At 35.7% G+C, this 288,358-nt stretch overlaps 8 protein-coding genes, 1 long non-coding RNA gene and 2 other non-coding genes across 13 annotated transcripts; 7 read left to right on the top strand and 4 right to left on the bottom strand.

Moving 5' to 3' along the window:
* Positions 1 to 40,505: 40,505 nt before the first annotated feature.
* Positions 40,506 to 41,014, bottom strand: LOC141391195 (sarcotoxin-1A-like). The gene is made up of 2 exons (XM_073964105.1): positions 40,849 to 41,014; positions 40,506 to 40,764 (listed from the first exon to the last, which is right to left on the bottom strand). The coding sequence occupies exons 1-2, from the start codon at positions 40,945 to 40,947 to the stop codon at positions 40,669 to 40,671; spliced, it is 195 nt and encodes a 64-aa protein (XP_073820206.1). The 5' UTR covers positions 40,948 to 41,014; the 3' UTR covers positions 40,506 to 40,668.
* Positions 41,015 to 48,743: 7,729 nt separating this feature from the next.
* LOC141389354 (cecropin-A2) lies at positions 48,744 to 49,245 on the top strand. Its single transcript, XM_073960773.1, has 2 exons — positions 48,744 to 48,927; positions 49,009 to 49,245. Exons 1-2 carry the CDS (start codon positions 48,829 to 48,831, stop codon positions 49,102 to 49,104), a joined length of 195 nt encoding a protein of 64 aa, XP_073816874.1. The 5' UTR covers positions 48,744 to 48,828; the 3' UTR covers positions 49,105 to 49,245.
* A 6,799-nt stretch (positions 49,246 to 56,044) lies between these two features.
* On the bottom strand, positions 56,045 to 56,549 carry LOC141391194 (sarcotoxin-1B-like). Its single transcript, XM_073964104.1, has 2 exons — positions 56,339 to 56,549; positions 56,045 to 56,231 (listed from the first exon to the last, which is right to left on the bottom strand). Exons 1-2 carry the CDS (start codon positions 56,435 to 56,437, stop codon positions 56,136 to 56,138), a joined length of 195 nt encoding a protein of 64 aa, XP_073820205.1. The 5' UTR covers positions 56,438 to 56,549; the 3' UTR covers positions 56,045 to 56,135.
* Positions 56,550 to 77,390: 20,841 nt separating this feature from the next.
* Positions 77,391 to 77,839, bottom strand: LOC141389356 (sarcotoxin-1B). The gene is made up of 2 exons (XM_073960774.1): positions 77,647 to 77,839; positions 77,391 to 77,575 (listed from the first exon to the last, which is right to left on the bottom strand). The coding sequence occupies exons 1-2, from the start codon at positions 77,743 to 77,745 to the stop codon at positions 77,480 to 77,482; spliced, it is 195 nt and encodes a 64-aa protein (XP_073816875.1). The 5' UTR covers positions 77,746 to 77,839; the 3' UTR covers positions 77,391 to 77,479.
* A 7,120-nt stretch (positions 77,840 to 84,959) lies between these two features.
* Positions 84,960 to 85,449, bottom strand: LOC141389357 (cecropin-C). The gene is made up of 2 exons (XM_073960775.1): positions 85,258 to 85,449; positions 84,960 to 85,191 (listed from the first exon to the last, which is right to left on the bottom strand). The coding sequence occupies exons 1-2, from the start codon at positions 85,354 to 85,356 to the stop codon at positions 85,096 to 85,098; spliced, it is 195 nt and encodes a 64-aa protein (XP_073816876.1). The 5' UTR covers positions 85,357 to 85,449; the 3' UTR covers positions 84,960 to 85,095.
* An 18,625-nt stretch (positions 85,450 to 104,074) lies between these two features.
* RpS7 (ribosomal protein S7) lies at positions 104,075 to 107,826 on the top strand. Its single transcript, XM_073960710.1, has 4 exons — positions 104,075 to 104,191; positions 104,559 to 104,723; positions 104,788 to 105,120; positions 107,708 to 107,826. Exons 2-4 carry the CDS (start codon positions 104,559 to 104,561, stop codon positions 107,789 to 107,791), a joined length of 582 nt encoding a protein of 193 aa, XP_073816811.1. The 5' UTR covers positions 104,075 to 104,191; the 3' UTR covers positions 107,792 to 107,826.
* On the top strand, positions 106,734 to 106,875 carry LOC141391622 (small nucleolar RNA psi18S-1377). Its single transcript, XR_012409702.1, has one exon. It is a non-coding gene; the product is annotated as a small nucleolar RNA psi18S-1377 (small nucleolar RNA).
* LOC141391624 (small nucleolar RNA psi18S-1377) lies at positions 107,130 to 107,212 on the top strand. Its single transcript, XR_012409704.1, has one exon. It is a non-coding gene; the product is annotated as a small nucleolar RNA psi18S-1377 (small nucleolar RNA).
* A 59,239-nt stretch (positions 107,827 to 167,065) lies between the features above and the next one.
* On the top strand, positions 167,066 to 255,994 carry LOC141389342 (acyl-CoA Delta-9 desaturase). Of its 2 annotated transcripts, none has more exons than XM_073960707.1 (6): positions 167,066 to 167,370; positions 243,257 to 243,848; positions 252,546 to 252,676; positions 252,750 to 253,141; positions 255,534 to 255,709; positions 255,781 to 255,994. In XM_073960707.1, the coding sequence occupies exons 2-6, from the start codon at positions 243,347 to 243,349 to the stop codon at positions 255,942 to 255,944; spliced, it is 1,365 nt and encodes a 454-aa protein (XP_073816808.1). In that variant the 5' UTR covers positions 167,066 to 167,370; positions 243,257 to 243,346; the 3' UTR covers positions 255,945 to 255,994. The 2 variants fall into 2 exon arrangements, with proteins under 2 accessions (XP_073816808.1, XP_073816807.1); XM_073960706.1 differs by lacking the exon at positions 167,066 to 167,370 and adding an exon at positions 182,514 to 183,012.
* Positions 255,995 to 256,221: 227 nt separating this feature from the next.
* Positions 256,222 to 279,168, top strand: LOC141389343 (acyl-CoA Delta-9 desaturase). 2 transcript variants are annotated; one of them, XM_073960708.1, is made up of 5 exons: positions 256,222 to 256,451; positions 269,804 to 269,980; positions 270,123 to 270,253; positions 270,309 to 270,514; positions 278,457 to 279,168. In XM_073960708.1, exons 2-5 carry the CDS (start codon positions 269,812 to 269,814, stop codon positions 278,956 to 278,958), a joined length of 1,008 nt encoding a protein of 335 aa, XP_073816809.1. In that variant the 5' UTR covers positions 256,222 to 256,451; positions 269,804 to 269,811; the 3' UTR covers positions 278,959 to 279,168. The 2 variants fall into 2 exon arrangements, with proteins under 2 accessions (XP_073816809.1, XP_073816810.1); XM_073960709.1 differs by having other exon boundaries at positions 256,306 to 256,451; positions 269,779 to 269,980.
* Positions 279,169 to 286,697: 7,529 nt separating this feature from the next.
* LOC141391193 (uncharacterized) lies at positions 286,698 to 287,293 on the top strand. Its single transcript, XR_012409585.1, has 3 exons — positions 286,698 to 286,761; positions 286,831 to 287,168; positions 287,224 to 287,293. It is a non-coding gene; the product is annotated as an uncharacterized lncRNA (long non-coding RNA).
* Positions 287,294 to 288,358: the final 1,065 nt, after the last annotated feature.

Below are 288,358 nucleotides of genomic sequence, written 5' to 3'. Positions count from 1 at the left end.
CAAACAACCGTCGACAGGACGGAAAATCAGATGCTAAAATTCCATTATCGTTTTCAGAATCGCCTCGATTCGGAATGTTACCTAATGATAATGAAGAATGTGTGGAAAAATTTTACGATGAAAACACTAACCGTCGACCGGACGAAAAGCCTGATGTAAAATTTTCGTTTTTGTTTTTAGAATCGTCCAGATTCAGAACAAGACTCCACAGTATGAACGTGAAAAGGACAAACCAAATAAAAGAATACGAATCCCTTGCTAGTACCGGCAATGAATTGTCAGAAAAGTACATAGTCATAAAAAATATCCAACAAAGTAGATCAAATATAAGGCATATTGATTCAAAGAGATATCTGTACTACCTTTTACATTACGCGGTCTTTCGCCCGGAAAGTACCAGTAAAATATGTATGTTTATTAATGACTTATACCAATCAAAACGTTCTTACTCACTCAATGCTAAAGTAAATATGAGCAACGAATTGATTTCAGCAAATTTAAAACAGTACATTTACATGTGCGTATATAACGGTGACATCGAGAAGATGTACCAAAAATTAACACACGAATCTGATATGTGTCAGAGTATTTTGTATCGAAAGGACATACACGGTCCCTCGGTAGATTATGGAAATTTTAAATTTGGTGTTAACTGTGAGTCATTTCTGGCAATAAAAACGTTATTGCAGGTGGCCACAGAATGGCAAGTTGACCGGCTGCTAGCAGCAAATATACTTCGAAAAGAATATGTGGTTGACATGTTAGCAGGCGGTCACACAAGATATTCAGCTTTAACGGCACTAGAATATATGACATTTACGGGGAAATCGATCGGATTTCCGTTAAAGAAAATAAAAATCGTTCATTTTCTTAATATATATTCTCAATATTTATTTTATGATAAATTGAGCAAACATCTTTTGTCTGATCTTGCAAAAGAAATACTATTCGATTCCGCAAATCGGCTGGAATTTATATTTTTGACATTTACGAGGAAGTCGAACGAATTTCCGTTGAAGAAAAATTTGACAAATGTTCTATCTGATATTTATCCTCACTATTCCTTCTATGCTGAATTGGATGATCAGTTGGCTTCTAAATTTATAGCAACGAAATATACCAAATATGTTTCAAACGATCGAATATTACAAGATATTAGGTCGAAAATCAATACCTACAAGGAACAAGTCTGTGGTATAACATCCACGAAATTCGTTAATTTGGTTCGAATTATTGCATATGTATTGTACAAAGACGAACAAAACATAACTAACGGGCCATATATCGTATGGTCGATTTCTGTTTCTTTGTTCCTTAAGTATCTTTTCAGAAATATTAATGGATTTCAAGTGCGCTATGCTGTTTATTGCAAGCACAACATTATGATGACTGAGTACATATCGAAGAACACGACAAATTTCAGAAAAGAATACGTATCAAAACCCAACGACCACTGCATAAATGTCATTGTGAAGGTCAATTTTGGTGCATCGTCAACTATACGGATATCCATTGAATTATATCTCCCATTGATACAAACGAAATCAATCAGGGAAATTCTCTCACGCAGAGAGAAAAGAAGTCAAAAAGAGAGATCGAAGCAACAGAAGGCTCAACGACGGAAAAGCCTGGATGAAGGTTCCAAATATCCTGCCGGAACAAATCACTAATTTTGCACCCGTGCAAGGGGGGGAGCATGTCGAGGTTTGAGCCATCCCAATACCAAACTATGATATCGATATTAATGTTATCAAACTCAACAATGACGTGATTGTCTTATCGATAATTTGCCATCACTTGTCAACCAAATTTGGAAGAAGAAAGATCGTCTTGATCGCCAACTTAAAACCAAAAATAAAAGTTTTAATTAGTGACCGCCTGCGTCCATCTTTTGAAACGTTTGTTTTTACTTTTTTATTCTTGTGTGGCAATTTTAAATTGCATTTGAATTACACCACGTAAGTATATTTGAAATACTTGTGGTGTCCTTTCTGTGTATTTGCTGTTTTGTTTAGTTGTTGCATTTCCCGCCAACAACGATTTACTTGACCTTAATTTACGCCCGTAATTTAAGTCAAAATTGCAGATTCCTCGTCCTTTTAGGGGAAATCTGTACAGAAATGAAAAAAAATGTTCGTACCGGCGATTTTCAGGCAATTCCTTTTATTTTTTCGAAGTTGACATTGTTTTGAAAAGAAGACGCAAGAGACAAGTTTAAAAAGGAAGGAGAAAAATTGCAGCAAGTAGTGCATTTTGCGGTATGCCATTCCGGTGCGTCAAGTGTGCCGAATCCCATGGTCCGGGCAATTGCACCCTTTCAAATAAGAAACAAGAAGATGAATTTGCGGCTACTAACTCAGTAGAAACTGCAACAAAGAATTTGACACCTGTAAAATGTGTCAATTGCGATGTTGTGGGACATGTTGCGAGCTCCCCGCATTGTCCAAAAAGGAAGGCTTATATTGATAAAATCACAAAAGCTAAAAGAAATGCTCGCGCCAAATCCATGGCCCCGCTGGCACACGCTGCTAATGTACAACCTGGTATTCAATATGCTGCTGTTGCAGCAGGAAATAAAACCATACGCGATTCAGCATCAGATAGATTGTCTAATCCACAAAGACTGCAATCTGAGGGCATTATGGATATTTTCTCCACAGTATCCAAGGACTGCCAATCAGCTTTTGGTGCTAACCTAAGTGAGGTCATTAGCCGTGTTACGAGATTTTTACCTGAATATAGGAAAATTCGGGCTACCGAGGGACAGTCTCAGGCCTCAATGGGGATGATCTTTGCAATGTGTACTGTTAACAATGATTAACAATCTCACGTGTATATTGGTTAATATTAACTCTTGCATTTCCAAGAGACATTACTTAAATAATTGTATTTGTTCTAATAAACCAGATGTACTTTTAATAGCAGAACATAAATTGACATCGCAACACAATTTATCAATACGTGGATACAAAGTTTTCCGTACAAACAGAGTGGGAGGCCGTGGAGGAGGAACTGCTGTTCTCATAAAAAATAGCCTTAGAAGTGAGAGAATCTATATTGATTGTGTTGGTATAGAATCTTGTTCCGCAAAAGTATGAAAGGAGGATGGTACATCCATCACATTTATTTCCCTTTATCTTCGACCAGGTGATGATTTTCATATCAGCGATATGAATTCAATAGTTAATCACTACTATAATAATAACGATATTATTATAGGTGCAGATCTCAATGCCAAGCGCCCTCTATGGGGAGGCACTGAGACAAATGCAAGAGGTAGGATTTTAGAAAGCTTCTTAGCGGCATGTCCGAATTTAGGCCGCCATCAGACCATCTGCTTTTTCACATGTATGTTGTCACTTTGAGTATACTAATATACAGAACAGCTGATGTCATACATGTGAAAAAGCAGATGGTCTGATGGCGGCCTTAGCACCATGCGCTGCGTATAGGCCTACCAGACCCAATGGCTCGGTGGGTCTTATATAGATCTGTTTCTTCATACACCAGGTATATCAATGGTAGGTGGAGGGAACAAAGTACCAACAGTAGATTAAGAATCTGATCACAGAGCAATTCGAATGGTAGTTGAGACCGGTAATGTACAGAGCGGAGAGGTGCAGACCTGGTTCAACTACAACAGAATGAATATTAACCGGTACAGGAGAAAACTGCAAGCAGGTCTTGCTAATAAAAGTTTACCAGTTGATAGAAATTTTAATATTGGCGACATCGATGAATGCATAGTTAAGCTAGAGTCTGCCTTCCGTAGTGCTATACAGGAGTCCGTACCAAAGGTATCAATGGAGAATTGCCTTCGCGTATCCAAAGATTAATTAAAGAACGAAAAAGAATCACCAGAATATTGCGTAGATCACATGATCCCAGCAGAATGGCATTATTAAAAGCAGATATACGCAACTTTAGTCGTCTTATTGAGGATGCGATATATCAATACGAATATGATCGTAGAAAAACTTACCTGCAGGGGATTACAGTTAACAGTAATACCTATCGGAAGGTAAAGGCAGCTGTTGGGTTGGCAGCTGGTCCTGTTAGTGACCTCCTCAATACTAATGGTAATATTATCTGTGATGAAGTAGCTAAAGCTGAAATGCTAACTGATCACATAGAAAACACGTGCCGAGTAGGGGAATTTCCTAGTGACGATTCCTTTAGTGTTCTCGTAAATGAGACCACTGAAGGGATCGGCGCGGGGAATGCCTTGGTATCGTTTGGCAGTGATTGTCTAGCTAACGGTTCGGTGGTCACTGATAGGTCACAATGGGAACTAGGTGGTTTTGTGAAACCAGCAGATATTGAATGGGCGATTTCTCGAAGACCTACGAAGAAATCATGTGTGTGCGAGCAGGTTGTATTATATTCGAATTTCTCGCGATTCTTTTGAATCACTGCCTCAATCTTTGTTATTTCCCAAAAGCGTGGAAAACTGCTCTTATGGTTCCTATCCCGAAAACAGGAGCAGATCATAAACAATGTAATAGCTACAGACCTATTTCTCTGTTGTCACCTTTTGGCAAAATATTGGAAACGTTTATACAAAAACAATTAAGACGTCTCATTGAAGATAGGCAGATTCATAAGGACTGTCAATTTGGTTTCAATCCAGGACTTTCTACAACCCATGCCCTCGCTTGCTTCACGGACTTTGTATCCGAGGGGGTCAACAAAAGATATGGCACGCTAGCCGTAAGCTTAGATTTTGCTAAAGCCTTTGATAGTGTCTGGCATCAAGGCATTTTGTACAAGCTCAAGTCATTTGGTTTCAGTGAGAATCTATGTAGACTGGTGGCCAGCTTCCTCGAGGGGCGATACTTCTCAGTTAAAGTCGAAGACAAATATTAGCAGCTGTGCCTCAAGGTTCAATATTGGGGCCCCTGCTATATAATATTTATATTAGTGACTTACCTGGACCCCCTCTTGATTGTTTGTTACTGGTATATACGGACGATGTTCTGATAGCTTATAAGGGACCACTGGCCGCAGCTCTAAGACGTAGGATGAACACTTACCTAGAAGAGCTGCGTGTTTACTTTGAGAAATGGAAACTGCGACTTAACGTAGCAAAATGTCAGTCCATGGTGATCACTGGAGCCAGAGGACTTGTGTACAAGAACTTTTGTCATTTCATTCCAAACCTTCATATTGGAGATAGTATAATACAGAATGTCGATAAAATGAAATATCTTGGTATATTGTTCCATGACCGCTTTGATTTTTGTAGGCATGTAGATTTTGTACTAGACAAAGCTAAGAAACTGTATTTTGCTTATTACAGAGTTTTAAATATTAATGGTGGGCTCTCAGAAAGAGTTAGACTTCTGATATATAAACACAGTATCAGGCCTATTGTGACGTATGCAGTATTGCCGGATTTGACGATTTATCGTCATTTTGACGATTTTTTGGCCTAAAATTGAAAAATGACGATTTGACGATTTTATGGTCCAAAATGACGATTTTCACGAAATCTCGAATTGCATGAAATAAAACATGACAACTATATTTTGACCAGAATTTCACGAAAGTCTTTAAGGAAAGCAATATTCCAAACTCGGTTTCATGAGCTATTTTAATGTTTTTAAACAATTTCGAGACGGATTGGCTTTATTTAGGCACATATCTGGAATAGAGGTATTTTCATAGTTTTTGCCTCATCTTGGATTTACATCAGCTGTTGGATTCTTAATGAATGAAAATCTTCCTTGAAAATTTTTCGAAATATAATACTTCCGACCCATGTCCTCTTTAATGAGAGTTTTTGTCGATTTTCGACTGCCCATCAACCAAATGTACGTGTACCGACAAACATGGACGGTCACACTGTCAAGTAAGTGATGTTTGAGCTAATCGGTCATTCAAAACTGGCAATGTGTACCCAGCTTTACCTTGCTGCATTACTGCAAATTAGAAAACCACGGGGAAAACTATCATCTTCTGAAAGCTGTTTTATAGTGGTAACTAAGGGGTTAACTCTACTTGTCATTTTCAAACAAACAAAAAATATTGGCTTATTTTGAAGTACAGGTAGTGTAGAGTATGCCGCAAAAATTCCAAGAAGGGAACTATTTCTTGAGATTTGTATGTAGAATAGATACTTTAAACGCGTTTTTTTTTTGAAATGACATTTTTTAAGTCGGTGCCAACGATAGCTCGAAACCGAATTGACCGATCTTCACATGGTTTGGTGAGCTTATTAAATAAATAAAAGGCTTGCCCTTAAGCGAGACAGTTTAAAAAAAAAAAATTTTGCCAGATTTTTTGACAAAAAAAAAAACAGTCAATTTTTTTCGTTAAAATCGAAATTTTGACTTTGACAGTTAATTTTTTTTATAAAAAAGTTTGTTTAAAATTCTGTTTCGCCTTAAGGCAAGATTAATAGGTTCTTAAAATGCTTACAAACTTGTACGATAATCGACCCATTCGTTTTGGAGTCATCGTTGGCATCGCAAAACGCTTTTATAAAAAAGGGTTTCGCAGAAAGCCATTTACCACAAGACATTGGTACTTTCTTTGAAAACAATTCAAGAAAATGAGTTTTTTTGGTCTGCCCAACTAGGGACAACCCTTTAAGTGAGATTGGGGTATATTTATTGCTATGGGTTGTATATTTTATGTTGTCAGAGTCAGTGACAAACCTATCGGCTAAAAATCGCATTAAACGGTAACCAAACCTAGTTTTGGATCATGATGACGATTTTTTGATGATTTTCCAAATTTTGTTGACGATTTTTTTGACGATTTCCGACCAAGAACTGTCGGCAACGCTGGACGTATGCCTTTCCATCATGGTTTGGTATATCGTCACACCAAATGGAAAGGATACGCATTTGGGAAAGGGGGGTCCTACGTGCGTGTTCGGGTATTCGCCCAATTCAAAGGTATGAAAAGTCTGGAATCTGCCGAATTGATAAGTATCTCATTAACTGTAGCTTGAAATTTGTTGAAAAGAGCCGGAACCTGGACAATCCGATGATACGCGAAGCATTAACCTGTAATGATAGCCATCAGGTATTATTAACAAAAATACACCTCTCTCCTGCGGACTTACCTAACCTGGAAGAGTATGGATTATTATTCATTGACGATGACCTTTTATTTTATCATACTGTAAATATAACATCACAGTAATGTATGTATATTATTTGTATGTAGTTGTATATAGTTGTACGTAGTTAGGAGTAAGTTAGTTTTAAGTTATAGCATAAATTCCGAAAATATCTTGAGAGATTAGCCCATTTTTAATAATTCTTTTTTTGGGGCGACAACAAATTTGAAATTCTTGCCCAAACAACATTGTATGAAGATGTGTATGTAGGATATGCTGCTACACCAAAATAATATTATTTTATCAAATATTATTATTTAAAAAGAAACTATAGACTTAAGAGATCAATATGTATCCCAAGTATCATAAAAATGAATTTAAAAGTAAGCCAATACTTTAATTTTTGTAACGATTGAAATGAATTAAAATAAATGGCAATTTTAAAAGAAAAGTAAAGTAAATTGCAGCAAGTAAACTCGCCGAATGTAAATCGGGACATAGGGGACAGTGAATAGGAGTTGCTACAACAAAAATCAAAGCGATTCTAGAGCAGGTCCCAAACTGAACAATTCCGTAATTTTGTGTGGGAGGTACCCGAAGGAGTGGATGGATTGGGTCCATATTGGAACTTCATCTAAGCCCAGGAGAAATTTCACGATGTGCAAAGTGTGGACCCAATCGGTTACTCCCTTCATGAGTTATCGTGCGCACAATTTTTCCGAACAACTCCGAAGTTTTGTGGGGAGGTACCCGAAGGAGTGGACCGATATAACCCATCTTCGAACTTAAACTAAGTTTGGACAAAATATTACGAATGCCAAATTTTGGACCAGATTTTTGGACCAGAATTTCTTTCATCCTAAATGCGCACGACAATTTACAAAGTAGTTCTAAAACATGCATTTCCAGTATTGAGAAGCATTTTCTCATATCCCGAGTGACAATTTCATCACTATTTTATAAACTTTTGTACACTTCTAGTAATCAAAACCTAAATTTTTGAAAAGAAATGCGGATTTCCTGGAGTTGCCGTCATATTCTACAGTGGTAAATATTCTCTAAAATATATGAGAATTACTTATGCGTAAAATATACGACTAAAGGAGACAGTACGCTTCCAAAAATAAACTTGTTGAAAGAAAAAAGCAAGTTTTGGTAGGCATTACACCTCATTATTTAAGGAATCCTTGCCAAAGCAGGATATACGGGTGTATCCTTAATCAGGAGGGATATGCTTTTACTGAATATTACTGAAAGTACTTAGTTTTCCATACAGAGTGAATATCCATCCATCCATATTCTAATACAATCTTTCTGAATTCCCAAGTTTTAAAGGGGGGTTCTATTCAATGAGCAACATTTTTTACTTCATTATATATACATGTATATTAAACCTCTCCGCTATCTTCCTGTGACATATCACCGAACTTGCCGACAAAAATATGGATTTTGTGGAGGAGGGAATGTACCGACATAGTACATTACGGAAGTGGATATTATTTTGAGAGTCATATCTTTTCGATAGATATTGCGCCCACTAGTCATTTCAGTGGGTTATCGTACACCTGTTTGACCAGTAAGCCAGGAAGCATGGACTTGTCCACGGAAAACATAATATGGCTGTAAACAGGACCACAAAAACATCATCGATATAAATTTCCAAAGGATCTCCGAACAGACTCTAAAATGCACTTGGGCACAAATGTTGAGGTGGAGGTATCCTAAGGAGAGGACCGATGTGGGCCATTTTAAAAGTTAAACTAAGTTTGGACAAAATATGACGAAGGCCAAATTTTGGACCAAATCGGTTTATCAGTTCGAGAGTTATTGTGCTCTCCAGCTACTACATATGGTGCCATAGGTTTTTAGGTTTTTTAGGTTTTTTACAAGAGCAGGTCTTAAAGTGAACTTATCCGAAATTTTGTGTGGAAGGTACCCGATGGAATGGGTAAATATAGTCTATATTCAAACCTGATCTATATCTGGTAGATATATTAGGATGCGTAATATATGGACCAAATCGGTCCTTCCCTTCAAGAGTTATCGTGCGAACAATTTTTCTCCGAACATTTTTGAACTTTTGTGGGGGAGGTACCTGAAGGAGTGAACCTAGATGGCTTATCTTCGAACTTAAACAAAGTTTGGACAAAATATTGTGAAGGCTCTGCTCAAGCTAAGCCCGATCCTGAACCTCAACCCGAACCCATTCTTCCCTGGTGGTATGTATAAGTTATTATAAATTACATACAATATAAAATATACAATTTCATTTATGTTTATCAGGTAAATAAGCAGCACAGGAGACGTTATTGGTACTCAATTTTAATGGACATGGACACATGAAATTGTAAAATAATATTTCTTTTATATTTGAAATAAAACGAAGTTTTTTAAATGTAACTTAAATTTATTAAATGGTGGTTAGTGGGCAATTGTAATATAAACTTTGTTCTATTAATTGTTCGAAGGCGAATTCGTATCCTAAACCTCTTCTGTACATTTGTCAGATACCATGAGGCGGAAGTAAATCCGATTGAGATTTTTTGTCAATATTAATATTACTTTAAATTGAGACCTAAGGACGACCCCCACGATTTAACGCTTCAACCGTTTACCAAAAACCATTTTTTTAAAAACCCGCGTTTAGTGGTCGGATGGCCCTAGAAACATATTTTTTGAAAAGTCCACTTTTAGTGGTCTGATGGTCCTAGAAACATATTTTTTGAAAAGTCCACTTTTAGTGGTCGGATGGCCCTAGAAACATATTTTTTGAAAAGTCCACTTTCAGAGGCCTGAAAAAGTATTATTTGAAAAGTTCACGTTAGTCTTCGGATGGCCCTAGAAAAAATATTCTTTAAAAATCCACGTTTATTGGTCGGATGGCCCTAGAAAAAATATTCTTTAAAAATCCACGTTTATTGGTCGGATGGCCCTAGAAAAAATATTCTTTAAAAATCCACGTTTATTGGTCGGATGGCCCTAGAAAAAATATTCTTTAAAAATCCACGTTTATTGGTCGGATGACCCTAGAAAAAACATTCTTTAAAAATCCACGTTTATTGGTCGGATGGCCCTAGAAAAAATATTCTTTAAAAATCCACGTTTATTGGTCGGATGGCCCTAGAAAAATATTCTTTAAAAATCCACGTTTATTGGTCGGATGGCCCTAGAAAAAATATTCTTTAAAAATCCACGTTTATTGGTCGGATGGCCCTAGAAAAAATATTCTTTAAAAATCCACGTTTATTGGTCGGATGGCCCTAGAAAAAATATTCTTTAAAAATCCACGTTTATTGATCGGATGGCCCTAGAAAAAATATTCTTTAAAAATCCACGTTTATTGGTCGGATGGCCCTAGAAAAAATATTCTTTAAAAATCCACGTTTATTGGTCGGATGGCCCTAGAAAAAATATTCTTTAAAAATCCACGTTTATTGGTCGGATGGCCCTAGAAAAAATATTCTTTAAAAATCCACGTTTATTGGTCGGATGGCCCTAGAAAAAATATTCTTTAAAAATCCACGTTTATTGGTCGGATGGCCCTAGAAAAAATATTCTTTAAAAATCCAAGTTTATTGGTCGGATGGCCCTAGAAAAAATATTCTTTAAAAATCCACGTTTATTGGTCGGATGGCCCTAGAAAAAATATTCTTTAAAAATCCACGTTTATTGGTCGGATGGCCCTAGAAAAAATATTCTTTAAAAATCCACGTTTATTGGTCGGATGGCCCTAGAAAAAATATTCTTTAAAAATCCACGTTTATTGGTCGGATGGCCCTAGAAAAAATATTCTTTAAAAATCCACGTTTATTGGTCGGATGGCCCTAGAAAAAATATTCTTTAAAAATCCACGTTTATTGGTCGGATGGCCCTAGAAAAAATATTCTTTAAAAATCCAAGTTTATTGGTCGGATGGCCCTAGAAAAAATATTCTTTAAAAATCCACGTTTATTGGTCGGATGGCCCTAGAAAAAATATTCTTTAAAAATCCAAGTTTATTGGTCGTATGGCCCTAGAAAAAATATTCTTTAAAAATCCACGTTTATTGGTCGGATGGCCCTAGAAAAAATATTCTTTAAAAATCCAAGTTTATTGGTCGGATGGCCCTAGAAAAAATATTCTTTAAAAATCCACGTTTATTGGTCGGATGGCCCTAGAAAAAATATTCTTTAAAAATCCACGTTTATTGGTCGGATGGCCCTAGAAAAAATATTCTTTAAAAATCCACGTTTATTGGTCGGATGGCCCTAGAAAAAATATTCTTTAAAAATCCACGTTTATTGGTCGGATGGCCCTAGAAAAAATATTCTTAAAAAATCCACGTTTATTGGTCGGATGGCCCTAGAAAAAATATTCTTTAAAAATCCACGTTTATTGGTCGGATGGCCCTAGAAAAAATATTCTTTAAAAATCCACGTTTATTGGTCGGATGGCCCTAGAAAAAATATTCTTTAAAAATCCACGTTTATTGGTCGGATGGCCATAGAAAAAATATTCTTTAAAAATCCACGTTTATTGGTCGGATGGCCCTAGAAAAAATATTCTTTAAAAATCCACGTTTATTGGTCGGATGGCCATAGAAAAAATATTCTTTAAAAATCCACGTTTATTGGTCGGATGGCCCTAGAAAAAATATTCTTTAAAAATCCACGTTTATTGGTCGGATGGCCCTAGAAAAAATATTCTTTAAAAATCCACGTTTATTGGTCGGATGGCCCTAGAAAAAATATTCTTGAAAGATCCACGTTTATTGGTCGGATGGCCCTAGAAAAAATATTCTTTAAAAATCCACGTTTATTGGTCGGATGGCCCTAGAAAAAATATTCTTTAAAAATCCACGTTTATTTGGTCGGATGGCCCTAGAAAAAATATTCTTTAAAAATCCACGTTTATTGGTCGGGTGGCTCTAGAAAAAATATACTTTAAAAATCCACGTTTATTGGTCAGATGGCCCTAGAAAAAATATTCTTTAAAAATACAAGTTTAGTGGTCGGATGACCCTAGGAAAAATATTATTTAAACATCCACATTTAGCGTTCGGATGGCCCTAGAAAAAATGTTCTTTAAAAAATTCGATTCTATTGGTGTGATTGCCATAAAAAAATATTCTTTAAAAACCAAGTTTAGTGGTCGGATGGCCCTAGAAAAAATATTCTTTAAAAATCCACGTTTAGTGGTCGGATGGTCCTACAAAAATTTTCTTTAAAAATCTACGTTTAGTGGTGGTCAGCAACTACTAGGAAAAACATTAAGTTACAATTACCTAAAAATAGCATTAAATAATTTGCAGTTACACATATGTATATTTATGTTAAAAAAACATTGATTTATTTCGAATTTAAAAATTTATATTTTTAAATAATACGGGTATTTCCAACATAATTGCGTCCAAATAATGTTTCCTTTGCTGTTCATTTACCACCTGAAATATGGATTTAAACATAAAATTGTATGCTATAAATTGTATATAATTTATGAATACATACCCCAGTGAAGCCCTGGAAGTTGGGGTTCAGGATCGGGTTTGGCTTGAGCAGAGCCAATAGCCAAAATTAAAGTGGCGGCCAGTATTACAATGTTGTAGAATTTCATTTTGTTTATGAATGGACTCAGTAGTATTAGTAAGTTAATCTAGTATTAGTAAGTAAATCTTGACAAAATTTGTTTGGAATTTATAGCAAATTAAATTTTGGAAAATGGTTTGAAACTCTAAATAATCTGCAAATAATACGTTTAGATGTGCAGTTAGTTGCATTGTTTCAATTGTCAACATATAATGAGACATTAAATAGTTTTTGTTTAAACGTAAATAAATTTGTTTGATCAACTGTTCATCATTTGGCACGTGTAGGGAATATAAACAACATACATATTGTGCGTATGTTTCCGTACCCAATTACTTGTACAACTTTTAAAATTCATAAAGGAAAAAATTGTACATTCTTCCAGGTTTTGGAACGAATTCTTTTTTGACATACATACATTATTACATTTATTATTTATGCTACAAGATATAAAAAATATGTAGATAAATACAATAAGATGGGAAATTTCATTGTTATTATAATTCGGCAAGCGGCGTGGGAATTTAATGCTATGTTATGCCATGATAAATAAACGTTAGGTCCTAATATTTGATTTGGGCGAGCTGTTAAAACAAATACTTTTGATATTTTTTCTGATAAATTTCCGAAGAGTTCATTTTCAATTGTTGGCAAGTTAGAACAGTTATTAATATTTTTACACATCAAACTCCCTGAAGATGAAATTCAAAGAATGCCGAAATATTGGAAGAGAATTTGAAAAACAAACATTGACTAAACACTTCAAGCTCTGTACTTTGAAGGTATTGGCCACAATTACCCACCGACGTGATTGCCATTTGGAAACAAGTTTTTTAGTCGTCATTAAATTAGGGGAGAGTTCTTTGTTTCAATACAAAGAAATAAGAGAACTGATGAGTCCAAGTGGCGTTGGACGAAATTAGTCTTCTCTGCCTTTCTCCAAATTAAATCAATGTTAACTGCAACCCACTTAAAAAAACTTGTTGTTTTTTTTAAATTTGACAAGTAAAAAAGTGTCAGTCGGCTTTGCCGATAGATATATACCCTCAGCCAATGCGAAGTGAAACTCTCACCTACGGACAGATCAAATGTATTTAAGGACTCTTCAGAATTTTGTAGCCGTTTTTGGACATTTGAACTTGCCGACAAAAATGTGAATTAGGAATTAACTGCACTAAGACACAAATGTTGAACCTTTGTGGGGGAGGTAACCTTAGGGAGGACCGATATGGGCCATTTTAGAAATTAAATAAATTTTTAAAAAATATTAGGTGATCCAAAGTTTGGACCAAAATGGTTGCCCCATTCAAGTGATACCGTCCCAGCATTTTAGTGACATTTTTTAAATATTGGGGAGAAGTACCGGAAGACCAAATGTTGGAACAAATCGGTTGAACAGTTCGAGAGTTATCGTGCTCTCCGAGAGCAACATTGGTGCCATTGGGATTTTTTACACCTTTCGGGCTGTTTTCCTAAGAAATATGCACTTGCCCCTGAAAAAACTTCTACCATCGTAATGGAGGTAACGAATGCAAATCGCTTCAACAAAACTCAAAGTGATTCAAGAGCAGGTCTTAAAGTGAACTTATCTGAAATTGTGTGTGAGAGGTACCAGAAGGAGTAGACAAATATAGTCCTTATTCGAACCTGATGTATATCTGGTAGATATATTAGGATGTGTAAAGTATGAATTACATCTGTCAATCCCTTCATGATTTATCGTACGCACAATTTTTTCCGAAACTTTTTGAACTTTTGTGGGGGAGTGGACCGATATGGCTTATCTTCGAATTTAAACAACGTTTGGACAAAATATTACGAAGGCCAAATTTTGGATCGAATCGGCAGATCCGTTCGAGAGTTATCTTGCGCTCTATCCACTACTCACGGTGTTAAAGGGGTTTTTTGCATCTTTCAGGCTAGTTTTCAGGAAGTATGGACTTGCCCCTGATGAAACTTGTACCGTCGTATGGGTGGCAATGATACAAGTTGTTGCAACAAAAATCAAAGCGATCCGGGAGCGGGTCCTAATCTGAACTTATCCGAAATTTTGTGTGGGAGGTACCCGAAGAAGTGGACCGATTGAGTCATTATTGGAACCTCATCTAAGTCTAGTAGAAATTTTCCGAACATTTTCGAGCTTTTATGGGGGAGGTACCGGAAAGACCGATATAGTCCATCTTCGAACTTAAACTAAGTTTGGACAAAATATTACGAAAGCCAAATTTTGGATCGAATCGGTTGACCCGTTCTAGAGTTCTCGTGCGCTCCAGCCAGACAGACAGACGGACGCACATCGCTCAATCGACTCCAAATTGTCTGAAACACATTTCGTCCAAACATACTTGGGGTCTAAAACCACTATTTCGATTAGGCAAATTTTTCCCGTATGAAAGTGTATATGGTAAATTTCAAATTTCCTTTTCAACACCATTGAAAAAAAAATAATTTTTTTGCGAGCACATCCGCGATTTTTGGTACTTAGGTTTAGAAAAAAATGGTGGTTTCAAATATGTTCGCGTTCACAAAATTGGATGCTGCACCCAAAAGTTATAGGGGATTTTGTTCCTTTATAAAGAAAAAATATTTAAAAATTCCCTTTAGGTTTTAATGAGAAAATATATGTATAAATCGTTAACAGAATTTTATATCTATCCGCTGATGTTAAAATATTTCTAAATTAAAGGTTTAAAGACCGGGTTTATAACTTGCATATTACAGAAACAAAAAAGAGGAGAACTTAATGTTAAATAGTATTTAAAATATGTTTTTTGTTTTAACCTCCGTGCGTATGTTTGCTTTTAATTAGAAAAATTATAATAACAATCATAGGCACTGTGATTTTTATGCGCATACGTTTTCAGCACTCCCCTATCAAAAATACGTCACTATACACTTTATTTAAATATATATCTTATCTTAATTAATTTAATTAATCGAGCTTTATGGCCTAAGGATATTACATTGAAGAATTGATATCTAGCGAAGTCCTACACACACATCAACCGATATGCTATATTTTCATGAAAATTACAAATAAAACAAGTAAGAAAAGCGTTAAGTTCGGTCGGGCCGAACTTTTTATACCCTCCACCACAAATTTCAGCCATTTCGGTGGATTAATGTGGCCACAACCTTCAAAATACCGAAATTCGGAAGCTACCGTTCTATGGGGGCTATATGATGGCGTGGACCTATACCTACAAATTTCTGGGGGAAAGTTGTATACGCCTAAAGAAGACTAAATACAAAATTTCAGCCATATCGGTGTGATAATGAGGCTAAAACGTTCAAAATATCGAAAATCGGGAGATATTGTATTATGGGGGCTATATCAACACGTGGACCTATATAAACATTTTATGGTAGAAATGTTTCTTAGCCTCTGGAAACACAAAATACAAAGTTACAACCGATTCTTTGGTCAAATGTGTCTAACACATTCAAAATATATTAAAATGACGCGTACTTTATATGGGACCTTATATGGGGGCTATAGCAAAACGTGGACCTATATAAACCAACTTTGGTAGGAATATTTTTTGGCCTCTGGAGACACAAAGTACCAAATTACAACTAATTCGGTAGTAAAATGGGCCAAATATCTTAAAAATTCCTTAAAACGACGACGCGTCACGCGTCATTTTGTATGGGTGCTATACGAAAGCGTGGACCTACATAGCCCGCTTTCAATACCAAAAGTCCTACGTAAACATAACATATTTTCCCAAAATTTCATCAACCTACGTCAATCCGTTCGGACGCTAGAGTGATTTCCACAGACGGACAGACAGACAGACGGACAGACGGACGGACATGTCTATATCGATGTAGAATTGCAGGCTGATCAAGAATATATATACTTTGTGGGGTCTACAATGATTATTTCGAGTAGTTACAAACGCAGTGACAAACTTAATATACCCCCATCCTATGGTGGAGGGTATAAAAACTGCGTTTAAATAAAAAGAGTTCAAGGTAAACGCGATCACTTGTAAATTTTACACGCAATTGTTATAAAAATTAAAAACAACAAAACAAAAATTCAGACTTCAGAATGTCAGCATCCATTTTAGGGGTATTATTTTAGGTCCAGCGTTGCCAGTATTCTTCAGCCTCTTTTCCCCAACTTCTCCAAAATTTTTCCCCAAAATTCCCCAGATTTTATTGAATTTCCCCAAAAAAAAAATCCCCAAACATTTTTTAACAAATAAATACAAAAAATCAAAAGTATTTTTATTTTACCATTGAAATTCAGTTCATGCATTTTATTTTACATACTTGACTTAAAAATGGGAAAACGTCAACAAGAAGTTTGTTCTAAATAATACTTCATTTAAATTTGTACACTTTAATTCAATTAAATTTATTTCACATTCATAAAGTACTTATTCTAATACTTTTAATAGTGTTCATAATTGTTAGTTCATTATGTCCTTTAGTTGGAGTAGTTAAATTCACCGTGTTATGTATAGTGTATTTCACTCATTGGCCTATAGGCTTTGTTATACATGTGAAAATCAAAAATAAATAAATAAAATAAATAATAAAAAACTCTTTCTACACATCCATGATTTGTAATATCTTGAAATGGAGTTGACGATGCTGCATCTCTATATAAAAAAAAATATTACACCAAAATATGTTTAAATTATCTCCAAATATGTCTTTTCAGTTTACAAAGGTAATTTTATCCATTGTGCATTCAAGCATTCAATTTCTTCAAAAGTATAGCCTGGATCCCTTTCAGTGGTAAAATATTTTGTGGTTACGTGATGACGGTCAAAAATGAACGGCCACACGTCCAAGCAACCGATTATTTGAGCAAAACTGTGTGTAGTCCGCTTTATCGTGACAGTTTCAAAATTCGAGTGCAATTTATTATAAGCTGTTCCCGGGCCCATTTTATCGCTTTGAAAACTTAGATTAAGCATATTTATCTCTTTTTTAACTAGGGCCATGGATGTTAAAAAAAGTTAAATTTCATCATTTCTTCTCATTCTCATTTGGCAGTTAAGTCCCATTCAGCAGTCGAAATTATGAATTGTATGAAATTGTATTTCAATTCAACCCATTGTTCTAGTTCACTATAAAATGCCGAACCGCATGATAACACTTCAAAGCTGTTGTAAATTATACCAAAGGTGACCACTTAGTATATAACGTATGTTATTTGTGCGTTACGCGTGCACTACTATTAAAAAAGTTGATATAATCTGAAATAGTTGCTCAAAAAAGAATTTCCCCAAAAATCCACAAATATTTTTCAGATTTCCCCAAAAGTTCCTCAATTCCACAAGTCGAATTATTTTCCCCATATCAGAAAAAAAATTCCCTAATTTGGGGAAAATCCCCAATACTGACAACAACGCTTAGGTCTATGAATAGAAAGGGAAGCCAGAAATCGGTAAACAACATAAAAGACCGAGTTGGTATCAACACATGTTTACCCTTTTTCTACATTGATGCCAACACAGCTTCCACGTTGATGAGATGTTATAAGAGATCTCATAATATCGACCATAAACTATTCATTTTGAATAAAATATTATAGTCTATATAATATTTTATTTAATATGAATAGTTTATGGTCGATATTATGAGATCTCTTATAACAACTCATCAAAGGATATTTTCCCATATACTATCATTAGACTGAAGGCAGAGGGTTAAAATATGATAAACATGCGGACCGGCCGGGTATAAAAGTTTATGCGATCTGAAAGAAGACACTCTTCCCGATCTACCTGTGAAATGTCTCCTGAGAGTAGTAACTGAGGAAAAAATGGATATAAGTTATGCAATTGCATATAGACAAAGTTCCTACGTACCCATTGCACATAGGTTTCAATCAGGAAATTTTTGGCCAAAACCCTATTTTTGAAGATTCGAAATTTTAATTTTTTTTTTCACAGAATAATAAAAAACACATCAAGTCATCTGAAAATAATTAGTTTTTGTAATTACCGATAGATACCGTTAGTTGGAGCGGTGTCAAAGTCGGTACTTAATTGTAAAAAAAAAACAAAAAATTGGTGTAAAATAGACTCTTTTTTTTGTGTTGTGTCGCTGCATAAATATAGAGAAGTGAGACCAAAGTTATAATGAACCGGGAAGCTGGTGGTGAGTACTTTCATAATATTAAAAAAGAACTAAAAATTTTGTAAAATTAGAGTAGTAAAATCCCTGTTTGTATGTATATTGAAAATTATTTTTTACAAATATTTTTAAAATATATTTAAACTTTTAAAAAAATGTCCAAGTTTGTCCACCTCCAAATTGATTTTGGAAGATAGCTGGGGGTCTGAACTAATAAATTGAGAAATAAATTCTTGCTCAAATTTGCCACAGTTAAAATAAAGTGGATTTTTCTATTTTATGATGGGAGAATTTTTTGTAAATACCTGTTGTGACTGTACGTAGTATCCAATTGAAATAGAACGATAATACCCACATCTATCAACCGATTTTTCTTAAAATTCATATTTAAGGGTTTCAGAGTGTAGAAAACAAGTATGTGTAAGTTTTTTGAAAATAGGTAAATTTTTTGTCATAGCCCCCACATAAAAGTACCGTCCGATTTTAGATATTTTGTGAATTTTAGCGACAATTTATGACCGATTCGGCTGAAATTTGGTATTTCGACCTCTTGGAAGATATGAATCCTTCGTACCAAAAATTATAAACATAGGTCAATGTTTTGGTTTAGACCCCACACAACGGGACCACCCTGTTCAACAAATTTTGGCTGTTTTTGGTCATTTTGGTCGATAAAACGTAAGAATTGCTGTTTGTACACATTTAATATAAATAATAATTAATTTCAATACAAAATGGACGTTGAAATAGTTTTGTCCAGAAAATTTGGATTTGAGACCATTGTGCATTGGTTGAAAAAATGTAGTCTTCAGAAATTTACCTAAACATGATATTTTCGACAATAACAAAAGTGTTTGTTTTCAAGAATACGCCCACAGCCTGAAAAATTAGCACCTAACGATTGTTTATCGCGTGATAAGATAATGTCAAATTATATAACAACATTGAAATCTCGCCTCTAATTATATTTATATATGTATGCTTTGGTTTTATATTATGTCGATTTTATGAAATATTAACAGTATAATATCGATAATCCGGACACCACATGTCTTGGACGTATAATAATATTTTTTATTTATCCGGGCCACGGAATTTTATGGGTGTTACGTGGAAGCCGAGCTGAAGGCTACCGGACGGGTCACAGGTTGCGGATAGTGAAAAACCTTCAGATATGAAGGTTAGCTGCGAATAAGTGAAACACAAATAAGCAGTCCCGGACAATCAGCGGGTGGTAACACTGACAAGACGAGTAGATGCCGTCTTACATTAGCATCTCCAATAACCCACGTAGCGTCTGTTCTCCATCTTAGGAACGGTTACGAGCGAACGTCGGTCTTGAAGCAATCGGTCCGCTATATAAATGTGATTGATAAGGTGAGACTGGATGCCTGAAGATTACGAAATCACCAGTACGTATCCCACTGACGTAAATGGGGTTGCTCAGGGTTGGTAGCCCGGTCGTAAAACCAACTTACCCAAGAAACGGAAAAAAGAATAACAAACCAACGGAATACAACGATGACGACTTTTAGCTTTCGAAAAAGGAATATGATTGGAACATGGAACGTTCGCTCACTTTCGGATGCATCGAGACTTGAACAAGTTTGCAAAGAAATGGACAGGTACAAAATTGATATTCTAGGACTCTCAGAAATACGGTGGCTTAGAACAGGAGACATATGGACGCATTCTGGATACAACTTCATATACAGTGGCACCCAAGACACCAGACGGAACGGAGTAGGATTTCTTATATCTCGTAGTGCAAAGAATGCACTCCTAGGTTACAACCCTATCTCAGATCGCATTATCACCTCAAGATTTAAAACCAAGTTTAGAAATTTCACCATTATGCAGTGCTACGCCCCAACGGAGCCAGATGACGAAGAAATAAATAATGACTTTTATCGAGAACTTGAAGGTGCAATTGCAAACACTCCCAAAGGTGATATACTAATGATTTTAGGTGACTTCAATGCCAAAGTCGGAAATGATAATACAAACCTACAGCATATTATGGGAAAACACGCGCTACCTTCGAATAGAAACGATAACGGTAAGCGACTGGTTGAACTATGCGGCAACAATGACCTCTTCATAGGCGGTACAAGGTTTCCGCACAAAAGAATACATAAGTACACGTGGCAATCACCAAATGGCAGTACAAGAAACCAAATTGACCATATACTAATCAGTAGAAGGTACCATAATTCACTCTTGGATGTGAGAACACGCAGAGGTGCCGACATCTTCAGTGACCACAACTTATTAGTAGCACAAATACGATTACGACCATCTGCTATTGAATCCCAGAGGAAACGCAACACTAAACTAAATATAGAGGGTCTGGAGAATGGCGAGATGCGTCATAATTATGTTTCATGTCTAAACAATGAACTTTTAAAACACAACCACCCCCATACGTTAGAAGATGTCGCCCACGCCTGTAGGATAGCAGCAGAGAAAACGATTGGACTAAAGAATAGGGAAAAAAAGCCATGGATTAGCCCTAGAACATGGGAAGCCATCGAACGAAGGAGAGCACTTAAAAAGGATGTAATAAACACAAAAAATGCTGCAGAAAAACTTACCAAAAAGCAACAATATACGGAAGCTGAAAAACAAGTTAAGCAATTTGCAAAGAAAGACAAAAATAATTTCATAAACGGAGTGGCAGCAGATGCTGAAATCTTTGCTCGACGTAACAATCTGAGAGGAGTTTATACTGCAATAAAACAAATCACAAACAAAAAGCCAAACATACCGCCCCTTAAAGACAAGAACGGACTCCCTCTTACAACAATTGAGCATCAACTTACACGTTGGACCGAATTTTATAAAGAAGCCGATGATAACAGTACTGTCCAATACCAGCCAACGGAACAATCCCGAAACAGCCCGCCGCACAACATAAATGTAGCACCACCAACGAATGAGAAAATATCCAGCGCAATTTCAAAACTCAAAAGTCATAAAGCCGCAGGACCTGATAATCTACCCCCGGAACTTTTCAAATACGCCGCAGATGTCTTAACCCCCATATTACAACCCATCGTTAGCGAAGCATGGAGCACTAACAATATACCATCGAAATGGAAAGAAGGTGTCATTATCACAATTCCAAAAAAAGGAGATCTAAGCTCATGTGGAAACTGGAGGGAAATCACTCTCCTAAATACCATCCAAAAGGTTCTAGCCTTTATAATACTTGACCGAATCACACCAGTATTAAACCCACAATTGAGGCGCGAACAAAACGGTTTCCGACCACAGAGATCATGCACTGACCATATAAACACACTCCGAATCGTTGTGGAACAGTCCGTAGAATTCAGGTCACCTTTATATCTACTATTTATGGACTTCGAACGGGCATTCGATAATCTCAATAGAGACGCAATATGGGATACCCTAACTGAATATGGGCTCCCTAATAAAATCATTGGTATCATCCGCGAGCTCTACACAAATGCAGAATGTAGCGTGCGATTTAAACAAAAAACTAGCCCAAACTTTACCATTCGCAACGGCGTCCGCCAGGGCTGCGTCTTATCCCCACTTCTATTTATACTTGTGCTTGATAATGTCCTGCGCAAAACAAATTCAGAAATTGAAGATGGCATACAATGCTGATGACATTTGTTTCATGAGTCATTTCATCGCAGGAACCAGAGCTAAATTGGAACAGCTATTACAAAATGCAAAAACGATAGGTCTCAAAATTAACATGAAAAAGACCAAACTCATGCGCCTACCCAGCAAAAAAAGTCCTCCCAAAATCATGGGTTTTGTAAGGGATTTTTGGCAGCCGTAACTACTCGCAAACCACCTTTCTTCCCCATTATTTTTACAAGGGCATGTCGCACTCAGTTTGTAGTTATTTTATGACCACTAGAATAACTAGTTATTCTGTGGCCACTAGAAGTTGAAAAGTAAGTTGAAAAAAATTCTATTTTTAGAACAGTTGATGTGGAGATTTTTTTATTTCAACACACTTCTTACTTTCATTTTACTTTATTTTAATTCGCTGTCTGCCCGAATTGAACCCACGAACCCTCTGATTTCTGGCCGAAGACACTACACACTGTGCCACGCACACGAACATTAAGGGTTGCTTAAGAACTTAAATGTGCATTGCACATGTGCACCACGAACTTTTATTTTTTAATTAAAAAAAACTTGCGTCTAAAGGCCAATATTTGATGCGTAAATTTTTTTAAAAATCCTATTTTTTGCGTTTAAAATTTACAAGTGCCATTCAATTTCCTTTGTACCCCGCGTGAATTTAGTTTTTTACGCGACGGATCTAAAGAGCCCATCCGCGATCGAATCCATCCACCAAAACCACGGATATAGATACCCTGAAAATAGGAAAATCAGGAAAAATGTATTTTGACAAATCCGCGTACTAATCCGCAATTTTCTTTAAAATTTTTACGTAAATGGAATCCTTTATACGCGATTATAATATTTGCGAAAACGCGTGTCATAAATTACAGAGATTTGCTAGTAATATGGGTTTTTTACCAAAAATATAATGTGGAGGCACATCCGCGGTTCTTGAAGAATCTATTTGAAATAGGTGTATATAGACGTATTTTTGATGGGTGCTACTGAAACCGGATGCGCATCAAAATCGTATGCAAATTGCGCGATTTTTACCCACTTTAAGGTTTTTTTTCATTGTGTGATGCAACTGGCGGCACACTTTGACCGCTGAGTGAAACATCGAAATATGCATAAATATTGAAAGAGATTGATTCGCTGTATCCAAAAACGGATGCGCATCAACTGATTTTAACTAATTCGCGAATAATAGACTTTTTAATTTCCACTTTTTTGAATGTTTGTAATTTCAATATTACTCTTAATTTCCTATCCTTATAAGCTATCACAGTAAGCAAATAAGCTTTCACGATTGTAAACCATATTTCTTGATGAAGTTGTAGCAGTACACATTAATTACTGTATGAGATTTTAGCGAAATAGTTGGAGAACTCCCAAATACTTTTTTCTAATTTTTCGAATCAAACCAAAAAATATATTTGCAACAATATTTTCCAACAATAAGTTTTTTTCTTTTGTTGTTGCTATAATATGCAATTTATGTACCCAATCTCTATAAATTTGGTTTCATATTTTTCTACGCATTGTCTAGATTCCGCATATATTTTTAATTTATTTTTTGAGGGTTTGTACGGAGGAATCTGGGACAGGATAATTTGGATTTACTTCAAAATTTTTTATTATTTGTTGATTTTCCGCGAAAATAATAATAAATTTAATAACTATTTAAACATCTACGAATAGATATGGAATGCTGTTAACGATTTATGCATACAGTTTCTCATAACAACAAATAAGATATTTGTAAATATCTTTTCTTTATATGAGAATAAAAACCGCTATAACTTTTGTGCGCATCGTCCAATTTTGTGAACGCGAACAGATTTGAAACCAGATTTTATTTTCTTAACCTCTATGCCATAAATTGTAGATGTGCTCGCAAAAAAATTTTTTAATTTTTTTCAAATGGAATTGCAAAGGATTTTTGGTTTTTGCCATATACACTTTCATACGGGCAAAATGTGCCTCATCGAAATAATGGTTTTAGAAAATAGCCTGAAAAGTACAAAAAGCCACTATGACACCCTGTGTAGTGCTGAAACGCAAGATAACTCTCGAAAGGATCTGCCGATTCGGTCGGAAATGTGACCTTCGTAATATTTTGTTCAAACTTCAGGTACCTCCCCCACAAAACATCAAGAATGTTCGGAAAAATTATGCGCACGATGAGAGTGACCGATTTGGTCCATACTTTACACATCCTAATATATCTACCAGATATAGATCAGGTTGTCCACTCCTTCGGGTACCTCCCACACAAAATTTTGGATAAATTCACTTTAAGACCTGCTATCGAATCAATTTAATTTTTGTTGAAGCAACTTGCATTCGCTGCCTCAATTACGACAGTGAAAGTTTTTTCAGGGGCAAGTCCATACTTCTTGAGAAAACAGCCCGAAAGTTGTAAAAACCCCCTATGGCACCATATGTAGTGTCTGTAGAGCTCGAACCTAATACTGCGTTCGTCCACACTTTGGGTATTGTAAAATTTCTTCGAATATTAGATGAAATTCGAAGGTGGTACTTATAGGTCCTCTCCTTCCGTATCTCCTCCACAAACCTTCAAAAATATTCGCTAAAATGGTACGCGCGATTTCTCATAGACGTAGAAACCGATTTGGTCCAAACTTTGTATCTCTAAATATTGTCGAAACTTAGTTTATGTTCAAATTTGGGCCCTATCTGTCCAATCCTTGTGGTACCACCACAGACATGTTCAACATTTTTGTGTGGTTAAGGGTATGTTCGAGGATGCTTTGGACATTTTTACCGAAGGTTTTCCTAGTGGCCCTGTTTACAGCGATATTATGTTTTTCGTAGGCTAGTGTGATAAAAAAGCTCTATCTATCGATATCCCCACAAATTTTTAAACCTTAATCCTATCCATACTTTTGTCGGTTCATGCGCCCAAAATTTTGAAAACCCCCCTAAATACATAAGTTTTTTTTTTGGGAAAAAAGTATTTCAAACCACACAGGTTGAGCCGACTGATACTTTTTTACTTGTTAATATATAAAAGTATCATTTTTAGTATTGATGTATCAAGTAGAGGTATTTCTTATTATTTTGGAAAAAATTTGTTCTTGCAAAAGAAATATGCCTAAAAAATCTTAGAAATATGTTCATATTTTTCACAATTTTGAAATGTATTAGAGTATAGTATAAAAAAAGTGTCGAGAGGTCGTGAGAATTTTTTTTGTATTATTCTTTTGAGTGTTCTCTTTTAATTTCCACTAAAAACCCATTCCGTTTTTTGCGCATTTTGAGTTATGCCAAAAATGGTGAAAATAGTCATGGGTAATATTTTTGGACTTTTTGGGTTTTTGTCCTCATTTTCTCTGGTCCCCAGCAAAATAAATTGGAAGTAGTGCAATGTAGACTAATTCTTTTACGGCATGTTTTGATGCTGTTCAAACGGAGTCATGAAAGAGGCACTCCATTCCTTACATTTTAACCGCATTCGGATACGATCCAACGATTGATATCCATTTTTCACATTTAAATTGCATCCGGATGCAGTTCAAGGGAGTCGTGAAAAAGGCACTCCGTTCGATACATTTTACAAGCAGTTGCTTAGTGATCCCTAGCAAGCAAGCCAATTTGTAGATACCTACCTATATAAAATAAAAAATACAACCAAAAGTTGGGAACATATTTACGGTAACTCACGATAAGAACATTTCCCAAGGAAGTGCTGTTGGAGTACTTGTCGAAATCTCAACTGGTGATGTGAAGACAACATAAGAATCCCTTTAGCAGATGATGCAAAAACATTTCAGCTTGGATAAAAGGAGAGCGGAAGAAATTTCATAATATGTGTTAATGCAATAAAGTTCTTATTATTCTTGTTTTACACAAACAATAAATTCTTTTTATTTGTTTTGAGATTGTTTGCAATGGCTTGCATTTTTATTGCATCTTTGAACTGCATAAAAACACATTCTGAAGGGTGCCTTTAAATTCAATCCAAAGCACTGCATCAAAACACGTGCTTTGGATGCAAATTGGGCTGCATCCTATTCTACCCTAAAGTGTTAGTTAGTTAAAGTTAGTTAAAATGCGATTCCAAAGGGTTAGTTAAAATGCAGTGCTAATGAAATGCATCTTTCAGTAGTCACGCTCTTGTAAAAATCATGTGTGAAAATGCATAATTTGATGCACTTACAGATCACTTGTACATATGATTTAACTGCATTTTTGGAGGTAAACATTTTGCTGGGTCTTGTTGTACATTATGTCGTGTTTTGCATTGATGTCTGTGTTCACCCTAAATAAGACTATGGGTGCAGGTTTACCATTACTATATACATAATAATCGGAAATTTATATGGCGAATAACAAAATTCCTTTACAATTCCATTTGAAAAAAATTAAAAATTTTTTTTGCGGGCACATCTACGATTTTTGGTATAGAGGTAAAGGAAAAAAATTCGGTTTCAAATCTACTCGCGTTCACGAAATTGGCCAATGCGCGCAAAAGTTATAGCGGTTTTTATTCTCATATAAAGAAAAAATATTTAAAAATATCTTTTTTGTTGTTATGAGAAAATGTATGCATAAATCGTTAACAGCATTCCATATCTATTCGTGGATGTTTAAAAAGTTATTAAATTTATTATTATTTTCACGGAAAATCAACAAATAATAAAAAAATTTTGAAATAAATCCAAATTATCCTTTCCCAGAATCCGCACAAACCCTCAAAAAATAAATTAAAAAATATATGCGGAATTTAGACAATGCGTAGAAAAATATGATACCAAATTTATGGAGATTGGGTACATAAATTGCATATTATAGCAACAACAAAAGAGAAAAACTTATTGTTGGAAAATATTGTTGCAAATATTCTTTTGGTTTGATTCTAAAAATTCGAAAAAAATATTTGGGAGTTCTCCAACTATTTTGCTAAAATCCCATAGAATAATGAATGTATACTGTTAAAACTTCATCAAAAAATATGGTTTACAATCGCGAGAGTTTAACTGATTACTGTGATAACTTATATGTGTAGGAAATTAAGAGTAATATTGAAATTACAATCATTCAATTAATATTAAAATTATAAAGCCCGTTATTCGCGAATTAGTTAAAGTCGGTTGATGCGCATTCGTTTTTGGATACAGCGAATCAATCTCTTTCAAAATTTATGCATATTTCGATGTTTCTCTCAGGGGCCATTGTGTGCCGCCAGTTGCATCATACACTGCAAAAAACCTTAAAGTTGGTAAAAGTTGCGCAATGTGCATACGATTTTGATGCGCATCCGGTTTCATCAGCGCCTATCAAAAATACGTCAAAATATAACAATTTTAATTAGATTCTTCAAGAACCGCGGATGTGCCTCCATATTAAATTTTTTGTGAAAGACCCATATTACTCGCGTATCTCTTTTCTTTTATGACACGCGTTTTCGCAAATATTATAATCGCAAGTAAAGGATTCCATTTATGTAAAAAATTTTAAAGAAAATCGCGGTTTAGTACGCGGATTTGTCAAAATATATTTTTGCTGATTTTCCGATTTTCAAGGTATCTATATCCGCGGTTTTAGTAGATGGACTCTATCGCGGAAGGCTTCATTAGAACCGTCGCGTAAAAAAACTAAATTCACGCGGGTTTCAAAGGAAATGGAATGACAGTTGTAAATTTTACACGCAAAAAATAGGTTTTGTAAGAAAATTCACGCATCAAATTTTGGCCTTTCGACTCCAATTACTAGGATGCTGTAAGGAGCACACTCATGAGATATGCATCAAACGACCTAAAATCACAAGTTCTATAATCGTGTTAAGAGTTTGGAATATTATCTTCTTGCGCGTCCGGATTATTAAAAAAATTCAAAAAACCCCGAAATTCCGGCTTCAAAATGTCAGCATCAATTTTAGGTGGATGCAGTGGATATATCGAAAAATCATACACTACAATCTTGTAGCCCATGGAGTATTCTGTGATTCTTTCTTTGGGGATAGGTCTATAAAATGTAAGGTTAAGCCAAAAATCGTATGGGAACATAAAAAAACTTGTTGGCTTCAACCCATTTTTACTCATTTTTCTACATTGATGACAACACAGCTTCCACGAAAATTAATTTTAATGGTCGACATTATGGGATCCCTCCCAAAACACTTCATTTTAAAGAATTGTAGTCATACTTTATAGAATATATTAACAGTTCGCGAATTCTGATAGGGTGAAACTCGGATTCATCGATTGCAAAACATTTTTGTTATTCGCCATATATGATTTATATAAAATGATGGCGATGGAATTTAATGACGACAATTTGGAGTTCATTTCGTTCTTATGAATGTTTGTTTTAATTTTCATATAAATTTCAACTCAAGGTGCAATTACCAGGTGATACGTTAAGCCCAGCTAATGTCTACTTAAGACGCAAAAAATTGCATACCTCTACTATTTTTCAACCGATTTCATTATTTTTCCCCATTTTGGAAAGCTAACTAATTTTCCTTCTCGCTTAAAGTAAGTAATTACTCAGTTTGGTATCTTCTATGCAGACTAAAGCACAAGAAAAAACATTTTCCTGTTTTTTACTTCGTTTTTTTACACTTAAACCACTATAAATAACATAGCCATTTGTTAACCGATTTGTAACAGTTATTGCTTGTTCAAAAGACATTCCCTTTCAAAGAAAGAAAAAATATAGAAATGCGTTGCGAAAAAAAAGTTATGCCCGTTTAAATTTTAAAATCGAAGAAACACCATTTTCCACTACATTTGCCGTAATAGTATCAAAAAACGAAGTAACCCAAATACACCAAACGTTTTTTCGTCTTCCATAGAATCACACAAAACAGAATTTATGCATCAGAACCCCTGTCACCGCAAACCGCTTTAATAAAAATAGTGTTTCGTAGACGGTCATTTGCCACAAAAATTACGTAATATTTTTAAACAAAATAAATTAGAAAAAAAAAAAAACAAATAAAAAAGTTTCAGTCGGCTTTGCTGACAGAGATATACCCACAGCCCGTTCAAGAGATATCGTGCATAGCATTTTAGTGACATGTTTTTTAAATATTGGTGGGAAGTATAGGAAGTTGTGGACCGGTATTGCCTATCTCCGAACTGATAGAACTACGTTTTCTATATTTTTTTGATATATATTCACCATTATCATTTCAAAAACTGTTTGTATCGAACGTACAACATCTCCTTAATATATTAGTGTCGAAAAACCCACAAAAAATATTTGTTTGTATCCGGAAATAACGAAATTCTGGGTAAAAGTCGTAAAAACCGATTTTGAGCTTTATCTTAAGAACAAGAGGTGATGGAGAAACCCCGCGACCGGATTTGAAAATAACTCGCCGATTTCATTTAGAAACAACAACAACTTCGGTTGAAACAAAAGTCGTGTTGACCAGTGTAATTAATGAAAAATGGCAGCAACTCTTTAAAACTAAAATATTAATAGAAAACATATTTATTAAATTTAAGTTGTGCTTTGAACTTGTTTTTTTGAGATTAATGTGACACCGATATCCCAAATGATTCCCTGAATAAATCTCCATTTTTATGGATTTTACCCCAATGTGCGACGCTATACGCTTTTTCAGGGGCAAGTCCATACTTCCTGAGAAAATGGCACGAACGCTGTAAAAAGATATGACACCATGTGTAGTGGATGGAGCGCACGAACGGATAAACCGGTCCAAAATTTGGCAAATCGATCCAAAATTTGACAGTCGTAATATTTTGCTCAAAATTAAAATAAGTTCTATGATGGACCATATCGGGTACCTCGCACTTAAAATTTCGAAAAAGTGCAGTTGCACTCAAAGCCCCTATTACGATGGTACAAGTTTATTGAGAGGCAAGTCCATACTTATTGAAAAAAATTGGCCGAAGCTGTAAAAACCGCTACGGCCAGTATGTGTAGTGGCTGGAACCGAATACTGCGTTGGTCCACACTTTGCATGTCATAATATTTATTCGAATATTAGTTGAAATTCGAAGATGGTGCTTATAGGTCCACTCCTTTTGGAACCTCCGCCACAAAAGTTCGAAAATATTCGCTAAAATGGTACGAGCGATACAAATTTTGGATCTCGAAATATTTTTTCCAACTTAGTTTATATTCAAAAGTGGGCTCTATTGGTAAACAGGCATCGATGGGGACTTTGAGGACATTGCTTCTAATGGCAAACCCTAGCTTTTCACCAAAATTAAGCTTTGTGGAAATTGTTGCTATTTTAATGGCTATTTTGACTGGGCTATTTCAACCACACTTTAAAGTATTTAATTTATATTTGTTCGACTTTTAACCAGGTTATTTTAGGTAAATCGGCTACCGTGGGTCGATCCATTTACCATAGTCAGCCGAGGCTCTAGCACCCGAACACGTTGTATCAGATGATGTTCGGCCACGACTTGAGTATGGCGTTGGGTTAGTTATGTTCATTTAATTATTCCAAAATATTCTATGAGAATCCCAAACATTTAATATAGTTTAGAGACTTGGTATTATGTAGATGTGGTATTTTTTATATTTGTTCAAAACGTTTATTATATAAGTTGTTATTTTTCCATATGTTTTGAATAATAAAAATACGTGTCGAATTATCGATTTGCCACAGCTTGTACAATGGAAAAGGAGAATTAATCAGACAATGATATTTGCATTTCAAAATATAATGTTTTTAGTTCTATTTTATTGTATAGAACTACATATGTGTTTACCTAAAAAGTGTTTTTTATTTATTTAGTAATTCTTATTTATTAAATTGTATTTATTTTATTTTTATTTATTTATTTTTATTATTATTATTTTTTTTTTCATAATCGAAAATTATTTCAATACAATACAAATGTTTATACTAGAATTTGCTATAAATTCCAAGCAATGTCTATCATGACAACATTCATTTGTGAACAGCACTGAACACTTTGAAAGAAAATGAAATTCTACAACGTTGTTATTCTCGCAGCCACTTTAATCTTGGCCATTAGCTCTGCTCAAGCTAAACCAGATCCTGAACCTCAACCCGAACCCATTATGTTGCCCCCCAACAGTAAGTAAAAGAGATATAAAATATATAATATACAAATTTATCCATGTTTAAATCTCTATTTCAGTGGGTAAATAAATAACAACAAAACACGTTATTGGTAGGAAATAGAAAATTGATGGAAGTGCCCACATGACATTGTAAAAAAGGATATTTTTCAATGAAATAAATCCTTTTAATTGAAATAAATTAAAAAAATGTGTCGGTCTGCAACTTATTTAAAGGTATTTATAGACAATTGTAATCTGACTGCGTCATATTAATTTACTGAAGTTGTTCTCGAACCCAAATGAGATGATTACGGATGAAATGCGTTTTTAAAGGAATTTTGTGGCAAAACACGAATTAATTTATGAAGGTCTCTCACTAAATAGTGAATAATATTGTGCCGTGACATAAAAGTTTGGGATATGTCCACATTTGATATAGGAAATAACGCCCAAAATGTTTTCAAAGCGGACTTAACTTAAAATGAGAGTTATGTCAATTTAAAAAATGTGTATACGCAACAACACTATGTGGGGAGGGTATTCTAACTAAAAAAAGTTCGTATCGCGCACAAGGTTTCATGTTATCTATATAAATAAAAATCAAATGACATTCGTTGGTAATTGCATCAGTTGAGAACGGTGTGACAGATTTGGATATTTATACCCTAAACCACTATGTCTGGAGGGTATTATAAGTTGGTTTTGGCAAAAAACGCATCGAAATAATGGTCGTAGACCCATACTTATATATACCACAATGAATGTCTCGACGAGCTGAGTTCGAGCGATCTGTCTATGTGTGTCCGTCCGTTTAGATGTACAGACGGACGTCCATCTAAACCTTGTAATCACGCTACAAGTCGCAATTTTGATCGGATCGTCACGAAATTTTGGATGTTGATGTGGGTCCCGGATAATATTTATGGGTCGGAATGGGCAAAAAGCTTATGTGGACAAAAAGAAAACGTTTTTTTTTCAAAGCTTCTGGTTGCGATTTTAATTATAATGACGAATACCACAGCTTTGGTTGGGGACTTTCTAAAAGCAAAGCCTGCCCATGAAAGTAGAAGATTCCATCTTTACAATGATGCAAACTAGGTCGGCGTAGGTGACCAAATAACGGAGATATCGCAATAGTCGGTAATTTATCCCATTTATCCATTTTTTTGGAAATCACGCTACAGGTCGCAATTTGATCGGATCGTCACGAAATTTTGGATGTTGATGGGGGTGTCACAGAGGAAGAAGTCTGTTGATTTTGGTGATGGTCGGATAATATTTAGGGGTCGGAATGGGCAAAAAACTTATGTGAATAAAAAGACAACGTTTTTTCCAAAGCGAATATCTTAGCTTCTGTATGGGGTATACCAATAGTAAACCTGACAATGAAAGTAGAAAATATCACCTTTCTAATGATGTAAAGTAGGTTCTCGTAGGTGATCAAACGACGAAGATATCACAATAGTCGCAAATAAACCCCTACTTTTCACTTTTGTGATTTTAATAATAATGACGAATATGACAGCTTTGGTTGGGGACCTTCCTAAAACAAAGTCTGACGATGAAAGTAGAAAATCCCATCTTTGCAATGATGCAAAGTAAGTTGGCGTAGGTGGCCAAATAACGGAGATATCGCAATAGTCGTTAATACATCCTATTTTTCCATTTCTTTGTAATCACGCTACAGGTCGCAATTTTGATCGGATCGTTAATGGGAGTCCTACAGAGGAAGAAGCCTATTGATTTTGGTGATGGTTGGATAATATTCAGGGGTCGGAATGGACAAAAAACTTATTGGAGAAAAAGTCAACGTTTTATTTCAAAGCGAATATCTCCGCTTCTATAATAGAAAATATCACCTTTGCGTCGATGTAACGTAGGATGTTAATGGGGCTCCCACAGAGGAATAAACCTATTGATTTTGGTAATGGTCGGATATTATTCAGGGGTCCGAATATGATGGCTGATGGTTGGCGTACATCCCACTTTCCTATTTTTTATTTGAGTTATTCTGACGATGCACTTAAATGCTTTTCAATAAAATTGACCTGTATTAATGAAGACATTCAGAGCAAAGGCGCTAAGCTATCCCAATTTCAATATTTTGAATTTTACCAGTCAAAAGCTTATGCACAGGGGAAGTGGTGTAGGGTAACACATAGTCGGCCCCGACCCGACTATAGCCTTGGCTCACATGTTTTCTTTCTCTAAAAGGGAAGAACATTCTCTTTCGAACAAGCAATAACTGTTAAAAATCGGTTAACAAGTCGCTATATAAAATCGCAAGTAAAAAACAGGAAAACACTTTTCCTTGTGCTCTAGTCTGCATAGAAGATACTAAACTGAGTAATTACCCAGCAAAATGTTCGATGCCAAAGATACCATTCAATCATGGGTGCAAGTGATCTGGCATGTCATTTTTAGCATCTTCATCGATGAATTTTATATAAGCGTGGACCCCAAAAGATGCTATTCATTTTTGGATCCAAAGCATGTCATTTACACCAATGGTTTGACATGTCACTTTCACCAATACTTTGGCATGTCATTTCCACCAATGCTTTGGCATGTCATTTTCACCAACCCTTTGCAATGACAAATGATAACGATGAGAGTTTTAACAACGTTGGTTGTGCTTTCGAGTCTCTGACAACATCAAGCCTATTGTAAATAATTACTCTTATATATTTAGAAAAATTTGTATAAATAAAACACAAAATTCATCTCCATTGCATCGATGGAATGGGTTCAAATGCTGATGAAAAGATCGGATCTTTCACGACTTAATTTGCATTTGTTTAAATGCACCTTTGCAAAGCCTGACTAAGAAAGTAGAAAATCCCATCTTTAAAATTATGCAAAGTAGATTGGCGTATGTGGTCAAATAATAAAGATATCGCAATAGTCGGTAATACATCCCTTTTTTCCACTTTTTCTCCAATCACACTACAGGTCGGAATTTTGATCGGATCATCACGAAATTTTTTCACCGATAGAAGCATATTGATGTTGGTGATGTCGATAGTAGTCAAATATAAAATTAAATATTAATTATTTTGGTTCAGTTCGCCTTATTTCATTTGGTATAAAAGCCAGATAGGTGAAAACTTTCGTATCTCCCTAAAAGAAATGTTTTCGAATGAAGAGATAATGCACAGAGGTAGTGGTGTAGGGTATCACATAATCGGCCCCGTACCGACTATAGCCTTTTCTCACTTGTTTTTTCTTAATGTTCCCCTATGAACTATTTTTTTAAAAACTATATTTGCAAAAATTACGAATGTATCGGTTTGAAAATTAATTTTCGGGACAATGCCCAGTGGATGTGCCGCGCCGAACGACAAAAATAAAAAAATCATTCCATCATTTTTAGAATTTAAAGATGCAAATCACTTCAAAACTTTCCACTTTTTTCAAAACTATTTTTTTTTTTTTTTGTAATTTTTCGTGGTTCTTAAGGAGTAAAAGTCTTACAAATACGACTAATTTTGAAGAAAAAATGTATTTTAAGATGAGAACAAATGGTTTTATTATAATCGAGTTTCTGAAACAAAGGACTGATATTAACGCCTTAACTTAAGTGGAATTATTTAGTAAATTTTCTAAGCTTCGTCCACCTACTTACAACAATTCCTCTAATTTGCAAAGGCTACCAAATATTTTATTTATAATATTGGTAAACATGAATATCTTCTATATATATCAGAAAAAATGTCTAAAATCGTCACTTCAAAAAAATAAAAAAAAAATTTTGATACTATATCTATGATTTTTGTACATAGATTAAGAAAAAAATCGTCATCCCAAATCTGTTTTCGTTACCAACTTTGATCGTTGCGTGCAAAAGATATCACCGTTTTACTTATGTTAAATATTTTCATATTTTCTTGAAATATGTTTTTCTGTGTATGATGTGAAATGTTTCTCCTAAATCGGATATTCAATTCGTAAGTTATTGTGGTCAGCAATAATTTAAGTTAGTCAAGCAGTGTTTTTATGGTTTTAATATATAGAAAGGGTTTTCGAAAAAATTTTGAAATTTTGTGTGAAATTTTGTTGGTCTAAACTTTGGGCGTCGTCATATTTCTTCCAAACGTACATCCGATTCTAATATGCACTATATCGGTTGATATTTGAACTATATCAGTGATACATATTTGCATTTTAAAATATAATGTTTTTAGTTATATTTTATTTTATAGAACTTCATATGTGTTTACCTAACATGTTTTTATTTATTTACTAATTTGTATTTGCATATTTATTTATTTTTTGAAAATCGAAAATAATGTCAATATAATACAAATTTTTATACTAGAATTTGCTATAAATTCCAAGCAATGTTTATCACGTCAACATTCATTTGTGAACAGCACTGAAGACTTTGAAAGAAAATGAAATTCTACAACGTTGTTATTCTCGCAGCCACTTTAATCTTGGCCATTAGCTCTGCTCAAGCTAAACCAGATCCTGAACCTCAACCCGAACCCATTATGTTACCCCCAAACAGTAAGTAAAAGAGATATACAATATATAATATACAAATTTATCCATGTTTAAATCTCTATTTCAGTGGGTAAATAAATAACAACAAAACACGTTATTGGTAGGAAATAGAAAATTGATGGAAGTGCCCACATGACATTGTAAAAAAAGATATTTTTCAATGAAATAAATCCTTTTAATTGAAATAAATTAAAAAAATGTGTCGGTCTGCAACTTATTTAATGGTATTTATAGACAATTGTAATTTAACTGCGTCCTATTATATTACTGAAGTTGTACTCGAACCCAAATGAGATGATTGCGGATGAAATGCGTTTTTAAAGGAATTTTATGGTAGAACACGAATTACTTTATGAATGTCTCTCAGTAAATAGTGAATAATATTGTGTCGTGACATAAGAGTTTGAGTTGTGTCCACATTTGATGAAGGAAATAACGCCCAAAATGTTTTGAAAGCGGACTTAACTTCAAATGGGAGTTACGTCAATTTAAAAAAAATGTGTATACCCAACAACTCCATGTGGGGACTGTATTATAACTAGATTTTTGGCAAAAATTCGTATCACGCACAAGGTTTGATGTTATCTATATAAATAAAAATCAAATGTCATTCGTTGGAAATTGCATCAGTTGAGAACAGCTTGACATATTTTAATAATTTTTTTCTTAATGTTCGTCATTGTCCGACATAGGTTTTTGCGGAGAGAAAAATTGAACAAGCCAGTTTAAAGTTTTTCCACCACGGACATTCCTGCACATTTTGAAAATTTCATGAAATTAGGTTCTGGGATTTAGGCTTTGGGAGTATAACACAGTTGAAAAAGTGGGCGCGGTCGGGTATTTCGACTCTAAATAAGTACCTAGGGTAGGAACCCAATCCCATTGTCTTTTAAAATGAATACTCCAATGGATATTGTCATTAGTTTTTATAAAACGTTTATAAAAAGGACGTGGGGAAAGTACCACACCTCCTCCGAAATTCCAAAAAAATTTACATTATCACGGCAAACCTGAACATTTTCTGCAAATTAAATGAGAAACGGTGCAGTCATTTTCGAGATATAACACGTAAAAAAACTATGCGTAGTCGGTTCTTTAGGTTTCAAATAATTGCTAAGGTCGGTGACGCAGCTACCATTGCACAGTGGTGGTGGTGGGAAGGTGTGATAAAAATACTTCTAGATAATATATCGAACTGAAATATTTATCAATGGATCCTAGTGACCTAAAAACAAAATAATGCTGTCCTAGGTCCAAGTTTTCGCGTGGATCCCATGCATCCAATCATCCTGAATTGAATGATATAGCATTCATTTTCATGGTGACGTAGGATGACGTGAATGCTATAGCATTCATATGCAAAGTCAGTTTTTAGTCATTTACTTGTATACAATCGTATGTTTTTGTGATTAATGTACATAATACGACTAATTTCATCAATATCCATAATATAATAAATAAAAAATTATAATAATATTAATAATTAATTAATAAATGCAAAAAAAAAACTAATTTCGAAAAAATTGCGTCCGCGAACGTATTAATGTTACCAACCGAATTTGCTGTAATCCGGTACCAGGAGCTCTTATTGCATAGAAAACCTCCCCGCGAAAAACTGCCAGTATTGGTCCATGATATTCCCATATGATTTACGAGTATATCTTGATTTATTTCAGAAGATGTTAACCAAATATTCAAACCCAATAGGTTTTTTATAATGGAGTCAGAGTTCAGAACACCACCTTATAAAGAATGTGACATCGGTCCACTCTCGACCACATTCTCCATACAGGGTTACCATCAATTTTTCGATACTTTCTAAGATGATAATAATGTATTATTGGTTCTCAGTTCGGAGAAAATCTCTAATCTCTTAGAAAATCTCCCAAAAAAGAAAAACTATTTATTACAGTGAATACCCCCAATTTTTATACCCTACACCACTATGTGGGGAGGGCATATAAGTTGGTTTTGGCCAAAAAGTTTGTACGCATCGAAATAATGGTCGTAGACCCATACATATATACATATACCAAAATGAATGTCTCGACGAGCTGAAATGAATATCTCGACGAGCTGTGTCGATCTGGCAATGTGCGTCTGTCCGTCCGTCTGTCCATCTAAACTTTTTAATCACGCTACAGCTCGCAATTTTAATCCGATCGTCACCAAATTTGGGTGTTGATGAAGGTCCCGGAAGGGAAGAAGCCCATTGATTTTGGTGATGGTCGGATAATATTCAGTGGTCGGAATGGGCAAAAAACTTATTTGGAGAAAAAGTAAACATTTTATTTCAAAGCGAATATCTCCGCTTCTATATAAGGGTATATCAAAAGCAAAACCTGCTAATGAAAGTAGAAAATGTCACCTTTGCAACGATGTAACGTAGGTTGTCGTAGGTGGCGAAGATATCGCAATAGCCGCTGATAGAACACAACTTTTCATGTTTGCGATTTTAATAATTATGACGAATGTCACAGCTTTGGTTGGGCACCTTCCAAAAGCAAAGTCTGACTGTGAAAGCAGAAAATCCCATCTTTACCATGATGTAAAGCAGGTTGGCGTATCGCAATAGTCGGTAATACATCCCATTTTTAATTTTTTTGTAATCACGCTACACGTCGCACTTTTGATTGGATCGTCACGAAATTTTGGGTGTTATGTTTGGTAATGGTCGGATATTATTCATGGGTCGGAATGTGAAAAAAAAAATATTTGGAGAAAAGGCCAATGTTTGGAGAAAAGGCCAATATCTCTCTTCTATAAGAGGTATATCGAAAGTAAAACGTAGCAAGGAAAGTGGAAAATGTCACCTTTACAACGATGTGAAGAAGGTTGTCATAGGTGGTCAAACAACAGAGATATCGCAATAGTCGGTAATGCTTCCCTTTTTTTCCATTTTTTGTGCAATTGCACTACAGGTCGGAATTTTTATCGAATCCTCACGAAATTTTGGGGGTTGATGGGGGTCTCACAGAGAAAGAAGCCTATTGATGGTTGGCGTACATCCCACTTTTCCATTTTTTATTTGAGTTGTACTGACGATGCACTTACATGCGTTTCAACAAAATTGGCCTGTATTAATGAAGACATTCAGAGCAAAGGCGCTAAGCTACCCCAATTTTAATATTTTGAGTTTTACCAGTCAAAAGCTTATGCACTGGGGTAGTGGTGTAGGGTATCATATAGTCGGCCCCGACCCGACTATAGCCTTGGCTCACTTGTTTTTCTTTCACGAGTTTTCCGTGCGGTTAGCACAAAAAAACCTTATATTGAACATACATATAAGAAAGGATAATAGAATGACTTACAAAATTCCATGGTCATAACTGCCCAAACGGCAAATGTCCGCAAAAAGTCTAAACTTTTTTGAAATCTACAGACCATTGGCTTCAATTTGGTCCTAGTTGCGATTCTTTCATATGGTTGGAAAGTAAATAAAAGTTTACTGAAATCCGCTCAACTATATTATATATTTTCATGTTTACCAATATTATAACTAAAATATTTGGTAGCCCTTGCAAATTAGTGGAATTGTTGTAAGTAGGAAAACTAAGCTTAGGAAATTTACTAAATAATCCCACTTAAGTTAAGGCGTTACACGATGCTCTTGAACCAAATTTAAATGGAAGGGAAGTTTTTGCAGATTCTGAAACTACAATGTTCATAGATGAGAAAAATAAAAAAAAAAACAAAAATCGCCGGAGAAATAGAACTAAAGAAAATGTTGTAGCATTGAAAATTCTCTATAAGATTGACTTTTATGATATCATCGTAGTTTTTACCGTTATTGATATATAGAAGTTCAAATTAGGACAATGTATCGCCTCCTTATAAAACAATGTCATGACTGCAATTTCCCAACTTAAACTTATATATCTCAAAAATGGTACAACCGAGGAAAAAAATACGAAGGCCAGTGTTGTAGAGAATTTTCATAGTTACAACATATTCTTGAGTCCCATTTCGAAAGGTTTTGACGTTTCCAAGCTAAATCCTGAAGACCTAAGAAAAAAACCTGAACGTTTGATCTGAACCTCTATATCTCAAAAATGGTAAAACCTAGGATTTTGGATTTTTTCTCATCTATAAGCATTGCTGTTTAAGAATCCACAAAAACTTCCCTGGTGTAAGCGGTTTTCATTTAAAGTTAGTTAAGGTGCACTGTGCACAACATTGTAATATAAGGAGGCGATACAGTCAATCCATTGTCCTAATTTGAACTTCTATATTTCAATAACGGTAAAAACTACGAAGATATCATAAAAGCCAATCCTGTAGAGAATTGTCATAGCTACAACATTTTCTTTAGTCCCATTTTGATAGGACTTGCGATAGAACTAGAGGTGAAATTGAGAAATTTGGTATTATAGCCACTGCGATATTTTTGACATTGCGAAGTATAGCGCTAAATATTGGGGACACATTGCCTTTGGTTAAGGTTATATGTGAAGGGCTCCAAAAAAGTTTGTCATGAGAACCCAAAACCCTGGGGGGGGGTTTTGATTTACATACTAACCGGATTCATGCACTTAGAATTTCCCACACCCCAGATTGGCTGTTGTATAGTGTAATTAAACCACAGGTTTTAACCGAATATTTTTTCCGACTTCTTTTTATTTAAACAAATATTTTAAATTAGGAATCATCCAATATACACATTTACAGTTATTTTCGAACAAGTTAATTTCTTATGACTATTTATTTATTTTATATGAAACTGAGTATTGAATAGGTTATTATACATTGTGTAATTATTATATGCTACATGCATATTTATCTTCCCTTCACTGTTGCTACAACATTTGCCGCCTGTTGAGCTACACCGAGAGCTTGAATCGAGGCATCACGAGTATTTTGACCAACTCGTTCCTAAAGAGTTTATAAAAACAAAACAATATTTCCATAAAACATTTCAAAAAATCTGAATTTTAATAAATAGCTGCCAACACTTACAATTTTCTTTCCAACTTTCTTCAACCAACCAGCTTCTCCTTGGCCTGCGAATACAGCCAAAACCAAGGCAATGAAAATGAAAAGATTAAAAAATTGCATTTTGTTGAATTATCAAAACCAGGAAAAAATGTGTTTTACTGTTGCTTCTATTGCAAACTGATGTCACTTATGATGGAATCTTTAGTTTATATACTTTTGCAAAATGTTTGTGAATCATCATTCATTGCTAGAATTGTGGTTGATGTTGGTATTTTTTCCCTGATTTGTATAGAATTAAATAATAACAAATACGATTGATTGGTATGCATGTTGTGGCTAAGGGTACTTTTTGAAAAGGGGAAATTTCTTTTGTAAGAGATGTAAACCGTAAATGTATTAGGAAAAATATTGGAAAACAAAAATTACAAAAAAATTATTGTGGTTTTTTCATGTTACATTGATTTTTCTTATTTTTACTGGATGATCCTGTATTTAATTATGAAAACAATATTATTTATCTAAGCAAATAACTTGTAAAAGTTGCAGAAATGAGATGAAGATAGCAATAATCCGATGGAAGAATAATAAGGGAGCAAAATCTTATGTTATTAGCAGAATTCTTAATACCTAAGGCAATACAGTAATAAGCTGCAGACATCCCGATAATTTAACCAACACGTTGCTAGTGCAACAATAACAAAACATAATTAAAAATATTTTTTTATATATTGTACATTTCTTATTTCAACTTACAATTTTTTGCCACTTTTGTCGTCCAATCAGCTTCAGTTTGTCCATTGAAAGCAGCCAATAACATGGCAACCATGATAAAAATTTTAATGAATTTCATTTCGAATGTTAAAATTTGTTATTACTTATTATTATGGTACTTCTATATATCACCGGATTTAAGAAACCCACTGGACTTTCAATGTCAATTCCATTGCATATATGTACGTCAAACAAATCCTCTTAAGGAAGGTTAACCTGACAAAACCCTACATGGGGCTCTTGAACCAAATTTAAATGGATGGTGCTTACATCTGGGAAGTTTTTGCGGCTTCTGAAACTACAATGTTCATAGATGAGAAAAACCGAAAAAAATCGCCGGAGCGCCTTTTAAATGAATTGCTATTCAAGTTGACATTATTAAGAGGCAAAAGAAAATGTTGTAGCTATGAAAATTTTCTACAAGATTGACCTTTATGACAATTTCGAACTTTTTACCGTTTTTAAAGTTCAAATTAGGACAATGGATTGACTGTATCGCCTCCTTATAAAACAATATCATGACTGCAATATCCCAACTTAAACGTATATATCTCAAAAATGGTATAACTGAGGACAAATTACGAAAGTTAATCTTGTAGAGAATTTTCACAGCTACAGCATATTCTTTAGTCGCATTTCGAAAGGATTTGCAGTTTTCAAGCTAAATCCTGAAGACCTAAAAAAAATCTGAAAGTTTGATCTGAACCTCTATATCTCAAAAATGGTAAGACCTAGGAAAATATAAATCAGCCAATCTTGCACAGAATTTTTACTGCTACAACATTTTCTTTAGTCCTATTTCGATAGAACTTGCGATTTCCAAGCAAAATCGTGAAAACCTAAACATGTGAACTTTGATCGCGAGTTATAAAAAAATCCATCAAGGAAATGTATTTATACAATTTACACTGTGAACACAAATTTTGGGGCAGAGATAATTCCGTTTGGAGATGAAAGACCTTGGTGAGTATATTAAGAACCACGAAGGATAGATCCGCCGTGAGTCGAACATCCGCGTTATGTCGTGATGAAGTTTTTGCTAGAGACCCTGTAAGCCATCAGGAATTAGCGTTATATCTTTGTTCACTATTGCTTTAGCTTATTTTTGAGGTGACATGTCTTCAGTCAAATCAAATGAGGATTATATTCGTAGAGCACTTCGACCTTCTAACTCGCTTCCTTCAATGTCCTTCTCGTCCTTTATTTTAAGAGCCGCTATAAAACTACCACAAGATGACGTTTTTCAGCTTCGAAATGTTCTGCAAAAATGTCGATCAGAAAATTTTATGTACGGCTCTCATTGACAACTAATCGATTTTGTCGCGTTTTCGTGGTCTCATCTCAAGAGTAAGCTAAAGCAACAGCGAACAAAGATATAATGCTAATTCCTGATAACTAACAGGGTCTCTAGCAAAAATTTCTTCACGCCACAACGCGGAAGTTCGACTCACCGCGAATTTGTCCTTCGGGGTTCTTAATATACTCACTAAGCCCTCTCTTCCCCTGTAGGAAATTTCCGTGCCCCAGACCTTTACCTCAATTTTATTGCACAGTGTTATTAGAAATATTAAGACTTTTGAATAGGGAATCGAAGAGTGGCCATATACTTACTTCTTATGAACAAAAAAGTTTACACAAAATGTTTATTCATAAAGTACCACTATGTTGATAAAAGCAATTGCATGTTATACATAATAATAATTGTTCCACAAACAAAAACAAACATCCGAACGGCGTGTCTTAAGACACCACTTTGTAGATAAGTTTTACATGTCTGAAATACTCATGAGGGGTATTTTGCCACCGTTGAAAATTTTGATGTTGACTGGCCGGGGAATCGAACCCACGACCTTCAGCGTGCAAGGCGGGTGTGCATAACATTGCACCACGGTTGCACCCACAACATTTTTTTTTATGTTATACATAGACAGCGGAATTTTATGCAAACCCCATTTTTGGTCCGATTCATGTCAAACTTTGGGGCTTGGCATATTTTTGGCTTCTGGTTAATTTGCAATCGAAACATATGACATATGCATTTTACATATTTTCTTATGCAACAAGTATTTCAATAATAGGTACAAAAATGTTTGTGTGTACAATTTTTCTGCTTAAAATTCTCTTCAGACAAGTCAATGTCGGTTTAGGCCTGAACCTAAACCGACAAATTTAAGGTGTAACGTTTTTTACCCCCAAGGAAGACTTAATACCAAATTTCAGCCAATTCGGCGGGATTTTGAGGCCACAACTTCCAAAATACCAGAAATCCGGAGGTGACGTTCAATGAAGACGTGGACATATACCGACAAATTTCAGATGGAAAGTTTTATACCACAAAGGAAGACTTATAGTACGTTTATATATAATCAGATTTAACAACAAGACCAGTGGGTTTCAAATGTCAATTCCCTGCAAAAGGCTATAATATAAACATGGCCTTAGTACCAAATTTCAGCCATTTCGGAGAGAAATTGGGGTCTCCTTTTCCAAAATCATATGAAGAGGTAATTTTATCACATCAAAATAATCCACAAATTTGTTTGCAAAACTCCAGGCAATGTAATAATTAAGAACATCTTTTAGGGTCGAAGTATAGGGTATTAATTTATTCAGAAAACTATATTTTTTAAATGTTGTAATTCAGTTTTTGAAATTTATTCCATTTTATTTGTGATCATTTAAAAAAATATATAAATTAATAATAATTATAAATAAATTATAAATAAGTTGTAAATGACTTTTAGTTCAAAGCAAATGACATTCGAAATGAAAACATTACCTAGCAAAAAAAGTCATTACTATGTAATGCCTTTATTCAGTATATTTTGGCAGTAGTAACTAATTACAAATTGTCCGTAAAAGTCATTAATTTTGCATGGGGGTGTCATAGGAATGAAGTACTTCCTTAAATGTATTTATGTTTAAAAAAAAACTCGAATGAAAAGAAGAGAAATTTTAAGGGAATTTTCGATTTTCTGCACAATTTCGGAAAAAATTCTAAAAGAACATTCGATAATGGACAGAAAATAGGAAGAATTTCAGATACTTTTTCAGAATATCGAAACAAATTCTGATGTTTGAACCGAAATTCGGAAAATTATCGGACGTTTGATCCGATATTCGGGAAAAAAATCGGAATACTCGTATTTTCGACAGTTTTATACGAAAATCGGAACAAATTCTGCTGATTTATACGAAATTCGGAAAATTTTCGGATGTTTGATGCGAACTTCTCAATAATTAGTTTCTTTATTTGTTGAACTTTATAAATTGTATTTTATAGTACACCAAGACCTCGCTTTGCGTCGTTTCACTTTGCGTTGTTTTCGAAGATGCGTCGTTGCTTAGTTAATACCTATTTTCAATATGCGTCGTTCGATATTCGATGTTGCGTTGTTTTAAGTTTGAGTGACTAATTTTTTATATCCTCCACCATAGTATGAAGGGTGTATTAAGCTTTTTTTTCCGTTTAAAACGCATTTGCGACCCCATAAGCTGATTTAGCCATGTCCGTCTTTCCGACCGTCCCTTTGTTGTAATCACGCTATCTTCCGAATGATTTGAGATAGAGGGCTGACATTTTGTAACATGTGTATTTGGTCTGTGCTTAGATCAAGTTCGAAGATGGTCTGCATCGGTACACGTTTCAGTATATTCCTCATGTAACGGTACCGCCCGACTCCAGGTATTTTGACCTTTTTAACTACATTTTCAGACCGAATTGGTATTTAGTGTTCCCAGTGATATAGAAACTTCTCCATCAAAAATTAAGAACATAGGTAAACGTTTTGTTATAGCCCTCATATAACGGTACCGCCAGATTTCACCTACATTTTCTGGCCGAATAAGACCAAAATAGCTGCAATTTAGCATTTAGAGTTCTTATTTGTTCAAGTAATTTATCCACCTAAAATTGTGTGCATACGAACAAATAGTGTTTTTACTCTGGAACCTATCTCCAAAGTTTACATGGCTTTCCATAGAAAATCTTAATTCGCTTTGCGTCGTTTCACTTTGAGTCGTGTTTTTCTGGAACGTATCTACGACGCAAAGCGAGGTCTTAGTGTAGTCATTATAAAACACAGCCTTTCCTAATAAGGTTTCCATATGCCATCACGCTGTTGTTCTTTATTTGGCGTATCTAAAATAGAATTAACAATATTTGTTATTATAAACAGCTTTTTACAAAATGTGTATGCAAACTTCCAATTTTTTTTTTTTTTTTTGTAACACACAATAATTTGTTCCCCTACGTCTTACTCACTTAAATGCTGCGAAATAACCAAAAAACAAACAACAGCATGCAAACAAAACAAAGAAATTCCCCTTGCCGTTTATTGTACACAATCTACTCTCAACCGGAGCTCGGGAACTAAGCGGAAAAAAATCGAATTAAAATTTCCTTTCAGAGTATGTGCAGAGTACTCGTAAAATAATCGGAAAGAAAACGAATCAAAATTTGCATTCAGAGATTGTGCAGAGCACTCGGAAAATAATCGGAAAAAAGGTTAATACAAAATGACATGAACAAAGGCCCCGATTATTTTATGATGCAAAAATAGGATTGGGGAAACAAAACAATCTCCAAAACAACATAAAATCCAACCAATTTAGCGTATTATATATAATCAACATTTTTGTCTGAAAATTGGTAATATATTATTATAGATCTTATAGCGTTCTTCCTGCAAGGTACGTACCGCCAACGTAAGACTAATTTGGAAGAAGATTTATTCGTCTAGCCACTGATGCCAATTGTGTTAATGTACGTGGTCCAGCGTACGTAAAAATACTTTAAATAACATTTCCAATCGTTTCGTTTCGTATTTTCCATAGGAACAATACAAAACGAAACATAACCCACGTTGGCCGAGCTCGATGTTTAGTTTTGTTTTGTTTACATTCGTGAGTGCGAACAAAAAGAAAAGCGAAAAGTACTCAATTCCACAATAGCAGATAGAAAACGGAATAGTACTAAACACGAGTGAATAAATCAAAAACGTTTGGTGTGTCATTGACAATACGCACGGCAAACGTTTCCCAAAAATTCTTTTTGTTTCGGTGGTGAATGAAACAACTCGACAAAGCATAGCCGAAGTTACATTTCAGCAATCGTACGGTTTCCATCTTTTTACATTGAAAAAGTTTGTGTTTTTGTTTTCGTTGTGAGAATGAAACGATTCAGAGAAGCTGAAAAGTTTGTGGCGTTGTGTGATTGGTACGGGAATCGTTTTGTTTCTTTCCGTTCATTGACGTGGTCAGATAACACTAGATGGCAGCTGATTTTAATACTGAGTAATCTTAAACCCATGACCTACTTTGAAAAATTATTTCCGAGGTGGGCACTGATGGGCCTCATGACTAAAACCTTAGGTCAAATTTAAGTATATGATCGAATTGGCATTACAAAATACACAAAGAAAATATGCAGCTAACTAAAATTGCAAAACACACTAAAACACTATTTTTTAATGAAAATTAAGCTATTACCTCCTCCTTCAAAATCTACTATAATATTTTGCTATACGTATTAGTTTACTTGCACTTAAAATATAGGTTGTACTCACAACAAAAAATATTAGTCAAATGTTCAGACTTTTGAAGCTATTCTTAAGAAGATCGCGTTCGAATGAAGCAAAAACTAATATATTTTTAAAAAGGCCCATGTCATAGCTGTTATTGTTGCCAGATTTTGTATCAACATGTTGACATTATTTTTTTATTTTTGGCCAATGGGTGGATCCACTGTGCGACGGTGAGCTTTGAACACACATCCCTAGGATTTGTAGCGGAACACACAAGCTCTGTGCCACCGTACTCATAACTTGGTAAGTACTTAGTAATGAGTAAAGTAATGAGTTCTCACTACTCGGTAATGCAGGAAGTAATGACATGTGCCTACCAAATTGTTGCTGGGTGAAAACAAATATTCATCAGGTAGTGGATTTTTAAAATTAATTTAAGGATAGTAATAATAAGTCATAAGAATGATCGATGATGCACCCTCTAAAAAATGCGTATAAATACGAACCATCGCGGTGCACGCAGAATTGGCAGGCTAAGGCTTTGATGGAGCCAACATGTGGATGACTAGATGAAAGGCGCGGTATTTCAGAAAGCGAAGCAACTAACAGAGAGAATTGGAGATCTTTACTTAGTTCGGCCTATGGAACAAATGATCTGTAATGGGCCAGCTAAGTAAGTAGTAAGTAATAATAAGTCAATACTGTTCGCTGCAGGACTTGGAGTTTTCTGATGATTCCTAATCAATATTGGGATTATCTGATACTAACTCATCATTCCCAATAAGGTTTGTAGATAATAATTTCATAATAATTGTTCCACAAACATCCCTACTGGACAAGGGAGACTTCTCTAGATAATAATTTAATATTGAAAGTAGAGGATCCGAGGATACAAGTAACCCAGAGTAGGTACGAGCTTTAAAATGACTCCCGTATTACCTACATTAGAATAGTAAAATTTCAAAGCGCTTTACCAGGAGATATGAACTTCTGCAGGAAAACTATAAATCGTACAAGGACATAATAAACATTTGAACCGATCCGAGGGGTGTCTCTAAACAATGTAATGGTAATAAAGTAAAACATAACCATAAATTGTCAATGCCCATATCTCGGGAAGTGTGGACTTAGTCCCGGAAGACAATGAGTGAGTTCTCTCACTTGCTCAGTTAAGTTGAAACGGCAGCGAGACAAGACTCACGGGGAGTTTTCATTCAGAATTACCCCCTATATATTGTTGTGATCAAGATTACAATGACTACCTATGACAAAAATTACAACTTTGGACCATGTGATCCTTTGTGCCTAAGAAAATGTACATGCAATTTGTGGCTGATTTTAAATATGATCAATCATAACTTATGCATGCATTTCCCCCCCTTTATACAAACAAATCTAGGAACGAAATCTGTCAATCAATTAAATTACACTATGCAGATGAGTAAAAAAAAAATAAATCCCCTTCGAAAATATAAAATAAAACCACACACTACAAAAATGTACATGACCATACCTAATTTTATTCTCCGCGTTTTTTGTTTTTTAAGCGACAAGAAATTATTATGAATCACAAAATAACAACAAAACGTCTAAGCTGCCTATATAAACTACGAACATTTACACTTCCGTTATCAGTTCTGTTTTGCACGCAGATTGTGAATAATTAAAAACATTTTGAATTTAAATACTGAGAACAGCAAAAACAATGAAATTCAATACGGTTCTTATTTTTGCTGCCGTCATATTGGCTGCCGTCATTGGACAAGGCGAAGCTGGGTGGTTGAAGAAAGTTGGCAAGAAAATTGTAAGTTTTTGGTTTATTTATTTATTAACAAATTTAACCAAAAAAATGATATTAACATGCATTTTATTGCTATTGCTTTAGGAACGTGTTGGTCAGCATACTCGTGATGCCACAATTCAAGGTCTTGGTATTGCTCAACAGGCTGCAAATGTAGCGGCAACCGTCAAAGGAAAATAATTTATGTGATAGTAAATATTTTGTTAATTTATATAAGCGTAATTTCTTAAAACAAAAAACAAGTCAACAATCTTTTTAAAAGTCTGTTATATCGCAATTAAGTAGAAATTAAAATAAAATTTTGAAAAGAATAAAATTAAAGCTAAACTTTATTATTCGCACATAGGAGATGCCTGAAGAATCTTCAGTGAAGATTATGTAAGTACCTTAAAGACTAATGTAAATATAACTTACCTGGTGTTATGAGAAATACTGCCTGAAAAATAAAACAAAAACCAACTTAAGTACGATATATTTATATAAACATAATAAATAATTTATAAAAAATCAATAAGTAAAGTCGCCATTATATTCTACAACAGTACATCTGAATTTAGCAGTCCACCAGCTACACAACCGAAAACCTTTTCCGCAAAATGGTGTATTTAGGGGTTTTAGATTCGCTGCCCCAGTCATTCACCGTATAACCTAGAGACATTATGGCAGGAAGCATGGACTTTCCCACAAAAAACATAATATCGCTGTAAACAGGACTACAAGGAGTGGTATCGGTATAAATTTCCAAAGGATCTTCGAAAAGAGTCTAAACTACACTTAAACAAAAATGTTGAACTTTTGTGAGGGAGGTACCCTAAGGAGAAAAGGCGAAATGGGTCATTTTAGAAGTTAAACTAAATTTGGACAAACTATTTGGAGATATAAAGTTTGGACCAAATTGGTTGCTCCGTTCAAGAGATATCGCCCGTTCCATTTTAGTGAAATGTTTTTAACTTTTGGGCGAGGAACTTAACTAAGTTTGTAAAAACAAGTAAAACAAGTATCAGTCGACATTGCCGACAGAGATATATCCTCAGCCTGTGTGGATTGAAATACTTTTTTTCAAAGTTTTCAAAACAATATGGATAGGATTTCTGAGTTTCGACAATATTTAGAGTACCATTTTAGCGAATATTTTCCAACTTTTGTGGGGGAAGTATCGGAAGGTCCACTCCTTCCACCTTCGAATTTCATCTTATATTCGAAGGAATATTACGTATCCAAAGTGTGGACGAACGCAGTATTCGGTTCAAGCTCTCCAGTCACTACATATGGTGCCATAGGGGGATTTTACAACTTTCGGGTTTTTTTTCTCAAGAAGTATGGACTTGCCCTTGAAAAAACTTTTACTGTCGTAATTGAGGCAGCGAATACAAGTTGCTTCAACAAAAATTAAAAAGTGATCCGAGAGCAGGTCTTAAAGTGAATTTATCCAAAAATGTGTGTGGGAGGTACCCGACGGAGTGGACAAATATAGTCCATATTCGAATCTGACCTATACCTGGTAGATATATTAGGATGTGTAAAGTATGGACCTAATCTGTCACTCCCATCATGAGTTATCGTACGTACCTGAAGGAGTGGACCGATATGGCTTATCTTCCAACTTAAACTAAGTTTGCACAAAGTATTACGAAGGCCACATTTTCGACCGAAACTGCAGATCCGTTCGAGAGTTATCTTACGCTCCAACCATTATACACGGTGTCATAAGGGTTTTTTGCACCTTTCAGGCTATTTTCTCAGGAAGTATGGATTTGCCCCTGATGAAACTTGTACCGTCGTATGGGGGGCAGTGAATATAAGTTGCTACAACAAAAATCAAAGCGATTCGAGAGCAGGCCCTAAACTGAACTTTTCTTAAATTTTGTGTGGGAGGTACCCGAAGGAGTGGACTAATTGAGTCCATATTGAAACCTTATCTAAGTCTGGTACACATTTCACGATGTGCAAAGTATGGACCAAATCGGTTACTCCCTTCAAGAGTAATCGTGCGCACAAATTTTCCGAATATTTTCGAACTTTTGTGGGGGAGGTACCTGAAGGAGTGAACCGATATGGACTTAAACTAAATTTGGACAAAATATTACGATAGCGATTCAAGTTGACATTTTTAGGGGTTTTTTAGGTTTTCACGATTTTGCTTGGAAACCGCCAGTCCTATCGAAATGGGACTGAAGAAAATATTGTCGCTATGAAAATTCTCTACATGATTAACATTTATGATAATTTCGCCTCCTTATAAAGGAATGTCATGACCGAAATTTTCCAACTTAAACTTATATATCTCGAAAATGATACAACCTTGTAGAGAATTTTCACATCTAAAAGATTTTCTCTAGTCACATTTCGATAAGACTTACCGTTTCAAGCAAAATCGTGAAAACCTAAAAAACCCCTAAGACCGTCAACTTGAATCGCGATTTAGTTAAAAAGCGCTCCGGCGATTTTTTTTGTTTTTTTTTATTTTTTTTAATTTTTCTCATCTATGAGGTGTAAGCACCTTCCATTTAAAGTTGCTTCAAGATCACCGTGTGAGGGGTATTTTACAACCGTTGAAAATTTGATGTTGCTTGGCCTGAGAATCGAACCGCAGACCTTCTGAGTGCAAGGCGGGCGTGCATACCATTGCACCACGGTGACACAAAATACATTTGGTCCAAATTTTGGACCAAATCGTTCAAGGCTTGTCGTGCGCTCCAGCCACTACACATGGTGCCACAGGATTATTTTTTCACCTTTCGGCTATTTTCTCAGGAATTATTAATTTGCCCCGGAAAAAAACGTGTACCGTCGCACGGTGATCGAAAGCACTGATCTAGCGGCGCGACATTCATAACTTGCAAACGAATTGAGATACGTCACCGACATTTTGCACAAACTCAGCTTGTACCTGTGGGTAATAATGGGCCAAATATGAACAATATCGGCTAATGTTTTGGTATAGCCCCCATATAACGGTACCTTCCGATTTTCGAAATTTTGGGGATTTAAGCCACAATTTCGTAGCAAATTAGCTGTAATTTGATACTTAGGGTTCCTAAGTGGTCACAAAATATTTTCACCAAAAATTATGAACATAGGTCCACGTTTTGATATAGCCCCCATGTAACCGTACCTCCCAATTTAATGTATTTTGAATATCATAACACATCAATTCAACTTGGCTGTAATTTTGCTTTCCGTGTTCTCACTGCGTAAAAACCTTCTTACAAAACATTTTCAACACGGATTTATGTTTCGATGCAGCCTCTTTTATGGTACCCCCGATTCGTTGAATTTTTACTTGTTATCCCATATTTAGCTATAATATGGTATTATAGTGTCTCCGGGGGTAGAACTCCTCCTTGCAAACATTGCTCAAGATAGGTCCATATTTTGATTTAGCTCCCATACAAATGCACAGCTAAATTTGTATGAATTTCATGCAAAATCCCTTATTTTAAAAGTGTAGTCATCAAAAGATATGCAAATATTTGCAGCCCGAATGTGGTTATTCAGTATCCAGAGAGTCCAATTTCATTCCCAAAAACATAATCGGACCTAAGTTCGGCCAAGTTTACAAGATGCACTCTATGGAACTAGCGCGTACAACCCGTAAAAACACCAAAAAATGGAATTTTTTGAAAATTTATTGCTATATAAATAAGTACCTCCAGACCTATTAATTAAAAATATATCTTGTCCATTTTCATTACGAATTTATTTAACATTTAAACAAAAATGAAGCTAATTTGTTTTTGCAAAAATTTTTTAAAATCTGATGCAACAAAAACTCTTGTATTTGATAGTGAATAACTGAGTGAATATTTACAACAACAAAAATGAAAAAACAAAATCTTTGTCTGCAAAGTGCCTGTAATCGATACAATGGAAAATATTTCGCAATTTTATAGTTCGATTTTTTGACTTTCGCGCTGCTAGATCAGTGGTTTCGACCAGTGTGCGTCGTAATGGCGGCAGTGAATACAAATTGTTACAAAAATTTAAAGCGATTCGAGAGCCAATGTTAAACTAGTCCAAAACGTAGACCAGCACTCCGGGGAAGTCTCAATACCACTCTTCAATCTTTTTTTCACTAAAAAATGATAAAATAAATCATTTTTTTTTTTACTTCTATACATATAGTGTTCGCGCCAGAGTTCGAAATTTCGAACACCATTTTCCGGAAAAACGAAAAATCGGAAATTCTTTTTGAGTTGATTTTTGACATCAGCGGGCCCTAAAAAAAGTATTTTTTCTTAAAAATAAATAAAAAATTTTTTCTCGCGACGAAATGGGTTAACACTTTTTTAAATTTAATGAAATTACTTGGTCAATAAAGTGTGTTTTTTTTTAAATATATACATTTTTATATAACTTATACGAAAACTCAAAGAGTATTTTTTTTAATTTTTGAACAAATTTTTAAAAAAAAAAAATGCAAAAAAATGTTTTTCTTTTAATTTTTTGTATTTTTATGGTTTGTTTATCGGTGTGTTTGACCCTTTTAATAGATTGGAACATACGAAAAACTCCAAAACACTCATATTTTGATGCAAAATAATAACAAAATAATTTTGACCTTGAATTCCTCTGCAACTACTAGAAATGAAACGATTACAGAGTTTTGGCCAGGAAAAAAACCATTCTGAACCACTGTGCGGAGGACTTACGGTCCCACCTATGAGAAGGTGCGACAAAAATAATTCTAAACCTCGGATCGATCTCATTTTTTCAGTAACTACTTAAAATATGTAAAAACTACTTTAGTCGCAAAATCATAAATGTGGGTCTAGTTTTTTAATAAAGCCCCCATATAGCGGTACCATCCGCTTTCATATATTTTGAAGCTTGTTGATAAACTTTTCGGACTGAATTGGCAGTAATTTGGTATTTTGGATTCCCAGCAGTCAGAAACCTTATGTTCTAAAAATTGTGGACATAGGTCCATACGTCCAAAATTTCCCACCAAAAAATGTGGACATAGGTCCAAGTTTGGTAGGGTCCCCATATAACGGTACCTTCAGATTTCAGGTTCATTGAAGTTTTTATCTACATTTTTTGTCTAAATTGGCTGTAATTTGGTTATGGGGTTCTCAGTGGTGAAAAAACGTCTCTGCCTGATAATATGGACAGGAAAGTAAACTAATTATTCAATTTGAGGTCAGAATATTTCATGGCGGGGATATCATTTTACATTTTGTTGGAACATCATATATAAAAAACTAGTAAGAACGGCGTTAAGTTCGGCCGGGCCGAACTTGTTATACCCTCCACCACAAGTTGTATTGAAGTAAAATGGAATAATTAGTTTCCTTTCGTGTATGAAGAAGACTTAATACTAAATTTCAGCAATTTCGGTAAACAATGTGAGCCTCACATTGTGAGGGACCGTTCTATGGGTGCTATTTCAAAACGTCGATATATACCGACAAATTTCTGACGGAAAGTTTTTAGACTTAAAGAAGACTAAATACAAAATTTCCTATATTTCGGTAAGAGAATGTGGCTACAACTTAAAAAATACCGAAAATCAAGAAGTACGCTTCTGTGGGGATATCGGTAGACGTGGGCCTATACTGATAATACTCTTCTGGAATATTTTATAACTCTTGGAAGACTAAATAATGAATTTCAGCCATTTCGGTGGGATATTGACGTCACAATCTTCAGTATTACGAAAATCGGGAGGTACCGTCCTAAGAGGGCTATATCGAAACGTGGACCTATACCGACGAATTCTAGTCGAAAATGGGGCAATATGAAAGCGTGGACCAGTATAGACAAATTTCTGGCGAACAGTTTTATATCACATTGAAGACTAAATACCAAATTTCAGCCATTTTGGTGGAATATTGAAGCCACAACCTTCAAAATACGGAAAATGGGGAGGTACCTTTCCATGGGGGCTATATAAAGGGGAAGTTTGAGTACCCCCAACGAAGTCTAAATACCAAATTTCAGCCATTTCGGTGGAATATTGAGGCCACAACGTTGAAAATACCGAAAATCGGGAGGTACCATTCTATGGGGGCTATATGAAGGTATGGACCGATACCGACAAAGTTCTGGGGGAAAGTTTTATACCACCAACGTAGACTAAGTACCAAATTTCAGCTATTTCGGTGTGATAATGAAGCTAAAATCTTTAAAATACCGAAAATCGGGAGGTACCGTTCTATGGGGGCTATATGAAGGCGTGGGCCGATACCGACAAAATTCTGGGGAAAAGTTTTATACCCCTAGATAAGACTACGTACCAAATTTCAGCCATTTTGGTAGGATAATGAAGCTAAAACCTTAAAAATACCGAAAATCGGGAGGTACCGGTCTATGGGGGCTATATCAAAACGTGGACCGATATATCCCATTTTCAATGCCAACCATCCTGCAAGTAATAAAAACTTCTGTACCAAATATTGTCTCTCTATCTTCAACAGACAGACAGACGGACATGGTTAAATGGACATAGAATTTTATGCTGATCAACTTTATAGGGTCTCCGACGATTATTTCGATGTGTTACAAACGGAATGACAAATTTAGTTATACCCTCCATATGGTGGAGGGTATAACAAACAAGTGTAAGTAGATCCCTAAACAAAAATATCTAAATCTTGAATGAAAAAAGCAATACAATTAAAACACAACGATACACCATATTCACTAAAACAACCGGAGGCATCGTTAGTATTTTTGATGTCACACACAGAAATGCAAATATGTATATGCAGCTGGAACTACTTTTTTTATAAACATGACACTACTTTGAAGATTCTCCAGGAAAAATTAAGAGTGGCCTTGTTAGTAAAACTCAACTTCAATTTTGAGGACTTGAAAAAATCCAAAAAAAAAGGATTGAAAAAAATGTAATCTCCAGCACATTTGATGTATATAATGTGTATAAATTTTTATGTAAAAGTAATTAAAATACCTTTAAATAAAACTTCCATTTCGAAAAAAATATTTTATCGCTTAAATGTTCAGTTATTTGGCTTTTAAAAAGTCAGTACCTTACTGACGTTTTTTTTAATCTTTAAGACATCATACTAAAATGTCAACTGTAATAACCCTACGACCACTAACCGTATCTCCAATTACAAAACAAAATTGGAAAATTCCTATAGATATAACGCCTTGCTACAGTTTTGAGTTTTTATTTAAATAAATAACTTATTTTAAATATTAGCTATTATAATTAGTTTACATCTACACTTAGAAAAATTACTAATTTATTTCCCCTTCAATGTTGCAGCTACATTTGCTGCTTGCTGGGCAACGCCAATAACTTGAATTGTAGCATCACGGGTATGCTGTCCAACACGTTCCTATTAATTAAAATAAAACAATAAAAATTTTGTTATAAAATACGATCTTATCCAAATTACTATGTTCGAAATTATTATTCCAAATGTTTTTTCTTTTTTTCACTTACAATTTTCTTGCCAATCTTTTTCAGCCATCCCGCTTCACTGCAACCAACAAAGACTGTCAAAACTATGGCCACAAAGACAAACAATTTATTGAAGTTCATTATTGTTAAGTTGTTTTTAAACAAAATATGGGTGAGTGTATAAGCTTTATTGTGTTGCTCTAAGTTCTACAATGAACTGACGAAGAATTCAACGTAAACCCAAGCTTTTATACTGAACATTCACAGCTAGAGTAAGAACAATGCCAGTTTTGAGACGGTTTCTTTTGTATTGAATAAGGAAACAACACAAAATGCGGGGAATCACTTTGGGAGGAATAATCACTAAGCGGGATATGGGTATGCGTATTTCCCCCACAATGATGCTCGCAATCAAGGGCTTCAATGATGTGTGTGAGAAGAAAGGTTATACTACATCTGATTAAGTTAACCTTGGCAGTGATGTTTGGGTTAATGATTCTAGCAAATGACAGTGGGAACTCCCTCTTAGAAAAGAATTTTTGTTTTTTTTAAGTTTAAAAAATCAAAGCAAAGATTTACAGTAACGTGAAATAGAGAAATCGTGAAATCTCTCTGTAGTTTGTAAAGAAAACTGCACAAGGTTTGTGAAGGAAATGTTTTCGAAACAAGAAAATCAAAAAGGGTTTACCATACTCCACATTGTGGTAAGGGCTTTTACACCTTTTTATACCTTAAAGCAGTATATGGGAAGGGTATTATAAGTTGGTTTTGGCTCAAAATCTTGTAACATATCGAAATAATGGTGGTAGACGCATAATTATATATACCAAAACAAGTGAGCAAAGACTATAGTCAGGGCGGGGCCGACTATGTGATGCCCTACACCACTACCCCTGTGCATAAGCATCTCACTGGTAAACATTAATTAATATTTGACCACTTCCGATAAACTACTTGGTACTTATTAAAAGCTTTGCTGATCTTCTGGATTAGGATTTTAGATGAAGCATTTACAGAAGCAAAGCTATCCGCCATGGAAATAAGATTCCACAAATTGGAATTTGGGGTACCTGAGCATCTTTTTCTATAACTCCAGTGTTTGATCAGTTTTGGTAACCCAATTAGCATCAATTTTAAGCTCAGAATATCTTCAGTGGTTGAAATATCCCTACTACAAGCGGAGATAATCGCATTAGAATAAAACGTTGAATTTTCTCTACATAACATCACCGAAGATCACCAAAATCAATAGGCTTCTTCCTACTTGGTACCCCCACCAACACCCAACATTTCCTGACTATCCGATCTAAATAGCGACATGTAGAATGATTACAAAGAAAAAAATAAAAATGCTATGCTGTTGCTATATCTACTTGGTTTGACCCCCTGCGCCAAGCTACTTTACATTATTGTAAAGGTCAGATTTTCTACTTTCAGGCTTTGGGTGTGCAAGGTTGTCTGTTCATACTTCTTCGGCACGGATCCCCGTGCACCCACCCCCTATCGTACGTCCCTGGTTAGAACTAAATCCTTTATTTTGGACGGGGCACAGGGTGCTCACGTTCTAATCGATGAGTACGCGTTCTTCTTGCCATATGGCAGTTTTCACCTCATATAGGGCGAGCGGTATACACTCAATACCATCTTCTGGGATCGAATCTTTGGTATCTTCGTCGTCTTCGTTAGTATTGGATACCAACAGTTTGAAAAACAGTTGTTTCCATATCCCGATCACACTATATGTATATGTACCCATCTTACTTTTCTCGTCTCCTCAGGAGGATGTACCTGTACCAAAGCCATCAGTTTGATGGTTCAATCTTTGGTAGAATTTTCGGACTTCATTCTGTAGATTAATTACCACGCGTTCTAAATAAATAAAGCAACAAAATTTTGGATTTTCGGAAATGTTGAAGTGTGTGTCACCTCTAAATAGCGTACCGTCGCTATCGATAATGATATCGTTTTCGAATGTTTGTCGATAGTTTTGAAGATATTTTCTTCGAGAATGAATTGAAAACGATTCATTCGTCGGCAGGAAAATCATCGATTTCGAATATCCTTAATAATTGGTCTGTTTCAGAACTGCAAGAATCTACGAATTTTTACTATTTTTTCGATAACATAAAGGAAAATTTGTTATCGTAGTAAACATGTGTAGATTGTGCAGGTTTTGAAACGGGTATATTATTATTAGCGAATATCGTTAATAATATTTTTATACTCTCATCATTCCAAAGTGATATATTTTTGATAGCAATGATATGGTGGGTACGCATATGTTGTGTTTATCAATAGTTATTGTTTATATTATACGTAGCATTTATATCGAAATCAAGGGCGTAGCCAGGATCAAATTTAGGGGGGGCAACACTTTTTTTTTGGTGATGAGTATAGTTTTTACATACAAAATTTTAAAACCTTTATTTAGGTACTTACCTAATGAAACACAAGTAAAAACGTACACCATGAAATATTCTGAATTCCATACTAGAGTAATTAGGTTTCTTTGGTTTAGGGAAGTAACATTGACCACAATTTTAGGTGAATTTTCTGGACCCCTGCGTAAACCAATTACCTATCACCTAAGCAAATCCGGTCAGCTAAAATTTTGTACAATACTTGAAATTGGGCGGTATCGTTGTTTAAGGGCTATACCAAAACGTGGACCTATGTCCACAATTATACTAGGTATACTAAATCATTGACATATAGTCTAAAAATTTTTAGTAAGCAATGTTCTGATTCTTGTATGCTAGCTAATTTAGAATGTGTCTGTAGGGTTTTTTGGTGCTTTTGGTCCGTGACGAATCCTCAAACTACTCTTTTCCCAAATTTTGAATGGGAGGTACGCGAAGGACGGGATTGATTTGTCCATTTTCCAACTTGATACATGACTGGATGAAATAATACGGCAAATTTTGGACCAAATCGATTGCTCCTTTCGAGAGTTATCGTTCTCACCATTTTAGAGAATATATATCACGGTGGGTCTTAACTAACTTTAAATGAAAGGTACTTACACCTGGGAAGTTTTTACGGATTTTGAAACTACAATGTTCATAGATGAGAAAAGTAAAAAAAAATCGCCAGAGGTTCAAAGTTCACAATTTTAGGTTTATCTTAGGTATTCAGGATTTTGTTTGGATGCGGCAAATCCTATCGAAATGGGACTAAAGCAAATTTTATAGAGGACTGCTACAAAATTTTCTTTAGTGCCATTTCTATAGGACTGCTTCCAAGCAAAATCCTGAAGACCTAAGATAAACCTAAAATTGTGAACTTTGACCGCGATTTATTTAAAGGGATTTTTTTTTTGGTTGTTGTTTAAGGGCTATACCAAAACGTGGACCTATGTCCACAATTATACTAGGTATACTAAATCATTGACATATAGTCTAAAAATTTTTAGTAAGCAATGTTCTGATTCTTGTATGCTAGCTAATTTAGAATGTGTCTGTAGGGTTTTTTGGTGCTTTTGGTCCGTGACGAATCCTCAAACTACTCTTTTCCCAAATTTTGAATGGGAGGTACGCGAAGGACGGGATTGATTTGTCCATTTTCCAACTTGATACATGACTGGATGAAATAATACGGCAAATTTTGGACCACATCGATTGCTCCTTTCGAGAGTTATCGTTCTCACCATTTTAGAGAATATATATCACGGTGGGTCTTAACTAACTTTAAATGAAAGGTACTTACACCTGGGAAGTTTTTACGGATTTTGAAACTACAATGTTCATAGATGAGAAAAATAAAAAACAAAAAAAAAATCGCCAGAGGGTCAAAGTTCACAATTTTAGGTTTATCTTAGGTATTCAGGATTTTTTTTGGATGCGGCAAATCCTATCGAAATGGGACTAAAGCAAATTTTATAGAGGACTGCTACAACATTTTCTTTAGTGCCATTTCTATAGGACTGCTTCCAAGCAAAATCCTGAAAACCTAAGATAAACCTAAAATTGTGAACTTTGACCGCGATTTATTTAAAGGGATTTTTTTTTTTTGGTTTTTGGATTTTTCTCATCTATGAACATTGCAGTTTTAGAATCCGCAAAAACTTCCAAGGTGTAAGCGGTTTTCATTCAAAGTTAGTTAAAGGGGCACCGTACTTGACATTGTTTTATATGGAGGTAATACAAGCAGTGCATTACCCAAATTTGAATTTCTATATCTCAAAAATCATAAAAACGTTAAGGTCAATCTTGTAGAGAAATTTTACTGCTACGCATTTTCTTTAGTCCGTTTACGATAGGACTTACGGTTTCCAAGCATAAAACCTAAAAAAACCTAAAAATGTAAACTTTGACCTCGATTTATTTGAAAATTCCTCTGGCGTTTTTTTTTTTTTGTTTTATTTTTCTCGTCATGAACATTGTAGTTTCAAAATCCGCAAAAACTTCCCAGGTGTAAGTAACTTTCATTTAAAATCAGTTTAATCGCTCCGTGAGATGATTTCAGTTATTTTCAAGATATTATCAACATCTATATTTGCTTTAATTTTGAATTTACGATTAAGTTATTTGGAAATTTAGGGCGTTAATTTGTTGAAATTTGGCATTCTAAGTTCAAGGTGGTCAAAAAATATATCCACCGAATTATAGACAATAGCCCCTTCAAAATTGCGAACATAAGTCCACGTTTTGGTATGGCAATTTATACCCTCAGACTTTAGGCTAACGAGATTGTATACAAAATGTGCCTTATCGACATGACTATTTTAGACCCCAATTAAGTTTGGACGAAATCTATTTCAGAAAATTTGGAGTCGTTTTAGCCACGTACATCCGTCTGGCTGGCTGGAAGCACAATAACTCTCGAACGGATGAACCGATTTAGTCCAAAATTTGACCTTCGTAATATTTTGTCCAAACTTAGTTTAACTTCGAAGATAAACCATATCGGTCCACTCCTTCAGCTAACTCCCCCATACACGTTAAAAACTTTTCGCTAAAATGACTCGCACCACATAGATTGTCCAAACATACTTTTACAATTTCACCTATGCGTTCATGAATAAAACCGTTTTCAGTTATTAAACCAAAATATCTATTTAAAAGTGGCACAACACATTTTGACATCACAAATAATTAAGAGGTGAACCGATATGGTCCTCTTCGAACATAAACTAAGTTTCGACCGATATAATAAAACTTTTATACCAAATTATAAAGCTCTATCTTAAAAATTTAAAGCTGTATCTTGGTTTCGACAGACAGAATTTTATCCTGATCCTGAAAATATGTATACATTATAGGGTTGCAAATAAAGATTTCAAGGCGTTACAAATGGAAAAACAAACTTAATATGCCCTCCATACTATGGTGGCGGGTATAAAAATTGCATATCCCATCTATTTTTCAACCGAATTCATTAGTTTTTCCAATTTTCGAAAGCTTACTTACAAATAATAAATTATATATTATAAAAGAAGAAATAAATGATACTGTTTGGTATCTTCTAAGCAGCCTTGAGCACGAGGAATAGCATTTTCCTGTTTTTAATGCGTTTTTTACACTTCAACCACTATAACCTATCCATTTGTTAACCGCTTTTAAAAAAATATAGCTTATTCGAAAGATATTAGTCGCCCATTTGCTGATAAAAAAAAAATAGTACATCAGGACACCTGCAATTTTTTTTCCAACTTTTGTATCACATTATAATTTTCCAAAACTTTTTGAAGGCTATAAGGGGGGGGGGGGGGGAGGCAGCTGCGGGTTAAATGGACCAGAAAAGTTTTGTGTGCAAATTGGTAAGGTTTTTAGTGAAATGACTATATCTGTATTCCTGGAAACTATGTTAAGCCCATGTAAGTTATATTTAGAAGAGGAACGCTTGACCTTTCCATTGATGCTAATTATGTTGATATTCGTGGTCAAATAACTAAGTTACAGTCTAGTATATACAGGGATCCCTCAGTTTTAATTGTGTGTAGTGTAATCTGTATCACGCTAGAAGTCGCAGTTATAGTTCAATACTGACAAATGTGTGCACGAGGTAATAGTTTTGGTCAAGGATAGTATTTAGCGTGAAAAATTTACGATAACTGCTATGGAAAAAATCCAAATTTAATTTTTAATCAGTACTTTAAAATCTGGGGACATATTCGGACAACTTACGAAAACAAAACTTGAAAACCCACTCTTGACCTCTCACTTGATGCTAATTATATCAATGTAGCAGTTAGGTAAAGAAATATCCCAAAACAATAAACAATTGCTGGAGGGATTTCTAAGAATAATTTTAAACGTTTAGAAAATTTTTAGTGCTACAACATTTTCTTTAGTCCCATAGAACTTGCGGTTTGAAAACCCCCCTTAATACATGTCTTTTTTTTTTGAAAAAAAAAAAAGTTTATTAATCCGCACAGGCTGAGGGTATATCTCTGTCGATTATTAAAATCATGATAGAAGAATTCTAAGTTTTTTTAATTGATGCAAATTACGATACTGAAGTTTTTATGCTGCCTTTTATATCTTTCATTGATCGAATCGAATAAAGTCAAAAGCTATTTCTAAATGCATTTGTTATGTTTTCTTTCTTAATAGATTTTTTAATTTTTTTGAAGAAATATGTATGTATATGTAGCCAAAATGGTCCATCTGTCCATTAAGATATAATGAAAATAATATATAACGTGTCGCAATCATACATAATAATAATATAATTGTTCCACAAACATCCCAGGCGGGACAGGGGAGACTTCTCTCATATCAATGAGTGCACCCCGATTCATATTAGCTCAATGATATGGGACCTACTGTTTATCGCCGAGTCCGAACGGCGTGTCTAAGACACCACTTGTAGAGAAGTTGTACAAGGCTGAAATACTCAGAAAATGTCGCCAACATTACTGAGGGGTATTTTGCCACCGTTGAAAAGTGTTTGATGTTGACTGGCCGGGGAATCGAACCCACGACCTTTAGCGTACAAGGCGGATGTGCATACCATTGCACCACGGTGGCAATCATACATACATATGTATATTCCCACAACATCCCCGAAGGAACAAGGGAGACTTCGCAATCATATAAATAAATTCCGCGGAAAACTAGTGTCCAGGGGAAGTGATGTAGGGTATCACATGGCCTCGTCCGCCTATAGCCCTTTTTTAATTGTTTTTTTTTTTAATAACAAAAGATTTCCAAGGTTAAAATGTTTCTCGAAAAAAATTTTCGTTTGAAATGATATCGTTTTCGAATTTTTGGCGAACAAAAGAAACACATTTGCCAAAGCTTCGAGAAGTGATAGCCGTTTTCGAAGGTTGTGACTAACATTCGAAAAATATCACCAACTGTTATGGTGGGTAGTAACCCAGCAAACCAATCGTACCGACATCTTAACGAAATCGGAACAAAATTCGGACGATACGTCCGATGTCGGATCCGAAATCGTAACGATATCTTAACGAAAGTTGTATGAAGTGGTTGACATAATTTCGGAACGAAATGTCGTAGCTACATCGCACAGAGGGGAAACTTGTGTTAAAAGTTGATCAAAAGCCCTAGAAAGCTCATTTATAGTCGGATTGAAATAAAATTTTGCACAAAGCATATCTTCTGTACAAGGATTAATCCTATAGAAAATAATGAAAATCGGTCCAGATTTGGATGCAGCTTCCATATATATTCCCATCTGATATGAGATAAAAATGCACCAAAATCACTGAAATTTGACACATGCAACCTGAACTAGCCTAAAAAAAACATTGAGCCAATTTTCAAACAAATCGGTACAGATGTATATGTAGTCCCATATACATATATTTCATTCCAAATTTTATTTTTTGAAACTTACTTAAATTAAATTTTTCTCAATTCACATGAGAAAAGCCGTCAATGTTTCTGAATAATGCAAACATATTTGATAGGTGTTGGTTTTGTCTGATAAATAAGAGTCCCGGTTATAAGGCGGAACAAAATTTAATGTGAGTAAACCTTGCAATTCCACATAAAAATATTTAATATTTTAGTTGAGAAAAATTAGATTTTTTCGGAATGGCGCAAATATGCGCAATTTTTTATGATTGAATCTGATATTTAAGACTCAGACGCATAAAACATTAGAAGAAACTATAGTCGGGAAACGACGGGGAAATAGACTTTTTCGCTATTGAAATTGTTGTAATCTTAAAAATTATCATAAAAAATTTTCATAAAGAGGATATGTATCACCATTATCAAAGAGCAAAAATGTAAAATCAACCTGAAAATTTTAAATGCTAATCTTGTTCGGAGACTGTACAAAAACAATAAATCTTGAAAAATATAAATTTTAGCGAAAATAACGTCATTTTAATGTTCACCTAATTTCTTAGTTTTCGAAAATTTACTTTTTGTTTTCAGTATGTCTGAGTTCGATCGACTGCTGCATTGGATTAATTTATCTTGCAAAGTCGAGGATGGTTATAGCAAATGTAGAAAGGAGTCTGGTTGCCGTTTATCAACATTTTTTCATAAAAAAACGATTTTCATATTTTGAGTTTTGAGCAACTTTAGGCCTACGTTTCCCCTCTGTGCATCGTATCGATTTCGATCCGATTTCGTAACGAAATCTGAAGAAAATCCTTGGCAAATTCGGAAAGGAAATTTCTTTCCGACATTCGTTCCGAAATCGGAACAAAATCTAAACTAATTCCGCTCCGAAAAATCGTTTAGAAATCGGAACGAAATCTGAACGACGTTGCTTCCGAAATTGTTCAGACATGTCCGATATCCGACATTTGGTTTGCTGGGAAGTCACACACCCACACATAATAATCCATATTTGTATCTTCATAAGTGTGTTTTTGCTGTTCATAGTTTTTGGTCTACAACATCCAACAACCACATGATATCGTCTACTATAGTCGCAGTTAGTAAAACAAATTTGGCAAACACTGGGTCATTAAGACGGCTGGCTGAACCACGCGTGTTGTACTTTGTCTTTTCTAAAGTACTTCCCCGACTTAAACAAAAGAACACGCACCCGACACATCTGTTTCTTTGTTTACGTCATGAGAAATTGTGCTTTCTTCAATAAACATGGAACAACAAGCCATATCGAAAACACACCGATTTTTCATTCATAAGTTTGGTTCGGGAGTCGACTGTTCTGAATGAAAAAAAATATATTCGATAGAGCAAATTATTGAATGACTCATATCGGAATATTGAAGAACAGTGTATTAAATTAATAAATACAGAGTCGTCGTTTCGTTTTTGGATCAATTAATTAAAATGTTCGTGTTTTAATGCTTTTTGTTGTGTAATTTCTGTGGCATAATAGAATTTCAAGTGCAGTTTTATGAAGGCTATGTCCAAGCGTTTATAATTTCAAAATTTGATATATGTATAATATGGCTAGAATATTCAGGATACCAACAACCACACACATTTTTCACTATGAGCAGGTACATCGAAAGGATAATGTGACTCTAATCCAGTTTTTTTCTGCAAGGTTTTCTTATGCTAGGGAAGAGCAACTGCCAAATTTTTCTTTTCACATTGAATGAAATTTATCAATTTACACTAAATATGGTCAAATATTGTTTATAGTATCCCACTGCGTGTAGTTATGAAAAATATACACGTTTCTTGTTTAATAAGTGGGTATAAAAGCAGGTCAAATTGGAAATTTTATTTTTCTCAATTTTTAAGATGTTCATTAAAAGATTATAATATCCAAAATAAGCAACGGTTTTTGAATATTTTTTTGTTATTGTAATGAAAGGTATGTGAACCGAATTTAAAATGTTTAGCGTCGTGAATGAAGTGCGCGTTTTTTAATACACTAATACCTCGATTTGCGTTAATGATAGGTTCCGAAGGACTTCAACGCAATGCGAAATAACGCAAATCGAAACACAAGTTTCCACATGTTACGAATAACTTTTTCACGAAATTCAAAGCCAAAAAATATTAGTTTTAAATATCGCAAATGGAATTAATAGCGGAAATCAAAATAAAATCTATTATTTTTTTGTTAACGCAAATCGAGGTATTGTTGTAATTGATATCCGCACTTGTTGATTTTTTTCCAAGGTTAATTTTCACAATAAATGATGAAAATAGTTGTGAGTAAGATCGAGTTGGACTGTGTACCTTATCATTTCATAAAAAGGGAAGAGTATTTTACCAATTTCCACCGAAACATCCTGCACGTTGATTCTGAATGTCAGAATATAGCCTATAGTAAAATTTTATGGCGAACACATTTCTTGAATATTTTGATCCGATACGATCGCATTTTATAGATTTGTCGAAAAAGGGACCAAAAAGATACCTTTATCACTCACACAGTTAATTTTTTTAAGAACAAGTAAAAAAGTATCAGTCGGCTTTGCCGACAGAGATATACCCTCAGCCAGTGTGGATTGAAATACTTTTTTCCCAAAAAAATTATGTATTTAGGGGGTTTTTAAAAATGTTGGGCGTATGAACCGACAAAAGTAAAAAAAATCAAAAATTTTATAGAGTTTTTTTAACACACTAGCCTACGAAAAACATAATATCGCTGTAAACAGGGCCACTCGGAAACCCTTCGGTAAAAATGTCCAAAGGATCCTCGAACAGACCCTTAACCACACAAAAATTTTGAACATTTGTGTGGGTGGTACCACAAGGATTGGACAGATAAACCCAAATTTGAACATAAACTAAGTTTCGATAATATTTAGAGATCCAAAGTTTGGACCACATCGGTTGCTACGTCTATGAGAAATCGAGCGTACCATTTTAGAGAATATTTTTGATGGAATTTATTTTGAGTGAATTTATCCAAAATTTTGGGTGTGAGGTACCCGACGGAGCACAGTGCCAAATATGAGCACTTTAGTGGAACTTTACTCAAATTTTGAAGTACGTACAAATCATGATATTCATATGAAAATCCATAGGTATGTATCCCACCATAAATACATCATACTTAATTTTGCAATTTTCCCCGCGAAACAACCAGAAATGATCGTAAAAGTTGAGCTTTTTATTCATTATTATACCCTGAAGGGTATTGAGGGTATGAAGGGTATATACACTTTCATACGGGCAAAATGTGCCTCATCGAAATAATGGTTTTAGACCCCAAGTATGTTTGGACGAAATGTGTTTCAGACAATTTGGAGTCGATTGAGCAATGTCCGTCCGTCTGTCTGTCTGTCTGTCTGGCTGGCTGGAGCGCACGATAACTCTCGAACGGATGAACCGATTCGGTTCAAATTTTGGCTTTCGTAATATTTTGCCCAAACTTAGTTTAAGTTCGAAGATGAGCTATATCGGTCCACTCCTTCCGGTACCTCCCCCACAAAAGTTCGGAAATGTTCCGAAAATTTGTGCGCATGATAACTCTTGAAGGGAGTAACCGATTTGGTCCATACTTTGCCCATCGTGGAGCGTGTACCAGACTTAGATCAGGTTTTAATATGGACTCAATCGGTCCACTCCGTCGGGTACCTCCCACACAAAAATTTGCAAAAGTTCAGTTTAGGACCATCTCTCGGATCGCTTTGATTTTTGCTTTAGCTACTTGTATTCACTGCTCTCCATACGACGGTATAAGTTTCATCAGGGGCAAGTCCATACTTCCTGAGAAAATAGCCTGAAAGTTGCAAAAAACCCCTATGACACCGTGTGAGGAGGTTGGAGGGCAAAATAACTCTCGAACAGGTCTGCCGATTCGGTCCAAAGTTTGGCCTTAGTAATATTTTGTCCAAACATAGTTTAAGTTCGATGATAAGCCATATCGGTCCACTCCTTCAGGTACCTCCCCCACAAAAGTTCAAAAATGTTCGGAAAAATTGTGCGTACGATAACTCTTGAAGAGAGTGGCCGAATTGGACCATACTTTACACATCCTAATATATCTACCAGATATAGATCAGGTTCAAATATGGACTATATTTGTCCACTCCATCCGGTACCTCCCACACAAAATTTCGGATACATGTTCACTTTAAGACCTGCTTTCGAATCACTTTGATTTTTGTTGAAGCAACTTGCATTCGCTGCCTCAATTGCGATGGTAAAAGTTGTTTCAGGGGCAAGTCCATACTTCTTGAGCAAACAGCCCGAAGGGTGTAAAAACCCCCTATGGCACCATATGTAGTGGCTGGAGATCCACTTCCATAATGGTCAATGTCGATCCATTCCTTTTTGTATCTCCTCCGCAAAACGTTTGATCTTTAATCATAATACATACTAAATACATACGTTTTTTTGGGAAAAAAAAGTTTCAATATATTCAGGCTGAGGGTATATCTCTGTCGGCAAAGCCGACTGATACTTTTTTACTTGTTTTTTTATTTATAAATATCACATCGATTTACTTAAGTTAATAAAGCGATAGTAACAAATGTTAATCCAGTAGGCGATGACTTTTCGTTCTTGTTGTATTTTGGTGGAAATTGTGATTTTTTGGTGTTTACAGAATTGCAAAATATGATTTAGTCTTTTTGTTATTCGTCCGCAAAAATATTGCTTTTTAATAAGTTCTTGAGAAAAAATATATATATTCTTTGGAAGATTTCTTTATACCCAGCGTAGACCAGCGTATTAAAATTTATATCATTTGAAATTTAGGAACTTCCTCTATTGAAAAATTAAAAAATTAGCTGCGATTATTTGCGATTTTTAGTAATATGCCATGATTTTCAGTATGACCCCGAAAATATCAAATAACAGCATTTTTCAAAAGTGGAGAGAAGAACCGATATTGGAAGCTATTGTCGGTTTTGTTGTAGAAAAAATGGGTTCGCCAGTTCTAACAAATGATGCTCTTAGTAGTCTAAAAACTACTCTTGCGGTTGTAATTGATACTATAAAGAAAAAATGGAAGAAATGTAGTCGAAATTTGACTTTTTTTAGCAATAAAAATGCTAAATGGCTTGGATGTAACGTTAAATTCTCGAAGGCGGTAAATTATGGATTTCTTAGTAGTACAAATGCATGCAAACCTATAAAAGAATTTAAAAATTGTCATCCAAAAGTTCAAACCAGAAAAGTAAAACACATTGTGCAGACAACTAGCTACGAGGAGTTAGCTACAGCAACTTCTACAAGCCTATACCAATCCGGAAAACGAAACTATGCAGCTTTAGTAAGGGAACTAGCATTTGCTTCTCCAGAAAGGGGCAGCTCAATAAAAAAGACTCGGAAATCTTTATCAAAATGTTCACCAAAATTAACACCAGGCGAGGCTCTGGCGCTACTCATCGATGCCAACTTATCATCAACCCAATATAACACTGTTAGAGATCAAGCTGAAAATCACGGTTGCACTTTGTATCCATCGTATTATTTAGTAAGGGATGCAAAGCGGTTATGCTATCCTATGGACATTACTGTAACAGAAGTTTCAGCTGAAGTATCAGTCCAGTCCTTCTAGACCATACTGTTGCGAGACTATGTTCAGGGCTAGAACACATTCTTACTTCTTTATCAGACGTTAATAAACTAAATATTATCGTAAAATGGGGTTGTGATGGGTCAGAACAAATTAACTATCGCCAAAAGTTTACGGACACACAAAATTCCGATGCCAGTATGTTCAGTTTATCAATGGTACCAATCCAATTATGCGGCGTAAATGATAATGGAGAAATCCACGCAGTAATTTGGAAGAATCCTGCTCCTTTATCCACACGATATTGTCGACCAATAAAGTTTATGTTTGCTAAGGAAACAATCGGTGTAATTACCTCAGAGGTAAACAAAGTGAAAACACAAATAAATTAACTTAATCCTACCACTATACTTGTTGATGGTAAGGCTTTCCAAGTTACAGCAAACATGATATTCTGTATGATAGACGGTAAAGTTGCAAATGCGATTTCGGGATGTACATCTTCACAAACGTGCTATTTATGTGGAGCTAAGCCAAGCAAAATGAACAACATAAGCAAAATATGTCAAAAAACTATAAACATACATAAAGTATTGTGCCATGGAAGGGATATCATAAACTACTGCATTCTTCCAATCGGAGAACTTTCTGAAGAAGCCCAGGAAGCAAGAAATAAAGACAGTAGAAAATATCGCGAACTTTTTTCAAGAAAAACTTCGCGAATTGATACAAATATGGACTTATTTCATCGACTCTTGATTTCATCGGATCCTCACATCACAAGTCTTCGTAAATCACCTAAATCGAATCATAGTGAAATTACACCAGATATCTTACAATTGTTGGACTCATTTGCAGAGACGCATAATAATAACATATCTTCAAACGAAAGTAGCTAATTAAGTATTGAGTAGAGATATTGTATGTTATTTGAATGGTTCCACAACAAAAATAAATACTTATAAAATACTAGCAAAGTACCCGCTACTTCGTATGCGAAAAGGATATAACAACAAATAAACAATATATAATATGAAAATGGCGAATTTTTATCAATTTTTATTTTAGTACTGTTCGTCTCTTTTTAATTCGATTTTCAAAAAGATCAGCCGTATCTCACCCTTACACATTAACAGCGAGACAAACGTTGAATAGCAATACTCACCCTAACTCCAAAACATACAGATTCCAGCACAGTCTCTACACCCAACAAATTGAGTACCATTAAGTACTTTTCGTATACTCATGACACGTTTTCGACAACATATATCAATCCTACACTGACTTGAATACAAAATAAAAACAGTAATCGTAATTCCAAATCTCAAGATTCCAGGTGTATCCGTTCATCCAATTCCAAATTGTACCATTTCGTACTCTTCGTACCCATAAGTAAGGTTTTCGAAAACTACCTCAATCCTTCACTTTAGCAGTAACCTAAATTCCACATTTCAGGATTCCAGCTCTATCCGTTCATACAAATACACATTGTACCAAATTAAGTACCATTTAGAATTTTTGTTCCCATAATTACAAATTTCCAAAACTACCTCAGTACTATGTTCAAACAATAAGCTTAATTCCGAATTTCAGGATTCCAGATATATCCGATCACTCAAATCCAAATTTGGTACCATTCAGTACTATTAGTATCCAAAGTACGAATTTCTAAACCTACATCTATCAACATTCCAACATCAATTTTAATTTCGAATTTCACGATTCCAAATGTATTCTATCACTGAAATCCAAATTGTACCAAATTTAGTACTTTTCCTACACATAACAAAAAATTTCCAAAACTTTATCAATCCTACATTCCAACTCCTTATTCCGAATCTGGGGATTCCAGCTGTATCCGTTCACCCAAATCCAAACTGTACCAAATTTGGTACCATTTAGTACTATTCGTACCCATGAGTACGAATTTCCACAACTACCTCAATCCTACACGCGAACAGTAATCTTAATTCCAAATTTCAGGATTACAGCTGCATTCGATCACCGTAATCCAAACTGTACCAAATTTGGTACCATTTAGTACTTTTCGTATCCAAAGTACGAATTTCTAAACCTACCTCTATCAACACTCCAACAGTAATCTTAATTCCGAATTTCAGGATTCCAAATGTATCCGATCACACAAATTGTACCAAATTTGGTACCATTTAGTGCTTTCGTACCCACAACTAAAAATTTCAAAAACTTTATCAATCCTACACTCCAATAGTACTCCTTATTCCAAATCTCGGGGTTCCTGCAATATCCGTTCACCCAAATCCAAATTGTACCAGATTTGGTACCATTTAGTACTTTTCGTATCCGTAAGTACAAATCGTCTAAACTACCTCAGTGCTATGTTCAAACACTAAGCTTAATTCCGAATTTCATGATTCCAGATACATCCGATAACTCAAATCCAAATTTGGTACCATTTAGTACTATTCGTATCCAGAGTACGAATTTCCAACCCTACCTCTATCAACACTCCAACAGTAATCGTAATTCCGAATCTCACGATTTCAAATGTATCCCATCCCTGAAATAAAAATTGTACCAAATTTAGTACCATTTAGTACTTTTCCTCCGATAACTAAAAATTTCCTAAACTTTATCAATCCTACACTCCAACAAATCTCGGGGTTCCAGTTATATCCGTTCACCCAAATCCTAAATGTACCAAATTTGGTACTATTTAGTACCATTCGTACCCTTGAGCACGAATTTCCACAACTACCTCAATCCTACACGCCAACAGTAATCTTAATTCTAAATTTCAGGATTACAGCTGTATCCGATCACCATAATCCTAATTGTACTAAATTTAGTACCATTTAGTACTTTTGTTCCCATAGGTCCGAAGTTCCAAACCTACCTCTATCCAACACTCCAACAGTAATCTTAATTTCGAATTTCAGGATTACAGCTGCATCAGATCACCGTAATCCAAATTGTACCAAATTTAGTACCATTTAGTACTTTTTGTTCCATAGACCCTAAGTTCCAAACCTACATCTATTTAACACTCCAACAGTAATCTTAATTTCGAATTTCAGGATTACAAATGTATCCGATCACCCAAATTCAAATTGTACCAAATTTGGTACCATTTAGTACTTTTCGTAGCCATAAGTACGAATTTTTAAAAGTATCCCAATTCCACACTCCAATTGTAATCTTAATTCCAAATTTCACTATTCCAGGTCTATCCGATCACTTAAATTCAGATTGTACCAAATTTGGTACCATTTAGTACTTTTCGTACCCAAAAGTACGAATTTCCAAAATACCTCTATCCTGCATTCCGACAGCAATCCTAATTCTAAATTTCAGAATTCCAGCTCCATCCGTTCCCCCAAACCCAAATTGTACCTTATTTGGTACTATTTAGTACCTTTCTTACCCTTATGGACGAATTTCGAAAACTACCTCCATATCTCAAACCTACACTCCAACAGTAATAGTAATTCCAAATTTCAGAATTCCAACTTTGTCGGTTCGCCTAAATTCAAATTGTACCAAATTTAGTACTATTCGTACACATGAGTACACATTTTCAAAACCACCTCCTTATATCAACTCATCTTCTAAACCTTGATTTTCATTCCAAATTTCAAGATTTTAGCTCTATCCGTTCACGTAACAACAAATAGTACTAAATTTAGTAACTTTTAGTACTTTTCGAACACTTATAGTTCGAATTTCCAAAAACCCTTTGGTACACCTTTCTAGCTCTCCATCAGTGACCCTTATTCCAAATTTCAGAATTCTAGCTCTTCGCGTTTGCCTAATACAAAGGGTACCATATTTAGTACCTTTTAGTACTTTTAGTACAGTTCTAGTTCGAATTTCCAAAAATCCAGCCTTATCTGACACCTTCGGCCCAAGAGTGACCCTCACCCAAAATTTCAAGATTCTAGCTTTAGCCGTTTAGTCTGGGCGTTGATTATCAGTCAGTCAGTGAGTCAGTGAATCAGTGAGTCAGTGAATCAGTGAGTCAGTGAATCAGTGAGTCAGTGAGTCATCATTACTGAACTCTTTTATAAGTATAGATGTAAAATGTAACATGTAATTTTTTTAACTGATGGTGGAATGGAAGGTTGTGGAAATGTTGAAGTACACCGCCAAACGTTGAAAATAATTATCTAAACCTTTTAAACTACCCCAAATTTTGGTGGCTACATCAAAATTAAAACCTAAGTTAATAATATTTGAATAAAATAATACATAATTTGTTGTTGACTTTTACTCCCTACTAAATGTGTTTTGGAGAGATGCTGAACTTAAAAGTGATGTCGAAAAATTGTTGGGATGATGTTTTCATGTTTTCCATTATATAGAACGTTCTAAACAACATTTTCTACTGATATATATATGTATGTATATACATACATCTGTAGAAAATATTGTTTAGAACGTTCTATATACCTCAAATTTGTGTGTCCGTCATATCTGGGCGCAACGGAATGTGGCTCCACGTCCATATTATTTTACACAGAAGTTTTCTATCCACTATCGACATACAATGCTTAAGTACATTTATATACATAAAAAAAGTGACTGAAACCTTGAAAATATGTCATATGGGGGGCTGCACTTCAATGGGGGCTAAACCAAAACGCGAACAGATATTGAAAATATTTTGTACACATGTTCCCCGTCCACTGAAACCCCAATATACCAATTTTCAGCAATATCGGCTGAAAAATGAACCAAATATCTAAAAATGGTCACCACCGATACATGGGGGCTATAGGAAACCGCGGAGCTACGTGGTCCATATTTATCCACATACGACCCACAAATATAAGAAACATTTTTGGAAAATTTTAGTAACCTACGTCCTTTGCATCAAAAGTTATGAGTAAAGTTCCACTAAAGTGCCCATATTTCGCACTGTGCGGAGTGGGCAAATATAGTCCATATTCGAAGCTGATCTATATCTGGTAAATATATTAGGATATACAAAGAATGGATTACATCGATCACTCCATTCAAGAGCTAACTTTTTGGGGGGTGGTACCTGAAAGAGGTGGACCGATATAACTTATCTTTGAACTTAAACTAAGTCTGCACAAAATATTACGAAGGCCACATTTTGGACCGAATCGGCAGATCCGTTCGAGAGTTATCTTGCGCTCCAACCACTTCACACCGTGTCATAGGGTTTTTGTGCCTTTCAGGCTATTTTCTCAGAAAGTATGGCCTTGCCCCTGATGAAACTTATAGCATCGTATGAGCGGCAGTAAATACAAGTTGCTACAACAAAAATCAAAGCGATTCGAGAGCAGGTCCTAAACTGAACTTTTCCGAAATTTTGTGTGGGACGTACCCGAAGGATTGGACCGATAGAGTCCATATTGGAACCTCATCTAATCCTGATAGAAATTCCTCGATCTGCAAAGTATGAACCAAATCGGTTACTTCCATTAAGAGTTGTCGTGCGCACAAATTTTCCGAACTTTTGTGGGGGAGGTACCGGAAGGAGTGGACCAATATAACCTATCTTCGAACTTAAACTAAGTTTGGACAAAATATTGCGAAAGCCAAATTTTGGACCGAATCGATTGATCCGTTCGAGAGTTATCGTGCGCTCCAGCCTGCCAGACAGACAGACGGACGGACATGGCTAAATCAACTCCAAATTTTCCGAAACATATTTCGTCCAAACATACTTGGGGTCTAAAACCATTACTTCGACGAGGCACATTTTGCCCGTATGAAAGTGGATATACCCTCGTTAGCATAAATGTATAAAAATAGTAGTATAAAAATATTCCTCACATTCATGTCAGTAAAGTTGTCAAAGACACCATATACCTAAAGTGCAAGGAATCCAAATAATCTTCGTTCAAATATTTCAAAAACTGTTGAAATGGTACGTAATGCAAATAGAGGTTTCATTTCTTTGGTGACTTATAGTGAAATTCAGGGGAGAAAATTTTTGTCTTTGACGCCATTCACTAAAATTATGTTTTGTATGACAATTTTGCCAAAACTCACATGAAGTACGACCTTAACCCTAAAATGTGTTCTAGGACCCATAGTAAAAATTTATGGTGAATACATTTGTAGAATATTTTGATGTGATACGATCACATTTTATAGGAGAAGGGACCAAAAACTCCTTTAATGAGCACCTGAGGGTTAAAAAATATGAAAAATGAAGCCAGCGACCCGAAAATCATAAAAATCCAAGTTTAGGTCAAAATCTGTTCATTTTTAGAGTTTTGGCCAGGTTTTTCGTAAAATTGGACACTGTGGGATGGGATAAGTTTCTGTTTGTTGGTGGAGGGGGCAAGTTGCCCCCCTCACTAACGAGTGGAATTCGAGCGAATATTCGGAGCTCTGCTTTGGAGTCGATTTAGTCCAAACTTAGACCAAGTTCGAATATCCCAATATAAATCCACTAATTCGGGTAACTTCCCCACAAAAGTTCAAATTTGTGCGCAGGATAACTATTAAAGTAAGCAATTTGTTCAAAATTTCCGCATCGTAATATTTTTTTTCCCGACATCGATTATGTTCGAATATGGGCTATAGCCGTCCATTCTTTGTGCAAGTTCATAATTCGGGAAATAATGACCCAAAGCTCTAGGAACCCCTGGAGGCCCCATCTATAATGTCTGATAAGCATGATAACTAACGAATTAAGTATACGATTTGGCCGAATCTTTACACATCGTAAAATTTCTTTCGAACGTGCATGGACTTGTAGGATGATTTATATTGAGCAACTCCTCCGGGTACCTTCCTCACAGAAGTTAAAAATGTTGTCTTACACGCAGTTTAAGGGCAGCGGATAGTCATTGTGTGTAGTCATCGTATTTGCGTAACTAACAGTGAAACCGGTAGCATAATTTGCTGGTTGTGTGGGAGTCTTTTCGGCTTTCCTTTTTCATATGCAAAAATCTTCCACTATTCAGCTCAACTCCAATGAGAAATTAATAAAAGTCATATGGTTTTGCTAAAGATAGCCAATACTTCTTAAGACAGGGGCCCGAAATGTACCAATATTTAGAACAACTCGTTCATACACCTTTCGCACTAAAATTTATAGTGGATATTGTGGTCTTTGCTACAACGCAATAATTCAATTCTCCATACAACACTCGATATGATATTTTTGCAATATAGACTGTGTTAATTGAATGATCATTGATCCTGAAAACTTCGTAAAAATTGTTTGGCCTTACGAAAATGTTATTTATTTATAAAATTAGGGATATGTTCATAGTACATTTAGTTGTTTTTCTTCGTAATTTCCTGCTTATTTTTAGATGAATTTATTTTAAAAATCATATTCAAAATTATAGTCTTTTATATTATAGCTTTTTGGTGGATTAACCTTCTTTATGAGGATGGCTAACTTCCAAAACGTCATAAAACTGCGCTGTTTCAATTATTGCGCGTGCATTGTAAACGTATATTTAAATGCACACCAGTGCAAAATCTTGTTAATGCAGCAGTTTTCTATCTGATGCTTATTTTGTGTGTATTCTGCATTTCAAATGCGCACCACTGACGTTTTCGAGTGCAATACTTCGCATTAATTCTGTATCAATCATAAACATTTTTGCCAAATTCTTAATAATGACTACAGTGTTTCGAAATTTTTAATTTGTCAAGAAGACGTTTAACTACCACAAATAATATTGAATTTACTAAACGAATACGTGTTTAGATCACTACTCATCTAGCCTTAAATGACGGTATAAGTTAAAACTCAGTTTTGTTTCTTGTAAATCTGATATAAAAATTTAACATGCTGTAAATTTAAGCTTTTCTTTTTATTTAAATAAGTATCTTATGAATAGTTTACATCTACTTAAAATAGTTTTAACTTAGAAAATAATTAATTTATTTGCCCTTTAATGTTGCTGCTACATTTGCTGCTTGTTGGGCAACGCCAATAACTTGAATGGTTGCATCCCGGGTATGTTGACCAACACGTTCCTATTATATGAAATATTAAAAATTTTTAGTATAAAACATTTTATTTTTCGAAATTGATAAATTGTACTTACAATTTTCTTGCCAATCTTTTTCAACCATCCCGCTTCACTATGACCAACAAAGACAGCCAAAACAAAAGCAACAAAGACAAACAATTTATTGAAGTTCATTATGATGTTCTCTATAAGAAATTGTGGATGTGTTTAAGCTTTAATGGGTTCTGTGTTCAATAACAAACTGATGAATAAATTGACGATAACCTAAGCTTTTATAGTCAACATTCGCAGCAAGTGAAATGAAACATTTTGTGTTGGTTTCTTTTCTGCTGAATAAGGAACACAGAAAACAAAGGGGAATTACTTAAAGAGGAATGAATGTACGGAGATGCGTATATCCCCACAAAGACTTTCGTATCCAGTGGTTTATTGATGTTTCCACAGCCTCCTTTCTGTGTAGGAATGATTGTAGAACACACAACGAATATTTTAATTGGAAAAAAATTTTATTGGATGCGACAAGATGCTGTTGTGGGAATACCCTTTCAAAAAAATGATTAGAAGATGAATGAATGAAATGATCAACTGACTAAACGAGGGATTTTACAAGATGAAGACTCATGGATTAATTTGCATAAAGAACAAGATACAAGATATCAGTAGGTTTTGCGACAGAGATATACCATCAGCCCATAAGATTTAAAAACGATTATTCGTATAGATTTTATTATTGCCAGAAGAGTATATTTTTTAACGTACTTCTGGATTAACTCTTTCAACCCATAAAATATAACAATATAATCGTGGTTTTAATATCGGAATGTGCTACACGAAAAATGTGCAGGGGTTCTGATGCATAAATTCGGTTTTGTGGGAGTACATGGAAGACGAAAATAACTTTGGTTTGTTTGGGTCACTCCATTTTTTGATTTTATAACGGAAAATGTAATGAAAAACGGGGTTTCTTGGAATTTCAATTTTAAACGGGCATATCTTATTTTTTACACAACGGATTTATACAGACTATTTTTTCTTTGAAAAGGGCAGAATATTGTCTTTCGAAAAAGCCAAAGATTTTCAAAATCGGTTAACAAATGGCTGAGTCGGAGTTTGAGTCGAAACAAGTAAAAAAGTATCAGTGGCTTTGCCGACAGAGATATACCCTCAGCCCGCTTAAGAGATATCGTGAATAGCATTTTATTGACATTTTTAAATATTGGGGGGAAGTACCGGAAGTTGTGGACCGGTATTGCCTATCTCTGAACTGATACTGTTTGGATAAAATATGACGTAGGCCAAAATTTGGACCAAATCGGTTGATCAGTTCGTGTTTTTACACATTTCGGGCTGTTTTCACAAGAAGTATGGATTTTCCCCTGAAAAACTTGTACCGCTCCAGCCACTACACATGGTGTCATAGGGATTTTTACAACTTTCGGGCTATTTTCTCAGAAAGTATTTACTTGCCCCTGAAAAAAATGTACCATCGTAAGTGGGTCGGTGAATGGAAGTTGCTTCAACAAAACTCAAAGTGATTCGAGAGCAGATCTTAAATGAACTTATCCGAAGTTTTGTGTGGAAGGAGCGCACAAATATAGTCCATATTCGAACCTGATCTATATCCAGTAGATATATTAGGACGTGTAAAATATGGACCAAATCGGTCACTCCCTTCAAGAATTATCGTGCGCACAATGTTTCCGGACATTTTTAAACTTTTGTGGGGGAGTTTCCTGAAGGAGTGGACCGATATGGTTTATGTTCGAACCTAAACTAAGTTTAGACAAAATATTACAAAGGCCAAATTCTGGACCGAATCGGCAGATCCGTTCGAGATTTATACTGCGATCCTACAACTACACAACTACCCGAAGGAGTGGACCGTAGAAATTTTACGATGTGCAAAATATGGACCAAATCGGTTACTGCCTTCAAGAGTTATCGTGCGCACAATTTTTCCGATCATTTTCGAACTTTTGTGGGGGAGGTAGCGGAAGGAGTGGACCGATATAACCCATCTCCGAACTTAAACTAAGTCTGGACAAAATATTACGAAAGCCAAATTTTGGACATAATCGGTTGATTCGTTCGAGACTTATCCATCCATCCAGACAGACGGACATTGCTAAATCAACTCCAAATTGTCTGAAACGGATTTCGACCAAACATACCTGGGGTCTAAAACCATTATTTCGATGAGGCACAAAGTGTATATACCCTCGTTAGTATAAATGCTGAGGGTAAAAATAATATCTCGACTCCTACTCCGAGCAAATTTTTTTCTACATTTCTTAATAAAATATTTTAAGACTAGCAAAATGCCCGCAACTTCGTATGCGGAAAGGATATAAAAAAACAAGTAAGAACAGACTATAGTCGGACGGGGCCGACCATGTGATACCCTATACCACTAAACGCGTCTTCTTGGGATAAAGTTATAAGATGTGCATTAGAAATTTTACCAATTTTCACACAAAAGTTTTGATCAATTTAACCCGCTAAATATTATCCGATCATACCGTTGACTTGCACGCTACTTCTTCATCTCAAACCAAAACTACGTTTAAAATTTCGCGCCGATCGGACTATTATTGCGACCTACAGAGCGGCTACAAAATCGAGCAAAAATTTTGTTTTTGGTCCATTTCATCCCTTTAACATTTCACGATCATCGCCAAAAACTAATCAGTTCTATTCTGGTCCAAACCCGACCTCCATACTAAATTTCGTGACAATCGGTCCATAATTGCGGCCTCTAGCTTGATTACAATTTTTAATGGACGGACAGACGGACGGACGGACGGACGGACACACATCGCTAAATCGCTTTATCTCGTCGAGATATGAAGTTTGGTATACCACATGAGGGGTCTACGACGAATATTTCGCGGCGTTACATGAATTTTTGGGAAAACAAACTTATTATACCCTTTTCCACATTGTGGTATAGGGTATAATAAACAATATATAGTATGGAAATTGCGAACACTGAAAATGTAGTGCAACAACACCAATATTTAATATTTTAATCAATATTTATTTTTATTTTAGTACTGTACTTGCTTCTTTAGTTCGATTTTCCAAAAGATCAGCCGTATTTCACCCTTACACATTAACAGCGAGATCAACGTTGCACACCAACACTCACCCTAACTCCAAAAAAATACAGATTCGAGCACTGTCCCTACACCAAAAAACAAACTTAAGTACTTTTCGTATACTTATGGTATGAATTTCGACGATATATCTCAACCATACATTGACATTGATACAAAATAATTGCAGTAATCGTAATTCTAAATCTCAAGATTCCAACTGTATCCGTTCGTCCAATTCCTAATTGAACCAAACATATTATTATTTCGTACTCTTCGTATCCACAAGTAAGATTTTCCATAACTACCTCAATCCTTCATTTTAACAGTAATTTTAATTCCAAATTTCAGGATTCCAGCTCTATCCGTTAAACCAAATCCAAATCGTACCAAATTTAGAACGAGTTAGTACTTTTCGTATATTTATGGTATGCACGTATTTCTTTAACCACCTCCATATGCCAACGCTACACACCAACACTCACCCTGTCTCCAATAACAAATTGAGTGTGATTTCGTAATTTTCATATGGTACGTATTTCGACAACCACATATATCATACACTGACATTAATACCAAATAATAACAGTAATATTAATTTCAATTTTTTAGTATTCCACCTCTATTCGTTCGTCCAGTAACAAATTTTACCAAACTTTGTACCATTAAGTACTCTTCGTACCCATAAGTACAATTTTCCAAAACTACCTCAATCCTTCACTTCAAAAGTAAGCACAATTCCAAATAACCGGATTCCAGCGCTATCCGTGCACTCAAATCCAAATTGTACCACTTAGTACCATTTGGTACATTTCGTACCCATAAGTACGAATTTCAAAACCTACCTCCATCTCAATCCTACACTCCAACAGTAGTCTGACCAATTTCCAGTATTCCAGCTCTATCCGTTCTCCCAAATCCAAATTGTGCCAAATTTAATATCATTTAATACTTTTCGTACCCATAACTACGAAGTTCCAAAACTACCTCAGTCATACACTCCAACAGTAATCCTAATTTCAAATTTCAGGACTCAAGCGCTATCCGTCAACCAAATTGTTCCACATTTAGTACTTTTCATATCCATAAGTACGAATTTTCAAAACTACCTTAACCCTACAATCCAACAGCAATCCCAATTCCAAATTTCTGGATTCCAGCTCTATCCGTTCACCCAAATCCCCATTGTACCAAATTTAGTACCATTTTTACCTTCTCGTTCCCATAAGTACGATTTTCCAAAACTACTTCAATCCTACACTCCAACAGAAATTTCAATTCCACATTTCAGGATTCAGCTTTATCCGTTCACCCAAATCCCCATTGTACTAAATTTAGTACCATTTAGTACTTTTCGTGCCCATAAGAACGAATTTCCAAACCTTCCACAATCTTAAACTCCAACAGTAATCTCAATTCCAAATATCAGGATTCCAGCTCTATCCGTTCAACCAAATCCCTATTGTACCTAATTTAGTACCATTTAGTACTTTTTCTTACACATAAGTACGAATTTACAAAACTACCCTCATATCTCAATCCTACACTTTAACAGTAATCTTAATTCCAAATTTCAGTTTCAGGTCAGAATTCTAGCTCTTCCCGTTTGCCTAATACAAACGGGTACCATATTTAGTACCTTTTAGTACTTTTCGTACCGTTCTAGGTCGAATTTCAAAAAAATCCAGCCTTATCTCACCCCTACACACCAACAGCAACCTACACCCAAAATTTCAAGATTCTAGATTCAGCAGTTTCATCTGGGCGATGATATGTCAGTCAGTCACTCATCACTAAACTCTTTTATATATATAGATGAGTCATATCTATTTTGATTACAAAATTAAATGTTTGCAAATATATTCAAATTTCTTTTAGGGCACATTTATAAAAGGTAGATGCATGAATTACAACAACTAACAAAATGACAAAGAAAATATTGAGTAATAGGGTCGTTCTGAAAATTTTCTCAGGAAAAAGATAAAACATTTTGAAAATGGAACAAATTTGAATCCAAATGTAAATAAAAAGCATTCAGAACTTTCGTAGGTCATTTTATTACATGTTTAGGGTGAAAAGAAGTATTATATATTATATATGTATGTATTATACGTAGATTTAGATTATATATATTATACGTAGATTTATTTTACGTAGATTTACGCAGGTTTCATGTTTCTACAACAACAACAACATATCTGAAAGTCTAAATTTTATTTCATGGGGGAGAGGGTATACAAATTTGCTATCAGTCGAAAATAACGACGGTTTCACTTATCATCATTTGAAATTGATTAGCTGAGTATACGAGTATACTCGTACGAATGAAACATCATAACTTGTATGGAAGTGGAATATGAAATTACCTTCGGAGTCGACTCCGGAGTTGGGGTCGTAAAAAATCTCTGGAGTCGAATCAAAACGCAACCCTGGATTCTAGAAATTGCAAATGGGATGTAATTTTAAGCTACTATATTAAGTCATGCAATTTGTTATTTTAAATTCAAATGTAGTATACAGCCCTAAGGGTGAAAGACTGGGCATTATAAAATGGAAATAAATTGAAATTGTCAGTATATGTTGTTAGTGTCCTCTGCTTAGAAACATTGGATGGAGACATTTTAACTCTCAGATGTCAAACTTTACCTGTATGGCTTCATTGGATCTGGTGATTATTTTCCATTTTGTATATATTTTCCGTTTTGTGTATACAGATTCTCTGACTCCAAATGTGAGCACGCATATAAAAATCTCTTGTTAACCCCTTTTTATTCTACAACCCTCCATTCAGTACACTAATACCCTAGTCCATGGTGCAATACAACAGGTGGAACAGTATGACCAGATGATTTTCTCCAAGCTGTCAAATTCAACTCCACACACTTCTTCAGCTATCAATCTATTTCAATCCATACACGAACACAAACACATAATTACAATTTCAATCCATTTTTTGTATATACTTACAGGATGAACAAACAATATGTAGTACGAACTACATGGCGACTTGGTATCATTAAACCTAACCTGACCTTGGGTAACACAATACTTCAAACTATATTAAAGTCAGCTAAAAATAGTTTTTCAACATAAAACAAATCTTGTGGGTTGTCATATACCAAACCATGGACATATTTTGGTTTTTATCATTCATAACTCTTAATTGGAAATTATTAGCAAAATATTAAAAATATCAGTTAAAACCACCAATGTTCTTTTTCTATTACTTCAAATCAAGGCTTTTTTTATTAAAGCGCAGGGACTAACGAATATAATTAACAAGAATTATATTAATTTTCCTTTAGTCGTGAAAATTAAATAACTATATATTTTTAACATTATTCTATGTATTTAATTTTAAAGATGTTCTGCGAAGTGCGTAATATATGCCTAATATTCTTAAATTGATTATTGATTTGTTCTTAATACTTACCCAGCAAAATGTTTGCCTCCAAAGATGCAGTTAAATGATATGTACAAGTGATCTGGATGTGCATCAAATTATGCATTTTCACTGATGATTTTTACAAGAGCGTGACTACTGAAAGATGCACTCCAAAGCACTACATTTTAACTAACCCTTTGGCACTGCATTTTAACTGACCCTTTGGCATTGCATTTTAACTAACCCTTTTGCACTGCATTTTAACTGACCCTCTGGCACTGCATTTTAACTGACCCTTTGGCATTGCATTTTAACTAACCCTTTGGGGTAGAATAGGAGGCAGTCCAAAGCACGTGTTTGGTACAGGCATTCTGCGGAAATTGTGCAAGCCATTGCAAAATATGCCAGAACAAATAAAATGCATTTATTATTTGTGCAAAACAAAAATATTAACAACTTTATTACATTAACACAAATTATGAAAATTCTCCATTGAATTCAATCGCAAACATTCGTGTTTCCTCCGCTTGCATTTGTTCCAAGCTGAACTGTTTTTGCTTCATTTGCTAAATGGATTGTCTTCCCATCACCAGTTAAGATTTCGACACGTACTCCAACAGCACTCCATTCGGAAATTTTCTTCTGGTGAGTTGCCGGAAAAATGTTCACAAATTAAATATTATTTAAATATTAAATATTATTTAGTTTGTATTAACAAATGTTTGGACATGTTAACACGCTTATCTCTTTTTGGAAAATGAAATCCGCTGCCTGTAGAGATGTACAATCTGATTTATGTACATATAGGGATCTCTAACAACTGCTAATAAAATGTAGGGAGTGCCTTTTTCACGACTCCGTTTGGATTGCATCCAAATGCAGTTAAAATGTGAGGACTGGAGTGCCTTTTTCACGACTCCAGTTGAACTGCATCAAAACATGCCGTGACAGAACCAGTCCACATTGCACTACTTCCAATTTATTTTGCTGGGTATTTTTAATAAACTTAATAAATTCTTAAATTTATCTAATACTAAATCGTAACTATTTGCCTTTTAATGTTGCTGCAACATTAGCTGCTTGTTGGGCTACACCAATAGCTTGAATGGTAGCATCGCGGGTATTTTGGCCGACACGTTCCTATAATAAAAATCAGACAATTAGTTATTAAAAATTAAATGCTTTATTTCATATTTTTATACTTACAATTTTCTTGCCAATCTTTTTTAACCATCCAGCTTCACTTTGCCCTAGGCATATGGCCAAGATCAAGGCGACGTAAACAAAGAATTTATTAAAATTCATGTTTTTTAATAAACGTTTCAAATGATGAGGATAGATTGAGCTTTTGTTTGCTTTGCGTTTATTTTCAAACTGATAAAGAAACTGAGGCTAAGCTTCGCTTTTATATTCGTTATGCACATCATCGTCTTGTTTTGGTTTCTTTTGTGCTGAATAAATGAAGAACCTTGTGGGGGAACCACCCTTAGAAAAATTTGCGGTGATTCCTGTGATTCCTCGTTTTTTTAACAGCCACAACTGTTTCGATTTGTTCATATTCTTTTGTGTGTGTTGCGACGTTAATAGCGAACCACCTATCCGTATGAGAATAACTTTATAATTAGTGAACATTTTTTGGAAAATATTTACATATATTTCTTGACAGTTTTGAAAAAGGAGATACACTAAAGAAATGGGAAATTGAAATTACTTACTTACTTACTTACTTAGCTGGCCCATTACAGAACATTTGTTCTATAGGCCGAACTAAGAACAGATCTCCATTCCTCTCTATTTGTTGCTTTGCACACTGGAATACCGCGCCTTGTCATCTCATCATCCACTTGTTTGCGCCATCTATTCCTTGGCCTGCCAATTCTGCGTGCACCGCCATATGGCATGTATTCATACGCCTTTTTAGCGGGTTCATCATCGCTCATTCTTATGATATGGCCTAGCCAACGCAATCGCTGCATCTCGATGCGTTTAACAATATTCATGTCGTTGTATAGCAGATACAACTCTTGGTTCATGCGACGTCGATATTCACCGTCAACGCAGATTGGTCCATAGATCTTTCGAAGAATTTTTCTCTCAAACACACCAAGCACTGCCATGTCTGCTTGCGCAAGTACCCAGGCTTCGGAGCCATACATCAGCACGGGTAGTATCAGTGTTTTGTAGAGCGTTATTTTTGTTTGACGAGATGTGGCTTTGTTTTTAAACTGCTTACTTAATCCAAAGTAGCATCTGTTGGCCAATACAATTCTTCTTTTTATTTCACAACTGATGTCGTTTGTTGTGTTGACGGAGGTGCCGAGGTAGACGAAGTCTTTTACTACCTCAATATTATAGGAACCAACTTCCACAGTCGGTCCGAGCTCAATGGACGCATTGCGCGTCGACACCATCAACTTGGTCTTCTCACCGTTTACCGCCAGACCCACTTTAGCAGATTCTCCTTCGACCTTTATAAAGGTATCAGTTACTTCTTTTACTGATCGACCCATGATGTCTATATCATCAGCATAAGCAAGTAACATGTGACTGTTGGTGTAGATTGTGCCACTTCTTTTGACGTTTGCCTCTCGTATAACCTTTTCTAGCAGGATGTTGAAGAGGTCACACGAAAGGCTGTCTCCTTGTCTGAAACCTCTTTTGGTACCAAACTCTTCGGAGAGGTTCTTTCCTATTTTAACTGAGGACCTCGTGTCAGTTAAAGTCATTTTACAAAGCCGGATGAGCTTTGCGGGAATACCAAATTCAGACATGGCTTGGAATACCTTTGAGCGCAGCGGACTGTCGAAGGCTGCTTTATAATCGACAAAAAGGTGGTAGGTGTCGATCTGCATCTCTTGGGTCTTCTCCAGGATTTGCCGCAGGGTAAATATCTGGTCAATGGTGGACTTGCCAGGTCTAAAGCCGCATTGGTATGGTCCAATAATCTCGTTGACCATTGGCTTTAGTCGTTCGCACAATATCCCTGACACGATCTTGTAGGCAATAGGGAGTAGACTTATGCCCCTATAGTTAGAGCATACAGTCTTATCTCCCTTCTTGTGGACGGGGCACAGGATACTCAGGTTCCAATCGTCGGGTACTCGTTCTTCCTGCCAGATGGTGCTAACTAGCTGATGAATACACCTTATCAGCGTGTCGCCTCCGGTTTTGAACAGCTCGGCTGGTAAGCCATCGGCCCCTGCTGCCTTATTATTCTTCAGCCGATTTATTGCTGTCTTTACCTCATCTTGGCTGGGCGGTATACATTCAATACCATCTTCTGGGATTGGGACTGTGGTATCTTCGTCGTCTTCGCTGCTATTGGATACCAACAGATTTGAAAAATGTTCTTTCCATATCCTGAGTACACTATCTGTATCAGTTACCAAATTACCTTGCTGGTCTCTACAGGAGGATGTGCCTGTACCAAAGCCATCAGTTTGATGCTTGACTCTTTGGTAGAATTTTCGGACTTCATTCTGGCTCCTGTACATCTCGATTTTTTCACACTCCCGCTTTTCCATCTCTCTCTTTTTCCTGCGGAAAAGACGTTTCTCCTCTCTCCTTTTCTCCCTGTATCTCTCTCGTGCGCTACGCGTTGCTACGGATTGTAAAGTAGCCTTATATGCCGCATTTTTCTCTTCGGTGGCAGCACGACACTCCTCATCATACCATGGATTCCTTGGTGGAGGTCTCTGGTATCCAAGTATGGATTTTGCGGCTGTTTGCATGGAGTGGGCAATGCTTTGCCATTGCGCTGATATGTTATCGGGATGAGGAGGGCTTTGATTAAGCAATTGGGCTAGTTGAGTGGAATATGCTGTGGCTATCTGTTGTGATTGCAGCTTACCGATGTCTAACTTTCGTGTTGTGTCTGTTCGTACTTTGTTTGCTACGTTTAAGCGGGTGCGTACCTTTGCTGCAACAAGGTAGTGGTCCGAATCAATGTTTGCGCCTCGGAACGATCGTACATCCAACACGCTCGATGAATGTCTTCCATCTATCACATCTATCATGATCAATTTGGTTTCTTGTTTTCTGATCTGGAGACAGCCAGGTGCCCTTATGAATATCGAGATGATTAAATCTGGTACTGCTAACTACCATGTTTTTTGCAGCTGCAAAGTCTATCAGTCTCATACCATTGTCAGATGTTTCACTGTGGAGACTGAATTTCCCGACTGTTGGGCCAAAGATATTCTCCTTTCCAATTTTGGCATTAAAATCGCCTAGAATGATTTTAATGTCATGGGCAGGGCAACGGTCATATGTTTCTTCTAAGCGCTCGTAAAATATATCTTTGGTCTGTTCATCCTTTTCTTCAGTGGGAGCATGAGCGCAGATAAAGCTGATGTTGAAGAATTTAGCTTTTATTCGAATTGCAGCAAGTCTTTCATTCACTGGAGTGAAGCTGGATACAAGATGTTTTAGTCTCCGACTAACTACGAATCCACAACCAAACTCATGCTTTACGTCATGGCAGCTATAATACAGTGCGTCACCTTTAGGTGTTGTTGTGACGCCTTTCCCAATCCATCGTATTTCCTGTATGGCAGTAATATCGGTCTTGTACTTTTCAAGTACGTCTGCCAATGCGAAGACTGCACCTTCTCTATAAAGAGTGCGAACATTCCAGGTGCAGATTCGCAGATCATGGTCCTTAAAACGTTTGCGGGGTTCGTCAACTTTAGAGGGGTTTGTTTTTCTTTTCTTTCGTTTTTTCATAGTAGGCTGTTTTTTCTAGGGGAGGGTTACTAACCCGACGCCCAAACCCAAGTTTTTAACGTTCTTATGGGTGAACGCGCGGCACATGTTAGCTCACTACCTTTAACGGGTGTTAAAGGCAGTTCCCCAGGTGACACCACGGGGAGGTCAGTGTCCACTTGGGATGAAAGAGGGACCAAGATAAATCCTGGGCTTTGCCATGTTAAAACCGGTCAGGACCGTTCCTTGGTATCTTCCATCCCCTACGTCACCCGGGAAATTGAAATTACCAGAGGAATATTGCCACTTAGTGACGCAAAAATAAAAAACTCATTTTCAAATAATGATGTAAGGAAGGAAGTATGGACTTGCCCCTTTAAACACTTGTATCATCGCAATAGGGGCCCAAAAACAACCTGTTGCACGAAAAAAACATTAAAACGATTCGAAAGCAATTTTCCGAAAATGGAGTGGACCGATATGGTCATTATTCGAAATTGATTAATGTGTGGTAGTAATATGATGTGCAAAATATAGACCAAAACGGTTAGACCCTCGCGCGCCCCATTTTTGTGAAAAAAATGTGGGGGGTGTACTCGTGGGAGTGGGTCGATATGGCCCAAAATATTACGAGAGCCAAATTTTTGACCGATTCTATTGAGAGTTATCGTGCGCTCCAGGCCGCAAGATAGGCAGATGGACAAAGCTAAATCGAATCAAACTGTCTGAAGTGGATTTCGTCCAAACATACTTGGGGTCTTAAACCGTTATTTTGATGTGTCAAATTTTGGTCGTATGAAAGTGTATACACCCTCTTTGGGCTAAATGCTGAGGGTACAATAACATTTCTGGAGCGTCACGGTGAGGGTCCCAAACTTTCTCTCAATCCCACGGACTATTCTAAGAGCCAGGGCAAAGCACCTCAACGATGTTTTGGTAGTTGCTAAGAGTATTTTCCAATACATTTGCAGTCGCTTCTTACATATAAACTTCCACAGCAGATCGGACGGAACAAGCAAATGATAACTGAAGATACAAGAGCGGAAAAATAGCTTAATAGCATTGGTTAACTAAATAGTTAAATAGCAACTTTGGTAGAGGATTGAGTAAATTGTGGGCAATGGGAAAAGGACGACAGATCGACTGCGTGCAAGCGTTGGGCCCACACGGAATCCCAATGTTGATTCTCAAGCAACTGGATGAACCCTGTGTTGAGATTTGACAAGTGTACTCAATTTATTGTTAAGCACCCATATTGAGTCAGGCTGGCCCTGCTACTGAAGCTAGAAATGGATACCAGCAGAAGCGAATTATCTAGAACGATTTCCGTTCTATGGATAGTAACGAGAATGTTAGTATCTCTAGTTAATTAACAGGACGGAATTACTCCTTTTCGATTGATGCTGATCCTACAAGAGTGTTTTAACGTTTCATAATTTGTTTGCTTTTATACAATTTTCCGCATATTAAAAATTCTTTTATAAGGGTTCCTGTTAAAATACAATGAGAGGGAGATGTTCAGATACATTTCCGGTAGTTTGCGCAGAATCTGTCATACAATGTCATTAAAAAATGTTCAAAATACATGGAACACGTTTGCACTTAACCGGATTAACCCAGTGGGTTTGGGTTTCAAACGTCAATTCCATAGAGTAAACGTCAAATAAATCCTCATAAAGAAGGTTAACCCGGCAAAAAGCTGTATTAGGCCTTGTTTATATTATAGCCTTTTGCAGGGTTAACCTTCTTAATGAGGATTTATTTGACGTTTACGCTATGGAATTGATATTTGAAACCCAAACCCACGTATACGCAAAGGAATTGACATTTGATACCCAGTGGGTTTTGTTTAATCCGGTTATATATAAACGTACTATAACAAAAGCCATTTAATGATCAATATAATCATTAATAATAAACATTCCGTTTTGTGAGTTAACTCTGCTAATCTCAAAGATATCTATTCTGCCAAATCCATGATTTTCGATAGTCAAATGGATCTAAGGCAGTGGTGAGCGAAATCGCAAGAGAGGGAAATACAATATTACATTTTTCTTGATATTTCTTTACTTATTTCATTATTTTTTTAAATAAATGTCATATAAAATTATTAATAATCCAAATTAATAAATTTAATTAATAATTGCATAAACTTTGATTTGTTTATCAGCCCTATTCTGAACATTCCCATGGGAACGAAATTTCCCATTCCCATGTTTTCCATATTCTCAACGACGTGGGAAGAGCAAACGATGGGAGCTGAAATTTCGAAATTCGAAATCAGTTGCACCAAATTATTATAGCATACTTTTGGGGGGCTGTAATTATGTTTTGTAATACAAAATGCCTATTTGCATTGAATTCGCGGTTTTTGGATTAGATTGATTTATGGATTTTTTAAGTGAATGGAGTCAACGATGTGTGGTGTTATTCTAATAAGCACATTTTCTTCAGAATTTGCGAATTGGTGTAAGCATTTTTTTAATTAGTAGGCAAACATAAGTTTTGTGTATAAAGTAATAGGAACTTTTTAAGTTTGCAACGAATTTAAAAATTGTATGTTGATTCGGAATAATTTTAGTTAGGGGTTTAACGCGTATATCGCTAGTTTTACTTATTCCTAATGATCGCTAGAACTCGTATTTTGCATATTTTTAAAAAAAAATCAAAAAGATAAATTCGGATATTTTTCTCGATTATTACATATTTCAGAAGACGTATCTCAAAAAGAAATAAATAAATAAAATACGTTTTTGATTGAATCTAAAACTAAAACGCATGCTCTTGCAAAATTTCAAGCTTCTACGTTCAAAAATAACGATCCTATTCAAGAAAAGGCATTTCGGAATATGGAATAGCATTGCAATAATTTAGCATATATGTATGTACGTTTGTGTGATCGTTGTCGTGTCGTTGAGGAGACTAACACGTTTTCAATAGAACGTTAGTCGTCTGATTTAAAAAACCCGAAGGTTATTTTACGAAAATGAATAAAAGTTGTAAAGATTGTATATATTATGGTTATTTTCCAATATATTTTAAAAATTATTGCCAAAAATTTTGAAATTGATTTGTTTTTACTTGCTGTGCTGCGTTAATAGAATCAACCATGACTCTTTTTCTCGTATTTCAATACATATGGTCTGTTCCAGAACTGCAAAAATCTACTAATGTTTACTACTTTTTTTGTTTTGTTCGATAACATAAAGGACAATTTTATATCGGTGTAAAACATGTTAGATTCTTGCAGGTTTTTGTATCATACAAGAATATGCAAAATCCGAAGTCGTCTAATGACATATTTTACAGTACATTTTGTACGCTTTTATTAAGCAAACACATGGCGATTATAAATATTTGCAATAATTTTGTCGTGTAGATGTCTTAAAATATGAAATTACATAAAAATATGAAATTTTTTTTCAAACTCCCACACTGTTTGCTGGGGAGATTTTTCCCACAAAAAGACACAAAATTCTCCCACAATTCAAGATAGAGAATGTATACTTTTTTCCCATGGGAACCAATTCCCAATTCGAACTTCATTCAGAATGAGGGGAGATGGGAAATGGGGAAAAAACTCCCACAAAATTTTATTCAGAATACGAAAATGTGGGAATGGGAAAAAATTCCCAACTCCCATGCGTTCAGAATAGGGCTGTATGTTTCAAAAAACAGAGAAATTGACACCAACTTTAAACTTTAAAGTTTAAAGTCGCCTAATGCTCAATACTGATCTAAAGCCTCTCAAATCATAAATAACATAAACTCGCTAGCGATCCATGATTGAATGTGTTTGGAAGATCTACCGAAGATATTTGTGAGTTCCAGGGGGGCGAAAAGTGGACTTTTGCAAACATTTACATAGTTGCTAACTGCAAATGACCTAAAAATTGTTCAAACCGAAGGTTATTCGGTTTATAGTATAAACTTTATACGGTTCTTTATCTTTACAACTTGCTCCTTTCTACGTTTGGGCGATACACCGAAATGCAAACCGACGACTATACATAACAACATAAAATCATCGGGGTACTTACTTTGAGTATATACATTTTTTATTTTGCGTTCCTCGTACACCCCAATAGAATTCAAATATTTAAAATATTTGATAAATTTCCAATTTTTTCCGACACAATTCTTTCGTACATTACCACAGAAGTTAGTTTCTCGCGTAATTATATTTTCAAAAACACCATAGACATTAATATTTACTTAAATACAATCACCATTACTTTCTTCAGCTTCATATATTGCAATTTTGTTTAAATTTAAAATTGATACAAAAGAATTCAACAAATTTAAAAAAATATTTTACCCGATTGCACATTTTTGTTGACACTACTCTTTTAATACAACACTGCGACCGTTGAAGTAAAGGGTTGTATTCATCAGCGTATAAACGAAATTCATGTCAAGATTAAAATGTATAACGCATAACGTTGAAGCGTATCGCGGAGAATTAAAATGTGTCATATACGGCGTAAAGCTACATTTACATTAAGGCTTTTGCTCTGTATGCTTGGTTTACATTACGAAATCCACTCGATTTCAACTGTCAATTCCTTTGCGTATACGTCAAATGAAAACTCGTCTGAAATCAATTGGATTTCATTTGACGTTTAAGCAATGGAATTGACAGTTGAAATCGAGTGGATTTCGTAAATGTAAACTTCCTTTAAGTCATTTCTAGCCAACCGTTTGTGTATCAAGGCATGGTACAATAATAGGGCGTTTATACTATTGAAGATTAACCCACTGGGTTTAATAGATCCAGCGGGTTAACCTTTACCGTTTATATATGCCTTTGATAGAATATCAATGACAGCTGTATTTTTTATGTATACATACAATTTTAAATAAAATAATAAATAAATATAAATAAAAAAGAAAACAACATAACATTATTAGCTGTCATGCAACTATTTATTAATTGGTATTTAGATAGACGAAGGCAAAATCAATTCGTCTTCGGATACAAGATGGTGGAATACAAGAATAAACATATCGTATATGTACATATGTATATTTTATGGACTGCCAGAAAGAGAATTTAACAGCGATCCTGAAGATGGAAATAAAAATGTACACCAAGTCCGTAGGTATCGCCAGATAAAGTCACAAATACATTTTTCTTGTTCACTTCATGCAAACGGACCATGACACGACCAGTAATGTCTTGCTGATACCGGAAAGAAGATTGCGGCAAAAAGAGTGAAAAATTAAGTAGTGTTCTAAAATTATGGTTGGTATTCTGTAGAAGCGATGATAGATATGCAGCACACAAGATTGTATTGAATATACTCCGCCCAGGTAGTTCCAAAAGTACAAACGAGAAACTCTACACCAACGTGCCTAACAGGCAGGCTTTGATAGCATTCATACTGAAACAGTCGCGCAGTCCACCTCCATCCATCGCGAGTGGTTTTAGTCCAATTATGATCCAGATAATGCAGCCGCCTCAATTCGTATTGGGCCCGAATTTATGCCGCGATACCCAACACAAGCTCGGCATTTATTTAGCTGTCCAGCTAACACTATTCACCTGTCTCCAGATTCTTTAAGTACACAATCAGTCCAGGTTGTAGAAATGATACATGAATGAACATACATATTTGCGCTGCTACAACAATAGTGGAATTTTTAAAAATTCTTCTAGAAAAGAGATGCACTCGTGAATAGAAATCACTCTCTACTATCAATAAACAGAAAATATCAAGTTGAAACAGAAAATATCCATTAGACGCTTTAATTGGAATATAAAGCGAAGATAAATATAAACTGCAATCAACAACAACATAATTTTTGGGATAAAAAGGAACAATGCTACCCAATAATATACTGGATTGAGCAAGATTTCTAAGAAAAAGTAAGAAACGATACGAGACAGTACATGAAGTCTTGGAAGTTGATGAAGCCCATATTAAGGTTCGAAGTCCATATTAAGGTGGTTTCAACAATCAACGTTCTGTCATATCAGCAGCTGAATCGTATCTTGATGTATTTATCCCGTAATGTGATATAAATAATAAAGAACACAAAAATGTAGTCTCATTGAAATTTAAAACTTTTATTTTGCCTTTTATTAATAACAACTAAAAAAGAATCAATCTGCTTAGCAGACAGAGCGTAAAAATAACAGGAGTAGTGAACGTAAATGTACCTTGAAAAGATCCAACTCTGCCGGATCGAATAAAATTCTTTTAGTTTGTGAAATTAAGGTTTCGAATTTTTTACGACCTCTATAAATAATTTATATCGTTGAACTCAGTAGTGCGATTCTCTCATTTTTTGAGTTACCGACAAAAATCGGTAAAACTAAAATGCTTATAATTTCGCTAATTTACGATATCTTTCGGTAAGTTAGCGACCAAAAGAAAGTAGTTGTAAAGTTCTACCGATAGCAACAGTGTTCTTAACTTTTATTTAAAACTTTCATTCATAATTTTGTGTTTTAAATTTACCGAATTCTGTCGGTAACTCAAAAAATGAATTAGAGAATAGCACTACAGGAGCATAACGAATAACTATTGGAAAGAGTCGACCAAATTATTCCGTTTATAGATTAAAAGAATAAAATTTAATTTTATTAATTATACCCTACACCACTATGTGGTAAGGGGTATTATGTGTTAGTGCATTTGTACATAACATACAAAAGGAAGCGAGATAGACCCATAGTTTCTTCTAGGGATATACATAGAATCACTTTCTGAGTCGATTTATGCATGTCCGTCCGTCCGTTCAAGTTCGAAGATGGGCTATATCGGTCCAAGTTTTGGTATAGCCCCCATATAACGGTACCTCCCGATTTAAGGTATTTTAAGGATCTTAGCCGCATTTGTTGCCCAAACCAGCTGAAATTTTACATTTGAGGTTCCCAATGGCCGCGAAATTGCTCCACTAAAAATTGTCAAGATAGGTCCACGGTTCGGTATAGTCCCCATATAACGATACCTCCCGATTTTCGGTATTTTGAGGATTTTTGCTAAATTTTTGATAGAACTACCTGTAATTTGACAGTTGAGGTTCCTAATAATCACAAAACATCTCCACTAAATAATGTCAACATAGGTCCATCATCAGGTGTAGCCCCATACACCGGGACGCCCGATTTTCGGTATTTTGTGGATTTTAACTACATTTTTGACCGAACTAACTGTAATTTCACGTTTGGGGTTTCCAGTGGTCACAAAATATCTTCTCTAAAAACCGTCAACATAGGTCCATGTTTTGGTATAGCCCCTTATATAACTGTACCTCCCGATTTTCACTTTGATATATCCCCATATAAGGTTCCCTACCCATTGAATACATTTTTTATGCTTTTTACCTTATTTAGGTATCAGTGGTCACAAAATATCTCCACCTAAAATTGTGGACAGGAAAGAATAAATTTATTAAATTCAGAATATTTTATGGTGGAGGGTATAAAAAGTTCGGCCCGGCCGATCTTAACGCTTTTTTACTTGTTTTTATATATGTTTGACCAATTAACCAAGGGAGTATGAACCTTCCCTATAACAAATGTATAGCATTGTAATAGGGAACACAATAACGATCAGAATTTGAAATTTCCGAGAAAAAAGATCCCGAGGTCCCTAGCCGACAGTACTTGAGGGCAGGATGTTTCCCACACCACAATTCATATATTGTGTTAAGATTGACTACGACAGGTCCTAACTCCAGAATCTTCGTGACTGCCAGAAACTCCACGACTTATAACATACGATTATAAAACATACAGCTAGAAAACATCAATAGCCGGGTTAAGAGTCATAAAGGTCCCCTCATAGAATACCATGCGATTTTTTGTATAGAGGACAAGATATTCCTATAGATGAACAAAATGTTTTCTAAAATTGAGACGTAAAGAAAAGTTTCTTAATGAAAAATAGGACGTTTCATATTAAAAATGCTTTTCTCTAATATCAGATTATCTTCCTAGGAGTTATTTTTAAGGGCTAATCTTATAGATCGTACATATTTATGAAACCCAGGTCATACTCATATGGAACGTCTTCTTCCAGAAGATCAACAATTTCTTATCATGGACCAGAAGATCTTACAGAAGCGTTCCTTTCCGACGTACAATACAATGGAAAAAGTGATAGATGCAAAGAATATATAAAAAATAACTTTCATGTTAGCCGTACTCTCTCTCCGAAATCAAAGAATATTCCCAGCGAACAATATTCCGGCAATGTTATACGCACTATTCATTCATCATTCGTCCACCGTTCTAAAGTCTACTTTATACTTGGTCGTTACTCCCCGTAACTTGGTTCGTGATAATGCATGCTACTTTAGAAATATATATTCCGAAAAATACACCAAAGTAACGAAAAATACATTATTTCATGCACAACTTGTTCAAAATTGCTAACTGTCGGTTTATTATCCATCAAACTGTTCCGCAAATGTTCAAAAGCATCTCCATCCTCTATCCAGGGCGGCAGAATATTACGATATGGCGTTTTCGACGTTCACAGTTTTTAGACTGTGGGAAATCCACTTGTGGTAGATGCCAGTTGCTGTTGCTCATCGCTCATCATCCAATATCTCTAAAAAGCGGACGGAGTCCCTTTTTGTAGACTGCCTCTTTCGTCAGACTTTTTGTGATTTTGACGAAAGATTCCTTCTTGATGTAAACATTACCTATAAAGAAATGGAAATGCTATTTTATTTTGAAATTCAAAGAAATATTTACTTACATCTCCGCGAATAATTATCATTTTTTACTTTTTAAGAAAATATTTAATTATTGTTTAATTTTCTTTCTGTTCTTGTTTGACAATCAAACAAAATGTAAACAAATTATTTATGAAAACACTTGCAACTTTTCGTACTTTGGCAAATGAGTTGCATTTTTTTGTACAAAAACAGTGCTGCATGACATCAGTATCAAGATTTCATGCAGGATCTCAAATAAATCCGGCCATGAAAAGATTTAATTTTGTATGGTAAATCTTGACGAATTTGATCGGATTAAGCAAATAAATCCTGATAATGAAGGTTAACCCCCCAAAAAGCTCTAATATAAACAGCATATAATGTCCCAGCAAAAAGTTTGCATCCTCGGATGCAGTTAAATCACTAGAACAATTGCCGCTGGAGTACATCTTTCCCTATGAATTCACCTATGAATTTTACAAGAGATCGCGCAGCTAGGATGCACTCCATTTTGTTTCCACGGCACACAGCTAGGATGCACTCCATTTTCGATCCAAATCACAGACTTTGATGTAGTGTTTTGGATTGAATTTAAATGCAGTCTAAAGATGCTATAAAATGCAAGCCATTGCAAATATCATAAAATAAATAAAATACAGTGAGTGTCAAAAATATTCGGTTTTAAAATTCACCAATAATAACACCTCAGTATTTTAGAAGCCCATACCGAATATTCAAAAAACCAAATACTTAAAAAAATGTTGGTCCTGTGGCAATTAAAAAATGTAGGTAACATGGATCCGTGGCAACCCTATAAGCGAGAATAACAAAGAAGAAGTTGTTAACCCTGTTTTCTATGCGTCAAAAACATTCGGCTTTTGTAACTTTTGTTAAATATTTTGGCAAAATACCGGTCAATATCGAACTTTTTCTGCAATATTAGTATAAATTTCTTAAGTGTTTCACGAAATCGATTATTTCTGTGTTTTCGTGACTTTTCCACATTATTTCAACTATATTCGACTAAATATTAAAAAATAAGCAAAAATTCCCTTTACTTCTGCCGTTTTTATAATGAAATATAAACAGTTTTCTCTTTTCTAGGATAGCGTTTTTCCTTATCCCTAAATATTGATAATTTGCTATGAAATATGATATTTCTGCACACAGAAACAAAGATTCTATTCGCAATTATTGAAATTTATACTAATATTGCAGGAAAAGTTCGATATTGACCGGTATTTTGCCAAAATATTTAACAAAAGTTACAAAAACCGAATATTTTTGACGCATTTCTTTTTTGTGTAAAACAAGAATATTAACTTTATTAGATTAACGCATATTGACTTTATTACATTAACACAAATTATAAAAATGCTCCATTAAATTTAATCGTAACTGAGTTTACTCCCCTGTTCTGCATTTTATGACACCGCAACTGATTTTGCTTCATCATCCAAATGGTTTTTCATTTTTCCTCCTGCTCCAGTTCAGATTTCCAAAAAAACTCCAACTCCACTTCAAAAATAATTTGCGTCTCGTGAATTACAGCAATGTTCGTAACTTCAGTTTGTACATCTTTATTTTTTAAACAAATTTTTACAATTTTAGACAATCTTCCTTGTGTTCAGAAAAAAAGACTGCGACATTTTTAGGGATCAAAAAATTGGCTTTCTTGGCCAGGTATCTTTAAGCGAGTGCTTCAAAAATGTATCGAGCTGAGTGCATTTTTTATAACTCCGTGTGGACTGCATCGAAAGATGTATTGAAATCATAACTCTGCTTTGCACTACTTCCACACTTTTTTGCTGGGGTATTGTATCAACAGTCATGGTAGAACGAACAAGGTAAAGGTATTGTTCCTTTACTCTTATGTTACACGCTAAAACTTTCATACGAAACTTTCCCATTATTTTGGCGTTCATAGATCGAGTTCCATACAAAAGTAATTTTATGAAATTACTGTAATGGGGAACTCGACCTAAGAACGCCAAAATAATGGGAAAGTTTCGTATGAAAGTTTCAGCGTGTAACATAAGAGTAACTTTTGAAAATGGTGAAAGCGGAAAAAGTAGTAAAAGTTGTAAACGTCTCCCATATGAATTGTGCGGTGGCTGAAGTAAAGGAATGCTTTTCGATTGAAAAGTGGTAAGACTTGAATATTCTTGCACGTAAAGGAATACCCCGGTTACACTATTGAAGGTTAACCCACTGGGTTTAATAGATCCAGTGGCTTAATCTTTGCTGGTTACACTTAGCTTTTCGAGGATATAAACTGTCAGCTGATGTTTGTTTGCATATATGTACATACAAAATAACATATAAATATCAAAAAAATAGTTTCCAAAAATTAAAATGGTAACTATTGATGCAACAAGTATTTAAACAGTATTGTGATTGATTGGAAAACAAAAAATATGGAACAAAATGCATAAATAGTGAGCAAAGAAAACATTTACCGAAAATGTAATAAAGTCGTGTTTTACACTTGTACGATTTCTCGTATGAGATTGCTCATATTCGTATATTTTACACGCATTGATACATTTGTGTATCATGGTACTTTTTGTTAAAAAAGTGTCTAATGTAAAAAATAAATAATTTTATGATTTTCAATAACTTTAGATTCCCAGCAAAATTTGAAGGAAGAGGTTCCATGCGATGACGTGATTTCATGGCATTTTTTGCATTGGTTCAAACGAAGTCGTGAAAGATCCAATCTTTTCATCAGCATTTGAAACCATTCAATCTATCCAATAGAGATGAATTTTGTGTTTTTATTAACACACATTTTTTTAAATATATAAGGTTAATTATTTACAATAGGCTTGATGTTGTCGGAGACTCGAAATCACAACCAACGTTGTGTGCAATGATAATGTCATTGCAAAGGGTTGGTGAAAATGATATGCCAAAGCATTGGTGGAAATGGCATGCCAAAGCATTGGTGAAAATGACATGTCAAAGCATTGGTGTAAATGACATGCTTTGGATCCAAAAATGAATAGCATCTTTTGGGGTTCACGCTCATATAAAATTCATCGATGAAGATGCTAAAAAGATGACATGCCAGATCACTTGCACCCATGATTGAATGGCATCTTTGGCATCGAACATTTTGCTGGGTTTATAAAGGCCATAATATCTCATACGATCAATAGTAAAAGTGTAAAACACGACAAACTCTGTTGTAAAAACAGTTACAACTTTTCGTACTTTTAGAGCATAGTTGCACTGCATTTTTAGTGGATTTGTGCTGGATTTAAAATAAACCCAGCCGTGAGAGGATTTAATTTTTGTATGGTAAATCTGGTCAGATTTGACCAGATTAAGCAAATAAATCCTCATGAAGTGGGTTAACCCGGCAAAAAGCTGTAGTGTAACCGTGCTAGAACACAGCTAAAGTAAATACTAAACAAATACAACTCAACAACCACATAGAAATTTGTTTTTGTTTGTAATGTTAGTGTCAACGGTATATGTAAACAAAACAAGGAAATGTCTATAAGTTATTGGATTTAAAAAACTAATATTTTTCACATTTGATTTAATAGGTCTGTCTGGTTACCCTAAAATTTGTAACAACTTGTACCAATTGTTGCTGGAAGTCGTCTGTTAACACAAAAAACCAGCAAAAGAGAGCGATTCGAGAGAGGCATTTTGACAGTTCTTTCACTGAGGGTTTGCAAATTCTTGCTGGACAAATTTCTTCTAGCAAGCACTAGCAATGCTTCTTATTCCTGAAAACAGTCAGTCATCTGTTTTTAGTTTTTTGTTGATTTATGTTTGTGAAAATTAAAAACAATTTTATTGTATTGTTTTATGGAGAACAAATTTGTAAAGTGGAAAAATACTTTTTTATTTCATTTTCTTCTTAATTTTTAATAAAATACAACGTGTTTGGTTCCTTTATTGGCGGACAAATTGTTCTGTTTTGGCAAGCCAGCTGATTGCTTGCTTGTTTTTGCTGGGAAGTCGTCTGTTTACTTTTTACAATTTTCTAGCAAAAGAGAACAAAAACCTCTTACTCTCTGAGAAAGTTCTTGCTGGACAATTCTTGCTGGGAAAGTAACCAGACAGACTTAATATTTTGAAAAATATGAATGAAAATTCGCTACATTTTCGATTTGAATGTTTGTATATCATTCCACTAACTGCACAATTTCTCGCAGAAAGTAGAATACTTGCAAAAATGTTTGGCGTCGCTAAAAATTCATTATAAAAGGGGAAGCTGTTTCAAACTTTTGTTTTTGAAATCAACATAAACATGTTTATTATGTCCAATTTACATTAGCAACTTTTTCGTCATTTAGAGCTGTTTCGTCATTTATTTGCTAAAACAGGCAACATTTTGCGTCATTTACCATACAAAAATAAATGACGATAGCTACGTCATTTATTCTAAACAACGCACGAAAACACCATACTATTATACGCAACCCTGCTTTTTCGTCATAAACTACCAAAAAATGCAACTGTTTTATGATGTCTTTGTTTGTTTGTGTGTGTTGTAGAAAAACAAAAATACTCAAAAAGTGAAAATAAATGTTTAAAAAACTTGCAAAAATTATGTTTTTTAGTTTTTAGAATTAATTTAAGTTATTCGATACACATTTGTGTTGTGAAATTCCTATTTCTCTGAATAAATATATTGTGTGCGTGTGTTTGTGTTATTGTATAAGTGTGTATGTGCGATTGTGTGCGTAAGCAAATGATGCAAAAAAACAGATGTAAATACACTTCATTTGATTCTAGGATTTCGTAAAACGAAATCATTTAATGTGCATATGTAAATTGGACTTTAGTCACTTTAAGCACATAAATAACTCAAAACAATCGTTAAAGCCACATGACATATACAGAATGACATAAGCTTTTGCTTCTCACCAATTTTATCGTCATATTAGCCCTGTTCCTTTACGTGCAAGAATCTTCAAGTTTTACCACTTTTTACGCGAAAAGCGTTCCTTAACTTCAGAGACCATACAATTCACATGGGTGCAGTTTACAACTTTTACTACTTTTGCCGGTTTTACCATTTTCAAAAGTAAAGGACCAGACTAATTATTACTTTATTCCATGTATCACAGTGGTTTGTGCGGGACCTTTTTCAATATTTAAATGGAATAAAAATTATTTTAGTCATTAATAGGCAAAATGTCATTTATTCGTGCAACAGGAAAAAAAAAATTTGGAGCAATTTTTTTTCATTTCATAGGAATTTCCAAAAAAAATGTCAAAGTGGTTTGTGCGTGACCTTTTAGGCAAAAGTTCATTCACTCTCGCTACAGGAAATCATTTTTGAGAAAGAAAATCATAAAGTCATTACCCTAGCAAATAAACGACACATGAACATAGTTGCCAATATTGGTACAGACTGCAATAGTTGCATTTTTAGGAGCAAAAAGCGGTGTTGTATATCAAAATATTTCGGTTTAACATTTGATTTAAAACAAATCCAAGTTTTGAGATGATTTAATTTTGTATGGTATATCAGGGTGGATTTGGGTTGATTAAGCACTTAAATCGAGATAATGTCCTTAACCATCGTATAAGGGTATAGTCTAAACGGGCTATTAGTTTTTAGTTGAATTGATTTTGAATTAATATATTTTTTCAGTTGTCAGTTTACAAAAGGAAATGTATACACACAAACTCAAAACCTTTTTTGACACAATAGGCAGACCTCAGGAAAAATTGTAATCATATGTTTGCTGTGTTCTACCTTGTAATGATTGTACCATGACATATTCCAAATATGTCGATACCACTCACTACCTGTTCAATAGGTCTTGTGCTTTATCATGATTTATTTGACTGTTTTTTTTTTTTTTTTTCATAGATTCCCAGCAAAAAGTTTGCATCCACGGAAGCAGTTAAATCACTGGTGCAAGTGTTACGAAGTGCTTCTTTTTCTATGAATTCCTCAGTGAATTTTACAAGGGAGCGCGCAGAAAGGAAGCACTCCATTTTGCTTCCGCAGCACTCAGTTAGGAAGCACTCCATTTTGCTTCCGCAGCACGCAGCTAGGAAGAACTCCATTTTTACAATTTTTACCACTTTTACGAGTTTTGCGTTCCCGTACACAAAATTTGTATGAAAATCGTTTACGACTTTTACCACTTTGTAAAGTACGGGAACAGGCCATTAATAAGACATTTTAATTTTATTCTTATAGGCCGTTTATATATAACAAGGTTAACCCAGTGGGTCTGGGTTTCAAATGTCATTTCCATTGTATATACTTCAAACAAATCCTCATAAAGAAGGTTAACCCTGCAAAAAACTATAATATAAACGCCGTATTACTTTAATTTTATTTGTTGAATGAAAATTGAATTTTTTATCGTTTATACATAAAAGTGCTTGTTGGATGTAATCCAAATGTGAGGAAAAGGATTGCCTTTTTCATTAGTCCACTGGAAGCGCATCCATTCATGTAATGAAATCCTCACTCCAACTTGCACCACTTCCATTTTTTTTTGCTGGGTTTTATGTCAATTAAATTGTTATCATGGATGTGGGCACTAGTATAAACATACTCTAATGATTTTTCAATGTATGTACTTAAATATTTAACGCCTGAGAGTATGCTTTAAATATTCGAATGCCTACACATCGACAATAACGAGTAAAATACAACTCTGATGACAACTGCAACCAACTTTGGGTCGTTGTTTGACACTAGCAACGAGTAAATTGAAGGAAATTACTGTTCAGTGGTTCTCTTTTACTTCCTTTTCTGTCAAAATAATTGACTAAGGTTGGTGTATTTTTTGATAGTCTCACAAATAAATACGAAAAAATTAATAAAAAACATGAATGAAATGCAAAAATGTGAATAAAAATGCAAAATGTATCGAATAATATATAAATGTGTAAATAAATGAAAGAAATACTTTGAGAAATTGCAGAGATGCTGTAAGATTGAAAGTGTAGTGCAAACAAGAAATAAAAATGAATGCAAAGAAGCCATTAACGGCAGAAAAAATGAACGAAAAGGAAAATATTATGTGAAATGTTTAATGTGAATTCAAACCACAAACTAAATAATATAAATTATTATAAAAATGCTTTTGTGAATGGAAAAAACTAATGTTTACCTGTTTTGTTTTTCTTTGCGGCTGTAGATGATTGGCTCCAAGATTATCAAGCCCGGTGGCGCTGAGCCCGATGATTTTGAGAAATCCATTGCCCAAGCTCTTGTTGAGCTCGAGGCCAACAGTGACCTTAAGCCCTACTTGAGAGATTTGCACATTACACGTGCCCGTGAAATTGAATTCGGCAACAAGAAGGTAAGTTGTCCGTTTTGATGTGTATATCCATTTATTTACATGTATATTTTTATTGTTGTTATAGGCTGTCATCATCTATGTTCCCATTCCCCAACAAAAAATCTTCCAAAAGATCCAAATCATTTTGGTTCGTGAATTGGAGAAGAAATTCTCTGGCAAGCACGTCGTTGTTGTTGGCGAACGTAAAATTTTGCCCAAGCCCACCCGTAAGGCTAGAAATCCATTGAAGCAAAAGCGTCCACGTTCCCGCACTTTGACCGCTGTCTACGATGCCATCTTGGAAGATTTGGTCTTCCCAGCTGAAATCGTTGGCAAGCGTATCCGCGTCAAGTTGGATGGCTCTCAATTGATTAAGGTGCATTTGGACAAGAATCAACAAACCACCATTGAACACAAAGTAAGTACCACAACAACAAACACAGAGAGTAGAAAGTGTACATATAGTGAAGTGCAAGTGATGGTCCGAGGAGGGTTTGGATATGAATGTCGGATGGTGTTGAAGGTGTATGTAATGTATAAAAGAAGTATGCAGTTGGTGTTTTTAAGTGATCCATCCACCCAAATGAAGTGTTTATAATTTCAATATCCGGCATAAGTTGAATATACGGACTGGATTCGGATCGATGATAAAAAAATTTCGATTTAAAGAAAATTTTGTTCGCGTTAGCCGAGATTTGTTCCTGTCCATAGGAGAAAGTCTTAAATCCCCGGCCGAAGGCCGGCTATATATGAAAAAATTTCGATTTAAACTAAACTTATCGTCAAAACCAAGGTAATTTTTGAACTTTCGGAGCCTATATCTCGGGAAGTATGAACTTCCTGCCCATGATATATATATTGGCGTGATCAGCACTGCAAGCCCTACCTGTGATAAAAATTTTAGATCGATCCGAATCCAGTCCAAACATTCATCCTGGTCCCAATATCCTGCCTCAGAGGTCTTTGACCTTTGTTATGTCTCAGAAGCTCGAAGATCAGTGATGTGTACTTACCTTTGTGGCCCTGTGCACAACGTTGTAGTGGTTCCATGCATACCATACTTTTTGAACGAATGGAACGGCGAATTTTTAAACCAAATTTATTTTTTATTAAATTAGGAACATGCCGGAATTTGCCTTGCAACCCGAGATATGGGCCTTCAAGCTTCAAAATTACGCTTAAATCTCCTTTAACGACCCACAGCAGAAAATTATGAAAAAAATACCACAGATAGTGCTTTTCATGCCGATTCCAACGATGTATTTCTTTTGTTGGGGAAATGTATAATTACCGAGATATAGGCCTCCGAAGTTCCGAAAATTCCCTTGTTTAATTGGGAAAAAGTTTACGATTTAAAAAAAGTTTGTTCGCTGCTGTCCATAAGAGAAAGTCTCAACTACCCGGCCGAAGGCCGGCTACTTAAGAAAACTTGAGATTTAAAGGAAATTTTTGCATTTTTTTCTGCGAAGGATCGGCAAAGGAAATTTGTTCCCAAAATTATTACCGAGACCCTTAATCTTGACTTTATCTTCAGGCTATAACAGTATTCCAGTATTGCATTCAATGAGGAACAGGATCGTTTGTTAGTTGGTTACTGTGAGGCTAAGGGATTTTAAATAACAAAAATTTGCCTCTTGTCAGGCTATCTGCAAAGCGTGTGATCCCGCACGATAATTATTGATAGTTGATAGAGCGGCCAAAGAAAAACGGGGAAGAAATTAATTCAACGTAAGGTTCGGTGATGTTGTTTGTTTGTTGTTGTTGTTTCCTGAGTTTACCGGCCAGGTTGACTTCGATACCTTGCCTCCAGTTTCATCCTTGCAGATCCTTGTGTTTTTCAAAACAGAACTTGATAAGTTTTTGTCAAAATGATCCTTTTGATTGTTAACTCAAGTAGTGGTAATTCTCCGTTACGCCAGTTTTCTTGATATTTTTTTTTTAATAATTTTTGTACATTACCATACCACCCGGCTATTCTATACAAATGTCAACCATTTAAATTATTGTATACTCTATCACAACTTATTTATAATGTCCTTGTGTTATTTGCTGATTGTTATAAACCAAGATCGGTGATTGTCAAAAAGGACAAATATTAAATACCAATGACTCGTTATTGTTTGAAATTGGCTAATTAAAGCCGCTCAAACATCTCCATACATTGGTGACAAACCCTCGGTACAAAATAAAGGAATAAGAACATAGCATTTCAATTTTAAATTCCATTCGTCCTTGTGTTAATTGCTGAATTATGACCACCAGTCACAGTGATCGTCAAAAAGGACACACATTAAAAACCAATAAATACTTTTCCTACAAACATTTTTTTGTAAATGAACACACATTTTGCAAAATCGAAAAGTATTCATATAAACGAAACATTTTCTAATGTACTTATAAATTTGGTTCTTATTCCTTTAGAAAATAGCGTTCTTGTGTTATTTATTGATTGTCTTTTTATCAAATCAATAATTGTCAAAAAGAACGCAAATTAATTATAGGCAACAACTCGTTATTGTTTATACGAATTTCTTAAAAGTATAAACATATTCCATTTGTTGTTTACAATTGCTCAAGAAAATTTGGTATTAAAGTATTTAAAGCTATGCCGTCTATTTGCCTCTCATACGTCATGTTTCAGCGTTATGAGATTTCCTACGAAACGGTAGATTAAAATAAATTTTTAAATTTGTCAAATATTTCCTTCCCACCAACTGTGAGGAAATCGTAATTTTTAAATTTAACAATCTTTATAAATTCTTATTGTACAAATATTTCCGTTTATTTGCCTCCCATGTGTGATTTAATAAAACTTTATGGGACTTCCTACAAAACGGTAGATTAAACAATTTTTAAAATTTGTTAATATTTTTATTGATTGTTACACAATAATAATTTTAATTTTAAAAAATTACAAGCAACTGTATCACATATGTATAAGTCTTATATGTTTTCTATTTCAACCTTTTGCTAATTAATTTATTATTTTCCTTTTATTTTTCCAGGTTGACACCTTCACCTCGGTCTACAAGAAACTTACCGGCCGTGATGTCACCTTCGAATTCCCCGATAACTATTTGACCATGTAAATTGTCAATAAATTGTATTTTTTATAGTCCAAAAATTCTGTTGTTAAACACGTGTGTCACTTGTTTCTTGTAAGAAAACAATTATGGGGCTGAACTACAGAAGGAAGCTAATGTTTTGTGAAGAATTCTGAAATTCAGAAGCTTTTTCACAAACTGATGAAAGAGACCACAAAATATTAAAAAATAAAAGAAAAACATTTTTACACAAAAAAGTTGTAAAACAAAAACCACACTATTGTTTTATTTTTACCATATTTTCTTGTGATTTTACCTCTTATTTGCGTTGCCGACAACAAATTTAATAATAGAAATTTCCAAAGAATTGTGAACACCCTCATTTGTCGACAAACTAACAGTTGATGCAAACCTGAAACGATCGGAAACTATTTAATATTACTTACAGGGCTCATGCATAGTTAAGATATGAAAGTGAGGAACCTCCCACAGGTGAACGATTATAATTGGCCTGACCATGTCGCTGTCCAGTGTTCACGAACGTGGGGAGGGTATTATAAGTTGGTTTTGGCCAAAAAGTTTGTAACGCATCGAAATAATGGTCGTAGACCCATACTTATATATACCAAAATGAATGTCTCGACGAGCTGAGTCGATCTGGCTATGTGTGTCCGTCCGTCCATCTAAACCTTGTAATTGTACAGGTCGCAATTTTGATCGGATCGTCTCGAAATTTTGGATGTTGATGGGGGTCCCAGAGGCGAAGAAGCCTATTGATTTTGGTGATGGTCGGATAATATTTAGGGGTCGGAATGGGCAAAAAACTTATGTGGATAAAAAGACAACGTTTTTTTTTCCATGCGATTATCTCAGCTTCTATACGGGGTATATTAAAAGTAAGACCTGACAATAAAAGTAGAAGATATCATCTTTCCAATGATGTAAACTAAGTTCTCGTAGGTGGTCAAACAACGAAGATATTACAATAGTCGCAAATAAAACCCAAATTTTCATTCTTGCTATTTTAATTATAATGACGAATATCACAGCTTTGGTTGGGGACTTTTCAAAAGCAAAGCCTGACTATGAAAGTAGAAGTTCGCATCTTTACAATGATGCAAACTAGGTCGGCGTATGTGACCAACTAACGGAGATATTCCAATGGGCGGTAATACATCCCATTTTTAATTTTTTTTGGAAATCACGCTACAGGTCGCAATTTTGATCGGATCGTCACGAAATTTTGGTGGTTATTTGGGGTCCTACAGAGGAAGAAGTCTATTGATATTGGTGATGGTCCGATAATATTCAGGGGTCGGAATGGGCAAAAAAGTTATTTGGAGAAAAAGTCAACGTTTTATTTCAAAGCGAATATCTCCGCTTCTATAAGAGGTATATCAAAAACAAAACCTGCTAACGAAAGTAGAAATATCACATTTGCAACGATGTAACGTATGTTATCGTAGGTGGTCAAATAACGAAGATATCGCAATAGCCTCTAATAGAACACAACTTTTCATTTTTGCGATTTTAATAATAATGACGAATATCACAGCTATGGTTGAGGACCTTCCAAAAGCCAAGTCTGACTATGAAAGTAGAAAATCCCACCTTTACAATGATGTAAAGCAGGTTGGTAATACATCCCATTTTTTAATCGTTTTGTAATCACGCTACACGTCGCAATTTTGATTGGATCGTCACGAAGTTTTGGGTGTTAATGGGGGTCCCACAGAGGAAAAAACCTATTGATTTTGGTAATGGTCGGATCATGGCAGAACTACCAGGTAGTGGTATCACACCAGCTGATCGAATATGAAAAGTCAAAACCCTTTATAAAAAAATTATTTTTGTTGTAATTTCCCCAACAACATAAAGAAAGTTTTGACATAACATATTCCAAATTTTACGATGCCACTACCTGGTTAATTGTGCCATGGGTCGGATATTATTCAGCGTTGGGAATTTTAAAAAAAAAACTTATTTGGAGAAAATGCCAACGTTTTATTTCAAAGCGAATATCTCTCTTCTGTAAGATGTATATCAAAAGCAAAACCTGGCAAGAAAAGTAGAAAATATCACCTTTACAACGATGTGAAGTAGGTTGTCATAGGTGGTCAAACAACAGAGATATCGCAATAGTCGGTAATGCATCCCTTTTTTCATTTTTTGTGCAATCACAATACAGGACGGAATTTTGATCGGATCCTCGAGAAATTTTTGGGGTTGATGGGGGTCTCACAGAGAAAGAAGCCTATTGATGGTTGGCGTACATCCCACTTTTGCATTTTTTATTTGAGTTGTACTGACGATGTACTTAAATGCGTTTCAACAAAATTGACCTGTATTAATGAAGACATTCAGAGCAAAGGCACTAAGCTATTTTTTTTTTTATTTATTTCATTTTATGCAATATAAGCCTATAGGCCGATTAAAGTTCAATTGCATTTTGAACTACTATATGGTAATTACAATTCATATAACTTAAAGTTTAAAAACTAAAATATAAAATATATATACAGTCTGTTTAAAAAAAGTAATAAACTACTCCGATGCATAAATTTGACAATGTGTATGTGACAGATTGAGAACTACTCCAATAACATTTTTTAGATAAAACTCTCTGGATGAGTATATGACAGGTTGAGAACTACTCCAAAAAATTTATAAATTTTACATTTAGTTTTTATTATATTTATATATAGATATTGAATTTAATCTATGAATATGAAGAAATTAAATAAAATAATGAAGGTGACAGATAATAGACTACTCCAATAATATAATAGAATTATTTTTATCATATTTTTTAAATACATATCTCAATATAATCAATACGATGTTGTTTCATCAACAGTATGAGAGAAATACTATTTCTGATGGGATCGCAAGAAACAGTTGCGGTCAGCGGAAACATGATTAGCAAACATATATTAACATAAAACATAAACAATAAAAGCGTTTTGTCAACATACGGTTGTGGAAAGTGTATCAAATATAATATCATATAATATTAGGAGAATTAGAATAATGTTGTATTATTTTAAATTTGAAAGTCTTTTTGGATAAAGAAAATTGTTTTAGCGAATGTGGGAGGGCATTAAAGGCACGGGAAACTCGCACCTGGAACGATTTGTCCATATAACCCATAGTATTTGGAATATCGAGCTGGTAGATTCTTGTTGAAGGACCAAAATGAAATAGATCCAACATGAAAGTTGGATTCTGTTCCCTTACAACATCATAAAACAACAATTTTAATATTTTGAATTTTACCAGTGAAAAGCTTATGCACGGGAGTAGTGGTGTAGGGTATCACATAGTCGGTCCCGACCCGACTATTGCCTTGGTTCACTTGCTTCTTTTTAATTCATATATTCTTAATATGCTTTTTTCCAAAAAATCTAATTTAACATAATGGACCATCATAAGTTCTCCGAGTAAAGCAGCTGTCAATTACGATAGTTACACGTCGTTTAATATAACCTAACAGACAGGGCTGTAATGCATGCCGGTGACACCTTGGGTATGCAATCGGTCTGTCTCAGCTGAATGAGCCAAATTGATGCTATATCAGACCACGATTTGATATAGTCCATAGAACGGTGGAGGTCCATTTTGATATTGCCCCCGTGGAAGGGTACCGTCCGATTTTCGGTATATACAAGGATTTAACATCATTATCAAACAGAAACTGCTGAAATTTGATATTTAGACTTGAATAGAATGGTCGTTACAGGTCCACGATTTGATATACCCACCTTAAAAAGGTTCCTCTCGATTTTCCGTATTTTGATCGTTGTTCTAGTCACATTATTCAACTTAAGTAGCAGAAATGTGAACTTTAGACCTCCATGCGGGTCAAACATCCTCCTGAGATTTTCGAGGTTTTCGCCGCATTATCCTACATAAATGGGTATAATTTGGAATATAATAGTGTTTTATGATGTACAAGATTTCTGCAGAGAATTGTTTTTTTTTTTTTTTTTGTATACTCCCCATGGAACAGTACCTCCCGGTATTTTTTAAGTTTTGGGCTAATCATATCGAGATGGCTGAAATTTGGTATTTAGTTTTCGTTGCGGTTGGAAAACAATCCCGTTGATAATGGTCGGTACAGGTCCACGTTTTCATGTAACACTCTACACGTTACACCCTGATGTTTGGTATTTTCAAGATTTTTGTCCCATTATTTAACCCAAATGTATGAAATTTGGTATTGCAGGTTCTCAGAGGGTTCAAAACCTCAATTCGAAAATTTAAAATACAAGTTATAACGGGTGCTTTTATCTAGGGCTGAGGGTCGGCCTAAGGTCCCACAAACTTTAAGTAAAACACGAGTTTTTATAAGTTTAATCTTTATTGTGAACTCTTGGTGTTTGATGAACGAATAATATATGTGTGTGGAGAGTGGATGCAAGGTTAGGTTAGGTGATGTGCAGCCACTAACTTGTGACTGCGTCATTCGGAGATCTTCCGGTCCATTGTGATCATCCAGTAGAAAAAAGAGGAAAAAAGGATATATAAGGATATTTAAAACTCTATTTCAGAAAATTATCAAAATAAGTTCTTATTTTGATATATACACCATTTAACAGTACCTCTCGATTGGGTAGGTTTGTGCAAGCACATCGGTGTTTCTTCAGCTTCTTCATTGCTATTAAACGCTGTTTATTAGAAAGCGATATTCTTCAGTTAACATGTTCACCCCCAGCAAAATAAATTGGAAGTAGTGCAATGTGGACTAGTTCTGTCACGGCATGTTTTGATGCAGTTCAACCGGAGTCGTGAAAAAGGCACTCCAGTCCTCACATTTTAACCGCATTTGGATGCAATCCAAAGAATCACATCCACTTGTCACATTTTAACAACATCCGGATGCAGTTCAGCAGAGTCGTGAAAAAGGCACTCCAATTCCTCACAATTTAACAGCATCCGGATGCAGTCCAAACGAAGTCGTGAAAAAGGCACTCCGTTCGCTACATATTATTAGCAGTTGTTAGAGATCCCTACATGTACATAAATCAGTTTGTACATCTCGGCAGCGGCATACATTTTCCAATAAGAGATAAGCGTGTTAACATTTTCAAACATTTGTTAATACACACTAAATAATATTTCATTTGTGAACATTTTTCCGGTAACTCAAGAGAAGAAGATTTCCGAATGGAGTGCTGTTGGAGTACATGTCGAAATCTTAACTGGTGATGGGAAGACAACCCATTTAGCAAATGAAGTAAAAACAGTTCAGCTTGGAACAAATGGAGAGCGGAGGAAACACGCATGTTTGCGATTGAATTCAATGGAGAATTTTCATAATTTGTGTTAATGTAATAAAGTTCTTAATATTTTTGTTTTACACAAATAATGCATTTGTTCTGGCATATTTTGTAATGGCTTGCACAATTTCCGCAGAATGCCTGTATCAAAACACGTGCTTTGGACTGCCTCCTATTCTACCCCAAAGGGTTAGTTAAAATGCAGTGCCAAAGGGTCAGTTAAAATGCAGTGCCAGAGGGTCAGTTAAAATGCAGTGCCAAAGGGTCAGTTAAAATGCAGTGCAATGGAGTGCCTCTTTCCGTAGTCACGCTCTTGTAAAAATCATGAGTGAAAATGCATAATTTGATGCACTTCCAGATCACTTGTACATATCATTTAACTGCCTCTTCGGAGGCAAACTTTTTGCTGGGCCCTTATTAGGGTTGGCTTAGTCGTAGACGTTAAGTGACGTAGACGTTGTCGTAGGCGTAAGTTACATTTTTTATGTGATGAAAAATGATATACAATGACAATTTTTGACTTTTATAGCATGTTATATCCTTAAAAAATCAAAAGAAATACATTCGTAATTCCCAGAACAGATTTCTCGCTTTAAATATAACATTTATTTTTTTTTTTTTTTTGATACGACAAATCGGTATTACGTACGGCGTAATACGACAAATAGGTATTACGTGTGGCGTTGAAATACGAGGAAAGAGTCGTGACCGATTTTGTAAACGACAGCATATAAAAATAGAAAAAAATCAATTTCAAAAGATTTTTGGCAATGATTATTAAAATATATTGGAAAATAACTATGTATAATAAATACAAACTTTACTAGTTTTATTCATTTGCATATGATAAATTTCGTGTTTTTATCAGTTGACAAACTTTCTATTGAAAATCTGTTAGAGTCCTCATATAACGATTCATGAAATGCAAATTTCTTAGTTCTTTTTCAAAAGATGATTTCAAACGAATTGCTTTACAACTAAAAATATAAATGTATATATTTTTTTATTTTGTATGAGAAAAAAATTGTACATGTTAGGTGGTACCAAAAAATATACGTACGACAACGACTACGCCAAAGACCACAAAAACGTCTACGCCAAACACTTATTTTGATTGTAAAACCTGTAGGGTTAGTTTTTCTTCTGGATTCAAAGTTTAAAAATGGTCTAGTTCTATTAATTTCTGTTACCAAAAGAATTCTTTAAAAATATACATTTTTGCTTTCTGGTACAAATACAGTTGAACCTCGATTATCCGGGAACCTCCATTATCCGAGATAGAAAAGAAATGTTGGTATTTTTTCCATTTTCTCTATTTTTCATTATAAACGTCATTACCCGGGAGTAAAAGCACTGATTCCAATTAATTTGATTAAGTAAACAAAAGGCCAACAAAAGAACACTGGAAATTCTCCCGTATTACACAATTTGTGTATTTATGGTATTGCAAAAACTATGAGACAAAATCAGTTCAGATGAATCTGATGATGATATTATGTATCCTTCTAAAATTTGGTGGATTACCTTAACAAATATAAAAAATTGCAGATTTTATTATTATTGTACAATATTATGTCATCTTTACATAAAAATATGTTCAAAAACTGCATAAAAACATTGCCTCCATTATCCGGGAAAATCGATTATCCGTAATGCCTCCGGTCGCGGCCATCACGGATAATCGAGGTTCGACTGTACATTCATAATACCAATTAGACGTTACGACACGTCAGCTTGCAATTTTAGATACGACAACGCCAACCGTAATAAGGGTGCTGATCTCCTTGGGCCGTTGGCTCGGTTGCGATTCATGGTAGTTTTCAACAAATTTTTCGCTGCCCCCTTGCGACGATACAAGTTTTTTTCAGGGGCAAGTCTATACTTCCCTACGAAATGACCGGAAGCTGTAAAAACCTCTAAGGCCACCATGTGTATTGGCTGCTGCTCACGACAACTTTCGCTCTGGACACTACGTTGGTCAAAACATTGCGTATCGTAATATTTTTTCGAATCTTTAATAAAGTTCGAAGATGGTGCTCATCGGTCCACTTCTTCCGGTACCTCTCCCACAAAAGTGCAAAAATATTCGCCAAAATGTACCAGCGACATCTCTTAAACGGACCAACCGATTTGACCTTTTCTTCAAATAAGTTTTTTGCCCATTCCGACCCCAGAATATTATCCGACCATCACCAAAATCAATAGGCTTCTTCCCCTACGGGACCCTCATCAACACCCAAAGTTTAGATGGACAGACGGATGAACGGACGGACACATAGCCAGATCGACTCAGCTCGTCGAGATATTCATTTTGGTATTATAAGTATGGGTCTACGTACATTATTTCGATGTGTTACAAACTTTTTGACCAAAACCAACTTATAATACCCTCTTCACATAGTGGTGTAGGGTATAACATGGTAGAACAAGAAAAGGTAGCAGCAATACCCAGCTGACTGAACTGGGTTGTAGTGTTAGTGTCAAATTCCATTCGACATTTTATGTATTTATTTCTATGTTCGATGTATATTAGGGATATATATTTTTGAAGAACAAATTTATTCATCAGAAAAAAAAAACTATTTCCCATAAAGACGGCTTCATATCATTGACATGTAACCTCCTCCAGGTCCGAACGACATGCCGCACACTAAAACACCGCTTATAGAGGCGGTACAATATTTGTTAATATGTGTGGTATTTTCTTAAACTTGAAAAGAATGAAGCCCTAATAAACATGTGCTTTTTTGTTTTCAAAAGTAAATGATTGAAACATCTTCTCTTTTTTCAATGAATTACCAGCGACCCGAAACATTTTTGCAAGTATTCTACTTTCTGCGAGAAATTATGCATTTAGTGGAATGATATGGAAACATTCAAATTGAAAATCTAACGAGTTTTCATTCATGTTTTCCAAAATATTCAATCAAATGTGAAAAATTATTAGTTTTTTAAATTCCAATAATTTATAGACATTTCCTTGTTTTGTTTACATTTACGTTGACACTAAGGTTTACAAACAAAAACAAATTCCTTTGTGGTTGTTGTTCGAGTTGTATTTGTTGTAGTATTAACTTTACCTTGTATTTGTTCTACCATGAGGGTATAACGAGATTTCTTCCATGTCCAATAAAATATTTCCATTCACATTTTTGATTGAAATATAAAATTTCCAATTATTAAATTTACTGGCATTTAATTAAAAAAGTACCATTTCTTAAAGAAAACACAAAACACTGATTTATTCACACACTTTACAGTCTTTACTCAACGATTGTATTTAGAAAACTGACAACATTTTTTCTTTTCCCCTTCACTTCCCAGCAAACCAAATGTCGGATGTCCGACATATCGGAACAATTTCGGAAGCAAAATCGTTCAGATTTCGTATCGATTTCTATACGATTTTTCGTAAGGGAATTCGTTCAGATTTCGTTCCGATTTCGGAGAAAATGTCGGAAGTAAATTTCCCTTCGAATATGCTAATGTTTTTCTTCCGATTTCGTTACGAATTCGGATCGATATGTCGGAAACAAATTTCCCTTCGCACAACAACCACCTTTTGTATATATCTAACAAGCAACATTTTAGTTTGTTGTCGAAAAACAAAATTGTTGGTTATAAAATTCGCATATACATTTTTTTAATATTTTAAATATAAATGCAACATATAATAATTCAAGCTAGTGCTGATAGACTCAACATATTCGTACACAAAGTTTACATTGTTCTACTATTCAAAATGATAACAACAGTGAAAATCATTAGATATCTTTGAAATTATAATCTTCCAATAAAAAACACAACAAAGAAAATTTATCAATAAAAAAGAGGCATCAGAGAAAAATTTTTTCCTTCGATAATCATACGAAATTATTCCAAAATCGTTCAGAAATCTTTACGAAAGTTCGGAAGGTACGCCAGATTTTCATACGACATTATTTCGAAATCGTTCAGAAATCTGTACGAAAATTCGGAGGAAAAAATTCGCATTCCGAATTTCCCAAGGATTTTATTCCGATTTCGTTGCGAATTCTGACCGAAATCGATCCGATTTCGCTCCGACATTTCGTTCCGAAATGATGTCAACCACTTCATACAACTTTCGTTAAGATATCGTTACGATTTCGGATCAGATATCGAACGTAACGTCCGAATTTTGTTCCGATTTCGTTAGGATATCGGTACGATTGGTTTGCTGGGTTGCTACGTTGGTTCACAACAACAAAGCTCGAAACACACACACACACACGTGTTTTTGGCCGCATACACACCACAATTTATTATAAAACAGCATTCCGCAGCCACGAGAGTACTGCTGTTACTCTCTTTGACAAAACAAAACAGGCAGTGCAGATCACGGCAATTTTATTGCATTTGCCGAAATATGAATATCAAATTTAATTGACTCGTTTTATTAAAACTCGTATGTTGTAATTACGGCTATAGGTTGAGGCTAAATCTCCGTCTACAAAACCGACTGATAAGTTTGTACTTGTTATAAGATACATTGCCAACATGAGTACTGTTTTGAAAAACAATTTTTAACATTCTGGATCGAATTAAAACCAATATATTTTTCAAACAACACCAAATTCATCTCACAACTGAAATGTTAAATTTACTTTTGTATTACATAAAATTCGTATACATAATTGTTTTTATTTTAAAATAAGGAACATTAGTTTTCTTTCTATTTTCGGAAATGTGGATTTTATTGATTTGTGATATGCTTGATTTGTGATATTTTCTCCTTACATTTCCAACCCCTACGTTGGTATTATTCATTTATCCAATATGTATATCTGAAAGCATAAGTGAAATATTATTTAATAACTGAATATTCTATTGGTGCATCAAAACTATAATTATTTACGTACTTATGTGAGTATTAACATTAACGTTTGGTCTAGGTTTTGGTTTTGATTTCGGTTTAGATTTTTTCTTTGGTGCGGCTGAGGCTTGATCGGTCCACAATGCCAAGATGATAACACAAATGAAAACAATTTGAGAAATTTTTAAGAATTTCATATTTATTGTATATGTTTATACTTTGATGATTAAGTTGAAACTGAGATTTTTAATAATTACTCAATCATTGCAAGCTTAACATACATCCATACATATGTACGCAAGTATGAATGTATTTCCCCCCCCAAATAAATTTGAAACCACAAAGATGATTAATGATTTTAAGAAAGTGATAAGACTTTAGCTTCGTTCCAGTACTAAAATATGTATAAGATCATACAGATTTTTAAAGAGATCGTTATTGTTTATTCTCTTTTAATAAGAGTATTGAAAAGCTAGCAAAATAGTAGATTCGTGCAGTATTTAAAATATAGCTTCTATTTAGAAAAGAAATTTAAATGCATAAAATCGGGGTTTTACATCTGAAAGAACACTGTAATCCTGCCAGAATTCCATTTGCAAGAGCTGGGATCATTTTAAACAGATATCGGCACGCTACGCCCTATCACGGATAGGACTACCATCGAGCCCAGGGAGAAACAATGGGTATATATCCCCACAAATGAACTTCGATCTAACATTTGTGTACATACCCATGGAATAACAATGAAGATATAACCAGAGATGGCCTGTAAGATAATGTGGCGTATATGACATATTAAAAAGGGAATTTAAGCTCAACCTGATGCAAACAAATATCATGACGATCCGAGAACCAACTAGTTTGATCCCTTTGAGAGTTATCGTGCTCTCCAGGCAACCAGATAGACAGAAGGGACTGTATCGGGGAGTCAACTTGATCGAAAGATACTTCGCCACAGTGAGGAATATCGTATCAAGTCCGAAGTTGATTGGGAGATAAGTTTGAATTACAATCAACATCAATTGTTGAGATTAAAGTTAAAAGTTTAATACGTTTTGTAGAGGTATATGACGTTTACAACATTGAGAACGAAGAAAACCTACACTATTGTTATATGGACCATCTCCGGGTAGAACAAACCAAACATTAAGAAAATTCGTCCGTTATCCATCTTACTGTGGGTGAAATAAAGAAATATGAAGTTAATGTTGGGTGACGTAGGGGATGAAAGATACCAAGGAACGGTCCTGACCGGCTTTGTCCCTCTTTCATCTCAAGTGGACACTGACCTCTCCGTGGTGTCACCTGGAGAACTGCCTTTAATACCCGCTGAAGGTAGTGAGATAACATGTGCCGCGCGTGCAACCATAAGAACCTTAAAATCTTGGGTTTGGGCGTCGGGCTAGTAACCCTCCCCTAGAAAAAAGCAGCCTACTATGAAAAAACGAAAGAAAAACAAACCCCTCTAAAGTTGACGAACCCGCAAATGATTTATGGACCATGATCTGCGAATCTGCACCTGGAATTTTCGCACTCTTTATAGAGAAGGTGCAGTTTACGCATTGGCAGATGTGCTGAAAAGTACTAGGCCGACATTACTGACATACAGGAAATACGATGGACTGGGAAAAGCGTCACAACAAAACTTAAAGGTGACGCACTGCTTTATAGTCATGACATGACATAAAGCATGAGTTTGGTTGCTGATTTGTAGTTGGTCGGGGGTAAAAACATCTGGTATCCAGCTTCACACCAGTGGGTGGGACGAACAGACCAAAGATATATTTTACGAGCGCTTAGAAGATACATATCTCCTGCCCATGACGTTAAAATTATTCTAGGCGATTTTAGTGCCATTATTGGAAAGGAGAATATGTTTGGCCCAACAGTCGGGAAATTAAGTCTCCATAGTGAAACATCGAACAATGGAATGAGGCTGATAGACTTCGCAGCGGCAAAAACATGGTAGTTAGCAGTACCAAATTTAAGCATCTCGAGGAATCATAAGGGCTCCTGGCTGTCTCCAGATCAAAGAACAAGAAATCAAATTGATCACTTTGAGATAGATGGAAGACATTCATCGAGCGTGTTCGATGTGCGATCGTTCCGAGGAGCCAACATAGACTGCAGCAAAGGTGCGTACCAGATTAAACGTAGCAAATAAGGTACGAACAGACACAATTCGGGAATTCGACATCGGTAAGCTGCAATCACAATAGATACAGCATATTCCACTCAACTGGCTCAATTGCTTAATCATAGCACTCCTCGTCCCGATAACATATCAGCACAATGACAAATTATTGCCCACTCCATGCAAACAGCCGCAAAATCCATACTTGGACTTCCCAAATCTCCACCAAGGAACCCATGGTATAACCAGAAGTGTCGTGCTGCTACACGCGCGAGAGAGGTATCGGGAGAAAAGGATAGAGGAGAAACGTCTTTTCAGCAGGAAAAAAGAGAGGTGGAAAAACGGGAACGTGAAAAAATCAAGATGTAAAGGAGGCAAAATAAAGTCCGTAAATTCTACCAAAGAGTGAAACATCAAACTGATGGCTTTGGTACAGGCACATCCTCCTGTAGGGACCAGCAAGGTAATTTAGTAACTGATACAGATATTGTGCTAAGTTTATGGAAAGAACACTTTTCCAAACTGTTGGTATCCAATAGTACCGAAGACGACGAAGATACCACAGATCCAATCCCAGAAGATGGTATTGAATGTATACCGCCCAGCCAAGATGAGGCAAAGACAACAACAAATCGGCTGAAGAATAATAAGGCAGCAGGAGCCGATGGCTTACCAGCAGAGCTCTTCAAAACCGGAGGCGACACGCTGATAAGGTGTATGCATCAGCTAGTTAGCACAATCTGGTAGGAAGAACGCGTACCCGGCGATTGGAACCTGAGCATCCTGTGATAAAGGTGATAAGATTGTATGCTCTAACTATACGGGCATAAGTCTTCTTCCTATTGCCTACAAGATAGTGTCAGGGATATTATGCGAACGACTAAAGCCTATGGTCAAAGAAATAATTGGACCATATCAATGCGGCTTTAGACATGGCAAGTCCACCATTGACCAGATATTTACCCTGCGGCAAATCCTAGAAAAGACCCAAGAGATGCAGATCGATACCTACCACATTTTTTGTCGATTATAAAGCAGCCCCTACTTCCAATGGTATTCCAAGTCATGTCTGAATTTGGTATCCCCACAAAGCTCATACGGCTTTGTAAAATGACTTTAACTGACACTCAATACTCTGTTAAAATAGGAAAGAACCTCTCCGAACGGTTTTATACCAAAAGAAGTTTCAGACAAGGAGACAGCCTTTCGTGCAGGTGTGCCAAGTTGGTGGTTTTCCCGCTACTTGTGGTGATTTTTGACATACAAAAACCACTGTTTAAGCAGGAATGTCAACTGTTTTAAGGTAAAAATCGCTACAGACCTATGGTGCGTATGTGGCTGTAGCGATTTTTACCTCGGAACAGTTGGCATCCCTGCTTTCGTGTGATCTCTTCAACATACAGCTGGAAGAGGTCATACGAGAGGCAAACGTTAAAAGAAATGGCACAAACCACACCAATAGCCACATGTTACTTGCTTATACTGAAGATATAGACATCATAGGACGATCAGTAAATGAAGTAACTGATACCCTTATGAAGATCGAAGTAGAATCTGCTAAAGTGGGTCTGGCGGTAAACGGCGAGAAGGCCAAGTTGATGGTGAGAGCTCGGACCAACTGTTGAAGTTGGTTCCTATAATTATGAAGTAGTAAAAGACTTCGTCTACCTCGGCACCGCCGTCAACACAACAAACAACATCAGTTATGAAATAAAAAGAAGAATTATATTGGCTAACAGATGCTACTTTGGCTTAAGTAAGCAGTTTAAAAACAAAGCCACACCTCGTCAAACAAAAGTAATAGTACGGTTACACTAGAGTTTTTGCCGAGTTAACCCACTTCGAAGGGATTTATTTGACGTTTGCGCTATGGAATTGACACTTTAAATCCAAACCCTCTGAGTTAATCCGGTTAAGTGTAACCGGGGTATAACATTTTATAAAACACTGATACTACCCGTGCTGATGTATGCCTCCGAAGCATGGGTACTTGCACAAGAGGACGAGGCAGTGCTTGGTGTGTTTGAGTGAAAAATTATTCAAACGATTTACCGACTAATTTGCGTTGATGGTGAATATCGACGTCGTATGAACTACGAGCTATATCTGCTTTACAACGACATCAGTATAGATAATCGAATCGAGATACAACGACTGCGTTGGCACGAATCCGCTAAAAGGCGTATAAATACGGGCCACATGGCGGTATACTGGCAGACCAAGGAAACGATGGAGCAAACAAGTGGAAGAAGAACAAATGTTCTGTAATGGGCCAGCTAAGTAAGTAAGTAAGTAAGAAGTTAATATTACGTTTACAAATAAACGGATTTGATAAATCCACTGAGTTTCAAATGTCAATTGCGTATACGTCAAATAAATCCTCATAAAGAAGATTAATCCGACAAAAAACCATAATATAAACACGCTATTAAATAAAAAAATTGTTTATTTATTTTTTATTATGTGTCTTTTATAATCATTTTTAAAATCTGAATATTTATAAATAATACATTTTTATAAAATATAATGCAAGAAGATTCCATAATTAGGCGATCCCAGTAGTTTTCTAATTTAAAAAAAATATATTTTAGAAGAATTTCGCGTATTTTAATTACACTGTACAACAAAATTGAACTTTTTTAAAATTACAAAAAAAAAACCGCACAGATTATGAAAGTGGACCGAAAAAAAGAAGACACGTGTATCGGCGTTTTGAAAGTTTATGTCGGGAAGTAACCTAAATAGGCGTGCAAGTTCCGCCCATTTTTACAGGTTTTGAAATATTCGACATCAGATTCCTTGGGATCCTTGCATTTTAGGTATAAAGTGTCTTTGGCAATATTACTGACAACAATGCGCGGTATCGTTTTATAAAAATAACAATAACCCTCATGCGAGTCATTAAAGGGGTCTTTTTGGTCCCTTTTTTCAAAAACGTTTAAAAACTTCTTTAAAATGTGATCGTATCAGATCAAAATATTCTACAAAATTATTTGTCATAAAATTTTACTATAGGACCCCGAACACACCAAAACTCTAAATCGTACCTAAACGCCAGGAATCTGCCAAACGTAAGATGACGTTTTAGGGTTAATGTTTTACTTTATTAAGTTTTGTCCCACAAACCTACATTCTAGATAGAAGACGTCAAAGACAAAAATAATCTCCATTAAATTTCAATATAAGTCGCCGAATAAATGAAATATGTATTTGCGATATATATCAAGAAAACATATACATCAAATTTGCCAACAAAACACCCAAATATTTTTTGAATAAATTAGTTTTGTTCTCTTTTGAGTTGATGCATGAAAGTAGCATGAAATTTAGCTTCAGACGAAAAGTGTTAAAAGAAGAAATATTCTAAACAAAATTTCACTGTAAGTCCCATAACAAAATAGATATCTAAGTAAAATACTTTGTTAAGAAAATTACGTTACAAAATTAGATATTATAGGTAGAAATTGTTTGATAAACTTTTAGACTCTTAATTAAAATTTATTCCATACTGAGTCAAAATCTCCTAAAATACTTCACTTTTTGGGGATTGTGTCAAAAGAAGAAATATTCCAAATCAAATTTCATTATGAGTCTCTGAACAAATGAAATTTGTAGCTACAATATTTAACATCTCCCGAAGCTTTCGTTTTTTATATATGATTTAGGACCACATTCTACCGTTTTTATTCACATTTTCGTTATCTGTGGTCACAAAATATATTTTATTGATGTTTTTTCCTATAAATTCTTTAAGAAGATTATGTGTGCTTGATCCAAACTGTTTTTGAAATATCTATGGTGATTAAATATAGGGAAAATATTTATAACCCAGATCGGAATTTGTAAAATTACGTATAATCAAGATAAGTCATAGGTTCCTGATATTGTATGTGAATATGCGGGGATAGTCGACGGCTATTGTCCAGTGAATATATCTAACATACGGATCCTAACATCCATGATTTTGGCATGGTCCTAAATACTATAATTTTTTATGATCATTCATGATACACACATGTATGTCAGTTTCTAGGGTTAATTCAGTCAATTTTATCAGAGCAGGAGTAGCTGCCATCATATTTTACTTAGATATCTAGTTTGTTCTGGGACTTACAGTGAAATTTTGTGTAGAATATTTCTTCTTTTAACACTTTTCGTCTAAAGCTAAATTTCATGTTACTTTCATGCATCAACTCGAAAAAATAACAAAACAAATTTATTAAAAAAAAATATTTGGGTATTTTGTTATATTTTCTTGATATATATTGTAAATACATATTTCATTTATTCGGCGACTTACAGTCTGTCGCAAAAGTTAGTATACACCGTTGAAACCAAAATGTATTAGTGATAAATATCACTATAACTTATAGAAAACAACAAACAATTAGTTTTATTTGATAGACAAGAAGGTTGTCTTCCGTAATAACAATTCAAAGTGCGCAATATTTGCATACATTAGCAAATGTACGGTTCGAATCCCAAAAATACCAAAATTTATGTCGCAAAAGTTAGTATACAATGGAGAATCCTCGTGGAACTGTGTAAAAAGTTCTTGATATTTTTGAACAAAATGAAACTAAATCTGTACTTAAGATCATAAAGAGTATATTAATTGGTTTTAATGACAGTTATAGTACTTGTAGTGACAAGTCCAACGTACACTGTGTCGTAAAATCCACAAAAATTGGTCATCTACAAATACAACAACTGTAGCGACAAAATTCCGGGTGTTATGTCCTGTTTATGGATTCTAAAGCCATGAAATGCTCAGAAAAGCTCTAAAGTTTCAATATGGGGTGATCTTGATCGAGTTTCGCCTTGTCCTGTATGAAAAAACGGGAATTTCTTGAAGGAAACCCATACTTTTGAGGTCATTGTCCTTTTGAAACGTGTAATAATACTTAATCCTTACACATAAGGACTTTCCTTTTGAGTTAATTTTCTCACAAATGTTGCCCCTTTTCATATTCCCACCAAAAGTAAATAGTAGGAGAACCTCAAAGTCCGTTGTAAGCCCTACAGTTAAACTGTCCTAACTGCCTTTTAGCAGTATCGAACATGCTTCTCATGTCCCTAGTGTCTAATGTACTACTAATGTCTAATGAACTTCTTCTAACTGATCCATTTAGTTGTATTTTGGTCCTAAGTGAAGCGAACACAGCTTTTCAGAACGTTCTTGCACAATCCATGCGTTATAACAGCAGAGAAAGCTCTGTATTAAAATTTTTAATGAGGTATCATATCCTTCTGTAGTGGTGGAGTATCACTGTAGAACTTACACCCGAACTTGAGGTTCTCCTACTATTTGTTTTTGGTGGGAATGTGAAAAGGTACATAACTTGTGAGAAAATTAACTGAAAAGGAAAGTCCTTATGTGTAAGGATTAAGGATTATTACACGTTTCTTAAGGAAAACGGCTTCAAAAGCATGGGTTCCTTCAAGAAGTTCCCGTTTTTTTTCAAACAGGACAAGCCGAAACTCGATCAAGATCACCCCATATTGAAACTTTAGAGCTTTTCTGAGCATTTCATGGCTTTAGAATCCATAAACAGGACATAACACCCGGAATTTTGTCGTTACAGTCGTTGTATTTGTAGATGACCAATTTTTGTGGATTTTACGACCCAGTGTACGTTGGACTTGTCACTATAAGTACTATAACTGTCGTTAAAACCAATTAATATACTCTTTATGTACTTAAGTACAAATTTAGTTTCATTTTGTTCAAAAATATCAAGAATTTTTTACACAGTTCTACGAGGATTCTCCATTGTATACTAACTTTTGCGACATAAATTTTGGTCTTTTTGGGATTCGAACCCTACATTTGCTAATGTATGCAAATATTGCGCACTTTTAATTGTTATTACGGAAGACAACCTTCTTGTCTATCAAATAAAACTAATTGTTTGTTGTTTTCAATAAGTTATAGTGATATTTATCCCTAATACATTTTGGTTTCAACAGTGTATACTAACTTTTGCGACAGACTGTATATTGAAATTTGATGGAGAATATTTTTGTCTTTGACGTCTTCTATCAGATAAATGGTATGTTCCTTTACTTCTGAAAATGGTAAAACCGGCAAAAGTAGTAAAAGTTTAAAACTGCTCCCATATGAATTGTATTGTGTCAGAAGTAAAGGAACGCTTTTCGAGTAAAAAGTTGTAAAACTTGAAGATTCTTGAACGTAAAGGAACAGAGCTAAAGTACACCATAAACCCTAAAACTTGATTTTACTTTTGGCAGATTCCTGGCATTTAGGTACGTTTTGGAGTTTTGGTGTATTCGGAGACCTATAGTAAAATTTTATGACAAATAATTTTGTAGAATATTTTGATCTGATACGATCACATTTGAAAGGAGTTTTAAAAGTTTTTGAAAAAATGACCAAAAAGACCCGTTTAGTGACGCGCATGAGGGTTAATTTTTTCATAAAAAGATACCCCGCATTGTTGTCAGTAATATTGCCAAAGGCACTTAATACCTAAAATGCAAGGATCCCAAGGAATCTGATGTCGAATATTTCAAAACCTGTAGAAATGGGCGGAACTTGCCACGATTATTTAGGTTACTTCCCGACGTAAACTTTCAAAACGCCGATACACGTGTCTTCTTTTTTTCGGTCCTCTTCCATAATCTGGCCGAATTATCTTGTAATTATGTTTTGTGTTGTACAGTGTTATTTTCCATGAGGAAAAATTCCGACGACTTCCCTCGAAATATTGCAGTAACTAAAACATTTGAATCTGTTCTGACGACAATGAGTGTAGCTGCCTCCACGAGAATTAGTGATGTTATTGTAGTCACGCCACAAACCCTCATGCGTTGCCAATCGTTCGTTATTGTTGGTGTACACAGGGAGTGTCATACATTTCGGAAAAAAATTGTAGTCTATGTTTCAACCAAGCGAAATAATATTCTTCCTTCGAATGTATAAGACTTTTGGTATGTTCCTTTTACTTTTGAAAATGGTAAAAACGGCAAAAGTGGTAAAAGTTGTAAACTGCTCCCATATGAATTGTATGGTGTCTGAAGTAAAGGAACGCTTTTCGAGTAAAAAGTGGTAAAACTTGAAGATTCTTGCACGTAAAGATTCTTCACATACATGCATAAGACAGGGTTAGAGTTGTTAGAGTTAAACTCGATTTTCATGCACTATTAGGAATATTCAGAATGACAATTTTAATAAAACCTATGTTCATTTATTCATAACAAAGAAGACATTTGATCTGTCGCAGAACCTGCATGTATCTACTGCTTTCGAAATTTGTACCATTTTCCCTTTATAAGTTGAAAAGTTTTAAACGTTTTTGATATTTAAGTTTGATTGAAATTAAATATTTAAGCTTGTGCTTAAATTTCCATATTTTTTTTATTTAATATATTTCAATAAATTATGACCCAAAATCATCTACAACGATCTTGGTCTTGTTTACAGGTTCATTTGACATGCACACTTGCACTGCCATTGTCATTTTTTTATCATTGACTATTAAAATAGGATATAATTAATATTCGCCGTTTATTAATGTAGGATTGCATGCAATTTCGTGGAAAGTAAAACATGACATTTACAACGGTAATTGGATGATATTTACGAATACAGACAGGATTGAAAACTTAGATAAAAACATATTATATGGTGTGTTTCTTTTGCACTTCCTAAATGTTACTGAAAAAAAAAACAATGAAAAAATTAGCTAAACACTCTTAGTATATGACTGTACAAATGTCCCCAATTTTAAAAAGAAATATAATTTTCGTAGATGACAAAACACGTTGTGGAAGTTTCCAGTGCATTTTTAGTCGTGAGCCAAATTTGCTGCACTCAATCAACACAGCCAAAAATCCAATAATGCAATAAAAATGCAAGCCATTTCGAAATATTCCAGAATGAATAAAATGCATTTATAATACATATGTGAAAAACAAGAATATTAAGAACTTTATTATAAAAACTCAAATAATAAAAATGTTTCCATTAATTTTAATTGAAACTGAATCTTCTTCCTCCTTCTGCATTTTATACACGGATTTTGCTTCATCATCGAAAAGGTTTTTTTATGTTGCCTTCCCATCACTAGTTCAGCTTTCGACATACACTCCAACTCCACTCCATTAAGAATTTCCGTCTCGTGAATTACCGCAACAATGTTCGCAACTTTGGTTTCGCGCTACATTAACGATTTTTGTCCGCTCGCGAGCAAATTTTTGGTTGTTGCGGACAAATATTATCGCGGTTTTACTTCTGCTTTTAAGAAAAAAATTATTATAAAAACGCTAATTATTTTATTGAGCACAATTGTCACTAAAAATTTATCACGAAGTGACGTCATTAAGTAGATTGCATAATATTTGTAAAATGTTACTCAGCATTCGCTGAATTTACAAAAAATTGACAAAATTTTAAATGTAATCCGAATTTTTTGTATATATAGGTCCATTTACCCGTCAAAAATTACAAAAAAAAAAACAGTTTTAAAGAAAGACTTCACGGGGAATCGAATGAGACCAAACTTATAATCATCGGGATAGTAGTTAGGATATTATAGCCAAAATAAGCACATATTTGTGTTACAAAAAACAAATTTTGGTTTGGAATAATTGTTTTCACATGAATTCTAGAGTTGAAAATATTGGAAAAATTCTATTGAGGTATTGAGGTACAGCCGGACAGACAGTCTGATGAACATAGCTAAATCCACTCCAAAGTGTCTGAAACGGATTTCGTTCAAACATACTTGGGGTCTAAAACCATTATTCCGATAATGAACGTTTTTAATTGTGGAATACTTTTTCTATAGATTTGGTAGCCACCAATTTTCGGTAATTTGACACAGTGAGAAGTATCCCATCTTGCCGTATTGCATAAAAACCATGGGTCCACTTTTACGTATAACCAGTGATGCCAGATTCGCCGATTTATCGGCATTTTGCCGATTTTTAGTCCAAAAAAATAGAAATGCCGATTTGCCGATTTTTACCCCTAAAATGCCGATTTTTAGTTAAGGCAACTTGTTCACATGAAATTTCCATTTTGTATGAAAATTGTGGTTGCTAGAACTAATTTGTTACAATAACAAAGACAACTATATCGTCAAGAGTAGTTTGATTAATAATAATAATAAAATTTAACATTTTATAAAAACCGTTTGAATTTTCTTGATTACCATTAAATATGTACGTCAAGGAAATTGTTCAAAAAACGAAATTGTCGAAAAGTGGGTTAGTGGAAATAATTAAAAACTGCACAAACTATTACATTGAACTTTATGGTCAGATTTTGAAGCGGTTTAATTTTGAAAATAAATTTAAGTGCCTAGCTTCAATAAATCAAAGTTTTATAATAAATGGCACACAAGATTCATTTTTCAACATTATAAAGGAATACGAATGCTCTATTAACATAAACGAAAAGCAAGAATCACGCGAACTTTCACGTTCAAATTTCCAAAATTTGTTTAAAGATAAAAACGTAGAGTTGCTAGAATTTTGGAAAACAATGTGTGAATTAATATGTGCAAATTCTGAATCATTATTTCCTATTTTGTCCAAATTTATTAAACATGTTTTAGTCTTGCCACATTATTCAGCAAATGTGGAAAGAGTTTCTAGCCAAGTAAATTTAAATAAAAACAATACAACTAGTAAGAAAGTGTCAGTCGGCTTTGCTGACAGAGGTATACCCTCAGCCTATGTGAATTGAAACTTTCTTCTACGCACAAATCGAATGTTTTTAAGGTCTTTTTTTAAAATTATATTGTTACGAATGTAACTGATAGGTTTAAGTTAATTTAGTTTAATTTCCGTTAATTTAAAAATTTGAATTGTAACGTAACGTTTTATTACGCAGTTATTTTATTTAAGCAACAACAACTACCATGTAGAACTCTCTTCATCATTCTAGTCGTTACATTACCTTTTGTTAATGTTCTTTTGTTTGTTTTGCAAAAATCATGTAATTATCGTTTAGTTTGTTACTTCTTTTCTTGCATTTATTTGTTGTTGTAATTACGTCATTGATCATCCCCCATGTATGTGAGTCTGGTTGTTCGCTTAGTGCGAATGTGCGTCTGTGTGTTCGCTGTACATATTCGAGGAGTTGCCAGACATTTTCTAGAGGACTCTCGAACAGGGAGACTTTGGGATATAAATACAGGGGAACTGGCAATGACGAGTGAGTTGTGTTTTAAGCGTTGAACTGAACAGATCGGTTAAAGAAGTGCTGCGTGCTAACTAGAGACTTGCTGTGTGCTTTGTAATTAAAGTCGGTTCTGAATAAGTGTAATAAAGTAAATAAAGCATTGTAGAAACGTAATCTAAAACGAACCCTGTTTTATTTGGTACAAATCGTATCGGGGAATATAACAACGTCTACACGGAGATTAGTTAAATCTAATTCCGTAACAATATGGCCGAAAAATGTGGATTAAAATTTAAATTCAAAAGTGTTGTGGAGGTGGTACATAAAGGAATGGACCGACATAGTCCATTAGGGAAGTGGATTTTATTTTGAGAGTTATATCTTTTCGATAGATATCGCGCCCACTAGTCATTTCAGTGGGTCATCGTATAACTTTTGGAATCGGTTGATCAGTTCGAGAATTATCGTTTTTTACACCTCTCGGGCTATATTCTCAAGAAGTATGGACATGCCCCTGAAAAAGCTTTTACCGTCGTAATGGAGGCAGCGTATTCAAATTGTTTAAACCAAAATCGAAGTGATTCGAGAGCAGGGGCTGGATTCTTGTTCTATGAAAAATTGAAATGAAAAATATTTCCTTTATAATTTTTTTCATTTGACAGTTTTCTTCTTTGTAAAAGTTTTCATTTTACATTTTCATAGAAAAGGAATTGGGCCTCAGTAGTGCGATTCTGTAACTCCTTAACGACAGAATTAACGACGATTGTCGGTACCCAGCAAACCAAATGTCGGATGTCCGACATATCGGAACAATTTCGGAAACAAAATCGTTCAGATTTCGAATCGATTTCTATACGATTTATCGTAGGGGAATCCGTTCAGATTTCGTTCCGATTTCGAAGAAAATGTCGGAAGTAAATTTCCCTTCGAATATGCTAATGTTTTTCTTCCGATTTCGTTACGAATTCGTATCGATATGTCGGAAACAAATTTCCCTTCGCACAACAACCACCTTTTGTATATATCTAACAAGCAACATTTTAGTTTGTTGTGAAAAAACAAAATGGTTGGTTATAAAATTCGCATATACATTTTTTAAATATTTTAAATATAAATGCAACATATAATAATTCAAGCTAGTGCTGATAGACTCAACATATTCGTACACAAAGTTCACATTGATCTACTAGAACTACAAAATGATAACAACAGTGAAAATCATTAGATACCTTTGAAATTATAATCTTTCAATAAAAAACATAAAGAAAATTGATGAACAAAAATGAAGACGACATCAGAAAAAAATTTTTTTTCTTCGATAATCACACGAAATTATTCCAATATCGTTCAGAAATCTTTACGAAAGTTCGGAAGGTACATCAGATTTTCATACGACATTATTCCGAAATCGTTCAGAAATCTGTACGAAAATTCGGAGGAAAAAAATCGCATTCCGAATTTCCCAAAGATTTTCTTCCGATTTCGTTACGAATTCTGATCGAAATCGATCCGATTTCGCTCCGACATTTTGTTCCGAAATTATGTCAACCACTTCATACAACTTTCGTTAAGATATCGTTACGATTTCGGATCAGATATCGGACGTATAGTCCGAATTTTGTTCCGATTTCGTTACGATATCGGTACGATTGGTTTGCTGGGTAGTTAACGATAATTTTCGGTAAGTGCTATTCTGTAACCAATTTTAACGATTTTTGTCGGTAAATTTTGTCGTTAATTACCGAAAATTATTGTTAAGTTAACAACCAAAAAAAAGTAGTTGTTAAGTCTTAACGACAGTACATTATTGCAATATTTTGCTGAATTCTTTTAACAACGGCGTTCTATATGAACATATGCTATGCCAATAAAGACGGTACACAAGGTAAATTCCGCCTTATTGAGAAAAATCTTCTTAAGACATTTACATAAGGGTTAACTATGTAGGATAACAGTGGGAAGCTTCGCCACTGTTGTGCATTCGCCGGCGCCGATTTTATTGAAGCTGCATAAAGATCACCATAGAGAAAGTTGTAGATCTTCGATTAACTCATAACTTTCCTTTAGAACACCTTTATGTAGCATTAATTAAATCGGCGCTGACGAAGGCGCAACATTGGCGAAGCTGCCCCATGCTACTACCTAAAGAGGAAAAACGTTAGCTAATGCTTCAAAAGAACTCAAGTGTGGTATTTGGTATAGGTCTTACATAGCAACCTATACCAATGTCCTTAACACTATCTTCCTAGGAGGCACGTGACGTGAATAAAATAGTACGTGACACGTGAATAGTATTACTATAACCTACTTTGTTCTGTGATAATCTCATAGATTTAAACTCAGCATCACTAACAATCAGAATGCTAAAAATGGCGTATAAGCTTGGATTTTCGAACTGTTCATACTCTCCGCTATGAGAAATTTCTTTTAATGTGGGCGTGAATTGAATATGTGAATATATAAACTCAAATGACGGTAACGTGGATCCACGATCACTGAAGGGGCTTATGTCATGTCAAATATCACGGCTGAATTTTGATACAGAGCGCCACAACCCAAAATATGATCCAAACTTTTAAATAAAAAGTACAACTGTGCTTTTAAAAAGATGAATGGTGGTTTTATCACTTTTATTACTTTTAAATCACACACACAATAAAAACATCTTAAGAAATGCTTCATTACTGGCATCCGTAGCCATCCAAAAAACACACATTTGAGCCACATTCCTTCAAAAGTCTAAATTGTTTCCTTCTTTAACGCTTCATGTTTTGTAATCGCGACGAAATAATGTTTTCAGCTTCAAAATATATTTTAATTAATATTAAAATATAATATTTGACATTTCGGTAACATAAAGTTACAGAATAGGACATTCGTTAACTCAACCGAATATTTTCGTTAACTACCGATGTCGGTTCGTTATTAAAAAAAGTTACAGAATCGCACTACAGGTCTTAAAGAAAACTTGTAAGAAATTTAGTGTGGGATGTACCCGAAGGAATAGACAAATAGAGTCCATATACGTACCTAATCTATATCTTGTAGACATATTAGGATGTGTCTAGTACTAAATCGACTAAATCAGTCACTCCTTTCAAGAGCTATCGCGCGTACAATTTTTCCGAACATTTTTGGACTTTTGTGTGGGAGGTTCCCGAAGGAGTGGACCGATTGAGTACGTATTGGAACCTCATCTAAGTCTGGTAGACATTTCACGATGTGCAAAGTATGGACCAAATAGGTTACTCCCTTCAAGAGTTATCGTACGCACAAATTTTCCGAACATTTTCGAACTTTTGTGGGAGAGGTACCTGAAGGAGTGGACCGATATTGCCCATCTTCGAACTTCAACTAAGTTTTGTTTAGCTTGACTGAATTGAAAATATATTGATTTCATATATACATACACGTACTTATAAATATATACTACATATGCATATGATAAAACCATTTATATTCTTACATATTTTGAATTATTACCTTGGTTTATGAATTGTTAATTGTTTTGTTGCACTTAAAATGTTATTTTTTAACTTATGCTTATTAAATATAGCAATAATTTGAACTCAAATAAACGTTATTTAATTTGCCGATTTTGAAATTTTTTTGCGATTTTGCCGATTTTGGCACCCGAAAAGTGCCGATTTTCTACTGGTTATAACGCCAATTCCTAATTTTATTTATTTATTTATTTATATAATTTACCTTATATAAATATAAGATAAATTGGGAGAATAGCATTAGCAACTTAGGCCATCAGCTATGCTAATTTTATATATCTTCAGATTTAAAGGGAACTTTTTTATGTTTCCTTCTGGTGGTGTCTGTAAAGCATTCAACCCGACTGAAGTTAAGGACCTTTTTAAATGTTTTCTAATATAAATGTTAATGTCCTCTACAACTAAACATAAGCGGAAGGGACTTGTTGCTTGTCTGCCTTAACAGTTTACATAGAAAAATAGTAAAAATTCTTTACTAATACCCGAAGATGTGTTTGTGGGTGTATTTTTACATAAATAAAAGAGAATGTTTTTTAATAAAGTCCATTGAATGGCATCATTGACTCATTTCTTCCTGCAATTTCCAAGAAATTGAAATCATCAACCATGTTTAGTGGTATTGTCGTCACTCACTCGTCGTTTTAGAGTGGGTGGGTGACAGGACACTTTCTTCAAAAGCAAAAATGCCACACAAAGAAAATACTATGGACAACTAAAAAATTAGATTACAATTTTATGACTGCTGCTGAATCTGTAACGAATACTGTTAGGGAATGATGAGCGAACGAATACTAATTTCAATATTAAATTCCTTAGAACAATATAAATTGTCATTACTGATAGCTAGTGTTTGGAATTTTCATTTTGTTTTGTTGTGCCAAGAGTTTTGTTTTGATTATGGAAATTTTGTTTGATTATGATAGTTTGCATTTTCTCTGTTCATAGAGACAGACATAAAGTCGGATATTTAATAATTTGTTATCAGCGAACCACATTTGAGGTGTGTCAACACTATTTGTAATTTCTGTTTTGCCAAGGGGGGTTCTTTAGCCAATATTTGATAAAAAACTATTTTGACGGTAAAGAAAAAATGTGGGTTGAACACCTGCACGCTATACTCATACCATTTAGTGGATGTTATTATAAACGGCATATGGCAAATACATAACGTTATTTGCCCATGTACTTTAAGCTTTTGAGTCTCAATGGTCTTTGACTGAAGCCTTCAATCTATACCGCTGATAAGAAAATCGTAGAAATTTTAGTTAGTCATTGATGAGTAATTTTTTCATTGGAAATTGTAATATAAACAAATTTCTATTTACGTTTTCTTATCTCTGGAAATGATTTGGAAATCTCATTATTTATTTTCGGCAATAAAACGAATTAGCTAAGTGTTTCAATATCTGATATTGCGGAAAAATACTAGTTTTTTATTACCTTAGATTATTAATTTACAGAAGGAGAATGCCCAACTTTTCGATGAGGTTTTATAGGGATTTGTGTTAGAGTTTCTTTTACACTATAATTTTCCAATAAAATTTATTCAGCATCATTTTTGAGAGTAACACCTTATTTACACAGATTTGTGAAGTCGCCCTCTACTAAGAACAGATTTCCACTCCACCCTTTGTAGTTTTACTTTCTCAATTTTGAATATCATCATTTTTGATCTTGTCTTTCACTTGCTCCGATTGCCTTCCAGTTCTGTGTCCCATATTTTGACATGGACATGACCTGTAATTTGTATTTGTAATTTTAGTTCGACGAGATGAGCTCCATAGCATAAAGGGTATACAAACATGAATGAAATAATCATTAGCGACCCCATGAAGTACATATATATCCTAGATAAGGATAAATTTCTGATCTAGCTATGTTTTTCTCTTGTAGCGTTCACAAAAATTGAGGTAAAATACTGTTACGAATGTAACTGATAGGTTTAAGTTAATTTAGTTTAATTTCCTTTTTTTTTATTTGAAAATTTTGCCTATTAGGCGAAGGTCATTTTTTATTAATTTTTTAATTAATTTCTCGTTAGAGACGAGCTTACTGACCAAGATGCTTTTTTGAAAAAGGAAAGCCGACGATACGAACCCACACAATCACCACTGTGTGACATGCATGTTTCGCCTTTGGTTTAGGAAGGCTCCTCAGACACATCGACTGTGGGGCGGCTTCGCTATCCTCTAACTTATTTCCTCTTTCAAATGCAAGTTGTTTTTTTTTTTATTTTTTTTACAAAGTTGAATTTTTTGTTCAAATCTTTGTATGGCTTTCATGACAAACGCTTTGCGTAGCCTTTGAAAGTTATGAGTTTGGTTCTGAACACTAACACGCCGTGACAACACTTTTTTCCATGTGTTTTTCAAGGACGTGGTTCGAACCCCAAGCCTGGCTCAAGCTGATTTTTATTTTTATTTGAAAATTTTGCCTATTAGGCGAATGTCATTTTTTTATTAATTTTTTAATTAATTTCTCGTTAGAGACGAGCTTACTGACCAAGATGCTTTTTTGAAAAAGGAAAGCCGACGATACGAACCCACACAATCACCACTGTGTGACATGCATGTTTCGTCTTTGGTTTAGGAAGGCTCCTCAGACACATCGTTAATTTAAAAATTTGAATTGTAACGTAACGTTTTATTACGCAGTTATTTTATTTAAGCAACAACAACTACCATGTAGAACTCTCTTCATCATTCTAGTCGTTACATTACCTTTTGTTAATGTTCTTTTGTTTGTTTTGCCAAAATCATGTAATTATCGTTTAGTTTGTTACTTCTTTTCTTGCATTTATTTGTTGTTGTAATTACGTCATTGATCATCCCCCATGTATGTGAGTCTGGTTGTTCGCTTAGTGCGAATGTGCGTCTGTGTGTTCGTTGTACATATTCGAGGAGTTGCCAGACATTTTCTAGAGGACTCTCGAACAGGGAGACTTTGGGATATAAATACAGGGGAACTGGCAATGACGAAGTAGTTGTGTTTTAAGCGTTGAACTGAACAGATCGGTTAAAGAAGTGCTGCGTGCTAACTAGAGACTTGCTGTGTGCTTAGTAATTAAAGTCGGTTCCGAATAAGTGTAATAAAGTAAATAAAGCATTGTAGAAACGTAATCTAAAACGAACCCTGTTTTATTTGGTACAAATCGTATCGGGGAATAAAACAACGTCTACACGGAGATTAGTTAAATCTAATTCCGTAACAATTGGTGTCAGCAGTGAGATTACGATCATCCTACAATGAAGTTTAAGGATCTACGAGTGGAAGACTTGAAGAAGGAGCTAAGTAAGTTGGAGTTGTGTTCTACTGGCAACAAGGCCGAACTACAAAAACGCTTGTTGGAAGAGTTCGAACGCCGTGGAATGAACATCGATGAATATGAGTTCGACGGTAAGGAGGAAGTCGAGTTATCGGCAAAGGGCGAATCCAGCGTTGAGGAAGTTTCGTCGGTAGCTGCCAGGGGTGACGATTTGAAATCAATGCTGGCTATGATGATGCTGGAAATGAATAAGAAAAATTAAGAAACTTCCAGGCTTATGGCGGAAATGAAATCTGACAACTGTAAGATGTTAGAAGAGATGTCTAGAAAGAATGAAGAAACTTCTAGACTTATGATGGACGAAATGAAAGCAGAAAATTGCAGAATGGTTGAAGAAAATTCCAGAAAGAGTGAAGAATATTCCAGAAAATTGGAGGAAAAGTTAGAAGAGAACTCTAGAAAAATCACCGAAAACTTAATGGCAGAGAATTCTAGGATGTTTGAAGAAAATTCAAGAAACTTAAAAGAGGAGTTGGAAGAGAATTCTAGAAAAATTAACGAGAAACTCGAAAACATCACGATGGTGATTGAAAAGAGAGTAGAAAACATGGAGGTACAAATTAAAGAGTTGGATAAAAAGATTTTGTCTGTTGACGAGAAATTTCTGGCTCAAGATGAGAAGATTCTGGGCATAGAAAAGAAAATGTCGGAACTGGAAATTAAAGGCGGTCCAGTCCCAGCAAACCAATCGTACCGATATCGTAACGAAATCGGAACAAAATTCGGACGTTACGTCCGATATCTGATCCGAAATCGTAACGATATCTTAACGAAAGTTGTATGAAGTGGTTGACATAATTTCGGAACGAAATGTCGGAGCGAAATCGGATCGATTTCGGTCAGAATTCGCAACGAAATCGGAAGAAAATCCTTGGGAAATTCGGAATGCGAATTTTTTCCTCCGAATTTTCGTACAGATTTCTGAACGATTTCGGAATAATGTCGTATGAAAATCGGAGGTACCTTCCGAACTTTCGTAAAGATTTCTGAACGATTTTGGAATAATTTCGTATGATTATTGAAGGAAAAAATTTTTCTCTGATGCCTCTTTTTTATTGATCAATTTTCTTTGTTATGTTTTTTTATTAAGAGATTATAATTTCAAAGATATCTAATGATTTTCACTGTTGTTATCATTTTGTAGTTATAGTAGAACAATATAAACTTTGTGTACGAATAAGTTGAGTCTATCAGCACTAGCTTGAATTATTATATGTTGCATTTATATTTAAAATATTTAAAAAATGTATATGCGAATTTTATAACCAACCATTTTGTTTTTCGACAACAAAATAAAATGTTGCTTGTTAGATATATACAAAAGGTGGTTGTTGTGCGAAGGGAAATTTGTTTCCGACATATCGATCCGAATTCGTAACGAAATCGGAAGAAAAACATTATCATATTCGAAGGGAAATTTACTTCCGACATTTTCTCCGAAATCGGTACGAAATCTGAACGAAATCCCCTACGAAAAATCGTATAGAAATCGATACGAAATCTAAACGATTTTGCATCCGAAATTGTTCCGATATGTCGGACATCCGACATTTGGTTTGCTGGGGTGAGAGCTATCCATAACGCGTTAAAAATTAAGCCTCCAGTGTTCGACGGGTCTACCTCTTCCAATGTGTTCAAATTACAGTTCGAGTGGCTGCTAGAGATTCTTGGAACGACAACGAAAAGGCGGTATCACTCCTTATGGCATTGAAGGGTGATGCTGCTGACGTATTACAGAGTATTCCCGCCGCTTCTAGAAACAGTTATGGGGATATAATGGCTGCTCTCGAACGTAAGTACGGTGGCGAACATAAGCAAAACATCTACCTAATGGAATTAAGGGGAAGAGTACAGAAGCCAAATGAGACCTTACAGGACTTCGCAACGGAAGTAGAACGTTTGGTGCTAATGACGTATCCAGGAGAAAACCATCCATTGTTGGACCGTATGAAAATCGAAACATTTGTGAATGGTATACGTGACGCCGAGATCAAACGTGCAACGTATGCGTCACCAAAATCGTCATTTGCTGAAACCGTGTCGTACGCCCTTACACAAGAGACGGCAAGAATAATCACCAATCCCCAGACTCACAAGGTCCGCAAACTGGATACCGAGTTCGATGAACCCAAATATCGTGTTAACGAGATCGAGGCAGCAATGAAGCGGGTATTACAAGGAAGGTATACGGCAGCACCAACTAAGGCCAAGGGTAGGTGTCACAATTGCGACAAAATGGGTCATTTTGCGCGTGAATGTAGAGCGAAGCGCAAGCGATCGAGGTCATCGTCACCATCCCCGTCAAAAGAAAGTAAAAGAGTGGCTCAACGTTCTGCAAATGAGTCACCGTTAAACTAAATCGAGCCAGTCCAGCGGGGCGTGAACTGGCTCCCATCGACGACGGCCCCACAATCTCCATAGCGATAGTACAACAGAAAAACCACAACCTTACAACAACTGGTTATATCAATGGCGACAAGCGAATTCTGACCTTGGATACAGGCGCATCAAAGTCCATCATCAGATCAGATCTGGCCAGGGGGAAGATAACGCCACTAAATGGAGTCAGACTGCGCACAGCAACAGGGGAGCCTGCGGCAGTACATGGAAAGATAACCGTGAGACTAACTATTGTCAATAAATCGGTCGATTACGAGTTTATAGTTGCTTATATCGTAGACGAAGTTATAATAGGTGCAGATTTTATGATTGCCTTTGGTCTTAATCTGGATATGAAAGAACGTGTGATGACATGGTCCAATGTGGAAATTCCATTAAATATGGGTTACGAGGAAAACACACCTATTAGACGTCTGACTATGGAACATACAGAGATTATACCGCCTTGTGCCGAAACATTGATATGGGTACCAATGGATGGAGATTGTGGAGTCGGGAAATTGTGGGTGGTGGAACCAGCAGAGAACAAAAATAGTAACATCTTAATAGCGAATGCCCTGGTGAAAAGCAACTACGATGGATTGATTCCAGTTAGAGTTTTGAACCTGTCAGATAAGCAAGAACAAATTTGCCAATTTTCCGACTTTGGACAATGTACACCAGCCGAAGCTGTAATCAATTTGGAAAATAACACCGAAAAATCAGCAGCCACGGAAAAGAAGCACCTCGATGGTTACATCAAAGAGTGGACACACAACTTATCACCTTCCGAGAAGAACAAGGCCAAGCAGTTATTATGGAAACATGCCTCTACCTTTGCGTCTACAAAAGGGCATCAAGGAAGAACATTGGTGGTGAAACATGAAATAAACACAGCAGACGCAAGACCAATAAAACAGGCAACAAGAAGCGTTCCACTGGCAAAAAGGGACGAAGTCCAGAAGTTGATAAGCGAAATGGAGGAGAGTGGTGTGATCGAACCGTCGTCGAGTCCCTGGTGTTCCCCAGTAGTACTGGTCAAGAAGAAAGATGGAAGTTCCAGATTTTGTGTGGATTACAGAAAACTAAATGATGTCACCAAGAAAGATAGCTACCCGCTCCCAAGAATCGATGACACACTAGACACCTTAGTCGGAACGTCATGGTTCTCTACCCTCGATCTACAGAGTGGTTACTGGCAGGTAGAGATAGCCGAAAAAGATAAGGAAAAGACAGCGTTTGGCGTTAACGGCGGTCTCTGGCAATTTAATGTCATGCCATTCGGGCTCTGCAACGCCCCGGCCACCTTTGAAAGGCTGATGGAGCGGGTGCTGAAAGGGTTGCAGTGGAAGTCGTGCCTTATATACTTGGATGACATCATAGTCATGGGACAGACCTTCGACGAACACCTCACGAATTTAAGGATGTACTCCAGCAGCTATCGTCTTCGGGTCTAAAACTTAACCCGAAGAAGTGTAACCTCTTCCAGCGAGAGGTGAAGTTCCTGGGGCACCATGTGACGACGGAGGGCATATCGACGGATAGCGAGAAGATTAAAGCCGTCAGAGACTGGCCGCAGCCTCGAAACCTCCATGAGCTGCGAAGCTTTCTGGGTCTCTGCACCTATTACCGTCGGTTTGTCCCCAATTTTGCCAACATTGCCGCAAGCTTACACCGACTGACTCAAAAAGGGCAGAAATTTCTATGGACCAGGAAGAGGCATTCCAAAAACTCAAAGACATGCTCTGCAAAGCTCCTCTTTTGGCGTACCCTGTACCCGGTGGTAAGTTTGTGTTGGACACTGACGCCAGTGCATACGGGATCGGTGGTGTCCTTTCCCAGGAAATAGACGGCCAAGAAAAAGTCATCGGGTACTACAGCCGAACATTGTCAAAGCCGGACAGGAATTACTGTGTGACGAGGAGAGAGCTGCTGGCAGTTGTGGAGAGCATCAAACACTATCACAAATACCTGTATGGACAGCACTTCCTGCTAAGAACCGATCATTCCGCTCTGCGATGGCTGCTCCAGTTTAAGAACCCGGAAGGTCAATTGGCCCGTTGGATCGAAAGGCTTCAGAGTTATGACCTAAGTATCGAGCACAGAAAAGGTGGAAAACACGGTAATGCTGATGCCCTGTCTCGTCGGCCATGCAAAATTGAATGCAGACATTGCTCGAAGGCTGAAGGCAAAGCAAGTATCGTCGATGTCCGGCTACTGCAGGTTGAGTCCGGCGAGGATTGGTCGGCGGAACAAAGAAAAGATCGCACCCTAGGCAAACTAATTTCTGCCATGGAAATGGGCGAACGCCCTAGTCGCAAAGAAATAGCACCCGAAAGCCCCCTTTTGAAATCTTATTGGGCCCAGTGGAACAGTCTACTTCTAATAGATGGGTGCCTACATCGTAAGTGGGAGAGCGACGATGGAAAAACTCACCGCAACTTGATTGTCGTACCAGACTCCAAAATAAAAGATGTCTTGTCAGAGTTTCACGATGGGCCAAGTGGAGGACACCTTGGTGTGACAAAGACTGCTGAAAAGATAAAGCAGAGGTTCTACTGGGTCGGCTGTCAGAAATCCATTGCAGACTGGATTGCCAATTGTGAGAGGTGTATAAGAGCTAAAGGTCCAACCCGGAAGAGTCGAGGCCACATGCAACAGTATAATTCAGGAGCTCCATTTGAAAGAATCGCAATGGATGTGGCTGGACCGTTTCCAATAAGCGACTCCGGGAACCGGTATGTCTTAGTGGTCATGGATTACTTCAGCAAATGGACAGAGGTTTATGCCATTCCCAACCAGGAAGCCAAGACAATAGTGGATGTGTTCAGCAAGAATTGGATTTGTCGCTATGGTGTCCCATCCGAGGTTCATTCCGATCAAGGAAGAAATTTTGAGTCAGCGATCTTCAAAGAAATGTGTGACACCCACGGAATCAAGAAAACGAGGACAACGCCCCTGTGTCCACAATGGCATGGTGGAAAGATTTAATCGCACCCTGGAAGAGCATCTACGAAAGGTGGTAGATAGCGGCCAAAGAGACTGGGATGAGCATATTCCAAAATTCCTACTAGCTTATAGATCGGCCATTCATGACTCCACATCTCGAACCCCAGCCAGAATTTTGTTCGGCAATGAATTGAAGCTGCCTGGTGACATGATCTTCGGTGCCACACCAAACCCCGAAATTGATAACGATGAAAACAGTCAAAACTCTTTCAGTGAAGTCCACGATGCAGTACGCCGTCGGATAAAAATGGTCAGCAACCGCATGAAGGCGAGGTACGATCGAGCGGCAAATACTGATGGGTTCCAAGAAGGGCAACTGGTACTATTGTTCAACCCACAACGGAAAAAAGGACTATGCCCCAAATTACAAACGCACTGGGAAGGCCCCTACAAGGTAGTCAAGAAAATAAATGACGTCGTGTATCGCATACAGAAGAGCGACAGCCCTAGATCAAAGATGAAGGTGGTACATCTAGAACGGTTGGCCCGCTATGGAACGAGAACTGTGCCAGGTCATGAGGAACAGGCTTAAGCGGGAGGCAGTGTGTTACCAATGCCCATACCACAGAGAGGGAACTGTGCCTATTCGGGACGAACAGGCTTAAGCGGGAGGCAATGTTACGAATGTAACTGATAGGTTTAAGTTAATTTAGTTTAATTTCCGTTAATTTAAAAATTTGAATTGTAACGTAACGTTTTATTACGCAGTTATTTTATTTAAGCAACAACAACTACCATGTAGAACTCTCTTCATCATTCTAGTCGTTACATTACCTTTTGTTAATGTTCTTTTGTTTGTTTTGCCAAAATCATGTAATTATCGTTTAGTTTGTTACTTCTTTTCTTGCATTTATTTGTTGTTGTAATTACGTCATTGATCATCCCCCATGTATGTGAGTCTGGTTGTTCGCTTAGTGCGAATGTGCGTCTGTGTGTTCGTTGTACATATTCGAGGAGTTGCCAGACATTTTCTAGAGGACTCTCGAACAGGGAGACTTTGGGATATAAATACAGGGGAACTGGCAATGACGAAGTAGTTGTGTTTTAAGCGTTGAACTGAACAGATCGGTTAAAGAAGTGCTGCGTGCTAACTAGAGACTTGCTGTGTGCTTAGTAATTAAAGTCGGTTCCGAATAAGTGTAATAAAGTAAATAAAGCATTGGTACAAATCGTATCGGGGAATAAAACAACGTCTACACGGAGATTAGTTAAATCTAATTCCGTAACAATACCATATTTTTGAACCAGGGTTCTTATCCACAGGCGGGTCAAGTTCGAAGATGGCCTGTATCGGTCTATATTTTTTTGTATAGCCCCTATATAACGATACCTTCGATTTTCGGTATTTTGAGTATCTTAGCTACAAATATTAACCGAACTGGCTGTAATCTGACATTAGAGGTTCTTAGTGGTCACAGTATTTTTCACTAAAAATTTTCAACATAGGTCCATGTTTTTCTAAAGCCCCCATATAATGGTACTTCCAGATTTTTGGTATACTGAGGGTTTTAGCTACATCTTTTGAATGAACTAATCGTATTTGGACATTTGTGGTTTCCTGCAGTCACGAAACTTCTCAACCAAATATTGTCAACATAGATTTGTAGAAAACGAGGGTACAGTTTGTTGGCGACATTTCCTGAGTATTTCAGCCATGTAAAACTTCTCTACAAAAGTGGGGTCTTAGACACGCCGTTCGGAGTCCGAACTTCGGACTCGGCGATAAACTGTAGGTCCCATATCATTGAGCTAATATGAATCGGGGTGCCCTCATTGATATGAGAGATGTCTCCCTTGTCCTTTATGGGATGTTTCTGAAACAATTATTATTATATTATAATTTTTGATAACTTCAACGCTTTCAGGTTTTGGGAGTTGACCTTCCGCTGTTACGAAATATCCAAGAAATCTTATTTCTGACTTACCGAATTCGCACTTGGAGACATTAATCAATCAATCTTAATCGATCAAATAACAAACGTAGATGTTTCTTATGTTCTTCCAAATTTGTTGAAGCAATCAGTACGTCATCGATATTTACGTAGCAAAAAAGACCTCTAAGGACCTCGTTCATGAAACGCTGAAATGTTTGTGCAGCATTGCACAAACCAAATGGCATTCGTGTGAATTCGAATAGTCCAATGGGTGTGGCGATTGCTGTCTTCGGAATGTCCTTCTCCTCTACGGGAATTTGAAAATATCCCTTTACCAAATCGATCTTTGAAAAAATTTTCTTTCCATGCAAATTACTAGCAAAATTGTGTATATGCGGAATGGGATATCTATCTGGAACGGTTACCTTATTTAATGATCTATAGTTGCCACATGGACGCCATTCATTGTTCTGTTTGGGTACTAAATGGAGTGGGCTTGACCAATTGCTCATCGAGGGACGACAAATTCCAATTCCATCCTATATTCAAATTACTTCTTTACAATGTTCAGCTTTTCAGGAGACAATCTTCTGGGCTTGCTATGGACGGGCAATACTTTTGTTTCAATGTGATGTTTCACGAAGTGTTTGAAAGGACACAATTTATTAGGCGGTTTAGTGATATCCTTGAATTCTTCTAAAAGTGAGTGGAAAGGGGAATTTATTGGAGTCGTATTGATTGTTACAGATGAAATTTGCTGTTCGTTATGTATTGAGCATACAATTTTCATGTTTGTTTTCTTGTCAATTAGGCATTGTCTTCTAACATCTACTAGCAAATCGAAATGCTTCAGAAAATCGGACCCAATAATTGATTGTGGTACGTCAGCAATTATAAATTACCAAACAAAATTTCTTCGCAAACCAAGATTCAGCTCAAGGAATTTTTCACCATATGTTCTTATAGTAGTGTTATTGGCGGCTTGGAGCTCCATGTCATGAGGCGTTGAACGTTTTTGCAAAATTGAAGCGGATACCACAGACACATCCTCGCCGCTATCCACGAGGAACTGCTGATTATTATGTGTGTCTCTTAAAATTAGGCGGCAAGGCTTCAAACCCCTTCATCCGTCACCATAGACGAAGGAGTTTTTAGTTTTCCGTCTTATAAGTACATTGTGGACGACACTTGGATGCCTTACTTCCAAATTTGAAATGATACCAGCATAGACGTCCAGAAGTATCACGAGATTGACTGCAATCTCGATTTCTGCTCTTACATCTTGCACGATGTCCAGCGTTAATTGACAGCTTATCCATTCGTTTCAAAATTTCACTCATCTGACCTTCAAACTTGTGATATCGATGAATTGCCGAGTTGATCATTAATTTTATCCGCCATGACTGCAAGATTGTCCAGACTGTCGGTACTTACAGATAAGACTGTTTTTATCATGGTTGGTAAACGTTGAAACCACAAAGATTTGAGCATGTCGTCTGATACTTTCCCTGATGATAGCTGGCGCATCTCCCTTAGTATGGCAGATGGTTTTCTATCACCCATTTCGACATTCTCCAACAATTTCTGCAATCTTCTTTCTTCAGAATCTTGAAATTCAGCTAGCATTGCCGTCTTTAATGCGTCATGCTTATTGATAGATGGGGGATTCTCGATGATATGACTTACAGCGTTGAGAATATTCGTCTCAATTGATCCAACCAATGTATGGTATTTCGCATGATACAATGATACAAGGTAACCTCACGCTCACAACTCACAGAGTTGTATTCACTTTGCCGTCCCTTCATTGACAAAATGTTTTTGACAAACTTTGTATGTATATGTTAAAATATGTGAGGTATGTCAGGTTTATTTACATTCTAATAGTACGTTTATACATAACCGGATTTAATAAACCCATTGGGTTTTAAATGTCAGTTCCATTGCGTGTGCGTCAAATAAATCCTCATAAATAAGGTTAACCCGGCAAAAAACCATAATATAAACAGGCTATAAATTTCAAACCAATTTAATTAAAATTATTAATTTATATTTTTCAGGCAGATGGAAGTCAATTTAGCCTTGTACGTATATTTGGCTGGAGAATAACTGTCGAACGGATGAGCCGATGCGGTCCAAATGTTGATCCTCGAAATATCTTTCCAAGCATTGAACAATTTCGCATTAGCTCCCATAAAGCATGAATTTGGTTGCAGATGTATAATTTTACTGGTGTTGAAGCACCTGGTCTTCAGCTACACATAAAAGATAAATGTGTATACCCTCAGCCTATAAGCTTAGGTCAAAATTGTGCCTCATCGAAATAATGGTTCAGACGATTTGGAGTTGATTTATTTGATTTATCCATGGCCGTCCGTCTAGGTGATGCGCACGATAACTCTCGAACGGATTAACTGACTTAGTCCAAAAATAGCATTTCTTTCGGACCTAGATCGTGTATAGAATATATCGTTTCAATCCTTCGAGTACCTCGACACAAAATTTTTCCTTAAATGCAGTTTATTTGATATTGCACATCGTAATATTTCTTTCAAACATTTGCATGCTCTTGCTTCCGGGGAAAACAACACTTCCCACTTTCTTTTCGAAAGATATCGCGCCCTGTACTTTCAGTTGGTAAACGTATAAATTAGTGCTTTTGGACCACTACGTCAGAAAGAATGGACATGGACGAAAAACTTAATATCGCTCCACAAGGAATAGCGTCGGTATAAATATTCTTCCGTATCTAAACTGTAATTCAACAAAAAATTTGAACTTTTGTGGTGGAGGTAAAATAAGGAGAAGCCCGATATGGACCATTTTAGAAGTTAGAGTCAATTTGTACAATATATTATCCATAGTTCGGATCAAATTGTTTGCTTTTTTGTTTAAGAGGTATATCGTGTATCATTTTAGTGACATTTTTAACATTTGGGTGAGTTACCGGAAAGTGTGGACCAATATTGTCCATCTTCGAACTTATACTAACTATAGACTCCAAATTGTCTGAAACGGATTTCGTCAAAACATACCTGGGGTCTAAAACCATTATTTCTATGGGCACATTTTGCCCGTAAAGACTGAGATTATAAAAATGCGGAATACTATGGCTAACTTCCAAAACATCAGTTGCTTTGTAAATCTCTTAGGCATCCTATTCCATAATGACGCTGTTGTGCATTTGAAACGCAGAGACGATTTTGCAACGGTGCGCACTTTAAGTTTTAAGACTACACATCTCAAATAAACAGCACAACCTTGAAGTCGACGGTAGAGCATTCCCAGCGAAGTCAACCCCAATCACAACGCTCCACATTACAAGGAGAAACCTCTTATTTTCCGCAGGAAAAACACATACAAGTTATATATATATCTTATAATTGTGGTTTAATTTTCTATACATTAGAAAAGTACAAAAATGAATAAAAAGTACGTTTTAAGCATTAATGAGTACCCATATTTTAATTACTATATTCCATCGGAACACAATTGTTCATTGGCTTCACTATCTAAAGAGGATTCGTAACTAAACATTTCCTTTGGGGACGGACATAAGCTCTTAGGAGAAATCTCATGTTCTAATAGTGACTTGACTCTCTGAGGTTTGAGATTGAGATTGATTTGAATGGTGTTATATGTGTCCGGATTGACTGTCTCCACTAATTTCTTCTTCTACATGTTCCAGGCGTTGACAACATATTTGGTGATTGGTCTGCCTTCGCGATTGTAAAAGAAATATTTGCATTTTGTCAAACTATAAGAACTATGAAGCGATAACATACCTTTTTCTTTCCTTTGTTCCTTCATCGTCGGAGAAATATTTAGTTTCTTCGCTTTTCCATGAGCCGTATTCTGGTTCCTCATATTGTAACAGGTGTTATGCCACCAGATACGTTTAGTAAAGATCTTAGCCAATTCAAATCGGCGCGAAGGCGGAGGATTCATCAGGATAAACAAAAACTGCTGCTGTCAAGCAAACACTTGATTTGTTTATTCTTATCTTTGTTTAAAATCTGCAATAAAAGTCCCAATTTACATTAGGCGAGTTTACTTGCGGCAATTGTCAGTTTGTAGGTGAGAGAGGGGGCTGAGAGGCAAAGGGTTACCATATGCCTCACCTCTCTCTCCATCAAACTGACAATTGCCGCAAGTAAACTCGCCTAATGTAAATTGGGACATACAAAGATATTCCACTCTACTTCTGAGAAACAGAAAAACACCATTTCGATCTGCTTCTACATAAATACACACTTATTTTAGCGAGTTTTCACATTGACCGCGAGTCCGTTTCATTTGTGCAGACTGCTCACTCAACATTTTTTGTAAAATTTTTCCTTAAAAACACGAAAATATTGAAAAATATATATTTTTAATCTGTTCCAACAAATTATATACAAAAACGTAAACAAACAATATGTTGTTTTTGTTGTAATTGACATACAATAACAACAAAAACGTTCATATTGTTTCGAAGCAGTGTTGTATTTGGCAGCTCAAGGACGGGTTTTACTAATGAGATTACCTTCTTATTCTGCCATGGGTATTTCGTTTCATCCTGGTGGGATTTTTACACCAACAAGAGATATTCCAATAGGTGGAGATGAAGAAGCAGAGGAAAATTGTTCATCGTCGGAATTCGCCATTACATATTAATCAAATTGTCGCGGGTCACCAATGTAGAAAACGAGGGTTTAATATTTTCTAACAACATTTTATTCTATTTATTTGATTAAAATTCCAAATTACATGAACGAATGTTTCTAACTGACTAAAAATTATTTTGGAAAATTTTCATAACATTGACAAACAAAAAATAAATGTCAATGCCTACGTGATTGAAAATATTTTTTAAACATAAAGTGGAATATTGAAAAGTAATATTCCCACAGATTCTTCTTTTGGTACAGCCCCTATCAAAAATTCCCTCCCGATTTTACGCATTTTGAAGATTTGTGGACCGAATTACCTGTTATTTGACATTTGAGGTTCCAGTGGGTCAAAACTTCTCCAACAAAAATTGTCAAGACAGGTGCACCTATATAGCGGTACCTCCCGATTTAAGGTATTTTGAGGAATTTAGCAACATTTTTGACCAAACTACCTGTAATTTCACATTTGAGGTTCCGAGTGACCACAAAACTTTCCAAACAACAATTGTCAAGGTTGGACCATTTTTACCGAAATAGCCAGTGGTCGCAAAACATCTCTATAAACCCGAACTCCACTAACAATGTCATATCGCATTACTTGTTCTGTTCAAGAACTCGACTAATATGTGTGGAGGTGGCGTGTAGCGCTGTTGTAGTGCTGTGCTGCTTACGGAACCCATGTCGATTATCGGAAACTGGATAGCTATTTTGGATGCTGGGGAGGAGAAAAGCGTCAGAGTCTATTACGAGCGAGAAAAGAGAAATCGGTCTGTACGACTCACCTTTGCTGGCATCTCTGTCTAGCTTGAGTAGCGGGATCACACTGCCCATTCTCCAGACTTCGGGCACGATGCGGTTGACTAGCGACAGGTTGTGAACTTTCGGCTTATTGAGCTGTTTCGATTATTTAGCGTTCCTAATGGCATTTGTAACATTGCCCATTGCAAATTGTGGTGGTTCCTTCTCGACAGGAAGAGAACCAATGTGACATAGTACTACTCCAATTTGGATTTTCAAGGTCTAAAACTGTACTGATTTAGTCTAATTATTTCATTGACCATAGGAAGTAGTCGTTAACACAATATAGCGGACACTACCTTATAGCCACACAGTCTTATCATTTTTCTTGAACAGTTCTGTTGGTAAATCGAGTTAGGATACAATTGGAAACCAACAGATTCGCTAAATGTTTTTTCTATAATCTGACCACGCTATCATTATATGTTATCAGCTTAACTTGGTCTTCTCTGCAGAAGGGTCAAAGTCATCATTTTTATGTACTCTGCGGTCTTTGGGAGCTCGGCTGGTCTTCCTGCGTCTTCATTGTCCTTCAGAAGGTTTATTGCTGTTGTTTCCTCATCCTGGCTGGGTGATTTACAGTCAATCTCAATCTCTCTCGTGCTCACCGCGTTGCTTTTTATTGCACTTAATGCCGCATTTTTCTCTCCTGTAGCAGCACAACACTCCTGGTCATATTATGGGCCCCTTAATGAATATTTTTTTAACGGGTGTTAAAGGCAGATCCTCGTGGGAAGGTGAGTGTCCAGTAGAGTTGGGCAATTGAACGACCTAGTTCTCTGTTCTAGTTCACAAACGTATGAGTAACGTCATACAAACTAACATGTGATATTACGTAGTTTGTTCATACAAACGACCGGTGTCCATTGAACTAAATAGTTAGTTCACTATTAATTCAATTGCCACAACTCTAGTGTCCACTTGAGATGAAATATGGGACCAAGATAAGTTCTAATGTTATAGCCGATCAGGACTGTTGCTTGGTGTCTTACAACCCCTACGTCACCTTTATTTAGATGTTCTAAGATGACAATTTTTTTTCTAGTAAACCATAGGAACACACTGTTTCTAAATTTTGTAACCAAATATCGTTCCAAAGAAAATACTGTCCCGGTGTGATTTTATCGAATAACACGTACAAATAAACAACTCTAAATTCAGTTTGTAGTCGTGACATATTATTCATACATAACATAATTGACCCTAAAAAATGTATTGCGAAACTAAACAAAAATTCAAATATGTATATATGACGACGATATAGTGTTTATTAAAATTAATAGCAAATAATTTAATTCTTCTATTCTACATATTCGCTTAAATAGTTTCTTCGGGGAATTCCACCATGTCATTGACCAGACATACACACACACCCACAGTTATCTTTTGAAGCAAACACCTCCCACTAACAATCAAATTTCAAATTGACACGCAAAACGTAAATTTGCAGTTTTTTGATAAATTCTTTGCAATCCAAATAGACGGAGAAGGACATGGCCAATTACTGTCTGAAAATTATAGCAAAATAAAAGAGAAAAACGGTAAATAAAACACGCACTTCGAACACTAGTCCAATGTTCAAATAGACAATCAAATGTCATCGTTGTTTGAATTCTAAAATCGATTGAAAAGACATAAAATAAAACATCCACTACCAGTACAAATCAGCCTGATTGACAAACTGTCGCGCAATATACGCAGTTTCAATTTCATACAAATTTAAATGGTGTCTGTTATAGGCAGGTCGGCAGGTTCAAGTGTTGATGCATTAACATTTCATTGCCCACAATTTGTGGAATTTTTAAGTAGAATAAAATTTGAGGTCGGAATATCCTTTTATTCGACCATCGGTAAATCAAAGCTGTGCGCTTCAGGACATTTTAATGCGCATTAAGGATATTGAAATCTCTTGAAGATATATATATCAGGTACCTTCGAATCAAATGAAATGAAGAAGTATGAAAAATGAAAGAAAAGACAACTGAACACCTTAGTGTTGGTGGTGATGGAAACGCTTTAACGATAAAGTTCTGTAAATATACACTTGAAATATAAAGACTTTTTACGGAGAATGTCTATGCACTGTCGGGTGTAGCTGAAAAGTACAAAACTGATACCATCGCCTTACAGGAAGTCCGATGGAACCGAAAAGGCGGGACTGAACTTTTATACCCTCAACTAAAACATTGTGAACTGAAAATAAACAACAAATTTTTGTCTTTCGGTTACGAAACTATAAAGGGGGCTATATTTTAGTTGGATATGTTTTTTGACCACTGGCAACCTTACTTACTTACTTAGATGGGCCATTACAGAACATTTGTTCCATAGACCGAACTAAGAAAATATCTCCAATTCTCTCTGTTTAGTGCTTCGCTTTCTGGAATACCACGCCTTGTCATCTCTTCATCCACTGGTTTGCGCCATCTATTCTTTGGCCTGTCAATTCTGCGTGCACCGCCATGCGGCCCGAATTTATACGCCTTTTAGCGGGTTCATCATCGCTCATTCTTATGATATGGCCTAGCCAACGCAATCGCTGCATCTCGATACGTTTATATATACTGATGTCGCTGTATAGCTGATACAGCTCGTGGTTCATGCGACGTCGATATTCACCGTTTACGCAGATTGGTCCGTAGATCTTTCGAAGAATTTTTCTTTCAAACACGCCAAGCACTGCCTTATCTGCTTGCGCAAGTACCCAGGCTTCGGAACCATACATTAGCACGGGTAGTATCAGCGTTTGTATAGTGTTATTTTTGTTTGACGAGATGTGGCTTTGTTTTTAAATTGCTTACTTAAACCATAGTAGCATATGTTGGCCAATACAATTGTTCTTCTTATTTCACAACTGATGTCGTTTGTTGTGTTAACGGCGGTGACGAGGAATACAAAGTCTTTTACTACCTCAAAATTATAGGAACCAACTTCAACAGTTGGTCCGATCTCAATGGACGCATTGCGCGTCAACGCCATCAACTTGGTCTTCTCGCCGTTTACCGCCAGACCCACTTCAGCAGATTCTCCTTCGACCTTCATAAAGGTATCGGTTACTTCTTTTACTGATCGTCCCATGATGTCTATATCATCAGCATAAGCAAGTAACATGTGGCTATTGGTGTAGATTGTGCCACTTCTTTTGACGTTTGCCTCTCGTATAACCTTTTCTAGCAGGATGTTGAAAAGATCACACGAAAGGCTGTCTCCTTGCCTGACACCTCTTTTGGTACAAAACTCTTCGGAGAAGTTTTTTCCTATTTTAACTGAAGATCTTGTGTCAGTTAGAGTCATTTTATAAAGCCGATTGAGCTTTGCGGGGATACCAAATTCAGACATGGCTTGAAATACCTTTGAACATAGCGGGCTGTCGAAGACTGCTTTATAATCGACAAAAGGTGGTAGGTGTCGATCTGCATCTCTTGGGTCTTCTCTAGGATTTGCCGCAGGGTTAATATCTGGTCGATGGGGGACTTGCCAGGTCTCAAGCCGCATTGGTAAGGTCCAATTATTTCGTTGAGCATGAGCTTTAGTCGTTCGCTCAATATCTCTGACACTATCTTGTAGGCGATTAACTGTGTGCGAAATTCAAATCTAGCGGGGAAAAAGTCGGAAAACTTACCAAGAGCTAAGTAAAAATCATTAATGCAGTATTTTTCCAAACATACTGGTAGACCTAAAAATAACAATCAGTATTACATTTAATGGTTATTGGCCGTTAGAACGGTACATTTGATACATTTATTTATTTTTATTTTATTTATTTATTTATTGAAAACCTACACAACAAGATCAATAGTCTTATAGTTACAGTGCAGGCTCTAATATGTTATGATATATCCTTTTTAAGTTAAATTAATTAATAGTTTTTAATATAATAATACAAATTTAGAAATTAACACATCATATTATGATATTTAAGATTAAACAAACTGAATAAAAGAAAAACAAGTAAGAAAAGCGTTAAGTTCGGTCGGGCCGAACTTTTTATACCCTCCACCACAAATTTCAGCCACTTCGGTGGATTAATGTGCCCACAACCTTCAAAATACCGAAATTCGGAAGGTACCGTTCTATGGGGGCTATATGATGGCGTGGACCTATACCTACAAATTTCTGGGGGAAAGTTTTATACGTCTAAAGAAGACTAAATACCAAATTTCAGCCATCTCGGTGTGATAATGAGGCTTAAACGTTCAAAATATCGAAAATCCGGAGATATTGTATTATGGGGGCTATATCAACACGTGGACCTATATAAACATTTTATGGTAGAAATGTTTCTTAGCCTCTGGAAACACAAAATACAAAGTTACAACCGATTCTTTGGTCAAATGGGTCTAATACATTCAACATATATTAAAATGACGCGTACTTTATAAGGGGCCTTATGTGGGGGCTATACCAAAACGTGGACCTATATAACCCAACTTTGGTAGGAATGTTTTCTGGCCTCTGAAGACACAAAATACTAAATTACAACCAATTCTGTGGACAAATGGGTCTAATACATTCAAAATATATTAAAATGACGCGTACTTTATATGGGGCCTTATATGGGGGCTATACCAAAACGTTGACCTATATAATCCAACTTTGGTAGGAATATTTTATGGCCTCTGGAGACACAAAGTACCAAATTACAACCAATTCGGTTGTAAAATGGGCCAAATATCTTAAAAATTCCTTAAAACGACGTCGCGTCACGCGTCATTTTGTATGGGGGCTATACGAAAGCGTGGACCTACATAGCCCGCTTTCAATACCAAAAGTCCTACGTAAATATAACATATTTTGCCAAAATTTCATCAACCTACGTCAATCCGTTCGGACGCTAGAGTGATTTCCACAGACGGACAGACGGACGGACATGGCTATATCGATGTAGAATTGCACGCTGATCAAGAATATATATACTTTGTGGGGTCTACAATGATTATTTCGAGTAGTTACAAACGTAGTGACAAACTTAATATACCCCCATCCTATGGTGGAGGGTATAAAAATAAAATAATGAAAACCAAAATAAATTAAAAAAAAAACAACAAATATATTAATTAAATCAATTAAACAAACAATATCGAATTTGATTATACAATTCTAAAGTGACGAACTATTCTTGTTTTGAAAGTTGATGCATTGCTGACATTCTGAAGGTCGTGTGGAAGTGCATTCCAAAGACGAATAGTGTGAACAAAGAAATGGCGTTCAGAAACAACACTTTGCACTCTAAAGGGAACCAATCCTCTGCCACTAGGAGTTATTTTGCAAGTGATAAAATCGAATTTTTTTGATAACTTGTATATTGACAAGTAATATGGTCAAATAAAAATAAATATGACCTAATTTAATTTTTTTCAGATAGTTTGAGAGTAATGCTTATTAAAAAAATAATTGTAGCATTATTTGATGTTGTAAATATTCTGAAAAAAATCTTTAAAAATATATATGAAATTTTTTCTACTTAGAGCATTTTGAGTAAAGTGCAACTTATGGGAAACACACGGAAACACTACAGGACTTTTTTACATACTCCGAGGTATCTACTCCCAAAATGTCGTCTGCCTTTTTTTTTGCCTTTTTTCATGTTATCAAAAATTTTCTAAACCCATTTTTACATGAAAATACGTAGGAAAGTAGGACATTTGTATGGGGGATATGCCAAAACGTGTACCTAAGTGAATAATGTTTGGTGTGTAGATGTTTTGTTTATTAAAAACCCGAAAACAAAATTTGCAGCCATTTCCGTTGGAAAATGTTGCTAAAACCTTCTTAATTCTGGATATGGGGAGATACCTATATATGGGCACTATATCAAACCGTTGATCTAGGTCGAACATTTTTGGTACGGAGGTTTTGTGTGTACTTAGAACCCGAAATACCAAAGTACAGTCAATTTGATTGGAAAATATGAAGAGTACATTCAAAATAACGAAAATCTCGGGGATAGACCAAAACGTGGACTTAAGACCCCCATCATTGGAACTAATGTTATATACCCCCTGAGGATCCGAAATACCAAAATTCAGCTAAATTAACAGTGAAATGTGGTCCACATACCCAAAATACCTTATATGCGGAGGTACCGTTACGAGGACGATATGCTTTAACGGTGAGCTATATTCGCCATACTTTATGTAGTCATACCTATACAAATATGTAACATATGTACCAAATTACAGCCGCTTACCTCAATTAGTTTAGGAGTTATTAATTTTTCCCCGCTAGATTTGGATTTCGCCCACAGTGCGATATGGAGAAGACTTATGCCCCTATGGTTGGATCATACAGTCTTATCTCTTTTCTTATGGACGGGACACAGGATGCTCAGGTTCCAATCGTCGGGTACGCGTTCTTCCTGCCAGATGGAGCTAACTAGCTGATGCATACACCTTATCAGCGTGTCGCCTCTTTACCTCATCTTGGCCGGGTGGTATACATTCAATACCATCTTCTGGGATTGGATCTGTAGTATCTTCGTCGACTTCGCTACTATTGGATACCAACAGCTTGGAAAAATGCTCTTTCCATATCCTTAGCACACTATCTGTATCCGTTACCAGATTACCTTGCTGGTCTCTACAGGAGGATGTGCCAGTTCCAAAGCCATCAGTTTGATGTTTCACTCTTTGGTAGAATTTTCGGACTTCATTCTGTCTCCTGTACATCTCGATTTGTTCACACTCCCGCTTTTCCATCTCTCTCTTTTTCCTGCGGACAAGACGTTTCTCCTCTCTCCTTTTCTCCCGATACCTCTCTCGTGCGCTACGCGTTGCTACTGATTGTAAAGTAGCTCTATATGCAACATCTTTCTCTTCGGTAGCAGCACGACACTCCTGGTCATACCATGAATTCCTTTGTGGAGGTCTCTGCTATCCAAGTATGGATTTTGCGACTGTTTGCATGGAGTGGACAATGTTTTGCCATTGTCCTGATATGTTATCGGGACGAGGAGTGCTTTGATTAAGAAATTGGGCCAGTTCAGTGGAATATGCTGTGGCATCTGTTGTGCAGCTTACTGATGTCCAACTTCCGTGTTGGGTCCGTTCGCAATTTATTTGCTACGTTTAATCTGGTACGTACCTTTGCTGCAACAAGGTAGTGGTCCGAGTCTATGTTTGCACCTCGGAACGATCTATCTATCACAACGTGATCAATTTGATTTCTTGTTCTTTGATCTGGCGACAGCCAGGTGCCCTTATGAATACACTGTGCAACACGAAAAAAATTAACCACATTCTGACACCGCAGCGTGATAGAAGACGAAAAATAAGAAGACACGTGTTTCGGCGTTTTTCCCTGTTACTTCGAATTTCGCGGTTATGGGCTCCAAAGACCTGAGGCCTTGATGTCAAAAAGGACCATTTTGTCTGGCTCATATCTTCTAAACAGCTAAGAATTTTGGTTTACTCGTGGAGGCAAAGTTGTAGCTCTCATCTTAAAGAATAATAATTGTAAAGACATAAAATCCATTCAACCTTGTCTTCAAGGTCAAAATCGTTATGGTCAAGTTTCCGTTATAATTTTTTCTCAGATTTTGGCCTACAGATATCAAACCGATCAAAATTGAATCAAACAACCAACTACAAAAATGTACCTTAGATCTCAATAAACAACTTTCTAGAACATACGACCCCTGTAGAAATGATTCTTAAAGGTCAAAATAGCAAAACAAATGCAATTTTTATTTTCTTTTTTCGGTTTCTGCTCCATAGAAATTAAACCATTCAAAATTCAAGAAAACATTCAACCACAATAATGTAGCGAATATATCAATATATAACTTTGTGGAACATCAGAGCTCTCTATGAACTGTTCTTAAAGGTCAAAATAGCAAAAAACTTTAGAAAATATTCGATTTTTATACTTTTTTCTCCGATTCTGGTCCATAGATACCTTACCGTTCAAAATTCAAGATAAAAAGAACTACAAAAATTTACCTAAGATCTCAGTTAACAACTTGCTAGAACATATGAACATTCTAGGAACGGTCCTTCATGTTCAAAATTCACTAACAATTATATTATGGTTAATGCTCAGGTCTGGAAATAACAAACTGTTCAACACTCCAGAAAATTTGAAAGGTTTGTTATTTACGGACCTGACCAGGAAAGAATGAGTAAAACTAATGGAATTTTGAGCTTAAAGGGCCGCTCCTAGAATGTTCATATGTTCTAGAAAGTTGTTAACTGAGATCTTAGGTACATTTTTGTAGTTGCTTGTATTCTTGAATTTTGAACGGTTCGGTATCTATGGACCAGAATCGGTGAAAAAAGTATAAAAATCGAATATTTTCTAAAGTTTTTTGCTATTTTGACCTTTAAGAACAGTTCATAGAGAGCTCTGATGTTCCACAAAGTTGTATACTGATATATTCGCTACATTATTGTGGTTGAATGTTTTCTTGAATTTTGAATTGTTTTATTTCTATGGAGCAGAAACCGAAAAAAGAAAATAAAAATTGCATTTTTTTTGCTATTTTGACCTTTAAGAACCATTTCTACAGGGTTCGTATGTTCTAGAAAGTTGTTTACTAAGATCTAAGGTACATTTTTGTAGTTGGTTGTTTGATTCAATTTTGATCGGTTTGATATCTGTAGGGCAAAATCTGAGAAAAAATTATAACGGAAACTTGACCTTAACAATTTTGACCTTGAAGATAAGGTTGGATGGATTTTATGTCTTCACTATTATTATTCTTTAAGATGAGAGCTACAACTTTGCCTCCACGAGTAAACCAAAATTCTTAGCGGTTTAGAAGATATGAGCCTGACAAAATGGTCCTTTTTGACATCAAGGCTTCAGGTTTTTGGGGGCCCATAACCGAGAAATTCGAAGTAACAGGGAAAAACGCCGAGACACGTTTCTTCTTATTTTTCGTCTTCCATTACGCTGCGGTGTCAGAATATGGTTAATTTTCCATGACACAAAAAAATACACACAGTGATATCGAGATGGTTAAATCTGGTACTGCTAACCACCATGTTTTTTGCAGCTGCAAAGTCTATCAGCCTCATATCATTGTCAGATGTTTCACTGTCAAGACTGAATTTCCCGACTGTTGGGCCAAAGATGTTCTCCTTTCCAATTTTGGCATTGAAATCGCCTAGTATAATTTTAATGTCATGGGTAGGGTAACGGTCATAAGTTTCTTCTAAGCGCTCGTAAAATATATCTTTGGTCTGTTCGTCCTTGTCTTCAGTGGGAGCATGAGCGCAAATAAAGCTGATGTTGAAGAATTTTGCTTTTAATCGAATTGCAGCGAGTCCTTTATTCACTGGGGTGATGCTGGAGACCTGATGTTTTAACCTCCGACCAACTACAAATCCGCAACCAAACTCATGCTTTGTGTTATGGCAGCTATAATACACTGGCAACCATAAATGCCAAATTACAACAAATTCAGGCTGAAATGTAGATAAGAGTATATTGGGGAGAGATGAGGTGTTCCGTCAGTAAAATATGTTCCTGAGTCCACAATTTTCAGTGGAGAAGTTTCGTGATTTCTGGGAACACCAAGTGCCAAATTACAACCAATTTAGGCAAAATAAATAAAAACGTAAAAATACCTGAAGTTTGGTGAAATATGTGGGCTACACCAAAACGTCGACCTATGTCTGTCATTTTTTGTGAAACCTTAATGCCAAATTTACAAAGATGCAGTTTGCGATGGATGTAAGTATAAGTAAAAAGCTGATATTATCCCCATAGAGGAAGTGCAATAGAATAGGGAAGACGTAAAGATCACAAACTATTACGCACTGTATTATTGCTGCCATGAAACGAAGCATGAGCTAGATGTTGGGTGTATAGTAAACCGGTGGCTTGAAAACCTCGTCTCCAGCTTCACTCCGATTGATGAGCGAATAGCCACAATCCGTATAAAAGCAACTTTCTTTAAAATCAGATCATGTATATGTATATATGTATTCTACGAGCGCCTAGGGAGAGCATATAACCGCTGCACTGGCCATGACATTAAAATTGTTCTAGGAGATTTTAATGTAAAAATTGGGAAAGAAAATCTCTTTGGTTCAGCCTTCGGCAAATTCAGCATTCATGACGTAACATTCGACATTCGGAATGAGGCTGATCGATTTTGCAGCGGCACCTACACAGAAAAAAATAATTACTGCATTTCAGGAATTGTGTTCATAAAGTCTTGCTAAGGTTCAAATTTCTGCATTTCATGAACGCCTTTCATAAAGCAAGAAAGTACTGTTTTTTTTTGAGAGATTGAAAAAAAAACAATTTTAGCGAGTTCTTGTTTTTGTTATTATTGACTAACAACCACCACACACCACCAACCAAACCAGTGACAAATTTTGCTGCTTCTTATTAATTAATGCTTTTATTTTGTACTATTGTAATTTACCTTTTCTTCTAATGGATTTTCACTATAGTTGTTATCGTCTTGTGAACATAGCAGAACAATACAAACCATTTGTACATACATGTTGAGTCTATAAGCACTAGGTTGAGTAATTAGATGTTGCCTTTATAATAAAGAAATTAAAAATTTGTAGTTGCGAACTATACAGCCAAACACATTGTTTTTTCGACAAGAAACGCACTGTAGTTGTTTGGTTTGTCAGTTAACTAACAACAAACTTGTTGCGACCTACAGTAGTAGTTTAGGTATGTTGTTGATACATTGTCAATGCGATGATGAGACGACGAGACCATTCAAAAGAAAACGAGAACAGAGTTGAGAGCATTTACCAAACAAGAGAGGAAATATGAGAGAAAATAGTGGAATATAGGGAAAAATAGGAAAATGATTTTGCATCTCATGAAAATCTTACATATTTTTAGATTCACTTTGGCAGTTTTGTTGAGATGTGTGTGTTTGAAAACAACAAATATGAGATTAAGCTTAACTTACATACAAATAGTAAATCTTACATATTTTTGAAAAAATATTGGCTTTCGGATGGATATAAGAAACTGCACATGTATCTTATGGGAGGTGCCTGTACAGTATGAAAAAACTACGTCACGGACGAAAATATGTAAAAATTCTTGAAATATTTTTTTCTGAGTAACATCTCGAAATACACAAGGGCATGTTGCCAGATGGGAAAAACCAGATCGATCATGTATAATAGACGAACGACACTCTTCCAGTCTGTTAGATTTAAAATAGATTTGAGATTCGCAGCCAAGGTACGAACTCGTCTTAATGTCGAGGCAAACGTGCGGTTTAACACAGGGCGGAAGCTGGATGTCGAGAAGCTGCAAACACAACAGATAAAACTAGTCTACTCCGCTCAACTAAACCAAAAACAGGAAGACGAAACCCCTTGTCCCGATAATGAGGAAGCGCAGTGACAAAGAATAGGCCACTCTCTTCTAAATGTCGCAAAATCTATACTTGGAAAGATCATCACATGAGTGCCGTAAGTCTACTTAAGAGAAGAATGCAGCATGCAGAGCAACCCTGCAGTCAGTAGCAACACGAACATAGATGGTCAAAATTACTCTTAAATATGTTTTAAGGGAAAAATATAACTGCGTTTTTGTTAGAATTTTTTTACTTTTTTAATATTTTTAACACACAGACGACATCTAAACAATTACAAAAAACGATTTTATAAATAATAAAATAACTAATGCCATGTTCAGACTAGCGGTAATTCGCTCTCTATTCGTTGTTCGACCCCAAACTACGATACAATTACTTCATTTCCCATACAAAATTTTGAGAACGAACAACGATTTTTGTACATTGTTCAATTTAAATTACTCCCAGAACGACGATAAAATATGTCCCATCTCTAACAAATGAGAGAATTTATCGAAATAAATTAATTATGACAGGAAAAATAAAAAATTAAAAATGTATTAAAAATCCAAAACTTTTTAGAAAAACTGCAAAATATGAATGGAAAGTAAACAGTTTAACGACTAGTATACATTCAAATCATAGCAAATTTTGTCTTCTCTTCCATTGCAGTTGCATTTCTTGTCCATTGTTTCAAATTCGCGTACAAATTTAGAAACAAAAATCAAATGCCTGCCGGAATGTCTGTATACCAAAAAGATATGTTGGCATGTCTCTCTCTCGTTAATTATTGAAATAGAAAAATTTGAAAATATACTGAAAACACCAAAATTGTGAGAAAAAATGGAAAACATGAATGAAAATAATAGAATTTAATAATTAATAGATATCCGAAAGAAGGATAAATATTTTTTCGGTTCATATGAAATAATTTTACCCGTATTTTGGTTGAAAATTTCTTTAAAATCATTAAACAAAAACCATGAAATATTAATCATGTTGCTATGAATTGTGTACCATGTCGTATGAACGGGTTAATTCGTACACGTAATTATGAGAACGAACGACGTGATTCAAATGCTGGTATGAACATGACATAAACAACATGTAAATGTTTATTTATGTTGTAACAACGAAAAAGAGAAACAAACCACAGCAACGCTGGCGTGCGTGAAAGCCCATCTATGAACACGAAGCGCAAAGGAGAAATATCGAGAGAAGAGAATTTTCATGGGAAAAAGGAAAAAGCAAGAAAAACGTGAGTGTGAGAAGTCAGAATATATCAAGGCACATTGAATAAGGTAGCCGATTCACGCCAGCTGATTGAACATGAAATATCAAAAAAGTTGTTGTAAACAACATACAACAACAATTCTTCATACTAAAACATAACAAATGTTGACATTTAAAGTGTACAACAAGAGGTTTTTGTTGTTGGTATTTGCCGAATCGACTACCTTATTCAATGTGCCTTGGAATGTATTATCAAAGTAATGTAAAACACCAGACTGAAGGGTATGTTACAGGCAAATATTTTCCTGCAAAGATGATGAAGGGAACCTGGTAACTGATACAGATACCGTACTGAGGATATGGAAGTAGTATTTCATCAAGCTTTTGGTATCGAATATGGCCGGCGATGAAGATACCCTAGAACAGTGGAAGGCATTGTGACTCACAAGAGAGAACATGTGCTCTAAGTGAGCGTAAATTGGTTATCGCTTACAGCCAGTGTAGATGCTAACACGTTGTGTGCATCAACAAATTTATACTATATTTACATTTACGAAATCCACTCGATTTCTTCTGTCAATTCCTTTGTGTATACATCAAATGAGAACTCATCTGAAATCGGTTGGATTTCATTTGACGTTTGAGCAATGGAATTGACAGTTGAAATCGAGTGGATTTCGTAAGTGTAAACATAGTATTACGCTCATTTGAGAGATTGAAAAAAAACAATTTTAGCGAGTTCTTGTTTTTGTTATTATTGACTAACAACCACCACACACCACCAACCAAACCAGTGACAAATTTTGCTGCTTCTTATTAATTAATGCTTTTATTTTGTACTATTGTAATTTACCTTTTCTTCTAATGGATTTTCACTATAGTTGTTATCGTCTTGTGAACATAGCAGAACAATACAAACCATTTGTACATACATGTTGAGTCTATAAGCACTAGGTTGAGTAATTAGATGTTGCCTTTATAATAAAGAAATTAAAAATTTGTAGTTGCGAACTATACAGCCAAACACATTGTTTTTTCGACAAGAAACGCACTGTAGTTGTTTGGTTTGTCAGTTAACTAACAACAAACTTGTTGCGACCTACAGTAGTAGTTTAGGTATGTTGTTGATACATTGTCAATGCGATGATGAGACGACGAGACCATTCAAAAGAAAACGAGAACAGAGTTGAGAGCATTTACCAAACAAGAGAGGAAATATGAGAGAAAATAGTGGAATATAGGGAAAAATAGGAAAATGATTTTGCATCTCATGAAAATCTTACATATTTTTAGATTCACTTTGGCAGTTTTGTTGAGATGTGTGTGTTTGAAAACAACAAATATGAGATTAAGCTTAACTTACATACAAATAGTAAATCTTACATATTTTTGAAAAAATATTGGCTTTCGGATGGATATAAGAAACTGCACATGTATCTTATGGGAGGTGCCTGTACAGTATGAAAAAACTACGTCACGGACGAAAATATGTAAAAATTCTTGAAATATTTTTTTCTGAGTAACATCTCGAAATACACAAGGGCATGTTGCCAGATGGGAAAAACCAGATCGATCATGTATAATAGACGAACGACACTCTTCCAGTCTGTTAGATTTAAAATAGATTTGAGATTCGCAGCCAAGGTACGAACTCGTCTTAATGTCGAGGCAAACGTGCGGTTTAACACAGGGCGGAAGCTGGATGTCGAGAAGCTGCAAACACAACAGATAAAACTAGTCTACTCCGCTCAACTAAACCAAAAACAGGAAGACGAAACCCCTTGTCCCGATAATGAGGAAGCGCAGTGACAAAGAATAGGCCACTCTCTTCTAAATGTCGCAAAATCTATACTTGGAAAGATCATCACATGAGTGCCGTAAGTCTACTTAAGAGAAGAATGCAGCATGCAGAGCAACCCTGCAGTCAGTAGCAACACGAAGCGCAAAGGAGAAATATCGAGAGAAGAGAATTTTCATGGGAAAAAGGAAAAAGCAAGAAAAACGTGAGTGTGAGAAGTCAGAATATATCAAGGCACATTGAATAAGGTAGCCGATTCACGCCAGCTGATTGAACATGAAATATCAAAAAAGTTGTTGTAAACAACATACAACAACAATTCTTCATACTAAAACATAACAAATGTTGACATTTAAAGTGTACAACAAGAGGTTTTTGTTGTTGGTATTTGTCGAATCGACTACCTTATTCAATGTGCCTTGGAATGTATTATCAGAGTAATGTAAAACACCAGACTGAAGGGTATGTTACAGGCAAATATTTTCCTGCAAAGATGATGAAGGGAACCTGGTAACTGATACAGATACCGTACTGAGGATATGGAAGTAGTATTTCATCAAGCTTTTGGTATCGAATATGGCCGGCGATGAAGATACCCTAGAACAGTGGAAGGCATTGTGACTCACAAGAGAGAACATGTGCTCTAAGTGAGCGTAAATTGGTTATCGCTTACAGCCAGTGTAGATGCTAACACGTTGTGTGCATCAACAAATTTATACTATATTTACATTTACGAAATCCACTCGATTTCTTCTGTCAATTCCTTTGTGTATACATCAAATGAGAACTCATCTGAAATCGGTTGGATTTCATTTGACGTTTGAGCAATGGAATTGACAGTTGAAATCGAGTGGATTTCGTAAGTGTAAACATAGTATTACGCTCATTAAGAACACAAGAGAGACCCAAAAAATTTCTCTACCTTAGGCCATGTTTATATTATAGCCTTTTGCAGGGTTAACCTTCTTTATGAGGATTTGTTTGACGTATATGTAATGGAATTGACATTTAAAACCCAGTGGGTTTGTTAAATCCTGTTATATATAAACGTACTATTACTCTGCCCTAGAACCAATCACAAACGACGGCATTAAGTGTTTGCCACCTAGCCACAGTGAGGAGAATACAAAAATTAATCGGCTAAAGAACAATGAGGCAGCAGATGCTGATGGGCAGCCTGTCGAACTGTTCAAGACCGGTGGCGACCTACTGATAAGGAGATAGATTAGCAGAATATGCCTAGAGGAATGCATACCCAACGATTGAAACCTCAGTCTACTATGTGCAGTTCTATGGGAGCTATATGATGACCTATACCGACAAATTTTTGGCGGAAATTTTTATACCATCAACGAAGAAAAAATACAAATTATCAGCTATTTCGGTGAGATATTAAGGCCACAACCTTCAAAATACCGAATAGCGGGAGGTGCCGTTTTATGGGGGCTATATGGAGACAAAGACCTATACCGTCAAATTTCAGGTGGAAAATTTTATACCCCCAACGAAGACTAAGTAACAAATTTCAGTCGTTTCGGTGGAATATTGAGACCAAAACCTTGAAAATACCAAAAATCGGAAGGTACCGTTCTATAAAGGCTATATGAAGACGTGAACCTATACCGTCAGATTTCAGGTGGAAAATTTTTCTACCCCCAACGAAGCCATTCAGTTTTTTTATTTTTCTCAAAAACTGTAAGACCCATCAGAAAACAAGTAAAGTAAAAATTAGGTTTCAAAACTGTCTACAAGAATGATCTTTATTGCTTTTCAGTTTCCATTTTTGAGATATCGTGATGTAAGCGCCAAATTACAAAGAAGTAAGAACATCATGTAACGGACCGGTTAAAATAACAGCTTTTCATAAGCTTTCAAACGATACCCACTTTGCAGTAATCGGTTCAGTAGAATCGGTTCTAACCCGGTTTTAAATCTGGCCTTTCGTGTCAAATAACCGGCGAACCGGAAAATTATTCAAATCCGTAATCTGCGCAACAAACCATAACTTTTACAAAAATTAAAAAAAATTCTAGAGTCATTCAGAGTTCTGTTAACAACTTTTGACAACAAACATAACAATCAGGTGGGCTTTGTGTCCAACTGTATAACCTGTGGCCTTTCGATTACAAATGTGGGTTAAATTAGCTCCAAACAAGCTAAGATTTCGTTGGAATTTTTTAAAAGATGGGTTCACTTTCGCTCTTCAAGGAATATGTGCGTATTTCCCCTATAAGAGCATATAAATGAATCGTTTTTTAGAACCGCTATATCTCAAGAATGGTTCCTTCTAGGAAAAAAATAATAAAGACCAAACTTGTAGGAATTTTTCTGTCTACAATATTTGACGTTTTCAAGAAAAAAAATCCGAAAACCTATAAAATCACTAAATTTTGATCAATGGGGACTTTTAGGACATTGCTTCTAATGGCAAACCCTAGCTCTCCACCAAAATTTTGCTTTGTGGGAGTTTTTGCTATTTATATCGGAAGTTGCCATTCTATGGGGGCTAAATGAAGACGCGGGTCGATATTTTTAATATCAAACATTCTAGGAGTAATAGAAACTTCTGTACCAAATTGGAAGACGGACAGACGGACATGGTTATAATGGTTATTGGGTATCCGACGAATATTTCGATTGTTACAAACGGAATGACAAATTTAATTGTACCCTCCATATTATGGTTGATGGTATAATAATATGAAAGCGGTCTTAGTTGTTCGTAATATGTGAAATGGTGCAGGATATAACAATTATTTGCAGTCGAATCCTATGATAGTATCAATTGTCCCAACTATACATTTTATACATACATACAATGGCCCGACTGTTAACAATTTCACTACCAGCTATGAATGAAGCATGATGGTCTGACGCAAAATGTCAAATCAATTTATTGACCTTGAACTTCATTCAATCTAAACACAACACTTCGCCGTCATGTTCTTTACACGCCTTGTGTTTATTGCTGTCGTTTCCTGACATACATACATACACTTATACAAAGTTCCAAAGAAAACTATTTTTTTAGTCGAACGAAAGAAGAAATTAGGGCAGTTTTATTGCCAGTGTGTGAAGTTATTAACACAGGACTATGTCAACATATTTCCATATTTCCGTTGCTGCTTTAGTACTTCAGCGACGATTTTTGTGATATAAATACGGGACGGCGCCATTCATTGAGAAAATAATTTATTTATTCTGTGGTAAAAGCAAATTCGCATTTGTGATACTTAGGCATGCAGCCAGGCATACAATGAAGCGGAAGGATATTTGTTTTCCCTTTTAAGTGCTCTTTGTGAAATGTGGGCGTTAAATAACTGTGGTTCATGTTACACATCAATTTAAAGTATCTACCCAGCAAAAAATTTGGTAAGTACATGTCATTACTTCATGTATTACCGAGTAATGAGTGCTCATTACACTCCGCATTATCAAGCAGTACATATATAATGGCTTACACATAACTACTTACTACTTACTTACTGAGTAATGAGTACGATGGCACAGAGCTAGTGTGTCTGACTACAAATCCTAGGGTTGTGTGTTCAAAGCTCACCGTCGGCATGGGATTTTTTTAAACAAAATTACGAAGAAATGTTGATGTAAATAGATGTGTTTAAACAACCATTACTGTTCGTACGAGTGGCCAAGTGTGTAGTGTGTTTGGCTACAAATCAGAAGTTCATGTGTTCAAAACCAATAAAGACCGAAAGACAAAAAAATTAAAAAAAAAAAAACAAAAAAGTGGTGTTGAATTGGAATATATTTTCACCTAACTGTTCTAAAAATAGAACATATGTTTTTTAGCTGTTTTTGCGATTACCGGTATGTGGTTAAATATGTACTTAAAAAGCATATTTAGGGAAGTACTTCCTTCCTATGACATCCCCATGTAAAAATAATGACTTTTACGGTCAATTTGTAAGTAGTTACAACAGGCAACATTTACGGAATAAAGTCATTACTTGGTAATCACTTTTTTTGCTGGGTAGAGACTACCCTCATTACAAACCTCCTTTCCCACCCATTATTTTAACAAGGGCATGTCGCGCGAAATATCTGGTTATTTTGTAACCACTGAAATAAGTAGTCGGAATCTACTCAGTATCTACTTATTTCAGTGATTACAATCTACCTTTTTCAGTGGTTACAAAAAACCAGATATTTCGCGCGGCATGCCCTTGTTAAAATAATGGTCTTAACTCCTTTCTTGTAGAAGGAAGACAGGATGCTCAGGTTCCAGTCGACGGGTAAGCGTTTTTCCTGCCAGATGGTGCTAACTAGCTAATGTATACACCTTATCAGCGTGTCGCCTCCGGTTTTGAACAGCTCAGCTGGTAGGCCATCAGCTCCTGCTGCCTTATTATTCTTCAGCTGGTTTATTGCTGTCTTTACCTCATTTTGGCTGGTCGGTATACATTCAATACCATTTTCTTGGATTGTATATGTGGTATCTTCGTCCTCTTCGCTACTATTGGATACCAATAGTTTGGAAAAATAATCTTTCTATATCCTAAGCACACTATGGGCCATTATTATATGTGTTCTTTTACTATTTACTATCTGATGGATTTGAAAACGCAAAACAAACCAATTTGGAGGCATTAAAATATAAGTTTCACATTGAGAGTTAATGCCAAGATGCTCCTCTTTGAAATTGAATCATCACTTTTAATTTTAAGTTAACCGGAACGCTATAAATATGTTCGTTAAATCGAAACTTTAACAAAAGAAAACTCATAATAATGGGGGTATATGTATATGTTATCAAATTACCTTCATAGTTTTTACAGGAGGATGTGCCTAAACCAGCTATGCTCGCCCATATACGTTATCGGATGTACAACAACAACACACTCTCTCATCAATCTCATCTGTCATTGGTTACCAAAGAAAGACATTCTCAGAGAGGATAATGCATAAAATATTTGAGCACCACTGGCCTTATTGGTAGAATTTTTGGACTTCATTCTGGCTCCTTTACAATTCACACTTCCGCTATTCCATTTCTCTCTTTTCCTGCGAAAAACACATTTCTTCTCTCTTCTTTTCTCCCGATACCTCTCTCATGCGCTACTGATTGTAGGGTACACAGAAAAAATGGACAAGGATTTGATAAACAAATTCAAATGGCCTTGTACTTTTCAAGTACATCTGCCAATGCGTAAACTGCACCTTCTCTATAAAGAATGCTAACATTGCAGGTGCAGATTTGCAGATCATGGTCCTTAAAACGTTTCGGGGCTCGTCAACTTTAAAGGGGTTTCTTTTCCTATTTCCTGTGTTTGTTCATAGTTAAATTTTTTTCTTGGGGTAGGTTACCAATCCTACTCCCAAACCCAAGGTTTTAAAGTTCTTATGGGTGAAAGCGCAGCACATGTTAGTTCACTACCTTTAACGATTGTGGAAGGCAGCTCCCCAGTTGACACCACGGAGAGGTCAGTGTCCATTTGACATGAAAGAGGGACCAATATACATAAGTCCTGGGCTTGGCATGTTAAAGCCGGCCAGAGCCGTTGCTTGGTGTCTTTCATCCCCTAAGTCGCCCAACAATTTCGTTAACTTGATGATAAGTAGCCTGAAACAGATCTTCGAATTACTATATAAAAGTCGATAAAGTCTTAAAGTATTGCTACTTTATTCAACTTATAAATAAATATATATAAATATTTTTTTTGGAAATTAGAGATGCCTGTGAAAATACAACTTTCTATACTACATTTGTACATATTTACAATTTGTTAAGAATCGTCATAAAATTATTATTGCTCATAGAAAGAAACACGGTTAACAAAAATACACACAAACTCAATGTCGTGAATGTGTGTTAATTTATTTTGATTTAAAAATATAGTTCAGCTTTGCTGTAAACATGTCATGTTACGATTACATCAGTTGAGAAAACACCAACAACAATAGCCACACTACAATTATTCCAGTAAAATTTCAATTTATTTATTTAAATTACAAAATAAAAACAAAAACAACACGAATGGATGGATGGGTGGATATGAGTTAACACAAAATATATTTGAATTGAATTATTATTGAAAACTAATGGGTAGAACAATAACAATAATAACAATTAAGTGTTACATTTGCTACCCACAGAGAACTGAATAAATAAATTTAAAATATTTACCGGTAAGTGGAAGTGAAATTTAACAATACGAGAAATCTCCACATTGTGGTAGGCAATACATAGTGTTCAAATTAATAACAATTTGAGATCATTTTGGGGTTATTGATTTTGTAAACAAGTAAGAAAGTATCAGTCGGCTTTGCCGACAGAGATATACCCTCAGCCACTGACCAAAAATAAATAAGTAATACAATAATTATGCCGTATATAAAATATATTGATTTTGTATCACGAGCAAACTTCTGGTTAATAAATAACTCAAAATATTAAATTACGTTAAACTAACTTTTAGTATGTACCGGGAGGTTTTGGGCCATTATTTCTGGAAAACAAGTAAAAAAGTATCAGTCGGCTTTGTCGACAGAGATATACCCTCAGTCTGTGTATATTGAAACAATCTTTTTCCAAAATATGTATGTATTTAGGGGGTTTTAAAAATTTTGGGCGTTTGAACAGACAAAAATTTTGATTAGGATTAAAGATCAAAAATTTTGCGGAGGAGATACTAAAAGGAATGGATCGACATTGACCGTTATAGAAGTGGATCTCCAGCCGCAACATATGGTGCCACAGGGGGTTTTTACACTCATCGGTCTGTTTGCTCAAGAAGTATGGACTTGCCCCTAAAAAAACTTTTACCATCGTAAATGAGGCAGCGAATGCAAGTTGCTTCAACAAAAATCAAAGTGATTCGATATCAGGTCTTAAAGTGAACTTATCCGAAATTTTGTGTAGGAGGTACCGGATGGAGTTGACAAATATAGTCCATATTTGAACCTGATTTATATCTGGTAGATATATTAGGATGTGTAAAGTATAGACCAATTCGGCCACTCCCTTCAAGAGTTACCGTACGAATATTTTTTCCGAACATTTTTGAACTTTTGTGTGCGAGGTACCTTAAGGAGTGGACCGATATGGCTTATCTTCAAACTTAAACTATGTTTGGACAAAATATTACTAAGACCATATTTTGGACCGAATCAGCAGATCCGTTCGAGAGTTATCTTGCGCTCCAACCACCTTACACGGTGTCATAGGGGTTTTTTGCAACTTTCATTCTATTTTCTCAGGAAGTATGGACTTGCCCCTAATGAAACTTGTACCGTCGTATGGAGGGCAGTGAATACAACTTGGTAAAATAAAAATCAAAGCGATTCGAGAGATGGCCCTAAACTGAATTTTTCCGAAATTTTGTGTGGGAGGTACCCGAAGGAGTGCACCTATTGAGACCATATTGGAACCTCATATTACTCTGGTAGAAAGTTTACACTATACAAAGTATGGACCAAATCGGTCACTCCCTTCAAGAGTTATCTTGCGCACAAACTTTCCGAACATTTTCGAACTTTTGTGGGGAGGTACCGGAAGGAGTGGACCGATGTAGCTCATCTTCGAACTTAAACTAAGTTTGGGCAAAATATTACGAAAGCCAAAATTTGAACCGAATCGGTTCATCCGTTCGAGAGTTATCGTGCGCTCCAGCCAGCAGGACAGACAGACGGACGGACATGGCTAGATCGACTCCAAATTGTCTGAAACACATTTCGTCCAAACATACTTGGGGTCTAAAACCATTATTTCGATGAGGCACATTTTCATCGTATCAAAGTGTATATACCCTCCTTAGCCTAAAGGCTGAGGGTATAAAAATATACCGTTGTAAATGGGCAGTAAGTACAACGTACTGAAAAAGAATCAACACAATTCGAGACGAGCTTTTTTTAAACATCACTTTTTCCAAATTTTGACTTGATTCCCAAACGCACCGATATTTTTCTTTACTTCTTCAATTGCCATGTATTGTGATATCATCATAAATTTGGCCTTTCCTTCGGAGTTTTGGCCTTCCTCTGGGGCGTACACCGTCAAGTGGCTCGTATTCATATGCCTATCGGGAAGGGGCATCTTTATCCATCCTGCTGACATGGTCCAGCCAACACAATCGATGGAACTCGATACGTTTTACTATATCGGTGTCGGTGGGCTGGTACAACTCGTGGTTCATACGACGGCGATATTCGCCTTCAACGTATATTGGTCCATAAATCTTTCTTTTCTCCCAAACACGCCAAGGCAGAACCTAATCTGCTTTCGCAAGTACCCATGCTTCATATCCATACATAAGTACGGGTAGTATCAGTCTAATTTTCGTTTGACGAAAATAACATCTGTTTGCAATATTATTCTTCTCTTTATATCGAAACTGATGTTGTTTTATTTATTACAGTCTCTGAGTCTACTGGACGCCTTCTTGACATCATAAACTTGGCCTTACTGTCACACGATAGTCTGTCAGCTTGTCTGAAACGCCGATTGGCATTGAATGTATCGGAAAGGTTCTTTCTATTGTGACTACTGATTTCCTGTCAGTTAATGTTATTCTGACGTGGCTTTGACCTTATTGCGATATCGAAGGCGGCTTTATATTATATAATTGTGGGTTCTCTTGAAATTGCCATCAAATGAAAATTTCCCAGTTCTACCCGATTATTCCATTGACAACAGTTTTTAGCCCTTCACACAATACACCCGACAGCACTTTATATGTGACGGATAGAAGACTTATGACTCTGTAGTGTAACGTGACAATGCTATCACGTACATACATAGTACAACAACACAATACCGGCTACCACCCAATACACTGCAGACATTCTGAACAGCCATTCAATAGGCAGCAGCCACTAGATTACATTTGTCTACCTGTTGGGTATTAACATGTAACGCAACGGAGAATTCAATTCCAGTGTAATTTTGCCGTAGCCATTATGACGCGCACTGCGAATAATTCTCATTCACTCTGTACTCCTGGCCACTAAAGTATTCCAGAATTGCTTGAGAGTGGCGGAGCTTACTACTGCAGGGGGTTCGCTACACCGGTTGGAACAAAAGACTGTTCTAAATCCGTCACCTTACATTTCGGTGCTAATACCTTTTGAGGGCTACCCATTTAGTTGTGGTAGCTGATACATACACAGGGCTTTCGAGTCAGGTGTTCCCCAGGGCCTTCGGGTCAGCAGTTCCACATGGCCTTCGGGTCAGCTGTTCCACTGGGCCTTCGGGTCAGCAGTTCCACAGGGCATTCGTGCCAGCTGTTCCGTAGTTAGAAACCAGTAGCGCATGTTAGGAAATAGACCATAACACTAGACTAATACGAACCCGTCGTGTTTCCGAGCATCAACAGCCGAACCCATCGTGTTCCCGATCATCTGCAGCCAAACACCGAAAACCTCGTCTTCCCGATCATCTGCAGCCGAACACCGAATTCATCATATTCCCGATCATCTACAGCCGAACACTGAATACATCATCTTCCCGATCATCTATAGCCGAACACCGAATACATCGTCATCCCGAGCAACTGCAACCGAACACCGAATTCATCGCGTTCCCGAACATCAACAGCCGAACGCATCGTGTTCCCGAACATCAACAGCTAAACGTCGAATCCATCGTCTTCCCTATCATCTGCAGCCGAACGCTGAAAATATCGTGTTCTGCAGCTGAACAGCGAATTCATCATCTTCCCGATCATCTACAGCCGAACACCGAATACATCGTCATCCCGATCATTTACAGCCGAACACTGAATACATCGTCATCCCGAGCATCTGCAGTCGAAAACCGAATTCATCGTCTTCCCAATCATATTCGTCTTCCCGATCATCTACAGCCGAACACAAACAACACCGTTTCCCTCGAAGAAGAACCCGCTAATTCAACACGAGCTCCTCAGCTGTCAAACCCCAGCGAGTTTGCAAAATCCTTACGCTAACTTTTAATCCAAATATATATGCATTGAATTCATTCTTATCACATCTAAACACAAGTTGCTTGTAAATTAGTATTTAATCAATAAATCCCCGATTTAGCCCCCAGGAAAGGGAGAATACTAGTCTTTTCATTTCGTAAGGTTTAGTGGGTCCTTACGGAGACCCTGGACTCGACTGAACCCCAGCCGACGAGAAAACCACATTACAGTAGTTGGCACAAACAACAAACGTTTATTGTGTACGGGACCTAGCAGGCTGAGGTTCCAGCCGTTGGGCATGCATTCCTCCAGCCAAATTTTGCTAATCAACTTATATATACTCCTTATAAATATGCCGCTACCGGTCTTGACCAGTTCGGCTGGCAGCCCATCAGTTCCTACTGCCTTAATGTTCTTCATCCGATTAATTGCTGTCTTGAACTCACTTTGTCCAGTTGGCAAATAATACCTTCATTTGGGATTGGTTCTGGGGTATCTTCATCGCCGCCCACATTCGATATCAAAACCTTGATGAATTTCTCGTTTCAGATCCTTCCCTTTATCATTTCTTCTGAAAATGTGCTTCCACCATACCTTTCAGTCTGGTGTTTTATATTCTGGAAATATTTTCGGTCCAGAGAATTAATTACTCTGATAATACATTCTGACTCCTGAGCATCTCGAGTTTCTCACGCTCACCCCTTTCTTCTTTCTCCAGGAAATACCCTTTGCTCTCTCCTCTTCTCTCGATATTTTTCCTTGGCGCTTCGTGTTGCTACTGACAGCAGGGTTGCTCTCTATGCCGTTATCTTCTCTTTAGTAGCTATACGACACTCCTGATCGTATAATGGAATTTTAGGTAGCGGTTTTTGGTACCAAAATATAGGTTTTGCCGCGCTTCTACATAATCGGGACAAGGAGTGCCGTGCACATGCTGGAAGTGCTATATAATGTGCGTGGAGGTTCTCGACCATCAGCTTCCTTCCGCCTTGTGTTAAGTCGCACTTTTGCCGCAACATTAAGTCGAGTACGTACCTTGGCTGCTAAAAGAAAAAAGTCCGAATCATTGTTCGCTTCTCGAATCGATCGGAAATCTAACACACGGGAAGAATGTTATCCATCTATAACATGGTTTCTGATTTTCCCATCGGAGGCCATCCACGTGGCCTTATGTATGTATGCTGACTACCATGTTTTTATCGCTTCCAATTCGATTAGTCTCATTCCGTTATCGGATGTTACATCATGAAGGCTGAACTTGCCGACCGTGTGTCCACAGCTGTTTCTCTCCCAATTTTAACATTAAATTCTACTAGAACAATCTTATTGTCTTGGCCAGGGCAGCGGATACATGCTCGCTCTAGGTCAGTGATGCGCTCAAATATTTAATGCATTATCCTCTCTGAGAGTGTCTTTCTTTGGTAACTTATGGCAGATAAGATCGAAGAGAGAGTATGTTGTTGTACATCCGATAACGTATGTATATGGGCGAGCATAGCTGCTCAAGGCGCTCGTAGAATATATCTTTGGACTGTTCTTTCTGTCTTTCTTTAAGGTCGGGGGATGGGCGCAGCTGAGACTGATGTAAAATTTTATAGACAATTCTGAAAGAAAATTATGAGTATATGTTCACCATATAATGGTACCTCCCGATTTTCAGTATTTTTAAGGTTTTATCCACATATGATACCGAAATAGCTGAAATTTGGGCTATAAAACTTTCTCCTAGAAATTTGTCAGTACCTCCCCATTGTCGACATTTTTAAGATTTTAGCATCATTATCACACCGGAATGGCTGAATTTTGATATTTAGCCTTCTTTTCCCCAGAAATTTGTCAGTACAGGACCACGTTCTAATATACATAGTTCTGATTTTCGAAAATGGTTTTAACCTCATTATCACACCAAAATGGCTGAAATTTGGTTTTAGTACTTCCTCTTTTTGGTTAAAAAATATTCTTCTTGAAATTCCTTCAGATTTTCGTATATAGTCTTGTTTGGTATATAGTCTTGTTTTGGGCTATAAAACTTTATCAAAAAAAAAAAAAATCGGTACAGGTCCACGTTTTAATATAACCCCATTCTCATTTCTATATTTTATTATAAATCTATAAAAGTAAATAATTATATAATATATCCTTAATAACTTATTTTTTCTCCCTCCTCAAAAGGAACCCTATTATGGTGTACATTATACAATTCCTTTTAACGGTAATTCAAAACATTCAGTTTAACCCATATCAAGGGACAATTAAAGTGTGGTCAACAAAGTCAGTGGGTTTGGGTGACTTTGGAAGGCATTGAAAATTATTATTGCATGGTTAAGAGTAACAGTAAATAACTAATGGAATGGAAAAGTAAAAAACAAAACCCTAAACAAAACAACGAAGAAAAAAACACTAAACAAATAAAATAGTGAAAAAGAAACACAATATCAACAAAACAAAATACTACAAACACAATAATAATAATAATATCTACACACAAATATATCGACAATGTTTACATTTTGTCTGTTTGTGGGCGCATGGTTTTTTCCCCGATTGGTATCAACCGGCTGGCAGCTTGACTGGGTTACTCATTTCACACATACCCACTCTGGAACGGTAGCACTAAATGCGAATGTGTGCGAACAAACATTTTAACAGGGGCGGACCAAGGAAATCGATAAGATTTATTTGAGATTTTTATAGAGTGTGGCCTTTTACAGTGTTACCACAAATATATCTATCTTAAACACCCTCAATATTCGTAAGCGTGACATAGTGTTTAGTAAGTTCGCATGTTCAACCCCAGCAGCACGCAAAGTCAATGACTTCTTTAGATTGTTTTTCGACTTTTAGTAGCCATGTAGTAACTATGTACTTGTTTGGTGCGACATGCCCTTATAAAAATAGGTTGATTTGTCAGTTGTAACGCCCAGTCAAAATAGACATTGAAATAGCAAAAAATCACACAAAGCTAAATTTTGGTGGAGAGCTATGGTTTGTGGGTGACGTAGGTGATGGAAGATACCAAGGAACGGTCCTTTTTATCTTGGTCCCTCTTTCATCTCAAGTGGACACTGACTTCCCCGTGATGTCACCTGGGGAACTGCCTTTAACACCCGTTAAAGGCACACGCAGAGAAAAAATATTTTTCGGTTTTGTTGGAACAAAAATATCTATTTTGGTTCCAAAAATGTGTTTGTTTTGTACAAACATTGTAATCCAAATCCAAAAATACCATCTTTTGTTCCGAACATAGAAAACAAAAACAACTTTCGAATTTCCGCAATATTGTAAAAATCGTTAACAATACCGATTGTAGGAACAATCATAATCTAAATTTTTTACAAAACATATTGTCAGCCCTGAAAACCAGATACTAAATTTTTTGATTTGAGTGTATATACTTCTCATATACACTTTACACACAACTTTGATATAAATATCGCGTATAATATTACGAGCATTGATGAACGCAATACATGTGGCCTGTTCCCGTACTTTATAAAGTGGTAAAAGTAGTAAAAGTTGTAAAAGTCGTAAACGATTTTCATATAAATTTTGTGTACGGGAACGCAAAATGTGTAAAAGTGGTAAAAATTGTAAAAACTTTTTAGTTCTGGAACAGAGCTATGGTTTGCTACTTTAGCTGACAACAAAGACAAACAAAAAGCCACAAGCAGCCACCACAACATAAGGAATAATTAAACACCATAACAAACATGAAAAGGAAAGGAGAATGAAATAAAGAAGAATAATGAAACAAAACAGAAACAAATAAAACCGAGAGTCTCATTGTTGGTATACATACACACAAAAACAAAGATAAAGGCAGCATGTCATACAAACACCACAACTCACCAAAATTGTTTTTTCAACACGGCATCGAATAGCGAGAGAAGAGAAACAAATTTTCGAAGAAAAGAGAGAAATATTGTTCAGTTGACACAAACTATTTTTGGATATGACAGAAACGATTGTTGGATTCACAATACTACATAAGGAATCCAACAATATGTTAACAATACATATTTTGCTCTTGGAATATTGTTGGATCAAACATATTTTTTTCTCTGCGTGCAGTGAGCTAACATGTGCCGTGCGTTCACCCATAAGAACGTTAAAAACTTGGGTTTGGGCGTCGTAACCCTCCTCTAGAAAAAACAGCCTACTATGAAAACACGAAAGGAAAGAAAAACAAACCGCTCTAAAGTTGACAAACCCCGCAAACGTTTTAATGACCATGATCTGCGAATCTGCACCTGGAATGTTCGCACTCTTTATAGGGAAGGTGCAGTTTACGCATTGGCAGATGTACTTGAAAAGTACAAGGCCGACATTACTGCCATACAGGAAATACGATGGAACGGGAAAGGCGTCACAACAACACCTAAAGGTGACGCACTGTATTATAGCTGCCATGATTTGTAGTTGCGGATTAGTAGTTGGTCGGAGGTTAAAACATCTGGTCTCCAGCTTCACCCCAGTGAATGAAAGACTCGCTGCAATTCGATTAAAAGCAAAATTCTTTAACATCAGCTTTATTTGCGCTCATGCTTCCACTGAAGACAAGGACGAACAGACCAAAGATATATTTTACGAGCGCTTAGAAGAAACTTATGACCGTTGCCCTGCCCATGACATTAAAATTATACTAGGCGATTTCAATGCCAAAATTGGAAAGGAGAATATCTTTTGCCTAACAGTCGGGAAATTCAGTCTCCACAGTGAAACATCTGACAATGGTATGAGGCTGATAGACTTTGCAGAAACATGGTAGTTAGCAGTACCAGATTTAAGCATTTCGATATTCATAAGGGCACCTGGCTGTCGCCAGATCAAAGAACAAGAAATCAAATTGATCACGTTGTGATAGATGGAAGACATGCATCAAGCGTGTTGGATGTACGATCGTTCCGAGGTGCAAACATAGACTCGGACCACTACCTTGTTGCAGCAAAGATACGTACCAGATTAAACGTAGCAAACAAAGTGCGAACAGACACAATACGGAAGTTGGACATTGGTAAGCTGCAATCACAACAGATAGCCACAGCATATGCCACTCAACTGGCCCAACTGCTTAATCAAATCACTCCTCGTCCCGATAACATATCAGGACAATGGAAAAACATGCACACTCCATGCAAACAGCCGCAAAATCCATACTTGGATACCAGAGGCCTCCACCAAGGAATCCATGGTATGACCAGGAGTGTCGTGCTGCTACCGAAGAGAAAAATGCGGCATATAGGGCTACTCTACAATCAGTAGCAACGCGTAGCGCACGAGAGAGGTATCGGGAGAAAAGGAGGGAGGAGAAACGTCTTTTACGCAGGAAAAAGAGAGAGATGGAAAAGCGGGAGTGTGAACAAATCGAAATGTACAGGAAACAGAATGAAGTCCGAAAGTTCTACCAAAGAGTGAAGCATCAAACTGATGGCTTTGGTACAGGCACATCCTCCTGTAGAGACCAGCAAGGTCATTTGGTAACTGATACAGATAGTGTGCTAAGGATATGGAAAGAACATTTTTCCAAACTGTTGGTATAGCGAAGTCGATGAAGATACCACAGATCCAATCCCAGAAGTTGGTATTGAATGTATACCAACCGGCCAAGATGAGGTAAAGACAGCAATAAACCGGCTGATGAATAATAAGGCAGCAGGAGCTGATGGCCCACCAGCCGAGCTGTTTAAAACCGGAGGCGACACTCTGATAATGTGTATGCATCAGCTAGTTACCTCCATCTGACAGGAAGAACGCGTACCCGCCGATTGGAACCTGAGCATACTGTGTCCCGTCCATAAGAAAGGAGATAAGACTTTATGTTCCAACTATAGGGGCATAAGTCTTCTCCCTATTAGGGATACGCAGTGGAATGCAATAATCGGTTTTTCGATTATACGGTTTTCGTGAAAAACTTAAAACTCGATTTTCGGTTAGTCGATTATTTGAGAGTGTATTGAAAGTCGACTTTCGATTATTCGTTAACCGCCGAAAACCGATTATAATCGAATATAATCGACCATTTTCGTTGATGCGATCCATCATGTATGTATGTATACAAAAGTACCGTCCATTACGCGGTTTTAGCACACCCAATAGTCAACTACGACTAATAGTCGTCCACGATTAATAGTCGACTACGAATAATAATAGACTACGACTAATGGTCGACTGCGAATAATAGTTGACTCCGTCTTTCGAAAGTCGATTAAGAAAAATCGATTATCCGGTTTTCGCATAGTCAATAGTCGACTACGACTTTTAGAAATTTTGCGGCTAATAATCGATTAACCGAAATCGATTTTACGTATCCCTACTCCCTATTGCCTACAAGATAGTGTCAGGGATATTGTGCGAACGACTGAAGCCCATGGTCAAAGAAATAATTGGACCATACCAATGCGGCTTTAGACCTGGCAAGTCCACCATTGACCAGATATTTCGCCTGCGGCAAATCCTGGAGAAGACCCAAGAGATGCAGATCGACAGCCCGCTACGTTCAAAGGTATTCCAAGCCATGTCTGAATTTGGTATCCCCGCAAAGCTCATTCGGCTTTGTAAAATGACTCTAACTGGCACAAGATCTTCAGTTAAAGTAGGAAAGAACCTCTCCGAAGAGTTTTGTACCAAAAGAGGTTTCAGGCAAGGAGACAGCCCTTCGTGTGATCTTTTCAACATCCTGCTAGAAAAGGTTGTACGAGAGGCAAACGTCAAAAGAAGTGGCACAATCTACACCAATAGCCACATGTTACTTGCTTATGCTGATGATATAGACATCATGGGACGATCAGTAAAAGAAGTAATTGATACCTTTATGAAGATCGAAGGAGAATCTGCTAAAGTGGGTCTGGCGGTAAACGGCGAGAAGACCAAGTTAATGGTGTCGACGCGGAATGCGTCCATTGAGCTCGGACCAACTGTGGAAGTTGTTCCTATAATTTTGAGGTAGTAAAAGACTTCGTCTACCTCGGCACCTCCGTAAACACATCAAACGACATCAGTTGTGAAATAAAAAGAAGAATTGTATTGGCCAACAGATGCTACTTTGGCTTAAGTAAACACTTCAAAAACAAAGCCACAACACGTCAAACAAAAATAACGCTTTACAAAACACTGATACTACCCGTGCTGATGTATGGTTCCGAAGCCTGGGTACTTGCGCAAGCATATAAGGCAGTGCTTCTTGGCGTGTTTGAGAGAAAATTTCTTCGAAAGATCTACGGAACGATCTGCCTTGACGGTGAATATCGACGTCGTATGAACCACGAGCTGTATCTGCTATACAACGACATCAATATATTTAAACGTATCGAGATGCAGCGATTGCGTTGGCTAGGCCATATAATAAGAGTGAGCGATGATGAACCCGCTAAAAAGGCGTATAAATTCGAGCCACATGGCGTTGCACGCAGAATTGGCAGGCCAAAGAATAGATGGCCAAAGAATAGATGGCAATATATGAAGAGCGAAATTATACCGATCTTTTAAAAAATTCCAACGAAATCGGAGCGTGCTTAGGCCTCCATCAGACCATATGCTTTTTCACATGTATGACATCAGCTGTTCTGTAGTATTAGTATACCCAAAGTGACAACATACATGTGAAAAAGCAGATGGTCTGATGACGGCCTTAGTAGAGTTATTCCATGTTAGAGTCATTTTATGCAACAATAGCCCATTTAACCTACATGTGTAATCGAAAGCCCAACGGGAACGATTTTTTGTCAAAATATAGGGTTTGTTACGCTGATTACTGAAATGTATAATTTTCATGGGCGGCGAATACGGTTCGCGGGTTATTTGACCTGATCCACCTCATGATTTTCCTACGCGGCTTACGTGTGTAATTTGACACTTATATCACGATATCTCATGAATGGTGACTCCTATTGAAAAGTCATAACCCTGCGTTTACACATGACAGGACAGTTGAGTACATGTATTGATTGTCAAAACCCCAAAACTTGCCTGTGTGACGGAGGCGTCCAGACAACTGCAAAAACAGTTGTAGAATTATGAATGAAAATCATCGATTTATTTTTGTTTTCCGTTCAAATATTTCGTTTTTGTTTATGTTCTTTTGTTTTCAACACATTTCAATTATTATCTCTCTTATTTTTACAAAAAACAGCCGACAAATGTATGTATGCATGTGTTAGTAAATCAGAGTTGTATTTGTAGCGAAGGACTAACTTGTGTAAACGGCTAGTAGAGATCTTTCTTGAAGACAATTATTAAGCCTACAACTTTTACTTCAGTCGATTTCTGATAGGTTTTACCGTTTTAAGAAAAATTCAAAAAAAAGAGCTTTGACCCTGAATAACTTTGTTTGCACACAGGGTTCCAATGGGGACTTTTAGGCCGTTATTTATAATGCAAACCCTACCAAAAATTCAGCTTTGTGGGAATTTTTGCTATTTCCCCCAATACTACCAATAAAATACTATAAGATTTCGTGCATAGCAACTTTATGAGTATTGGGCAAGCTCCTGCATACATTCAAGTGATTTGTAAAGTAAAATAGTTCCATATTCCGTCCCTGTTTGCTATCCATACTCCCATATGATGATGTTCATGTTGATGTTGGTGATTAGACCATAGAGCAAACAACAAACAATTGATTGTGTGTTACAAACAAACATTTTTTTATTGGGTTCGTGTGACACATTCACTCAATTGTCCGCCGTCGGTTGGTTAACTGAATGAATGAATTTGGTCGATGATAGTTAGAATTTTTATCCGTTTTTTAGTTTTACACTGCAGGTTCCGCAGTTAAGAAACTATTCTGCTAGACCGCGCCGACACACTCACACAGAGTCAAACATAACATTCAAACAAATAGAAAAAAAAACGTAAAAAATATAAATTCTGTAATCGACAGTTTGTTGAGAGAACTCATTTGGTGAAGACGCTTATTAAAAATGTGTCGCATTTAAGTGATGTGAAATAAATTGTTGGAAAAATATTAGAAAATATAAACAAAAACTCGCAATATGAGTAAAGTTTGAATTGAATGTTTCATTAAAAAATCAATTAAAATTATTTAAGATAATTAATAATAATTCAATGAATAAAAATTAAAAATAAACTAAAAACTCAAAATCAAAATATATAAAAGGTAATAATAAATAATTTATAATTTGAAGTGATTTAAAAAAAGTGTGACTATAAAATTTAAATATTAAAATAGATATTTAAATATCAATTAACCCAATTTCATGAAAATAAACAAAACCAATTATTATAATGCGGGCGTCCATGTGTAACCAGCTACTCACGAATCAAATTCCTATTAGAGAAAAAAAACAAAGTTAATCTTTCAAAATAAGTGAAATAATATTGAAAAGCCATATGAGCCGAGTAATCCATTACAATGTAATGTAAACAAGCTACCTTCTGCACTACCACATATTTCTTTAAAATTGTACAAGGGACAACTATTTATTCTAATCATTTAAAAAACGAGTCGCAAATCAATCTTCTTACCCATTATTTCACCAAGATCATGTCTCACCAAATAAGTAGTTATTCTATGGCCACTAAATGTCGACATAACTGGTGTTCACGCTTTTATTTTTTCGGCAGGTGGGTTGAAATATGCGAACATCTGATTTGTAGCCAAACACAATGTGCCACTTCATAGGAACATTAAGGAGTATTTAAGCGCTTACATGTGCCCCACCAACTCTTCGTAATTTTACGGTTTTGTAGTCGGACACACACGTAGTAAGGAGGAAAGTAAGTAGTTTTTAAGAAATAGCCCATTATTTTTTAAATTCACTTTGGCAGTTTTGTTGAGATGTTTGTTTTACTTACTATTTGTAAGTCAAGCCCAGCAAAATCTTCGATGCCAAGGATGCTATTGAATCATGGGTGCAAGTGATCTGGCATGTCATCTTTTTAGCATTTTCACTCATGAATTTTATATGAGCGTGACCACCATAAGATGACATTCATTTTCGGATCTTATACCCTCAGCATTTATGCGAACGAGGGTATATACACTTTCATACGGGCATAATGTGCCTCAGCGAAATAATGGTTTTAGACCCCAAGTATGTTTGGAAGAAACCCGTTTCTTGAAAATGTTTGGTCTAAACAGGAAGTGACTAGAGCAAATATTGTAGACAGAAAAAATCTCTACAAGTTGGGCCTTCATAATTTTTTCTTAGAAGGAACCGTTCCTGGGATATAGTGGTTCAAAAAAAAAAAAAAAACACATTTGTATACCCTTATAAGGGAAATACGGACATATTCAAGTGAACCGGCTGCAATAACCAGAGTAGCCGCAAAAAATATATTCCTTGAAGAGCGAAATTATACCTAACTTTTAAAAAAATGACAAAAAAATCGGAGCGTGTTTAGCACGAGTTATTCCATGTTTTTAGAAAAATAGCCTATTTAACCCACATGTGTAATCGAAAGCCAAACGGGAACGACCCCAACGAAAGCTCTGCGATTTTTTTTTATTTTTTTGTGAAAAGGTAGGGTTTGTTGAGCTGATTACCGAAATGTATAATTTTCAGGGGCGGTGGAACCGAAAGCCCAGATTTAAAACCGGGTTAGACCCGGTTCTACTGAAGTGGGTGTCGTTTGAAAGGTTATGGAAATACCTAATACAAGGCGTTGTTATTTTAACCGGTCCACCTCATGACGTTCTTACGCGACTTACTTCTTCACATGACACTTACATATATCACGATATCTCAAGAATGGTGACTCCTATTGAAAAGCCACGAAGATCATTCTTATAGACAATTGTTAAGCCTACAACTTTTACCATAGTTGATTACTGATAGGTCCTACCGTTTTAGAGAAAAATTAAAAAGACTGAATAAGGCCTCCAAAAATGACTTTTGAGCCTGAATAACCTTGTTTGCACACATGGGATCAATGGGGGCTTTTTGGACGTAACTTCGAATGGCAAACGTTCCCCCCCCCAAAATTAAGCTTTGTGGGAATTTTACCTGATAATGTAAACAACTTCTAATATGCATATTTTGAAAGTACATATTGAGACTACAAAAACCCTAGTTGGCTTTTGTCCTGTCAGATCCAGTTCGGATTTTATGACCTCATCTAAACCGGGCTAAAAATGTATTTTTTGCATTTTCGGGCCCTATCTCGGAAGCGGGTAGGAATTTGGCCTTAGAAGTAGTAGAACTTATCTGTAGACTGCGGAATCATATGCAAATACATATATGGTTAGTATGGTCGTAGAGAAAATCTGATTAGACAGAAACTCGTTTTATCACAAAAGAAAACTAATTAGGCCCAGCAATTTTTGCATATTTTGCATATCGTGCATACTTTGACATATTTTTACATATTTGCATAAAATGAGCATATGCAAAACCATATGCAAAAATATTAACAAGGATTTGTGGTCTAAAACTCTCACCGAAATAGCTGAAATGTGGTATAAAGTTTTCGTTAGGGGTATGCAACTTTACACCTGAAATTTGTCCGCATGGGTCCACGTCTTCATATAGCCCCCATAGAACGGTACCTCCCGATTTCCGATATTTTAAAGATTGTAGCCTCAACATCCCACTTAAATGGTTGACATTTTGTATAAAGTCTTCGTTGGGAGTATAAAACTTTCCACCTGAAAATTGTCAGTATAGGCCCACGTCTTCATATAGCCCCCATAGAACGATACCTCCCGATTTTCGGTATTTTGAATATTCCACCGAAATGATTGAAATTTGGTATTAAGTCTTCGTTGGGGGTATACAACTTTCCACCTGAAATTTGTCGGTACAGGTCCACGTCTTCATATAGCCCCTATAGAACGGTACCTCCGGTATCTGGTATTTAGAAGGTTATGGCCTCAATATCCCTCCGAAATGGGTGAAATTTGGTATTAAGTCTTCCTTGGGGGTATAAAACTTTAAACCTGAAAATTTTCGGTATAGATTCACGTCTTCATATAGCCCCCATAGAACGGTACCTCCGCATTTCTGGTATTTTGAAGGTTGTGACCCCCTCCGAAATGGGTGAAATTTGGTATTAAATCTTCCTTGGGGGTATAAAACTTTCCACCACAAATTTGTCGGCATAGGTCCACGTCTTCATATAACCCCGATAGTACGGTTCCTCCCGATATCCGGTATTTTGAAGGTTGTGGCCTCAATATCCCGCCAAAATGACTGAAATTTGGTATTAAGTCTTCCTTGGGGGTAAACAACTTTCCACCTAAAATTTGTCCGTTTAGGTTCAGTCCTTCACCATGAACGACACTTCCCGATTTTCGGTGTTTTGAAGGTTGAGGCTGTGGTTATACATTTCTCTATTTTATTGACTTGTCTGAAAAGAATTTTAAAAAGAAAAATTGTACTTACAAACATATTTGTACCTATAACACTGTGCAACACGAAAATTCTTAACCATATTCTGACACTGCAGCGTGATAGAAGCCCAAAAAAGAGAGAACATGTGTCTTGGCGTTTTTTCGCATCTCATCAACTTTCGCGTTTATAGGTCTACAAAGGTTTGAGGCTTTGATGTAAAAAGAGTCATTTAGTCAGGACTATATCTTCCAAACCGTTAGGAAATTTTAATTTATCTCAGAGGCAAAGTTGTAGCTCTTGTCTTAAAGAACAAAAATCGTGAACACATATAACCCATCAAACTTCATCTGCAAGGTCAAAATCGCCATGGTTAAATTTCTTTTAAAATTTTTTTTTCAAGTTTTGGTCTACAGACATTGATCCGATCAAATTTGAAGCAAACAAGCACTGCAAAAATGTACCTCAGATCTCAATAAACATCCTTCTAGAACATTCGAACTATGTATAAATAATTTTTATAGGTCTATTTATGGTTCTTAATGGTAAAAATTACAAAACACTTTTGAAAATATTAAATTTTTACACATTTTTCTCCGACTCTGATCGCCCAAAAATTAAGGATACAGTCAACCACAACAATTTACCTAAGATTTCAATAAACAACTTTCTAGAACATATGAAGATTCTAGGAATGATTCTCAGTGCTAGAATTCACGAACAATTAAATTATTTTTGCTCAGGTTTGGAAATAACCAACTGTAAAAAAAAACACAAGGAAATTTGAAAGGTTTGTTATTTACGGACCTGAACAGGAAAGAATGATCTAAAATAATCGAATTTTGAGCTTCAAGAATTGTTTCTAGATTTTTCATATGTTCTAGAAACTTGTTTATTGAAATCTAAGGTACATTTTTGTAGTTGACTGTATCCTTAATTTTTGGGCGGTTTGGTACCTTTGGACCAGAGTCGGAGAAAAAAGTATAAAAACTGAATATTTTCAAAAGTGTTTTGCTATTTTTATCATTAAGAACCGTTCATAGACATTTCACATGTTCCAGAAAGTTGTTTATTGATGCCTTTGCTACATTATTTTAGTTGGTTGTTTTCTTGAATATAGAACGGTTTAGTACCTGTGGACCAGAACCAGAAAACAGGATACAAACCACATTTGCTTTGCTATTTTGACCTTTAAGAACCGTCTATACAGAGTTCGTATATTCTAGAAAGATGTTTATTGATATCTGAGGTAAATTTTGTAGTTGCTTATTTGCTTCAAATTCAATCGGTTTGATACCTGTAGACCGAAACCCGAGAAATATTTTTAAAAGAAATTTTACCTTGGCCATTTCGACCCTGCAGATGAAGTTTGATGGATTATATGTGTTCACAATTTTTGTTCTTTAAGACAGAGCTACAACTTTGCCTCTGAAATAAATTCAAATTTCCCAACGGTTTGGAAGATATATACATCAAAGCCACAAACCTTTAGAGGCCTATAACCGCGAAAGTTGATGAGATAGGGAAAAACGGCGAGAACGTGTCTTCTCTTTTTTGGTGTTCTATAACACTGTGGAGTCAGAATATGGTTAATAAAACATGACTCAAAAAATTACACACAGTTTTATTGAAATATTTGTTGCCTAAGAAAATATGTAAAATGCATACATTTTTGCATATGCAAAATTTATGCATTTTTCATAATTTTGCATATGTCCTATGTTTCGATTGCAATTTAATCAGATGCCAAAAATATGCCTAGTCCCAAAATTTGACGTGAATCGGACCAAAAATAGGGGTTGAATAAAATTCCGCTGTCTACTTATCTGTTAAACAGACCACATAAAAAAACTCCATCTAGTACATTCAAGTCGATAAAATATAGAAAATTTTACATAATATCTGGAATTCTGGTCGTTATCAGCTAAACTATGTGTAGTTGAACAAGGTAACATTTTCCAAAAATCTTCTCAGCAATTCTTCAGAACATTCTGAAAGTCTAAAATGCTTATTTGATGTTGTTTCAGCTGTATTTTGCATCATGTCTTTTGTAACACGTATTTCAAGCACTGTTCACACCGACAGTTTATTCTCGCATTTGGAATTTCACCACATTATTAACATATTTACTAAATTGTCGTGATAGAGGCACTCACAATAATGGCATGTTCTGCGTATTACATTCCAGCGAATATTTGTCCAAAAAAAAAAAATATTAAGAAATATTTAAAATTTTTTGGAGATTATAAAATTTGAGGCAATAAATTTAGTTATTCGAGTCCATTATTTCTCCAAATATTTTATTCTTGTCCTTATCTACAAATTTGCTTCAGAGGTTTCAGAGATGTAGCCCAGAATTGCTTTAAGCCATGTTTAAATGGTGCCATAATAAATCCAAGCTGGATCTGACACAACAACTAGAGTTTTTGTCGTTTGGGTCTGTACTTTCAAAAAATTCTCATTTCAAAGAATACCTTAAAGATGTTGCACAGTGTTATTGTATTGGTTTTTTGGTCAGTAGCTGAGTGTATATCTCCGTCAACAATGCTGACTGTACTTTCTTACTTGTTTTTTATATTTATTAATTTCTCGTTGAAGTTGAGCTGAATGATCGAAGATTTTTTTTGCAAATAATAAAGGGAAGTCGAAGGGATTCATTCTGGCACAACCACCAAAAACCAAAATCTATTACAATTTACAAATTTTGTGACAATGGACTTACGGACGGACGGATTTACACACACAACTAGATATTTTATCTCGTCGAGATATTAAGATGGGTAGACCAAAAGAGGGTAGCACTAGACGTTGCATGATTTTTGGGCAAAACAATTTATAATACCCTCTCCACATTGTGGTATTAGTATACAATTGAGCTATTATTGTTGTTAGACTAAGGAAAAACAGCAATACAACTAAAGCCATGAAAATGTTAAATTGCATTACATCATCCAATTCCAAACAATTAGAATCAATCATCGCCATTCATAACAAATTGCCCAATCGATTTTGATAATGGATATGATACACAATCATTATGTTTATGGAAAAATTGATTACGAGTACTGAGTAACAGTTTATATAACATGGAGGATGGAAAAGTAAGTTTTATAAAAAACGAAATAAAAATTAAAAGAAATAATCAGACTATTAATTGAATTTTAAATAGCTGTACGCTTCAAGAAAAGCTAGTTTTATAAAGTGTGCATTAGTTCTTGCAAACCTTAGGGAATACACACAAACCTCATTAATTCCACTTATAATGTTTTTTTATATAAGAGGCAAATGTCAGGATAAAATGTAAATATGGTCAATAATTAAGGTGCATACATGTTTACATATGCATGTGTGTATATACAAATTAATAATAAAGACATGTTGAGACATGGCGTTTACTGCAAGTGTCCTTTGGGTAACATCAATCAACTTATAACTAGCGTTTCATTGCTAGGAAAAATATAGTGCACCGTGTCACAATAAATTAAGAGCAGTGGTATTTATGTATGTAAAGCTTTATTTGAAACGAAAATGCTGAAAAAAACTACGACTACCAATTAAGATGCCCGGTGAGTACACTCAGAGGTCATTAAAAGGGTATTTTTGGTCCCTTCTCCTATAAAATGTGATCGTATCGGATCAAAATATTCTACAAATTTGTTCGCCATAAATTTTTACTGATTAAGACTCAGAGTCAACGTCCGTTGTAGTCTAGTAGTTGTCTACTTGGTTTAGTGAGACTGACTGCGACAATTGCTAGTGGAATTATTGCCTTGTCAACCGTAGACTGAATTTCATCAGCCCTGCTTGTATTGGAATCAATGTAGTTTTGAGATATTTGTTTTGTTTTTAATTTATTCAGATCCATACGTCATTGAATTAATGAGGGAATGAAGGTCGACCATGGCATAGCCCTCCAGTAGCATGACAAGGACTTGACAGTTACGTCTATACAGCATTGAGACGCCCAGTTTTTCAATGAGGCTCCCTAACTGCAAATCTTGGTATACCGATAGCCATGCGCCAAGATTGTTACCCCTACCAACATAGACTTGCCGCAAGTAAACTTGCCTAATATAGATTGGGACTAACTGGTGTCTCTGTAATGGTACCTCCGATTCAAGATATGATAAAGGTTTTGACCATACGTTTTCCACATACATATATTTTTATACAATTCACCATAAAACAAGTAAAAAAGTATTAGTCAGCTTTGCTGACAGAGATATACCCTCAGCATGTGTATATTGAAACATTTTTTCCAAAAAACGTATGTATTTAGGGGGTTTTAAAAATTTTGGATGTATGAACCGACAAAAATGTTGATAAGGATTTTGCGGAGGAGATACTTAAAGGAATGGATCGACATTGACCATTATTTAAGTGGATCTCCAGCCGCTACATATGGTGCCATAGGGGTTTTTACACCCTTCGGGATGTATGCTCAAGAAGTATGGACTTGCCCCTGAAAAAAATTTTACCATCGTAATTGAGGCAGCGAATGCAAGTTGCAACAAAAATCAAAGTGATTCGATATCAGGTCTTAAAGTGAACTTATCCGAAATTTTGTGTGGGAGGTACCGGATGGAGTGGACAAATTTAGTACATATTTGAACCTGATCTATATCTGGTAGATATATTAGGATGTGTAAAGTATGGACCAATTCGGCCACTCCCTTCAAGAGTTACCTCACGAACAATTTTTGAACTTTTGTGGGGGAGGTACCTGAAGGAGTGGACCGATATGGCTTATCTTCGAACTTAAACTATGTTTGGACAAAATATTACGAAGGCCAAATTTTGGACCGAATCGGCAGATACGTTCGAGAGTTATCTTGCGCTCGAACCACCTCACACGGTGTCATAGGGTTTTATGCAACTTTGGGGCTATTTTCTCAGAAAGTGTGGACTTGCCTCTGATGAAACTTGTACCGTCGCATCAAAAATCAAAGCGATTCAAGAGCAGGTCCTAAACTGAACTTATCCCAAATTTTGTGTGGGAGGTACCCGAAGGAGTGGACCGATTGAGTCCATAATGGAAACTCATCTAAGTCTGGTAGACATTTCACGATTTGCAAAGTATGGACCCAATCGGTTACTCCCATGAAGAGTTATCGTACGTACAAATTTTCCGAACATTTTCGAACTATTGTGGTGGAGGTACCGGAAGGAGTGGACCGATGTAACCCATCTTCGAACTTAAACTAACAGCCAGACAGACGGACGGACATTGCTCAATCGACTCCAAATTGTCCGAAACACATTTCGTCCAAACATACTTGGGGTCTAAAACCATTATTTCGATGAGGCACATTTTGCCCGTATGAAAGTGTATATGGGCAATATTATTGAAAATTTAACATCGTTGAAGCCAAGGTTTACCCGTTTATAACTCGCGAATAGTGGTTGTATATTGTACAATTTAAATGCTTTTGGATAAAATGAAATGTTTTTAGACTTGGCAAAAAATATTGGCCTTCAAAGTTGATTTGCGTGGAAGCTGTGGCTATATTTATGTTAAAAAATGGGTAAAAATGGGTTGAAGCCAACGTGTCTTTTTTTGTTTTCTCTCGATTTGTGATTAAACCACACTTTTTACGATTTTCCCGTTAAAGTAAAAGTAGAAGGCAACTAAATAAGGATCATCTCACTTCTCAAAATTTGATCTGCGTCTACCATTAAATGATGCTGACATTTTGAAGCCAGATTTTAAGTGTTTTTTGAAATTTTCTTATAATTTCGTTCCGCAAACAGGTTTTTCAAAAAATCATATATAGGAATGAAGAACTCACGATTCTGATTTATTTGATATATGTGTCGTGAATGTAGCCTACACAGCTTCAGAGAAATCTGTATCCAAATACGAAAATTTTGTGCGAACAAATTTCTAAAAATCATATATTTCGGGTCTAGTTTGTACAATTGGCATTCGATTTACTCGTGCATGATTGCAAATTTTGGGTTTTTACGTTGCGGATCTAATAAATCATTATTCGTTAAAATCCATATACTAAAACGCGAGATAGGAGAAATTCCAAGGTAGGAAAATCACCTAATATTGTTTTTGAAAATATCGCGCATTTTATCGCGTATTCTGTCGGCCGCTTTCACTGCTATGAAAAAAACTAGTGCAGCATCTTCCTTTTTGCGGAAACAGAGATTTAAAAACTTCACTGATAAGGGAACTACATTCATTTTATCCCAAAAAAAGTGTGTGATGCTACATCCACGGTTCTTGACTGATTGCCTTGAAATAGGTATATATAGATGCAGATTTTCATGGTGACACTAAAACCGGATGCGGAACGAAATTGTATGAACTTTGCGCAAATTAGCGATGTTTTATAGGTTTTTTAATGCTAAGATGCAGCCGAAGCTACATCTTAGCGTCCAAATTATATTTCGAAAAATATATACAAATTAAAAGATATGGCCTTGCTGTACATGAAAATCACATGCGGACAAAACGATTTTGATAATTACGCGATTTACACATATTTTAATAATGCATATAAGTTAAAGCGGTTTATTTGAATTCTATTTCCGTTTAAGAAGTCTAATGATTTATTTCAACAACCCGATAACTTTCCTCAATGGGAACTTTCTATGTGAATGTAGATAAAGCAAAATCCGCCCATTTCCTTGGGAGTTTCAGAAAAAATAAAAGAAGTACTCCTATAGAATTTTTCCAATATTTTTGCCTCTAGAATGCATGTGAAAACCATTATTCCAAACCAAAATTAGTTTTTTGTAACACAAATATGTGCTTATTTTGGCAATAATATCCTAACTACTATCCCGATGATTATAAGTTTGGGCTCATTTGATTCCCCGTGAAGTCTTTATTTAAAACTGTTACTTTTTTTGTAATTTTTGACGGGTAAATGGACCTATATTTTCAAAAAATTCGGATTACATTTAAAATTTTGTCAATTTTTTGTAAATTCCGCGAATGCTGAGAAGCATTTTACAAATATTATGCAATCTACTTAATGACGTCACTTCGTGATATCTTTTTAGTGACAATTGTGCTCAATAAAATAATTAGCGTTTTTATAATATTTTTTTCTTAAAAGCAGAAGTAAAACCGCGATAACATTTGTCCGCAACAACCAAAAATTTGCTCGCGAGCGGATTTGTACTGGGGAATTTTTTCTTAGCCTATGTACCAAAAATTGTTAATGTAGCGCGAAAAGAAAAAATTCAATTTTTTGGAAATGGAATATGAAATAATTGGCAGTTTTGACAATATACCCTCGTTAGCATAAATGCTGAGGGTATAATTAAGGGTAATTCCTTGCGACCCCATAAAGTATAAATATTCTTGACCTAGGTAAAATTCTGAGTCGATCTAGACATGTCCGTATGTTGTAATCAACATAGCGTTCGGAATAATTGAATCGTGGGCAGGTCAAGCTTGAATGTGGGCTATACGGGTCCATATAACGGTACCTCAGGATTTTAGTTATTTTGAGGATTTTAGTTTCATTTTTGTCCGAAATAGCCGTAATTTTACATTTGACGTTTCCAGTGGTTACAAAACTTCTCCATCAAAGAGCGGTGATGAGTAAATAAAGTCATTTACTACCTCAAAATTGTAGTTATTAACATTATTTATTTATTATTATTTTTGCGAGCACATCTTCGATTTTTGGTATAGCGGTTAAGGAAAACAATCTGGTTTCAAATCTGTTCGCGTTCACTAATTGTCCGATGCGCGCAAATGTTATTATTTGTTGTATTGAGAAAATGTATGCATATATCAGTAACAGCATTTGACATCCATCCGTAGATGCACCATAATTTCTAAAATTTGTTTTTATTTTCGCTGAAAATCAAAAATATTAAAAAAAATCTGGGAGCAAATCTAAATGATACTAATTAAGAGTCCGTATAAACGTCTAAAAAATAAATTAAAAATACCTGCAGAATCTAGACAATGCGTAAAAAAATATGAAACCAAAATTATAAACATTGGCTTTATAAATTGCATATTATAGCAACAACAAAAAGAAAAAAAACTTATTGTTAAAATATTATTCCAAACATATTTTTTAGTACGATTAAAAAAATAGAAAAAAATATTTGGGAGTTCTCTAACTAATTCGCTAAAATCCCATACAATAATTAATGTATACTGCTAAAACTTTGTCAAGAAATATGGTTTACCATCGCGAAAGCTTAACTGCTTACTGTGAAAACTTATAGGGATAGGAAATTAAGAGTAATATTGAAATTACAATCAATTAAAAAAATATGAAAATTAAAAAACCTGTTATTCGCGAATTAGTTAAAGTCTGTTGATGCGCATCCGATTTTGGATACAGCAAATCAATCGCTTTCAATATCTATGCATATTTCGATGTTTCACTAAGCGGCCATTGTGTGCCGTCAGTTGCATCACACGATGCAAAAAAGCTTAAATTGGGTAAAAGTCGCGCAATGACATACGATTTTGATGCGCATCCAGTTTCATAAGCGCCCATCAAAAATACGTCAATATACACATATTTCAAATAGATTTTTCAAGAATCGCGGATGTGTGTGATGTATCCATATTAATCGTGTATCTCTGTAATTTATGACACTCGTTTTCGCAAATATTACAATCGGGTATAAAGGATTCCATTTACGTAAAATTTTTTTAAAGAAGATTGAGGTTTAGTACGCTTATTTGTCAAAATATATTTTTGCTGATTTTTCTATTTTCAAGGTATCTATATCCGCGGTTTCAGTGGATCGGTTCGATCGCGGAAGGGCTCATTAGACCCATCGCGTAAAAAAAACTAAATTCACGAGGGGTTCAACGGAAATTAAATGACAGTTGTAAATTTTACACGCAAAAAATAGCTTTTTTTAGAAAATTCACGCATCAAATTTTGGCATTTACACCAATTACTAGGATTCTGTAAGGAGCACACTCATGAGATATAAATTAAACGACGTAAATCATTATGAGTTTGGAATATTGTCTTGTTGCGCGTCCTGGTTATTAAAAAATGCAACAAATCCCGAAATTCCGGCTTCAGAATGTCAGCATCAATTTTAGATGGATGCAGTGGATATATCGAAAAATCATACACTAGTATCCTGTTACCCGTGGAGTATTCTTTGATTCTTTCTCTGGGCATAGGTCTATAAAGTGTAAGGTTAAGCCAGAAATCGGTAGGGAACATAAAACAAGTAAAAAAGTATCAGTTGGCTTTGTCGACAGAGATGTACCCTCAGCCTATGTGGATTTAAATACTTTTTTCCAAAAAAAAAAAGTAAATATGTACTTAGGGGGGTTTTCAACATTTTGGGCGTATGAACCGACAACAATATGGATAGGATTAAAGCCTACGAAAAACATAATATCGCTATAAACAGGAAGGATCCTCGAACAGACCCTTAACCACACAAAAATGTTGAACTCGGACAGATTGGGCCCAAATTTGAACATAACCTAAGCTTCGACAATATTTAGAGATCCAAAGTTTGGACCAAATCGGTTGCTACGTCTATGAGAAATCGCGCGTACTTTTGTGGCGGAGGTACCGGAAGGAGTGGACCTATAGGCACCACCTTCGAATTTCATCTAATATTCGAAGAAATACTACGATATCCAAAGTGTGGACGAACGTAGTATTTGGTTCGAGCTCTCCAGTCACTACATATAGTTCCATAGGGGTTTTTACAACTTTCTGGCTGTTTTACGAGGGCGGTTCGGAAACTTCTTAGCCTATCAATGAAAGAGAATAGTTGGTTTTTCAAAAATATATTTATTTTTTAATATAATCTCCTGAAACTTCAATACACTTAGTCCAACGCTTTTCTAGCAATTCTATCCCTTGATTAAAATAGTTTTCCTCAAGGTCTTCAAAATTGTGGTTTATAACTGTAATTGCATCTTCATTTGAGGTAAAACGCTTGCCAGCAAGGAATTTTTTTAGATTTGGGAACAATTAAAGTCACTGGGGGCTAAATCAGGAGAATAAGGTGGGTGGTCAAGCAACTCGTACTTTAATTCGTTGATTTTAGCCATTGTTAAAACACTCTTGTGCGCTGGTGCGTTGTCTTGATGAAAAATTATTTTTTTGTGTTGTAAGCCAGGACGTTTTTCTCGAATTTGTACATTTAATTGATCCAAAAGGTTGCAATAGTGCTCTAAATTTATTGTTTTACCCTTTTGCAGATAGTCAATCAATAAAATACCTTTGAAGTCCCAACAAACCGTTGCCATAACCTTACCAGCCGATTGAATTGTTTTTGCCTTCTTTGGGGCACTTCCTCCAGCTTCAGTTCATTATTTGGATTGTTCTTTTGTCTCTGGAGTATAGTGGTGGATCATGTCTCATCAACAGTTATGAAACGACGCTTAAAATCCATTTTATTTCTCTTAAAACGATCCAAACAAGCTTGAGAAATGTTAATTCTTATACGTTTTTGATCGACTGTTAACAAATGCGGCACCCATCTTGCAGAAAGCTTTTTCATCTGTAGTTCTTCATGCAAAATTAAATGGACTCGATCATTTGAGATGCCCATGATATTAGCAATTTCACGCACTTTTATTTGTCGATCATTTAATACCATATCATGCACTTTGTTGTTGCTGTTTTTGGACGTCCACTACGTGGTTCATCTTCAATGCTTGTACGACCACGTTAAATTCAGCAACCCAATTTTTTACTGTTGCATATGAAGGAGCACTTTCACCTAACACATTTACCATATCATTATGAATTTCTTGTCCCGATAAACCTTTTTTATGTAGATATTTAATGACAGCACGCATTTCTAATTTTTCCATTGTAAAAAAATTGCGGATGCGTCTTTTTTGAACACCTGTTTCTATATGAAGGAGTTGCCAGATCGAAACAAAATTTAGCATGTGTTCATAACAGAGATGGAAGTTTCCAAAACACTTAACATTTTTCTGTTTATACCGCCCTTTTTGTGCTATGCTAAGAAGTTTCCTAACTGCCCTGGTATCAAGAAACATGGGCTTGCCCCTAAAAAACTTCTACCATCGTAATTGAGGCAGCGAATGCAAGTTGCGTCAACAAAAATCAAAGTGATTCGATAGCAGGTCTTAAAGTGAACTTATCAGAAATTTTGTTTGAAAGGTACAGGATTGAGTGGACAAATATAGTCCATATTCGAACCTGATCTAATCTGGTGTATTAGGATGTGTAAAGTATGGACCAAATCGGCCACTCCCTTCAAGAGTTATCGTGCGCACAATTTTCTGAACATTTTTGAACTTTTGTGGGGAGGTACCTGAAGGAGTGGACCGATATGGTTTATCTTCGAACTTAAACTAAGTTTGGACCAGGGCTTCGGAGTCGGAGTTGGAGTCTGGAGTCGGAGTCTAACAAATTTTGCTGGAGTCGGAGTCGGTGCCGGAGTCGTGAAAAAAAGCTCGACTCCGACTCCGGGCAACAATCTGTTCTACATTTATCAAAATTTGTCAAATCAATTTAATTTATTTAAATGATCATAGTTTAAAAAAACTCCTAATCTCTATTTTGACTACAAAATGCATATCGGAAGCATTTTTGAGTCAATTGATTGGTATAATGTTTGCATGCTCCAAATATACTTGGGCAAGATCTTTTAGAAGATTTACAGGTCATTTTAAGGAAGACTCACTGGTCTTCTCTTCTCTACTTTTTTTTTTTTTTGAAATCATTTATGTCTGCTGTAAAAGAACCTGTTGGACTTCTATGAAAGACCTTGTAGTACTTTAAGGGAAATCATACGAAAGACTTACCACGGTGCCGCTTAACCAAATTTAAATGGAAGGAGCTTACACCTGAGAAGTTTTCGCGGATTCTGAAACTGCAATAGCCGGAGGGCTTTTTAAATAAATCGCGGTCAAACTTCACACTTATAGGGGTTTTTTAAATGTTCACGATTTTGTTTGAAAACCGCAAGTCCTATGGAAATGATGTACAGAAAATGTTGTAGCAGTGAAAATTTTTTCTGCACTGACTGTATCGCCTCTTTATAAAACTATGTCATGACTACAATTTACCAACTTAAACTTATATATCGTCACCATAAATGCCCGAAGACGTAACCGACATGAAAATCGAAATTCGTTTTTTGACGTAATCTGATACATAAAGCTAAAATACATGCTCTTGCAAAATGTCAAGCTTCTACGTTCAAAAACAACGATCCTATTCAAGAAATGACATTTCGGAAAATGGGATATATTGCAGATTTTGTTGTATTGGAGTATCCCAAAACTAAGCAATTCAGCGGTTTTGGTTTTACTACTTATTCCCCTACCTATATGATCGATAATATTCCATATACTCGCCTTCATACGATTAATATTTCGTAAGACAGTTTCTAATTTTATAACGTTTTTTGCTTCTCCTGTAAAGTTTTGGTTTTGTGGGTTACGTCTTCGGGCATTTATGGTGACGATATCTCAAAAATTGTAGAACCTAGGAAATTATTGCTAAAGTCAGTATTGTAGAGAATTTCCACAGCTATATGAGTTTCTCCAGTCCCATTTCGATAAGACTTGCCGTTCCCAAGCAAAATGGTGAAAAACTAATAATAAAAACCTAAAAGTGTGAGCTAAACTTTTATATCTCAAAAATGGTAAAACCTACGAAATTGTAAAGGTCATTCATCTAGTGAATTTTTGCAGAAACAATATTTTCTTTAGCCCTATTTCGATAGGACTTAACCACGAAAGTGTATGTTAAGGGGAAATAGGCTATTTTGGTCTTCTATCACGATGCGGCGTTAAAATATCGTTAATTTTCCATAACTCAAAAAATTACAAAGAGTGTTACCGTACAGTAATTGTGGTAATTTGATATTTCGAGTCTCATTTGGTACATAAGTCAAATTCGGAAAATTGTAAATATACTCGTATGTTGGTGTTTAGGTAGAGAAACCTTGTAACGATACCGTCCGATTGCAGTTGCTTTGAAGGGGTTTCCTACATATTCTGAAGTGTGAAGTATACTGAAGTGCTTCTTACTTTGTATTCTGTATTGTCAACGAAAAAAACGAACAACTATGTTTTGGTATCCTCCCAATGTAATGTATCTTGAAAGTTCAAACTGAAATGACTGTAATTTGTGAATTTTATTTTATCTATTTTCGGAGTCGACTCCGGAGTAGGAGTCGGAGTCGGAGTCGAGAAAAAAATTGGACTGGAGTCGGAGTCTGCCCAAAAACGGCTCGACTCCGAAGCCTTGGTTTGGACACAAGATTACGAATGCCAAATTTTGGACGGAAGCGGCATATCCGTTCGAGAATTATCTTGCACTCTAACCACTACATATGGGTGTTTTGCTACTTTCAGGCTATTTTCTCAGGAAGTATGGACTTGACCCTGATGAAACTTGTACCTTCGTATGGGGGACAGAGAATACAAGTTGTCACAACAAAAACCAAGGCGATTCGAGAGCAGGACATAAACTGAACTTTTCCGATATTTTGTGTGGGAGGTACCCGAAGGATTTTACCAATTGAGTCCATAATTTAACCTCATCTAAGTCTGGTAGAAATTTTAGGATGTGCATAGTATAGACCAAATCGGTTACTTCCTTCAAGAGTTATCGCGCGCACAAATTTTCCGAACATTTTGGAACTTTTGTGGGGGAGGTACCAGAAGGAGTGAACCGATATAATCCATCTTCGAACTTGAACTAAGGCCGCCATCAGACCATCTGCTTTTTCACATGTATGTTGTCACTTTGGGTATACTAATATACAGAACAGCTGATGCCATATATGTGAAAAAGCAGATGGTCTGATGGCGGCCTAAGTTTGGACTATATATTGCGAAAGCCAAATTTTGGACCGAATCGGTTGAACCGTTCGGGAGTTATTGTGCGCTCCAGCCAGACAGACGGACGGACATGGCCAAATCAAATCCAAATTGTCTGAAACGGATTTCGTCCAAACATACTTTGTGTCTAAAACCACTATTTCGATGAGGCATAAATGCTGAGGGTATAAAAATGTGTGTATTTTCCTTACCGTTTCCATTTTAATTTAATTTTACACAAATGATTTTTTTTTTAATATATGAGTTTTATGAGAACCCAAGGAGTATTCTTTATTTATTGAACGAATTTTAATTTTTTCGAAAATTCGTTCAAAAGCTACAGAGTTTTGACGAGGAAAAAACGATTCTGAACCACTGTGCGCCGTTCTTATTTGTTTTTTTTTTATGTTGAAAAGCCATTCACCTAATACGCATTGCTGCACTCATGCAATGATATGAAAGTGAAATGATGTCAGTTTTTAGAAAATGTAATATCTATTGTCCGTAAGTGTTATTCCATTTCAGAAAATTTCACTTTAAACCACTGTAACTTTGTCACAATTGAAATGATTTATTAACAATTTTTCCTATTGGTATAGTCCTGTCATATGCATGTTTACGGTATATAAGTATGTAGAAGTGTTTTCCCGCGAGAATTTGTCTGTGTCCTGCCATAGAATTTCCTTGAATTTTATAGCATTTTTTTGTTTACATATTACAAAAACAACAAACTATAAAAATGAAAAAAACACTATATATTTTATTTGGCCGCACCTCTCATCAGGAATTGATATTCGTGAGATATGTAAGAATGAAATTTATATGTAAAAATATTAATATATTTTATTGCAGGTTGTGAGAGTTTTAATAACTTTTTGCCACGTGGAAATGCGAAATATGCAATAAAAATATACAATTTGTGTAATGATGTGCAATGGCAGAATGTACGAACGTTTGATTTGTAGTGGTGATATTTGTTTGCAGAATTTTTGACGAATTTGACGAATATTTCCATCGCAGAATGTTTTTTGTGGCTATATGTTCCTACAATTTGTCAAAAATCTGTTTCTAAAACATAACTGTGGTATGTTCCTCCTTATCTTAGGAGCATGTCGCTAGTCTTTCATTCACCATGGTTAATCTCATGATGAGATAGTTTTTTTTATTTTCGTCATATTTGGGCAAATGTCAACTTGTATTGATATTTAGTTCCGCATTTTGGTATAGTCCCCATAAAAAGGGACCTCTTGATTTCAATTTTTTCCAAGGCCACAGTTCGAATCTATAAGGTTCAATTAATTTCAATTGTGTACTATTTTATATAATATCCAATACACTACATGCCACCTCGTGCTGAATACTTTGTTTACATTTTCAATAAAAATTCAAATGAACGGAACATTTTGTGGAATAAATAAGTGTCGATTTATGATGTGAGTCGTATGTGGTGGAATTGTTATTCTCGAGGAAAAAATAAATGTGCATTTCTTTCTTATTTGAAATAAATTGAAATCATTCATTGTATATTTATTTGAAGAATGAACATTTCGCATTTTGGAGATTGACAGACACAATACGACTTATTGAATCATACAAATGTTTAATGTTTTTATTAATGATGTAATATATACAGTGCTGCTCAAAAGATTTGCAACTGTAATTACTATTTTACATTTCCTTTAGTTTTGAGGGAATTTGTGTATCGAAATGCATATATTTTTGTAGGTCAACTGTTTATTGACCACTTTTTAAAAAATTGAACCACAATTTCTAAATAATGCACTTATTTTAGAAAAATATGGATGGATTTGAAATGAAAATATTTTTGTAGGTTGATTGTTTATTGGGCCCTTTTTAAAAATTTAAAAATTAATTTGAAAAATTGCATTTATTTTACAAAAATATACAAAACAAAGCTCGAACTCACTTTTGGTTCTGCTCAAAACATTTGCAACTGAGAAAATTTGATTCAAAATCTGAAGAAATTATTTTTGTTTTGAGTGAAACATTTTATTTTTTTTATCGACATTAGGGCTATAACCAAAAAAATACCACCACATAGCCGTGTAGAGCATGGAAAACTATTATAAAATACGGCGTCAATTTTTCCCTATCGCGAAAAAAGTTTCCGCACCAAATGCATTGAAGTTCAGTAATGCATTTTTTAATTTTAGCTGTTATGACAACATATTTGATTTTAATTAAAATTTTTATTTTTTTGTAATCTAATTTAAAATCATTATCAAAGCGTTCTGGACCAATTTGTTCTCAAATCGCGCCATTTCGGAGCATATTAGAAACTTTTGGTACTATTGCAATTTTTGCTTTTTCTTTATAAACTCGTGAATTTTATGTTTATATTTTTTGTACCTACCGGACAAAAGAATATGTTGTCATTTGCAACGAAGTCGCGAAAGTTACAGGCTGTTTTTGTTGACTTTGCCTGTGAGAATCGTATATGTTTTTTACAAAAATACAACACCAGTACCACGTGGGGAATTTTGTCCTAATAATGAAAACGCGTTTCTCAGATCGATTCGGTGAAAAAAGTTTTTGCGCCGACTGTAATTACTAAAACTCTTTTGATATTTTTTCTACGTATAATTTTAAATTTTCTTTGTTTGAATAAATATTTATAGAAAAAAATACAGATCTCACAGGCAAAGTCAACAAAAACAGCCTGTAACTTTCGCGAATTAGTTGCAAATGACTCCATATTCTCTTGTCCGATAGGTTAAAAAAATATAAACATAAAATTCACGAGTTTATAAAGAAAAACCAAAAATTTCAATAGTGTCAAAAAATCCTAATATGGTCCGAAATGGCGCGAGTTTAGAACAAATTGGTTCAGAACGCTTTAATAATGATTTTAAATTAGATTACAAAAAAATAAAAATTTTAATGAAAAGCAAATATGTTGTTATGATAGATAAAAATAAAAAATGCATTACAGAACTTCAATGCATTTGGTGCGGAAACTTTTTTCGCGGTAGAGAAAAATTGACACCGTATTTCATAATAGTTTTTCATACTCTACACGGCTATGTGGTGGTATTTTTGATATTTCCAAAAAAGTGCAAAAAGTTATATCCCTAATCGACATACATGAACAGGCCCTAAATTAATTAATGTGCTCTGAGGATAATTGTTAAATACCAAGGTTTTATTCGATATTTAATAGTCTAGAGTCCAGATTAGACTCACGGACCTCCTATAGGAATTTAGATTACTTAAGCTGATTGGGTTCGATAAGAAATTAAACATATTTGCAAAAAATAGTAGTTTTACGTGGTTATATATACGTTTAGAGGTGGTATTATGCCAAAGCACGCTGTTATACGACACTTCTGGTGTTTACAGGGCGATTTTGCCTCCAGTACCATTTCTGTCCATAAAATACCTCCAGGGCAATATAAAACACCTTCTACATTTTGAGTCAACTTTTTTGTAAAAGGGGACAAATTCTATTATCTTTCGACCTGGTGATCAAGTACATTTTTTCAAGTCCAATAACTTAATTATTGATTTAAATCGACGAGAAGTACTCGGTTTCACTATTCCATAAACAATAACACTCATTTTTTGCAAAATTTCTATGAAAAATTAAATTTTTCTTGCAAATTACTATTTTCCCAAAATTTGCCGGTATCGTTGGTATGAATTGGAGGGGCTTGTATAGACTTATTGGTGACAAGTCTAATTTTAACATCTATTGATGACCTCTGAAAATCAAAAATTATCATTTTAGCAAACTTTGATAAAAATTTCTGGTCATAATTTAAGTTTTTTTTTTTAAATTACACATGTTTTGTTTTCGACATACTTGTCTGTCAAAAGAAATCATTGGTGGGATAAAATGTGCACCTCATGAGAGCTTTTTGCCCCCTTCATCTGATTAAAAACAATGTCGATCAATACAAAAAAAAAAAAAAAAAAAATCGTCAAAAATGAACTAATAGGTATTCGTACCACGGAGTTGCGAATGTTTTGAGCAGGCTAAAACATCCTCTGATATTTCACACATTTTTGTAACATAAGTGTTCATAACTGAACAATCATTTTTAGCTGTTAACAAGTAAAAAAGTATCAGTCGGCTTTGCCGACGCAGATATACCCTCAGTCTGTGTGGATTGAAATACTTCCCCCCATACCATTGCTATCGCAAACGATCCGTTTTCGAATGTTTTTCGATAGTTTTGCGGATATTTTGTTCGAAAACGACACTCGAGAACGAATTAAAAACGATTCATTCGTCGCTCAGTTTGTGGCAGGAAAACCTTCGAATTCGAATGTCGTTAATAATATTATTAGCGAATGAAAGATGATAGTTTTTACGATAGTGCCGAAAAAGCATTTTTGGCGGAGTTTCGATTTTATGACATGTTTAACTTTATCTGACGTCTCTTGATTTTTCTGTTATGTACCTTTTCTTCTTTGTAATGTTTGCGATTCAATACGTGAAACAGTTTATAAACATTGTTGTCTTGCATTTGTAACCAAGCTACATATACACACCGGTTCATCTGAATAGAACCAACCAATATTTGTCTACAAATACCGTTATATCAGACGAATGGAGAGGAATTGTAAATTATAATTTTGTGGACATGTAGAGTATATAGTAGCCGATATTTTCAATACCTAACATATGCGTCATAACGGTACTTATTACTCGCTTTATTAAAAAATGTCAAAATATTAGCATGTTTTAATGGTTCACCAGGATAGAACCACCCTAAGAATTTACACAAATTCTTTGTTAGATGTGGTAAACTTTAACAAAAAACTATTTATAATTATAAATAAATGCCGTTAGTGTTGATTGCCAACAAATATTGTACAAAAATTTGTATTAGGGTCTTGAAATTTGATGAAAATCGAGGCTTAAAGCTCCAAAAAATATTTTTATGAAGAAATTGGTAGAAATAATTTATAAAGTCAAAATTTTATACTGAATTATGTTCAAAATTTTCTATACTACAATTAAATTACAAAAAAATCACATTTGATAGTTTTATGAGTCCGAAACAGAGGAAATATGGTAAAGATAACTCAAATTTCTACCTTTCCAATCCAAAATTTGATATTTTATCTTAGGAAAGTGAATGCAAATCGATGGGTTCCACCCAGTTTCGTTGGCTGTGGACATCTACAGGTCCAAAAAATAAAGAAAATTCCACCGCCGAACGCTTCATGTCACCATCAAGTCCTTGGAATTTCAAAAGGTTCTAAGACATTTGATGTGAAGAAACAGCTTAGCGATAGGGGAAGGCAGACGTTCATTTTTTCAAAAGGAAAGGGTTTAATTTTGATGGTTATGATGTTCATACATCTTTTACTAATAGTATAAGTACCGAAAAAATATTTCTGATCCGTTATTACACAAAAAAGATCGCCTTTGTTTCTGTGCTTTCCATGTCATGCGATATCTTCTAAATCAAAGCCCTTGATGTTGACATGAAGCGTTCAGCGGTGGAATTTTCTTTATATTTGGACCTGTAGATGTCCACAGCCGACGAAACTGGGTGGATCCCATCGATTTGCATTCACTTTCCTGAGATAAAATATCAATTTTTGGATTGGAAAGGTAGAATTTTGAATTATCTTTACCATATTTCCTCTGCTTTGGACTCATAAACTTATCAAATGTGACTTTTTTGTAATTTTATTGTCGTATAGAAAATTTTGAACATAATTCAGTATAAAATTTTGTCTTTATAAATAGTTTCTACCGATTTCTTCATACAAATATATTTTGGAGCTCTAAGCATCGATTTTCATCAAATTTCAAGACCCTAATACAATTTTTTGCACAATATTTGATAGCAATTAACACTCACGGCATTTATTTATAATTATAAATAGTTTTTTGTTAAAGTTTACCACATCTAACAAAGGATTTGTGTAAATTCTTAGGGTGGTTCTATCCTGGTGAACCATTAAAACATGCTAATATTTCGACATTTTTTAAAAAAGCGAGCAAAAAGTACCGTTATGACGCATATGTGAAACATGTTAAGTATTGAAAATATCGGCTACTATATATTCTACAAAATTATAATTTACAATTCCTCTCCTTTCGTCAGATATAACGGTATTTGTAGACAAATATTGGCTGGTTCTATTCAGATGAACCGGAGTGTATGTTGTGTTTATCATCACTTCTTGTTAACATTATAAGTTGTATCGAAAATATTTGAAAAAAGCAAATGGGAATTTTCACGAACTACATAAAATTATTTTTTAAAACGTAAAACATTTCCGAAGTAAAAAAATGTTTCTCGAAACAATTTTTCTTGTGAAGAAAAAACATTCGCAAAATGTTCGAAAATGATATCGTTTTTTTAAACTTTTGACGAACAAAAGGACAACGTGCTTGTGTACACCCGAAAAACATTTGCCAATCCTTCGACAGTGATATCGCTTTTGAAAGTTGTGCCGGACATTCGAATAATATCCGCAATTGGTATGGGGGGTTTTTTCCCAAAAAAAAAAGATAATCTAAATTTTGGGCGTATGAACCGACAAAAGTATGGATAGGATTAAAGTTCAAAAATTTTCGGGGATAACGATAGATAGGGTTTTTTTATCACACTAGGAAAACCTTCGGTGAAAATATCCAAAGCATCCTCGTACAGACCCTTAACCACACAAAAATTTTGAACATTTGTGTGGGTGGTACCACAAGGATTGGACAGATAGGGCCCAAATTTGAACATAAACTAAGTTTCGACAATATTTAAAGATCCAAAGTTTGGACCAAATCGGTTGCTACGTCTATGAAAAATCGCGCGTACGTTTTTAGCGAATATTTTCGAACTTTTGTGGGGGAGGTACCGGAAGGAGTGGACCTATAAGCACCGCCTTCTAATTTCATATAATATTCGAAGAAATATTATAATATCCAAAGTGTGGACGAACGCAGTATTCGGTTCGAGCTCTCCAGCCACTACATTTCGACGCCTCCAAACAATAGTATGCTAAGTCGACTTAGCATGTTTTCAAGTTCTTTACATTTTTATATTAAACGTCCTTTAACTTAAATTCTGCCAAATTTTGGTAATAATCGGACAATCCGAACAGAAGTTATAAACAAATATTTACTTAGCATAGTACTGAAGGTCAGAGAAATTTCCAAACTTTTAGAGCTTGTCCTGCAAAACTCGCTTTTCAGAATTAGCAAACTATTATTTGGAGGTCGAACGTCCTGTAACTTAAATTCTGTCCAATTTTGGTAATGATCGGTCAATCCGAACAGAAGTTATAAACAAATATTGACTTAGCATAGTACTGAAGTTCAAAAAAATTTCCACACTTTGAGTGCTTCTCCTGCAAAACTCACTTTTTAGACTTAGCATACTATTATTTGGAGGTGTCGATATGGTGCCATAAGGGTTTTTTACAACTTTTGGGCTGTTTTCCCCAGAAGTATGAACTTGCCCCTGCAAAACTTTTACTGTCGTAATTGAGGCAGCGAATACAAGTTGCTTCAACAAAAATCAAAGTGATTCGAGAGGAGGTCTTACAGTGAATTTATCCAACATTTTGTGTGGGAGGTACCCGAAGGAGTGGACCGTTATAACCCATCTTCGAACTTAAATTAAGTTTGGACAAAATATTACTAAAGTCAAATTTTGGACCGAATCGGTTGATCCGTTCGAGAGTTATCGTGCGCTCCAGCAAGACAGACAGACATGGGTAAATAAACTTCAAATTGTCTGAAACATATTTTGTCCAAACATACTTGGGGTCTAAAACCATTATTTCGATGAGGCACATTTTGCCCGTATGAAAGTGTATATACCCTCGTTAGCACAAATGCTGAGGGCATAAAAATGGGGTCAATAAAGAATCAAAGAACAAAAAGAAATATAAAGGGTGATCCATTTAGAGGTTCCTACTTTCTTTAAAGAAAAAACACAGAAAAATCAATTTAAATGGGGAATGTTTATTATCATTTGAAAGAACATTTGATGACATTTAGTTTTTGCAAATTATGTCTAACGGACAACCCCGCGTCCGTATACACTTTAGACTTTATATAAACCCACAGGAAAATGTCTAAATAAGAGAAGATCCTGGTGGCCAATCGACTGGTTTAAAGCCTGGACATCGAAGTGTTCTTTCAATAAATCCATTGATTGATGCGATGTGTGGGAAGTGGCGCCGTTTTGTTGAAACCAAATGTCGCCGAGATTACGAGCTTCATTTCCAGACGTCAAATAGTGGGTTAATACGGCGCAATAACGGTCGCCATTGACGATGAAGTCCTAATCGGCATCATTTTGAAGAAATAGGGTCCGACGATTACATCGACCCACAAACCGTTATTTTTTCTGGATGGAGAGGTAGTCTTGAATCTCTTTAAGTTGCTCTTCTTCCAAAATGTGGAAATTTTGCTTCTTTACATACCTTTAAAGCCAGAAATTAGGCTCAAAACACACTCACACATAACGCGAATTTTCGTAATAAAGTTGAACGGTTTGTAAACGTTGTAGAGGCGTAAGCTTTTCCATGATAAAATGCCAAACAGTACTAAACAAAAATAACATGAACACGTGACACGAAACCAGGGATGGAAAATTAAAAATTTCAAAGAGTACTAAAATGGTACTTTTTTCACTAATAAGGTACTTTTATATTTTTTTTTTAATGCCAAGTTTACACTTACGCTCCAAAATCGACTGGATTTCACGAAATCCTGAAATACACCCTGGTGTTTACACTAATTTTTTTCTTGATTTCAAACATATCACAATAATCAAGGTAGATGCAGATGCGCAGCTGATCGAACATGAATTTTCGAAAAAAGTTGTTGTAAATTGAATGAATCATCAAAAATTTACGACAATATAGAACTTTACTGGTTTATTTCGAAAATGATCGTAAAATTATCTATATATCGTATTAATTGTTTATAATACTAAGAAATGAAAAACTAAAATTTTATCGTTGAGACATTATATTAATAAATTTTGATAGATAAAAGTTGTGTTCAGAAACTACAAAATATTACTACTTGCAGTATTTTCCCCGTTTAGTGCTAGAAATGCGTTCCAGTACTCCGAAATCTAGCAAGACATGCACTTGTTTTTGAATAAAAGCCTCTTCTCCTGTTCTCTGCTATAAAAATTTGGCCAAGTAAAAACTAGCAGCATGGTTTTTGGCATCTGAACACGATGGCTGATACGCTGTTTTTGGCATTTTTGCTGGAGTTTTTGCAATTTCCGTCATTTTTTCGTTCCCGTATTTTTTAAGAAATTTGTATGGGGAAGCAATTTTTGACAATTCGGTCTATTTTCTAACATTACCATTAAAAAAAGTACGGGAACACAATGAAAAATAGCATTGTTATGCTTTGTTTACATTTACGAAATCCACTCGATTTCAACTGTCAATTCCATTGCTCAAACGTCAAATGAAATCATTTCGATTTCAGATGAGTTTTCATTTGACGTACACACAAAGGAATTGACAGATGAAATCGAGTGGATTTCGTAAATGTAAACATAGTCTTACAATGTAATTTAATATTTTTTCACATTGTTTACAAATTTTGATATTAACATATTTTGTTCCAGCAATTCGCACATCTACCTTGTTTATTGTGATACGTGAAAAGTGTTGCAACTTTTGGTACTTTTTTAGGCAAAAGCAAGGTTGTATATCATGTGTACTGTGATTTCGATGTTGATTTCGCTGAAATCACGAAATGAGATGATTTCATTTTTGTATGCGAAATCATGATAAATTTTGCATGATTCCGCGCGAAATCACGAAACGCCTTCGAAATCACGAAAAGACGCCGAATGTAAACCAAACATAAGAAAAAAAATGTATTTAGTAACAAACGACAACAAAAGCTCATATTAAATCTGAACGATGTTACAAAATCATATGGAAATATTCGTCGGAGACCCTATAAAGTATATATAGTATATATAGTATTGGTACAGAAGTTTCCCCGTGGGGGTTTGCTAGATCCTCTATCGGGACCCTCCCATTGGCGAATTGGGGACGTTCGGTTTGATTCAACAACAAACAGGACACCGGGGAAATAAAATACCTGGGGGTGACCAAAATCTAGCCTAAGGGACGGCAGCTGGTCCCTTAGTACCACTGACGGGCAGAGGTTGAGTCAACTGGTATGGTCGTCTGTGGATAGCGGGTGGCGCGGCAAGAACTGCATAAGCGGCACACGAACAGCGAAACGCGGACGTCGGACTTGGAGCAAGCGGTTCGCACTATAAACGTTTTTAACAAGAGGCGGGATGGATCCTCCAAATTGGCAGCCCCAATACCATCCTAGGACTCAGTAGGCCAATCACCCACTAGTCCGAATCAAAACACGATTAACGAAACTTCTACAACAAATAATGAAAATGAACAAACCCCCAACTCGTTGACGACTATTGGCTCACGGAAAAGGATACGAATAGGACAATGGAACGCCAGGACACTTAAAGAGACATCTAGACTCGCCCAGCTAGAGTCGCAACTAATGAAATATAACCTAACCATATTAGGTATAAGTGAAATGAGATGGCCAAAAAGCGGAACGATCACAACAATGAACGGAAACATTGTTTTGTATAGCGGAAAAGAGAATAAACATGAAAATGGGGTGGGTTTCCTAATAGCAAAGCAGTATACTAAAGCACTTAAAGACTGGAAGCCAATCTCCGACCGCATAATAACGGCTCGGTTCCACACTAAGTTGAAGAAATGCATTACCATTGTTCAATGCTATGCTCCAACGGAGGAATCTGAAGACTCTATAAAAGATGAATTTTACGACCAGGTCACAGCCACATTACACAACATCCCAAAAAGGGATATAACATTGTTAACAGGCGACATGAACGCCAAAATTGGTAATGATAACGTCGGGCTAACACAAATTATGGGAACTCACGCTATTGGCTCAAAAAATTCTAACGGAGAACGGTTTGTTGAGCTCTGCCAAACATTCAACCTGGTAATTGGCGGGTCAATCTTTCCCCACAAAATCATCCATAAATATACATGGACCTCGCCTAATGGAACAATAAGAAACCAGATCGATCATATATGCATCAGTGGAAAGTGGAGAAGGAGTTTAGAGGACGTGCGTTCCAAAAGAGGAGCAGATATCGACAGCGACCATGAGCTAGTGGTAGCTACAATAAAACTAAAACTCGAAAATATCCACAAAAAAAGAAGGCAAGCGACAAAAAAAAGGCTTGATGTAGCAGCGCTACGAAACGTAGAAACAAAACATGAGGCCGGACAAAGATTAAATACACTATTGCCCTTAAATAATAAAACATGGGACGAAACCTGCAGGCAACTATATGAACTAGGAGAAAACATCATAGGATACACCCAAACAAACAAGCGTAAACCATGGATATCAAACGAAACACGGAAACTGATAGAAAAGAGAAACCTGCTCAAACCGCAACAAATAGACAACCCTGTCATAAAAGAACAATATAAAAAATCAGCACGGAACGATAAGAGGGCATACTTCGACAACCTAACAAACGAAGCAGAGGCAGCAGCAGGAGCCAACAATACGAAAGAGTTACACCAAATAATCAAACAATTATCCAACCAAAGGAAACCCCACAACCATTTAATCAAAGACAACAATGGTCAACTTCTTACCACAACCGAAGAGCAAACTGAAAGATGGAAACAACATTTCGAGAACATAAGTAACGATACTGAGGATTTAACACATCAAGCCATATTCGAAAGATCCGCGGTCGACCAAAGAATCAATGTTTCCGTTCCAGACGCAGAGGAAACAAAAGCTGCAATTCTAAAACTAAAGAGAAATAAGTCCCCTGGAGAGGACGGCATACCCGCAGAGCTTCTTCAGACCAACTCGACAGCAGCTGCAGAAATACTGCTACCATACATTCAGCAAGCGTGGATAGACGAGGAATTGCCTGAAACTTGGACGAAAGGAACAATCATAAAACTTCCAAAGAAAAACGATCTGACAGATTGCAATAATTGGCGGGGCATTACCCTCCTCAACACCATATATAAAATACTTGCAACAATAATAAATGACAGGCTAAAGATCGTGGATAGGGGACTAAGAGATGAGCAAGCTGGATTTAGACCCCACAGGAGCTGTCTGGATCAGACGAACACCATCCGGTTAATCATTGAGCAATCGATAGAATGGAGAACCCCGCTATACTTAGTCTTTATCGACTTTAAAAAAGCCTTCGATTCCATAAAAAGAACAGCGATATGGGATGCACTTCAGGCGAAAGGTGTTCCATTAAAAATAATACATATAATAAAAGCTATGTACCACAATGCTGCGCTCCAAGTCCGACACAATGGGATGGCGAGCGAACCTTTCTACACCATGGCCGGCGTGAAACAGGGCTGCCCATTGTCACCACTGTTGTTTGCGGTGGTACTAGATGAGATCATGCTAATTCTAAGCAAGAAAAAAAGAGGAATAACTTGGAACTTTCAACAACATCTGGAGGACCTCGACTATGCAGACGACATATGTCTATTATCCCACAAATTCAATGATATGCAGAGCAAATTAAATGACCTGGTGAAACTTGCGAAAATGGTTGGACTGGAAATCAATGAAGAAAAAACATATGCAATGCGCATAAACCATATAACCGACAACAACCTCACTGTCAATAATCACCCGATTTCCTATACTAACAAGTTCTGTTACCTGGGAAGCGTAATGTCAGTAGACAATGGCGTGGAAGAAGACGTTACAAATAGACTTAAGAAAGCACGATCAGCATTCGGTCGCCTCAATAAAACATGGAGAGCAACGAGCATATCAACAAAAACAAAAATGAGACTATTCAATGCATGCGTAAAAAGCACACTCCTCTATGGAAGCGAAACGTGGTTGATGACTAAGATCATAGCCCAAAGACTGCAAACGTTTATTAACAAGTGTCTACGAATAATACACAGAATATTTTGGCCAAGAAAAATCAAAAACGAAGAACTACTCCTATTAGCCAATGAGGAACCTTTAGGAAAGCAAATAAAAAGACGGAAATGGAAGTGGATAGGACACACACTTCGTAAATCACAAAACAGTATAGCAAGAGCAGCATTAGAATGGAACCCACAAGGCACAAGAAGACCGGGAAGACCAAAGAACACATGGCGACGAAGAGTGCTTGCCGAATTGAATAAGATTAACAAATCATATAATGAAATAAAAGTAATATGTAATGATAGAATAAGTTGGAAAAACATTGTAGAAGTCCTATGTTCCCATGAGGAATAAATAAAGGAAAAAAAAAAACAGAAGTTTCAATTACTCCTAGGATATTTGGTATACAAAATGGTATCTATCGGTCCACGTAGTTATAAAGTACCCATGCTACGATTTTCGGTATTTTGAAAATCGAAATTTGACATTCAATCTTCGATAGGGCTACAAATCTCTCCCCCAGAAATTTAGTTTAGGTATAAAACATTCCTATAGAGAATTGTGGGTACATATTATCCCTACTCAGAACGGTAAAATGTTTCAATATCAATTCTCTTTCGGTTTTTGTTGAAACAGAAATAAGTGAATATTTTTATAGACTTTTTTGTTTAAATTATTAATTGTTTAATCAGGGGAATCGTTTTAGAGGAAACTTCCAAAAGTCGTTCCTTCCCAATTTCTCTTAAATAGTGTTTTACTCTCTTCCGTGTGAAAAAACACCGTTTTAAGCAGCCATGGTATATATGAACGTTTTAATACAGCCTAGAGCTGGAAAACTATCGATAGTCCGACTATCGTTTTGATCGCTGTTGTGAAGCTTCGTTTATATTGAACTCTAACAAATTATTTTTTAAATAATTCACCATAGATAGCCCAAAAAGCATGGCTTGGTGACCGATGTAAACTTTGTTTTACGTCAGTAATCAAAACGATAGTCGGACTATCAATAGTTTGTCAGCATAAACATAACCCCATAGAAGAAATATGGCAGGTTCTCAGATTGAAGGTACTACGATACCGCTCGTTGTGAAGTCTTTTAAATGACTAGTCTACTGTAGTGACTGTAACTTGGTATTTCGGATTATCAATGGGGTGAAGAGCTCCACGAAGAAAATTATCAATATAGGTTCATATTTTGGTATATTCTCAATATGAAGGTATGTATATACATACAGATTTTTAAAATTTCTAGCAATTGCATTTTTAGTTTCACATAAAATTTTTCAACGTGTTGGACTAGAGTATGTATAATGGTACTGAAATGGCCGCGGGGGTACTTCGGTACTTTTTATAGTGAAATGGTACTGAAAAAAGTACTATTGTACTGAATTTTCCATCCCTGCACGAAACTCGCGTGATCTGTCAAAAAAGGCTGTTAAAAAAAGTACCTCTTGTTGGATCAGCCATTATTTCAAAACTCAAAATGTCCCTAAAAATAGATTGAATGTGATATAGGCATCTGAGTTGCAAATGTTTTGAGCAACACTGTACATATGGGAGCTAATCCAACCGATTTCAATATAATTTGGCAAACTTGTTTCTAGTTTGAATTCGTTGACATTTTCCAAATTACATGAAGATTAGGCAGAATTTGCGTGTTTGGTGTACCAACTACACCAAATCGGGCGAAGATATATATGGGACCTATATCCAAATCTAAACCGATTTCAATATAATTTGGAAAACCAAATTTCATAAAAATTGGGCAGAATCTGGGTGTTATGTGCACCAAATACCTCAAATCGGGGGAACATATCGTTACCATAAATGCCCGAAGTTGTAACCCACATGAAAATCGAAATTCGTTTTTGATGAAATCTGATACATACAGCTAAAATACATGCTCTGTCAAAATTTCAAGCTCCTACGTTTCAAAATAACGATCCTATTCAAGAAATCGCATTTCGAAAAATGAGATGTTGTTGTAATGAAGGATCCGAAAACCACGATTTTGCGAGGTTTTGGTTTCATTACATACTCGTATTTATTCACGATTAATTATACCCAAAATACTCGCCCTCATCAGATTGATATTCCATAAAACAGTTTTAATTTCATAACCGCTTTGATTCTCCTGTAAAGTTTTGGTTTTGTGGGTTACGTCATTGGGCATTTATGGTGACGATATATGTATATGGGAGCTATATCCAAATCTGAACCGATTTCAATATAATTTGTCAAACGGACATGCGTAAATTGACTTAGAAAGTGATTCTATTTATATTCACAAACGGAACTATGGGTCTATGTCGTTTCCTTTTGCAAGTTACATACAAATGCAAAAAAGACATAATACCACACTGAGGGTGTAGGGTATAAGGAGTTGGTCCGAATCTACTTGACGTCTTGCGTGTTGGTACCATAAACTTCGTCTTATCGCCGTAGACTTTCAGACCCACTTTGTCAGATTCTTTTTCAATTTTTCCAAATGTGGTTGTTACGGCACGCGTTGATCGACCTATTGGAGGTTATTCTGAACGAAAATTCCTCGTGAGTTTTTTCACTTTCTCCCTTAAGTTGAAACGGTGGAAAGACAAAAACTCACGGGGAATTTTTGTTTAGAATTACCATAATGGGGGTCAGTAACAGTATTTCTTTATTGCATATAGTGTTATTTTTATCTTTGGCCGTATACGATAAACATTCGCATCTCGTATGACCTTTTCTACTAGGATATTAAATAGGTCACACTATAGACTGTCACCTAGTATGAAAACTCTTTCCTATTTTAACTGCTGATCTTGTATCTTCTTCTTCTTCTTGGCTGGCCTTTTACAGAACATTTGTTCCATAAGCCGAACTAGGGAAAAATCTCCAATCCTCTCTGTTTGCTGCTGTATTTTCCCAATGTGTGTTATGTGTCGATCTGTTTTCAGGTCAAAAACCCCATTGGTATGACCCGATTATTTTATTGACCGTAGGTTTCAGACGTTCACGTAATAAGCCCGACAGCACTTTATATGCGATGGATAGGAAACATATGCTTATGTTATTGGCACAAACTGTCTTGTCTTTGTTCTTGGATACGGGACATAATAAGCTGAGATTCCAATCGTTTGGTATGCTTTCTTCTACCAAGTTTCTATTATTAACTGATGCAAACTCCTTATCAGTATGCTGCCACCTGTCTTGTACAGTTCGACAGACAGTCCATCAGCTCGTACTGCCTAATGTTAGTATACCGATTAAATATTGTCATGACCTGACTTTGGTTAAGTGGGTCAATATCCGTAACCAAAAACTTTATGAAATGCTACTTCCACATCTTCAGTACGCTATCTATGTCAGTTACTAGATCATCTTTGCAATATAATGTGCCTGTACCATATCCTTTTTTTCACACTCTGGTAAAATTTTCGGACTTCATTTTGACTTCTGTACATCTGGAGTTTCTGACGCTCACGCTTCTCCTGTTATTTATTTTTTCGTCTGAAAATACGCTTCTCTTCATCTCCGACATTTTTCCCTGGCACTTCGTGTGGCTACCGACTGCAGGGTTGCCTTGTATGCCGCGTTCTTTTCTTCGGTAGCCTTACGGCACTCCTGATCGTACCATGGGTTTTTGCGGCGGTTTGAAGATAATGAGCTATTTTTGGCACTGTGCTTCCAAATTCTCGGGACAAGAAGCGCTGTCTTCCAGCATTTAAGTAAGTGGAGCGGTGTATGTTTGAGCTATCTGTTGTGTTTGCAACTTCTCGACATACAACTTCCGGCTGTGATAGATCGAACCCTTGTCGCAACATTGAGAAGAGTGCGCACCTTGGCTGCTGCAAGGTAATGGTCCGAACCGATGTTCGTTCCTCTAATCGATCGGACAATTAACACACTCGAAGAATGTCTTCCGTCTATCGCAACATTACCGAAATGGTTTCGGGTTTTTTCATCTGCAGTCATCCACCTGGCCTTGTGTATGTCGAGGTGTCGGAACTGGTTCTGCTGTAATAACACTGTGACCATGAACTGTCACAGATATCTGTTAAAATGATATAAGGCATCACATGATAGATTCCACAGTTGACACTAGAAAGTGATTCATTAGACGTATATCAGCAGTGGTATATATCAGTAACGACACATGGAGGCCCTAAATAACTATTTCCTCAATATATCTCATATCTTATCAAATTGATCCGAAAACTGTTTGTCCTCTCCCTTCGACCATACGAATTTTCCCTTAATTTGTAAAAACAAATTCTTATCACACACTTTGTAACTAAACCAAATACTGATTTATTAGAAATCCAATAAAAGTTGTACGTTCTGACTCAATAATATTAATTCTGAGTCATATACATAGTTTTCCCCTTTTCTCTTTAATTACGAAAGCTAAACTCGTCGTACGTTTTGATGTAATAAAGCAATATTGTTTTGTTTGAATTTATAAAGCTACACTAGTTTGTTGCTAAAACTAATGAAAAGTGTTTCTAAGTTTTCAGTATTAAAATAACACCAGTACATCTGACTGAGTAAATTGAAATGTTGTAACCTGTTATCTTTTGTTGACAAAACCACACAAAAAAGCGAAAAAGCAAACACTATTTTATCAGCAAGAATGTCGGCAAATAACAGGAAACAGAAAGAGAATCGATAAATGTTTTGAAATTATTAACGCCCACTTGTAACTAGAAATTATTCTGAAACGCCCAAGCACACTTTTTTTACAAAAATAAGTCGATCAAGTACTCTGACTTATATTTATGATATCAAACTGTAAATCTTTATTATTATGAGAGGAAAACGGGCGTCGTTTCATGTGGAAATTTTCGAAACGTTTGCTGGTCGATTAGACTTTCAATCTCAAGAAATAATTACTTGTTTAACGTTCGTTCCCTGTGCCGATTTGTTTCATTCAATAACGAAACAAAAAGAATTGTTGACAAAAATTTACTGTGCGAAATGATCAATCCCACCTAACAATTTTTTTCCGAGGGCTCCGATTTTTTCCTATATTTTCTGAATATTTTTTTTAGAAATTCGCCGATTTCTCTAATATTTTTCTAGAAATTATACCGATTTTCTAAAAGTTTTTTTTTAAGAATCTCTGTACGATTTTCTAAGGCATTTTTTGTTCGGTTGTTGTCGAAAAACAAAGTGATTGGTTATAAAATTCGCACACACAATTTTTGATTTTTTTAATATAAATGTAACATTTAATAATTCAAGCTAGTGTTGATAGCTTCAACATTCTCGTGCAGATTCTTGTACTATTAATCACAAAATGATAACAACATGGCAAATTGGAACGTTTGAAATGAGAATCTTTCCTAAATAGCGCATTAAAAGAAAATTGTCTCTGAGTGGGTTTTATTCTGTGTTGTGTCAATATCAAAGGCGTCAGAGCCCAAGAATTTTTCCGATTTTTTTTCGAAAGAATTCGGTATCTGAATCGGCCACTTGTGCAGAGGTTCTGACCGAATTCGGAAAAAAATAGGAAAAAATGTTAGCTGGGATGACACCCTCAGGCGCAAACACACATTTGATTGCTTAACCACCGTGTAGGCTAACATCAACATGCATGGAACGTACTATGGTGCACCGCAGTACTACATCCAACGCGAAGGTGTTTTTCAACCACCAAACGAATCATTGATAAAATCAATTATTTGTTTTCAACTTTTTCGTTTTCTATCTGTTGTTGTAGAATTGAGAACTTTTCTCTATTCGCTTTGTTCGAAAAACGAAACTAACAACGAGTTCGGCCAACGTGGGTTATGTTTCGCTTTGTATTGGTCCTACCGAAAATACGAAACGAAACCATTGGAAATGTTTCATAAAGTATTTTTACGTACGCTGGTTTGTTGTAATCACTCTAGCTTATATATCCCGCATTTGTAATTTGACATTTGAGGTTCTTAGGGGTCACAACACTTGTCCACCAAAAACTGTCAACATAGGCTAATGTTTTGCTATAGTCCCCTTATAGCGTTATCTCCCGATTTTCGATATTTTTAAGATTTTTAGCTAATTTTTTACTGAACTACCCGGAACTAGACATTTGAGATTCCTTGCAAACACGAAACTTATACACCAAACGATGTCGGTAAAAATAGTGCAATCAAAATAGAAATGCTTATAAGGGGGAAATAGCAAAAATTCCCACAAAGCTGAATTTTGGTGAAAAGCTAACGTTTGCCATTAGAAGTAATGTCCTAAAAGTCCCCATCGATTCCACGTGTGTAAACGAATTTATTTAGGGTCAAATGTTATTTTACTAAGCCTTATTCAGTATTCGTTATTTTTTCTCAAAAACGGTAAGACCTATCAGAAATCAGCGAAAGTGAAAGTTGTAGGCTTAAAAATTGTCTACAAGAACTGTGTTTATGACTTTTCAATACACGGAGGAAAAAGAACGCCTCTATGTCCCAATACATATTCTGCAGCGAACACATATTTGTTTTGCAATCAGTCCCAAACATAACATATGTTTGGGTGCAAACAAATTATATGTTTGGGTGCAAACAAATACAATCCCAAAAGCCACAAAAAAAAAAGAACTGACACATGCACCACTACTGAGAGCAATGGAGCGTAAATTTCAATGTAAAACACACACACACGCTCACTGGCTATCTCAAACATATACACACATTTTTAAATGGTGGTGGTTTATTGAAAGGCATAGATAAAAAGCAAAAGCAACAACAGACACATAGGTACTTAAAGAAAAACCGAAGGAAATTATTTATTAAAAGACGTACTTACGTCAACACAACAAACGACATCAGTTGTGAAATAAAAAGAAGAATTGTATTGGCCAACAGATGCTACTTTGGATTAAGTAAGCAGTTTAAAAACAAAGCCACATCTCGTCAAACAAAAATAACGCTCTACAAAACACTGATACTACCCGTGCTGATGTATGGCTCCGAAGCCTGGGTACTTGCGCAAGCAGACATGGCAGTGCTTGGTGTGTTTGAGAGAAAAATTCTTCGAAAGATCTACGGACCAATCTGCGTTGACGGTGAATATCGACGTCGCATGAACCACGAGCTGTATCTGCTATACAACGACATCAATATTGTTAAACGTATCGAGATGCAGCGATTGCGTTGGCTAGGCCATATCATAAGAATGAGCGATGATGAACCCGCTAAAAAGGCGTATGAATACATGCCACATGGCGGTGCACGCAGAATTGGCAGGCCAAGGAATAGATGGCGTAAACAAGTGGATGATGAGATGACAAGGCGCGGTATTCCAGAGTGCAAAGCAACAAATAGAGAGGAATGGAGATCTCTTCTTAGTTCGGCCTATAGAACAAATGTTCTGTAATGGGCCAGCTAAGTAAGTAAGTACTTTTAAAAAGAAAAAATTATATAGAAACATCGTTTAACGCTTCTCCTTAGTTGTGAAAAAAAAACACATTTTCCCCAAAGTTGAAATCATCAGCAGGAAATCGGCATCTGGAATCAAATGATTATATAATGTAATAAATAGGTACATCCATATTTCAAATATCAAGCTTTTTGTAGAAAATTAATTTATGTTGAAACTGAGGTATGGGGTATTGTAAAATGTATTGGGCATTTAATTTACTAAAAAGCACAATTTCTTTAAGAAAAGACAAAACACTGATTTATTTACTCACTTTACCGTCTTTACACAACGATTGTATTTAAAAAACAGAAGAAAAAAGAACAGCATAAGTAATACCATTTTTCTTTTCCTATTTGCTTGCTGCGTTGGTTAACAACAACAGAGCACGAAACACACGTGTTTTACCGCATACACACCACCGTGGTGCAATGGTATGCACCCCCGCCTTGCACGCAGAAGTTCAGGGGTTCGATTCCCCTGCCAGGCAACATCAAACATTTTTCAACGGTGGCAAAATACCCCTCAGTAATGTTGGCGACATTTCCTGAGTATTTCAGCCTTGAAAAACTTCTCACAAGTGGTGTCTTAAGACACGCCGTTCGGACTCGGCGATAAACAGTAGGTCCCATATCATTGAGCTAAATATGAATCGGCGTGCACTCATTGATGTGAGAGAAGTCTCCCTTGTCCCGTATGGGATGTTGTGGAACAATGTTGTACACCACCAAAGCTTCTGCGTCTTCTAATACACCATACGCACATCTCTTTATTATAAAACAGCATTCCGCAGCCGCGAGATACCTGTTGTTACTCTCTTTGACAAAAATCCTTTCGTAACCCATAAAAAATATGTTCTAACATAAAAAATATGTTGGTACCCAAACAAATAAAATTGAGATATGTTACAAAATGTTGCAAACATACATATATTTGCTTGGACACAAACAAATATTTGTTTGGATCCAAACATATATTTTTCTGCGAGTAGGAGTTGCCATTCTTCAGATATCGTGATATACAGTGTCGGCCAAAACGAAAGCACCCCTTCAGTACTTTTTTTTTAAATTATAATTTTTTTAAAAAACAATCCCAGCAAAAATTCTCATTACAAATTGACCTACTTTCTAATTATTTTAACAAGGGCATGTCATAGGGAATCAGTACTTATTTTTGGCAATTAAAAAGTAGGTAAATAAGTAGTTAAATAAATAGTTACGACTTGAAGTAAGCAGAGAGTAACTACTTATTTATCTACTTTTTAGTTTTCAAAAATATAAGTACTGATTCCCTATGACATGCCCTTGTTAAAATAATTAGAAAGTAGGCCAATTTGTAATTTTTTTTGCTGGGAGGTTATAAATTTTTTTTATTTTTCTTTTTAGATATTTATTTATATCTTTGTTATTAAAAAAAAACATAAACATAAGGAATTCTGAATTTAATAAAAAAGTTAAATTTCAAAAAACAATTTCGTTGCTTATCCTTTATTCTAGATGGCACACGCATATCTTTTATGCATATACGATATTAAAATATAAATTATTACAGGGACACAGCTTCCCAGGCTACTTTTGCGGCTTCAAGTAAATTTTATTTGGTTTTTCATTTTTTTCGGTTGATTTTTATACCCTCAGCATTTATGCTAACAAGGGTATATACACTTTCATACGGGCAAAATGTGCCTCATCGAAATAATGGTTTCAGACAATTTGGAGTCGATTGAGAAATGTCCGTCCGTCTGTCTGGCTGGCTGGAGCGCACGATAACTCTCGAACGGATACACCAATTCGATTCAAATTTTGGCTTTCGTAATATTTTACCCAAACTTAGTTTAAGTTCGAAGATGGGCTATATCGGTCCACACCTTCCGGTACCTCCCCCAAGAAAGTTCGAAAATGTTCGGAAAATTTGTGCGCACGATAACTCTTGAAGGGAGTAACCGATTTTGTCCATACTTTACCCATCGTGAAACGTGTATTGGACTTAAATAAGGTTTTAATATGGGCTCAATCGGTACACTCCTTCGGGTACCTCCCACAAAAAATTTCGGAAAAGTTCAGTTTAGGGCCATCTCTCGAATCGGTTTGGTTTTTGTTTTAGCAGCTTGTACTCACTGCCCTCCATACGACGGTACAAGTTTCATCATGGGCAAGTCCATACTTCCTGAGAAAATAGCCTGAAAGTTGCAAAAAACCCCTATGACACCGTGTGAGGTGGTTGGAGCGCAAGATAACTCTCGAACGGATCTGCCGATTCGGTCCAAAATTTTGCCTTAGTAATATTTTGTCCAAACATAGTTTAAGTTTGAAGATAAGCCATATCGGTCCACTCCTTCATGTACCTCCCCCACAAAAGTTCAAAAATGTTCGGACAAATTGTGCGCACGATAACTCTTGATGGGTCCGTACTTTACACATCCTAAAATATCTATCAGATATAGATCAGGTTTGAATATGGACTATATTTGTCCACTCCTTCGGGTACCTCCCGCACAAAATTTTGGATAAATTCACTTTTAGACCTGCTCTCGAATCACTTTGATTTTTGTTGAAGAACTTGCATTCGCTTCCTCAATTACGATGGTAAAAGTTTTTTTAGGGTCAAGTCCATACTTCTTGAGCAAACAGGTGCAAACATATGTTGTGGCTGCAGATCCACTTCCATAACGGTTAATGTCGATCCATTCCTTTTAGTATCTCCTCCGCAAAACTTTTGATCTTTACGCCCAAAATGTTTAAAACGTCCTAAATAAATACCTATTTTGGGAAAAAATTGTTTCAATATACACAGGCTGAGGGTATATCTCTGTCGGCAAAGCCGACTGATACTTGTTTACTTGTTGAGTTAACGATCTCCCACAAGTCTCAATCGAAAGCTAAGATCAGGAGATTGGTTGGGCAGGCCAATGAAGAACTTCTGTCGAATTATTTTGGAATGACTCCTTAACCACTTTCGATACATATTTTGGTTCGTTATCTACCTGGAATGTCCATCTAAGTGGCATCTTTACTTCAGCATAAGGCAACATCACACCTTTTAATACGTTACGATACTTGAAACGATCCATAATGCCCTTAATTTTATGAATTGGTCTAATCCCTTGCGCGGAGAAAAATCCCAAACCATTATGTTCCGCCTCCATATTTTACAGTGCCCTTGCAATATTTAGGATTTAATCGTTGCCCCTTTGGTCCACGCCTTATGTCATCTGAATGCTTTAAATTAAACATAAATTCATCAGAAAACAACACAGTCCTCCATTTTTGGACACTAGAGTTCGGCTTGGCGAGTACGAGTCTGGCGTTTTCATATTTTGTCCGTATGAATGGGTTTTTCCTGGTCGTCGATACAATAAACCGGCCTCTACCGCTCTTCTGTAAATCGTTATTTTGCTAATTTTTTGATCAAAAGATGCTGCAGTATCCATTTTAGATGAATATGACTAATATCGGGTAATGTATTGGTATAGCCCCATTATAGTGGTACTTTCCGATTTTCGGCATTTTGAGAATTTAAGCCACATCTTATTACTAAATTAGCTGTAATTTGGTATTTAGGGTTCCCACCAAAAATTGTGGACCTGGTTCCACGTTTGGGTATAGCCCCCATATAACGGTACCTCACGATTTTCAGTATTTTAATGATTTAAGCTACATTTTCCGAAAATTAATTATTTCGCCTGAAATAATTATTAATGTAATATCTTCCCTGCCTACAATATGCTCGTGTGTCATCCAGAATAAAGGATACGCAACGAAATATTGATTTCACTAGTTTTTTTGTTCCTTAAATTGGGCGTGCTTTAGTTATGTCCACTTATATTTGCGACTTGAAATGTTTTTTTGAATTTTAAAGTTTTTTATAAAATTCGGAATTCCTTAGGTTTATGTTTTTTTATTAATTAAGATATAAATAAATAAAAAAATATTAAAAAATAAATTTATAATTTTGTATTCTTAAAAATTTATCATTAAAAAAATGTGCTGAGGTGGTGTTTTAGTTTTGCCCGACACTGCAAGTGTCGTGTAAGAACATCATGAGGCGGGCCGGTTAAAAGAACAACGCCATGTGTTAGGAATTTCCATAACTTTTCAAATGATACCCACTTTGCAGCAATCAGTTCATTAGAAGCGGGTCTAACCCGGTTTTTATTCTGGCCTTTCGGGTCAAATAGCCGGCGAACCGGATCCGCCGCCCATGAAAATTATACATTTCCATAATTAGCGAAACAAATCCTACCTTATGTTAAAAATTTAAAAAATCGGAGAATTTCGTTGGGGTCGTTCCCGCAGGGCTTTCGAATTCACATGTGGCTTAAATGGTCTATTTTAGCTTAAAATGAGTGGAGTAACTTCACTGAACATGCTCCGAATTTTTGGATTTTTTACAGGGTTTTATTTAACTTGCTTGGTGTGTGTTTAGTTCAAATCTGGTAACTCATTTTTAACACGGTTGCAGTTGACCAATCGAACTAAAACTTTGCACACTTTTCAGATTAGGATGACAATACACGAATATGAAATCAAAACCAAAATTGGTCCATTTTTAGACTGTTTTACAGTCTTTTATCTAATTTGCTTTTCAAATCTGGTAACTAATTTTTTACACAGTTTCAGTTGACCAATCGAACTAAATATTTGCACCCATTTCAGATTTGGATGACAATGCACGAATATGAAATCAAACCCAATGTTGGTTTAGTCTTAGTGTTTTTACGGTGTCTAACTTAACCCCCTTTTCAAATCTGGTAACTGATTTTTAAAACGGTTGCAGTTGACCAATCGAAGTAAAACTTTGCACACTTTTCAGATTTAGATGACAATACGTGAATATGAAACCAAAATCAATATGGGTCCATTTTTTCCTATAGCCCCCATATAACGGTACCATCCGATTTCCGGTATTTTGCTTTTCAAATCTGTTAACTCATTTTTCACGCAGTTGCAGTTGACCAATCGAACTAAAACTTTGCAAACTTTTCAGATTTGGATGACAATACATGAATATGAAACCAAGTGTTTTAAGGATTTTATCTTCATTTTTATACCGAATTGCGTGTAACTTGGCATTTGGAGATCCCAGTGGTACAGAAATTTCTCCACCAAAAATTGTGACATAGGTCCAGGTGTTGGTATAGCCCCCATATTACGGCTCCACCCGATTTCAAGTTTTTTTTGTCTTAATTTTTGGGCCGAAATTGCTGTAACTTTGATTTTGAGTTCCCAAAAATAAGTATATAATTAAAAAAAAAAATAAGTAACATTTTTTTATTTATAAATGCACTTAAAAGTAGAAAATAATTTTTCATGATGGAATCTCTCAAATAAAACGCTTGCATTTGAATCAAAAATTGTGACAATATTGAACGGCAAGCGTTTTATTTGAGAGATTCCATCATGAAAAATTACTTTCTACTTTTAAGTGCATTTACAAATAAAACACTGTTACTTAATTTTTTTAATTATATACTTATTTAAAGATGGGTATAATGTCGCTCTTCAAGGAAACATATATTTTTTTGGGGGACAGGCCCGGTTACTCCGGTTATTTTAGCTGTTTCACATGAATATGTACGTATTTCCCTTATAAGTGCATATATCTAAATTATGTGTTTTTTAGAACCGCTATATCTCAAGAATGGTTCCTTCTAGGAAAAAAATTATTAAGACCAAACTTGTTTTGATTTATTCTGTCTACAATATTTGCTCTAGTCACTTTTTGATAAGTTCCACCATTAAAAAAAGCCGAAAACCTACAAAAATCTCTATGTTTTGACCTTTGACCCCGAATAACTGTTTTTGCAAACATGGGATTAATGATGACTTTAAGGACATTGCTCCTGATGGCAAACCCTAGCTCCCCACAAAAAGCTTTGTGGGAATTTTCTCTATTTCAATGTCTATTTTGACTTGTCTACGCATTGCATTTAGCGGCTAGATGTGGGGGATCACTGCCTAGTTTAGGTTATTTCTGGACTTTGTCATATATGACAAGTATACTAAAGTCAATCAGTGCCCTTATTTGTTTCGTGAACACACAAATTAATTTTTCAAGCTTGACAAAATTTCACTAAATGATTCACCAATATTTACAAATATATTTTTAATTTGTTCAAGTTTTAAATAAATATTGCTAAATGTAGCAAAAAGTACTTTAAGACTGTATTTAATAAACAATGAAATGCTCGTATATTCTCATACGTTTGGCTATCCGCCAGTTGTGTACTGATATTTAAATGCATTCTCTATTTTATGACGAATGTTTAACGTTATAGCATTCCCTGGTAATTCCCTGTTTTTAAATGTTTTGATCTGAAACAAAGTTTATGAGAGTCTGGCAAATTAGAGTGGGTCATCCACGAAAGGCGACGACCGTCTGCAACTGATAACAATTTGAATTTTTATGGTTTAGGTACTGGTACAAAGGTTTATCGCACTATACTACAAGTGTTTTTTGCAGAATTGTTATTTTTATACCCTCCACCATAGGATGGGGGTATATTAAGTTTGTCACTACGTTTGTAACTACTCGAAATAATAATTGTAGACCCCACAAACTATATATATTCTGGATCAGCGTGCAATTCTACATCGATATAGCCATGTCCGTCCGTCTGTCTGTCTGTCCGTCTGTGGAAATCACTCTAGCGTCCGAACGGATTGACGTAGGTGGATGAAATTTTGGGAAAATCTATTATTTGTACGTAGAACTTTTGGTATTGAAAGTGGGCTATGTAGGTCCACGCTTTCGTATAGCCCCCATACAAAATGACGCGTGACGCGTCGTCGTTTTAAGGAATTTTTAATATATTTGTCCCATTTTATCACCGAATTGGTTGTAATTTGGTATTTTGTGTCTCCAGAGGCCAAAAAACATTCCTACCAAAGTTGGTATATATAGGTCCACGTTTTGGTATAGCCCCCATATAACGCCCCATATAAAGTACGCGTCATTTTAATATATTTTGAATGTATTAGTCCCATTTGACAACAGAATCGGTTGCAACTTTGTATTTTGTGTTTCCAGCGGCTAAGAAACATTTCGACCATAAAATGTTTATATAGGTCCACGTTTTGATATAGCCCCCATAGGACGATATCTCCCGATTTTCGGTATTTTGAAGGTTTTGGCCTCATTATCACACCGAGATGGCTGAAATTAGGTATTTAGTCTTCGTTGGGGATATAAAATTTCCCCCCAGAAATTTGTAGGTATAGGTCAGCGCCATCATATAGCCCCCATAAAACGGTAACTTCCGATTTTCGGTATTTTGAAGGTTGTGGTCACATTAACCCACCGAAATGGCTGAAATTTGTGGTGGAGGGTATAAAAAGTTCGGCCCGACCGAACTTAACGATTTTCTTACTTGTTTATTATTATTGTGGTCTATGAGGTAGTATGTCTGCATGTGACGCTGATGACAAATTTATACTTATTTAATCAATACATTCACGCAGAGAAAAAAAAATGTTTGATCCAACAATATTCCAAGAGCAAAATATGTATTGTTAACATATTGTTGGATTCCTCATGTAGTATTGTAAATCCAAAAATAGTTTGTGTCAACTGAACAATATTTCTCTCTTTTCTTCGAAAATTTGTTTCTCTTCTCTCGCTATTCGATGCCGTGTTGAAAAAACAATTTTGGTGAGTTGTGGTGTGTTTGTATGACATGCTGCCTTTACCTTTGTTTTTGTGTGTATGTACTTGTGAGACTCTTGTTTTTATTAAAATTTATTTGTTTCTGTTTTGTTTCATTCTTCTTTCCTTTTCATGTTCCTTATGTTGTGGTGGGTTCTTGTGGCTTTTTGTTTGTCTTTGTTGTCAGCCAATACAGCAAACCATGTATTGTGTTCATCAATGATTGCAATATTATACGCGACATTTATATCCAAGTTATGCGAAAAGTGTATATGAGAAGTATATGCACTCAAATCAAAAATTTCTGGGCTGGTTTTCTGTATTGACAATACTTTTTGTAAACAAAATTAGATTATGATAGTTCCTAAAATCGGTATTGTTAACGATTTTAACAATATTGCGGAAATTCGAAAGTTGTTTTTGTTTTCTATGTTTGGAACAAAAGATGGTATTTTTGGATTTGGATTACAATTTTTGAACAAAACAAATACATTTTTGGAACCAAAACATATATTTTTGTTCCAACAAAAGCGAAAAATATTTTTTCTCTGCGTGTTCATGTGACTTTTCAAAGATATATGTTTTGTTCCAAGACTCAGCACCATGATTTCATTCGGCTGATATATATACCACATTTTGTATTTTGTGGTCTTATATATTTGAAGTATTTTAGGTGTTTTAGCTTTAGTCTGATATTTATAATGCGACCCACCTTTATGTTTTGCACAAGAATGTGTATACATATTAAAAAGTATTGTTACAAGGGCGTAATTATAGTAACATTAGCAAATGGCAACGCCAACACTTAGTAAACAATGTAATTAGAAATATTCATATCAGAGTCATTGTGATAAGAAAATACCACCAACCCACAAAATTAAAATATAATATAAATATGTATGTACCTAAGCGATAGGGCAAAACACGTGAATTACTATATTTACTTAAATATTTATAGTTGGTTCTTATAAATACATTGTAATGGAAGTGAATAAAGTAGAAGAGTCAGGCACCTCATGGATGAAACGTAAATTTTATTACTTAGGCGTATTGAAAGTCTTCATAAAGACCCAGCAAAATGTTCGATGCCAAAGATGCTATTCAATCATGGGTGCAAGTGATCGGGCATGTCATCTTTTTATCATCTTCAACGATGAATTTTATATGAGGGTGGACCCCAAAAGATGCTATTCATTTTTGGATCCAAAGCATGCCATTTACACCAATGCTTTGACATGTCATTTTCACCAATGCTTTGGCATGTCATTTCCACCAACCCTATGCAATGACATTATCATAACGACGAGAGTTTTAGCAACGTTGGTTGTGATTTCGAGTCTCCGACAACATCAAGCCTATTGTAAATAATTAATCTTATATATTTAGAAAATTTGTATAAATAAAAACACAAAATTCATCTGTATTGGTTTGATGGAATAGGTTCAAATGCTGATGAAAAGATCGGATCTTTCACGACTTCCTTTGCATTGGTTGAAATGCTAATGAAAAGATCGGATCTTTCAGGACTTCGTTTGAGCCAATGCAAAAGATGCCATGAAATAACGTCATCGCATGGAACCCCTTCCTTCAAATTTTGCTGGGAGGTGCGCGCGAAGAATAATGCGCATATTCTGACCCAACACCATATCGAACATCTAACTGTGGCTGTGAGTGGTATTCGCAAGGTAGCCGAAGAAGAGGTAGACCGGCAAATACATGGAGAAGGTCTGTCGAGGCAGAAGCAGCGAGTATGGGTCGAAGTTGGAGTGAAATTAAATATTTAGCATTAAATGGACTAGAATGGAATAATTTTATTGTGGCTCTATGCTCCACATTGAAGTAAAAAGGAATAAATAATAAAAATACCCTCATAGCTGTACAGATTCCTAATTTTAAAAATAAACAAGTGGTATCCTAATACTCTAGACAGACGGCAGCGTTAATTTGCATTAACTGCCTTAATTCAAATTAATTCGTGCATTATCCACATTCTTAATGCACAAAATCGAGCTGCATTTAAAAGGCATTTAGGTATTTCAATATGGCAATGCCGTAGAAGAGAGCCCATATTCATATGGAGGAGAGAGCATATTCATGCTCTGAGACACAAGGAAAACAAAAAATCAATGGTGGGCAAATTGCGAGAGACTCATGTATTTTTTACACTTTTGTGTATGAGGCCGAGCATTTCTGCCCAACAGTGCAAAAAATACATTGCAAACAACAACAAAACAGCAATCAGCTGTTTCGTAAATGCAGAAACTGTCGTCTGTCAGGCCAAAATTAAATACAGTTATTAATGCAAATTAACGCTGCCGTCTGTCTAGGGTATTAGGACAAGATATTAAGATATCCAAAGTTTGGACCAAATCGGTTGCAGCAACCGATAATCGTGCGTTTGGAGGGAGAGATACCGGAAGGAGTAGACCGATAAATACCATATTTGAACTGTGTCTAAGATTTGCAGAAATATTACGGTATGCCGTGTGCACCAGCTAACTTGAAGGCTGCAGGTTTTTTATGTTTTAGGGTCATTATCTCAGGAAGCATGGACTTCTCCCTGACAAACTTGTAACGTCGTAGTGTGGGCAGTGAATACAATTTGTTACAGAAAAAATCCGAAATTTTGTTTGGGCGGTACCAGAAGAAATGAATCGATATAGTCCATATTCGAAGCCGATAAATCTCTGGTAGAAATATTAAGATGTGCAAAGAATAGACCAAATCTGTAACTCCCTTCAAGAGTTACGTGCACACCAATTTAGCGAAAAGCCAATTTATCGAAAAGTTTTGAACTTCTGTGGGGAAGGTACCCAAGTAGTGGACCGATATGGCTCATGTTCGAACTTAAACTAAGTTTGGACAAAATATTACGATTGCCAAATATTACACCCAATCGGTTGATCCGTTGGAGAGTTATCGTGCGCTCCAGCCACTACACTTGCTGCCGTAGGGGTTTTTAACAGCTTACGGGCCATTTTCTCAGGAAATATGGACTTGCCGCTGTATATTTTCGTAATGGGGGCAGTTGTTGGCAAAGTTGTGGCAAAAAATAGTAAAATCAAAGCGATTCGAAAGCAGGCCTTAAACTGTACATTTCCCAAATTTTGTTTGGGAGGTACCCGATCGATGGAGTATTTTGGAACCTCATCTATATCTGCTAGAAATTTGACGATGTTCAAAGTATGGACCAACTCAGTTACTGCCTTCGTGAGTTATCGTACAATTTGCGTAAAATTTTAGCGAAAATTTTCGAACTTTTGTGGCGGAGGTATCCGAAGTAGTGGACCGATATGACCGATCTTCGAACTTAATTTAAATTTGGACAAAATATTACGAAGGCCAAATTTTGGATCGGTTGATCTGTTTGGACCCAAACATAATATGTTTGTTTGCAACCAGTCCCAAACATATATTTGTTTGGATCCAAACACATTTCTAACATATACATAGTGGTGTAGGGTATAAAAAAGGTTTATTATACGCCTATCGAAGAAAATAATTTTTTTTGGTAATATTCTGTAATCCGAACAATTGTATAATTCCAACACCCCCGAAACATGTGGTGTCCTGATTAACGAGATTATACAGTGGTCGAAATTCGTTTAAGCGCAAGATAAAATTGTCTGTATATTTGTATGTACATACTCGCGACTTAAGGAGATTTTTTTGCATTTTTTCTTCATAAAACAATTAATTAATTAATTCAATAACAATACCGCTGCGATTAATCGTGGGATATTTTCCAAAAAAATATAGTGCTTTTTGGTCATTATCAAAAAATTATATACAGCGATATAATTTTCAGAACAATAAGTACTACTTTCAATGAACAGTCGAACAGTCTTCAAACTACGCTTAAACGAAAATTTTGAACTATTGTGGGAGGTATCCGAAACAAATAAAAACTTCTCATTGAAGTTTTTTCTTTGTTCACCTTTAAGGCCTCGACACATAAGAAGCATGACATTCTTGCTTAAGTCATATCGACCTAATTCAAATGTGATTTTGAAATCTTTTTATTAGGTCGAACTTTGCCTTTAGTCTTTTATCAAATATGACTTCAGCAATAATGCCATGCTTCTTATGTGTCGCAGCCTTTATACTTAGAGCTGACGATTGATGTTTGGATATAAACAGGTTTTTGTTGAAGAAGTTATTGAAAAATAACTTCGGTGGAGAATATCCACAAACATGAAAAAAGGAACTGATGTGGCGAGGATCGAAACTAGTCTTCCCTGCCTTACGCCTTGGCGAACAATGCCAAACTCTCTTCACTAATAAATTATTTGTTTTAAAATATTAAAACAACAACAATGGGATTAAGCCAGACTATTTTGAAAAACAAAATTTTAACAGCTACCCTAATATAAACCATAATTTTTTCCTTAGCCTCTATACCAACCAGTAAGGATCATAGTCGGGGGGAATGTGTGACGGAATTTTGTCTAGAAATAAGTGAACCATATTATATAGAAATCAGTTCAAATTGATATACATATATCTCCTATATTTTACATATTCACAGTGGTGTATGGTATCATATAGTCGCCCCGTTATGATACCCTACACCACTGTGAATATGTAAAATATAGGAGATATTTATAAATTTGAACTGGTTTCTATATAATATGGTACACTTATTACTAGACAAAATTCCGTCACACATTCCAAATTTCATCAAAATTGGACAGATCGGGCGAAAATATATATGGGAGATATATCCAAATCTGAACCTATTTCAATATAATTTGGCACACTTATTTCTAGACCGAATTCAGTCACACATTCTAAATTTCATCAAAATCGGCCGAAAAAATATATATGGGAGCTATATCCAAATCTGAACCGATTTCGATGTAATTTGGCACATTTATTTTTGGACTGAATTCAGTCACACATTCCACATTCATCAAAATCGGACGTATATAGCGTGTTTGGTGCAGCAAATACTTCAAATCGGCCGAAAATATATATGGGAGCTATATCTAAATCTGAACCGATTTTCACCAAAAGCAATAGCATTCTTCCTATGGCTAAAAAAATATATTACTAAATTTTCAGCTGTATCGGACAAAAAATGCGACCTGTACGTTGCTAACGAAAATACATGGACAGACAGACGGAGATGCATAAATCGACTCAGAAAGTGATTATATGTATATCCCCAAAAGAAACTATGGGTATATTTCGTTTCCTTTTGTATGTTACATACAAATGCACAAAGACATAATACCCCTTACCACAGTGTGGTGTAGGGTAAAAAACGCCACCAATGCTAAATTATACGATGTCCAAAGCTTCAGGCGAATCGGACTCTCAATTAATAAGTTATCGTGCTCCTCAGACATTTTAGTTGGTGCAGGGATGGTTTTTTTTAAAGCATTTGGGTCATGATCTCTGGGAGCGTTAAGACAACCTTTTGCAAAAAATCAGATCAAGCTCAAAGAAGGGTCATATCGGGCCACTCCTTTAAAAATTCAACATTATTCGCTAAATGGGACTCACAGGTTTGGTTCAAACTTTGGACATAGTAATATTTCTTCGAGATATAGATCCAGTTCGAATATGGGCCATATAGTTCCACTTTTTCGGGTACCTTCCACACAAAATTGTTCAAAGTTATTCCCAAATCGCTCATCTACTCAAAGAGTGACACATCTCAAAAATCAAGCTTCGAGAAAAACACGTTTTAAGTTAATTTAACTTCCCAACTTAAAAAGGTTATTACACAAAAAATGTAGTTATTTACTACATGGATCATCTTTTGTAAGGAGCTAGTCAGATATCCGTGCTAAATTTCTGTGGAAGATCAAGCACGATTTGAAGTGTTTTAGCGCTTCATAAACTCAAAAAAACTTTTTTGATGATTTATGACAAATTCCTAGAAAACAACTGTAACTCGCTGGGTTCTAGAGATATCGACTTGATAATTTAACACAACAATTTAACACCCATTGCTAACTCCAAAAACCCAGTTTTTGAGTTATGCCACTCTTTGAGTAAATGAGCGATATGATTACACATATATCATGTTGTATCATATATAATTTTATTTTATATATCATATCAATGAAAAGTGGTTTATGCGGCACCTTTTTCAATATTTAAATAAAATAAAAGTTATTGTAGTCATAATAGGCAAAAGGTCATTCATTCGAGCAACAGGAAATAAATACATTTTTGAAATTTATTTTTTTCATTTCATAGTATTTGTTTTTTTTTTCAAAGATAGAATAAGCATTATTTTAGTTATTAATAGGAAAAAGACTTGCTGCAATTCGAATAAAAGCTAAATTCTTCAACATCAGCTTTATCTGCGCTCATGCTCCCACTGAAGAAAAGGATGAACAGACCAAAGATATATTTTACGAGCGCTTAGAAGAAACATATGACCGTTGCCCTGCCCATGACATTAAAATCATTCTAGGCGATTTTAATGCCAAAATTGGAAAGGAGAATATCTTTGGCCCAACAGTCGGGAAATTCAGTCTCCACAGTGAAACATCTGACAATGGTATGAGACTGATAGACTTTGCAGCTGCAAAAAACATGGTAGTTAGCAGTACCAGATTTAATCATCTCGATATTCATAAGGGCACCTGGCTGTCTCCAGATCAGAAAACAAGAAACCAAATTGATCATGTTGTGATAGATGGAAGACATTCATCGAGCGTGTTGGATGTACGATCGTTCCGAGGCGCAAACATTGATTCGGACCACTACCTTGTTGCAGCAAAGGTACGCACCCGCTTAAACGTAGCAAACAAAGTACGAACAGACACAACACGAAAGTTAGACATCGGTAAGCTGCAATCACAACAGATAGCCACAGCATATTCCACTCAACTAGCCCAATTGCTTAATCAAAGCCCTCCTCATCCCGATAACATATCAGCGCAATGGCAAAGCATTGCCCACTCCATGCAAACAGCCGCAAAATCCATACTTGGATACCAGAGACCTCCACCAAGGAATCCATGGTATGATGAGGAGTGTCGTGCTGCCACCGAAGAGAAAAATGCGGCATATAAGGCTACTTTACAATCCGTAGCAACGCGTAGCGCACGAGAGAGATACAGGGAGAAAAGGAGAGAGGAGAAACGTCTTTTCCGCAGGAAAAAGAGAGAGATGGAAAAGCGGGAGTGTGAAAAAATCGAGATGTACAGGAGCCAGAATGAAGTCCGAAAATTCTACCAAAGAGTCAAGCATCAAACTGATGGCTTTGGTACAGGCACATCCTCCTGTAGAGACCAGCAAGGTAATTTGGTAACTGATACAGATAGTGTACTCAGGATATGGAAAGAACATTTTTCAAATCTGTTTGTATCCAATAGCAGCGAAGACGACGAAGATACCACAGTCCCAATCCCAGAAGATGGTATTGAATGTATACCGCCCAGCCAAGATGAGGTAAAGACAGCAATAAATCGGCTGAAGAATAATAAGGCAGCAGGGGCCGATGGCTTACCAGCCGAGCTGTTCAAAACCGGAGGCGACACGCTGATAAGGTGTATTCATCAGCTAGTTAGCACCATCTGGCAGGAAGAACGAGTACCCGACGATTGGAACCTGAGTATCCTGTGCCCCGTCCACAAGAAGGGAGATAAGACTGTATGCTCTAACTATAGGGGCATAAGTCTACTCCCTATTGCCCACAAGATCGTGTCAGGGATATTGTGCGAACGACTAAAGCCAATGGTCAACGAGATTATTGGACCATACCAATGCGGCTTTAGACCTGGCAAGTCCACCATTGACCAGATATTTACCCTGCGGCAAATCCTGGAGAAGACCCAAGAGATGCAGATCGACACCTACCACCTTTTTGTCGATTATAAAGCAGCCTTCGACAGTCCGCTGCGCTCAAAGGTATTCCAAGCCATGTCTGAATTTGGTATTCCCGCAAAGCTCATCCGGCTTTGTAAAATGACTTTAACTGACACGAGGTCCTCAGTTAAAATAGGAAAGAACCTCTCCGAAGAGTTTGGTACCAAAAGAGGTTTCAGACAAGGAGACAGCCTTTCGTGTGACCTCTTCAACATCCTGCTAGAAAAGGTTATACGAGAGGCAAACGTCAAAAGAAGTGGCACAATCTACACCAACAGTCACATGTTACTTGCTTATGCTGATGATATAGACATCATGGGTCGATCAGTAAAAGAAGTAACTGATACCTTTATAAAGGTCGAAGGAGAATCTGCTAAAGTGGGTCTGGCGGTAAACGGTGAGAAGACCAAGTTGATGGTGTCGACGCGCAATGCGTCCATTGAGCTCGGACCGACTGTGGAAGTTGGTTCCTATAATATTGAGGTAGTAAAAGACTTCGTCTACCTCGGCACCTCCGTCAACACAACAAACGACATCAGTTGTGAAATAAAAAGAAGAATTGTATTGGCCAACAGATGCTACTTTGGATTAAGTAAGCAGTTTAAAAACAAAGCCACATCTCGTCAAACAAAAATAACGCTCTACAAAACACTGATACTACCCGTGCTGATGTATGGCTCCGAAGCCTGGGTACTTGCGCAAGCAGACATGGCAGTGCTTGGTGTGTTTGAGAGAAAAATTCTTCGAAAGATCTACGGACCAATCTGCGTTGACGGTGAATATCGACGTCGCATGAACCACGAGCTGTATCTGCTATACAACGACATCAATATTGTTAAACGTATCGAGATGCAGCGATTGCGTTGGCTAGGCCATATCATAAGAATGAGCGATGATGAACCCGCTAAAAAGGCGTATGAATACATGCCACATGGCGGTGCACGCAGAATTGGCAGGCCAAGGAATAGATGGCGCAAACAAGTGGATGATGAGATGACAAGGCGCGGTATTCCAGTGTGCAAAGCAACAAATAGAGAGGAATGGAGATCTCTTCTTAGTTCGGCCTATAGAACAAATGTTCTGTAATGGGCCAGCTAAGTAAGTAAGTAAGTAATAGGAAAAAGTTCATTTATTCTTGCTGCAGGAAATCATTTGTGAGAAAGTTTTAGAAAATTTTCTGTAAAATATTTTGTTGAATGACAATTTATGTATTTTTTCCAATTAATTATAGTTCAGTGCTTCAAGTATAAGAAAATAAAAAGTTTTGACACGATATCCAACTAGAATTATGAAAAAAAAAAATTGAAAATACATAAAACGCCTTAAAATTTAATGGTCAAAACAAATGCAATTGTGCCAAGTCACGTGCAAAAATCTTCATTATTTTGTAAAATATAATTTTTAATATTATTCAAATTATTTGTTTTTGTTGTTTTGGGAAGTTTGAAGTGAGTAAAATTTTAAAACTGTTGTTAGTCATACGTACTTCATTGGGGGAGTTCCGGGTCTAGGGGAGGGGCATGAGCATGGGTTCCAGAGTCAGAAACTTGGGAAATAATGTAAATTTCTTGATATTTTCCAGATGGATTTAATAAAATTCAGAGTCCAGAGTAGAGGTATATCTTTTATTAGCAAAAGTCAGAAGTCTGGGTCTCGAAAAAAATAAAGGCGTAGGGATTGGACCCGTATCAGAGGAAGTACTACTGAAGCAAAAAGTTTTAGACAGCCCGTCAGCTGATAATTTACCGCTCACATTTTATGGGAATAACTTTGAACCGGAAATGTATATTCCGGGAAGAGCATTGGCTTCCCAAAGAAAGAAATGATTTCAACACATTTAGTGTTCGCTAGAATACATAAAGCATATCCCAGAAATTTTATGAATAAATGCGTTTATTATGGAATTACATGTCAAAAAGTACTATTTATTGTTCAAAAACAGAAATACTATCCAAAATTCACTCAGATGACTATAAAACACGGTATTTATAATATAATGTTAATGGGCTTTATCTAGTACTAAATGTATTGCAAACCTCTTCTTTTCTTGAGACGCGTGTACTCTTCCCGGAAATTTCTATATACAAAATGTGTGCGGCAAATTATCATCTGACGGGATTTCTAAATCTTTTTGCCTTTATAGAATCCCAATTTCCAACGATATCGCCCGATATAACGTCAATAGATCAATAGTACTCAATCTGATAAGGGTCCGATCCCTACGCTCATATGTTTTTCGAGACCCAAACTTCTGACTTTTGTTAATAGACGATATAACTGCACTCTGGACTCTGAATTTTATTAAATCCAAAACTTAAATGTCAAGAAATTTCCATTATTACCTAAGTTTTTGACTCTTGCACCATTGCTCATGCCCCTACCCTAGACCCACCACTCCCACGATGAATTACGTATGACTGATACCAGTTTTAAAATTTTAATCACTTTTAAACTACCCAAAACAAGAAAACAAATAATGACAATCATATTAAATGTGATATTTTACAAAATATTGAAGATATTTGCATGTGATTTGGTTCAGTTGCATATGTTTTGACCATTAAATTTATGTATTTTTATGAATTTTTAAATTTTTTCATAACTCTCTTTAGACATTTTATTAAAACATTTTATATTCTTATTCTTGAAGTATTGAACTATAACTAATTGCAAAAAATACCTAAATTGTCTTTCAAAAAAATATTTTACAGAAAATTTTCTAGAACGTGCAATTTTGTTGCAAATGTATTGGCCACCACTGTATCTACACTCGCGATCATCTGAATAGGTTTGACATTTTTTTCTTTTTATATGTTTATATTACAGGTCCATACTATTTAGTTTTTGAGAGTCCTATACTATGCCAACATTCACAAGAAAAAACATAACGGTGTTTCCATAATTTCGGAAAATATCCCAATTATAATAAAAAATGGACATTCTTCCAGACCAATTTTCGAACATTTATGATACATGTGGTCAACTATGGTGGATTTGTGAGCATGATAATACTTTAATTTGTACTGGAAGGATGGTTAAAAAACGAAACTTTAGCTAAAATACCAACTATTTTCAATGACCTTTCTAATTTATTGATCCTAATAATATGGGTAACACTTGGTATTTGCTTTCAGAAAATTTTCAGAAGAGATCTGAAGAAATCAAAAAGTCTTTTAAAGCTGATTTATAAACCGTTTTTGTTGGAAAATTTCTTGATTTTATCTAAAAGTTCTTGGTAACTTTTCCAGGTTGAGAATTGAACCAACGTTCCTAATAAAGCGGGTCAAATTTGTTGTAGAATTTATCAGAATGTTCCATTTTACTAAACTAAACCAAAAAAACTGCGCAATATTTGCATGGGTAGTAAAATTTTTTCACTTTTTTACATTTTTTACTATAATTGAGATATTTTCTGAATATTTTTCTATTTTTTCTTGTGAATGTTGGCACAGTATAGAGCTCTCAAAAACTAAATTGTATGGATCTGTAATAAGAACACATCAGAAGATACCTTAACATATAAAACGAAAAAAATTCAAACCTATTCAGATGATCGCGAGTGTATAAAAATAAAAATCAAATGTCATTATTGGGAAATTGAATCAGTTGAGTCACTTCTTGATAAGTCGCACCGCTTGCAAGAAAAATTCGGAAATCCTAAAAACCCCTTAAAATTTGACCTTTGACCCCGAATTTCAGCTTTTGGGAATTTTTGCTATTTCAATGTCTTCTTCGACTGGGTTATTGTTAATAAACCAATTTTGTTACTATAATCCCCGGTCCACACTATAATATTGCATTTGGTTTATTACCAGTTGATAACGTCCAACTGCACTTTTTTATCAAATTTTGAAATGACTTGATGATTTATTGGACTAGTTGGCCGAAATACCTCCAATAGATAATGGAAACTATAAACAAAACAGAAGACTGATAAGGGAACACCTGCTTATCTACTAGCCCTTTTTGTTATCTTCAGACATATTTATGAGACCCAATATATTTCGAAAAAAAAAAATCTGGCAACAATTTTGTTAATATAGTTTATATTGTTTATTTATAACAAAAATGATATACGTCATACCATTTGATTTTATTTAGTGTGCGGCAATCATTCAAAAAAAAGTAATTTTATCAAAAATACCAATAACATGCATTTACTTATATGAAATTTATATATCCTCACTACTGTAATTTATCACAATCTCTACTGGTAATCAGGCAACATGGCAGACAGACAGAAAGACATACAAACAAGGTCATAAATAGTACAAGTAGACTAATAAATGGTGTGAGATCATGACCAGATAATAAAGTATTTAACTGCATGCAATAATTTAAAAAAGGAGTATTTGGTGTTAAATTAAATTTCGCGTGATTGACCAAGGATAAACAAAGGCCTTGGTGGCGAAAAAATGCATCCTAGGATCCTAAGGAGAACTAGTAAATAACGGTTAATTCTTGTTCGACAGATATGTAAACTAATGAAGTAGTGAATGCAACAAACTATTAATTTTGTACTATCTTTTACTTTGAAATTAATACTGTCCCTTTGTTTAAAATTGAGTCACGATTGTTACAATTTATTGCTTTACCCTAATATTGGTATGTGGTTCCCAAAGCCTTTGTTTCGTAGTTTATTTGCATTTCTCCACATGTGGTGATAAGGGGGTCTCAACGTATTGCATATGTAGGTCCAACTGCATTCTAGGCTGAATCTATACTCACAACTGGATGATTTATTGAGCATTTCAGTTTTTTTCAACCTATCGATAATAAAAGTAGTAAAATGAAGAATTTATTAAGGAACTCCTGCAATTAATGGTTTATACCTAGTTGTGCGGGTCCAAAAGCTCTATTTTCTCTTTTGTTATTGAAAAATATTAAATAGTTTTGTGGCAAATGGCTGCCTGCGAAACCCCTTTTTTTGTAAAACCTTTTTGCAGTGCCAACGATAGCTCGAAAACCAATGGGCTGACTTGAAAGTGATAAGTAGAGGCAACCTCTTAAGAAGATAGTTTTTTCTATTGATTAGACCTGAAACAAAATTGAGTTCAAAAGCGTTGAACATTATTTTTCTTTATTTTCTAAGCAAATAACTACATCTGTGTATATTAAACCACTTTAACTGAAATTGTCGACATAGGCCGTTGTTTATGTGTTTATAGTATTCCAAAGGTGAGCAAAGGCTCTAGTCGGGACGGGGCCGACTATGTGATACCCTACACCACTACCCCTGTGCATAAGCTTTTCGCTCGTTAACATTTCTTTTAGGGAGATACTAAAGTTTTCATTAGGGAGATACTAAAGTTTTCATTAACCCTCAAAATTTCGTGACGATCCGGTCAAAATTGCGACCTGTAGCGTGATCAAAAAAGGAAAAATGGGATGTATTACCGACTATTGCGATATTTTCGTTATTTGGACACCTATGTCAACCAACTTTGCATCATTGTAAATATGGGATTTTCTACTTTCATAGTCAGGCTTTGCTTTGGAAGGTTGCCAACTTAAGCTGTGATATTCGTCATTATTATTAAAATCGCAAAAATGAAAAGTTTGGTTTCATTAGCGACTATTGCCATATATTCGTTGTTTGACCACCTACGACAACCTATTTTATATCGTTAGGAAGGTGATATTTCTACTTTAATTGTCAGGTTTTGCTTTTGGTATACCGCTTATAGACGCTGAGATATTTGCTTTAGAATAAAACGTTAAATTTTCCCCAAATAAGTTTTTTGCCCATTCCGACCCCTGAATATTATCCGGCCATCACCAATATCAGTAGTCTTCTTCCCCACCGGACCCCCACTAACCACCAAAATTTCGTGACAAGCGTGATTTAAAAAAAAAAAATGGAAAAATGGTAGTATTACCGACTATTGTGATATATCCGTTACTTGGCCACCTACGCTAACCTGCTTTGCATCATTGTAAAGATGGGATATTCTTCTTTCATTGTCAGGCTTTGCTTCTGGAAAGTCCCCAATTACACCTGTGATATTCGCCATTAAAATTAAAATCGCAAAAATGATAAGTTGGGTTTTATTTGTGACTATTTTGATGTCTTCGTTGTTTGACCACCTACTTCAAACTACTTTACATCGTTAGAAAGTGATATTTTCTACTTTCATTGCCAGTGTTTACTTTTGGTATACCGCTGATATATTTGCGCTGGAAAAAACGTCGACTTTTTCTCTAAAGAAGTTTTTTGCCCATTCCGACCCCTGAATATTATCCGTCCATCACCAATAGGCTTCTTCCCCTCCGGGACCCCCATCAACACCCAAAATTTGGTGACGATCCGATCAAAATTGCGACCTGTAGCGTGATTACAAGGTTTAGATAGTTTTGTCCGCTTATATTTGCGACCTAAAATGTTTTTTGAATTTTAACTTTTGTTTATTGAATTTTGAATTCCTTATTTTTGTGTTTTCCAATAATAAAGATATAAATAAATAAAAAGAAAAATAAAAAATAAATTTATAACTTTGTTTTCTTAAAGAAATTATCATTAAAAAAAAATGTACTGATGGGTGCTTTAGTTTTGCCCGCACTGTATAGCGCATTTAAAAAATCCGAATTCAACAAAATATATAGCTTATTTCCACCAATGGCCATTCCTGTACATCATCTGAAAATGTCATGGAAAGCGTTTTTAAAAAATAGTTCCTAGGGGGGATTCTCCGCACCCCCCGAAATTCAACAAAATGTATAGCCTACTTTCATCAGGGATCATACATTCTCTGAAATTTTCTGTAGTTTCAGAGATGTAAGATATTTAAAAGAGGCATGGTCGGGTCTTTATGCCCTAAATAAATACCTAGGGTCGAAGATTTAACCACCGTTTTCTCGCAAATTTATTTTCCAACCGATACGTTTGTAAGTTTTGCAAAAACAGCGTTTTTAGAAAATAGTGCTTTGTGGAGTTGCCCCGCCCCCTCTGAAATTAAGCAAAATATGTAGCCTATTTTCACCAAGGGTCATCCCGGTACATTCTCTGAAATTTTTAGGAAAATTGGTTTAGTAGTTTCAGAGATACCTATAACATATTTAAAAAAGTGAGCGTCGGAGAGGGTCGGAGATTCAACCACCGTTGCCTCGTAAATCAATTTTCTAACCGATACCTTCGTAAGTTTTGCAAAAGTAGCGTTTTTAAGAAATAGGGCCTAGGGGAAATTCAACAAAATGTATTACCAATTTTCACCACGGGTCCTCCCTATACATTCTCTGAAATTTTCAGGAAAATCGGTTCAGTAGTTTTGGATATATAACATATTTAAAAGTGAGCGCGTTTTTTTTTAAATAGGGTCCACCGAAATTCAACAAAATATATAGCCTATTTTTACATGGGTCTTCCCTGTACATTCTCTGAAATTTTCAAGAAAATCGGTTCAGCCGTTTTTGAGTCTACACGGAACATACATACTAACATACACACATTGTCTTTTATATATAAGATTTAGCAAATACATCCAAAGAAATTATTAATTTTTCGTTACTTCCTCCTTTGCAGCATAACAAAACTGGATACTACTTAGATCTCAGATTATCTACAAAAATTCCTCCTGGTCTATTTACCACGAAAACTTAAAAGAAACACAACATGTGCCTTTCAACGCCTACAACAAAAGACACCACCAATGATGGTGATACATCAGGGAGTACAACAACAACATGTTCGGCATCTAGTCAATGTCCAAATGCAACAACAAAATGTAACCTTAAACCAAATTCATCATCACCATCACCGCCGCCTACACAATTCGATTGCAATGGTAATGAAAAGCACAGCAGCAGCGGTAATAGCAACAGTATTATTCATCGCAAGACAAACAAGAGGTCGTCCACAACCTCCACCAAAGATGCGAGCAGTGACTTATCATCATTAGACTACAATGAAGAGAAGAATTCTGTCTACAAAGAAATACAACATTCATCAACCAAAGATACAAAAGAGGCCGCCGCCATAGCAGCTGAGCTGCAAACAGAAGAATATCAACCAAAGATCAGATGGCCAGATTTGGGTGCACAATTATTTCTACATTCAGGAGCGGTGTATGGCTTATATTTGCTGTTCTCAGCAAAATTTTATACATTTGTGTGGTGTAAGTAAAAAAAGTTTTGAATTTAAATATCGTTATAAAAATAAGTGTGGGCTATAAACATTATTTTTGAGGTACATTTAGAACAGTAAATGTGGTTTTTTTAAAAAATTGTTTTTTAGGGACCATCACAGCAATAGACGTAAATGTGTGAGAAGCTCTTCAGTTTCTTAAGCGGGTATGTATCCGCTTGAGATTATAGATTGAATTTATATCATTACTAGACAGCGGAATCCTATGCAAATGCATATATGGTTAGGATGGTCGTTGAGAAAATCTGATTAGATAGAAACTCGTTTTATCACAAAATAAAACGAATTAGGCCCAGAAATGTTTGCATATTTTGCATATCGTGCATATTTTGACATATTTGCATAAAATGAGCATATGCAAAAATATATACAAGGATTTGTGGTCAAAATATCCCACCGAAACGGCTGAAATTTGGTATTAAGTCTTCGATAGGGGTATGAAACTTTACACCCAAAATTTGTCCGCATAGGTCCACGTCTTCATATAGCCCCCATAGAACAGTACCCCCCGATTTCCGATATTTTGAAGGTTGTGGCCTCAACATCACACTGAAATGGCTGACATTTTGTATGGGGTCTTCGTTGGAAGTATAAAACTTCCCACCTGAAATTTGTCAGTATAGGTCCATGTCTTCTTATAGCCCCCATAGAACGGTACCTCCCAATTTGGTGAAATTTGGCACTTAGTCTTCGTTGGGAGTATAAAACTTTCCACCTGAAATTTGTCGGTATAGATCTACGTCTTCATATAGCCCTCATAGAACGGTACCTCCGGATTTGTGGCATTTTGCAGGTTGTGGCCTCAATATCCCACCGAAATGGCTGAAATATGGTATTAAGTCTTTCTTGGGGGTATAAAACTTTCCACCTGAAGATTTCGGTATAGGTCCACGTCTTCATATAGCCCGGTAGCTCCCGATTTCCGGTATTTTGAAGGTTGTGGCCTTAATATCTCGCCGAAATTGCTGAAATTTGGTATTAAGTCTTCCTTGGGGGTAAAAAACTTTCTACCTAAAATTTGTCGGTTTAGGTTCAGGCCTTCATAAAACGTTACCTCCCGATTTTCGGTAATTGAAGGTTGTGTGTGGACTTGTCTGAAGAGAATTTTAACAGAAAAGTTTTGCAATTTTTTACCTATTATTGGAATATTTGTTGCATAATAAAATATGTAAAATGAAAAAATTTTCCATATTCACATATTATTTTTGCATATGCAAAATTTATGCATTTTGCATATGACATATTTGTCGATTGCAATTTAATCAGAAGCCAAAAATATGCCCAGACCCAAAATTTGACATGAATCGCACCAAAAGTAGGGGTTGCATAAAATTCCCCTGTCTAATCATTACCATAATATGGATTCCAACACATAGATTTTCTCACACGAAGACAAATTTGAATTTTGCAGTTATTGTTGTATTGTTATCTGTACGTTACGACGTCACAATGTTACACCCCATTTAATCTAATCTTTGATATCCATTCAGAAACCTCATATTATATAATAGCCCAATAATACTAAATATTACAATTATATTTACGGAAATTGTTAAATGTCTGCTTTTATCTAAAACTGATATTATTAGCAAGTTTGTTTTCTTTTATTGTCTTTTTTAAGCGGCCATTAGTAAGCATTTTCTAAAATTATAAATAAATATTTGTTTTTATCATCACCATGCTTCCACAACAAAGCCAAAATATTTTTGTCTGGCTAGTCGATAAGAATAAACAAAAATACAGCAACATTTTAAGCTTCAGACAGTTCACGTCTGCTGCTATTATAACGATGACGATGTATTCTCAACATTTTCAAAACAATCATTGAACTTAAATTTGTTTAGAAATTGGCATAGCATAATTAAAACTTGTAAATTATTATTTAAATACATCAAAAAAAAAAAAAATTGTAGATGCTTGAAAATTGAGACTACACTGAGAAAAACGTGATGAGATTGATTGTAAACATAATTGTCTGCAGAATATTTGTGAATACATAGCACGTTGAGCCTTAACAAAATTCAAATGAAAGGTTCTTACACCTGGGAAATTTTGCAGTTTTCGAAACTACAATGTTCGTAGATGAGAAATATCAAAAAAACAACAAAAAAATCAACGGAGGGATTTTCAGAAAAACTCGCGGTCAAAGTTCACATTTTTAGTGTTTTTTTTATGTTTTCACGATTTTGCTTGGAAACCGCAAGATCTATCGAAATGGGATGGAAGAAAATGTTGTAGCAGTGAAAATTCTCTACAAGATTGTCCTTTACGATGCCTTCGTAGGTATTACCAGTTTTGAGATATAGAAGTTCAAATTTTGACAATTTACTGACATATATAACAAAAAACAAGGTCATAACTGCAATTTCCCAACTTAAACTTACATATCTCAAAAATGGTTCAACCTAGGAAAAAATTACGAAAAACAATCTGATAGAGAATTTTCACAGCTATAAGATTTTCTCTAGTCCCATTTCGATAAAGCTTTCCGTTTTCAAGCAAATCGTGAAAACCTAACACAAAAAACCTAAAAATTTGGCCTTCTATATCTCAAAAATGGTAAACCCTAGGAACAAATCATAACAGTCAATCCTCTGGAGAATTTTCATAACTACAAAATTATCTTTAGCCCCATTTCGATAGGACTTGCGGTTTGCAAGCAAAATCGAGAAAACCCTAAAATAAACCTAAAAATGTGAACTTTGACCGCGATTTATTTAAAAATCCCTCCAGCGATTTTTTTGTTTTTTCTCATATATGTATGAACAATGTAGTTTCAGAATCCGCAAAAACTTCCCAGGTATAACCACCTTCCATTAAATTTGGTTCAAGAGCACCGTGTCAAGTAAAGGAACACTTTTCGAACAAAAAGTGGTAAAACTTGAAGATTCTTGCACGTAAAAACATAGCTTATATTTAAGTTTAAGCGAAAATTGGAAATACTTTGCATTTCTCTGTGTAACTCTGATATTCTGTTCACTTCTTCTTATTTCTTATTGTGTAAGTCAAATAAATGAAATAAAATATGACGGTCTGTCTGCTACATTGGTATAATTGAAATCACCAATAAAACCACTGATTGTTGTTTATGGCCCCAACATGTGAAGTAGAAAACATTGGCAACATTGTTTGGCGATTGCCCACTAAGTAACAGACGTATGTACATATGTATGTGTTGTTTTATTAAGTGTCATTAATTAATGCTATTTTTAGTTATTAATTGGTCAATAAAAACGTACTGAATTTACATATTCTGATATGAATTCATGGAGATACTATTAATCAATAGGTGCCTAAGTGCAAAACGAAAATCACGTGTAAATTAGTATGACTGAATTCAATAGGTGGTTCAAAGTAGCCATGGAACCGGAAATATGGTTGTAAACGTTATGCGATGTACAGCAAAAAAAAAAAACTATTTCCCACGAACATTTCCGAAGGGACAAGGGAAGTCTTCTCCCATATTAATGAGTGCAGTCCAAAAATATCTATGGGATGATGTGAGATCTCCTTCATCGCCCAGTCTGGACTTTATAGACATATGACATACAACCGGCATTCAGGGTGAAATACCACCCAGGACTATATCTTCCAACCCGTTTGGAAATTTGAATTCATCTCAGAGGCAAAGTTGTAGCATATCTCAAATTGAACAAAAATTGTGGACACATAAACCAAATTTTATCTTCTAGGTCATAATCGTCAAGATGTAACTTCTTTTTACATTTTTTCTCGATCCAATTTGAAGCAAACAACCATCGACAATAATGCACCTTAGATCTCAATAAACATATTTTTATGTTTTTTCAATGATTGTACTCTTCGAATTTCTTGAATTTGTATTAAACTACTATTAATTACAAAAATGTTAAGTCCTAATTGGTAGAGGATTTCGAAAAATTAATATTTTTCTTAATTTTTTACAATTTGTCTATACAATTTTTTATACCAGAGTGAAACATTTGTTATTTGATCAAAAAATAAAAAATTACATTTTAACATTTGTTTTGTTATTTTATTTAGGAATTTATCTAAAGCATCGTAAAAATGGATTTATTCTTCGACTTTGAAAATGGATTAGCAATTATTGTACCGTTGTACGTCAAATAATCTACCAAATATTAAAGTGATATTTTCTTCAGAAGATGATTATTTAAATGCGAAAGAGGATTTGAATTTGAAATATGCCATTGGTAAACCTATCACGGGCTCAAAAAAATCTTTCAGTAATACCTACTAATGCTGGTACACTAATTGCTAAACCATTCTTAAAATCCCAAAATGAAGAAGTTTTTTTAAGATTTTTAGGATAAATTCCAAAACAAAACAAATGTTAATAAATGAAACGTTTTTTTTTTGGTAAAATAACATATGTTGCACAGTGGTATATAGGAACAAATTTAATGACAAATTAAAAAAAAAATGGGAACAATAGTAATTATTCGAATCCCACTACCAAATAGGACTTAAAATAGGTCTATGTTTTTGGTAAAGGTCTCATATAACGGTAACTCCCGATTTTAGAAACAGTTTTGACCGAACTACCTGTAATTGTACATTTAAGGCTCCCACAAAACATCTCCACTGAAAATTGTCAACATGTTTCCATGTTTTGGTATAGCCCCTGTATATCGGTACCTTCCCGATTTTCGTAATTTTGAGAACTTTAGCTACAATTTTTTACTGAACTACCTGTTATTTGACACTTGAGATTCCAGTGGTCACAAAACTTCTCCACCAAAAATTGCCTACATAGGTTCTTGTTTTGGTGTAGGCCTCATATAACGGTAGTTCCCGATTTTCTGTTTTTTTGACAATTTTAGCTATATTTTTCTACCAAACTAGGGGTAATTTGACATTTGAGGTTCCCAGTGGTCACAAAACGTCTCCACCAAATATTGACAACATAGGTCCACACTTTGTTATATGCTCATAAAATTGTTGACAGGAAAGAAAAGTAACTATTCCACTTTAGGTAAATTTTATGGTGGAGGGTATAAATGTCCAAACTTAGTTTTAGTTCGAAAATGGTCCATATCGATCCATTCAAGTTCAACATTTTTGTTTATGTTCGAGTATCTTTTGAAATTTATTTCGAAGGTAATCCTTGTGGTTCAGTTTACAGCGATATTATCTTTTACGTGGCAAGTCCATGATAACCAAAAGCTCAAAATTATACAGTGACCCACTAAAATGACTATCGAAAAAATGACTACCAAAATAAAATGCAATTCAAATCAATATTTTTGTCGGCAGGTCCATACATCTTAACCAGTAAGGAAAGGATCATAGTCGGGGCGGGGCCGACTATATGATACCCTACACCACTGAGAATATGCAAAATATAGGAGATATATATCAATTTGAACTGATTTCTATATAATATGGTACACTTATTACTAGAGAAAATTCCGTCACACATTCCAACTTTCATCAAAATTGGACAAATCTGGACCGATTTCGATATAAGTTGGAACAATTATTTCTAGACCAAATTCAGTCACACATTCCAAATTTCATCAAAATTGGACGTAAATAGCGTGTTTGGTGCCGCAAATACCTCAAATCGGCCGAAAATATATATGGGAGCTATATCCAAATCTGAACCGATTTCAGTCCCACATTCCAAATTTCATCAAAATTGGATGGAAATAGCGTGTTTTGTGCCGCAAATACGTCAAATCGGTCGAAAATATATATGGGAGCTATATCCAAATCTGAACCGATTTCGATGTAGTTTGGCACATTTATTTTAAGACCGAATTCAGTTACACATTCAAAATTTCATCAAAATCGGACGTATATAGCGTGTTTGGTGCAGCAAATACGTCAAATCGGCCGAATATATATATATATATATATATGGGAGCTATATCCAAATCTGAACCGATTTCGATACAATTTGGTACATTTATTTATAGACCTAATTGGACAGAGATAGCGTGCTTGGTGCATCAAATCGGACGAAAATGTATATGGGAGCTATATCCAAATCTGAACCGATTTTCACCAAAATCAATAGCGTTCTTCCGACGGCTAAAAAAATGATATGGCCCAATTTTCAGCCAAATCGGAAAACAAATGCGAACGGACGGACATGCATAAATCGACTCAGAAAGTGATTCTATGCATATCCCTAGAAGGAACTATGGGTCTATCTCTTTTCCTTATGCATGTTACATACATAATAACACATAATACCCCTTACCACAGTGTGGTGTAGGGTATAAAAAGGCCACAAAATTCAGAAAACCCCTACTTTTTGGGGAAAAGGATTTTTGTTGTGTATCAGGTATTTGATGAAAGTTCAATTCACACAGGCTGAGAGTATATCTCTGTCGGTCGACCGGCACTTGTTTACTTGTTGAGTTTACGAGGTCTGATCAAAAATAACCGTTACTTTCAAATATTATGAGTTACATATGTTCGATTTTCGTTTTAATACCCTCAGCCTTTAGGCTAGAAAGGGTATACACACTTTCATACGGTCAAAATGTGCCTCATCGAAATAATGGTTTTAGACCTCAAGTATGTTTGGACGAAATGTGTTTCAGACAATTTGGAGTCAATTTAGCAATGTCCGTCCGTCTGTCTGGCTGGCTGGTGCGCACGATAACGCTCAAACGGATGAGCCAATCTGGTCCAAAATTTGCTAGTAATATTTTGTCCAAACATAGTTTAAGTTCGAAGATGGGTCATATCGGTCTACTCCTTCAGGTACCTTTCCACAAAAGTTCGAAAATGTTCGGAAAATTTGTGCGCACGATAACTCTTGAAGGGAGTAACTGATTTGGTCCATACTTTGCACATCGCGAAATTTCTACCAGACTTACATAAGGTTCCAGTGTGGACTCAATCGGCCAACTCTTTCGGGTACCTCCCACACGACATTTTGGAAAAGTTCAGTTTATGACCTGCTCTCGAATTGCTTTGTTTTTTGTTGTAACAACTTGTATTCACTGTCCCCCCTGAGAAAATAGCCTGAATGTGCAAAAACCCGTATGAAGCCGTGTATAGGGGTTGAAGGGTAATATAACTCTCGAACGGATCAACCGATTTGGTCCAACGATACCCATTTCCAACGATACCCATTTTGTAAAAATCGGTTCAGTAGAACCGGGTCTAGCGGGTACCGGGTACCCGGACTTTCGGGTCAAATAACAAGGTAACCGGGTCCGTCCCCCAAAAAAATGTTATATTCCCGTAATCAGCGCAAAAATACCTACCTCTGGAAAAAATTTAAAAAAATCGGAGAGTTTTTACTGTACTAGAGTTGTTCCGATATCGCTATTCAAGTTGACATTTTTAGGGTTTTTTTAGGCTTTCACAATTTAGCTTGGAAACCGCAAGTCCTATCGAAATAGGACTAAAGAAACTGTTGTAGCTATGAAAATTCTCTATAAGATTGACCTTTACGATTGGGACAATGCATTGCTACCTTATAACACAAGTACCTACTCGTACATGGTGCGCCTTAACTAACTTTTAGTGAAAACCGCTTACACCTGGGAAGTTTTTGCGGATTTTGAAACAGCAATGTTCTTAGGTGAGAAAAATTCAAAAACAAGAAAAAATCGCTGGAGGGATTTTTAAATCAATCGCGGTCAAAATACACTTTTTTAGGTTTATTTTAGGTTTCGCGATTTTGCTTGGAAACCGCAAGTAATATCGAAATGGGTTTACCATTTTTGAGATATATAGAGGTTCAAGTCACACTTTTAGCTTTTTTGTTAGGGTTTCACGATTCGCTTGAAAACGATAAGTCTTATCGAAAAGGGGCTTGAGAGAATCTTTAAGCTTTGAAATTTTTTTTACAAGATTGGCTTTCTTAATTTTTTTCCTAGTTTGTACCATTTTCGAGATTATAAGTTTAAGTTGGGAAATTGCAGTCATGACATTGTTTTATAAGGAGGCGATACAGTCAAAGCATTGTCCCAATTTGAACTTCTATATCTCAATAACGGTGAAACCTACGAAGTTATCGTAAAGGTCAATCATGTAGAGGAGTTTCATAGCTACAACATTTTCTGTAGTCCCATTTTGATAGGACTTGCGGTTTCCAAGCAAAATCGTGAAAACCTAAAAAACCCCTAAAAATGTCAACTTGAATCGCGATTTATTTAAAAAGCGCTCCGGCGATTTTTTTTTTGTTTTTTGATTTTTCTTGTCTATGAAGATTGTGGTTTCAGAATCCGCAAAAACTTCCCAAGGGTAAGCACCTTCCATTTAAAGTTGCTTCAAGAACACCGTGCGCTACAAATGAGTAGGAAATTTTCCCTTCAAAAATAACAGCATCAAATTTTGTATCCCACCCAATGAAATGTATTGTTCAATGAGGCAAATCCACATCGCACTGTTTAATATAATCACACATAAATATAAAAAGTCGATGACTTCAATCTCTAATGACGTTAACTAGACGAATGACATCGCATTGAGTAGAATTTTAACTAAGCGTGAGGTTTCAGAAGACTTTTGAATTAAAAACTCAGCAATTATGTCGCCAGCAACGAAATACGAATTAAACTATGACCTAACCCAAATTCGTTTTCAAATGAATAATGACACACATATCGTATAGGTTTTTGACGGAAGATCATTTATATCAATAGTTGAGTAATCAAATTTATGTATTGAAATACAATTTTATGTTTATTCTTGTTTGTAGTAATTGTAACCATATGGATCTCTGGCATTGGCATAACCGCTGGGGCACATCGTCTCTGGTCACACAAATCTTATAATGCATCACTGCCGTTACGAATTGTATTGATGTTTTTATTTACGATTGCGGGTCAGGTAAGTAGTAAAATAATTGTCTGTGTGGAGTTCTTAACTTATTCGTATTTTTCTTCTTCTTTATTTCGTTTAGCGTGATGCCTATACCTGGTCATTGGATCATCGAATCCATCATAAATTCTCTGAGACTGAAGCCGATCCGCATAATGCTAAACGTGGCTTTTGGTTTGCCCATGTTGGTTGGTTATTCCTTACACCGCATCCCAAAGTGGCGGAAAAGCGTAAAGTAATCGATATGTCCGATTTGGAAAATGATAAAGTTGTTATGTTTCAACGTAAATGGTATATTCCATTGTTTGCCCTGATATCAATTGGTATGCCTGTTTTAACGCCATGGTACTTTTGGGGTGAAACACTTTGGACTTCGTTTTGGATATGTTTCACATTGAGATTTACATGTACCCTTAATGCTGCATTCTTTGTTAACAGTGTGGCTCATATGTGGGGTTCCCGGCCATATGATAAGTATGTTGTTTTATTAGTTGAAAAAATAGTTGAAATAATGCTAAGAATTGGTATGTTCCAATACTGCAAGAATCTACCAATTTTTTTCAATTTTGCGTTTCAAAATAGTAAGGCTCAATCTCATAGTCGTTGTTTTAACATTTTATTAAAACAATTTTAATTTATTAGTGGGAAAAAATTGGCGATGTTTACCAAGGGGTAAGGCATTGAAGACTACAGTTTCGGATTTCATCAAAGATTCTTATATGTTCCCTTAGTTTATATTTCTTCAACAAAAATTGTCTATACCCAGGTGACAATTCTTCGGCCAAATAAATAAGTGTCGAAAGAGGCACTATCATAGACAATTTCTTTGGCATTATCTAAACTCGAACAACTGAACTTAATAAATAAAAGTTAATTAAAATGAATATCAAGCTTTTTGTAGAAAATTAACTTATGTTGAAACTGAGGTATGGGGTATTGTAACTCGCGATCAGTTTTACTATACCATAACTTTTGACCGCATTTCGGTAAAATAAACTGTTTTAGCCCGATTCACCGAGGGGTTTCTTAAAATAATAATTTGAGCGGAAGCTGTGGTCGTACTAGTGTAAAAAAATCGGAAAAAATCGTTGAATTAAACGAGTTTCATTATGTTATTTCCAATTAGTGGTTTTACAACACAATGTGGAGCTTAATGCTCAAAGGAGAAGTTAAAGAGTACACTTCAGAGTTGAAGTTTCTAATGTATGATTTTTTAATATATGTACTGTATCTACCTCAAACGGATGCTGACATTTTGAAACCTGAAAAATGGGGTTTTTTGAATTTTTGCTCTAATCGGGACGCGCAGCTGGATTTCCCTAAAAGCTTATTATTTGATTGTAGTACTCGCGATTTCGCATTTTTTAATGTATAACATGAGGGTGTAGCCCTCACAGGATCACAGTCATCTGCGCCCAAACACGAAATTTTTGTGCGTAAATTTTTCTCAAAAACCTATTTTTTTGGTTTAAAATTTACAAACGTCATTCGATTTCCGTGGAAACCCGCGTAAATTTAGTTTTTTTACGTTCTGAATCTAACAAGCCACGGCGCGTAAAATTCCACCCACTAGATCGGCGGATATGATACTCCTCAAATTTCGAAAATTTGCAAAAAATTATTTTGAAAATATCGCATATTAAAACGCGTTCTGGATGTATCAGTTCTACTTAAATAAATAGATCGATACGCGTGTTTAAACTGCGCGAAAACAGATATTTAAAAACTCTCGTAAATCCAGAGATATAATAGATTTTTTCTAAAAATTGAGTGCGATGCTACATCCACGGTTCTTGATGGATCGCATTGAAACGGCATAGAATGATGTATTTTTTAATGGCGATTATTGAAATCGGATGCGGATAAAATGTAAATAAACTTCGCGGAAATTGTGACCATTTTACTGTATTTTGCACCCTAATATGCAGCAGATGCTACATCGTGGCCGCCAAATAGAATTTGACAAACTGTACATCAAATAAAAGGGATTGATTCGCTGTGTTGGAAAATCGAATGCGCATCATGTCATTTTCATAATTACACGGTTTATATGCGTCTCAAATGTTGTGATATTCAATATAACATTATTCTAACGTTATGCCACAATTGGAATTCCTTGTGATTTAATGTAAGGTTCTAATAATATTATCCAATAGGAAAACTATAAGCGAAAAATTTGTTACAACGAAATATCATCATTATTGCGTGAAATTTTGATGAAAATGCCGAAGAACTCAAACATTTTTTCTCCAACTTTTCCTATAAAACCATAAAAAAAATAAAATTAGAATAATATGATTTTAATTTTTTCGTATTATTTTCTTCGTATTTTTGCAAATAACATGAATGCTACAGCTCCAACCTTCACAACTTAGGTTTCATTTTATTCCTCAAAATGTCTGGATGCTGTTATAATTTTTTATATATTTTTCCTAAGTATGAGCGCTATTGTTTCAAAAATATGTTTGTAAATACGTGAAATTATTTAACAAATTTAATTTTTCGCGAATCCATTGAGACTTTGCGATTCTTTTTTGCATCATCGCAAAGGTTACGAATTCAGTTAACGATAATAGGATATAACAGCTAACTATATTAAGCCGCGATTTTTTTAAAATTTTTTCTTATTATCATAATTAAAACGGTCATATATTTTGCGCGCAACGATCAAAGTTAGTAACGAAAACAGATTTGGAATGCTGATCTTTTTCTTAATCTATGTACCAAAAATCATTGATGTAATATCAAAAAATTTTTTTGAAATGGAAAAGACAATTTTAGACATTTTTCCTGATATACACCTATTCTTATTGTTTTTGCATATAAACAATTTTTCTCAAGTAATTATTTTACTTATTATATTCAGGAACATTAGCCCCACAGAAAGTGCTTTCGTTGCATTTGTGGCTTTGGGTGAAGGATGGCACAACTATCACCATGTATTTCCTTGGGACTATAAAACTGGAGAATTTGGAAGTTATCGCATGAATATAACCACAGCCTTTATTGATTTCTGTGCCAAATATGGTTTGGCAGCTGGACGTAAGTTATAATAATATCGTATTTGTATATTTTGTATTAAAATAAATTTTTCCGCTTCTTAATCCCGCCAGGTAAATCTGTTTCACCCGATATGATTAAAAGACGAGCTGAAAAATGTGGTGACGGTAGTCGTTTCTTAACCGATGAATTTGCCCATAAAGATGCCGTTTGGGGCTATGGTGATAAAGATATACCCAATGAAGACCTACAGGAATTAGCAAAAATGAAAAACTAAATTAAATAAAAAACCATTAAGTAAATAAAAGAAATCGATTTCATCAATAATTGTTTAGTATTTCAGTTGCAGAGAATAGATGAACCTCGCATAACAATTATAGCAAAAAGTAAAACTATAACGAAACTTTATTCATTGATAAAAAATTCGAGCTGGTGTGAATATTTGTTTGATAATTAAAAACATTATTTCAGTAAAATACATTCCAATTTTTTTTTTCTTTTTTAATGTAAATTTTGTTAATGGTCTTTGACACTTTATTGTCAAGTGGATTCCATTTAATGTAAATCACTAGACAGCACTTAGTTAAATTTATTCTTCGTTTTTTTGTCTTTAAATTAATGCATTTCGATTCGATTTTGACTTTAGTACCTGAATGGAAAATAATTTAATTGAGATTAGTTGTTAACGGAAGCGTGTGGTGTCAAGTCGATTGTAGCTCGTGCCCCAAGAAAGGATTTTTGGATATATTCAAGAAAAATAAGTTCCTGCCTAAACAGATATTGGGTATGTGATAAATGTGTGTGAAAGGATGAATCAATGAGCATAGAAGTATTCGTTTATTATCTGACTTGTTTGTTAATGGAAGAATCTTGGAAGAATATTGTTAAGTTTTGACTTTGATAAGCTGTATAATACCTGAAAGTTCACTAATTGTTTCCGAAAATGTTTAGCTGAAAAATAAATGAATTTTTTTTAAATATTTAAAAAAAACTTTGTATTGCAAAAGCGCCATTCCTTTTATGCACGTTCACGTTTTTAATATCCTGCGATACCTATATAGGATAAGTATCGAATGCTATATTAACCATAGCTTTTTCGAGGGGAGTGATTTCATTTTAACTCTAATTTTTTCGTCTCTGGAAACAGATGCAGATTCTTTAATTAATTTGATTTTAAGTGGTCTACAGAATCTTGTGGAAGATGGGCGAGGGTTTTGCCAAATAATCTTATTTTGGCACACTAGTCTAATAGGACCTATGGATGTTATGAATACAGATGCATCACTGCATTCATGGCCATGAAATGCTTGTTTATATGAGCTATGCCCAGAACTAACATCATAGCCCCATTTGGTGTATAGAATTTTCTCCGAAAGTTCTTCATCCGTTAAGGTGGATATAACATCTACTTGAAGGAGAATCAATCCCTCAACAGTGCGATTAAGGAGCTCCTGTAGGTTTATTTTGGGGAATGTTTCGGACATTGATATTGCCTCAGGGTAACATAGTTTTTTGGCTTGCTGCAAAGAAGTATACGAAGGACATTTTTTCCGGAGCTGATTTTCTAATTATATCATATTGGCTTCGTGTTAACTTTGCATCAATCATAGCTATGAGTGCTGCTTCTGGGCTCATTTGTGTTACCCTATCTTGTGACGTTAAATTTGAGGTACATTTCCTAGCTTCGGATACACTTACACTTTTAAAAATTGTTGACGCTTCTAGGTGATCAGCAGTACGTAGACCAACTTGAGTGGCATAACTCAGTAGAGAGAGGAGTGATATCTCTTTGTTTTAGTTTTGTGTGAGCATTCATCAAATTCCATTTCCTTACGACCTCTTTATTGTGGATTTATTAACGATTGTGATGGAACAATCTAGCCAATTTTTTATATGTCTGAGAAAATCGAGCATCGCGTCTATTGGATTTTTCCCATCTTTTTTTTTAAATTCAGAAACGAAAATTTTGAATTTAATTTCAAAATCATTCATATCAATAAAAACGAAACGTTTTTTTTATTTCGTCTTTCGTACGTTTCGCATTACAAAAAATTTCGTATAGACTGCGACGAGAGACCACCTGTGTGTGGGTCCTAATTCCTGGAATGATTAGATAGACTTATAAAAATATACTGCATAAAGTATTTGAATTCTACCGATTACTCAAATACATTTATTCACATCACTTTCAATATTGGACATTACACACGTACATATGTACATACATAACACATATGGAAATGTTGACAAAACAAAATGACATTCGACTTCACCGACTTTTGAACCCCCTACGCATTACTTACAATAACTATGTTTTTCTAATTGTCTTTAACGGTGTTGCCCTGATAGAGGTAAAAATCAGGGCATGGAACAAAATTGTTTGCTTATTTACTTAGCTGGCCCATTACAGAACATTTGTTCCATAGGCCGAACTAAGAAGAGATCTCCATTCCTCTCTATTTGTTGCTTCGCACTCTGGAATACCGCGCCTTTTCATCTCATCATCCACTTGTTTGCGCCATCTATTCCTTGGCCTGCCAATTCTGCGTGCACCGCCAAGCGGTCCGTATTTATACGACTTTTTAGCGGGTTCATCATCGTTCATTGTTATGATATGGCCTAGCCAACGCAATCGCTGCATCTCGATACGTTTGACAATATTGATGTCGTTGTATAGCATATGGTAATATTCAAATAAGTTTTACAATCGTTGAAGTTGAGGTTCACCATTTAATAAGTCGCGAACTGTTAATATATTTTATAAAACATGGGTACATTTATATTAATTGAAGTGTTTTAGCCAAGATCTCATAATATGGATAATAACAAATAATTTTCGTGGAAGCTGCGTTGGTGGTAAGATAAAAAAAATGGGAAAAATGTGTTGAAGTAAACAAGTTTTTTTGTGTTCTTTCTTGATTTCTGGCCAAACCACACAAAATTCAAACCTGTGCTCAAAGAAAGAACTAAAGAATACCCCTTGGGAAACATGGTTCTAGTGCATGACTTTTCGATATATACACTACATCCCACTAAAATCGATGCTGACATTTTGAAGTTTTGATTTCAGTGTTTTTCGAATTTTTCTTATAATTAGATGGTGCAACTGGATAATATTTTCAAACTAGTTACAGGATTGTAGAACTCGCGATTCCACGTCGTTCGATGTATATCTCATGAGTGTGCTCCGTACAGCCTCCTAGTAATAGGAGTCCAAAGGCCAAAATTTCGTGCGTAAATTTTCTGAAAAAAAAACCTATTTTTTGGCTTTAAAATGTACAGCTGTCGTACAGGTACCCCTGAACCCCGCGTGATTTTAGTTTTTTTACGTGCCGGATCTAATAAGCTCTTCCGCGTTCGAATCCATTCACTAAAACGCCGGATATAAATACCTTGAAAGTAGGAAAATTTGCAAAAATATATTTTGACAATTCCGCGAATTGAACCGCGATTTTCTTTGATTATTTTTACATAAATGTAATCCTTTATACGCGATTATAATATTTGCCAAAAAGAGGTGTCACAAATTACAAAGGTTCGGGAGTAATATCCCTATTTATCCCAAAATAGGATGTGGTGGCACATCCGCAGTTCTTGACGAATCTGTCTAAAATCATTTATATTGACGTATTTTTAATAGGCGGCCATTGAAATCGGATGCACCTTATAATCATATGCACATCGCGTAATTTTTGCCCACTTGAAGGTTTTTTGAATAGTAAGATGTAATTGATGGCACACTTTGGTCGCTGAATGAAACATGGGAAAATCCATGCATATTGATAGACATGGACTACCTGTATCCGAAAAGCACATGACCTCAACTGATTTAAACGGATTCGCGAATTACACGCTTTTTAACTTTTGTGTTTTTTCTTTGATTGTGATTTCAATATTACTCTGTACTTCTAAACTCTATTGCTTATCATTCTAAGCAAATATACTTTCACGATGGCAAACTATTTTTCTCGAAGAAGTTTTAGCAAAATCTTTAAGGTTTTGTATGGACATTTAGCGAAATAGTAGAATAACTCCTAAAAATGTTTCTTCAATTTTTCGTATTAAACCAAAAAATATATTTTTGAAATAATATTTCCACAATAAGTTTTTGTCTTTTGTTGTTGCTGTAATATGCATCTTATGAACCAATCTTTAGAATTTTGGTCTCACATATTTCTATGCGTTGTCTAGATGCTGTAGAAATTTTAAATTTATTTTTTTGAGATTTATATGAACTCTGAGTTAGAATAAATTAAATTTACTCTAAGATTTTTTCATTGTTTGTTGATTTTCGGCGAAAATAAAAACAAATTTAGAAATATTTTAACATCAGCGGATAGATATAACATTCTGTTAGCGATTTATACATATATTTTCTTATTAAAACCCAAAGGGAATTTTTAAATATTTTTTCTTTATAGGGGAATAAAACCCCATATAACTTTTGGGTGCAGCATCCAATTTTGTGAACGCGAACATATTTGAAACCACAATTTTTTTCTTAACATAAGTCCCAAAAATCGCGGATGTGCTCGCAAAAAAATTTTAATTTTTTTTGTCAATGGTATTGAAAAGGAAATTTGAAATTTACCATATACAGCTAGTGGTTCATGCGACGTCGATATTCACCGATTGGTCCGTAGATCTTTCGAAGAATTTTTCTCTCAAACACGCCAAGCACTGTCTTGTCTGGTTGCGCAAGTACCCAGGCTTCGGAGCCATACATCAGCACGGGTAGTATCAGTGTTTTGTAGAGCGTTATTTTTGTTTGACGAGATGTGGCTTTGTTTTTAAACTGCTTACTTAAACCAAAGTAGCATCTGTTGGCCAATACAATTCTTCTTCTTATTTCACAACTGATGTCGTTTGTTGTGTTTACGGAGGTGCCGAGGTAGACGAAGTCTTTTGCTACCTCAATATTATAGGAACGAACTTCCACAGTCGGTCCGAGCTCAATGGACGCATTGCGCGTCGACACCATCAACTTGGTCTTCTCACCGTTTACCGCCAGACCCACTTTAGCAGATGCTCGACCTTTATAAAGGTTTCAGTTACTTCTTTTACTGATCGGCCCATGATGTCTATATCATCAGCATAAGCAAGTAACATGTGACTATTGGTGCAGATTGTGCCACTTCTTTTGACGTTTGCCTCTCGTATAACCTTTTCTAGCAGGATGTTGAAGAGATCACACGAAAGGCCGTCTCCTTGTCTGAAACCTCTTTTGGTACCAAACTCTTTGGAGAGGTTCTTTCCTATTTTAACTGAGGACCTCGTGTCAGTTAAAGTCATTTTGCAAAGCCGGATGAGCTTTGCGGGGATACCAAATTCAGACATGGCTTGGAATACCTTTGAACGCAGCGGGCTGTCGAAGGCTGCTTTATAATCGACAAAAAGGTGGTAGGTGTCGATCTGCATCTCTTGGGTCTTCTCCAGGATTTGCCGCAGGGTAAATATCTGGTCAATGGTGGACTTGCCAGGTCTAAAGGCGCATTGGTATGGTCCTATTATCTCGTTGACCATAGGCTTTAGTCGTTCGCACAATATCCCTGACACGATCTTGTAGGCAATAGGTATATAGGAGTAGAATTATGCCCCTATAGTTAGAGCATACAGTCTTATCTCCCTTCTTTTGGACGGGGCACAGGATACTCAGGTTCCAATCGTCGGGTACTCGTTCTTCCTGCCAGATGGTGCTAACTAGCTGAGGAATACTCCTTATCAGCGTGTCGCCTCCAGTTTTGAACAGCTCGGCTGGTAAGCCATCGGCCCCTGCTGCCTTATTATTCTTCAGCCGATTTATTGCTGTCCATACCTCATCTTGGCTGGGCGGTATACATTCAATACCATCTTCTGGGATTGGGAATGTGGTATCTTCGTCGTCTTCGCTGCTATTGGATACCAACAGATTTGAAAAATGTTCTTTCCATATCCTGAGTACACTATCTGTATCAGTTACCAAATTATCTTGCTGGTCTCTACAGGAGGATGTGCCTGTACCAAAGCCATCAGTTTGATGGTTGACTCTTTGGTAGAATTTTCGGACTTCATTCTGGCTCCTGTACATCTCGATTTTTTCACACTCCCGCTTTTCCATCTCTCTCTTTTTCCTGCGGAAAAGACGTTTCTCCTCTCTCCTTTTCTCCCTGTATCTCTCTCGAGCGCTACGCGTTGCTACGGATTGTAAAGTAGCCCTATATGCCGCATTTTTCTCTTCGGTGGCAGCACGACACTCCTGATCATACCATGGATTCCTTGGTGGAGGTCTCTGGTATCCAAGCATGGATTTTGCGGCTGTTTGCTTGGAGTGGGCAATGCTTTGCCATTGCGCTGATATGTTATCGGGATGAGGAGTGATTTGATTAAGCAATTGGGCTAGTTGAGTGGAATATGCTGTGGCTATCTGTTGTGATTGCAGCTTACCGATGTCTAACTTTCGTGTTGTGTCTGTTCGTACTTTGTTTGCTACGTTTAATCGGGTGCGTACCTTTGCTGCAACGAGGTAGTGGTCCGAATCAATGTTTGCGCCTCAGAACGATCGTACATCCAACACGCTCGATGAATGTCTTCCATCTATCACAACATGATCAATTTGATTTCTTGTTTTCTGATCTGGAGACAGCCAGGTGCCCTTATGAATATCGAGATGATTAAATCTGGTACTGCTAACTACCATGTTTTTTGCAGCTGCAAAGTCTATCAGCCTCATACCATTGTCAGATGTTTCACTGTGGAGACTGAATTTCCCGACAGTTGGGCCAAAGATATTCTCCTTTCCAATTTTGGCATTAAAATCGCCTAGAATGATTTTATTGTCATGGGCAGGGCAACGGTCACATGTTTCTTCTAAGCGCTCGTAAAATATATCTTTGGTCTGTTCGTCCTTTTCTTCAGTGGGAGCATGATCGCAAATAAAACTGATGCTGAAGAATTTAGATTTTATTCGAATTACAGCAAGTCTTTCATTCACTGGGGTGAAGCTGGATACCAGATGTTTTAGTCTCCGACTAACTACGAATCCACAACCAAACTCATGCTTTACGTCATGGCAGCTATAATACAGTGCGTCACCTTTAGGTGTTGTTGTGACGCCTTTCCCAATCCATCGTATTTCCTGTGTGGCAGTAATGTCGGCCTTGTACTTTTCAAGTACGTCTGCCAATTAGAGTTGGGTAATCTAGTTCCTAGTTCCTTGTACTAGTTCCAGAACGTATGAGTAACATCATAAAATATAACGTGTAATATTAAGTACACGCAGTTTGTTCAAAGAAAAAATGTGGGCCATTGGAACTGCGAAGTGAACGAGATAGTTCCATATAGTTCCTTTGGCACAACTCTACTGCCAATGCGATGACTGCACCTTCTCTATAAAGAGTGCGAACATTCCAGGTGCAGATTTGCAGATCATGGTCCTTAAAACGTTTGAGGGGTTTGTTTTTCTTTTTTTCATAGTAGGCTGCTTTTTCTAGGGGAGAGTTACTAACCCGACGCCCAAACCCAAGTTTTTAACGTTCTTCTGGGTGAACGCGCGGCACATGTTAGCTCACTACCTTTAACGGGTGTTAAAGGCAGTTCCCCAGGTGACACCACGGGGAGGTCAGTGTCCACTTGGGATGAAAGAGGGACCAAGATAAATCCTGGGCTTTGCCATGTAAAAACCGGTAAGAACCGTTGCTTGGCACCTTCCATCCCCTACGTCACCCTAAAAATTGTTTGCACTTTTCTTTATAAATAGTTTTCAGAAACATTGTTAGCAAAGTCGCGATCCTGTTTGCTTTTATAAAAACAAAAATTTCAACACCCATTGATTGCATTCAAGCCCAAACAATAATACTTCTTACGAAGCGTTTTGATAACGACTGTCGATTTATTTAAACTCAGGTCTGCGTTGGCTTCTTCCACAAGTAAAATATAGATTTTACGCCAGATATGCTGATTTTCATCTGAACTATGCATTTTATACCACACAATGCCCGCAAAAATACGACATAACTTAAAAAACTCGCAACGAAAAAAAGAACTGTGGTGATTCTATGAAACTCGTTGAAGGGAGTAGTATTGTTTGGATTGAATGGCAACTATGGGTGTGGAAATTTTTGTTTTTATAAAAGCAAACATGAACACGACATTGCACATAGGTTTCAATCAGGAAATTTTTGGCCAAAACCCTATTTTTGAAGTTTCGAAATTTTATTTTTCTTTGCACAGAATAATAAAAAACACATCAAGTCATCTGAAAATAATTAGTTTTTGTAAATAACGTTAGTAACGTTGATTGACGCAGTACCAAAGTTGACACTTTTTTATATAAAAACAAGTAAGAAAAGACTATAGTCTGACGGAGCCGACCATGGGATACCCTATACCACTATCCCTGGACAATCGCTCTCCACGGAACTTCTTTTCAATGATTGTGAAAATTTAATTATCAAATATCAGAGATGTAATGTATAATAATTATGACCAAAACCAAAAAGTTATCTAGGATGACAAAGACATTTTTGTAGCAGGAAAGGAAAATTTAGTTCACACAAACTAAAATGTAATGAAACGCACTTATGTAGTACTACTACTTCCGTTGTTTAACCACTACATTATTGAAATTTTTACCAATTTCACACAAAAGTTTCAGTCCATTTAACCCGCTAAATATTATCTGATCTTCACGTTGGTTTGTACGCTTCTTCTTCATCATAAACTCAAACATTGTTTAAAAGTTTGCGGGTCATTATTTTGACCTACAGAGCCGCTATAAAATTGGTTAAAATTTTGTTTTTGGTCCATTTCATCCACTGAACATTTCACGATCATCACCAAAAACTAATCATTTCTATTCTGGCCCGAACCCAAACCTCCTAAAAAAATTCGTTACAATCGGTCCATAATTGCGGCCTTAAGCTTGTTTACAATTTTTAATGGACGGACACACATCGCTAAATCGCTTTATCTCGTCGAGATATGAATTTTGGCATACCAAATAAGGGGTCTAGGACGAATATTTCGTGGTGTTACATAAACTTTTGGAGAGACAATATGTAGCATGGGATAAAAATGTGGTGTTCTACACAGAACCCATCACGAGTATATATTAGGCAGTAGGCCCGTTATCTAGCAAACACTTTATTGCAATTTACATCAGAGGAAAGGTCAGTAGTTTTTTTTCACATGTAGGCTACTTTGCGAAATATATATGTCCTCAAGGAATTGAAATATCGACCAAAAATAAAATTTTTATATTTTTCATACAAAAGTAATGGTCCATTTCACCCTCTAAAGAATATCAGATCATCATTCAAAATTGTAGGCATCTTTTTCGACCTATACTCTTACCCGGTGCAAAATTTCGTGACTATTGATGAATAATTGCGACTTCTAGCGAGTTTATTATTACACTACAAACAAATAACGGAATATATTAGGCTGTAACTCTGTTATTTGATCATGCACACCAACATAATTGGCAGCAATTGAAAGGTCAGGCGTTCCACTTTCAAGTATATCTCACTTGTCCGGAATGTCACTTCCAGAAATTAAGATATAAGCTGTATATTAAAAATTTTCACAATTTTCACACAAAAGTTTTGGTCCATTTAACCCTCTAAATATTATCCGATCGCCATCTAAAATTACATGCTTCTTCCTTGTCATATACTCTTACCTTATTTAAAATTTCAAGGCGATCGGACTATTATTGCGACCTACAGAGCAGCTACAAAATCGGAGAAAAATTATGTTTTTGGTCCATTTCACCCGCTAAATATTTCATGATCATCACCAATTAAAATAGCGATCTATTCTGATGTGAAACCGACCTCCATACCAAATTTCGTGACAATTGGTCCATAATTGCGGCATGGAGTTTGATTACAATTTATAATGGACAGACGGACACACGGACGGACGGACGGACGGACACACATCTCAAAATCGCTTTATCTCGCCGAGATATGAAGATTGATATACCACATTGGGAGTCTCCGACGAATACTTCGCGGTGTTACATGAATTTTTACCAAAACAAACTTATAATACCCTTTTCCACATTGTGGTATAGGGTATAATAAAACAGACTTTGTGCTGTAAAATATACAATCTTTGTTGTATTGCGTCGCTGCATACAGAAGTGCGACTAAAGTTATTATGAATGGGGAACCTGTTAATGAGTACTTTCATAACATTTACAAAAAGAACGATGAAATTTTTAAAATTAGCGTAATAAAATGAATGTTTTAATATATATTAAAAATTATTTTTTACAAATACTTTTTAAATATTCTTAAACTTTTAAAAAAATGTCCAAGTTTGTCCACCTCCAAATTGATTTCGCAAGATAGCTGGGGGACTGAACTAATAAATTGAGAAATAAATTCTTGCTCAAATTTGCCACAGTTAAAATAAAGTGAATTTTTCTATTTCAAGATGAGAGAATTTTTTGTAAATACTTGTTGTGATTGTACGTAGTATCCAATTGAAATAGAACAGCAATACCAGCATCCATCAACCGATTTTCCTTAAAATTCATATTTAAGGGTTTCAGAGTGTACAAAACAAGTATGTATAATTTTTTGAAAATAGGTCCATTTTTTGTCATAGCCCCCACATAAAAGTACCGTCCGATTTTAGATATTTTTTGGATTTTAACGACGCTTTATGACCGATTCGGCTGAAATTTGGTATTTTGACCTCTTGGAAGATATGAATCCTTCGTACCAAAAATTATTAACATGAGTCAATGTTTTGATTTAGACCCCACACAACGGGACTACCCTGTGCAACAAATTTTGGCAGTTTTTGGTCTATAAAACGTAAGAATTGCTGTTTGTACACATTTATTATAAATAATAATTAATTTCAATACTAAATGGACTTTGAAATAGTTTTGGCCAGAAAATTTGGATTTGGGACCATAGTGCATTGTTAATAATGTTTCTAAAAACTATTTTCAGAGAACCGTGCCAAAATATTTGTTCTATATCCTGATTTTTCCTTTATGCCGTTAGAGACTAGTATAATATAGGGCAAGCATGGCTAATACAGGACTTTCCGTATATCATTACTCGTACTCGGACATCACCCTTAATGATTTTTCATAGTCATTTTGGAAAATAACTTCAAAAACTAGGAATTTCAAGCCAAATTGCCTACAAAGAGACACTAACTACCATGCTTTCTGTCGGAATCAATGAAAAACTACTGAAAACGATAGGAAACCAGTTATTCTACCATTCTGATTACAAAAATTGCACATAATTATTTTTCGAATCGTTAAAAAATCCCAACTCAATGTTTAGATTTTTTATTTCAGTTTGCATCATTTTCAGTGACAGTCAGTGTATACACTCCCGCTCACTTGAATAGAACCCCCCTTCAAAATTTTTTTCAACCTTCATTTTTTTCGAATTGTACAAGATATGAAGTTTTTAAGGTTTATTATATTTTGCTTCATGTGTTTGGAGTAAACTTAGTCATTCATTTGCATTCAAATCCAATTTGTATAAGAATTATGCAAGGAAAACAAAATAAAGTCAAAAATTGAACTAAAAAATTTGGCTCATTTGAATAGAACCCCCCTTTAAATGTTGTGAATACAGAAAGATTGTATGAGAATATCGATGCATATTTACTCTATATTGAAAACGAAGTCCTTTCAGTAATATTCAGTAAAAGTATATCCCTCCTGATTAAGGATACACCCGTATATCCTGCTTTGGCAAGGATTCTTTACATAATCAGGTGTAATGGCCAACAAAGCTTGCTTTTTTCATTCAACAAGTTTATTTTTGGAAGCGTACTGTCTCCTTTAGTCGTATATTTTACGCATACGTCATTCCCATACATTTTAGAGACTATTTACCACTGTAAAATATGGCGGCCCCAACAGGATTTCCGCATTTCTTTTCAAAAATTTAAGTTTTGATGACTCGAAGTGTACAAAAGTTTATAAAATCGTGATGAAATTTCCACTCGGGATATCCAAAAATGTTACTCACTACTGGATATGTCTGTTTCAGAACTTCTTCATAAGTTGTCGTGCGCTTTTAGGGTGAAGTAAATTGACGCCCATGTCCTTTATAATTAGTAATGCGTTCCAGCACCATAAAAGCACATTCATCGCTACGGAAACAATTTAGAAGATGGTCTTCCATTCAATAGACGCGAAAAAAATAGTTATATAGTTATGCAGATGTTTACTTAATGAGGAGAGTCCTTACTAATTATGAAGGACTTGGGCGTCAATTTCTTTCACCCTAAATGCGCACGACAATTAGCAAAGGAGTTCTAAAACAGGCATTTCCAATAGTGAGAAGCATTTTCGGATATCCCGAGTGGAAAATTCATCACGATTTTATAAACTTTTGTACACTTCGAGTCATCAAAACCTAAATTTTTGAAAAGAAATGCTGATATCCTGGAGGTGCCGCCATATTCTACAGTGGTAAATATTCTCTAAAATGTATGGGAATGACGTATGCTTAAAATATACGACTAAAGGAGACAGTACGCTTCCAAAAATAAACTTGTTGAATGAAAAAAACAAGCTTTGTTGGGCATTACACCTGATTATGTAAAAAATCCTTGCCAAAGCAGGATATACGGGTGTATCCTTAATCAGGAGGGATATACTTTTACTGAATATTACTGAAAGGACTTCGTTTTCAATATAGAGTAAATATGCATCGATATTCTCATACAATCTTTCTGTATTCACAACATTTAAAGGGGGGTTCTATTCAAATGAGCCAAATTTTTTTAATTCAATTTTTGACTTTATTTTGTTTTCCTTGCATAATTCTTATACAAATTGGATTTGAATGCAAATGAATGACTAAGTTTACTCCAAACACATGAAGGAAAATATAATAAACCTTAAAAACTTCATATCTTGTGTAATTCGGAAAAAATGGAGGTTAAAAACAAATTTTGCAGGGGGGTTCTATTCAAGTGAGCGGCAGTGTATACAAAAGGCGGTTGTTGTGCGAAGGGAAATTTGTTTCCGACATAGCGATCCGAATTCGTACCGAAATTGGAAGAAAAACGTTGGTATATTCGAATGGAAATTTACTTACGACATTCTCTCCGAAATCTGAGCGAATTCCCCTACGAAAAATGGAATAGAAATCGGAACGAGATTTGAAAGATTTTGCTTCTGAAATTGTTGAGATGTGTCGCACATCCGACATTTGGTTTGCTGGGCCAAACATCACACTCTTAAGGCCTCGGCACATACGGTGCGTTGAGTGTCGCGTTACAACAACCACATGAAAACTTACTTACACATTTTTAATGTGGTTGTTGTTTTCAACGCGCAACTCGTCACACAACGGACCGTATGTATTTGGCCCTTTAAGGCCGCTGCACGGCGCTTTGCGTTACAACAACCACATGAAAACTTCAAGAAAAAACTTGGCATCACTTAAAAATGTTTCATGTGGTTGTTGTTTTCAACGCGCAACGCGTCGCACAACGTATGTGCCGGGGCCATAAAGGCCGCGTTACAACAACCACATGAAAACTTCAAGAACAAACTTGGCATCACTTACATTTTTTCATGTGGTTGTTGTTTTCAACGCGTGACGCAACGCACAACGTACCGTATGTGCCGGGGCCATTAAACCCTCGGCACATACGGTCCGTTTAGTGACACGTTGGGACACGCGTTGTCTCAAAACAGTTAAATTATGTTTAACTTTAATGCGTCAGCCATATTGTTGTTTTTCAAAAAACTTGGCTTCACTTATACTTTGTTCATGTGGTTGTTGTAACGCAACGCACCGTATGTGCCGAGCGCTTTAGGGGGTGTTTGCCACCGTTGCATTTTTTTAATGTTCTATAGCTAACCTTTGTACCACCTTTGTATATTTTTATTATTCCAATCAAATTGGAATCCACGATTTACAATAATTTCAAGGTAGAATATTTATTCTTGCTCTTAATTAAATTCATTTGCGTATTGGAAAACGAAAAGAATGTATTTATGACGCAGGAAAGCATGTTGTTGTTGTTAATTAAATGCAAATGAGTATTGGAAAAGAACTAAAAACAAAAATTGTATATTTTATATAAGCCTTCATTATATAATGAATATTTTAAAATTCTAATGATGAAATTAGGTATTTATTGTTTATATATTTTTAGAAAACAAAATGGAAACCGAGCAATCCAAAAATGCTGCAACGCCAGAAGTTGAGAAAAAGTCTTCTAAACGTGAGGCTAGTTGGCCTTCGGTATTATTTTTCATACATTTGCATATTTTGGGTCTTTATGGTATTTTCGTAATGTTGACCGATGCCTCGTGGTTGACAATTGTATTCAGTAAGTACAGGTTTTCCATATTACAATATCGTAGCCATATTAACATGTTTTACATTGACTTTGTTCGCTCAAAGTCATTTCCATTAGACGACATTGTAAGCATTTTATAATTGCTAATAAATATGCATTTTTTGCTTCTTAGCTTTGACATTAACAGTATTGGGTATTTTGGGGGCGACAGCTGGTGCACACAGACTTTGGGCCCATGGCACCTATAAGGCAACTAATGGATTGAAAATTTTCCTAATGTTGTGTCAAACTATTGCCGGTCAGGTAAGTCCACTAGACAAGAAACATTATTGTTTTTTAACGTTTTTATATTCTACAGGGTTCAATTTACAATTGGGTACGTGCTCATCGTTTGCATCATCAATACTTCCGTAAACCTGAAGATCCCTTCTATAGTAATAAGAACTTTATGTCAGCTCATGTCTACACTCAACTCTTAAGTTATAGCAGTGAACAAGAAGACCTGCTGAATAAGGTGGATATGAAAGATTTGGAAGAGGATAAGATTGTCATGTTCCAGAAGAGGTAATTTCAAATAATATTACTGTTTAGTTTTAAGGGGTTAACCGTACTTTAAGGGGTCAAAATTGATTGAAATATAGGACGATAGGAACAAAATTATCTGAGATGTAGACGTTCAAATTGAAGGACCCGTTGTGTTTTGTGAGTAGTTGGGCTACTTACGAGGGCAGTTCGGAAACTTCTTAGCCTAGCACAAAAAGCGCGGTATAAACAGAAAAAAGTAAAGTGTTTTGGAAACTTCCATCTCTGTTATGAACACATGTTAAATTTTGTTTCGATCTGGCAACTCCTTCATATAGAAACAGGTGTTCAAAAAAGACGCATCCGCAATTTTTTTACAATGGAAAAATTAGAAATGCGTGCTGTCATTAAATATTTACATAAAAAAGGTTTATCGGGACAAGAAATTCATAAGCATCACCCTAAGCATATCCGATATGCCATATGAAGATCCTATAACTTCCCCCTATGACGTAATCACAGCTTAAAGTACTCAAAATATGTAATTTTTACAAGGTCCGTCGTATGTTTTCTATATTTTTTGATATAAATTCACTATAATAATTTCAAAAACTGTTTTTATCGAACGCACAACATCTCCCTAATATATTAGTGTCGAAAAACCCACAAAAAATATTTGTTTGTATCCGGAAACAACGAAATTCTGGGTAAAAATCGTAAAAACCGATTTTGAGCTATATCTCAAGAACAAGAGGTGATGGAGAAAAACCGAGACCGGATTTGAAAATAACTCACCGATTTCATTTAGAAACAACAAAAACTTCGGTTGAAACAAAAGTCGTGTTGACCAGTGCTATCTGCAAAAGGGTAAAACAATAAATTCGGAGTACTATTGCAACCTTTTGGATCAATTAAATGTACAAATTCGAGAAAAACGTCCTGGCTTACAACACAAAAAAATAATTTTTCATCAAGACAACGCACCAGCGCACAAGAGTGTTTTAACAATGGCTAAAATCAACGAATTAAAGTACGAGTTGCTTGACCACCCACCTTATTCTCCTGATTTAGATCCCAGTGACTTTTACTTGTTCCCAAACCAAAAAAAAAATCCTTGCTGGCAAGCGTTTTACCTCAAATGAAGATGCAATTACAGTTGTAAACCACTATTTTGAAGACCTTAATAATAATTGTTCCACAAACATCCCATAAGGGACAAGGGAGGCTTCTCTCATATCAATGAGTGCACCCCGATTCATATTAGCTCAATGATAAGGGACCTACAGTTTATCGCCGAGTCCGAACGGCGTGTCTAAGACACCACTTTTGTAGAGAAGTTTTACATGGCTGAAATACTCAGGAAATGTCGCCAACATTACTGAGGGGTATTTTGCCACCGTTGAAAAGTGTTTTGATGTTGCCTGGCCTGGGAATCGAACGCACGACCCTATGTGTGCAAGGCGGGTGTGCATACCATTGCACCACGGAGGAAAACTATTTTAATCAAGGGATAGAATTGCTAGAAAAGCGTTGCACTAAGTGTATTGACATTTCAGGAGATTATATTGAAAAATGAAAATATTTTTTAAAAACTAACTATTCTCTTTCATTGATAGGCTAAGAAGTTTCCGATCCGCCCTCGTAAAGCGCGTTTTTCTCAAAATGGCATTTTTGAAGTCGGTGTCAACGATAGCTCGAAAACGAATGGAGCGATCTGTATATAATTTGGGGAGCTTATTAAATACATAAAAAACTTGCCTTTAAGCGAGACAGTTTTTTTACATTTTTGCCCTATTGTTGGGCAAAAAAGGTAATTTTTTCGTTAAAATCGAAATTTTGATTTTGGCAAGATTATTAGGTTATTCAAGATTATTAGGTTCTTAAAATGCCCACAAAAATATACGTAGATCAGCTTATTCGTTTTCGAGCTATCGTTGGCACCGCAAAACGCTTTTACATTTACCAAAAAAGTATGCAATATTTTTCAACAACAAATAATGCAAAAGTAGTATAAGATGTGCTCTTGACGTATGAAAGAAATTTATAAAAATATTGGTAGTTTCTTTGAAACAAATTCATGAAAAATGAGTTTTTTGGTCTTCACAACTACTCACAGAAAAAAATTGCCTCTGTAACATATGTCCCAAACATATTCTGCAGCAAACATATATTTGTTTGCAAGCAGTTCAAACATAACATATGTTTGGGTCCTGCAAACAAATATATGTTTGGGTGCAAACAAATACAAACCCAAAAGCCACAAAAAAAAAACAAACACATGCACCAGTGGGCTCTTTCTGAGAGAAAGGGGGCGTAAATATCAATGTGAAACACATTGAAATTTACACACAGAAAAACAAGTAAAAAGGATCAGTCGGCTTTGCCGACAGAGATATACCCTCAGCCTGTGTGAATTAAAAACAGCTTTTTTCCCCAAAAAAAGGCTTTTGAAAATTATGTGCGTAGAACCGACAAAAATATGGATTTGGACAGAAGCTCAAAAAGTTTTGCGGGGAAGGTACCAAAAAGAATTGACCGACATATTCCATTTTGAAAGTGGGTCTTATTTGGGTGTCATTCCCCTCGAAAGATATCGCGACCACCTGTCGTTTCAGTCGGTCTCCATATAATTCACAGGTTTTGGACCATTATATCAGGAAGCATGTACATGCCTACCAAAAACATGATATCGCTGTAAACAGGACCACTAGGTAAAACTTTTCAAGGGATCCTCGCACAGACCCTTAACCGGGTAGCTCTGTTTATGAGATATCACGCGTATTATTTTAGCTAATATTTTCGAATTTTTGTGGGGGAGGTACCGGAAGGAGTGGATCTACAAGCATCACCTTCGAATTTCATCTAATATCCCAAGAAATATTACGATATGAAAAGTGTGGATCAACTCAGTATTTGGTTCGAGAGTTGTCGTGCTCTCCAGCCACTAGGTGGTGCCATAGAGGATTTTTTCACCGTTCGGACTGTTTTCTCAAGAAGTATGGACTTGACCCTGAAAAAACTTTTACCTTCGTAATTGAGGTAACGAATGAAAGTTGCTTCAACAAAAATCAAAGTGATTCCAGAGCAGTTCTTAAAATGAACTTATCTAAAATTTTGTGTGGAGGTACCCGAAGCAATGGACAAATAGAGTCCATATTCGAACCTGATATATATTTGGTAGATATATTGGGATGTGTAAAGTATGGACCAAATCGGTCACTACCATCAAGAGTTATCATGCGCACAATTTTTCCGAACATTTTTGAATTCTTGGGGGGAGGTACCTGAAGGAGTGGACTGATATGGTTTATCTTCGAACTTAAACTAAGTTTGGACAAAATATTACAAAGGCCAAATTTTGGATCGAGTCGGCAGATCCGTTCAAGAGTTATCTTGCGCTCCAACCACTACATACGGTCATAGAGGTTTTTTTTGCAACATTCAGGCTATTCTCTCAGGAAGTATGGACTTGCCCCTAATGAAAGTTGTACTGCCGTATAGAGGACAGTGAATAGAAGTTGCTACAACAAAAACCAAAACGATTCGAGAGCAGGTCCTAAAGTGAACTTTCCGAAATTTTGTGTGGGAAGTACCCGAAGGAGTGGACCGATTGAGTCCATATTGAAACCTTATCTAAGTCTGGTGCACATTTCACGATGGGCAAAGTATTTAACAAATCGTTACTCCCATCAAGAGTTATCGTGCGCACAAATTTTCCGAACATTTTCGTACTTTTGTGGGGGAGGTTCCGGAAGCAGTGGACCGATATAGCCCATCTTCGAACTTAAACTAAGTTTGGGTAAAATATTACGAAAGCCAAAATTTGAACCGAATCGCTTTTTCCGTTCGAGAGTTATCGTGCGCTCCAGCCAGCCAGACAGACAGACGGACGGACATTCCTCAATCCACTCCAAATTGTCTGAAACACATTTCGTCCAAACATACTTGGGGTCTAAAACCATTATTTCGATGAAGCACATTTTACCCGTATGAAAGTGTATATACCCTCGTTAGCATAAATGCTGAGGGTATAATAACTTATGTTGCGAACATTTTTGCGGTAATTCACGAGACGGAAATTGTTAATGGAGTGGAGTTGGAGTCCATGTCGAAAGCTGAACTTCTGATGGGAAGGCAACATAAGAAACCTTTAGGATGATGAAGCAAAATCAGATGCGCTTGGATTAAATGGAGAACGGAGGAAGTAAGCTCAATTGCGATTGAATTTAATTGAAACTTTTTTCCCAGCAAAAATGGCCTCTCTAACATATGCCCCAAACATATTTTGCAGAATCAAATGATTATATAATGTAATAAATAGGTACATCCATTCAAATATACATATATAAATATGTATGTATATGAAACATGTATTGGTGTAATTACCAATATTAAATGCGATTTCTTCCTTGTCCAATAAAATATTTCCATTCACCTTTTTGATTCAATTATAAAATGTATTGGACATTTAATTTACTAAAAAGCACCATTTCTTTAAGAAAAGACAAAACACTGATTTATGTTTGGATCCAAACATATATTTTTTTGCAATCAGTCCCAAACAAATATTTTTTTGGATCCAAACATATTTCTAACATATATTTTTCTGCGTGTATTTAATATACATATCAAATTATGCGAAATCACGGGTACTTTAATCCTATTATTGTTTTTTTGAAATACATGAATGCGCGTCCCAGTTAAATATACAAAAAATACAAAGAAAAAAAAAACACCTAAAAGCCGGATTTAAAATGTTAGGATCCGTAAAAGGTGGATGCAGTGGAAATTTTGAAAAGTGATACATTAGAAGTGTAATCCCCATTTTGTATTCTTTTACTTTAATTTGGACAGATGTCAGTCATTTGAATGTTTTAACCGGCAATCGAATAGCAACGTAAAAAACCTAAAAAAACAGTCTTCGAAAGTTATCGGGCGCACTATTTTAGCGATTTTTTTTTTGAAATTTTCTGGAGGAGATACCCGAAACAGTGGATTAGACAAGTTTTACGGTAACCAAATATAGGACCAAAGCGGTTGATCCGTTCGAAAGTTATCGAGCAGGGTTAAATCGAGTTTTATGCCTCTTATGGTCCGATCGGGAACCGATTGTTCCAGAGCTGAGCTGTTCAAGTACTGAGGCCACATGCTGATAAGGTGTATGTATCATCTAGTTAGTACTATCGTGAACGTGAACATTGCATGCCCCATCCTCAAGAAAGAAGATACGATTACGAAAACATAAATAAATTTGCTCCCTATTGCCTACAAAGTAGCGGTCGGAATATTTTGGGAACTGGTGAAGCCTATGGTCAATGAAATAATTGGGTCACATACTAAACACAACGTTTTGGTCCATAAGCCGAACTACGAATACATATGCAAACAGACCGATCTTCTACATTGCTTCTCCAGTTTTAAATGCCGTGTTTTGTTATATCATTTTCAATATGGCCTTTCCATCTAAGATTTGGATTTGCTTGAGGCGTATACCGTCAAATAGCTCGTATTCATATGCCTTTCTGGCGGGGGCATCTTTATCCATCCTGTTTACATGGCCCTGCAACGCAATCATTGTATTTCGATACGTTGTAACATATCGCCACTATTGAACTTCAGCGCATATTGGTCCATAAATCTTTTAAACAATTTTTCTCTCAAACACACCAAATTCTGCCTCATTTGCTTCTGGAAGTGCCCATGCTTCGGATCCATACATAAGTACGAGTAGTATCAGTGTCTGGTGGCGGGGTAAATAATATCATTAACTACTTTAAATTTGTATTTTGCAATGTGCGTCTTGCGTGTTGTAACCATAAACTTGGTCCTATCGACGCCATTTTTTATATGTACTATTTTTATCATCCAGCAAGATGTTAAATAGGCCACACAACAGGTTGTTTCCTTGTTTGAAACCTCATTGGTATTGAAATTCTTGGAGAGGTTCTTTCTTGGAGAGTTTCTTTCCTTCTCTAGGATTGGGCGTAGATTGAAGATTTGGCATTTCTAGATTTCGCAGTTCTAAAACGACATTTGGTGTAAACCGATTATTCCATTGACCATCGGTTTTATCCGTTCACACAATACAACCTACAGTACTATATATACGATGGGTAGGAGACTTATGCCTCCGTATCCCATATTCGATAACAAATGTTTGCTGAAATTCTCCTTCCAGATTCTCAGTAAGTTTTCACGCACGAGATTATCTTTCCCTCTCCCGATAAACATCGTGTGCGTTAATTCATTGCACTGAAGTTCCAAATTAATTAACATAATAAGTTCGAATCATATCCGAATTAACATTAAGAATTTTGGGAGAAAATATTCAGAATATCTAATCAAACATCAGAATAGTTTTCGATTTTCTGATAGAATTTGTTCCGAAATTTTTCAGAATCTCGAAACAAATCTCTGAAAATATTACTACTTTCTACAAGTTTTCGAATACTTCCTGTGTTGTACGAGATTGTTACGAAATTCAAATTTCCCTCAGAATTTTTAAAAAAATTTCTCGAATGTTCTTTTCGAATTTCCCTCGACAAAACGTTCCGAATTCTGTGACACGCTTCACATAAAATATTAAAGGCTTTGTATGCGAATACGGAATGAGAAATGAAAACTTGTGCAGAGATTTGTTACGAATTCAGTACGATCTCGGCAAAAATTGTTTAGTGGTTGCTTTCTTGTTAGAAAATAACGACGAGGATCGGTGGTGAAATTAACGTTGAAACTCACCACAAATGAGATTGTGTGTGTTCTCGCGAGGGACAGTGATATACGGGTATATTCTGTGACACTTTGTGACATTTTGTTCACCCCATTTACGCTTACTTGTCAAGTATTTTATTTACGGACTAAGAGGTACTCTTCTTTTTAAACACCCTAATTGATCTTTGTCCCTAAGAAATTCACAAAAAGTGGGTGAAGTGAAGTGAGAGGTGAAGTGCGTCTCAGAACATACCCGATAATCTTAATGTGATGGTGAGACGAAGGTGGGGGTTGTGTTGTGGTTTGTTGATACAGTGTCAATTTGATGGTGAGACAATGAGACCATTCAAAAGAAAAAGAGAACAAAGTTGAGAGCATTTACCAAACAAGAGAAGAAATATGAAAGCAAATAATGGGAATGTAGGGAAAAATAGAAAACTGATTTTTCATCTCATGAAAATCCTACATATTTTTGAAAAAAATAGTGGCTTTCCTGTATAGTAAGAAAAAACTACATCACGAATGAAAATATGTAAAAATTATTGAAATATTTTTGTATGTAGCTTACGAATTGACTATCCTATATCCATACATACTGCAAGTTCCTAGAAGCACCTTACAAAAGTTCAAAATGTTCAGTTAAGATTGAGAGCTGTTCGTGACAAAGCTTTACGACAGCGATCAAAACGATAGTTTTACTATCCATAGTTTGCAAGCTCTAGGCTTAAGTGCAATTGAGGACTATTCGTGGTTCGTTTAGAATGAAGGTAGTCCGTTATGGCATAGTGGCACACCCAAAGCTCTAGGAAATTCTACAGTGAATAACTAAAAAGCCTTATAAGCACGATAACTAGCAAAATCAATGAAGTTTTGATCGCGTTACAAGATGGACGCGGCCAAGTCTTCTCCTCTACAAAAGTTCAACATTTTTGCGATTAAATCCGGTTAAAATCCACTTCTCAGATCGTGTTGATATATTGATAGGGATTGTCTTTGTGACTAAGATTACAATAGTATTGGACATTTTGGAGTCCCCATAATTTAGGCTCCAATATGTTTAGGACCACTCCTTCTTAGACCTGCCGCACAAAAGTGCAATAAGTCCAGATTTTGGCTGAGGGTATATCTCTGTCGGCTACTACATTTTTACATGTTATAATTTCCGAATATCTCAACGTGATTTTATTGCAATGGAAATTAATTGTATTTATATATTTACCTTTTTCTGTTTTCACATTATATATAAAACTTTCTACTCTTTATTTCTTTTCAGATTCTATTGGCTTTTGTTCATTGTTCTGCACGTTTTGCTGCCCGTCAATTCCCCACTAGAATATTGGGGTGATTCTCTAACCGCCTCCATTGTTGTGGCGTTTTCACTTCGTTATATGATTGTTTTGAATGTCTGTTGGTTAATTAACTCAGCCCACTTTGTTTGGGCTTTGGATAAGAGTTTCAAACCATCCGATTCGAATAGCGTTTTCTTTATTACCAAAAACTATTGGCCTCAATATCATTATATGCTACCCAACGATTATCAAAGTGGTGAATTTGGTGATTATGCCGGTGGTTTCACCACAGCCATGATCCGCGTCTTTGCCGCTTTAGATATGGCCAGTGATTTGAAAACGATTAGTTCATCAGCGGTGCGTAATGGTCTTACAGAAGCTGTCGAAACTGGACGTCCTATTGTTGACTGTATTAACGAACATGCCGAAAAGGAACAGTCGGAATTGCCGAAAAATCATTTCTTGAATCGTAATAAATTTATGTAAAACAGTTAAAGGATTTATTCAGAAATTTAAAAAAGAAATGAAAATTGAAAACGTTATGAAAAATTTGCGAAGGAAATATGTTCTGTATTTTTATGAAGAAAAAATGTGTTTATAGGTAGAAATAATTTTATACATTTCGTAATAAATTCGTATTGAAAATTGTTATTACAGAGTTATTTAATCGAATTGAAATATAAATTTTTAAAATTACCTTATTGAGTATATTTTTTTTTTGACAGAGGTAGGTAGTAAATATTGGGTACCAAAATCCATCAAAATTTACATAGTATTTATATGGGTGAAGTAGAGCTGACAAAAATCGATGGAACTATCGATAATATCAATTATTTTATAAAAACACCATATCGATAGATAGTTTTGTCTATCGATATTATCGGATTAAAAAACCCTAACCTAAAATCTATTAAAATGAATAGAAATTACGCGCCTTTCGTTTTTGTGGATGTGAGAAAGTAAGTCCGTATACACACGTACCCTTTTTTTCGGAAAAGTAAATTGTATTTATACCCTACACCACTATGTGGGGAGGGTATTATAAGTTGGTTTTGGCCAAAAAGTTTGTAACGCGTCGAAATAATAGTCGTAGACCCATACTTATATATATCAAAATGAATGTCTCGACGAGCTGAATCGATCTGGCTATGTGTGTCCGTCCGTCCGTCCGTCCGTCTGTCCGTCTGTCCATCTAAACCTTGTAATCACGCTACAGGTCGCAATTTTGATCGGATCGTCACGAAATTTTTGGTGTTGATGGGGGTCCCGGAGGGGAAGAAGCCTATTGATTTTGGTGATGGTCGGATAATATTTAGGGGTCGGAATGGGCAAAAAACTTATGTGGATAAAAAGACAACGTTTTTCTCCAAAGCGAATATCTCAGCTTCTATATGGGGTATACCAAAAGCAAAACCTGACAATGAAAGTAGAAAATATCACCTTTCTAATGATGTAAAGTAAGTTCTTGTAGGTGATCAAATAACGAATATATCACAATAGTCGCAAATAAACCCCAAATTTTCATGCTTGCGATTTTAGTTATAATGACGAATATCACAGCTTTGGCTGGGGACTTTCCACAAGCAAAGCCTGACTATGAAAGTAGAAGATTCCACCTTTACAATGATGCAAACTAGGTCGGCGTAGGTGACCAAATAACGGAGATATCACAATAGTCGGTAATTCATCCCATTTTTCCATTTTTTTTGGAAATCGCGCTACAGGCCGCAATTTTGATCGGATCGTCACGAAATTTTGAGAGTTAATGGGGATCTCAAAGAGGAATAAGCCTATTGATTTTGGTGAGGGTCGAATAATATTTAGGGTTCGGAATGAGCAAAAAACTTATTTGGATAAAAAGACAACGTTTTTTCCAAAGCCAATATCTCAGCTTCTATAAGGGGTATACAAAAAGCAAAACATGGCAATGAAATTAGAAAATATCACCTTTACAACGATGTAACGTAGGTTGTCGTAGGTGGTCAAACAACGAAGATATAGCAATAGTCGCTAATAAAACCCAACTTCTCATTTTTGCGATTTTAATAGTAATGACGGATATCACACCTTTGGTTGGGGACCTTCTAAAGGCAAAGCCTGACTAAGAAAGTAGAAAATCCCATATTTGAAATTATGCAAAGTAGGTTGGCGTAGGTAGTCAAATAATAGAGATGTCGCAATAGTCGTTAATGCATCCCTTTTTCCACTTTTTCTGCAATCATCAGCCTATTGATGTTGGTGATGTCGACAGTAGTCAAATATAAAATTAAATATTAATTATTTTGGTTCAGTTCGCCTTAAGTCATTTGGTATAAAAGCCAGATAGGTGAAAACTTTCGTATCTCCATAAACGAAATGTTTTCGAGTGAAAATATTATTCACAGAGGTAGTCGTGTAGGGTATCACATAGTCGGCCCCGTACCGACTATAGCCTTTTCTCACTTGTTTTTGGGTATTTTTATGAAATAAATGCAATTGCTTTTCTCCTTTATATTTTCGTGAAGTACTTGTGCAAGATGTCAACAAGAGCAAAGACATATCCGCCATTTTTACTTCTAAATTAGTGGTTATGACAAATTAACGAAAATATCATAGCTATCGATTTTTTTGAAATGAAGTATCGAAAATATTGAATGTTGGGAATATCGATAGTTTACCAGCTCTAGGGTGAAGCCGCTACTTGTGGTGGATGTTCGTGGAAAATACAAGCAACAACTACTGGGTTGTAGATACTAAGCGATTGTCTTGATTGGCGTAAAATGAAAAATAAGGAACCTATCTGACTAAACGGAGGTTTTACATAATCGCAAACACTGTCTAAAGACGCTGATACGATGCCCGGACATACATCCAACGGACATATTATCCATTGCACTCATTGATATGAGAGAAGTCTCCATCGTCCCTTCAGGGATGTTTGTGGAACAAAACTCCCATGTGCAACACCTGTTTCTAACACCTGGACATATTCAAGGCAAAATGGATGACTCCAGATGGGTAAACCAGAAACTAAATCGATCATGTTGTGAGAGACGGAAAAAAGTCTTCCCGTGTGTTAGATGTCAAGGATAATTTCCTCGTAGAAGCGACCAAGGTACGCACGCACTCGCCTTATTGTCGCGGAAAAAGTTCAATCTAACACAGGACGGAAGCAGAATGTCGAGAAGCTGACCCACATGCAGAAAGACGGTACAACTTGTCCCGATAATGTGGAAGAAAACTGACAACTCATTACCAAAAATCGCCACTTAAAAATTCATGGTACGATATGTAGTGTCGTAAGGTTACTGAAGAGAAGAACGTGACATACAAGGCAACTCTGCATTCATTAGTAATACGAAGCGCTAAGGAAAACAAGTAAAAAAGTATCAGTCGGCTTTGCTGACAGAGATACACCCACAGCCCATGTGAATTGAAACCTTCATCCACGGAACGAATTTTGTGGCCCTTTTTTGACATTTGAACTGTACCGGTAGGATTGGACCGATAGAGTTATCGTGTGCACAAATTTTCCGAACATTTTCGAACTTTTGGGGGGAGGTACCGGTAGGAGTGGACCGATATAACCCACCTTCGAAATAAAACTAAGTTTGGACAAAATATTACGAAAGCCAAATTTTGGACCGAATTGGTTGATCCGTTCGAAAGTTATCGTGCGCTCCAGTCAGCCAGACAGACGGACGGACGGACCTGGCTAAATCAACTCCAAATTGCCTGAAACGGATTTCGTCCAAATATACCATTATTTCGATGAGGACATTTTGCCCGTATGAAAGTGTATATACCCTCATTAGCATAAAGGCTGAGGGTATAAATATTGAGATGTTCCGGAGCCAGAATGAAATCGGAAAATTTTACAAGAGTGTAAAACATCAGACTGAAGGCACAATCTCCTGCAAAGATGATGTAGGGAACCTGCTAACTGATACAGATAGCATACTGATCTGGAAGAAGGATTTAATCAAGATTTTTGTATCGAATATGGACGGCGATGAAAATACCCCAGAACCAATCCAAAATGATGCCATTGAGTGTATGCCACCGAGCCATAGTGAAGTCATGACAGCAATTAATCGGCTGAAGAACAGTAAGGCAGCAGTACCTGATGGACTGCTTGCCGGACTGCTCAAGACCGGTGGCGACATACTGATAAGGAATATGTATCAGTCGATAAGCTTAATTTGGCTGGAGAGATACATACTCGTATTCAACGATTGGAATCTTAGTCTGCTATGTCTCGTGCACAAGAAAGGAGATAAGACGGTTTATGCTAAGTATGTCTCCTACACACAGAGAAGATATATTGTAGAAGCAATCATAAGTAAGTAAAGTAGTAAATAAGTGTATTTTAAAAATCTGAAAATGTATATTGTTGGTGCAACAATATGTTTTGTCGCCTGAAACAAAATTTTAAGTTGTTAATGATTTTTTTACCTCAGCACCACCATAAATAAAACAAACTACATCAGTCTGGAAATAAAAAGATGAATAATATTGGCCAACATATCGTCGATGTTATGACTAAGCGTTCCATACGCCACTTTTAAATTTTTGAGATACAGGTGGTTTTTAGGGTTTTCCGGTATGCTCCTTCTGAATTTTTCTCCTATCCGTTCCAGTTTCCGAGATATCCACGCATCGATGCGAAAGCTTTAACATTTTTCACATTTCAAAAATCAGAACTTTAATTTTCTATTTAGAAGTATTTCATTTATTGAGACAAAGATGGAAAATTGTTTTTGTCACTTTATTCCATGTGATTTACAATATTTTCGACATCGATATTATAAAACGTATCGAACTACAACAATTGCGTTGGCTGGGCCTTGGCATCAGGATGGATAAAGATGCCCACACCAGGAAGGCATATGAATACGACTTGACTGTATACGCCCCAAGGGAAAGCCAAAATTCCGATGGAAAGACCAAGTTGAAGATGCTATCACAAAACATAGCAACCAAAATTGGAGTGCGTTCGGAAATCTATTCATAGTTCGGCTTGTGAAAAACGATTAGTTTTAGAATAAAAGTCATCTAAGTAAGTCCTAGAGGTGTTTGAAAGTAAATCCGTAAATATCATTTTTGTGCCAACATCTCCGAAGTATTAACTTCCCTTAGAAAAAAAAATAAAGCGGTACTAGGAAACCTTAAAACTTGATTGAATCGCAAAAGTGTTTAGCTTTTGCAGACCAGCTTCTTGGAGAAATGGACCTGCATAGTCCATGATGGAACTGGATATAATTTTGAGAGACATATCTATCGATAATTAGCATACAACCACAATAGTACTTTCTGACCGTTGGTCAAAACGTCGTTGTAATCAAAAAGACTACGTTTGCTGAAAATTTCAAAATTGGAAGGAAAGATCCTCGATCAGGTTTTAAACTGCACTTCAGAAAGGTACTAGAAGGTACCAGAAGGTGTCGGCCGATATAGACCTTCGTAGAACTTGATCCGTTTGAGAGCACTAACCAGCAGCCAGCCAGATAGCAGCCAGGGCAGTATATTCGAAATTGTCTGAAACAAATTCAGTCCAAACATACTTGAAGCAAAATAGCATTCTGCATCTAACATCACATGCTTACATAGTTCGCACACAGACGATGGAGTTGTGAATGGTACATTGAAGTACAAAACCTCTAATTCATTTTTATCCATGTTGTCAGATGACGTCTATATACGAAGCATCCGATTTTACTAAAGCAATATTTAGTTAAAAAATTCTTCAATAGCTCATATATTTATGATTGTTAAAATTGTATTTCCTCCTGAAAGTATGCTATGGTTTTGGGTAAAAGTTATTGTTATTCCTTCACCGAAGACAAACCCATAAAGATAACACATTTAGTTCACACATTTTCCTCAAGGGGTTCATTTAATTTATTAATGTGGAGTTTGGATAGTTGTGTTGTGTATTTACTTACACTGTGCAACACGAAAATTATTAACCATATTGTGACACCGCAGCGTGATAGAAGACCACAAAAGAGAGGACACTTTCGCGGTTATAGGCCTCCAAAGGTTTGAGGCTTTGATGTAAAAAGGGTCATTTAGTCAGTCGCAATGCTCAAATTTCTTTAAAAAAATTTTCTCAAGTTTTGTTATACAGCTATCAAACCGATCAAATTTGAAGCAAACAAGCAATTACAAAAATGTACCTCAGATCTCAATAAACATCTTTCTAGAATATACGAACTCTGTAGAAACGGATGTTAATGGTCAAAATAGCAAAACAACTGCGATTTTTATCCTCTTTTCTCGGCTTCTGCTCCATAGATACTAAACCGTTCAAAATTCAAGAAAACAATCACAATATTGTAGGAAAGGCATCAATAAACAACTTTCTGGAACATACGAAATGTCTATGAACGGTTCTTAATGGTAAAAATAGCAAAAATCTTTTGAAAATATCCAATTTTTATACTGTTTCTCCGACTCTGGTCTAAAGATACGCAAATTAAAATTTGATCGGTTTGATAGATGTATAACAAAACTTGAGAAAAAATGTTAAAAGAAATTTGACCATGGCGATTTTGACCTTGCAGATGAAGTTTGATGGATTATATGTGTTCACAATTTTTGTTCTTTAAGACAATAGCTACAACTTTCCCTCTGAGATAAATTCAAATTTCCTAACGGTTTGGAATATATAGTCCTAACTTAATGACCCTTTTTACATCAAAACTTCAAACCTTTGGAGGACTATAACCGCGAAAGTTGATGAGATAGGGAAAAACGGCGAGACACGTGTCCTCTCGTTTTTTGTGTTCTATCACACTGTGGGGAAAGTGGTTAATAAGACATGACTTAAAAAATGACACACAGTGTTATCAATTGTAATGTCTAGAGATGGGAAATATGTAAATACTCAAATGGTAAATACCCATTAAAATGGGTAAATTGGGTACAAATGGGTAAATACCCAGGTATTTACCCAATATGTGGGTAAAAACTACAGAAACTAAAATCATCCAATTGGACGCGAAAAGGCAGTATTTTAACAAATTTTAACTGACTATGAATAAAATTACTTTTTTTGGAAATGTGAGTAGTTAATATTTACCAATTTTGGTCCATATTTTTGTAAATCTCTCATATATAGTTACAGCGTCATTTTTGACATATGAGGGCTTTTTGAACGGTTTGTTGAAGTCCTTCTTGCGGAAAAACGTAAATGCTGGACCGATATTCATATTTTTTCCATATATCTGCCGGCTTAACTTTTGATTTCAGCTGATAATCTTGAGATTTTGGTCCTCTTCGACAAAGCTATATTTGCTGCGGTCTGCATTAATTTTCTTCCTACATACAACTCCAACGCTCGATTTAACATATAAAAAGTATAGTCCGTGAGGTTAAACCGTTTTTTTTGTTTTCTTTTTGATTTTCTGTCTGACTGAAAAACAAAATTTTCAATTCAAAATAAATTTTTAAATACCCAAATAAACACCCTAAAAAGGTATTTATCGGGAATTTACCCAAGTTTTGGGTAAATACCGGGTAGAATCCCATCTATAGTAATGTCATAAAAATAACATGTTTTCAAAGTGAATTGTAGTTAACTAGTAGATATGCTTTTAGTATAAAGTGGATGTTGCCAAGCAACAATCTAAAGGTTTGACTTATGGTAAATCGCAGACTTACAAATCTGATTTACTAGATTTACTCCGGTGAATGAGAAAATTGCCACAGTCCGAATAAAAGTAAAGTTCTTTAACATTAGTCTCATCTATCTGCGCCCACGCCCCGATCTAAGAAAAAGATGATCAGTAATTTTTGTTTCCATTTGTTCGGCTTAAGGTCAGAAAATTAAAAACAGAAAATTTTTCGGTTTTTAGTTTATGTTTTATTTCCGATATTTCGACTATCTTCGATAGTCATCATCAGGGATTTATTTGCTTTAAAAGAAACAATTATCATTTGTTTATATATAAACATAAATAAAACAGTCATATAACAATATTTACTTTATTTTAGTATTATTAGTTGTTAAACTGCAACCGCTTTGTCATCCTCTTTTGCTGACATTAACTTTCCAACTAAAGTTCTTTGGTGTTTTTCAATTGTATTCCTATAAATCTGCGCACAGTGTTCTGTGTCAGACTTATAATTCATTTGTGAACGTACCTGCTGAAAACAGAATGAATTATAAGTCTGACACAGAACACTGTGCGCAGATTTATAGGAATACAATTGAAAAACACCAAAGAACTTTAGTTGGAAAGTTAATGTCAGCAAAAGAGGATGACAAAGCGGTTGCAGTTTAACAACTAATAATACTAAAACAAAGTAAATATTGTTATATGACTGTTTTATTTATGTTTATATATAAACAAATGATAATTGTTTCTTTTAAAGCAAATAAATCCCTGATGATGACTATCGAAGATAGTCGAAATATCGGAAATAAAACATAAACTAAAAACCGAAAAATTTTCTGTTTTTAATTTTCTGACCTTAAGCCGAACAAATGGAAACAAAAAAAAAAAAAAAAAAAGATGAAAAGACAAAGGATACATATATTCCATAATCACCTAGGGAGAGTATTAGAATATTTGACTGCTGCGCTGGTCACGACATTAAAATTGGAACTCCTAGACATACACACTAGGGTTATGACTTTTTTACAACCTCGTATCCCTGTATAATATTTTGATGAGTTTTAACTTAAGATTGCATAAAATCTTAATTATAAAGTGAGTCAATAAAAAAGCTTCCGCATAAAAAACTCTTAACGTTTTTATTTTTCAGAACTTTTAACAATTTTTTGAAGTCACTGTAAGCAGATATTTAACTGAAAGGTATGGGTGCACACGACATAACCAAAATGACATAATTAAAATTACATAACCGTTTGTTTTTCCCTAATTTTAAGATCATATTATAACATATATATCATTTAATCTTATATATAACTTTATTTCATATAGCATAAAAATTAAAAGTGGTTTGTGCGGGACCTTTTTTAAAATTGATATGGAATACAAGTTATTTTAGTCATTAATAGGCAAAAGGCCATTCCATTCATTCGTGTAACAGGAAATACTTTTTTTGAGAATTTTTTTTTTCATTTCATAGAATTTAAAAAAAGTTCAAAGTGATATGTGCGGAACCTTTTTTATAATAAAATGGAATGAATTTTATTTTAGACATTAATAGGACAAAGTTTATTCATTCTCACTACAGGAAATCATTTTTGAGAAAAATGTCAAAAAGTCATAACCTTAATACACACCGTCCCTAAATGGAAAAATCAAGAAACCAGATGGATATGTCGTGATAGACGGAAAACACTTTCCAGTGTGTTAGATCTCCGATCTATTCGAGAAGCGAACATCGATTTTGACCATTTCCTTGTAGCAGCCAAGGCAAATGTTGATGCATATAACATACAGTGCTGTGAAAAATAATAAGGACAGTGACATTCACAACTTTTGGTCACTCCTAAAATGTGTAAAATGGAAGAATTTGCGATGGAAATTTGTTTTTGAAAATTTACATGCATTGCAATAAGAAATCCCGTTAAGATTCTGGTTTCTTTCTGTTTAGTTTTTATACAAAACAAATATTTTTCTTAAAATCCGTGATTTCTGCTGTGAAAAATAATAAGGACAGTTTTTCGATTTAGTAAAAATAAATTGATATTATTTTTTGTGATTCTTTCCTGTAAGTAAAAGTTTAAAATGAATTAATTTCTATTTATTAAAGGTTAAATCTAACGGTATTTTTTAGTTTTTCTTTGCAAATATGGGTAAAAATACGCATTGTTATCACGCTACTCGAGAAATCATTAAATGTTTACATAAAGAAGGAAATTCATACAGAAAAAGCTTATAATCTTTGGTGGAGGATGCAGCTAAGTGAACTTCAAAGATAAAAGTCGTAG

The sequence above is a fragment of the Musca autumnalis genome, unplaced genomic scaffold (assembly GCF_047663935.1).
Source record: "Musca autumnalis isolate F117 unplaced genomic scaffold, ASM4766393v1 scaffold_1, whole genome shotgun sequence".
Lineage (NCBI taxonomy): Eukaryota > Metazoa > Arthropoda > Insecta > Diptera > Muscidae > Musca > Musca autumnalis.
Note: the sequence above shows the minus strand (reverse complement) of the source record. Positions and strands in the feature narration are given on the sequence as shown.

Coding starts and splice junctions, on each gene's coding strand:
- LOC141391195 (XM_073964105.1), bottom strand. CDS start 40,947: ATGCAATTTTTTAATCTTTTCATTTTCATTGCCTTGGTTTTGGCTGTA. Junction 40,765..40,848: donor AGAAAGTTGGAAAGAAAATT/GTAAGTGTTGGC, acceptor TAAACTCTTTAG/GAACGAGTTGGTCAAAATAC.
- LOC141389354 (XM_073960773.1), top strand. CDS start 48,829: ATGAAATTCAATACGGTTCTTATTTTTGCTGCCGTCATATTGGCTGCC. Junction 48,928..49,008: donor AGAAAGTTGGCAAGAAAATT/GTAAGTTTTTGG, acceptor CTATTGCTTTAG/GAACGTGTTGGTCAGCATAC.
- LOC141391194 (XM_073964104.1), bottom strand. CDS start 56,437: ATGAACTTCAATAAATTGTTTGTCTTTGTGGCCATAGTTTTGACAGTC. Junction 56,232..56,338: donor AAAAGATTGGCAAGAAAATT/GTAAGTGAAAAA, acceptor TTTAATTAATAG/GAACGTGTTGGACAGCATAC.
- LOC141389356 (XM_073960774.1), bottom strand. CDS start 77,745: ATGAACTTCAATAAATTGTTTGTCTTTGTTGCTTTTGTTTTGGCTGTC. Junction 77,576..77,646: donor AAAAGATTGGCAAGAAAATT/GTAAGTACAATT, acceptor TTCATATAATAG/GAACGTGTTGGTCAACATAC.
- LOC141389357 (XM_073960775.1), bottom strand. CDS start 85,356: ATGAATTTTAATAAATTCTTTGTTTACGTCGCCTTGATCTTGGCCATA. Junction 85,192..85,257: donor AAAAGATTGGCAAGAAAATT/GTAAGTATAAAA, acceptor TTTTTATTATAG/GAACGTGTCGGCCAAAATAC.
- RpS7 (XM_073960710.1), top strand. CDS start 104,559: ATGATTGGCTCCAAGATTATCAAGCCCGGTGGCGCTGAGCCCGATGAT. Junction 104,724..104,787: donor TTGAATTCGGCAACAAGAAG/GTAAGTTGTCCG, acceptor TTGTTGTTATAG/GCTGTCATCATCTATGTTCC. Junction 105,121..107,707: donor AAACCACCATTGAACACAAA/GTAAGTACCACA, acceptor TTATTTTTCCAG/GTTGACACCTTCACCTCGGT.
- LOC141389342 (XM_073960707.1), top strand. CDS start 243,347: ATGTGCCTTTCAACGCCTACAACAAAAGACACCACCAATGATGGTGAT. Junction 243,849..252,545: donor ATTTTATACATTTGTGTGGT/GTAAGTAAAAAA, acceptor TCTTGTTTGTAG/TAATTGTAACCATATGGATC. Junction 255,710..255,780: donor ATATGGTTTGGCAGCTGGAC/GTAAGTTATAAT, acceptor TAATCCCGCCAG/GTAAATCTGTTTCACCCGAT.
- LOC141389343 (XM_073960708.1), top strand. CDS start 269,812: ATGGAAACCGAGCAATCCAAAAATGCTGCAACGCCAGAAGTTGAGAAA. Junction 269,981..270,122: donor GTGGTTGACAATTGTATTCA/GTAAGTACAGGT, acceptor TTTGCTTCTTAG/CTTTGACATTAACAGTATTG. Junction 270,254..270,308: donor GTCAAACTATTGCCGGTCAG/GTAAGTCCACTA, acceptor TATATTCTACAG/GGTTCAATTTACAATTGGGT.